General features: G+C 40.3%; 5 protein-coding genes across 10 annotated transcripts; 1 reads left to right on the forward strand and 4 right to left on the reverse strand.

Annotated features, from left to right (window-relative positions):
- Positions 1 to 66,347: 66,347 nt before the first annotated feature.
- On the reverse strand, positions 66,348 to 112,371 carry LOC121955084 (B-cell lymphoma/leukemia 11B-like). The gene is given in 5 exon segments (XM_042502873.1): positions 66,348 to 72,668; positions 72,670 to 72,968; positions 103,876 to 104,253; positions 111,453 to 111,763; positions 111,905 to 112,371. Coding segments are annotated over 4 exon segments (2,484 nt in total). The 5' UTR covers positions 111,517 to 111,763; positions 111,905 to 112,371; the 3' UTR covers positions 66,348 to 70,925.
- Positions 112,372 to 121,808: 9,437 nt separating this feature from the next.
- On the forward strand, positions 121,809 to 129,465 carry ccnk (cyclin K). Of its 2 annotated transcripts, none has more exons than XM_042503489.1 (11): positions 121,809 to 121,935; positions 123,506 to 123,735; positions 123,973 to 124,054; positions 124,146 to 124,277; positions 125,043 to 125,148; positions 125,248 to 125,305; positions 125,443 to 125,612; positions 125,696 to 125,904; positions 126,781 to 126,811; positions 127,836 to 127,907; positions 128,612 to 129,465. In XM_042503489.1, the coding sequence occupies exons 1-11, from the start codon at positions 121,927 to 121,929 to the stop codon at positions 129,160 to 129,162; spliced, it is 1,650 nt and encodes a 549-aa protein (XP_042359423.1). In that variant the 5' UTR covers positions 121,809 to 121,926; the 3' UTR covers positions 129,163 to 129,465. The 2 variants fall into 2 exon arrangements, with proteins under 2 accessions (XP_042359423.1, XP_042359424.1); XM_042503490.1 differs by lacking the exon at positions 121,809 to 121,935 and adding an exon at positions 123,288 to 123,327.
- A 7,804-nt stretch (positions 129,466 to 137,269) lies between these two features.
- ccdc85cb (coiled-coil domain containing 85C, b) lies at positions 137,270 to 195,441 on the reverse strand. Of its 4 annotated transcripts, none has more exons than XM_042503293.1 (7): positions 194,191 to 195,441; positions 154,274 to 154,353; positions 152,190 to 152,231; positions 145,782 to 145,883; positions 139,500 to 139,592; positions 138,597 to 138,695; positions 137,270 to 137,805 (listed from the first exon to the last, which is right to left on the reverse strand). In XM_042503293.1, exons 1-7 carry the CDS (start codon positions 194,912 to 194,914, stop codon positions 137,716 to 137,718), a joined length of 1,230 nt encoding a protein of 409 aa, XP_042359227.1. In that variant the 5' UTR covers positions 194,915 to 195,441; the 3' UTR covers positions 137,270 to 137,715. The 4 variants fall into 4 exon arrangements, with proteins under 4 accessions (XP_042359227.1, XP_042359226.1, XP_042359229.1 ...); XM_042503292.1 differs by having other exon boundaries at positions 145,782 to 145,886; XM_042503295.1 differs by lacking the exon at positions 152,190 to 152,231.
- Positions 195,442 to 196,429: 988 nt separating this feature from the next.
- On the reverse strand, positions 196,430 to 204,881 carry LOC121955367 (cholesterol 24-hydroxylase-like). The gene is made up of 15 exons (XM_042503291.1): positions 204,683 to 204,881; positions 204,514 to 204,591; positions 202,983 to 203,064; positions 202,712 to 202,785; positions 202,513 to 202,599; positions 201,302 to 201,440; positions 201,080 to 201,190; positions 200,843 to 201,005; positions 200,275 to 200,340; positions 199,903 to 199,975; positions 199,733 to 199,817; positions 197,495 to 197,605; positions 197,236 to 197,324; positions 197,039 to 197,105; positions 196,430 to 196,956 (listed from the first exon to the last, which is right to left on the reverse strand). The coding sequence occupies exons 1-15, from the start codon at positions 204,820 to 204,822 to the stop codon at positions 196,807 to 196,809; spliced, it is 1,515 nt and encodes a 504-aa protein (XP_042359225.1). The 5' UTR covers positions 204,823 to 204,881; the 3' UTR covers positions 196,430 to 196,806.
- Positions 204,882 to 207,676: 2,795 nt separating this feature from the next.
- Positions 207,677 to 231,908, reverse strand: gpcpd1 (glycerophosphocholine phosphodiesterase 1). Of its 2 annotated transcripts, none has more exons than XM_042503145.1 (20): positions 231,664 to 231,908; positions 228,692 to 228,781; positions 227,935 to 228,025; positions 227,758 to 227,842; positions 225,790 to 225,865; positions 224,828 to 224,869; positions 223,100 to 223,223; positions 221,557 to 221,803; positions 221,247 to 221,409; positions 220,942 to 221,071; positions 219,800 to 219,854; positions 219,629 to 219,721; positions 219,367 to 219,444; positions 218,935 to 218,974; positions 217,994 to 218,052; positions 217,662 to 217,727; positions 217,328 to 217,464; positions 216,892 to 217,027; positions 215,387 to 215,547; positions 207,677 to 209,802 (listed from the first exon to the last, which is right to left on the reverse strand). In XM_042503145.1, the coding sequence occupies exons 2-20, from the start codon at positions 228,738 to 228,740 to the stop codon at positions 209,604 to 209,606; spliced, it is 2,031 nt and encodes a 676-aa protein (XP_042359079.1). In that variant the 5' UTR covers positions 228,741 to 228,781; positions 231,664 to 231,908; the 3' UTR covers positions 207,677 to 209,603. The 2 variants fall into 2 exon arrangements, with proteins under 2 accessions (XP_042359079.1, XP_042359078.1); XM_042503144.1 differs by lacking the exon at positions 231,664 to 231,908 and adding an exon at positions 229,710 to 230,003.
- Between the last annotated feature and the right edge of the window lie 3,765 nt (positions 231,909 to 235,673).

Here is a 235,673-nt window from a genome sequence, read left to right on the forward strand (position 1 = left end):
GTTTTAGCTGCTCGATAAACTTAAGGGTAACCTGTGCTTCATTATCAGATGCCAAGAGGCATACAAAGCATATGTTTTTGACAACGTGGGAATGAGAAGGGGTTGAAATCATAGACTGTACATAAGAATGAACGACATGACAGCTCCCCCAAAGTGAAGCTGTGTCCGCCTGCAGTACAGGCCATAAAGTCGGCCCCCTTCCATGTCAGTAAACGGGACATGTGCCAAAGTGCATGCCAAGTGCCAAGTGGCCATTAGAGGCACTGCAGTTTTTGGCACTCGCGCTTGAGTTTGACCAACCGACATGGTTCAGTTTATATTTTTAGAAAAATTTCACCTGATCATGACACACACAACCAAAATAAATTCGAGCCCCTGAAATCACTAAATTGTGTTATGTAAACTGTTCTAATTTCGAAATCCCTGTTTGGTAGCAGTTTCAAAAGGACAGTTAAAACAGCTCCGCAGGGACACTTATGCCTGACCTCACAAATGTGGCAGGAATGTGTGGTGAGTGACATTAGTACAGTGCAGAGTAAACACAGTGAGCCCCGGGGTCACTTTTACAGTACCTGCATGCCCTGAAGCTTGAAGCTTTTTTGCGTGTCTGTTTGGATTTCTGTGATTATATCTCATCAGTCAGCTACAGGATCACTATCTGCCAAACCAGTAATTAGAAAAGAATGATAAATATAGTTGAGCAAACAGTGGGAATTAAGGGAGAACTGGGTGTCCAGTACACTACATTGTTTGTTTTGCTACAAGACTATCTGGGTGCTCCTGTTTCCCCCATGGGCCTGTTTCAACCGTCAGATGACAGCTTCCTCAAAGCAGTTTTGACTAAGTTTTCAATTTTGAAATGACAAAAGACAGTGTGCGCTAAATATCTTGTCAATGTCAAACATTGTTTAGTACAATCAGAATCACCTTGACTGCCTGCTTTGTGGACAAACAGGAGGAAAACTAATTGTAGATACGGCGTACGTTTTAACATGAGAATATAAAAGGGGGGCACTGCAACTTGCAGGGAAGCTTTGTGAAGTGTGCAAGCTCTGGAACTGTGATCCTCAAGGGCGAATCAGCGGAAAACAAAAGCACACAACAGTCGTGGCCTACATTCATGTTGGAGTGCTTTCAACGCCAACAGAGCTTATTTTCATACGCCATTAATTGCTTGAATAGATTGCCTGTTGAATTCTTAATGTGCTATAAATTCCATGTTTGTTTTCCCTGAGTTGACAGCACGCAGGCATACTGTGTCAGGCTGTGTCCTGTAATCAGCGCTGGCCTTGGAAGAACTTCAGCTAAAGAAAGCCCTTCCACATCCTCCTCACTTTATGTTCTTGTGGACTATTGTGCACAAGCTTGTCTCTCTTCTTGCATCCGCAACAAAGGAATCTAACCATTCCATCTGCACTGTACATCAATGGCCTTGTGCCACGTACAGTATAAGATTTCTTTGAGCTCATCTTTTCTATTCAAGGTAAGTGTGAAAGCTGGAGAGGGTCACCGTGCAGCGTGCAGCGCCGCCAAACAGATTATCCCGCAGCACAGTGGGGAGTTGGACAGCAGTGAAGGGACATCTCTGGGTTTTGTCTCCTCAAAGTGCAAAATCAGTCATCACTCCAGGGCTTTTACCTGTAGGAGTCAAACCCTGCTTCCAATCCATTTTAATGCATAACCAGCAGGGCTTTCCTTTCCAGCTTAATTCGTACGCAGGGACTTTGCATGTTTTAAGCTCTATGCAAATATTATTGGATTTTCCAAGGATTTGGGCGGATTTCCTGCCATGGATTTTCCTTTACAAATGTCTTTAGAAAATAAAGTGAACCTATTTTATTTAAATTCGGTTTAAGAAGGCAAACAAATATTTAGATGCTAAAAATATTGAAGAGGGATCTTCTGAAGTGGGGACTGAACTTTATTTCAAATATTTTTGCCCACACCAGCATTTACTTTTCCACTAATCTTTTTTTTAAATGAACTTATTTTTCACTCAAATTCAATCAGCTGTATCATCATCATCACATTACCCATGTGGCTCTATGGTGCTTAAATGCAAAGAAAAATGTGGATTATGATCCTGCATATTTGTGTAATGATCCTGAGCATTGTTTTCCAGTGGCCCTGACAGATTACGCATGGACCTGGCCTTTAAAAGGCAGCACTGACAACATCACATCCTTGAGCAAAACCAAAAGCCTGTCCAGCATAATGGGCTGCTGTTGTAGTCATGTCATCTGAGAGGGTGTCGTACTCAGGAGCAAGGGGATAAGATGGGGGTTTGTTTGGACATGACCGTGGCGGCTACACCACCCCCTCCAGCCATGGAAGATGACACTGGAGAGGGAGTGAGAACACAAAAGCACGTACAGTTGGCCTCTGAGAACAGCTCTAAAAGACCGCCTGATTCCTTTAAAAGATTTCTACTGTGTACACAATATTCATAATCACAACTCTCAACAGACTTGGGCAGTATCTATTTTTTCATATGTTATGGAATTTCACAGAGGTCTACAGTATATGCAGGTGTCAGGCATTAACAGCCCCCCAGGGTGGGGGTTTTGCAGACTGTCTCGCCATTTTCGGTCTACTCAATACACAGTACACTCACGAGATGTCAACAAAAGGTAATATTTTTACACTTATTTTGCTTATTAAACAGAGAAAGACCTTAATCCTATGTTAATGTGTTATTTTAAAAAAACAGTAATAATAATCACCCCCCTGTACAATTGTCATGAACTGAAAAATTAGCAGCACTGTCTCACGCGATAGATACCAACCCTTTCCAACACCCCTTGGCATGTGATACCCACGCCAAAGCTGTCTCTAAGCGTCTCTATGACATGCAGCGATTAACCTTTCTGCATTGTAAACCCATCTGTGACAGTACTTGGCACTAAAAGCAACTGACTTAAGTGCAACTTAGTACTACAAAAAACGAAGTCCAAAAAGGTGAGAAGACATGGAGGTGGATGGGTCAAACATAACAGGACTTTTACCCATAATACCATAGTTTGTGTCCCATCTGAAACCAAAAGTCAATGTTGTCTTAATGTAACACTACATAACTTGCATATCTATATTTTTAAACCTATTTTGCTTATTAAACAGAGAAAGACAACCAAACATGTTTCTCTCTTCTTTTTTTTTTTTACAAAGACTTCTGCATCACGGAACCTATTTTTTTTTTCGGAGCCCATGTCAACAGGTTACACACTTCATGCATAAGCAGCGCGAAAAAGCAACCTCGCCGAACTGCGCATTTCGCACGCTTGCGGTGTTCACACAGGCAGCATTGATTGTTGCTGCCGTGCTTCTGCAGGGCTGCTTGCTGCTACGAGTACTGTCTTTTCACTATTATCAGCACATATTCCACTCATTTATGAAGTCATGCAAGCTCCAGCATTGTCAACAACACGGTCCTGCAAATGTTTCACAATGAAATACCTTGTGTCAACAACTGATGGGTTTCTGTTGACAAAAATGTTGACTTTTATTTTTAAACAGAAACAGGAAAGGTTGAGTAAAACAGATACATTTGTAATTCCTCATTTCTGTGACAGATAAAGACATTTAAACTGTACTAAAAGGTGGCACAGAGTCAATGTAGTTATCAAAACACCATTCTCACTTTTTCTGCGGGCACATGGGCACGGAAAAAAATAACAACAGGTTCTGTGACACTTATGCGCTGCTCTCACGCAGGCAGTGTGTCCCAGGTGTAAGAGCAGCCACACTGATGCCGCTCAGCTGAGGCCCATCTATAGAAACAGTCTTGCTGATTTTTTCAGTAAAAAATAGACAGCGAAAATGTTTGTTGACTCTAAACCGCCTTTTACCACAGTTTCAATGTCTTTATCCATGACGTGTTAATACAAATTTATCTGATTTACTTAATCATTCCTGTTTCTGTTCCAAAATAAAAGCCCTCAGACAGCATTTCTGTTGACAGAATCCCTTCAGTTGTTAACACAAAGCATTTTACTGTGAAACATTTGCAGGACCGTTGCTTGCATGACTTCATAAATGAGTGGAGTACGTGCTTTTTAATAGTGTAGTTACAACAGTAGGCAGCTCTGCAGCAGCACTGCAAAAACAAACGTTGCCAATGTGAACACTCACTGCTCATGCATGCAGTGTGGCCTGGGCATCACCTCCAGTGCACGTGATCCACACTGCATTCAAAACATCCTTAATAGAGCCTGTCCAGCATAAAGTTAGCAGAAAGATGAGGGTCTGTATTTTTGACAGTATTTAAAATCACACCATCGGGATATCTATATACCCGGCTATACTGTGATACAGTGATACCACCCATGCCGAACTCTCACCCATTTTGCCACCAACAAACGTCCTGACAAAGGCCTTAATCAGACAGCGTTATGAGTGGAATTTGAGGTTCACATGTTTCTGATTAGCACTCACTCTTTTCCTGCACCGCCATCTTTAACGGTGCCAGAACTTTCAGCAATAATGTTTTCCCAAACAAACTGCAGCAATCCCTGTATTTAAAACATTACGCTTGTGTTCTCTCAGCATACAGGGCACAGTTTTAATGACTATCTCTCACACCCCGCTCGCCTCCTTCTGTCTCTGCCCTTCATTTCTCTCATAGTTTAGTCTGTTGGTGGCTTTTTTCAGGCTGGGAGGGGGGTAGGCCCTGGCCACAAGCTGAAGGCTTGATTACAGTCCTGGCAAGAGAACAGAAAGCTGAGGGGCAGGAGGGATGAAGGGATGGAAGGGGATGGGGAAGGCGGAGGGAGGGAGGGGATGGAGGGACCTCGGGCCCTGACTAAAAGCAGCTGTGGAGCGGGCGGGAGTGAAGGCCCTGTGTGCTCTTAGAGGGCTCAGGAAGACTGACCTCAGCAGGGCTACACGTGGAGGCGCTAAGACGTCCACATTAGCTAACCTGGCAGAAAGCTCGACTATTAAAACTTTTTAGTGCTTCCTGAGTTTCTTATTTGGATTCTTCTTTAACCAGGTTAAATCAGAGCAATTTGGCTTGATTTATGTCAAAAACATGGGAAGAGGGCAATTAGCAACAAAAGCCAAAAAATAAACAAGAAATTATTAAAAAGTAGTTTTTTTAAATTAAAACAAAAATAAACAAGTGTATGCCCTGGAAAAAGCATTTAAAATGATAATAATTCTGTAACATAATTTTAAATGTTTAGTTATAATAATTAGAAATATGGTTTTCCCCTAGCTTTTTTCTTTTCCCCTGGACGTTTTTCGTTATCTTTTTTTAATACATTTTTTTTTAATCTACTAATTTCCTGCAATATGTGGAACATTTCCTACCAAGTTCCTGAGTGCCTTTCATCCCATCTTTAAAAGAAATCCCACCAGTTTGCTCAGGTTTCAAAGGTTTTAAGACTTGTAAGAGTCTCTGAAAGCAGCACAAGAAACGTGATGTTGCTCCAGTTTTCAAAGGGTTAAAGGTTAAATTCCTGTTTACACAACCATGGGCGTATTTTTTGTAGCTTTGGCTATTGTTTCTATGATAATGTGTATTCACAAATAAACCAATGAGACCAGGAAATATAAGGACATTACTAAAATAAAGTCCAACAGGTTCTTTAAGTGGAGGTAAAACTAAGAGTAAGTACATACAGAATCATAACTATTTGCTTTCCACTTAATAACTTTATAAGGTGTAACATTTTTATTAATTGTTAATAGACTGCCCAATTTCCAGCAGAAAATGTTGGCATTGTATGTTTTCTATAGACCCCAAATGTGCAACGTTTGTACATTTCTAAGTGACATAGTATTAAAGGCTGACTCTGTCATCACCACTGAAAAACACTTGCCAAACTGCACTGTTCAAGACCAACAAACAAACAAACAACAACAACAAAAAAGTTGCTTTTAAGCAACCCATGGCTGTGTCTTCAGTCCCACTTTAGCCCCCAAATGTGTGTGGGTTTTTTAGGGACTCATTTCTGTGTTTCAGTTCAATTCATTTTCATTCAATGCAATTCAATTAATTATATTTATGAAGCTCATTATCACAAATCACAATTTGCCTCAAAGGGCTTTACAACATCTCTCTGTCCTTGGACCCTCTCAGTGGATAAGGAAAAACTTGAAAAAAAACCCTTTTACAGGGGAAGAAATCGTAGAAACCCTAGAAAGATCAACAGAGGAAGGATCCCTCTTTCACAACAGACAGGTGGCAATAAATGTTGTAAAAATCATTTAAAGCAAGCAAGTCTGCACGCTTTTAGCCCCCAAGTGTGTTTTATAGAGACCGTGGCTGCATAGCCAGCACATAGCTCTGAAACGTGGATGTTTTTTTGGGGCTATGGCTGTGTTTCCAGCAGCTTTTTAGCCCCCAAATGTGGGTGCTTTCTAGTGACTCATGACTCTTAGCTGTGTTTCCTGCCACAACACCAAAATGTGGGTGCTTTTTTGGACCTGTCGCTGTTTTTCCAGCTCCTTTTAGGTGTTTTTCAGACAGCTAGGATAGCGCCATGAAAGCACTTGATTTTTACCAAGACATAGCTGCGCTTTCCGCCAGATTCTGCCATCAAATCCAGGTATTCTCAGCCAAAGCATGACCTTAAGATTACAACTATAGACTGTAAGAATGTGATGCACTGTGGTTTGCAGAAACGTACAATGCCAATATTTATTCTGCTATGCTGTAATAAATCATTTACTGATGTTTTACAACTGAGCAAAAAATTAAAACAGATTTTGGGTTGTCAGGTTGTGAAAAATCTCCTTGACCAGTGCTCTGCAGTTTTGACAGTAATCCATTCATAAATTCATATTAAGTTGTCAATAAGTGGATTTTCATCTTTTTCCAGCAGGTAAGTGTTCATACAGCCAATCAACACATGTAAAGGATTGACATACACGTTTATGTTTTGAGTAAAAGGCAGTATTGTGATAAGAGAGATCTTACATTCAAAGCCGAGTAAGATGTGGATTCAACAACATATGCAAAACCTCAAGAGCCAATGAATCTGGCTAGTGAGGCGTCAGCGCTTCAAGTGACTTGATGCTCTCTTCTCATGAAGCTTTTATCTATTCAAAACAAAGAAAAAAAGAGAAAAATGGTGATGAGCTGGATGCGATAGTGCTGCCAGAATAATGATATATTCAAAATAATGGCTGTGTGAGAGCTCCCTAATGGCAACATTCGGGAGCCAAGTATTGTAAAGCACCGCAACAAGGCTAAACTTGTGCGGCGGATTTACATGGGGGAGATAGCCGGCGACTCCCACCATTTTCCTGGCATTCCCTACAAATGAAAGATCTGCAACAGTCGACACGACGGTGTCCTAGTATAGTTTTCTCACACTCCCACAAACCTTCTGTCGAATGCAAAGGGAGGAAGAAGCACCAAAGGGGATCTAAATTTGTGAAGCCACTGGATCTGAGCAGGAAGAACAACAAAATTACATGTTCACAAATGAAAAGCCTAACACTATGGCACCTTCATATTTCACTTTACTGCACTGTCATTTTGGCGCAGTGGCATCTTCTCTTGCCCCCCTCTTTGAGTGACGAGGACAGTCAGCTTTATTAAAGGGACATTTCATCTAAACACGAGGGCCCGTTCTCCTCCTGATTTTTGATTGACGGCTCAACTCCAGCAGAAAATCAAAGCAATCTGGGATGCATTTGGATTAAAGTGAGAGGGTCATCCTCGGAGGCGAAGGTTAGGCACACTGTGTGGATTTCCCCATTGAAGGAACACGCATTTGAGCGCGGATCAAACGCCTTTGTTTCGGGGAACAGGGCTTTAATGTGAAGATAACATGTTGTTGTTTGGAAATGTTGAAATGCAATCTTAAGTATCCCTCTTGAATGTGAATCATCTCATTACCAGTCATTCTCACACTGAGATAATGTGAAGCATAATGTGTTTTATATCATCATGGTATGAAACCGGGCCAGCAGTGCACTGTGTAAAATCCCCTTCAGTGGCATTATTTTGGTCGTCAGTAGCATAAATTTGGATGTGAGAAACATCAAAGCCCCCATATAAATGCCTTTCTCTTCATGTTGTCATCCTATCTTTGAATCACTCCCCCTCCCCCCTAGGGCCATGGTTATTTACATTTTCAAATCTGCATTTTTCATATAGATCTGTCTGCCTCTGATTTTAATATCAGTGATGTTTCCCACGACACCTTTTGTTTTATTATGCATTATGAATTTCTTCCCCTCTCACTCCTCCCTCTCTCTCTCTCTCTCTCTCTCTCTCCCTCTCTCTCTCTCGCCTCCATCTTTTTCTAATCCCTATCCCCCACACTAGGCTTATGAGTCCCAGTGTTTTATCATGGGGAGAGAGATTTATCATTTCAATCTCATTTCAATAAATAAAATAATCTCTCTTCTCCTGTACGTGACAGCAGCTAATAGTATTTTGTTATCGTGGAGTGAAACTTTGCAGACTTAGTGCACTTGCTGAAATGCTTTGCATTCTGCAGCGCCGTCGCCAGCATTGTAAACCATGCACAAGCAAAGAAACGCAGCCCACTTCGTTAAAGTCAAGCACGGTGTCAAAGCATTTAAGTTGTTGATTTAATGGGTGTAATAGTGTAATATGCTTCTGTAACAACACGCGTTCAGTGTCGTTCAGAGGTTAAACGCAGCATCATGTTCGATGCTCGGTGATTAAATGAATAATGCACTTATTGGGGTTGTGTCTACTCCAGTGGCAGTATAGGAACCCTCTTGTACCAATTCCATCCTCTTAAAAGCTACTGGGCTGCACTCATGTATGCTTTTATCTTTCAGCCAGGATATGTTCTTAAAGCACGGTCTGTCAGATCCGCCTGCACTGTGGTGTGTAGAAGAACAAGAGCAGCCATCAAGACGACAGTTTTATTTTAATTGCTATCTCCCTTTCCTCCCGGTCCTTCATTTTCCCTTACCCCTGGAGCAAATCAACAGAAAAAATGTAAAAGGACTGACAGGAAAACAATTGCGTTTCAAATTGAACTCCCTGCAGAGTGTGTTCACTTCCTTAACCTGACATCCCTCCCTTCCCCACACATGGCAGAGGAGAAGGCGAGGCGAGCGGCAGCCACACTAAAGCTGGAGAGAGTGAGCGGAGGGGGGGGGGGACCGTCCTTTTGAATATGTGTTTTCTGTTTATCATTAGCTGACTGGGTGCTTCATCATTCGGCGAAAATCCCTATCTGCTGAACATAAGGCCGAGAGACAGCGGGGAATCAATCTTTTGTGCTTGGGCAGATAAACACAGGACGCAATCAGGGGGAGACGGAGCGACGGAGCAGGCCGCGGGACTCACGCCGCCGGTGATGGATGGCGGAAGTGAAAGTGTCAGGATGGCATTATGCAAATGGGGGAGGCATCCGAGCATCGCCCCGGTGATTATGGGAGATGGGAGAGCAGCCTGTGGTCCCCCTGGCACCAAGGCAGCCATTTTGGGGGCTCGTTGTCTCCTAGTGGAGCTGGGGAAGAGGGGGGGAGGAGGGGACGTGCAGAGTGGTGGACGAGGGGGGAGAGAAAAAGAAGGAGGAGATGAAGGAGGAGGAAGAGGGAGGGAAGAACGTGTCATGGTATCATTCCCTCACATGCGCCACCGCCTCACCCCCCACCCCTTACCCAAAAAAAAAAAAGGGGAGGAATAAGTCTATAAGCAGAGTGAGAGGCATCTGTGTCATTTACGGAAACAAATGACCAGCCTTCGCTTTCTGTGGGGTTTGAATGAGGAGGGTGAGCCCATCGAGTGATAGAGATAGAACATTGATGGAGCAATCATGAATAATGAACTTGAACTGGACAGAAATAAAAAAGCCGGTCGGGGTGATTGCGACAGCCGCCATGTTTTTCCCCGACAAGTGGAAACAACTGCACGCGAGCCACTCTCAGAGGCCAACGTGACCCCTGGGTACAATGGTATCCATCCCGCCTGTGTCACTTTCACAACCATCGAGGCTCTCTCACACACACACACACCAATCTCAATGACAAGCGAGCACACACTCCCACTATAATGACCAAGGATGCTACTTGTATTCAAATGAGGGTTGAAGTGAGAGCAAGGCAGATACTTCAGGGAGCAGCCGGGGCCCAGAGGGGAGATCCAGCCGCAGTCCCTGCTGTACCATTACAGTAAGATTGGATGAAGATGGAGACATGGAAAATATGATAGTGTGTGTGAGCTGATGGGGACGGCGCAAGGAGAATGCCGCCCAGATGATCTATGCACACGAGCTGCTGTGTGTGTTTGTGTGTGCTGCAAAATTAGCAGCTGCAGTCGGATGAGCCCATTTTTCTCCTGTTTACACAAGAGGAGAAAAGAAGTGGGCACGTGTTTTTGTGATATCAGAAAACAGGAAGAGTTCACAGGGTTCCCAAACATTTTCATGGACAAAATTTCAAAACTTTACCATGACTTTTCAAGGACCCAAAAATTTTGTTTTTGCCTCGTCCCACTTTCAAATTGTTTTTTCAAACATATTAGATTCAAACTATTTTTAAACAAAATTTCATCATCGTGATTAGTGTGTTCAAGGGCCGGCGGTTATTTGAAAATCCTATCCAGTCTGGTTTTACAGTTTGTGGCTATGATAAGTGGTAACATTTTGGTGATTTTTAAAGAAATGCATTCCAAAACTGTTGTTTAAATACATTTTAAGAGAAAAATAGATCAATAAATTTTGGGGGGGGGGGGGATTTTCTGTCAAATTTTATATATATATATATATATATATATATATATATATATATATATATATTCTTTTTCGGAATAAAGAAAATTGATGACATTTTTACATTTCCAAAAGTTTTAAAGTTTTCTAAAAAAAATGCCAAAATATATACACATATATGGTTTTTTTTTAATCGATGTGTAATAAATACAAAATGCAGGCATTTAAAGGAGTATGCCCCTCCCCTAAGACAAATTAAAAAAAACTTAAGTCCCTCCCCTGTGCTTTTATTTTGCATGCTTATTGGGCATACATGAAGGGAGAGACTAACTGTGGGGGAAAAAAAAGAAACGTACGTGATTAACAAATAAACAAAACATAATTAAAAAGTTAAAGTTACTGTATGTTGTCAGCTATAGAAAATAAATACACAATTACATTGGATTAATGTCATTTAAGTTATTACACAGAACCAATTGTTATGTTTTTTTTCCAAAACTTTCAACGATTTTTACAAATTCTTTGACTTTTCCAGGCCTGTAAAATGTGATTGTGAAATTCCATGACATTTCCAGGTTTTCCATGACAGTGGGAACCCTGGAGTCATCAGTGTTTCTGAATTCTCTATCCAGTCTCAAATCGTTGTCCCGTTTCTCCTTTTGTGTCCATTTTTAGCCCCTGTCCTAGAGAGACAAAGCGGGCTGAAGTGCCCGTCCTCCACCTCTAACTTTACCACTCGCCACAACGCACAGACAATACCAGTCCGTTCCGCCTGATTGGATCCATTTGCATTGGACACCTCCTCTGCATATTGATTGATGGGTTTAATCAGCGAATCAGGGGGAGCGCACAGACATCAATCTCTGTCAAGCCCCTACCTTTTTTCCAAGCCTGTGATTCCCTGCTAGGACTCATCAAGGAAAGCAAGTTTAGACAGAGAGAGGGAGAGAAAGGGGGTAAGGAGCGGGAACAGAAGAGAGGGGAAAAAAAGAAGAAAGGCATGCAGGGAGTGGAAGGACAAAGTATTAGAAATAACTTCAGGTGGATTTCTCCGACTGGCCCCAGTAAAAGTAGATCAGGTGTAGCATAAAGAGAGGCTGGCCGACTGTGAAGCCATGGAGGGAATTTAGAAATGAAATAGCAGCGAGACAGAGCAGATTTATACGGGTTATACATGTACGGTTATGCAGAAAATGTGAGTCAAGCATGAAAATTGGAGTTTTGACAGTGCTTAGTTGAAAATGATCTGCAACATTATATATGATGTTCTACATTTATTGTAAATCTATCCTATAATATGACACTTTTTATCCAGTTATATCATTTGATCATACTAGGGCTGGGAAATATGGCTTAAGAATGACATTGTGATATCTTTAGACAATATCACAAAACACAATATATCTCTTTTATTTTTGCTATCACTTTGAAACTACTATAAACGTCAAAATTATTAAATTAACTACAGTTACAATAAAGTTAAATGACAATTTCAAAAGTAAGCAAATACTATTGTTTGCTCACTTTTGAAAATGTTACTTGCACACTCTAAGAACTGAAGCGAAGAGAGGCGACGTTGATAGTCATGTGACTCATGTCTATTTATCACACCTGTGTTATACTTATGTCATTTCACTGAGAGAACACAATACTGGCTGTGCACAGGGAGTTTTGTTAATTAAATAAAGTATTGTTATGATGAAATGAATCAAAGAAGAACCACTGGAGCTTTTATTTTGAAGCACGTAGCTCTTTTGAGGCTGTAAGTGTTGATGTATTGTGCTGTGAAGTTAGGCTGCCAGTCAACAGTTAGATGTTACCAGAGAGTTAAACTGTCACCACAGTGCCTTTAAACATGAGGATCTAATCACTGTAAGCTGGAAACAAAGTAACAGCTCTCAATTCCATATATTAAAGGGATACTTTTTGATTTCTTTTTATATTCAACCAGTTTTGTATCAAAACAATGTGAGTAGTATTTGTAGATGAACTGTGGTAACCCTCCCTCCATCTTACCAGTGCCGAGACACCCCCTACAGCAAAACTTCGCCAGATGACGTAAAATAACTGTAATACGAGACTGCTTGTTGCCAGCCGGCCACCATTGTGCCAAACAGATGAGTTCACATAGTCAGCCACCAGCAGGAGCATTTATTGGTCTGGTGCGGGGCAGTGCATTCTGGTAGTTGTAGGTTGTCTTTCTCTGTTTTCATCTGGTCACGTGACACCAATTTAAAAAGAATTTGGTCTTTTCTACTATATAAACAGCCTTTTTTAAGTGAGGACAAGATATTGGTGTATCTGTCTTTCTTTCGTAATATTTGCAAGTACCAATGCTGCGCCATGGTCGCAAAATGCAACTAAATGGCGATCCGGCGCCCTGTAGATGTAAAAACACACAGCTCGCCACATACATTATGGCTCAACTGGTCAAGATGGGCTTGTGAGTGTGTGTGACGTAAGAGTGGGAAATATGGTTTTAAAATAAAAATGATCACGTTATAGATTGTGAATTGCAATATTTCCCCCCCAAAAACGTAATACACGATATATATCGTGATATTCTGAAGTCTCCTCCAAACTAATGTTAAGTACTAAAACAAAAAAATTATTAAATGAACTAAAGTTACAATAAAATTAAATAAAGTAGCTACTGCCACATAATGACGTTAAATAAAGCACTGTTATCGTAACGTTTAATAAAATACTGTTATGATGACGTTAAATAATGTACCGTTATAGTAAAGTTATGAAAGTACTGTTATGATTAACTAAATCAAAGTGGAACCCATGGTACTTTTATTTTGAAGGACTCAGCTCTCTCGAGCCAGATGTGTCAATGTTGTTGTTTTGGGCTTGAAGCTTGAGATGCACACTGGCACAGGTTTTTGGAAGAACAGTGTTATGTAACGCAACTTGAACCTGTATCGATATAAACGGTATTGTCTAAATCTATATCTTGCCTAAAAATATATCAAGATATCGCACATAATCACCCAACCTAGTGAGCCGTATCATGTTAGTCTTTTGTGCATGAGTGTGAGTGTGTGTGAGTGTGAGTGTGTGTGAGTGTGTGTGTGTGTCTGTGTGTGTGTGTGTGTCTGTGAGAAGAAAAAAGCCACAGGAGAAAGCAGGAGACCCAAAAAGCAAGTGAGTGAAAAAATAAAAGATGTGCAGGATATAGTTTTATATATACCCTGTGAAACAAGCTGCAACACATCAAGTATATTCCATATATCGCACACGCCTAGATCATACCTTATAATAACTTTTTTCTGTCACCAGCATGAAGAGAAATTAGCACACAAAACGATTTCCTCCTCCTCCTCCTCTCTTCCCTCAAATTAAACTTTTGCTCCTTTTCTCTCCACCTAAACTTTGGTGCAGGGAAGTAATCGGTATGACAAAACAGTAAACTAATTGGCATCAAGTCTTAAGAGCGTTTGTCTTGTGTAATTTCACAGGTCCTACAACAGGTGTAGCTGTCAAATTCACAGGATCAATAAAAAAGGGGCTGGAAAAACAGCCTTTTCACTCCCCTCCCTGCTATTTGTGCACATACACTCATCTCTGCTTGTGTGTGTGTGTGTGTGTGTGTGTGTGTGTGTGTCTCCATGCCTGTTGTACAGTTGTATATATAGAAAGTGTTAATTGAGTTGTGATTGCCATTGTGTGCCTCATCAGGGGAAGTACAAGACCCCCCTCCACCCTTCCCATGTCAATGTGAGAGTGTACCTGTGACACGTCGAGCTGACAGATACTTCGTTTCCTTCTCACTCGATAATTACTGTAATGCAAACTCAATTAAAAGTAAGCAGCTCAAAGAGGGAGGAGATGAGTTTGATTAAAATATGAATAAAAATACAGATCTGAGAATACATATTTTTACAAGATTGTGTGAGATTTGCACAAAAACACGATCTAATTTCTGTGTGACAGCTAACAGCAAAGAGACAATGTTTTTAAGGGAGGTTGTTTCTTCAGTGTCGGAGAGAGGTGTCTTGTTCTCAGTTGCTTTTAAATAACAATTTTAACAAAATCAGCCAGTTAACAATAAATGAATGACAGAATTAACGACTCCTTTGTCACTCACCCTCTATTAGGAGTGCAGCGCTGAGGTTGGTTTAACAACGACCAGATAATTGTCATGAAACAACATCACACACAGCTAGTAAAAAACACCAAATGAACTCTATCTGTCTGTATTTCAACATTTGTTCAGGCTGAGAGTATTTTTTTTATTTCTTACATTAAACTCAATTACTTCCTGTGTGAACCTGGCCTTGACGGAAAGGGCCCCATAATTCAGTTCTGGAAAAAAAACATTGCAACATGCTCGTTTTTTGGAGGAAGAAACTTTTAATACCCACAGCTCTTAATGACGGCACTGCAATTAGAGTGGCTGCATTTTTGCTCTAGCCGCGAGTCAAAGGAAAACAAATAAAGCAGCTCGATTTAGAAACCTTATTAGACTTTGAGTCCCTAAGCAATTAAAGTATTACAGCTGAAGTGCTTCTGTGAACCCACCGATGGAAAGCATTTATAGGTGGTCTCTGCTTTACTGGTGGTCTGTTACTGGGCTTTTTTTTTCTTTCCCTCTTTCTCTTATTTGCGCAATTCAGAGCTGCAATGGTTTTATTGTTTATGTGTAAGCATGTTGTGAGAGGGTATCCGACAGTAAAGCATCTGTCAAGGACAAATTTTACTCAAACATGTTCAGCCTCTTCTTGCTCAAACATACTAGGGATGCAACTGGGAGGAGGGGGGAGAAGTCAAAAAAGCAAAGTATTGTAATATTTTGTGAGGCAATAAAATATTGATTTCTTTATTATACAAATACTAATATTGCAAATACAAATTGAACTTTTGGTGGCCTACTAGAAAAATAGAATAAAATACTGATAAAATCAATTTTGTTTTTAGTCTACTAGATACATGCTGCTGCAAAAAATGTTTGAAGTAAAGTTAAAAAAAAAACTGAAAACTTAATCTTATTAGATAAAAACGTGTTGACAAAGTTTTTCCTTTATTTGCAGTTGAAAAAGGGTAATTAATTGCAATATTGTAAAACTTAACCTGGGGAAATAAGCTTAATTTTATTCAAAAAAGGGAAGAAGGCAAATAAGGCAAGAAAACCGCAAGAAAATTTCCAGAAAATTTCCTGAAAATTTCCCCAAAAATGCAAAGTGGTGTTGTTATGTTTCGGTACGTTTTCAATAAAACAAAAACGTATGAATGCCAGAGAAATTTCCTTGATATTTACCTTTTTAATTGATTGAAACTAACACCATGAAGTATGATCTTTTTGAAAAATTATTTAACTTTACCTTCTTGGGCGTCTAAATGGACTTCAATGATACCTCAACAGTAGAACAAACATGATGCCTATTCATGCTGATGGAGCTGCTCGCCTGCACTGAAACAGTTTTCTAGCTTCCATGCTCACCCCGCAGTATAAATCTCAATGACTGCACAGTAGTGTTCCTCACGTTGGCCCCTTCATAGACCTTACATTGTGATAACATGACCGATTTTTAAATTGTTTTTCTTTGCTATAGGAAGGTTTTACAAATTATAGAACCACCAAAATGCATAATTAAAAGAGTCATAATTGACCTTGATCACAGGTGAAGGTGTCCTGTCTCTTTGATAATGTTGGTCTATAGGGTAGAATAATTTCTGCACTGAAGGGGTTTTTTTGGTTGTAATACTGCGACTGGCCACTCGGAAAAATCTGCTGCAACGGGGAGCTGCTTCTCTAAGGGCCTGAGTGTCTTCTCAGCAGCATATAAAACAAATAAAGATCCTTAAAAACTATATTATAAACAAATTCAAACAAATATTTTGTTAGTGAAATGCCAGAGACATTTCCTTGATTTTAAATGTTTTAAGTTTATTAAAACTAACATAAATTGGGCTTTTATTTTTGGTACAAAGCAAGAATTAAGGACTGGCTGAAATGCATTTGAGATGGAATATAGGAACAGGGCGCCAATACATGAAGCTTTTTCATAAAGCTTGCGTTTTCCATGATAGAGCTAGGTCTCATATCTGGGGCTATATACGTAACATTGCCAATCACAACGTTATTTCAAGTGTGAGGCAACATTGGGAGAAAATGAAGAAAAGTATGTGACGTTAAACAAAACATCACACATCGACAGCTACAAAAAATAAATGTAAGTTGTAAATATTATTTTCCAAATGTAATAGAACAGTTGTAATTCATACGAACAGCCTCGTACCAAACACTTCAATACAAATACATGTTGTTACACCCCAAAAACATGCATAAATTCCTACTAAATATAACCATGCATCATACAGAAACGTCTATTTAAAATGTAACAATTTAAGAGTTCAAATCAAGTCATCTTCATCCATTCTTTAATCTTCTATCTGCAGCCCCACGCAGTGTCTAAATTGGCTTGGCTGTGATGATGCCCTTTGCAATGCAATCTCTCCAATTTGATGCCTTATCAAATTACTAACCCAGAGGAAATGAATGGTATCATCTGTGTCAAGGCATTGATGTAGTTTCACTTAGCCTGAAACACTATGGTCCTAATTGAATGATTAGATTCCTCTAGATTTTCTATCCATCTTCATACTAATTACAATTGAAGTGGAAAACTGAGTGCCTTACGTATCAATTTAACAAATAAAAACCAGGTGAAATTTTCTAAAAAGGATGTTTCTATCGCACAGAATTTAATAATGCGTAATTGTAATTGGCTCTAATTGAAGTAGAAGAGCTCTGCAGACAGGCAGAATTTCATTTTCTTAGATATATTTTATTTTAATTAGCTGTGGTGCATTTTGCAGAGAGCACAGTAATAAAAGGCTAACACCTGATGTGCCACTAGGGGGGGTGGTGATGCCTTTTGGGCCGAGCAAGCACATGGGTTGAAAATACATTCAAATCTCTCATTCACACACACTTATTTTCCCACAAGAGAGAGAGGAGGTAGTTTTAAGACAGAGAATGAGGAGAAAAAGAGACGAAAGTACAATGCAGTCACATGACTAGTTGCATTACAGCTCTATCTTCACTAACTTTTGCATGTACTTTCACCCTCCGCCTGTTAATACTATAATCCCCCAAGCGGTGACCTCCTCCTCTCAGGCCACTTCTGACACCTCCTGCTCGGCCACCTCTGCCCCGGTTCCTCCCCTCTGATCACTCAGCAAGAGTCCCAGCCATAATTGACTAATGACCCCATATCAATATTTGGCTGTGGTCACAGGCTTTCAGTACCGTTGTAATTTAAAGTGGATTAGTGTTCGCCTCAGCACGTTTCTTTTGGCAGCCAGCCAGTGGGACGAGCTTTTGATAACAGGTTCCTTCTTGCGTGAGTGTATGTGTGTTTCCAGTGTAAGTGTGTGTGCTTGCTTTGTGTGAACTACATAAGCTGCCCGTTGCCCTACGGGACTGAGTAACCAAAGCAGTGAAAAAAAAAGGCTGCAGTTTTTCCTGATGAGGAGATGGGAAGACACACTGACTGACTTACTGCCTGCAAAATGCCACAGTCCCACTCCGAGCTTTTTTTGCTGCTCTCCCACTGTGAAGTGTACATAAAGGGAGAGAAAAAACACGATTACTTGATTCTTCACACTGTCTGGCAAGTTGATTTATGTATCTCATCAAGTACTAAAAAAAATTTCTAGAACTAGATCAGTGGTGTTCACCTTTGTTGGCACGTGGCCTCTAATCACAAGTAATGACCTTATTCTGGACATTATATTGGTGAAAACCTTTTATTTTAAAAAGGGTCCTCACATGAAACTAGGCCGTCTCTGCAGTAGAAAGATGCAAATACTTTTGAAATTGGCGCTACATGACGAGAGAAAACAGAGAAAGAGCCCATTTTTGCTCAACATTTTCAGAATCTATACCTACTATAATGCATCATGCCTTACCAGACGCTCCGGCAGGTGGGTTACGTAAGCGCCTCTTGATGCCATGATGTAATTGTTGACTATAAAATGTACTCTTAAACTGTAAAATATTCTGCCTCTATTACATGTCTTGGTCACAGGTATTTGATAACCATATCTGAGGGATAATTGTATTGCGTAATTGTGTGATAACACTGTATAAAATACTAGCTGATATATCAATACCGGTATCGGTCGTGCTCTATCTAAAATGCTTCGCCGATATTGACACGTGGTTTATTTTGCTTATTGTCAGACTCTCTTTTAGACTCTTTTTGATAAGACCATCTTTCTTTCTTGGGCTGCTTTGCAGTGAAGGCAGTTGTTGCCAATGCTGGAATAAACACTTTCTTTGCAGGATTCTCAGCCATTGAATCAGGCTGTCACCAACGTGCACGCACATCTGCATTCATGCAACAGCTAATAACAATGCCCTCTCTCTGAAATGACTAGTGATTGGCCAAAGTCTGCCATCACAGACTAGATTGTATAATGTCAGAAAACAGAGCCAAGAGGAGGTGCAGGAGTCTAGTTTTCTCTCAGTCTGTTTTTATCACAATATGCTCAAAGTTTATAATGGGATTTTTGCCCATTGACACCAAAATTAAACTGCCTACTCCAGCTTTAAATAGAGAGAGAAAGAGCACTTCAACCAAATAGTGAGTTTTCCCTCTCAGATTGTTTTGTTTGAAGGATTTTCAAGGACTTAAGTTGTAAAAGTACTTCTCAGAAAAAGAAAGAGACAACATTTAGATTAAAGGAAGATGACCCCTTGGAAGGGCCCTGGCTGCCTGGTTGAGGAGTGTGAGTGTTAATTCAACAAAAATAAAGCATTAAACTGTTTTCTTATTTGATTAAATATCTAAACGACATAACTGATTTTTGCCTCCTTGTCTTGTACTGTCTGCACTGCTGTGGCCCGTCAGACACAATCAGGTCCAGACATGTCAGGACACACATGTCTGTCTTTCTGCTGCACTTAACAAACCTCACAGCTCTACCATGGCGATACCCAGACAGACAGAGTCTGACCGTGTCTTACCTTGTCCCTGATCCTCTCTCTGTATGCAGAGTGCGGAGGCAAAGTGTTTATCTCGCTCGCTGGTGGAATGTTTGTGTAACTGAACGCTACGCTGATCGAGTTCAAATCACGGCAGGATAATTAAAACATGTTGATCCCTTCAGTCATGGGAAAGGGGCAGATTTATTAATGATACACTTACCACAGCCCGTGGACTGCGTGCGCAGCTGAGGAATGGTAATATTGCATGAAATCGTTGGTTAGATTGTCATTTACCTGCAGGCCCGTGCCAGTGTGAGTGGTCTTTCATGTAAATGAATTTGTCTTGAGAATGAGAGAAATGAGAGACAGAGGGAGGAGTGAGAGATGGAATTAATAGCTTCGGGTCATGGGGATAATGATTTCTTCATGGACCCAGTCAGAGTCAAATGGCCCAGGCATCTCGCTTGGTGTTTTTGAAAGGAGGAATGAATGTAAGGGTGAACATTACATTGAACAGGGGCATTTGCTGAATATGTAAACGCATTTGGTTTTTATGACAGGGTCTACATGCCAACAACGCTTCCAAATGACCCACTTTGTATTCACGCAATGCAAATTTGCCACTGCGTCGTTAGACCTCGTTGATTGAGTGGGGCTCCCATATGTTGAACAAGAGAACATATCATTTGCTCATGATATCAAAATATTATGACATGTAGCTGTGGAAAAATAAAATAAAATCCACAAAACTGACCCAGCTCACCTGTTTAAATTTACTCCAGTCAAACATATCCTAGAATTTCATCCACTTTAAACTGATTCAGGGAAGGCATGGGCATTTTAGGTCATTTCCATATTTGAGCAATTACATTAACCCTTTCAAGCCTGAGCAAATTTTCATGATTTCTTAAAAAAAACATTAGAAGAAGGCAATGAGCAACAAATGAAGAAATTACTCAAAAATTGCAAGAAATAAGTAAAAAGTACAAATACTACTCACAAGGTTCACCGACAAATAAATGTTCTTATATTAAGAACCAAAAACAGCAACATCATTCTGGTCCAGTGTGTGATTATAAACTGCATCCTGCAATCAAAAGAGGCATGACAGGTGTGACGTTTAACTCACGAGAGTCCGCCTCTAGCATGACATATAATATATGAGTCGGCAGCATTTTGTAAACAGTATAAACGGCATCAATGTGTCAATCTATCATTTATCCTCTCTGTTATATGGCAGCTGATCCCATTCCCAGTTTTCCCAGTTTGAGGACATTTACAGCCGCCGTCCTTGAGTTAGCCACTATGCTAACAGCTGCTTTTTAAATATCCTGTGGTGGGTTGCTCACATAAACATGTCAACAAAACTTTACACCTGTGCCGCCATGTTCACATCTTTCCTGCTATACGTTTTACACAGACCTCGTTTCGATGCTATAACTACCTCTGTTCTGTTCCTGACTCATAGGTGAGACCACGCTGCCCACCCTTGTGCAGCTAGAGAGGGGGAGAGAGAGAGAGAGAGGAGCGGGGAAAGGAGGTGCTGAGTGAAGCAATACACTGCACACAGCTGTACAGTAAAAAAAATAAATAATTAAAAATTAAAATTAAGTCACATTCACATGTGGGACGGCTGCAGCAAGTATTTGACACACTGAACGAATACTGGCGTCCAAACTAGGGGTCGACAAATTATTGGCCGGGCTGATATTTGGCATTTTGACATTTAAATGTATTGGCGTTTTATTTTGATGATCACTGATGATATTTATCATTAAAAGTGTACATATTACACTCAACCAGCACCAGGGAAGGCAGTCAACAATACATGCACAGAAAGCGTCAGCATGGGAGGAACTTTTACTTCTGTAAAACCTCAGGGAGCAATTTTTATTCTTTCATTTTTTTAATTAAATTTTCACTGAACTTTAAAAAAAAAGTTGCATGGAATTTGCTTTTAAACAAAGTTTTAGTTGGAGTTTGAAAATATTTGCTGAAATTTAGAATTTGAAATCTAACATTTTCATTATAAATGCCAGATATTGGTGATCTGTCTCATTAACTACAAATAATCAGTATCAATATTGGCCCTGATAACCCAACACCTGTCAACTCGTAGCCTAGAGTGAGAGTGAGAGATGAGGACGGTGGGGCAAGGAGGTCCTGAACGAGCCAATGCACTGCTCACAGCTCTACAGTGAAATAATTTTTACCCACTTTAAATAGTAAGAAAATAAAAATTACGTCATGTTCACGTGTAGGAGGAGCTGCAGCAAGCAACCTGAACGAATACTGACATCCAAAGGAGTGCTAAGTACTCATGCCCATCACTAATTCAGAGTTGATATCAGGCTTAAATCTAAACCTTCAAGTCACCCAGGACAGACATACCCCTCCAGCATTAACTGTGAACCCACATAAAGGTGCAGGTGTGTTTTTCCACCCATACTCATTCATATCTGAATGGGGGTGGTCGCGTCAAAAGCTGCTGGTCAATCTCTTTGCACGCCCATTGTGAAGGGAGCAATCTGACAGAGTAAACCAGCATGGACACATGTGAACATAAAGGGCGTACCTCACACCCCCACTGCCCCATGCTGAAAGGAGACGGTGGGGGGGGGTTGTGAGCAGGAGGGAGAGAGGAGGGAACGAGGAAAAAAGGGCCTAGGCCAGGGCCTAATGGTGGGAACAGTGCGGAGGTGAAGCCGTCTTTTTGTTCGCCATGGATAAAGGAGGCTTTTGAGAGGCAGCGTGTGTTTTTGTTCCACAGAGGGCCATCCAGGCTGCAGGCCATGCTTGTCCTGGGATGTGTTGTTGGGGCGGGGGGGACAGGAGTGTGGACACAGGCAGAAGACAGAGTTACTTGCTCCAGGGAGAGAAATATGCTACTGCGAGGGTGTTGGAAGGAGGACAACGTATCATCTGTCTATGAAGAAAAAAAAAAGAAGGGGGGGAGTGAGAGAGTGAGACAGGGCTATAGAAAGAGACAGATGGAGAAGGGTGGAGGGGCAGAAAGTGAGACAGAGGGAGAAGGAAAGAGGGAGAAGGAGAGGCGTGAAGGTGTTTTATGGGGTACTTAGTGGCTCATGTATCCAAGCTGCTGTCATTTCAGGTCATCCATTGTGCTCCGTGCACCTGATTCTCACTCAAAAATACTCCCCAGTAATACATGATATATATGTGATGGAGAACTTTTTCTGTTAGATTGGAACTGGATCATTTTCATAGATTTTGGGAAAACTGGATTGAGTATTTATTGCCAAGCTGGTCAAATTTCATAGCAAAATAGTGTGCAAATTAAAGAATCCCTTGGTTCATTGCTAAAGAATTATAGAAATGTTCAGTTTTTCCTTTTTTCCTCCAAGAGAATAAAGAATTTTTTTTTTTTTTTTTAATTTTGGAAAAATTATCTCATTTTATGTATTTATGTTAGTGTTAGTGTTTTTTCCCTCTTTCCTTTTCTCTCATCTCATTTGGAAAGATAAATTGAGAATGTGTGGCAGTTATAGATACACAAGTATATATATATATGTAAGCAGTAGATGGGGAGCATCTAGGAATCAGTTCTTACAATTATTTTCCTTTTGTCTATATAAACTTTTATGATTTGTGAGGATTAATATGATTTATTATTAAAATTCTAATTATCAGTTATTATTATTGTTATTTTAATTATTTATGTATGTTTAAAAACAGAAAAAATGTATGTGAGACTATTAAATATTTGATGGATATAATGCCCTTTTTTTCCCAATAAAAAGAGAATTTTAAAAAGTACTCTGACATAGTCTATGATATGTATAATTTCTGAATCATCCACATAACCAGCTTTGATTTTTGGACCCATTAAATTGGTACAAGCGTCCCTGCCTCCCCGTGACAATGACCTATTGTTTGAGATGACGGAGCGACAGCTTCAGGCAATGAACTCTTGGTGCTCCCTGACCTGTCTGACCTTTCCAACAGTTAAACTTACACAGACATGTGATGATTGATCTGCCTTTAGGGCCCTTAAACCGCTTCTTGTCTCCTCTGCTGACAGGGAAAAAATCAGTGATTCCTCTACAGAAACCTGATCTTTGTATAATATCTCAGCGTAAAAGCACCATTCATTCTCACCAGCCGAGTCACTGTATCAGCTTACGGTGTTACACCTCAAACCCTCAAAAGGGTTTCCATGTCATAAATTTAATGGTGTATTCAAGTTGAAAACAAGTATTTATTTCCGTATTTTGCATTTGAGGAAACGGTGTGGATTTTATACTGATGACAAACCAAAAAAAGCTTGGTCACATTTTATACATTTTATCAACTCAAGCTACATTCACCTGCATCCGAGCAGGATTTACATGACAGGAACACAAAAAGCCAACAGCTTAATAACTAGAAATAAATTCACCTGTATTTCATCAACACAGGTTTTACAACACAGACGGCGCAGGTACAGTGTGTAAACACAGCATGTTAACTACGACACACATTCACCTGCATCTCAACAAGATTTACAGCACAAGAACACTCAAAGCCAACAGCATAATAATAATGAGATAATTTAAAGACCATTTTAAAAAAATAAAATAAATTGCAGCGTATGTGAATGACAGCAGCTGACAAGAAGAAAACATGGACCCAAGCTGTTGACTAGCAATGCAATTCAAGCCGAAATGCAGCCGAGGGGATGATGCGCAGAGGGGTCCTGCATCACAGTGGAGCTCCATATTGATTTAAAGGTCGGTGTGTAGGATTTAGGGAGATATATTGACACACATAGAATATAATACAACAAGTATTTTGCCTTAGAATGAGTTTATAGCTTCATACATTGCAGGTCCTTGTCTACAGATATTGTCATGTTTCTACAGCAGCCCAGAATGGACAAACTAAACACTGGTTCTACATAGGGACATGCACATATTTACATTGGACACCATAGTCAGCATCCACTCCGAGATAAGCAGCCTCATAAAGACACTGTTTTTTTAACGTGAAACTGCTTTATTCAGTGTTTTCACTGGTTTAAATCACCTAATCTGTTTGTTTTGGAGAGGAAAGAGAGCTCTGTGGATAATTCAGCATCCAGTAAAACCCTCCTACTGGGCGCTGATTTATCCTGAGCACTGAAGGAATTTTAACCAGGAGAAGTTTCAACTGGTTGCAATCTGCAACCCACATAACACATTTAAATTCCCTTTAAATAATGTGAGGAAAAACTTTATTTTTATGAGAACTTAATTTAAAACGTGTACTCATAAATATGGTAATTAAGTACATAAGGTAAGAATTTATTTTAGATAAAGTGGAAACCTATTTGGAACAAATTAACTTCTATGGGCTATCAACTTAAACTAAGAACTTGTATTCATAATTATGGTAATTAAGTATTACAGTAAATCTTTTTTTTCAGATCATTCAAACGTTATTTTAAATTTAAGTTAATGACAAGTAAAAATTTGATCTAACATATTTTTCCATATTTCAATAGAGGAATTTTAAAGTGCTACATAGTTAATTAACACAGTTGATTTCTTCTTAAATGATGTCATTATATCTAATTTTTTCACATTATTTTAAAGGAATTAAGAGTGTTATAGCTCGATAAGTGATAAATTTAAGCCAACTGAGTTGTGCGGCATTAGCACTGACAGTACTGATGCTAACTGGCCAATTTTAGCTTCACTAACTGTCACCACATGAGCTAGCCTCGCACGAGCAGTCTTACCTGTTGCCATGTTTTCGGGTAGCTGCTCCTCCTCCTGTTGCTCCTGCCTGGTCCATGCTCCGGCTTAACGTTAGCTCCATTAACAATGTCACAGGTGTCCATGTCCTCGGCCTCTTCGTCCCAGTTCCCCGCTGTTATCATCATCTTGTAGCCGCTCATCTGTCCTCTCCTCCCGGCAGGCCGTTACTTTTGTTATCATTTATGCTAACGTTAGCTAAACCTCCCTCGACGTTAGCATCGACGGTTATGATATTTTCGACCAAATTAGTAATCTTAAAACACCTTTTAGCGTAAACAACAAGTACTCTAATTTGTTTCTGAATTATTTTCTTGGTTTACCTTTTGCTTTAACAGCTAATTTTGCCCCGCTAATATGTATTTTCGGTCCACTTCCTCTGCTCTTCCTGTGCGCGTTCCTTCTTTTGCTTCCCGCGTGACCTCTAACGTGACCCGATGGACCGAACCACCTAATCCGCGCGCCACAATTAGCTGTTAAGGCAAAAGGTAAACCACGAAAATAATTCAGTGACAAAATAGTGTACTGTAAGCAAAATAATATCAACAATAATAATAATAATAATAATAATAATAATAATAATAATAATAATGATAACAACAGCAACAAATTATACAAATTATAATAAATAATAATAAATAAATAATACAATAATACCAATAATGATGATTGTTATTATTATTATTATTGTTGTTGTTGTTACCAACTGGAACAGCTCATCTGATTAGTAATAATTATCATCACTAAGATGGGCTTATAATTATTACTAATCAGATGGACTGTTCCAACTGGTAACAACAATAATAATTTAAACTAAAAAAATAATATATTAATATACTAAAAACATTTACAATACAATACAATAACAACTATAATAGTAACTCTATCTATTATTGTTATTATCATTATCCATTATCATCACCATCATTAGAATTATTATTACTTATCAGATGGGCTGTCCCAGTTGATACCAAAATATATTCAAATAAAAATAATAATTTAAATAAAAATGATAACAAAAAACAACAACAATAATGATAATATCAATTATTATTATTAAATTATTTATTTGTTACTTTATTGTTTATATTTAAAGGTACAGTGCACATTTAAAGGAAATGCACCAGAGTTAGCATGCAGCTAATTTGCATCTGTTGTCCCTGTGTGGGCAGGTAAACAATAAAAAGTTAAGTAAACCGTTTTAAAAACACATCGGATTATTCTTATTATTATACTTTATTAAAGGTGGACACTTTGGAAATACAGTTTTCACATGATGGAGACAATTCACCCAACTGGATACATTTTACATTGATACTTTTATTTTCCCTCGTGGGGCAATTTGTTTGCAGTATAATAACAACATCAAAAAGGCATTATAGAAATAGACATGAAAGTCACCCATACACATACAAAGCCAATGAAAGGATAAAAATGTTCACTCTATCATGAATTGTTCTATATGACATTACACTGCAGGAACAGACAGAAAGTCCTTACACGTGTTAAGTGTAACTACTATTCTGTAAAAGTCCATAGGTGACTCGTCTGTGGTCTTTTAGCCTCAGCTGATTGTCAGACATCTATCTCCGCAAACTTCCATTAAGGTGTGAGGGAGAGTTTGTCTGTAGAGCAGATTGTAATTGATGAGATCAGGTGACATTTAAAACTGCCAGAGGAACGACGGATTCCTTCATGAGCTTCACACGGAGAGAAAGAAGTGAGTGGACGACTGTAAAGACTGCTGCTCAGGTATAAGTACATGTTAACACTGTACTGTGCCCAGACAACATACACTAAAATACGTTTCCTACATAATGTTTGCGGGGCTGCATAACTGAATGGATCAATTTACTTTCTGCACTTTGACATGTATTGTTACCTCTAAATTGAATTAAAAAAAAAAAGAGAAAACAGTAAAAACTTGGTAAATAATAAAGTTTCCTTTGATAGAATAAAAGAAAGAAACAGATTATGTAATAACTACAAATAGACTATGGACTGTAGGCTATACATATATATATATATATATATGTGTGTGTGTGTGTGTGTGTGTGTGTGTGTGTATATATATATATATATTTATTTATATATATATATATATATATGTATGTATATACACTGTATAGACAGACAGACAGACCAGACCAGACAAGATAGATAGATAGATAGATAGATAGATGGATAGATGGATAGATATCACCAATTGCACATGGATGCACATTATAATAAAATTGCACATAATAATATTGAAATTGCGCAGGTTTAAGTCCATGCTGTGATGTAAGTGAGCACTGTAAGGTGGTAATGTCTGTTTAATAAAGCACAACCAGTCAGCTCTTGTATTTCTTTTATATTTAATTTGGCCTAAAAATTTCCATTACAGCAGTCAGTGAACATTTGCATTTATTTTTTTTAAATATCACATTAAAAAATATTGTCCTTTGCAATTGAATAAAGCAACCATTTAATCTTTGGAGATCACAACACGAACTTGACCAGAGAATACAGGAAAAAAGGACACGAGTGAGATGATTTTGTTAAAGCACTTGCTTTAAAAACAAATGACCTGCTAAATATGAGTTGCGTCCAGCAGAGTGAGAACTGTCGACGCTAATTGGTCTTCGTCGCGTGTTCCACATTTTACATGGCATTACATCACAGTCTGATATTCTGTTACATGGCCAATTAGCATGTCATAATGCTCAGTCAGCCAAAGAGCTCGGGGTCAGAGGTCACGCTCGCTCCAGTCCGAGAGAGAGAGACAGAGAGAGACAGCAACGGAGGCAGCGCAGCAAAAAAAAAAAAAAGTCACTATTTCAAGGCTCATTTTATTGTTGCAATCAAAAATAACAGGAAGTTCTTCTATGATTATTATTTGCAGGAAAATGTTGCAAATGGCAGATGATATCTCACCACGTGGCTGTGTGAGAAACATCACAGTTTCTAGATAGCATGTAGATTAAATGCCAACTTCCTGAAGCCATCCTTATCTGCCATTAGATTGTATCTTCGTGCAGGTACTGTGTAAATGTTCCTCGAAAAAAAAAAAAAAGGTATCACAATGCACGCAGTCATTTATAATAGGCAAATGAACTTTAATAATAGCCTTTATCTGAGCACTAATTGCCATAATCCATAAATCATCCTTAGAGATTACATCACCTCAGGGCTGTCAGGTATCATAGACGCACGATAAAGCGTTAGAATCAGTTAATCACCTCTGACAAAGTATATAAAATGATTGAATGGCTCCTCTCTAAAAAGGGAGCTTTGTTTGGATAAGCTACGACACGCAGGGAGCGAGGAAAAAGGCCAAGTGTGTGTTTGAGTGTGTAGTCCACCACTGCTCATTTGGCATTCTTTACAACACACACACACACACACACACACAGTAAAACATTAGTATCACACCATCACGCAATAGTCATGATTTCACGCCATCAGCGCTCGTACCTACCAGGACCCTCCATTAGCCTGCGCGTGTGTTTACATTCCAAGGGTCTGTTCACAAATGATTTGGATGCTTTTTTTTTTTTGGTCTCCTTGGCTACTGTTATTTATCACATGCAAAATGGGCTGGGACACGGTGATGTATGCTATCAGCAGTGACAATGATAACCAGGACAATAATTACACAAAGCCCGGCTCATCCATCATCGCCACTTATCACTTAAACAATCAGGCGTTAAAGAGAAAGAGGGGCGGAGAGAGGAGAGGAAGGATCCTGGATCAGGAGTCTCTGTTCCACCTATCAGTCGACACTGATCCAGTCTGCCTGCCCTTATAAACAAGGTGCCATCTGTGTCACCGGAGTCACTGGAGGCAACGTTTATTAGGATAGAGACACATTTACACTAGAAGGGCCAGAATTCCCAGGAGCAGGAATAAATAAGTGTTTACTTCTTCCTGCTCCCTTTTGAACATGTGATATTAAAGTGTAAGTGACTTTAGTATTCATAATTGAGATACATGTGTAAGTTTTGGATAGGCCTTTTTTTAAAATATCTTTTTGTTTTTGATCATTGCACTTGGCTGATTTGCTTTTATTTGTGTGTTTTGTTTTTATATGTTCAAAATAAAGGTTCTTTCATTCATTCATACCAACCAGAAAGGCCGTGAGTGATCATTTTGACCACCAGATCCCTAACTCTGTAATCCCTCGCCATAAATGCCCAGTATAGAGAGAAATGCATTTATTATGTCTGAATGTCTTTTTAAAAAACAAAATAACACCAAAATGTACATTTTAACAAGTTTAATTACACTTTTTTGCTGTTATTTTATTTTGTATGTGCCATCTAGTCATATAATTTTATGGATGATGTGTTCTATACACCTGACTTTTTAAAATTTGTATTTATTTTTGGATGCTCCAAATAAGCACAGTAGGTTTTCTCTCTCTTCCTATACTGCATGTCTTTGTAATTCTTGTGTATTTTTGTTTAATTATGCAAAAAAAGTTGTAAACTTTGCTATATGTTAAAGCTGCAGTGTCAAAATTTGCTGAAAGAGACGATGTTTCCACTTAGAATCCAAAAACTGACAAAATTCTTGATGATTTGAGTCCACGTTTAACAACAGCAACACTGCAAAAAACATCAAAGCAATAAAATGGGGAGAATATTAGTTAAAATAAGAAAAAAAATCATCTGCAGACAGATCAGGAAATTTTCTCTCAACAAGTTTTTTTTTTGTAACAGGTAAAAATATCTTAAACTAGTGTACCCAGACTAAAAACAAGCACATCTGTCCAGATACAAGCTGTAATAGTTATTTTCTCAGCAAAAACCAAGCATATACTGCCTTGATTCAAAACTATATCAAAACATCTGTTTACAAGCCCTCACACAGCTCATGCAGTATAACTCAAATCTCATTTTGTGTATTCCTTTAAAGATTTCTCATCTCTGTTGGCTTTAAATTTTAGGTTTAAAGGGAATTTTTGACCTTGGAAATAACAGCTAAGAAAATATAAATATACTGAAAAGATACAAAACAACAACAACAAAATAAGCGAATTACAATATGTGGGGAAAAATATCTTAAAGGAGAAGTTTGTAAGATTTATTTTTAGGAGATTTTACACTTGTGAAAACAGACTTATTACATTATATTCTATTTCTTCCAATAAATATCCATAAATCCTACACACTGGACCTTTAAAGTCAGAAAAAATGACATTTGATCTTGTGATGACACTGTTGTTTTCAATGACTAGACTTGTGACTTTAACCTCAAATTGTTGATTATTTATTCCAAATAATTTGGATTTCTTTTGATAACAGATGTACAAAATCTGGTATAAAATAAAAACATGTTTAGAAAAATGTATATCATTTAAGCAAAATACTTAAAATACTTGTCATCATTCCAGGACACACATGATTGCACAACGTATACAGATAGAAAAGGCAGATTCAGCCGGTGTTTTGGTTTCAGACGGAGAGCTCGGTGGCCTCGACATGCCTGGGCTGCGCTGACAGTGAACTTGAACCCTGAAACCTCTGGAACAACGGAGTAAAGAGGAGACTGAAGGATGGCTCTTACGACAGAAAGAGGGCGAGTCCTCGGTAGCAAGAGGTCAAAGGTTACCTAAATACGGAGAAAGCCCTCTGGGTCGGGTTGATGCACTCTGGGTAATGAGGTTGACACCTCCTGGGACTCGTAACCTCTGAACCCTGAACCTGCGACGGACTGGCCTGTGAAGGGGAAAAGAGAAATTTCACTGACACATTCCTACGGTGAAGCGGAGATACAAGCTGGATCTGACCTTTAACCCCGTGTTGCGTGCTGTGATTTCATCACTTTAACAGATCTTTAACAGTGTAAAATGCGGCAGCTACATGACCCGTTCGAGAAAATGTGGTTAAAAACTAGAGAAAAGCGAAGAGCAAACATCTGCTGCAAATGAAAAGTACTTTGCTCCAGTGTTTCATTCCCTTGTTTATCGCAGCAAGATTGTGAATAAGTTTCCTTTGAACATGATGGATCATTAAAGTATTGGTGTACCGTGGTTTTGTTCTTTTTTTGCTTAGATGTTTCTTCTTTTTAATACAAATTTCTATCTGTGTCTGCGTCTCTCCTGAGAGCTGCCATTGCTCTACTTACCAGGAAACACTTTCTAGATATGCAAATTTTTTTTTAGTCATGAGAGAGAGCAAAAGTGTGTGCGCTTGCATGTGCAATGAAAGAAAGGGAGAGAGAGGGAGACATGCATAGTTGGATTCCTCGTAGCACGAGCAAAGTAGGAGCATTTAAGTAACTTGCAGCAGCACATGTCGCATGTCTCTGGGTTCATACTGTACATGTGTGTGGGTGTGCCTTTGTGTGTCTATTTATGCACATATACTGTACCTACATGTTCCAGTGAGACAGCGCGTCATTGTGTGTTTGGGACTCCGTGTATTGTCGCTGTTTTAAGTTGAACTCGGAGGCCCAGACACACCAAACTGACATCAAAGTGGCTACAAAGACCCACTGTAGTGTTGCTTACGTCTTGGTCAAAAAGTTGCACTTGAACAGACCACAAAGGCACGTATGTTCTGCACCTGCATGAGAGGAAATAACTCACGCCAGCAGACAGCAGTTGTCTGTATTTGTCATCAAGAAGGGAAACTAGAAGGCCAACAGGACGCTAGTTAGCCATTTAGCACATTAACCCTTTGAAAAGTAGGTGGACATCAGTTTTTCTCGTGCTGCATTCAAACCCCTTTCACAAGAGAAAATTGGCTCGATTTCTTTCAAAGACACGGAAAGAAAGCAATGAGCAACTCAAGAAGAAATGATCAGAAAGTAGCAAGAAATTAGTAAAAATTACAAGAAAATTACCTGAAAATTATACCTGTTTTTGTGTATATTGTATGTTGCAGAACCTGTTTTTTTAAGATGTGAAAAATTCACACAACAACATAACGGAGATTTGAATTGTGTCCTTAAGGGACTTTTGGTACTTAAAAACATATGGTGCCCATCTGAATATACATAGATGTCATTGATCAACTGTTAAATGCAACAGGAGACGATATTCTTCATTCTTTATGAAAATGGTTTCATGCATTCAAATTTAACACTGCAGAAGTTGTTGTCTCACTTGTCAGCAGTGCAGATATGAATTGTTTAGCGATGGATGCTGGCACATCGAGAGAGAGCTGCAGTGTGTGCAGGATGTTGTGGTTATGGAGCTTTTTACTGCCAGAATTCACAAAGTCAAGGCGTATAGAGAATAAAAACAGGAAGAAAGTTGCACCCGTGATTAGGAGACTGTTCACCAGATGAACTTCACTGATCATATTTTAACTGAGGACACAACAATCTTTACTCGGTCTGCTCACTTTTTCCACTTTCTCTGGTGGAGAGAAACTGTTGGTCAAAGATAAAAGAGCAGGCTGAGTTTGATCAATAAGGAAACGGACCGAGTGGCCACCAGCACTTCAGTCTGTGTCACTTAGCGCTGATGAAGTCCACCCGAAGCTTCAAACGGCAGGCGGAGGAAAATCAGGAGGAGACCACACACAACCCTGAGAGGGAGGGTGGTCTCTGATCTGTCAACAGAGAAGATGAACTAGGGGATTTCATACCTGGAGTGATATTATGTCATCTGGGTCAAGAGACACAAAACGGTACTGCGAATATCAAAAACATGCCATTTTTATGATTTATTCCAAGAATTTTTGTGATGGTAACACTGAGTGGCATTTTTTAAGCTTGCCTCATTTTATTTAAGTAATTATTCTACTTTTCCCAGGAACAACTGTCAGTGATTAAACTGTTATCTCCTCCTCTTTAAGTGTTTCCCCACATATAAGGTTTGGTATATAAGTGGGAAACTGGCATCAATAAAACAGAGTTTTTATTTATATTTTTCCCAAAAGTTACACATTACACATTTTTCAAAATCTACTAATTGATTGCAATATGTGGAACGTTTCATTTCAAGTTGTAAATTGTCTTTTGTTCGGTGGTTTTGGAAGAAACACCAATTTGTTCCAATTTTATTGGGTTTAAAAACTTATGAAAGGAGTCTGAAAGCAGCAAAAAAAAAAAGGAAATGTCGCTCATGGGTTTCAAAGGGTTAAAGTTACTCAACTAACTTTTGGTTTCACACGGGACACAAACAGCTGTCTCCTGGGTGAAAGTCCAGAGTCTTTCTGACCCATCCACCTCTACACATGTGGACGATCTTGCTCTTTTTACCACGTTAGTTGCTCAGAGCATCAAAAAATGCCGGCGCCTTGTGCCTCACATTGCCGCTAAAGGTTGCATCGGTGTGTCTGTATTTGACGCCGATGGCCACTATTAAAGCGTCGGTATGTGACATCTGGGAGTGACACCAGGGTGTCATGTTTCTTCTTGCTGGCTCTCATCTGAACACTTGAAGAAAATCATAAATCCCTAAATCGTTCAACAATAAAGAACCTGATTAAAGACTAAAGCGACGATGATAGAATGAGCTCGTGGGTCACGTGACCTCCGTCGGCCAGACTCGGTGACAAAAGAGTCTGAGGCAGCCTCGTCAGAAAGTCAATACGGTGATAAACACTGCCCTTCACTTGAGCCCCGGTTCACCACTTTAGCAGCCAATTGCCTTGACAGTCATTACCTAACAAGTAAATCACCACAAGCAGGATGTGAGTAAATAACAAAGTCAGTGAACAAATAACTCAAAGAAAAGAGGTGAGAGGAAACATGCTGCCGTGTATTCTCACTCAGGCGCCTTCTTGGTGGAAAGTGAGCATATGTTTTATGTTTTGTATTTTTTTTCTCCCCCCCAATGGCTCTGGCAGTGAGTGTCATTCAAGATGTGGCCTTTCCACACTCATAAAGAACACATAAAACACACATTGTGCTCTCGTAAAGCACTTACAGAGGTGAGATTTATGCGCTCGGGTCTGGATTTCCAAATAGAGACCGATGCTGTCACTAAAATGTTTTTGATTTACGCTGCTGGTGTATTGGCATGATTACCGATGAGATTGCTTAAAATCTGATTTGAATGAGCAGTGGAGTGTACCCTAGAGGAGGGTTCCCGGTTCACTGCAGCACATTTCACTGAACACATGCAGTGTTCGTCACCCCGGAGCTCTCTTTTCTACCCCAAGTGTCACTTTGAGAGACAACCCTGCTCCTACCATAGGCCCGGCTAAATGTGTGCGCTATCAAGCATTAAAGGGATAGGTCAGGTTATTTTAAGTGGGGTTGTATGGACTTCTTATCCATAGAAAGTATATTACATACAGTAGATGTCAGTCATCACATTCCCAGTTTGGAGAAGCGGGCTGAGTCCGAAATAGAGGCTAAGCAATCTACTGCTGTGGATGAGGTCAGCAACAAAACATATTTTGGTGACCTAAAAAAAACATCAAACCTAAAAAAATCATTATCAGTTTAAGTATACGCTATATCTAGAATATTTTCACTGCTTTACGTTGCTGTCAAAAAGGAATTTCTGACAGAAAAATGAAGTTGTATGGCCCTCTTCAAAGCCAGACTCCATTGACAAAAACAGTGATTTAACATCGCTGAACACAGGAGCTGCTGGTCTTCCGCCGCCTCCAACAGTTAGTTTGTTTGTGTTATTGTGTGATTTTGGTGAAACCAAACTGATCTAAAATGATAAGTTTGGTTTCACCAAAGTCACACAATAAGTCAAATTAACTAAATGATCAAAGCAGCAGTCAACCTGCAGCTCCTGTGCTCAATGAGCTAAAATCAATGTTTTTTTCAATGGAGTCTGGTGAGCCCGTTCTCGTTTTCATTTGGGGTTTTTTTGCCTTTATTTACAGGACAGTGACAGGGTGAAAGGGGGAGAGCAGCCTGTATTTACTCAGGGCGCCCACTCTACCAGGTGAGCTACGAGGCGACCCCACTTTAACTGATATCGATATTTTTTTTTTTTTTTTTAGGTGGGCCTATTTGAAGTGGCTAAAATGTTTTGCTGCTGACCCTGTTTCAGACTACTGCCTTCTCCAAACTGAAGGTGTGCCGACTGACATCATCTGCATGTTTTACACTGACTATGGATTAGCACTCTAAACAATCCCACTTCAAAAAATCCAAACTATCCCTTTAAACACTCTTCTGCTGGTACAAAACCAACTAATCTACAGCGACAAAGAAAAGTCTACTGCTGAAGCGAGCACAGGTGATCACCTCCACTTTAGAAAAACGTGTATTCCTCCTTAAGCAAGAGGTGTCACTGACTTTGCTAATGTGTCTTTAAGGCGGCTCTGTTGGACGTGGATATCAAAACATTTAAATCGACCTGCTCACTGGAGGCAGAAGTGAGTCTTGTAAAAATGAATTATTGATGCCACGCGAGGCTCCTCTCTGACTGCGAACAATGTAACTTGCACTGGCGAATTCATCTTTAAAAATCTCTCCGCTCGCTTTCATGTTCTGACAAGGGCTGAGTCTCCGAGCCACGAGACATTCCTTGATTACCGCTGATGTCCAAGTCTTTCTCAGAGGCACCCCGGTCCTGTCGGGACAGAGCGCGTTATTGTTGGGATACCTGCATAGTTGCATGATTGGTGTCAAATAAACACGGTGCTGAGCTACAGTGCTAGAGGTCTTTTTACCTGTAATTATGGCATGGCTAGCTTTCCACTGCGGGACGGCTGCCAGCTTGCTTTGGCTTTTATGGGGCTTCTGGTCCTTTCTTGTGGTTGTCATGCTGCAATTAAAACTGTCTCCAATCGCTGGGTGGCAAAAGGCGCTGAGACAGACTCTTGTCTCTCTCACACACAGACACACATGTGTACTTGTGTACACACACACAAACACACTGTGGAGCCTCTGGCTGGAGGCGATGGGAAAGCGTATGATATAGGAAAAACATAGTTAATTACATTTGACAGGTATCTATTAAAGTGCATTCTTAGACCTTAGAGGCCTTCACACATCTAATGGAAATACACACTCAACTGCTGCCCATGAATAATAGGGCTTCCCAGCCAAAAGCTTTTTTTCTTCTTTCTCCCTTATCTCGCAAACATCAAGCGTCTGTCAGCGAATAGACAAATCACCACGAATCAAGTCCACAAAAGTATAAACCAAGGTCTTATAGTGGTATTCAGATGCTTTATAATTAGTTATTCAGGGATTCTTTTCACTTTTAAGTGAACAAGCACTTGAATGCCTCCTCCACAGAAGCACCATCGTGCCTGTTTATTACAGACAATAGTGGTGTGATTGTAATCATTGCACTTTCCCCTCATCCTGCACTTAAGGATTAGGATGTAAATATTGCAGATGTACATCAATCGTGACCTGCAGGTGTAACGTCCAGATGCACGAGTATCAACAAGCTATGATGGTCAGTGAGTTATCCACCTGTTCGGTCTGTGAATCTGCCTTTTTTTCCTCTCCTGATCGGTCTTGCAGTATGCATTTCTGTCTGGTTTGTGGGTTTGCCTCGTCTGACTCCCCATCCTTTGCTGGTCTTTCATCTAATCTGCCTGAAGACTCTGTTCAGATCAGTTGTCTTCAAAACCCAATTCAGGTGCTTGATACAAAATATTGCCCTGGCAACAAGAAAGCAGACACACTCATCATGTAAAATATGGATACTGCAGAATTACGTGCCTCGTCTTTGAAAAGTCACTCTGCTAAGAAATCAGCCCAGACACAAGCAGAAGATTTTGTCATTGTAGGTTTCTGGAGACCACAAAGACGTTAGATTTGCACGTTTCATACGACTCATATCAATGTTTTTAAAGAGATGTAGTTGACAGGACATGCATCAGCTCTGATTTTGTATTTGGAAGGTGGAGAGATGGTGGATAGCGTGACACCTCCGTCAGACGCCTGTAAAGTTGCAGATCACAGTAAGAGACCAACAAACAACAGACTGGTTGTGTTTTTACAGACCAGTGGCTTTTTTGCCCTCAAGTGTGTTTTTCTAGCATTTTCTGCCCCTAAAAGTGGGTGTCATCTGAGGGACCTGTCACCGTGTTTCCTGCTGCTCGTCAGCCCCCAAACATGGTTGTTTTTTTAGGGACCTATCACAGTTGCTGAGAGATAGTGCCACGGAAAGCAGTTGTTTTTTACTGAGACATTGCTCCTTTTTCAGCGTTGACTGGGCCACAAAAACTGGTTACTTTAACCCAAAACATGATCTTTTGCTAACCATTTGTCATGCCCCTCTCCATGTCAAAGCAATTCATAGGGCCCCCTTTAAGGTATCTGTGTGATGCACCGCTGACACACATTGTAACATATGGTTAGTGTTTGGAAACTGCAATGGCAACAATTAGACAACAAAATTGGTGGAGTTTATGTAAAAGATCATGTTTGGGGTTAAAATAAGCTAGTCTTAAGAAATATCACACGAGAGAGTGCTGTTGTTCTTGTCTCCGTGCCACATCTGCGTAACCTAGTTGTGCAGCTTTGCCAGCTACCTACATACTGAGGCAGCTAAGCTAAAAACAACAGCACGACTAACGGCTCCACATGTCCACAGAAAAGCACTCACAGAGGCTTGGTGAAGAATACCGCTGCCACCAATATAACCGAGCGTCCTGGGTTCGCCTAATTGGATAACTAATAAAACGAAAAACGGTGCAACTGCTGCCTTTGAATTTACCTTTACCAAAACTACCACACATGCACGACAAGCCCCCAAAAAAGTGGAAGTTCCCTCTGCAAGGTTTTTTTTTTTGATATATGGCCACTCCAGAGGGACACACAATAGACCTCCAGAGCAGTCTGTTACAGTACAGTCTACAGTAACATTAGGAAACTACCAACCGTTAATGTAGGCCTTAATTACTGGTTTAGAACAGCTGTGAAGCTGAGTGACACATGAAGAGCTCAAAGTCCCAGTGCTGTTACACCGTATATCAGCACTCCTGGATTGCCTCTCGACCAATCAAATTACTTGGATGGAAGTAACTGTTGCATTATTAACAATAACCTTGAGTCAAGTACACATCAAGTGAGAGACACGCAATGATCATAGATAAATTATGCAATCTAACATTAAAACAACATTGACTTTTGGTTTCACAGGGACACGGACTGCAGTTTCCTGGATGAAAGTCTGGTTGCTGTATATGATGTTGAAAAAATCATTTTTAATAAAACATTTGCTAAAGGCATTTAAACAATGTTTTTTTGTCAGAGCCTATTATATTCCAAATTCAAAATACTGACAGAAAAATTTTAATCTATTAATCTTAAATGCACATCAGTTCAAAATATTGTTTTCTGTCTCATTAACTACTAATAATCGGTATCGGCCCCAATATCGATCGACCCCTAATTTAAACAGGGAAAGAAATCTTGAGAAGCGTGGGGTTAAATGTCATGTAGACTTTTTGCCCTTGCAAGAATGCAACACAGACCAAATATGGCTCATGGAGACATTTGGCATGTCTTGTTTGGACAAAATGTGGTATGAAAAAGTAGTGATGTAAAGTAAAATGTCAAACAGTGGTGCCAAACTAGGTGGCTGCCATGTTTATACACCTGGTCCCTTATGCGTCTAAAGAGAAATATTTGATGTAACATGTAACACTATCGGACAAATTTGTGCATGCTTTTGGCTGTAGGCATTTACTGTGAAACCTGGAAACGTGTGTGTGTGTGTGTGTGTGTGTGTGTGTGTATGTGTGTGTGTTGACTGCTTGCTGGCTCATTCTTTTCACTATTTCTGAATAAAGACTTGTTTATGAAGCGTAAAGACTGTAAGATCGGTAGCTGCCTGAGTGATTTGTGTCTGTTAATAGCCTCGATATTCTAGATCCTATCACAAAGATAACATCAGTGCGAGATTTTCCTCTCCGCCCTGATTTGCATCTCCCTTTACTGCTCCCTCTGTTCTGTTTTTTTTTCTGCCTCACAAAACATTTTTTCTCCGTGTCCTCCCACACCCCTGTGTTCCTCCCCGTCCTATCTCCTCTCATTAGAAGGGCTCGAGGATCACACACAAAGCCAGGGAGAGATTATGATGATAGTTTTGTAGCCTGCCCCCCTTTGTCTCTGTCCACATTCCTCTCAAATGAAAGACGGCAACAATTACCTGCACGTCTGATGCCTGGAGTGTCTTGACATACACTTTTGAAGAGCAGGTTTGGTTCCCAGCCTATGGCTATAAAAGCAGGTTTGCTGCAATTACCGTCCACGTCAAAATGGCTGATGAACTGGAAGCGCCCATCTCAAAGTCCTGCTAGTCAAGAGCCAGCGTTTGTTGGCATGGGAAGCTGTTCTTTATGTATGTACGCCAACCTTTTGTGGAACAACTGGAAGTACAAGTGTCTTAACGTGGACAGCTTGTCAGGATTCACTCTATATATTACCACAGGTCAGGGGAAAGGCAGTGCGAGGTATTTAAATAGACCGTGCATCAAAGCCTGGCAATTTGAGAGTGACATGTGAGTCTGGAAAGTGCTAATAGCCTTCCCGAAGCTGATTCCATCCAACCTCCTGCCAATGTCAGAATCCAGCTGAATTTGCTCTCCAAGATGTTCTTCTGAGGTGAAAGCCAGCAGTCAGTTGTAGCTCCACTGGTAGCCGTTTCCGATGCTTTGGTAGCGTAGCATCAAAGTCACGGGGCACACATATATTCTGCAGGATTAGAGTAGCGTAAAAGGACAGCCCCAGCCCATTCACTGTTGGCACGGCCGCCACAGCCTCGGCACAAGTGAGTTTTTAATGCATTCCATTTAACTTTAATTACTCCAATCTCTGCGAGGGCACACAGGAAGAAAAGGCCCGGGCGTTTGTGCCGAGCAGATTACCCCACTGCCCTGCCAAGTCCGCGGCGCGCTGCATCCTAAGATAGAATTCAAATTCAAATGTGGGCTAAAGAAAGTGCAGCTGTCACCCCTCTGGCCTGCGAAGCCCCAACCGGATCAAAGATGAGCTGTCCTCCTCCCCTGCCCGTGTAAAAATGAGCTGTCCTGGCCGTGCCAGTGTCTCGTCCCCCTGGGGCACCTAATCCTCCTCTCCTGACTCCACACTGACAGTCTGAATAAAGGCATTAAACCCCGCAAAATAATTACCAATTAAAACGGATGGAGAAGTCATCAGGTAGTGACTGGGGGGAGAGCAGGCAGAGGCGGCAGAGAGGGATGGAGCCGTGGTGGGTTTCTCTCCTCCCTGCCAAGAACAACCTGTATTTTCTCCTTTATGGGTTATGGTTTTGCAGTTCTGGATGAGTGAGTGACCTTACAGAGTGGTATCAGACCGGGAACAGACTTCGGAAAAGCTTCTAGGATGTTGAAGAAAGTTTGTGTGAGGCATCCCAACTGTACGGAAGCCAGGAATCAGTGCAGAAGTTTTCTAAGCCACTGGAATTAAGAGTGGTTGTTTTATCTGGTGCTGTTCCATCTGGGGCTGCGGCTGCACAGACCTGAGATGTTGTGAAACTGCAGAGATCACCGGGCATCTGCTTGTGTGCAGCACATACATGTTTGCACGAAAGGGCAAAACCATGTGCTTGTGCAAAAATAAACCTCAAAGTCACATATTTTGTGTGTTTACTGGCCACTGTGCTGTAAACGAGCGTGTGTGTGCATGTGTGTTTGTACCTGTGGAGCAGTGTTATGGGGGTGTTTGCAGACTAGCGTGCCATGAGGCCTGGGGCACTAATCCACCAGCGCCACGCTGCCGAATCCAGGTAAAGTGATCCTAAAGCCTCCTTACCCCTCTCCCTCCTCTGTTCTGGCTGCTCCCCTTTGAGCTGTGTCTATTAGCCGTGGTGGAGATCAGACTAGTGAATATCCACTCAAAAGACCAGTCTGGACCAGGACCCACATTTTGACAACTTAATCTCCTCTTTGACGGCAGGCAGAAAAGGAGTGAATTGCCATGTGACAAAAGGCTTCTGACCATATTCTTTTGAAATTCCTCTCTCTGGTGTGGGAGACGACCTGTATTCCCGTCCTTTATACTCCATAGCAAACATGTGGTGCTCCCGTAAGACTCTCAGAGGAGTCGCCTGTTTGTTATCATTTCTACACAATCACTGATTAACAAGTACACTATATTCCACTGTTATTAAGAACATTCTCAATTTGATACTAGTCATGTCAAAAGAGTTCAGATAGACAGAGTAAGGCCTTTTTCTGAATGTAAATTTTTCGAATCGAGATGTGGGATATGCTAACCATTTTAGAGTCACGTGTTACATCACTACGTGTGGTGGCAGAAGAATAGAGGAAAGAAGTGCTGAAAGTGAAAAATGTGCAGAAATAATTGAGATAACGGGAACAATGATAACAGTTGGATGTCTAAATAGACATACAAAAAAGAGGCCCTTCATTGTTATAGAAAACATTGTTAACTAGCGGTTTGAGGCTAAACAAAGATGTTTATGGTTGTTAAAATGCCATGGAAATTAAAAATCATTAAAAATAATCTAGATAATATTGATTTATGATGGTCAGGAGCAGTTAAAAAATTCAAGCTGTGTGTCTTTATGAGATTACCTGTTTAAATAAAGGTGAAAGAATTAAAAGCAGCTTTTCGATATCTGGTGGCGCTGCTCAGTAGGTTACCCGGACTCTTTGTGCTGCAGCTCATATTTTGATCATTTTTGGTGACACAAATATCCTGATTTATTAGCTCCTTTGACGATGACAGCAAAATTTCTTACTATTCCTTCTTTTAAAATGTATATGTGTCCCTTTGTATAATTCTTTTTTTGCGGGTCCATGAAGACGAGTTCTCTTTGTTTTGTAAATATAAACAGAATGCCATGATTTTACAAATGCATTTTGACCTATATTCAATCAAATACAGTACAGAGACAATATATTGAATATCATATTGACTTACACTGACACGCCATCCTGGAACGTTAACAACAGATGTGACGGTCCACTGAAAAAGCGTCAGTATTTGACAAATTTGAGGTGAGAAGGTGTTGGAAACGCACCCACTTTTAAACTCTATGAAAGACTTGGATATCAGCAGGTTTTTGGATATGTGCAAATATGGCAACACTTACCTTTCTAATTAACACGGATAAAGGACTGACAGAGAGGACTGTGTTTGCACGGTAAAACACAAAGAAGCAAAATGGCAAAAGCAGCAACGGTCGTTTCTTTTTTCCATATTTGATATGATGAACATGTTAGAGCAGAGTATTTCGGAGTATGCATAGCTGCATGTAAACAACAATATTAGTGGAACATTAACTTTCATTAGCTATGTAAACAGCTCTTTGGAAATATTGTCTTTTTTGGAATAAGGGCAAAAAAATGAGTATTTTGTGCATGTTGGTGACTTATTTTTGAATACATGAATTTATGTCTTCACTGTGTTCTTTTACATAGAGGCAGACAGGGACACAACTCGAAATTCTGGCTTGACTCGCAACTCATAAAAACCGCACCGTGTAAATCAAACACACGTCCAAATGCATGTTTATGCCCTCGGTTTCACAACGCCTGTTGAGCAAGGTGGCTCATTCCAGCGCTGGAACCTAACTGCTCCTCCGTCTGTAACCGTCTGTGGTATTTCACTGATCACTTCTGTCCTGAGGGATGGTTTGCATTGCTGATATGACTTGTCTTATGGTTTCTGTATCGGTGCCAGAATCACCCTGGGCTAAGTACACTGGGCGTGTACACCTCTGTGGACGTTGCAATGTGTATGATGCATACGTGCGTGAGAATTTTTTTTTTTGAAACCCATAATTAGACCTCGACTTAGACTCCCGGCCAAATACATTTTTGCCGTATGGATACATACTGTACACAGATAACATGTATATTTGCCCTCAGCAGAGAGTTAAAGATGATCCCATGTGGCTGTTTTCATCTTCCTCTCTTTGTAATAAAGCCCGGGATCAATTTAAATCCTCTCTTGTTTCATCTCAGTATCCAAAAATTATCAAGTCATCATCATGTTATCTTGATTTACACAAGTCGGCATAAAGGTGCCACTTTAATTACATTTATTGTAAAGTAGAGCCTGCTAAAACCTTGATCCCATTGAGATGAAAACTTTGCATCCAAACCTTACTGTCAATCCCTTTTCAGATTTGAATAAAATATTGTGGGGCTGCAATCTGAGGGAAAGTCCCAAGTGTTTCTAAGCAGGATTCCTACAGCTTAAGGCAAATTAAACTTTTTTAATGCAATGTTTAATGTAACATAGAACATTACATTTTTGGTCAAGTGAAAAAGCTAGATCTGGTTAAAATTGGTTAAAGCATTTACAGGTGATTTTTATCACTGATTTCATGTGCCTCTCTCTGTATGTGGGATTATTCCACTGCTTTAATTCCCTCCATAACAGTGTAAAAAGAGGAATTCAGTAAATTATTTTTAAAAATAAATAAATGTTACCAATTATTTTGTGATTTTAAAATACAACATCAGAAATGCAATTTATAACATCCTACTTCCAATGTCTTTGTATTTTTAAGACTCCAAAAGACAGATTTAAGACATTTTAATACATATGAAGGCCTTAGATTAATTAGCCTTAGATAGACTTTTAGATTAATTAAGTCAATGGCTTTTAAGACTTTTTAAGGATCTATGGGGACCCTGTCTAAGTGTTATATCATAGGCAACCGGACCTGCTTGAGTTTCTTGGAGATATTTCCCCACTAAGTTCAAAACTGAAGAATGAGAGGAGAAATATCCACAACAAACTCAGGCAAGTCCAGTTGTCTACGATAAAGCACTTAGAATTACCGAGACCTGGATGACCGAGGATCTTCACCAACAATGTCACCAGTGGTTATAATACTTTTCAATGTGAGCTCATCAAATCAAAATTATTATCTCTAAGGGACTGTTTGACGAATTTTATGGGCTTTTCATTCTTCCTTTTTTTCATAATTTTGGCTGTGTTCATGAATATGGCATAACCTTTGGCAAGATTGTGTATTTTTGTTGTTTGGAATTTCCAGCTAAGCTCCTGTAATTAGTCTGAAATACACCGTGTGAACAAAACTGTTACATTCATACTGTTAAGTGCAAAAATGCACCAGTGAAACCCATTCAAACTGACACTTTTGATCCCACAGCCATCAAAGCATTAAAAAAATGCATTGTGTTATTTCTGGCTGTCATTCTGGGCTTTTGCCTTGGACTTGTAATTTCACTATTTTCCACCTGTTGACGTCATTTTTTACCACATGCTATTTCACTAGGTGCCCTGTCATAATCAATGTTGCTGCAAATCATTGACATATCCCAGACTGTGATAATAATAATAACAATAACAATAACAATAACAATAACAATAACAATAACAATAACAATAACAATAATAATAATAATGATAATAATAATAATATGTAGTGTATTGAAAATAGTTCATTTTTTGTGTTTTGATTATTCATCAAAATAATATTAAAGTGGGCCCTAAGGGTTAAATGTGCACAATAATGGACTACACCACCATGACGCCTATTGGTTTCTGGAAATGTGAAATGCACTTACCGAAAAAAACTGAACATCCAATTCCATAGCGGGTCGCTGGTCTCTTCTGTGGACTCTAGGAAAATTATCCAATGAGCTAAAAGAGATCAAAATAAATTTCTGATTAAAATCTTTATCTTTTGACCAAGAAGCATCTACTTCAATCATTTGAGAGAAATCAGAGCAGGTAACTAGATACTCAGAGAAGTCATAGTCTATATTGTCAAAATTCTATTTTCAGGTGATTTTAATCACAATAAAGCTCAATATAGACAAAAAATTCTTGGTCAAACAATTTTTCAGATTTCATCTTTTATAGTTATTCCACCTTAAATTGTAAACGTTACAAATTTAGCAGTAACGCTACTCTGACAGTGTGTTATTCTCCATTAAAAACAGAATTTAAAAAAGAGAATAAATACATCTAAGTTCTGAAAGAAAAAATATACTGTTTTCAGTAGTATTTGATGAAAACTTCCAATGCTTAAATAGCTATCCAACATACAACATTAAAAAACTCCTTTTCAATATGTAAACTAGGTCATCCTGTGTTTGACCACCACTTTTCATTGTCTGTAAATATTATGCTTTTGTCTGTCTGCTTTTGTATAATATTTTCTGTATTTCCGTTTTTTTTTTTTTTACGTTTGAAATCAATCAAAATCAAATCAAATCAAAGTCAAATCATCTCCAGGCTAAGAAATGTATTGGTGAAACTACCATGACTTTTCAAGGTTTTCCCAAGACATCCAAGAATTATAGTCCATATTTGGTGTTTTTATTAAGCAGATTTGCAGTTTTCCATCTTTCATGCAATCAAATTAAACATTTCCAATTAAAAATAACTTCTTTTGTTGCTGTAAAAATAATGTCATAGCAGGAGTTGTTATGTGCTGTAACCTTTTGTCTTACAGTTTGAACAGCGGGCCTGTCTGCAGCTGACAGACAAACTGGTGGAGCAGCTTTGGAGAAATGGGTCAGCTGACGTGTGGACATAACATAGGGTAACGCGCTGTGAGACACCGTGAGAGAAGTATACGCTGTAAGACAACAATGTAATGTGTGCAAGCTACTTTCTTTTACATCAGAGGAAGACTGAAAGGTGACTTTTAATCCATAATTGACCACACATGAAAGTAAAAAAGAAAAAACAGCTGCAAAAGCTGTTGAGACATACAGTAATGTATACAACGTAAAAAATGTGATTACTCTGAGACTGCAGCATTGTCCAAAACCTGGAGCTGAATCTTTTCAAATGGTTATTTGTCTTCGTAATTAACTTCTTTATTGACGTTTAATATGAAGACACGGCAGGCATACAACACTGTTAGCAAAGAAGGAACTGAGTCAGTCATTAGCATGTGATTGTTTCAAGCATCAGCTAAGGCCATTTCTGTCATCCATTAAGTTTTAAAGAAAGGACTCAAAAAATCAAATATACCACTTAAATAAACACAGCGTTTGACGTGCTTGAAAGTGTCTTTGATAGAAAGATGAGAAACTTTGTGACACGCTGAGGTCGAAGGACAATTTGATAATTTAAGGAGGGCAAGGATTTCTGTTTACATGCAAAGAAAGAGTTCTATATAAAAGAAAGAGAAGGCCTTCGGGCCTTGTCAGCCATCTTCATTAGAAACCTCACTTTAGTCTTGATGCATTTCTAGTCATTAGCCAGGGCACAATATGTCACAATCCTCTTCAAAAGAGTATAAACACATTGTTCTGTGAAGGACAAACAACCAGCATGTAAAAAGGCATCATTATTCAGGTGCAATCACTAGCGGGGACTTTAAGGCCTTCCCTCTTCTTTGCTGTTGTTGTAGAAGGCCATATGATGTCAGACTGCCTCTCTGCAAAATTAAGAATTAAAGACGGAGTGATTTGCCAAACAGCAGCATGAGAGCGTCTGTGTGGACTTAAACATACTTTAATAAGAGCTGCTGCTGCTGCTGCTGTGATCTACACTTTAAGGTTCATTACTATAAGAATCACATTTCTAGGCTAATCACAGGTTCATACAGGGTGTGTTAATCTAAAAACACTATCTCTGTTAATATTAGTGATGCATGGATTGTGAAATTCTGGGCTGAAACTACCTGTTTTGTTGTGTTTTTTTATTTTGTTGTAATTTATTCCCCATTTTCTGACATTTTTCTTCTTTAAACCACACAAGTGTATGAAACAACCTTTACAATAAAAATAAATCGCTTTTTTAATCGCCTCTAAAGCCTTTTTTATATTATATATAATTTATCATAATTACATCTCTAATATCTTTTATATTTTGGTGAATTGATAACCAAATTGATATTCAAACCAGTTTATTTATTGAAATTTTCGCCAAAAGCAAAATTTTACAAGATTACATTGAAAACACCATGAGAATGTTATAATTTTACTTCACCCAAAGCTCAATTTTACTGAATAGAGCTTGAAAACAGCATAATGTAACTCAATGAAATCTCTGTTAGCAGTTAGTTTCAGCTAACAGCTAATGTTAACCAGCTCTCCTCTTACCGACTCAATACAACCTCTGTTAGCTGTTTTACGGTAGGTTCACACTGGACAAGGAAAGGCTGCAAAGCTTCGAGGCCAGCTAGCAAATTTCTGCAGCTTCGGCGTCTGGTCTATTTTTTTCCTGGAGCCACAAGCACATCTGGCAGGAAAACACACCATTAATCTGTTATTAACGATATAAAGGCTATTTTAGATATAACATAAATGATCGAATAGTGAAAATAAGCAACACTAATCAAATATAAACCAACCACCATTTTTTGCCTCAAATGTTTTCAGAAACATGTTAAAATCACTGTGTAACTGTAGAACAAGGCTGTTTCTTGCCGACTGGATGCTGTTGTTTCACACGTGTGAATTTGCATTACATCACCCACCAGCGGGAGGTCTGGTGCAGAGCAGTGCATTCTGGTAGTTGTAGGTAGATAAATAAGTGCATCCCTTGTAAATATTAGGGAAATGTGATGCTCTTTGATAACACCATCCTTCTGGGTGTCAGTCAAACTGCTGTAGATCTAAAATTTGTCACATTTGCTCAGGTTTTTTAATTGATGTGCATATTTAATGAGCTGTTTTCTGACAGACAGCAGCTGAATGGAACAACATCACCACGCATGGATGGCTGCCATATTGTCTTGTGTATTATCATTACGCTCCCTTGAAGTCGAGGTTCTAACCATCCGTAGAGGTTAAATACTGATGACCTCCCCCACCACACAGTCGAACTAAAAGCCTCCCGGATGACGAAATGTCCTCGATATTACTCAGTAAGTCCAGCTGCCTTGACTTGACAGATAACCCTCATACAAATGATGTACACAGTTTTCACCTCATGTAGGATAATCAGGAATTTTCATCACCCAAACTCCCTAACAGTGTACAAAAGGTGATATTCAAACACATATGAACCAAAAACAAGCAGACTGGGTCCCAAATAAGTTGGCATTTTGGGAAATATTTCCCTTTTCAAGAGTTGATGACTAACAATAAATCTGAAGCCACAGGCAGCAGCTGTAACTGCTTAGTGTAGCTTAAAGACTGGATAGAGGGACAAACAGCTAGCCTGACTCCAAAGGGTAACAAATACTGCATCCCAGCACCTCTAAAGCTCACTAATTAACACGTCACATTTCATTTGTTTACCCTGCAGGACACTTGGCGTTACCAGGCAACCTGCAGAGACTCCAGGAAGTAACTGCTCCCAGCCAAGAAATAGTCTTGTACAAAACCACAACCTGTTTTTGCACTTTGGTTCGTACGTATAAAAAAACAAACTGTATAAAAACAACAGAAGTAGCTACTATGATGTCACACGACTCCCATTTTGAGGTCTCAAGTTCAACATCTGGGGTTGTTGCCATCTTGGATTTTTGGAGCCAAACGTGAGCTTGGTGGATCTGACTCAAAGGTTGTGGTCACGCCTCATAGACAGCTTGTCAGTCAAAGCAGCCACACCCTTAATTATGCATAACTTTACGCCTTAATGCAGTTATACTCAACATATGGCCCCCACACATAAGGTGTCAAAGTGCATGAAAAATCATGAAAATAGAGCTTGTTTATCAAAAAAAGTGCCAGTGGAGGTTTCTCTGGTCCTACAATCCTGGAAAGATCATAAAATCTTAAAATTGTCGTAAAATCCAAGATGCACGCTTAAATTCTAGAAATGTCCTAAAATCCTAGAAACGACTTGAAATCCTTGAAACTTCCGAAAAGCCAAGAAATATCGTTATATCCGAGAATTGTGCTTAAATCCTAAAAATGTCCTAAAAATCAAGAATCGTTCTAAAATCCTAGAAATGTCTTAAAGTCCTTGAAACATTATAAAATCCAAGAAAGGCCCAAAAAATCCTAAAAATGCTCAAAAATCTGAGAAAGGTCCTAAATTCCTAGAAACATCCTAAATCCTATTAATGTCCTGAAATCCTAAAATGTCCTTATATTCAAGAAATGATCTAAAAAGACAGAAACATCCTGAAATCCTTAAAGCATCCTAAAATCCAAGAAACATCCTAATTTCCCAAAAATGTTCTAAAATCCTACTGAAATTTAAACAGGTGAGTTGTGTATCAGTTTACCGTGCATACAGATGTCAGGAATGTTGACATGAACTATGGGGACCAAAACCATTTTTATGGGTTTTTTTAAGCAGTCTGAACAAACTGCACTTAAGCTGCATTGCCTAACATGAAGCCTGTGGTGCTGAGGCTGCAGGGCGGCTTTGGCCAACTCACCGATGCCCAATCAAGCCTCCAAAAACTGGCTGAGTGTACAAAAATGAGCCCCCCAGCTCTCTTAATATCTATTAAATAATCTGAATTTTAAAACCCGCCCTGGGTCTCTAAGCGAATCCTTTCAAACAACTAAATAACAGCGAGAGAGCCGGGGTGACTGTGCAGACGCAAACTTTAATACCCGCACTCTGTCTGCCAAAACGGGAAAAGCAAGGGTAGAAAAGGACACATTTTTGGCAGCCCTTCATCAAAAGCATAAAGCAGTGGCCACAAGGGGAGAAGTAAACAGATTAGAGAAGCTATTGACATTTCCACGTAGCAAGGAAGGGGTGTCGAATGGCAGCAAGGATGATAAGGTGTTTCGGTCTCCCCTCTCATGTTTTATGTATCTGTGATCACAACTGATCGTGAGAGAAATTAATCAATAACAATGCCGCCGGGATGTGTGGATGACACATGCCACTGCCCACCCCCACCGCCAACGCCACCTTGTGCCGCCACCTCCTCCACCTCCTCCTCCTCCTCCTCCTCGCCACACTCCTCCATTCTCCACCCTCCTTCATTTTCCTCACCCCATCCATTTTGATTCGGGGGCCTGTTGTTCGCCCACGTCTAGGTGAGGGATTTTTACATCCCCGGCGTGCTTGGAGGAACTCCATATGGCCGGGATCAAAGGTGTTGCTGGGTGCATGGTTCTGCTTGGTTGCCAGCCACCGCCGTTAATTAGAAAACAAGATCAGAGGCGGTATTAAAATCCAATTAAGCCCGTATGAACAGATTGCCAAGTGATGTTCACTAATGCATTACTGAGCACCATGCAAATTTTAGTGGCAGCATTTGGCTTTATGTTACGTGTTTGTGTCATTAAGAGTGTGTGTGTGTGTGTGTTTGGGAGTGTGTCTGTGCACGTGTCACTTGCTGGCTATCCGAGGCTCTGTGACATTGCCTGATCTTTTTCCTTGATGCACGGCTCTAATCTCATATAAACAATCAGCCAAAGCTCCGCAGAGCAACAACACCTATCCACACAATAAGATTGGATGATATTGCTTCTTACAATTAAAGCATAATTGAGAACGCTGAATTATTGATCCATCATAATTGAGTTCTCTTCATTTGATTTGTATGAGAATATGATGCACAGAAAATCCTGCAGATTTGGATAAATTGCCTTGAGAGCATTCGGGATTTGATACAAAGATGTATAGCCGCTCCATTCGGTCTCCGCTGGCCACTCAAAGACATAAATTACAAGAGGGACAGGAGCGCTCCATTTAAATCATTTTAAAATTTGAGATGGCTGTCAGCAGATATAATTAAACCATGTTAAGGAATTGGATGAGGCACATTAAAATGCGTACATAAAATCATTCTGCACAATAAGTGCCAATTTAGTCCACGAGTTTCATTCGCCACAGCAGACAGACAGGGCATCTGTACCAAAGACTGACAAGTGGATGCAGCTGGTGGCCTATGGCCCGAAGCCTCCACATTATCACAGACGAGGGCTGTTAATGTTGGGCTGAATGGGGCCCCTTTTGAGATACAAAATAGCATTCTGATTAGAAAGCCAGGAAATACACATCTGAAGTGCCGGAAATTGTCACAATGCAGAACGGCGGCACATTTGGCACAGTCTCAAGCTGGGTATAGAGGAATAAGATGTTAATGAAGGGATGTGCCTCTGTCAAGCACGTTTAGATCTCTCATATAGCCGCGCAGTTTGTCTCTTTCTTCAGGAAGCGTTCTTCAGGTCATGGGCTGGGTCAAAGTTTTCTTCTTTGTGCGATATAAAGTCGTCTGAGGTTTGCACAGATGATTTGAAGCACGCTTTGGTGGTATCACGGTATTACGGTTTACCGGGGTATTTAGAATTCCTGAAGGTCGGGCTGTGCGATATGACAATATTTTGTCTGACGATTAAAACATTTCTATCATTTTATATTGTGCTGTATCGTTTATTTCATTTACATCATCTGATAACTCTTTGCGTCTGTTAGTGTGGCCGAGGGGGCGTCTACACAATGCAACAAAAAAAAAACAGACATGGAGGAGCTGGAAAGCAATACTGCATGCAAGGATTCAGCATAAGACACTGACACAGACCGGCCTACTCACAACGAGAAGGAGCTCGTACCCAAAAGAGGGGCGACTTCTGTCGTTTGGACGTGGTTTGGGTATGAAAAGTCAGAATGACGTGTGGGTAAATATACTCAATGCATTGTGGCTTGTTCCACGTGTGATGCATAAAAGACTTTATCACAAACATCAAGTATAAATTGTCTTGTTTTTTTAGCCACCGGCATGAGACTCGCTTCAGCGTTTTGTTTTCTTCCTTCTCTTCTACGGCTCTCTGCCTCTCAAAGACAAACACACAAAAAGCAGGGCTTTTGCAGAGCTCTGGACAGTGATTATTTTGATTGTAAATAATTGTAATTGTGATTCACATCATGCGGTTGCATAATGTGAATCACAAAAAATGTGAGCGCACATTAGCAGGTGTTCGGCTAGCAGCCCGTCTGCAACATGCTAACAGAATCGGAAAAACACTGACACACTCCAATCCTCACTGCTAGACACTACTAAATCCTCCTAAATCTTACACACTGGATCTTTAAGTTTAAGATGTTCTAAAATGACCAGCCCCATTAACTGTATTACAGTACAGGCAGGTCACACAATTTGACAAGAATCATGTCTAACTGTTCAGATACATGCGTGTTTAGATCTTGTTAATGCCGGCCTCTAACAGCACTTCCACAATCATAAACAAATTTCCAATGTCAGAGTAAAATCATGAGAGTTTTGTTTGAGTTGTGGAGCGCTCTTGTGATGTCAATTATTTGGTGTAAGGTGGTCATGAAACTCAGTTCGAGCTCTAATTTTCTCGTCTTTATATTCAAACAAAATCAAACATGTTTAATATTATAATATATATTTTTAGTCTAGACTCGTGCAAATAATAAAGCTTAATGATGTGAACATTAACAACCAATAGCTGCTCTCTCTGCAGCACCAAACAGGAAGCAGCAAACCAGGTAGAGAGTTATGAAGTAAATAACTGCATATTTAACTCTATGTGTATCTGATCCACCAGTCAGCACTTATTTTAGAGAGAAATTTAAATTTTTTTAAATGGTTCCTCTAATTCCCACAGTCTCCTCCGACTAAAATGGTGTAGCTGACCAACAGAGGCTGGTGGCGAGTTTAATAAAACAAGTTTTATTTTCTACCAGAAGCAGGATGGGAAGTAAGCTTTAAAGGAATCTAGTTTTGGACTGTGACCCTGCAAGATCCCCAGTTTATGCAAAATGTTATAGTGTGACCAAAAACTTACGTCTTTAGATGTGAGAGGGTGTCAGACTTCAGTCCTACTTTTTGGTAAACGTCAGGATTTATAGATACAAAAACACAAACTTTAAAGAATCCAAAGCTGAAAATAAAATGTTGCACTACAGATACAAAACCGCACCAACTATAGAAATCTGCAATAACAATTGCAGAAAATGAATCCTTGAAACACTCACTGCTCAGGTGTCTGCCTGGTGGATCCACCGTCATCAGGAGTCTTGTTCTGATTGGTCAGGGCAGGTCACCTGCAACATATATAAACCTCAGATAGGGTCATGGAGGCACCTGAGCTGCTCATGATTGGCTGCGTGGTTCACCTCAGGGTAAGAAAACAGCCTGTGATGTTTTAACTGATTTCTGTTAAGCAGTTGTACTCATATTTTGTCTGCTTCTGAACAGCGCTTTGCTCCTGGTCATGATGACTGCTGTGAGTCACAGTTACCCCATGAAGACAGGTAAAGTACCGCTAACATTTGAAATAGTTAAAGATGTTTAAGGGTCTCTCACTACTCCTGCTGGTTCTAACTGGATGATGTCTTCTGGTGGATTTGCTCTTGCTGCTTCTGGTTCTGCTTCTAAAACGGGCTCAAAACCAGCTGATCCTAAAACTGCTCCTCAGTCCAGTTCTCAGAGAGGACCACCACCAGCAGCAGCCAGCTCTCACAATTTTGCTGCACCTATAGCTTCAGGATACGCTGGCAACTCGGCCCCCCCGAGTTCTCTTCAGCCTGCCTCTGCTAAAGGTAACCGGTGCTAATGTGATGCAGTGTCCATGTTTAACAACGTAACCTTAAATTATTTGCTTTAAATTAGTGCTGGACGATATGGATTTAAAATAATATCATGATATTTTTAGGCTCTATCATGATACACAATATATTGCTATTTTGAAATCTTCTCTGAACTACTAAAACACAATTACTACATGAAATATAATAACAAAAAAGTAGCTACTGCCATAAAACAAAGTTACATGAACTACTGTCATCATTTTTAATTAAGATTAAGTTATGTTATAATTGAATAAACCAAAGCAGCTGTTTATTTTGAAGGGCCATACCAATATCAAACACATTTCCATTGCTGTAAAAAATCAACAAATGTATGATTCACTTGTTACGTGCTGCTAACTACATAAGTGTGTGTAGAGGAGGCTTCCAGGTAGCATGTAAACACAGGTGTGCAGGTACGGCCCAAACTAAAAAGAGGGCTCCCACACTAGGAGCTACAACAAGGCTAAAAATGTGGCGCTCGTGATGTTTTTCAAACACCTTGTCACATCAGGGCTTCAGGACACTAGGATTTCTTTGGATGAGCAGTATGGAGACATTTTGTGGTTTTCTATTTTTTTTACGTTTGAATCCTGGTCACAATTTATTTAAATTTAGGAGATGAGTGCAACGTCTTTTCCCCGTGATACTCAGGCAGTATTCTGTGGATTATAAAACTTCACCTGACTTTTTGTTGGCACGAGGGTGAGTAGATAATGACTGAATTTTCATTTTGGGGTGAACTACCCCTTTAAGCCCTGTAACGTGAACTCAACCTTGGTTTCATGAATACAAACCTGTAATAAAACCTAATATGCATTTCAAAGCAGCAGGCACATTTGTTTGTCAAACAAAGCTATATTTTCTAATGCTAATTCCATTTAAGGAGAGTCAGCTCCAGAGCTCTGCTACTCTGACACATAATGGCACAATGAATATGAGGTATACTTGAGCTTTTCCTGCTACGACAAATCAATACTTGCTCTTGGAGAACGGTCTATAGTTAAAATATAGCTCTGAACCTTAAAAATTTAAAGAGCATCAAATTACCTCCGGTAGGTTTATTAGAATAATGGTCATATGAAATCAAGTGTACAACTTGATGCTTTCACGGCCCTCTTACCCCCTGTGATGCATTGCTGATCTGTAATGATGTCTGATTACTGAATCAGGATGTGGCAGCGCTGCACTCCAGGTTCTCAGCTCCAGCATTAGAAAGACGTATGCAACATATTTATCTTCTGATGCAATGTATACATTAAATAAAACGCATGCATTTTCAAACACGCGTGGGGGGTCGAGGGGTGGGCGTCTGACTTTTTACTGCGGATAAAGGAGCATTCATAAACAAATCCCTGCGTCCTGGACGGCCGTGATGTATAGTTTAGTTTGAGCTGTGTCTCAAACAAGGGTGAATCAATACCCAATCTGTTACAGTGACATTGCCTGATGTCATTAATGGACAGTGGGCATCCTAATTCATATAACAAATCACCTCAGAAAGACTCTCCATTGATCTTTAATTAGAAGCAGCTGTTAATCACCTTTATGACTCTCCTCAGTGGCACCATAATGGTTTCTGCAGTGAGGCCACAGCAGTCTGTTCCAGCTAAAGAACAGCAGCATCAGCAGGGTGTGTTTACCGTCTGTGTTTATGCACCGCACCCCACGCTGGTAATGGATCCACTCTGAATATTTTGAATATTTCATAATTGTGATTTTTATTCAATTTATTCCTGAGAGAACAAGAGAATTACAAAGTCTTCATCTCCACTGTAACGACGTGAAATCCTCTTTTTTTTCTAATGGTCTTTTCAGGCATAGGGACAAACAATGACCCACAGGAGAGAAATGGCAATTACCTCCAGTAAGGTGCCCACTTCACACACCTGTCACAACACAGATGAACCCATCATAAAAGGCCGGCGGAGAGGGGCAAAACCGGGGGAGTTCTCCCTCGGTGACCCTTCAGCTTTCATAGTCTCCCCTCGTTTTCAGCTCAACTATTAAGACATAAAGGGGTCAGTCCCCAGACGGCTCCATCCTTCCCCCTCCCTCACACACTCATCTGACATTAACCCTCGCTCTGTTCTCTTACTGCTAGCCACTGAGCATTGACTTCACATCCCAATCACAGTCTGATTTTTGTTCTAAAGAAACAGCTGCTTCCAGGTTGCGGATTTTGTCAGTTATTGTTATTTTTGTGCAAACCAGAAAAAGTGTTGGCATTAAACAGTTTTGCAAACCACAGACGCGTTACACTGGCAAGTAACTGATACATCGAAAATTTATTCAGCAACAATGCTGTGGTTAACGGCTGTTTATGTGTAGACACAAAATAACACGTGGTTATTGTTAGGAATCATGTCCTGGCTTAAAATGACTGGTTTTGGGGGCACAATCCCCACTGGAAATGCAGCAATGTCTCAGCAAAAAAACAACCACTTTTTATGGCACTGTCCATTCTGGTAAAATAACACATGATCCCTAAAAAATACACACTTTGGAAGCAAAGAAGCTGTTGAAAAAGAATCCATGGGTCACTAAGAAAAACCCACATTTGGGGATTTACATCGCTGCTGTCAAAACAGCCATGGGTCGCTAACAAAAATGACATTTTAGGGCTAAAAAGCTGCTGGAAAATCAGCTACAGATCTCTAAAAAAAAAAAAAAAAAAAAAAGACCCACATTTGGGCACTAAAAATTCACTGGAAACAGTAACAGGTCCCAAAATACCACCTAAATACCACTAACATTTGGGGACTACAAAGACGCTGGAAAAAAAGCATCAGGTTTCTAAAAAGCACCACATTTTGGGGCTAAAAAGGAGCAGGAAAAACAGCCACGGGTCTCTAAAAAACACCCATGTTTGGGAGTTAAATAGCTGCTGGAAAAACAGCTGAGGGTCTCTACATATAACCCACGTTTGGCGCAAAAAAAAGCCACTAGAATAACGGCCACGGGTAGCTAAATACGACCCACGTTTGGGCACTGAAAGTCCACTGGGGGAAAAAAAGGTTTGGGTCCTTAAAAAACACTCATGTTTGGGGGCTGAAAAGTGTCTGGAAAAACAGCTGTAGGTCCAAAAACACACTCATGTTTGGGGGCTAAAGGCTGCTGGAAAAAGAGCGATGGGTCCCTAAAAACACTAATGTTTGGAGGCTAAAAAGCCACCGAAACCCAGTTTCTCAGAAACTCAGAAATGAGTTTGAGTGAAGTTTTTTTTTTTTAATCACTCTAATAATCCTGACTGGTAACTGTCTCTGTTACAACCATAAACATTTTTACTGAAATCAGTTTGAGACGTATAATACACGGTGCAAATCATTTAATCGTTTGAGTGATTTGAAGCGCTGCTCCAAAACATATTGCATGAAGCGCGGCAAAGCAAAAATAAATGAATATACATATTGCCATATGCTGCGATTTGGCATCTGGCGTCCTCCTGTGCGAGTTGATGTGAAGGTGGAATCTGGTTTGACTTAACCATGTGGCACATACAGGCCTAAACAAACATGTATTTCAGATGTCTGACTGTAAAAAAAAAAAAAGAAAAGCAGATAAAAAGCAGCGGCTGTACGAGGAAATAATTTGCTCATAAAATTCATAGATCTTCATGCTTGAGTGTTATTCCTTCAAGTGTTTTATGGCTCCCTCTTAAGATAATGAAACAGAAATAAAATCCCACGGGGGGAAAGATCTGAGTTTTATTTACAGTCGTTCACATCAGTGTGATTTCCTTTGATGAGATTTGGTCATTTATTGTCAAATTTACTTATTTATCCGTCTAACCTCGCACGCTCAATTTGAAGTGCACAAAGAACAGCGGAGTCCTTTATTCTCAGCAGAGATTCCTCACATTTGAATACCTTTGTGGTATGAAAACCATATCATTAAGTACACCGCAGAAATAGAGGAGGCATCAGATTCCATTACCGTGTACAACTCTTGACTTTTTTTTTCTCAGAATTCGCAGGATGTGTACAGACCAGTGTTAAAATCTACCCCCAGCCGTCGCAAACGGCCCAATTGCCTTGTGATTAACGCACAATAAAAGAATGTGATGGCTTAAAGAAGCAGCAGGAAAAGCTGCCCAGTGAAAGATGGGTATACGGCACACTCTATAATTAAGCCAGTCTGCACTTGATGAAAGTAGATCACACTGGCGGGCCACGGCTTCACAGCCAGTTTGTTTTTACGACATAATTACAGTCCAAATCAAATGAGAAGATTTAATATTGCACCGCGACGAGCATGTGCCCAACGCCAACAATGACACTGACCCCCCTGAGGCGAGGTGTGTGTGTGCGAGTGTGTGTGCGGGGGGCAGGTCGGGCGTCAGGAAGCCGACAGCAGAGGAGCTTCCCCACCGCGGCAGCTATCTACCTGCGTCTGGGCCCATCTGGGAGGTCTGACACCGGGGGAATTATGCTGACAGTGGGACAGAAGAGAGGAGTTTGGAATAAAAACAGGAGGGGAAGAGGAGAGAAAGTTTATCTGGAAGGAATCAATCAGGCAGGCGAGGGAGAGGAAACAGAGAACAAAGAGCTGAGGAGTGAAAATAGATACAAGTGAGGTTACGACAATCGGAGCGAGTGATGAAGAGACTGGAGGACTTAAACGGGCAGACGGCGAAGGTGTGGCTGCGGCGCAAAGATAAATAAACGTTTTGCTTGACTGTGTCTCCATGGCGAGGTGACGGCCGGGTGTTTCGGAGGGCTTGTGCAGTCACGACCCGCCGAGTTGTTTGAGTGAAAAAGACGAGATCAGCTGACGGAAAATCAGCATCACATCAGGTGTCTAAAACAGCAAAGGAAACTATACAGTGTAACTGACAAACAACGGATTTTAGTTTTAGTTAACCCTTTCACACCAGAGCAAAGTGGCTTGATTTCTGCCAAAAACATGGGAGGGCAACAAGCAACTTAACAAGAGATGGCCCACAAAATAGCTAGAAATTAGTAAAAACTTACAAGACAATTACCAGAAAGAGAATAAAATAAATAAATTAATACTACTACTACAACTACTACTACTACTACTAATTATAATAATAATAATAATAATAATAATAATAATAATAATAATAGAGGGGAAAAATCAAGAAAGTTCTTTCAAAAAAAATTAAATATATTTATATTCTAGACATTGCCTCCCTGTTTTTTTAACATATCTAATAATGAGAACCAACGAACAAATCAAACAAGGTAAAATATATATATATTCATAAACACACACACACACACACAAATATACAGTAAATGAATATTTATTTATTTATTTATATTAGCGGTCAACTGGTATGGGGCCGATACCGATCATTATTTAATTAGACCAGTAATTGATATTTGGTTACAATGAAAATAAAATGTTTAGAATTTGAAATATATAACAAATTGCAACAAAAAACTTTTGTTTAATGTTTCCTAAATAAAAATTAAATAAATAAAAATAGCTCACTGAGGCTTTACAAAGTAAAAAAAAACAACACTTTCTTCTTTCTTTGCACTTTTTTAAAAATTAATTTTATTGGCGATTACAGATAATCTGCAAAATGCCAAATACTGGCCATCTGCCCCAATCATCGGCCAGGCCAATAATTTGTTGACCCCTAATTTATATATTATATATATATATACTTTTAATGAATATAGTTTTCTGGTCACTTTCCCCCATTTTTTCAATAATCCTCCAAGCTACTTTTCAATTGCGGGTCATCTCTTGTCAAGTTGCTCATTATGTTTTTTTCTGGGTTTTTCAAATGAAATCAAAACTTTTGTCTTCGGCTTTTGAGGTTTAAATGTTCGTGAAGTGAACTTCTATCAATCCAGGTGTTAAAGGGTCAAAGAGGTATTTCACCGACATGAAGAAGCCAACAAAACTCTTTCGTCATTTGGCGATGTATCTATGCACTGGTTAGATGGAGGAAAGTTTACAGCAGTTCATCTCCACATACTTCCCACATTGTTTTGATACAAAGCCGGTTGAAAATCGGCGAAGTATCCCTTTAAGGGATTTTCTGTATGTAAAGGAGGCAATTATAGCAACCATAAGTTGTCATTTCTGTTTTGAGATGAGTCTCGTTTTGATGCTTGACGACATGGTTGTGCCGTAAACGACCAAAACCTCCCACCGAGTGGCTTCAGTGTTTTTCCTCTCTCTGAAAAAGTCTGCATTTCCTGTCCTTTAGTTACACGCTCGACATGACCGCAAAGCCTTTGTTCCTTCGGGTCAGATTCTCCCCGAAGAGAGGATCTTCCCAAGCCGCAGCTGTTGAGTGACCACGCTCCACCACACTGCTCTGTCTCCTGACCACCCCTCAAAATTGCTCTCCCTCCCTCCCTTTTCCCAAGAGCAGCCAGCTGGGCTGGATTTACTCTGGTCGCTGTGTCGCAGGGCGAAACTTAGTCTGCCTGCTGGGCGGCAGCGCCATTCGGCTGGGTACTGGTCAGGGCCGGTAGATTAGTAACTGGATATCTACAGAGAGGCCAGTGGGGCCTGAGCCCTGTGATCCAGTGGAAAGTCGGGTCTCTGCGGCGGGCTTGTGGTTCTGTGTGGCCCAGGACGTGAACCGCAATCCCTGCTGACACCCTGTTCCCCGAGGACGTGGTTTTACTCCAAACCATGATTTCCCATCTCCTGCTCCGCGACTCTCTGTCTGTGACTCTCGGGCCTCTGCCCAGCGCTCTCTGGTGAAGAGGATCCAGCACCTCCTCACCACTGGTGCTCCAGGCCACTTTTCTCCCACGGAGCCGGGCACGCAGGAGGGGGCCTGCTCCTAAACAAGCTTTAAAGAGAGCTTTGTAACCTCACGTCACATGTGAACTTTGCAGCATGGGCTGGTGGCAGAGAAGTGGCCGGATGGGTCTGGGAGCGCACATTTGTGTGGCCTCTGATTATACGGAGAGTGGCCCTTTAAAAAAAAATACAGTTCAGAACGGGTCGAAAGAGCTGCCAAAATAAGTCTCATAATAAGATGCTTGAGGTCCAGATATGATTTGCAATTTTGCAAGACAAATACACAACTTTGTTCTTTAACTTGTCAGTTTGATTAGAAAAATATGTGTTATGCCAACAAATTGCATCTTCCACGTGTTTTAAATAGATATGAAGAGAGTGAGGGATCATTTGACATTATGAGATTTTTTTTTACCTTTTTTGAATCATTAAAGGGACAGTTCACCCCAGAATCAAAAATGATAATTTTCTCTCTTACCTGTCGTGCTATTTATCAGTGTAGATTGTTTTGGTGTTGGAGATATTGGCTGCAGAGATGTCTGCTTTTTCTCTAATATAGTGGAACTAGATAGCACTCTGCTTGTGGTGCTCAAAGTACCAAAAAATACATTTAAAAAACTCAGCAATGTCCTTTTGCAGAAATCATGACCCAGTTACTCAAGATAATCCACTAGGGCTGCCCCTTGAAAGTTTGTTGTTTTCTTCTTGTCACTGTGCTTTTGTAGAAGTTTTGGTTCCTAGATTTTGCTGCAGAGTGAGCGCTCTTGAGTTTTACGATACTCTTTTGAACAAGCAGCTGCAGACATGCAGGCCGTCACACAGAGGGAGAGAGAGAGGCCGCACCATGAAGTGAAGAAGTGATGAATTTACAACTAACAGAAAGTTAATATGATTCAGTCTCCGGCTTTTGTTTGATATCTAGTGTCATTTGCGATCTGTCATTAGCACCCTTGGCTTGTTTGTAACATTACATGAATGCCGCTGTCACACTGAACGTCCCGCTGAGCCCTGATCATAATTTTACAATGTGCATTTTTCTCCCACCCAATAAAAACATGAAAGCAGCTGTATATGTCTTTAATTTTTGACTTAATTAAAGACAGGGCTCCCACACATTTATACAAATGAATTTTCAAAACTTTTCCATAACATTTTATCCCATTAGCCTGACTTTAAATAGTTTTAAATGAATGGGCCTCAAATGCGGTAGATGTGATTCAACCTTTATAGAAAATCAAAGATCCTGTAGATGCCCCCCTGCCAAAAGTCAAATTTCATGCAGGTTAATTTTATTAAAGACACCATAAATTGATGCAGAAAATTTTCTCAACAAGAGAACTTTTTGCGCGCTGTCATGAGCATGAGCCTCTCCTACACAGGTAGATGCAGCCTCCTTTTGCGTAGTGATACAGTTGGGGTTTGTAGTTCAGCGGAAAGAAAATAGTTCCTACATGAATCTGTTCACAACAAGGTCTGTAGATGATCTTGAATAACCAAGTCATGAAAGAGACATTGCTGTTTTGTTTTTTTTGTCTGTTTTTTTTGTTTTGGTGCATTGAGCACCACAAGCCGAGTGTCAGCTTGTTCCATTATATTGAAGAGAAGGCAAACATCTCCACGTCCGAGATCGCCACACACTTTGCACCTCACACCAAAAAAATCTAGGCTGAATAAAAAGAAAAAACAGTACAGGTAAGAGGAAAAATATGTATTTTGGATTCTTTGTGTGAACTGTCCCTTTAAAAAAAAAACATCTGCAGCCACTAAGCGTTTACTGAAAGTCATGCTATTGCAATTGTTGTGTCAATAGCTCTGCCATTGCTAGGATAAGAGCTGTGGGAACGTGACATCCTCTCAACATGCACATTTCTGCTGACCAGAAGACCAGAATGATCAACATGGCACCCAGATGTCAGCCTTCAGGCACACACACACACACACACACACACAATCCCTCCTGCAAACACCAAATCCTCCAAACATCAGCGATTTGTAGCTGATTGTTTGATTATTTTCAGGATATTTTGATGTAATAATTACATTTTTACATTGATCCGTGCTGAATGTTGTGACACTGAGACACTTTAAGCGACGTTGTTTGTGGCGAGAGCTGGCAACCACAGAGAATTCCTCCTGATTCGACTTTCTCACACAAACCCGCCCTGCACAAGCCTTCTTTCCGTTCTTCATTCCTCTATCTCCACTCTATTGTGTCTCTTCTTCTCCTTTCTCTTGGAGCGCGCACACACACACACACACGCTGCACGCGCACGGTTTCTGTTATGCTATCCAATGGCCTGGAGGCTCAAGCGAGGACAGGCTTGACTGCTGTTGGCCCGATATCAAGAAATACCTGATGGGTCCCCACACTCATGCCAGGACTCATTTATGAAGCATGAGGCTGTCAACAGCTACCTTCAGAAATAAAAGCTGTGAGTCACACTCTCGTCTGCATTGTTTTCAAAGAACAAGAGAGTTGTAGCAGCAGCAGTCGTCTCTGGAGGAACATTTTGCAAGGTGCTCTTTTTTTTCTTTTTAATCAATGCACTGGTGTAGTTGCACAATGTGAAATATTATTTGTCAGATTGTGATCAAGATTCAGCACCAACCGTCTATCTGTGTCTTGTCTTGCCCCGAAAACGTTAACTGCAAGCTGGAGAGATTCCTCACTGACAACATGATAGGTTTTTCTTAAATTTCAACCATAAAAACATCAAGCCATTACACTTAAACATCCACTGCAGTTTGCATTCAATCTTACGACTAAAAAATTACTGGGGGGCAGTTTTAATTATCTCTTTTTATTACACTGAACTAATGTTTTCTGGATTATACTCTATTTATTTGTCAGAAAATGTGACTGTTAATGCTGATTAAAATAACATTTTAATTTATTTCCAGCATTTGTTAGAGATACACTTTTAATTTGTTGAGGAATTACTTGCTTAATGGTTTTAAGATCACGTTATCTCAGAAAACCACTACAGCAATTTAAAGTTGACATGTCGGCCAGTTCTCACCCTCACTGCCTTGTTCGTGTGATTCTGATGCACAAGGCACCGTTTACTGTCTGTATGAGACTGTAGATGGATTATTGAACAGGCCTATCGAGAACAGGCCCAGGGGAGCAAAGTGTCAGGAGCACCACCTAGCCTTCTCCTACAATAAGTCACTCACACATACTGACCAAGAGGAGACTCAAAATCACCACAAATTTCACTACATTAAAAAAAATCACTTCAAAAAGAGAAAAACAACCTCAAAAATACTAAAAATGTCCACAAAGAGACACAAAACAACCATACGTTACAAAAAGAGATTACAAAGAGGCACAAAATGCCCACAATAAACACAAAACTACCCCCAAAAAAGTCAAATGACCTCAAAGAAACACAAAACTAGCAAAAATGGCACACTATATCTACAAAAAGACACAAAACTACAACCAGGAGACAAAAGGAGACTGCAAAGGACACAAAATTAAAATAAAAAGATAGAAAATGTATAAAAAAAGACACAAAATTTTCCAAAATAAAGACATAAAAACTACCAAAAAAAACTGACACAAAATGACTTTAAGGAGACATGAAACGATTGCAAAACGATATGAAACTCCCTAAATGTAAAATCAAATTTATAATAAAATTACTTTTTTTTTTCATGTGTATGAATGCAGCCAAAATTATCCAAAAAAAAAAAATGAAGAACAGAAAGTGCATAAAATGATCTAACCTGACATTTCTTTATAGCATCAACAACAAATAAAGCAGAGGAGAGCCTGCACCAAGTCACGCGCACACGCACAGGTGTTCAGTAACATAACCATTATTGACACAATTACAAGAGTTTGTTGATGTACTCACCTGTCACCTGGTCCCTCTGTCCCACTGCTGCCAACGTTTCCCATCATGTTGAGCTGAATGTCACTTCGGGGATTGTTGTCCAAATCCCGCTGTCCCCCGTCTTAGCCTTCATGGTGTTAGCCTCCGTGGTGTTAGCCTGCACTGTGTTAGCCTCGTGGTGTAGCCTTCATGGTGTTAGCCGTGTGTTAGCACTGTGTTAGCCTCCGTGGTGTTAGCCTACATGGTGTTAGCCTCCGTGGTGTTAGCCTGCACTGTGTTAGCCTCCGTGGTGTTAGCCTTCATGGTGTTAGCCTTCACGGTGTTAGCCTCCGTGGTGTTAGCCTGCACTGTGTTAGCCTCCGTGGTGTTAGCCTTAACGGTGTTAGCCTTCACTGTGTTAGCCTTCGCTGTGTTAGCCTCTGTGGTGTTAGCCTTAACGGTGTTAGCCTTCACTGTTTTAGCCTTCATGGTGTTAGCCTTCACAGTGTTAGCCTTCACTGTGTTAGCCTGGTTAGCCTCCGTGGTGTTAGCCTTCACTGTGTTAGCCTCTGTGGTGTTAGCCTCCGTGATGTTAGCATCCGTGGTGTTAGCCTTCCCTGTGTTAGCCTCCGTGGTGTTAGCCTCCATGGTGTTAGCCTCTGTGGTGTTCGCCTCTGTGGTGTTAGCCTGCACTGTGTTAGCCTCCGTGGTGTTAGCCTCTGTGGTGTTAGCCTTCACAGTGTTAGCCTTCACTGTGTTAGCCTGGTTAGCCTTCGCTGTGTTAGCCTCTGTGGTGTTAGCCTTCACTCCATGTTGTTAGCCTAGCCTGCACCTGTGTAACGTGATATCGCAGGTGCGTTTGAATTAAGTCATTTGCTAAGCCCGCCAGGCGCGGTGTTGAATAAGTGATTATTTAAAGAAAAAAAAATGCATTTTTTTAATCACATGGAGATATAATAATGCTAACCACAACCGCTGTTGCTAGCCACAGCCGGAGTGTCACCTGCCTTTCCGCATCCTTCCCACCCCGTCTCCGCCCCTTGACCTCCTGACCTCCGGCCGAGTTTTTTTTTTTTTTATTGAACTTTATTGAAGATTAATATTCAATAAAAAGTATTATATTCCTTCAAGGGTATTATATTAAGTTCATGTCATTCACATGAACTGACCTGCGCGAGGGCAGCAGTCAAATAAATTAAAGTATGTAGACAGCCTCAAACAATTAGATAAGTAAAGGACAATATATAAAACAATAGGAAAAAAACACAAGTGGTCATTCAGAAATTAGATATTTATACAGATGTAGGGCTTTCTCCATATTGCAATATTTCAGTGATCTTTTAAATAGTTTTATCTCATAAGATAGTCAAATTAATATTATATTTTTCTTTTTTCTTCTTTTTTTTTATTCTCCATTTGAAAACCAAAATTTATATTTTCAAATGTTAGAATCTGAATATTTTGGTCATCATAAATAAGCCAACACTGGAAGGCATCCCCCCAAAAAATCCAAGTTAAACTACAAGAGAAGAAGAGACGTTCTGATGTCTGAATTAGAGAAAGTACAGCTTTTCAAAAGTAAATTAAATCTTGATTTAAGAAGTCATTGCATGGGTAGATAAAGTGGAATTACAGGTAAAAATACTCAAAAAACTATACAAAATTGACTTTATTACACTAACAAGACCAAATGTAATTCGTTACTTCCTATCCTGCATTTAAAGGAAGAAAGGAAGCAAATAATGGTCAAATTCTGGAAAAACCCGTCATCAGCCTGCTTCTACTGTATAAATACCATACGTTTAAGATCTTTTCATTATATCTAAATTCCACAATAAATAATCAGTAATTGTAATAACTGTATTAGTTTGTGTTTGATTTGTGCATGTTTTGTATAGTTTTTAATAAAAAAATTAAAGTTCCACACCCTAAACTCAACATCAGATTAGACGTTATACTAAATTATTAGCAGCAGTGTCACATGGTTTGTGTCGATGGCAAATAAATGCATGATTCACTTGTCGAGGATTCAAAGTTTTCAAGGAATGCTGATTTAATTAACAACAGTGTTGTTAGAAATAGGCTGTAAAGCAACAATAAAGTTTTGTATTCTAGTTGTAACTAAAATTATTGTGTGTCGGGAACTGTTCCAATATAAACTGTGGTGGTGGAAGAAAACGAAGGTGAAATAATCAGAGTGAAAAGATGCTTCAATCATAGAGCAATTGCAACATTTATTGAAGTGTTGGCTTTCTTGTATTGATTTTTCAACACATTACAAAAATACATATATGTTCAAAACAGCAGATGTGTACTGTTCTGAAATCACTTTTTTCCACAATGATGCACTCCCCCCCAAAAAAGAACAAGGAAAACTATTTTGTACAAAGAGTGTGAAAGTGAAAGTCGTGAAAAGTGAAGTATGAAAATGCATTTAAAATTACAGTTGCAAGTGCCGTCACAAGACCTTCAACCAACCATGAGGAAAACAAAACAAAAAAAAACAAAAACATGTTTGTGAATGTCTCGTAAAATTGATTTGGAAAAAGGATTTCCCGCACAAAGCTCTCTGCTCCCCTGCCGAAGGTTGTTCCTTTAGGATCATCTCATTCTGGTAATTATTTTCTTTTTAATCATTTTCGTTTTACATCCACGGAGGATGGCTTCACCAAACCAACAACAGGAAACTCATTTAAAATTAAATATATATTCAAAAAAAAAAAAAAAAAAAACATTGAAAGAGACCAAAAGTCAATAATGGCACCACTCTTGATAGAAAAAAAAATAATCTGGCATGATTCTGCAATATTACATTTCAAAAGTTGTCTTCCCATTACAGTGAACAATTACAGAAACATGAAGATAAAATCCCTCCACCAGGATAATCATACAAAACTGCTATGGCATTCAAAAACATTTGAAAGAACATTGGAGAAAACAATACTTTATCATAATTTTTAAACACTTACACAGAGTATTTCATTAATGGCGTACTTCAACACTGTAAACATTTTGCAAGACTGAATGTCTGTGTGGGATCTGGGTTCAACTGTTCATCGTTTGCATGTGATATATCGAAGCTATCCGAATTTCGGGAGCAGGACCACACCTCAACTCTGTCACTTACTGCATAAAGTATCTACCTTTTGGCTCATTTATACGAACGAAAACTGATGTTTCCCTTTGTAATGGCACAGATGCAATCAATAAATGGCACTCAAGGTCAAAAGTTTCAGACAAACAACCCGCTCTTGCCTAAAACTCGTCAAATACCACCACTCACTGGACATTGATCTCAGTGGACGTTGGTGTCAGACACAGATACGGAGAGACGCCCTTTAATGGCAGTATGATACGCACCGGGCGAGTACGTTTTAGAGGCAATGGCCAACAACCCAACTCAGATATTGCTGCTTTGTTGGTGGACATTGGCGTTGGTGGACATTGGCGTTGGTGGACATTGGCATCGGTGCCATCGGTGTCGGACATGGACACAGAGGCATCCTTCAAGGCAGTATGTTACGCACTTGGCGGCAATATTTGGGGAAGATGCCGCCAACTACAGTGATACAAAGAGCGACAAAGTTTGTATATGGCAGGCGGAAGGGAAGGTGGATGGGTCAAACAAACTCTGGACTTTCACCTGGGAATCTACGGAAATCAACTTTATATTTATAGTATTTTACCTACGCTGTAAGTTTATTACACAATGCATGTATTTAAGTGTACAATGACACGCCGTCCATAAACATCCAAAACAGACACAGGAAGGTACCCAGCGTGTAATATATTAACGTATGTGTCCGCTGACAAAGCGGACATTCGGTATTCGACGAGTTGGGATGAAAACATGTCGCAGCAAACGAAGCGACGGTGGAGGAGGTCGTAATAATGTATCTTTTAACGGAGGCAATGTGCAGACGGTGGTGGTTTGTGACGCCATTAAATACATCACGACATGTGAACAGAGAATTCTTTTTACTATATTTACCGATTCGTTCTGTTCGTCCACGATCCCAGCGGGACTGCTCCATTTTGTCCATATCTGTAAGCTTCTGTAAGCTGTAAGCGGCATATTTTAACATGCATGTCCTTGACAAAGCGGCGGTATTTGACGAGTTGGGATGAAAACATGCTGCAGGTGGTGATGGTGAAGGAGTGAACAAATGCATCTTTCAATTAAATATACTGTGACATGTGGACGGAGAATTCTTTTCACTATATTACCGATTAATTTCTTTCCGCCTTTTTTTAAAATGTCTTCGTCATCTCCTACAGTCATATCTCGCTCGAATTATGACCACACAATCTGTGGTGGTACTGCCCCCTTTTTGTTCAAAAGCTTTAAGAAAACATGCATAAATGTGGATGAAATCCATCTTTGTATGCAGCTAAAGTGGAGCGTAAATGAGCCCTAACCCTCTCCTCATGCTCTGCCCTCGTATTCTTCGCCTCTCCCTCCTGCCTCTCCTCCACATACACTTCTCAGGGTCTTCGTCGTGCCCTGGTGCTACAGCAAATTCCCTGTCAAAGCTTTCCCACAATGCATTTGGCAAATGAGCTACAAGCAGTCGGAGCAAAACTGTAAAACACATCTTGTTGACGGTGTGGTCCTTGCTCATGAATTTCATGGCTGTATGTCTCGTTTTGGCCGAACCGAGGTGAGTTTTTTCCTGGAATTAACGCACTGAGCATCTACATCAGGGTTTAGATTTTTTTGCTCTCATGTGCTAAAATACATAGAAGCCACTTCTGCAGAGTTGCTGTGTCCTTTCTTAAAATCACAAAAAAATGGGATTTGTATCCAAGGTACAGATTCTGTCGAAACAAAATGGCGCAGATAAAACCTGACAATCATCCAAAACAGGAGGTCACACTTGAGGATGATTGTGACGATTGCAAAACTAAAATAAAAGATGTCGTCTCAATCTCCTTTCATGTGGCTTCTCCCTCCCTCTCACGCTCGCTCTGTCTCACTCTGATGGTCCGTTATAACATGTGGCCACTGTAGATGTGCATTTGGGTACAATAAAGAAAAAAAAAACACTTTTCATATGCTTTCAATTTCATTTGAATGACTCTTCTCCCCGGTCAAGGTCTCGCTCTCTCTCTCTCTTTCCATCTGATTCTCACACTTCTTCATTTCTTTCGTTCCAATCTTTCACTTTGACTATCAGCATAGCCGCTGCTCAAGGTCGCCCGGCCGTCCCCCCAGTTGCAGCTGTGCTCAAAATTATCATAACTCACACAGCCTCTCTGTACCAGATTCATTTCAGGATGAACGATGCAGAAAATAAAAAAACGTAATCCCCAAAAGTCGCGAGCACGCACACTGTCTCAAAATCTGTTACTGCGAGTTAAACCCATATCACTTTGTGAGGCGAATGAACAGGCTTCCCTTTTAAAAGCCGCTCTAATGCATGAATCTGAGCTAGTGAACTGTGAAAAGACGCCGTCGGAGAGAGAGGCTTAGAGCACGCCGCGGAGAGAAGAACACACACGCTAACACGTATTGATATGAATTTCATTTGGAGCCATTTTGTGGATCCTGAGGGGGACACGGGTCAGAGAGAGACACGGCGGCGGTGTCGGCAGCAGAGGGAGGCGATTTAGAAAGCGTTACAATTGTTGAAGTAGCTTTAACAAATTGCCTTTGAGTTGGCACACGTGGGGCGGGGGGAGTGGGGGAGATAATCAAGTGATAAAGCAATAATGAATGGTAGTTACACTTAGCATATACTGTGGATGATGCAAGCAGCTGGTCTTCTGATTGTTTTAGGCCATCGTTCACGCGCAGTCGGGGCTACTTTAACATATCAAAAAAAAAAAAGAATATATTTACAAACCATAAACAGGACTGTTCTCCTTCTCACATCGATCACAAGTAGTCTTAACTTAGTCAACATATTAAATATGGTATTTTTAATCCTACATTGGGAATGTTCTGAGCATCAGTTAAGGGTTCCTCCTTGAAGTGCAACCTTTATTTATGTCCCGACTGATGCGAGGACAGCAATACAGTAACTGCATTTTGAAACTGTTCACATGCCAATATTCAAAAGGACAAATTCCCTGAATAAATTCAACTTATCAGGTCTTTAAGATAACAGTGGATTTTTAAAATCCAGCACGATGTTTTATTGTCAGGCTGACATTCAGTGCTTGTATGAGGGAGTGGATTGTAGTCCGCTGCTGCAGTTTATATAGAAAACAAATTTTTTTTTTCTTCGTTTAAAAAGCTGAACGCTTTGCACAATTTTACTCACACATGATAATAAGCTTCCTTAAAGGAGAGAAAAACAAATTGTATTAAGGGTGACTTCTTTCCAGTTATCGCATTTTTAGAAAAAAAAAATGTTTTAGCACATTTTCAAAACTAACTCCATATGAAATCCCACAAAGATGTACCTGCACATGCCAAATATCATTACAAAAATCCAATAAATACAGAAATTATTGCACAGTAGAAAGGCTCCATGGATTCCTAACTGATAAAATCCTCAGACAGTTTGCCAAGAAACACCAAGTTGTGCATTCTAGACAAGTTCTCATTAAAGTTTCCCTTTGTTTATATTCTCAGGTGGCAGTTTCTGTGACAAGAAAAAAAGATGAACATCAATCAGTCTCAAATTTTTTTTTAAGAGAGAGAGAGAGATTATCCAGCCAAGCCCCGTAGCTGAAGAAGTGGTTATAGGGATTCTGTGTGTGTGTGTGTGTGTGTGTGTGTGTGTGTGTGTGTGTGTGAGTGTTGTGTACACTGTCGGCTGTATAACTAATGGTTGGTGGCTTAACCTCTGTCCGCCTGCTCCAGTTTGACCTCGCTGGCCATCAAATGTTCGCCGTGCCACTTCTTCATGTGTTTCTCCAGCGTGCTGTAGACGCTGAAGGGCATGTGGCAGATGTCGCAGCGGTACACCTCCTTCCCAAACTGCCCGTGGGTCTTCATGTGGCGCGTCAGCTTGGAGCTCTGGGCGCAGGCGTAGCTGCACAGGTCGCACTTGTAGGGCCGCTCCCCCGTGTGGCTGCGGCGGTGCACCGTCAGGTTGCTGCAGTTCTTGAACACTTTGCCACAGTACTCGCAGGTGTCGTTCCGTCGATCCTTAGAGCTCGGGGGCCGCCCGGGTCCGGGGCCACGCATGAGGTGAGGGGTGCTGCTGCCGCTGCGGCCTGAGGCGCTTCCTCCTTCCATTAGCTCCCCTGGCGGGGTGGAGAAGCGGAGGCTTCCTGTCTCTGAGGACGAGTGCTCAGAGGAGGTGGCAAACGGCGACTGGCGGGAATCTGTGAATCCCAGGAAGGGTTCTCTGATGAAGTGGCGTGAAGCAGCGTAGCCAGCCAGGAGCTGAGAGTAGACGTTCTCCGGGGAGATGAGGGGTAGAGTCGGGGGAAGCTCCAGCTGCTCCTTCTCTATCTTGATTCTCTTGTTGTTGGAGGGGCTCGGGCTGGTGATGGGGGTGGGCCGGCGCTGGAACAGTCCGGGAAAGGAGTCTGCTTCGGAAACGCTGATCCTGCCGTTCATCACAGGCCGCTGGGCCGTCTGCTCGTCCTGCTCTCGGTCCGGCTCCCTCTCGTTCTCTCGTTCTTCGCCCCTCTCCCCGCCGTCTCCGTTGGGCTGTCTCTCCAGGCTCCTCTTGTTGGGGTTCAGTCTCAGGTGATTGTCCAGGTGGTTGTACGGGTGCATGATGCCGACCCCGCCGCTGTCACTGACTCTGTCCTCGCTCAGGGGTTTCTCCTCCTGTCTGGGGCCGTTCTCCCTGTTCTGGCTGAACTCCTGCGAGTCCTCGCTTAGGTTGGAATCTGGCCGACTCCCGTTCCTCAGCTCTTCCTCCTCTTCCTCCTCCTCCTCTTCTTCCTCCTCCTCTTCCTCCTCCTCCTCCTCATTGTCCATCCCCATCCCTCTTGTATTCCCCTCCCTGCTCTTCTCCTCGCTCTCTGGTCCCTCCTCTCTGTTCCCCTGCTCTGGGGAGCCGCTCATGGACCCGGACTTGTTGTGCATATGTGTCTTCATGTGCCTCTTGAGCTTGCTGGCCTGAGAACACGCGTGATCACATAGATGACACTTGTACGGCCGCTCCCCCGTGTGGCTGCGTCTGTGCACGATCAGGTTGCTCTGGAACTTGAAGATCTTGCCGCAGAACTCACAGGATTTGGACTTCCCCGGGTTCTGATTCTGGGAATCGGGAGGGCTGGAAGAACCGTGTCCCCCCTGAGAGGTGGGTGGCTGCGGGGCGTAGGTGAGGAACGCCGGGGGCTTGGCGCCAGGCTGGAAAAGCGTGGGACTCAGCAAGCGGTGCATGGGCGGCACGCGGTTGGGCGAGAGAGGAGGCGTGGGCCCTCCGTTATTGGTCGTGTTGCCCGCCAGTTCTCTCAGACGTCGGGAGAAGTCCATGGACGGAGGCTCCATGGGGGTCATCCGCATCACCCTCTCAAAGGCACTGGGGTGCTGGGAAAGCAGCCCCATCTCCTCTGGGCCCAGCCGCTCTAGCGGGGGTCTCGGGGGCGGGGGAGGGCTGGCAAAAGGGGGGGTCGGAGGCGATGCGGTCCTCCATGTACCCCGGGGGAGGGGGGTGTTCCCTGAGCAGGGGCGCAGCCATGCGGAGGAGGTGGAACGGGTTGTTGTCTCCGAGGAAAGTGGGGAGAGGGGAGCGGGGCAGAGCGTCGGCGCACGGCGGCGGAGGCAGAGCCATGCGGGGAGTGAGGGAGCAGTTGGCCGGGTGGTTGTCCAGGTAGATGCGGATGCCATGAGTGTGCTGGGCGTGCTGCAGCAGGAACCAGGCGCTGGTGAAGGTCTGCTTGCAGGTGGTGCAGATGTAGCTGGACGGCTCATCTTTTTCTGTGAAGAGAAGGAAAATCAACGTTAATGTTGTAAAATCTCAGAGCTCCATTCCAGGACCACTGTTCTCCGTGTATGTGAACAATCTTTGTCATAATTTATCAGCTGCTGTTCTCCACTTTTATGCAGATGACACAGTTATCTATTGCTCATCCTCCTCAGCGGCTCAAACTCATTCAGTTCAAACTTGACTTCAACTCGTGTTACATGCAGACAAATCTAAATTCATGGTTTTCTCAAATGGAAAAAAATGAACATCTGATCTTCATAAGATTTCAGCTGCTCAAGGGGTTCAAATTTCAAATGGTCACAACATAGAAGTTAGGCATTATTTTTTATCAGAACTTGTCATTTAAAATGCAATACAAAAAACAGTAAAATACATAAGCATGTAGTTTTCTAGAATGATTTCAGTGAGAATTTGAGGATTTTATTTTTCCAGTCCTTTAAAACGGACTTAAATTCCTTCATAGTAATCAGCTCCGACAATTTCAGGTCCTTCTGTGAGTTATTCAGGGCAGCATATTGAAAAGCCTTTTTGCCAAGTTCTCTTCTAACCTTGGGGACCAACATCTGTAAAACATTGTGAGAGCGCAGACCATATTGATTTTGGTTTTCACCCATGTACATACACAGATGAGAAGGAACCGGCCCGAGCAGAGATTAGTGTCAGTGTTAGAGTCTGCAGATGGACAAAGATGACCATTAAGCAGCATCATGCAGTGTACAGTGTTGTACGCGATGCATTTAAACATTTGAAAACTGCTTTGATTTCTTTTGAAAACATGGCTAAAAAGGCAACAAGCAACTTGACAAGAGATGTTCCACAAATTGCAAGGTGACAAGAAATAAACCTGGCAACTTGTTTTATAAAGAGAGAAAAACTATTATGAGAGAATTTACAATAAGTTAATAATAAAATAAAAATATGGAAAATGTCCAGAAAACTACATTTATATTATTATTGTTAACTTTTTGTCTTAATATATATTTTATAGGTAAAGTTTTTACGTAATTCTCTACTAACTCATAACGTCTTATAACATCTTTCGGTGTTTTTGAAAGAAACCAAGCCAGTTTGCTCAGGTTTCAAAGGGTTAACTGGATGTTGTAACAATGTCTATGTTGCTCTCTTGGCCTGGTCGCTCTTGCAAAAGGTGATTTTAAATCTCTGAGACTTTTACCTGGTTTTAAATATAAAATCCAAATAAAATATGCAAAAAAATGTCTTTACAATGTTTTGAGTTTATGTAAAACCTGTGTGAACATGTGTGGAGTTTAGGGAAAATGAACTTTGTGCTTGAGTCTGTGTATGAGGCTCTTTGTCTGTGTATGAAATTTTGAGTGTGTGCATGTCTACAGGCTAATGCAGATGGCAGGTAGTGCCCTAAGGCCACGACACATTATGCTAATTCTAATGTCAGCTAGGCTTTAATATACAGATCCATCTCGTCTACTCTGTCATTTCCATATGGAGACAGGGGAGGCAGGAAAAAAAGCACTCCAATGGGGGAAAAAAGGAAATATGTGATGGGGTGGGGGGCGGGTGGCATTAGAGAGAAAGAGAGACTCACAAAAGGAGAGACAGGAGAGGTGATGGAGAAGATGTGTAAACAGTAAAGACCCCTCCGGTCTTAACGCAGCATCCACATGAAATAAAGCTCTACGTCACTGGTGTAATAACAACTACAGTGAAGTGATGACTGTAAACACACACACACACACACACATACACAGAAAAACTCTGTGCCACTCATTGACAAATTGCCCCTTTAAATGGCACGACTTAATAAGGCTAAATGAATCTATCAGTCACGACGGCACGGCCCTGTCAGCCCGCTTATGAGTCATAAAAAGAGCCTCGGTCGGGATTCATCTAATTCAACACAGGCCAGCGTTCAACACGCTCTTATGTTTGCTTGCATCTGCATCTACTTTATCATCAGCGGCTACCGCAAGAGTTGGTACGGCGGTCCCAAAGCTCGGAGCCCGGAGGGGAGAAACAAAGCCGGAGAACTTTTCCCCAAAAGTCTTATGTGATCCAAGAAAAGAGGTCTTACAGTAAGACGGCTGCCTCAGAGCCAGCCACTGGTGGAATGTAACTAAGTACATGTACTCAAGTACTGTCCTTAAGTACACATTTGAGGTGTTTTACTTGAGTATTTTTTTCTTTTCATGCTGCTTTTACTCCACTAAATTTCAGAGGTAAATGTTTTACTTTTCACTTCACTTCATTTACCTGAATACTTTAGTTATGATACAAATTAAGATTTTTGCCAAAAGTATCAAACAGTTCATACAAGTAAAGCTGCAATGATTCGTTGATTGGCATAAAATGAATTGCCAACTATTCTGATAAACATTTAAGCATTTTTCTTTCTTAAAAAAAGTTTTCTGGTTGTTTTCTATAATGTTGAGTTTTTTCCCTTTATATTCAATAATTCTGGATTTGTGTTATTATTACTTTAAATCAATTTTCAGTTTTTGTTTGTTTTATATTGTTTTGAAATAGTACATTTTTCTGCATTGGGTACTTTTAATACTTTGAGTACTTTTTCCTGAATACACTTAATTTTTAAAAATAAAAATTTCAATGCAGGACTTGTACCTGTAACAGAGTATTTTTACAGTGTAGTATTAGTGCTTTTAATTCAGTAAAGGATCTGAATACTGTTGAGCACACACACACACACAGACGCAGATATAAAGTAATATTCTCTCTCCTCTTTCCTGCTCTGTCTCCAGCCTCCCTCGCAGCGTTACACACTTGTACCGTGCAGAGCAGATGAGCGAAAGCTGATGTTGGATCAGTGTCTCGTACAGGAAGCTGATTTGGCGGTGTGATTGGTTTGGCTTTCCCCAGGGGAGACGGGGTCAGAAAAAGTTAATGAGGGGCTCATTTACTGATTCTGTCTGTTTTTCTCTGCTATTAGTGGCGCTCTGGTGTAGCCGTCACTCTCACTGTTTGTGTGGGGTGAGACATGACCTGACTCCTGCTACTAACGTGTGTGTGTGCAAGCCTGTGTGTGTGCATGTGTGCGGACATGTATGTGGATGTATTTTGGTGCTTGTGTGTGTGTGTGTGTGGGGCGAGTGGCGGGCTGCCTGCCCGTGTTTAGTTTGGCGAGGCTTCACACGGCCGCTTGGCAGCGCAGAGCTGGACAGCTTAACAGCTTGGACGGGGAGAAGAGAGCGGGAGAGGGAAGGGAGGAGGAGGAGGAGGAGGAGGAGGAGGAGAGGGGGTAAGAAAAGAGGTGGAGGGACTTTAAGGGCCAGACGTGCTTGGGCACACACACAGTGACACACACACACACACAGAGGGTATTTACATGCCCCCGGGGAGCGAGCAGGGTCTATAGACGTGGGAGCTGTGTAATCTCATCAACACACGAGGATCAATATGAAATGAAGATGTGAGATTGGAGAAGGATTGATGATCTCTCTCAATTTATCAAATTGTGTTTTTTCTCCTTCTTATCTTTATTTTGGTCGGCACACATGGCCTCATCAATACGAGCCACGCGATCGTACACCCCCGAAACCTTCCACCCCTCCACCACCGCAGCATCACATTTGCATCTTGTCATATCTTACACAGCCGTGCCATATGCTGTTAAAGGAAGCGTGGCAGCTAATAGAGTGGCAGCTGATGGCTGCTGCCTAATGACGGCCAAAGACAAATTTCATCAACTTTCCAAACAAGCAAGAGAGCGGGGGGAGGGGAGGAGAAGAAAAGACAAATAGACAGATAGACAGATAGATAGATAGATAGATAGATAGATAGATAGACAGACAGATAGATAGATGGATGTGCTTTGAGGTTTAAAGTGGTAACAACACGGAAGCTGCAAAGATGATGGATTGCATTTTAATGCTAAAAGCATTTAAACAAGAGATTAGTGGCTGTTTACAGTTTATTTTAATATTTTTATATATTATTTAATTTTTCATGTATTCTATATATTATATTTTTAGATTTAATTTAGGTCACTCTGCTTGGACAGCAGTAACACCACATAACACACATGAATCAATAAAGAAAGTTTCTTACCATTTACCAAACATTGATTTTTACCCGCCATGTTTATGCATTTATTAATTATTATTATTATTTATTAATTGATAGCGACTTGGAACAAAATAACGAAATACGCCTTTTTTTTTTCATTTTTTAAAATAATTACTTTTTGGGGTTTTTATGCCTTTTTTCCATATGACAGCTTAAGCTTGAAAGGGGGCGAGAGAGAGAGGGGGATGACATGCAGCAAAGGGCTAAAGCCAGAATCGAACCTGTGGCCGCTGCGGCGAGGACACAGTCTCCATACACGAGGCACCCGCTCCATCCACTGAGCCACAGGGTGCCCCAAAATATGCCATTTTTTTACCGCCACTTGTTGACACTATTTCCATGTTTTCTGCCATTTCTGCTGCCCTGTAATGTCACGTAAACATCACAACTCGGCAACTCGGGTATCACTGATATTTCCCAATGTCCCACTCGTAATTACGACTTTGTTGCCGTTCATGTGCTCTTTACTCATAAAGACTGTAAACACGAAATTTCTGAGGAGCACCTGAAGGCAGCAGTATATTTGCTTGTTGACTGCCATTGACAAATTTCATGACATTCACTTACAGCCGATGTTTTTTTTTGTGGACAATAGAGAACGTGTTATGGAGGTTGCATTGAGCCTGCAGGAGCGGAGCTAGTTAAAGTAAGCCATTAGCCAGACCTAACAGCTAACTATCAGCTAACAGAGATTGCATTAAGATAGCAGAGAGAGAGGTTGTTAACAACATCAGCTGTTAGCTGGGAAATACAGCTCACAGAGGTTGAAGCTGTTAGCTGTGAGCAGCAGGTGGCCATAACTAACAGCTAACAGAGGTTGCATTGATTTGGCAAGAGGAGAACTAGATGATATTAGCGCTTGGACAAAACTAACAGCTAATGGAGTTTGCACTGAGACGGCAGGAAGACAGCAAATTAACGTTTGCTGTTAGCAGCTGATGAATGGTGGCTGAAACTAACAGCTAACAGAGGTTGCATTGACTTATATTATGATGCGTTCAAGCTTTTTTCTGTAAAAATGAGTATGCAGCAATGGTAAATTATAATGTTATCACGATGAGTTTAAATGTGTTACTGTTTATGATCTTCTCGATCTAGTTTTTGAGGAGAAATCTGACTAAATAAGCTGTGTAAATAAAGCTGATGGAGAAATTTGTTGATGTTTTCCCAGCAATAAAAGTAGATATTGGGAAGGAAATTATGATATATTACAAGTCTTTTTGAAGCTTTTTTGAAAGATGTTTTTCAAGTGAAAGGTTATATTAAAGGTTGCTTCATACATTTGTATGGCTGAATTTGTGCCCATTCAAAGGCAGTGTAATGAAGTGCTAAATTACTTTTTAAAACAGTTCAGTTATTTTCATAATTAAGATTTGCCTGGCACAAGTGGAGGAATAAATAGTAAATAAAATAAAATAAAATAAACAACAACATCAGTATTGGCAATCAGCCAAATTGTTGTTTTAAATACTGGTATAATTTTAACAATCAGTGTATCCAGTTTTAGACATTGAGTATAGATAGATAGATAGATATAGAGATGGATAGATAGATGGATAGAGAGATAGAGTTGCAGACACTCCATTCTTTCCCCTCGCTTACTTCCACACATGCTGCGTGCGTTGGGGTGTTGTCGCCGCTCGGTGCTCCAGCCAATAAAAGCCTTCATTAAAGAATCACGGTGGGCCGTGTCATGCTTCAGTTTGTGGTAATTACAGTCGTCTGCCTGACACGCAAGCAGGGACCCCTCCACCGCTGACCGCCAAGGTCAACTACCAGTTAGAATAGTTACATTCTCCTCTCCACGCAGTCACTGATGCTGGACCTAATCGGCCAATTTACTCTGGCACGCCATATGCACACAGAGACACACACACTCGTACCGACGCACACACAGTGTTCAGTGAATGGGCCCGAGATGAAAGGTTAAATGAAACAGCGGGATTCTGCGATATGGTGCTGCATTATGATCTGAATCTCGCTGGTCATTTTGCTGCTTATGAATGCTACAGCGTGATGATGTTCCCCTCAAAAATACTCTGAGTCTTATATTTCTGCCCAGGGAGACTTTCCGGTGAAACAGACAAACACAATACAGATCTGAGACCAGCTCAGGAGGGCAGCTCTTTGTCCTGTGCAACAAAACAAGGGCGAAGGGCCAGGAGGCCTGGAGGAAGTTATTAAAACATTGGCACATGCGTGGAGCTGAGGTGGGCCAGTAATAATGCTCTCCTTCTCTCCTGGGTCGGTTTTTTTACTAAACCACCGGGCCAATTAACCCAGTCTTCAGGGACTAAGATCTGAGCTTTACATCAGATTTTATTCTTTCCAGATTGCCTTTTATAGCCATTATTTTGCCTTAAAAGTACAAACAAAATGCCAGTGAATGAAGGGGAGCCACGGTATTGACTGTTTGCATATGGCCGATGGAGAAAAGTTGGTGTGAGCTTGGCGGGGCTGGAGCAGACACCAGGCGTTCGGTGCAGACATGTGGATTTGTGTTTAATTTAAGAATTCACATATGCCGTCCCTGCAGCCTGAGTTTGATTTATACATTCGAAGCATGAGCTCCCTCCATTTACATTACACTTACATTTTGGGGGGCATTATCAGATGCTTTAATCCGGAGGGACTTATAATAAGACCGCAGAAGAATAACAAAAATCTACACAGGCTCAGCCTTCGACAAGATGGGCAAACTGGAGCTCCTCAGCTGACAGTGAGCACTGAGTGGATGGTAATGAACGCTCACTGATGCCAAATTAACTCTCACAAAAGCTCAGGGAGGAAAAAAATCGTAATTGAAAATAAGTAGCATTTGAACGCCGGCCCACCAACTTCTCTGCTGCAGTTATTTGACGTGGACAATTCAGGAGGCAGGGGAAACATGTCCAAGGGCCAAAGTTTAGACCGCGATGAATAGCCTGGTGCAGGGTTCTCACAACATTTCAAAACCTTTCCATGACTTTTTTAAGGACCCATATACTTTTCCTTGTCCCACTTGCCCAGCGTTTTTTTTTTTTTTCCAAACATAAGTTAAAACTCAATTCAAATATTATTTCAGCCAGCAGACACATGAGGGGAGAGACGTGACGCAGGGAGAAAGTGAAAAAAACGAGCGTAACGTAAAGAAAACGTCACGTCGACACACATCACAGCTTCATTACATCAACAGCTACACAAAATTCGCTATTAAGCTACAATACATAGAGGGTTGTAAACAGAAGATTACTGCAACAATTCATTACACAATGTTCAATCAATGATTTTTTCAATGTCACTGAATTATTTTTTACTTTGCCCAGCATTCATATTAACAGCTGTCACATATACAGTTTATTTAGTTTTAATCATCCCAACCAGGCCATTTTACACATTTAGCTATGTTTCTGATGAAGACGAGGAATATGCCGGTATTATTCGGATTTTTGGAGCATTATTTGGACATGCAGTTCAGAATATGAAACTCGACTGGGGATTTCACTACAGTTTGCGACACATGGCCTCTTGTCTGTGTACGGTCGGCACTGTGCGTTGTCATGGATACGTGGTACACAAACCAACTCGCCAACAGTTTGCAAAGCTGTGGCATAAAGATGCATGCTAAAGAAAATCCCATATTTCTGGCCAGAAGGAGAAACACACCGACTTTTAAACTAAACAAAAGCCTTGAACATCAACAAGTTTTTGGATATGCGCAAATATCGCAGCAGTGACCTTTTCAGGAAGGTGAAGGAAGGAGAGAGGGTGTCCAACAAGTCTGCCATCAGTAGGAAAGTATGAAAAAACCTATTTTGATGCAAATAAGCAAAATGACAAGCTGTCCTACTTCTTCATATTTTGACATGAAAAATGTCCCATTAGGGCATTTTAATCAGAATATGCACGGCTGCATGTAAACTAGAGCGTTAGTGGAATATTAGACTAGTGGTCAACCGATATTGGTTCTTCAGGGCCAATATAAATGTCAATCATTAGTACTTAATGAGGCCGATAACCGATATTTGTAACTGACACACATTTACAAAAAAATGAGAATATTTCTGTTGAAATTTAGAATTTGGAACATAACAAACTCCAATACAAAACTTTTTAAAATGCCTTTAGCAAAGGTGTAATCAAAACTGAGCCTTTCAACATCATATACAGCAAGTTCCCTGTAACTTAAAAAAAAATAAAATAAACTTTGAAAAATGAATGGATAAAAATAACTCCCTGAGGTTCCTCCCATGCTGACACTGCATGGTGTCAGCTGCTTATATTGCAGATTACCTTCCCTGATGCTGGCTGACTGTAATATGCACACTTTAAAATAAAACGCGGATACAGATAATCAGCAAAATGACAAGTATCGGCCAGGCCAATAATCTGGTGACTCCTCATCGGAATATTGTCTTTTTCAGAATAAAATTTCGGATTATTTTGCGCATATTAACACGCTCCACGTTGAGCTGACGTCATCAGGATGGTGTTACCAGGCTACAATAACGTAACTTCACCGAAGAAACTAAAGAAAGCAGAGGATGTGCCAGAGTTGATGTCGCGCGTGTGTGTGTGTGTGTGTGTGTGTGTGTGTGTGTGTGTGTGTGTGTGTGTGTGTGCGCACTGCAGCATTCCTGGGGTTCAGGTTCGCCGTACCGCTCCAACATTCCATCAAGGGCGACAGAACGCCACAGCTACAGATTTGCATACAGAACAAAGCCGCCCGCAGGCTAGGCCACTGGGACACAAACCTGCCCCTGCAGCCCCTCCCACACGCCCTCACAGCACGCGTGCACACACACACACACACGTGCACGCGCAGGCACAAGCCCTGGGAGTACGCGTGTGTGCACCTGTCAGGGGTTAGCTGACACCTCTGCTGCTGGCAAAGCAGCTCCTCATTAGCATGGCTGTGATCTAGGGGTCCCCAGGGGTCCCAGCCTCCTCACCTCACCTCGCAACCCCCCCCCCACCTCCTCTTTACACCTCTGCTCCTCTCCTCCTCCTCACATCTCCCATCCGTCCCTCCTGCTCCTCCTCCTCCTTCACCCCTCTGCTCTGATGGCTTGTTTGTCATGAACGGGGCTAATCAGGAGGCCATGCAGATCAACCTCGTGTGTGTGTGTGTGTGTGTGTGTGTGTGTGTGTGTGTGTGTGTGTGTGTGTTTCACAGAGCATCAGGAGCTCGGTGGGTAAACTTCGGCCTCGGCGTCTGACTGTCACACACATGCAGTAAAAGAAAGAGAGACAGAAAGAAGGAGAGAGACTGTGGAGGGTGGCAGTAGCAGGCGGGGGGTAAGGCTCTCACACAGTGTGACTGGCTCCATGCTAACTCAAACCAGCTTCGGCCTGCTAACCATATACATCTGTGTGTGTGTGTGTGTGTGTGTGTGTGTGTGTGTGTGTGTGTGTGTGTGTGTGTGTGTGTGTGTGTGTGTCTGCAGCCAATATGACCAGCTGAAATGCCTGAGAGAGGATTTAAAGAAACAGTACTCCGTAACATGTGTGGGACGCCAAAAAAAATGTTTTCTCTCTCACTTCTGTGTCTTCCTTTCCTCTCACGTACACCTGTACAAGGTATCTGGGTACTCCACCCTGACCCTCATGCCTCCTGGGATGCGGGTCAAATGAACAATAAAAGGGATCAGGTATCTCCAACAACATGATCACACACACACACACACACACTGAGCGAGTCCAGCTGTACAACAATGCACGGCGGCTCTCATGTAGCGCTATGAGGCGAGCTGTCCCAGCCAGCGAGGGCACAGGGGACGCGCTGTGAAAAATAACTGGAAAGACCTCTCTGTCAGCGAAGAGCTACGACTTTTGGCTCTCCTTCTAGGACAAAGAGGGAGGGAGAGAGAGGGAGAGATACAAATTAAAAAAAAAGAAAAGCGAGAATGAGGAGAAAAAGGGGGAGCTCCATAAAGTGCATTAGCTAAGCTCTCTGTGGCATTTCTCTAAGCCTGACTCATCGACGTCGGCTCCTAACTGGTCCCAGCGCCTGTGTGTGTTTGCGTGTGTTTTTTGGGGGGTATGTGCACGCACTTGTGGGGTCTGCTTTCTGTCACGTGACGCTGACAAATGGATGACACTCAGTCGTGCTTGTGGTTGTGAGGAGATGTAAGCGAGAGGAGCAAGATGGAGGGAGATGAAGGAAAAAATTAGAGGGCAGGAAAAGAGAAAGATGAAAACAGATAATGCCGGAAGAAGAATTGTTTTTCTTTATCACCTGCATTTACATCTTAGATGGTATGACAATCATTCTAGTCTCTCATGACATACCAGTTGGTTGGCACACAGCTATTTCTGTCCTTTGAAGGTCACAGAAACAAAAACGTTTGCTTTCTTCACCTGCACGCATCTACTGTGTCTGAAAGTCACAAACTTTTTTGGTCAGGGTCTTAGATTTCAGGGGGGTGGTGCAATATTTAAATCATTTATTCCCCTTTGAAACCAGGTTAAACATCAGTTTTCTTTTGCTGTGTTCAGGCACCTATCAGTAGTAGTATCTGTCAAAGTAATTAATGATTTAGCAAAAGGTGACAAGAACTTTTCCTGAAAAAAAGTATTGAAAACAATCCCCCCAAAACGGGGGAAAATGTCCACAGAACTCTAATTATAATTCTCATATTTTAAATGTTTTTTTTCTTTAAAATGCTATCTTGCACTTCATTTCATTGTTTGTTTTTATTCTTATTTTTTTTGTTCTTCAGATAATTTTCTTGTATGTTTTTGCTAATTTCTTGCAATTTTTTTTGGGACATTTCTCCTTAAATTGTTACCTTCTTTCCATAAAAAATTCCACCAAAAAGTGGTGCAGAAAAATCACCACAATGCAGGAAATGAAGTGTTTGATGATTAAAATAAAAAAAAATAAAACAAAAAAAAGTCCCAAATCCCCCTCTTTAATGTGTGCCTCCCTAAAAACAAAACCTACACTCTTGGTCAGGGTAACATTTCAGTTTTATAGGACTGAAAATGTGTTCTGTTGACTAAGTTAATTATAAAACCGTATTAGAGATGTTGGAAATGTGTCTGTCTGAAGTGAATGATGGTACTCACTGAGCAAAGGACTTGATTCAAACATTGTCTCCCTGGTATAGCCCAGGATTTATCGGCTATATATAACCCAATTTTATACCATATTTTAAAAATAATCATTAAATATATTGAAAATACATAAAAATCTGTAAATAATTGATAAAAGTACTGCATACCCACATGTACATTATAAAAGTTAATTTTTTGTCATTTTTATTTGCATCTGGTTATAATTTTCTAACATAAATTCTGCCGGAGAAACACAGCAGAACACAGCAAAAGCGTGTCAACCAACCCCGGTCTCCCCTAATTATACATTCTACTGATATATTGCTTAAAAAAATGTTTTTAGGTTTAAAAAATTGGCAAATCATTTGTTAAATGTACATGTTTTCTTGTTCTTGACTAAATGAGATGTTTAAATTGTTTCTATTGGTTGCTTCCTGTTTTTGTAACATAGCATTTTAAAACTGTGCCAACCCACCTGTGATGGGAAAATATGACTTATCTCCTAATTTTAGAAAATATTTGAGTACATTAAAACATTTGTATTTGTAACTGAGACCTTAACCTTTAATTTTCTGCTTGTAGGAATATTCTGACATAAGTAACGCAAGATAAATACAGAGTTATATAATAGCATAGCAGAGTTAAAAAATGTGCCAACCAAACCCAGTCTTCCATAATTTGACAATCCTACTGATAAACTGCTGAAAAAAATCTAAAATGTTATTTTGTTTGAAAAAATTACAGATTTTCTATTAAAAGTTCATGTTTTCTGGTAATTGTTTGAATTAAATGTTAATTTGCTAAACGACAGAGAGTGAAAAGTGTGCAAACCAACCCCAGTTTCCCCTATTTTGTATCACAACACAGCAGCAGAAAAAACAGACACCATGCATTTAATAAAAAAGGAGCCAATGGAGTCACACAACAGTACGTATAATGGTGCAACAATGCTGAATTAAAGGTTAAATTCACCTTTTATAAACAGAATAAATACAAGGTGAAATATTTGAGAGAAAAGGTCTCCGCGGACACAACAGACGAGCACGAAAACACCAAACTGTTTGTATAGGCGATGGCATGAAAAGACAAAAACTCAAGCTGCTTTGACAATGAAATAGAGACTGACTTTGTGGACTCACACAATGTTTGTTCGAGGTTTTACATCCAAATGAGCTCCAGTCGTACCCCTTGGGAGCTCTCACTTTGTCCAGAAAGTCAATTTCCGACTCACTGGCAGCGAATAGGAAATTGACTTTGACATGTGAGTGACTCGCGAATTCTGTTTTGTGGGTTTATTAAATTTTTCATCGGATCAATCATTTTATACAAACAGTGCGTCAAATGTATTATTCTTTTAATGCTTCGCCTCGAATGGTCAACTAAACCAAACTGAATTAAACAGAAGCACGGAGGTACGGTGCTCGACTCTACCTGTGATAAAGCACGTGTCCCTTTGGAAATTCCTCACCGGCTGCGGCGGCGGCGACATGTCACATGCACGCTCAGTTTACCTTTTTACTCTGTGTGTGTGTTCAAAGAGAGACTATGAAAACAGATGCAACAGAAAAATAGGTGTGCGCTTCTGTTGTGTTATGCATGTACCATATGCATGTGTTTGCATGTACATCTCCCATTCTGTGACAGGGTGCTATATTCTTTCTGCAGTAGTAATGGTCCCCAGCTGGCTTTTGCCCACTGGAGCCAAGCAGCCAGTCCCACTTAACTAGCAGCCCACAGGAAAATACCACCGTGGCCCTGAATGAAGCACACAGGCCCTTCCAACCCAATCAGCCTGCTATAAAACTCGCCCCTCACATGCTTCAGACATGGCGTAGAGTGCGTTCCAGCGAGAGCCTGAACATTCATGATCTAATTCCCCCATTACTCCACTATTTTATTCAGTTTATAATGTAGCTCTGGCTACTTAAGGGCCGTAAGAGGATACGGTGCTTTTTTTCCCCCTCACGCTCGTGCACAAAGCAGGAGAGGGCACAGGAGTGTTGCATCATTTGACACCAATTTGCAAGCTATCTAATTAGTGTTAGCCTCCTTAAACCGATGTAACAAAAAGGGAGAGTGTTAAAAATAAGAACTGATATTAAGCTCTCTTTATTCAACTGCTCTGCTCCATCTCGTAAAAAGAGGTTGTGGAGAGCATTTCGAAAAAAAGCAGGATGTGGGTATGTGATATGCTATGAACTCTACAATGTTTTGGTTCATTTGCTTTCTTGCCTGTATATCTCCTCATGTTTGTCCGTTGAATATGAGGCTGCATCCGGGAGCTGGTTAGCTTAGCCGAGGTGTAAAAACGACATGCTGTGGTTTAACAGCGGGGTTATGTATCGGACTATTCTTGCAGTGGAGCGTTGACTTCCTGCGGCCTCGTTCCGTTGTTTTTTACAATTCTTTTTTTTTTTACTCAGAATGAGCTTCAGAGTTTCTGATAAATGTGTTTCGTTGTCTTTAAACAGTGTCTCCCTGTCGTTGTGCTAAGCTAGCCACTTCCTGCAGTTTTATGTTAACCGTACAGACATGAGAGTGATGTCAATCTTTGCATCATGAGTCTACACCGAAAGATTTTCCAAATCTTAACTGACCTACGTAAATATTTATGTAAAAGTTCTGCTATTAGAGCGAGTGGAGCAATTTACAAATAAAAAGCACCTCACACATCGATTCCATCACAATCAACCAGAGTCCCGACTCTCAAAACTGGAAATCTCACGTGATCAAACTTTACAGTAAACAAACATGGCGGACGACAGGCAGGAAGAACTAGGTGTTACATTTTTTACAGGAAATTGACAAAGGATTTTTTTTTTTGATGGAGTCAAGGAGACGGTTTGCACGTAGACTCGAGCTAAAACCTCTTGGATGTGTTGATTTTGCATTAAAACGCTCTAAGACGTGCAGGACCGAAGACGATGCTTGGGGTCCCCCACACACACAACACGATATCAGATTGTAATTGTTAAACATTTAATATTCTGTGATTTTAAATCTGTATGGCCAGCATATCAGGGGATGTAAAATCTAAAATCTTGCTAAAATTTTCTTAACATACCTCACACCACAGGGAAATCTGACCAGATGATCATTACCAAGCTGGCATCAGACATCAATGTGACGTCAGAAAGATGTTGGACGCCGGATTTGACATCAGATTTTGGTTGGAATTAAAATTATGTTGATAATAATTTGATGTCAAACAACGTTAGAATTTGATGTTGTGTATAACATTATCAGACGTTAGGTTTTGTTCACCACAGCTCACGATTAAAGACTAGATGACGTTGGCACGAAGCGTTTGTATGACATTCAATTTAATAACTTAACTTAAAACCAACAAAATATAGATGTGTAATACAACGACATAATAATACTTTGTACTTTCTAAATAAATGTATACTTTTACTCCATTTCCCCCATGCATCTTAGTTACAGATGGCCAAATTAGGATATGGGAGGGAAGAAAAAATATTGGATATTGCTATTTAAATCCTTTTAGTTGTGCAAAAAGATCTCATTTCTTTTCAAGTGTAATGTAAGCTCTATTGTTAAACTGGTGTACATGTTACAAAGAATAAACTCTGACTGCTTTTTTATTACTAGCTTTAACCTTCTGAAACCTGGATTGGCATCACTTTTCTTGTGTTTTTATCCACATGCCTTTCACAGACATTTACACCCTTGAACCCTGAGCAAACTGGTTTGATATTTTTCAAAGTCATAAGTAAAAGGTAATGAGCAACCTGGCAAGAAATGTCCTTCAAATTGTAAGAATCACTTTATAGTGTTTTTAGCAGCACCTTTTTGCATTTTTTAAATTTTATTTTATTTTTTAACTTACCCATGTATTTTTGTTTGATTCTTCTAATTTTCTGGTAATTTTCTTGTACTTTTTTTTTTTTTTTACAAATTTCATGCTAATTTCTGGGTCATTTCTTTTTCAAGTTTCTTCCCATATTTTTGAAAGAAATCAAGCCAATTTGCCTGGTTTTCAAAGGATTAACTTGCACATTTACTTTCAATAAGTACATTTAATACAGTAAAAGTATTTTCTTACAATACTTAAGTACAATAAATATCAGATATTCTAAGACTTTTGCTCAAGTAATATTCTAATAAGTGACTTTGCCAAAGTTGTTTTCTGGTAAGAAATCTGTACTTTCACTCAAGTGTGGCCTTAAGGTACTTCAGCCACCACTGCAGAATAACAGCGTCATCTGTCGTCAGTATTCCACGTCAAACCGACTCTGAATTTTGGACGGCACAACCGAAATGTAACCATCATCTAATGACTTTGGTAGCCAGCTGGGTAAAATCAGGAGTGTTGTAGTGGGGGGAGAAGCGGGACTCATTACTCAGGGCCCCAAAAGGATGGGGACGCTCAAAAAGCCTGGAATGGCAAGTTTGTGTACATTTTTTTATTTCTAAGTAGTTAGTGTCCTAACTAAATTCAAATTGACTTAATAACGTGATTTAAAGACTAAACTTACAATAAAAACAATAGTGGAGGCTCTCTGAGGCCCCTCTCACCCCTGAAAGGAGCAGAAGGGTTCAGTGTGCCCCCCCAGGATTTGTCTCTAAATGTAGCCAGAAACAAGTGAGTGACTGCTGCTGAAGCACCAATATACCGTCCTGTCTTTCCCAAAGAACAGAAAATCAGGTTACAGAAAGAAAAGAAAGAAAGGAAAGGGTGAGAGAGCAAACTGACTTTGTAAAGAAAAAAATCAAAAGGTGCGTGAGAGAGACAAGAATCAAGAAAGGACAGGCTGGGGGGCCACAGAGACAGCTTCTGCATAGGGCCCAGAGTTTGGTGCTACGCCCCTGGGCAGAATCATCAAAAACAAATCGAGGCTTTTGCTGATAATTTTCGTGAGAGGGGAATCAGACCCAAAATCGGCTTAACAAGAAAGCGAATAAGAGTATTTCCCAAAATCCTGAATCATTTTATCTCTAGGCTCAATTTCCAATGGTATATGTGAGATCCCGAAAAAAGAATACTTTGCACATCTGTTTCCAAACACCTTCATAGGAGAGGGACTTGCAAGAAACAGCTTGCAGAAAAAACTGCACACTGTCTTACCTGCATAAATAATGATTTAAATGCACATTTCAGTCAAGCACACTGCCTAATGAAGGTCTAGTTACTGAAATGTTGTGTTAAAATCATTATTTTTGCAAGCTAGACAATGTGTGGGAGCTCTTCTACAAGCATATGAGAGCTCAAAAATAAAGCTGACAATTAATCAACGGCCAATAAACAACCTATGGTCTAATATGATCAAATGAACGTACAAAATCGATTTTAGCTTTTAAGTACAATAACAGGATTCTCTCTTTTCCTTCTCTGTCTTTCTATCTGTTCATCTGTCATCTATAAGTTTCTGTTGTGATCCTGTGAAGGCCGGCGGCGCATATTATTAACATTGCAACGGTCATGTCTCCAGGTGAATTCTGTTCTCTCTCATGAGTCCTGAAACATACTCAGGTGTGTCAAACCGTCTCTCTGACACACACACACACACACACACACACACACACACACACACACACAAATGCAGACATGAGCATAGATTCATCTCTCATCATACACACCCAACACATATTTATGAAGTGACAATCGTGTGTGTGTGTGTGTTTGTGCGTGATGGGACTGAGTCTGGCCTCAGGCCTCCCCCTGTGGGTTCAGTGTGGCCTCTCTTTCTCTCTCTCTGTCATTTCTTTTTCTCTCTCTCTCGTTCTCTCTCTGTCTTTCTGGCTGTTATCACACTGATACATTTCCTGCTCCTGGCACGGCTCCTGCATAGCTTATGGTTAAAGAAAGCTTTCATCTATCCAGTGCCTTTAGGACACACACACACAAACACACTCACACCCACTCTCTCTCACACACACATGCAAGCGCTAGTACGGGCCGGCGCTGCCCCGCCAGACCACAGGCCCAGACAAGCTCCGCTGGCACCAATCACCCCGATAACATCTTCGGCTTTATTTCATTTTGGCTCGCTCTGTTCTGCCCTGGGAAAGACAGACAAGAAGAGGCTCTTTCTGGAAAATATGAATTACGGCGGTGCGCAGGGAGAGTGTAGCCCCTTAACCTTGAGTAGTTAACTCCCCTGTCTGCAAAGCCATCTATGGACATGACAGTGCAAGCCCTCTTTCATCCACGAAACAGAGACGAGCAGATGTTTCTTCCCTTTTCTCACAGACAGCACTACAAGTTTTACGAGTTAAAGTGAAAGTGAAAAAGTGACACAAGTTAATTAAAAAACAAACCAAAAAAACATGTTTATTTATAGTGAATAAAGCCATGAGGACAAATATAAGTATCCTCACATTTAAACTTTCCTTAAAAAAAACATCTCGCCCTGCAAATAGTTTAGGTTTTATTACCCAGGCTTTGAGATATTTGTCTTGTATTTCTTCCTCCACCCATCTATACATTTCTGTGGTGTTCACAGCATTGAAAAAATATGTTTCAAATATTCAACATAACTGGATTTTTCCGAATAAAATGTCCCTTTCACTCTGGATAATCAGGACCTCCCTTAACAGTCTTTACTGGAAGTGGAACTAGGGGAGACCGGGGTTGGTTGGCACACTTTTCACTCTGCTGAATTTCTTCAGCATATTAAATATACTAACCAGCAGCAAATGAAGGGTTAACAGCTAAAAAAACTGTTCTACACCATTGTTTTGTGAAATTAAATCACTGCAGGCCCCACAATACGATACTTGGGTCACAATACAATATTATTGCTTTTCAAAACATGTTGCTTCATGCCAAGTATTGTGATACAATATGTTGTGTTTTATTGTGATTTGTTATCTATTTTCATCTATTGCGAATTTTCTGTCTGTTAATGATTTTTAATGCGGCAAAATCTTTCAGGTGGACTTAAAAAAGCAGCTGGCTTTATCATTCTAGTAGTCTGCCAAAGGTTTTACTGCATTTGCTGTATTAATAATTTATATAACTAAAGAAATGTTATCATTACAAAATTGCCACACAAAACATTGCAATACTATACTACACTACACTGCACTACACAATACCATACTATACTATACTATATTATACTACACTATACTATACTATACTATACTATACTATATTATACTGTACTGATTTCTGACAGCCCAATCGCAGGCTTGGTTGGCAAAATGTTGTAAAAAAAAAAAGAAACAATTTGAATATTTCATTCAAACAAGAACCATAAAACATTTATTGAAATGTCAGCCTATTTTTAAAAGCAAACTTCATTTTAAGACATTTAAAGCTTGCCCAAGGCACCAAACATGCTAGGTCCAGTGACACTATTAATTCCTTTTTATGCATTTTTTATTGTGGAGGTAGACTTGTTAGAGATGTAACAAAACATCAAAACCAAACCTTTTAAATTTTGGTTTAAATGACTCTTTGACATTACATTACAAACATTTAGGATTTTTTAGGTATTCCTTCACCTGCTGTAAAAAGAAACTAACTACTATTTGACTTTTTTTTTTTACGTCAATTAAATTTAAGAAGACAAGTTGAGGTAATTCTGTAATGATTCAACTTGGTTTTTTTTTCAAATTTAAAGTTAAAACAAATACTTTCTTTTAACAGTGTGCTTAAAAAATGTGTGTGACAGAAAACTATACTGTGTATCAGTGTTGCATCAATATACAAGATGTTGTTTTCACACTAAATATTGCTCCTGGCACACCAGTGATTCATATCTAAGTGACAAACCGACAAAAAGGAACTTCTTTCTACTAAAAAAAAAAAAAATCTCTATGATAACTGCACGCAGTAATGTTGTTTCTAGAAAGAGATGCTAGTATTTCATTTTTTAGAATTGCATTTTTAAGTATTGATGTGGAGGCAAACATCTCAAAACCTCAAAACCAAACCTCAACAGTTTTCGATGAACTGACTCTTAAACATTATATATACATTTTTTTAAGGCTTTCCACCCTTCAATCAACTTTATCTGTTTACATGAGACATTTCCTGACAGATATGATGTATTAATGTTGTATCAATATGTTGTGTGTACACTACATGTTGTTCCTGGCACACCCCTGATTTACATCTAAGTGACAAACCGACATACAGGCGGCTTACGTTCATCATGTGTTTGTCTGTCTAGTGTTCTCCCTCCGAGTAATTGCTGGAGACAAATAAGTAGATGAAATAAGGGCAATCGTAAGTGTACCATGAAAGGCTTTCAATATCTCTTGCGGTGGAGCAGCCTGTAAAAGGAAAAAGACGACCATAAACGCTGTCTCCTCATTTTCTTCTCCCACAATCCCGCCCAATCAGAGTGGGACGCTAATAAGATAAGAGGAAAAGGAACAACAACAGTGTCGCAAGTAGGATTACTCGTGTCTGACTTGCTAACAAGCACCATCTCTTTTCCTTTTCACAAATACTAATGGTAGCCCTTTTCCTCCCAGAGGCAAACACACGCTACTTTTCAATAAAGGAAAAAAAACGTGAGTGAACGCCCCGGTCAGAAAATCTCCGCATTTACTCCTGAAAGGGGCGTATTATATGTTACACTAACTGTTGCACTAATGTCTGGCAGACGGCACAATAGCTGAACACACAGACACATGAGGATTTTATCTGCACAGCCCGCCATGAAGGTTTCTTCAAGGGACTGTACTTTACTTATCAGAGTGAGCTGGAGTGCAGCTTTTTTTTACATCTTGAGCTACTGGAGGAAAATGCATGACCCTTTATCCACCACAAATAATCATTTTTAACAGTTTTTGGAGATTTTTTTTAAGAAAGCACGCCTTTCAAAAAGAAATACAAACATGACCAACTGTCCGTCCCCTAAGCCATGTCAAAAAACAAACCTCTTTCCCAGTTCTTAAAAGGTTATATTTAGTGCCTTCCCCTTTTTACACAACACCCTCCCCTCTAATAAGAAACAAACAGCCCCTTAAGAAAAAATATTCTGCTCTAAATTAATGAGATCATTAGGGACTGTACTTTATTTATCAGAGTAGTAGCTGGGGTGTAATGCATGACCCTCCCTCCACCATAAACAACCATATTACAGTTTTCAGCTGACGCACTGTGTGAATTTGGAGGGAAATCACAGTGCACAGTGATGATTTTTCTGGAAAAAATGTTGCTATTAATTTTTAAAAGTGCATTTTTGGTGCCTCGATTTTTTTTAACTCACCCTTTAACATTATATTACATTACAAGTCTTTTTCTCCATTCATTCAACTTTACCCCCTCTTAAAAGGTAACAAACATGCCCTCATTGAAAAAAAACATCTGCTTTATTTTTTTTATTTAATGAGATTATTATCTCAGACATATGAGAAAGGTTTTTAGGACTGTATTTTATCAGAATAGGGGAGTGGCTGGGGCACAACTTAGCTTTTTGTTTTGTTTTGTTTTGTTTTGTGTTGTTTTGTGTTGTTTTGTTTTGTTTTGACCCTCCCAGAACTACAAACATGTCTTCCTGGAGCCTCCCTGAGTGATTGGGGGAAAATACATGATTCTCCGTCCACCATAAATAAACATATTTTGCGTTTTTTTTGGTGTGGGTTTTAAGATTTCTAAAGAAAATGTGCATTTGAGAAACCCTTACAGGTTCTGATATTATTTAAAACAGATACAAAACACGAACATTTAAAGTTGACTGTCCGTTCTCAAAGCCAAACCGAAAAACATAAAACAAAAAACACCATATGCCCTCCCCAGTGCTTAAAAAAGTATTTGAAGAGCCTCCTCCATTTTGCAACACCCCCTCCACTCTTATAGTTAACAAACAGTCCCTTATGGCAAAAGCCTAAGTGACTGGGGGAAAATGCATGACCCTGTCTTCACCAAATAAACATATTTAACAGCTTCTGGCTATGATAAAGGATGTGATTTTGGAGATTTATTAACGTTAATGTGCCTTTCAAACCCGTTTGCGGATTCTGAGGATATTTAAAATAAATAGAAAACATGACCATTTAAAGCTGAATGTCCCTCCACTAAGCCAAATAAAAAAAAAAAAAAAACTAAAAAAAAAAATTCAAAGTGCCTTCCTCCATTTTGCACCACCCCTTCCCCTGTAATATACAACGAACAGTCCCTAAGGAGTGTTTCCAGAGTGAGAGAAAAGTGTTGCTGAGCAGGTTCCTACTCAGGGTCTTTGCATGCGTGTCAGTGTACATACACATGCATACTTGTGCTGTAATTACAGTAGGGTCTTTATAACATTTGCAACATTACTCAGCACTGATGAAAGCACACCTGTTATCAAAAGTCACAGCCAGAGAGGAGAAGCGAGGGGGGAAACTCAAATAACTACAGTGCAGCAGTCAAATTACCTTGATTATAGCTATTTATGCAAAGAACATAAACACATTCACAGCACTGACACAAGACAACTTATGGACCGTGACAGCGAGACCATGAAGTTCACATCAGCACTTCACTCAAAGCTCGACACAAAAGCGGCGTGTTTGTGTTGAATACCAAAGCGCCATCATCACTCTCCATGCGTAGCCCGGACGGGGTGTGAGGTTTCTAATGCCTCTTAAGTAAGGCTGTTAAGGAGCAAAGAGTCCACACATCTGGAAGACACAGTCAGTCGGCACATGCTGAAAGTTAGCGGTGGCGCTCGCAGTCCAAATTAGTGGCGAGTTTTATTCCCCCGCTGTGGTAGGAAAATATCAAATCTGCTGCCATATGAGTGCCATAAAGCTGGCTGTGGAGCGTTTGATGCCTTCATGTGGGAGCCTTTAAGCTGTGTGTGTGTGTGTGTGTGTGTGTGTGTGTGTGTGTGTGTGAGTGCGTGTGTGAGTTTGTTTGGTGGGAGATGCAGGCCTTAATGTGAGATGGGAGTCATTGTATGCATTCCTGCATGCACATATGTGACTCTTATCTGTGTGTGTATTCCTGCATGCATGTTGAGTTTTTTGTAGAAATGTGCGTTTTTATCCGTGTGTGTGTGTGTGTGTGTGTGTGTGTGTGTGTGTGTGTGTGTGTTTGCAAGTGTGTGTGTCAGGTGGCTGTGGCGGCATGCACACGCAGCTGTGCCACTTTAGCAGCTCTTATAGACCCAGTTGACCCTGCTGGATATAGCAGACAGACAGACACAAGCAGAGTCAGACGGCCCCTGGGGTGGTCCTGTCTGAGGCGCAGTGTTATGGGCCAACAACTCTAGGGGCCCATACACGGGCAGGGACACGTATACTGTAATTGTACACACACACAGTCAACACACACACACACACACACACACACACACGCACACAGATGTGTATGTGAACCCAAATACTCATGTATGCTCAGAAACATACAAGTGGTAAATTTGATTTAATTAATTCATTTTTAGGGCATGAGGTTCTTTGCTGCGTGTTTCTGCAGGTTCGCCCTCACTGCACTGTGCCTCTCTTAGAAAATCTTGCTCTTGCAGTGATTTGAGTGAAGAATTTGCAAAGACAAATAAAGTTATCTGAGTAAAACATTCACTTTTCAGAAGGGCTGCAACTGACTGTTATTTTCACAATTAATCACTGAATTGTTTAGTCTATAAAATGTGAAAAATGCTCATGTGACATCTTCAAATTGCTTCTGTTATCCAACCAACAGCCCAAAACTCAAAAGCTATTGTACATTTACAACAACCTACACTATCATAAATGACAAAGAAAAGCAGCAAATTGCCTCAATAATGAAGCTAGAACCTGCAAATGTTTAACTCTTTTTGCTTTAAAATGACTAAAACGATTAAGAAAAAATAGCTGGCATAGAATTGTCTTTAAATCTTATCAGACTAATCAATTAAATGAATAATTGTTAGTCTATACAACATAAAAAAAAGGGACAACTTCAAATTGTTTGAATTGTTTGATCAAGCAGTCCAAAACCCAAAAACTATCATTCATTTACTACATCATATTTACTATCATAAATGACAAAGAAAAGACGCAAACTGTCACACTTCAGAGTCTGGAACCAGCAAATGTTTATCATTTCTGCTTGAAAAATGACAGAAATGATTAACCGAAAAAAGTTGGCAATTAGTTTTCTTTCAATCAACTAATCTATCAGTCAAATAAAATCAAATAATCATTGCAGCTCTACTCTCCAGATTCAACCAGTGCCTACAAGTGGCTGTGCAGGGGTGACATGCATGCATTTGTGTATACAGAGCGTGCACATGCAGCATCTTGCAAAAGCACATGCAATTATGCACATGAAATAAAATGCATTATATGGGAATAAATGTTCTCAGATTATGTATTTAGCTCATTTTTAAAAAGGCATAAAATTCAGCCTTGCTTGTGCATCGCATTGCAGCAGGGAAAAGTATTAAAACACAAAAGGAGCATTGTCTATTCTGTTTCTAAACTACAGTATAAAGTCTGTATAATGTAGACATTGCAAAACTTTTTTTAAATATCTCTAACATCACTATATTTCCTCTCACACTTTTTCTTTTCCATTATAAGGTGCAGAAACCACTGAGAAGAAGATACTGTATCTTGAATTTCATGTTGTTGAAAAAATGTTGCGTATTCAAACGGAGGAAGGAGTGTACTCCTCTTTTTTTTCTCCCCACAGAGGAATTAGGAAATATTTGCCACTCACAGAAACTGGGAATCGCACACGCGCACACACAAATGAGAAAATGAAAATAGACACACATGCCCAACAACAGACAAGAGATAAATTCCCTGGCAAGCGTTCAAAACACTCATGAGCACACAAACACAAACACACACACACACACACACACACACACACACACACACACACACACACACACACACTCTGCACCAGAAATGCAAAAACACACTTGCAGGCACACACACACACACACACACACACACACACTTACACAACTGCCACCGTGTAACCCCTAATCACAACCCCAGAGCTTGGACATCAAATGAAGCAAGTTTTTTAAAAAAAATCATCAGGAGTAATTAACGCATTTTCATATGCAAATGTGATTAATGCAAAACTACAAAGTCATTATGCAAATCGACTTTTCCTTGAGCCTCTGTACAAATATTCGCAGCTCAAATCAGGGATCAGTCTCGCCATCTTTCTTTTTTTATCTCTTACCCCTCTCCCTCTATCTCTCCCTCTCTCCCTCTCTCTCTTGGAGTAGAGATAATGCGTAAGTAGCATGTGAAGTTATTTCTAACTCACACAGTGTGTGTGTTTTCATGCGATGGGCCGGGGCTATGGCATTACGCCGCCTGCCTACTGATTACTGGCTGCTTGGCACTGGAGCGAGACAGGGAAGCCGGCGTACAGGGGAAGGTATGAATATGCAAAAGCCTGATTGCTTTTCATGATTAAAGCCTATTTAATATGGAAATGAGAGCAAGCCAGGTGATTAAAGGAGCATTGGGTGGTGGGGCAAAAAGAAAAAAAAAAAAAGATGGGGGGGGGGGGGGGGGGGGGGGGGGGGTGGAGAGAGAAGCGGAGAGAGACACCTTCAAATCCGCACCGGTGGCGGTGCGAGGTGTGGAAGCTGGGATGTCACGGATGTTCGGCAACAGCAGCGGTAAAACAAGTGTCGAACACTGCAGATCTGACCTCTTTGGGCGCAAAGGTCATTTTGTAGGTTACACCGCAGGTTTTCATCCTGAAACAACTGTGAGTCATTTCAGATGAAGAAGAAAAAAAACCCTTGATGCCCATTTTTCTTGAGAAAAGTAAACTAATCTTATCAAGTTAGAATCTTCTCATGCACTTTACCACACTTTAATGTCCACGAAAAAATTAGACATGTAGGTTTTAAAGTGGCTTTTTTTGGTTTACTATCAAATTGAGACTATGCAGTAATTATAGCATATATTAGAGGGGATATTCAAATATGCTTAAAATGCCCCCTACATATATTGATAAAAAATACAAAGATTAAAAAGCTGCTTTTCTACGACTGGCAACCTCAGATCACCTTCTGCAATAATCCTTATCATAGATAAAGTTAACAATCGCACGTGTTATCACTATTCTGGTGTTTCTGTTTACTGCAGTGCAGTGTGGTTTGTTCAAGCTCTGTTGCCGTAGCAGACGCAGTTACTCGACTGCTGTTGCTTCAATCATGTCAGACACCTTCCCGTCTTTGTTTCATTCATGTTGATAATATTTTGACATATAACAATGTTAACAATGTGACAATTGGCAGACGTTGGGTTTGCTCTCCATACCTCTCATCGAAATGCTGTTATTCTTCGTAAAGAAATGGCGTAAGAGGTTTGAAGACTTTGAGTTTTGGTTGAAATGCAAATCAGGTTGACAAGATTTTAAATTTCTAACAACCTTAGAATTTCACATTGTGACGTTTTACGGATGTTGGGTTTTGCCATTCATACTTTACGACTAAAATCTACATGAAGGTGATGTTGGTACAAGACGTTTTGAAGACGCTGAATTTTAGTTACTTAGCAAAACAACTTAAAACCAACTAAATATCAACATAATCTGTCGTCAGTGTTCTCTATCAAGATGACACTGACATCTTTGTCTTTGCTCATTTATGCTCAATGTTAGATACAGAGAAGGCTTCGATCCGTACTGTTTCGTACTGCGTTTATTTTATTCGCATTTTTGCACGTTTTCTGAAAACTTACAGATACTGATAAAATAAAGCATCACCACCGGAAATCACCAGGCAAGTGTGTTGTAATTTAAGCGAGATACTATCGTAGGAGACGAGAAAGACGTTAATAAAACTGCCAAACTGAATGAAAAAAATAGTGAAAATAATTTTCCGTCCACATGTCGCAATGTATTTAATGACCTCACAAACAACCGCCACCTACAACGCTGCCTCCGTTTTTAAGGTACATTATAACAACTTCCTCCACTGTCGCCTTGTTTGCTGTTGTCTGAAACTTTTGACTTCGCCCTCTAGTGCCATCTATTGGCTGTATCTATGCCGTCATAAAGGACGCATGGACATATGTGGGAAGTGACGTTTACAGCTTTTAAAACAGATGCATTTATTTTCATATGTAAAGGGAGAATTAACAACTGCGTAGACGTCCTGATGTTGACTTTGTGACCCAACATCACATCCTAAACTCAACCAAATATCACTGTTTTAAGACTAGGGCTGGGAGAAAAAAATCCTCATAGTTACTTTTTTATGATATAAATATTAATATTACAAATGCAAATGAAACTTTTGGTAGCCTACTAAAATAATAAAGGAAAGTCACCTTTTCAGTTCACTATATGCGTTTTCCTGCAAAAAATGACTAATGTGAGACTAACAGACTGAAAGCTTTATCTCATTAGATAAAACAGATTCCTTTGGAGACATAATTTGTAGTTGAAATAAGTTAATAAATCGCAATATATGTAAGCGCAACAATTAACGTATTGCAATTGCAGTAAAAAGTATTGTGACTTAAGTATCGTGATAATGTTGTATTGTTGGGTTTCAGTGGCCAGCTGGGAAATAGGACTTATTCATCAAAACTTTTTTAAAATGCTCTAAAATGGTCCTTTACAACCTGGTTCGACATCAGTTTTCATGTGCTGCCTTCAGACACCTTTCTCAAATAATTTAAGCCTCTGAAATCTGAGCAAAGTGGTTTGATTTCTTTCAGAAAACTTAAGGGAAATGCAATGACCAACTTTCCAAGAAATGTCCCACAAATTGCAAGAAATTAGAAAAGGGGGATGAAGAAAATAACCTGAAAATTTGTTTTAAAAAGGACAATTATTAGAAAATTATTCTAAAAATGTCCAAAAACATATTTATAATCATTATCATTAGATGTTTAAAATTATGTTACAGAAAAAAAACATATTTTTTTAATTTTCTGCACTTTTTTCAGCTCATTTCTTGTTTATTTTTTAACCTTTTTTCCGCTTATTTTCAGATAACTTTCTTGTAGTTTTCTACTAATTTCTTACTAATTTTTGGGCCATGTATTAAGTTGCTCACACCTTTCCCCATGTTTTTGAAATAAATCAAACCAAAACCAATTTGTAAAAAAAAAATCTTGGGGTGAATTCCCCTTAGACCCCTCGTGGGCTGGGTCACAGAAGCTGTACATTGAAAATGTTCTTCCGCTTATGTTAAATAGGTGATAAAGTCCTGCGTCGCCTCCCATTAAAATACACAAAAAACAAACAAACAGAATCTCCTAATAAAGTGATATGCCCACAAAAGTGACAGCAGGGAGATCGGATGTGGCCGGAGAGATAAAGAGAGAGAGATGTTTGAGGATGTCACTGTCGTTCACACTGTCTCATGAAATATTTACCGTGTGATCTCGACACACAGTGTCGAGACAGACAACAGAGGAAGAGAGAGGTTGTCATGATGTGACTTCGCCCTTATATACTGGATGTCTTAAAGTGCTCCGAGGGGGCCCCGGCAGCCGTCCTGGGAGGGGTTCAAAGCGGGGCCAGGGTCGTCTTAGCATGGTAACGCTCCCCTAGCGACAACCTCTCGCTTGCCTGGTGACACGCATCATTCTTCACAGACACCACACACAAATTCATACAAGGCACATATTAACATACCCTGACAAAGCCCACACATATACACGCAGAGTGCATGCATCAGCAAGAGAAACTCAAGGAAAAAAAAATAGGGCACAGAAGGGCCATTTTTCATCTACGCCGTGTGCACGAGAGAGTGTGTGTTTGTGTGTTTGCACCTTTTGGGGTTGAATCTGCTAGCCTTGCAGCATGTTTGCAGTTTAAGCAAGCAGGCTGACAGACAAAGAGGCCAGACAGGATGTTATAAAACACAACCAGGTGAGAAAAAAAAAAACAATCCAGGAGAGGAGAGGGTTAAGGGCTGTGCATACAGCACAAGCATTTCATGCACGCAACAGAACATTATGCATGTTTCTGTACGTAACGCATAGTTTTTTGTCACCTGTGCTGCAAATATTTGACCGCAAAGTTCTCAGCACCACATGCAAGAGAATGTAATGGTATTTCCTTGTTGTGTGTGTGTGTGTGTGTGTGTGTGTGTGTGCTGTGAACACATTGGACTTAATTAGTCCTAATAATGTAATCTAATTCGGTTGAAACTTGAGACTGCCTTGAGTGGCAATCTAATGTGTTGAACAAAGCTCTCCTCCTCTCTTTCATTTGGGGCTTCGAGTGCTTTCATGTCCTGTCCTCTTAGTGATAAGACTGTCTGTCTGTGTCTTTCTGTCTGTCTGAGTAACTAACTGACTGTCGCTCTAACAGGCTGACTCAAACTCAAAACAGTTTCCCTCTGACCACCTCACAGACAAACTGCCACATAAAAATGCACGTTTTTCTTCCTGCTGCAACAGCTTCTGCAGAAGGTGGGTTGCTGCAAAAAGCCAGTTAATATTCACTGAACTACCAACTGAAAAAATGCCAGCATTAGGATCTAAAATTTAGCAAAAAAAAAGGGCTGTCTCAACTTTTTCTAATTAATCACATTATAAATTATCACTTTCTCCTTTTTTTAATTTGGTTTTAAAGAAATGTTTTTTATTATCAAGAAAAAAACGAGCTGTGACATCCAGAACTATGCTGTCACAAATCGTTTCTGATCTCCTTCAGTGCATTTTTCCCAAAAGATGGTGACCACACACAGCTGCTGACCACACACGCACACAAACTGTGCATATGTGCTGATGACATTAGACGTCTGCACCAGCTTTGATTCTGGATTCAACAAAATGTGCAGATCTCAAATGCTCTGTGTCTCAGAAACTTTGCACATGTACTTTAATAATATGTCACAGACAAACTTAATGTTACAGAACCCTACAGTGAAAACCGAAAGTACAAAACTCCATTTAACTAAATTCAAAAGTGACGCCTCACACGCTAGCATGAAACCTCTGTGTTGTGTTTGCATGGGTGCAGGTTTCGTTTTAAGGGGACACATATAAAACAGGGAGGTTGGCAGCATCAAACACTGAATTTTCTGCATTCTGGTCATTTTTCTGTGCACCAGAATGTGCCTTTTCTGCATTAATGTATAGTAAAAATGTCTTTAATTTGTCAAAATAAAAGTCCTCTTCATGTTTTTGTTTTGTTTTTTGGGGGGACAAGTAAGATCAAAGCTTTTTTTTACCATAACTTTCTGACTATTATCTTCAGATAAACATTTTTAGTTGTGTCATTCTGAAAATTAGACGAATTTGACAGATTGTGACAGAAAACGAACACCACAAATAGAGGGCGTAGGTTTCGTTTTAACAATTGGACGGAAAGTTTTGGGGGTCATTCACTAGAACATTTTGAGCGTTAAACATTAATTTCCGGTATTCTGGTGAATGTTTACGCACCAATTTGTGCTTCTTTTGCATTACTGTATAGTACTAATGTCTTTAATGTCTTTAACATGAAGTTCCTCTTCATGTTTATGTACCAGGTGCTGTGGTAGATGAGATGAAACTGAAGCATAACCATAGCTTTTTTGGTTTATTATCTTAAGATACATTTATATCTGTGTCATCCAAAAAATAAACCAGATAACTTTCATGGATTGTTTAAACGAAAAAGAATACCACAAAACGAGGGCGTAGGTTTTGTTTCAACATTGTGGTGGATGCATATGAATTAGAAGGTTTGGAAAATTTGAAAATTTTGAGCATCAAACACTAATTTCCTGCATTCTGGTAAATTTTTATGCACCAATTTGTGCCTTTTATTGTATTATGCAGGTAAAATGTTTTTCATTTTGTCAAAGTAAAAGTCCACTGCTACTTTTATGTTTTTATTGAGTGGGACAATTGTTCTACATATTGAAGGGGGCGTTTCCCCTGCGTTCCCCCAAAGTCTACGCCTGTGTGTGTTTGTGTTGGAACTTTTTAACAATATTAGTTTATAATTAAAACTGTCTAATGTGTGATTTTACATATCTACACCCCTCCAAAACAGACTTTATTATCTTTGTTTATGCATTTTAAAGACTTTTATATCAAATGTACATATGCATTAGAAAAGTCTACCTTCTAGTATAGAAGTTGCTCCATAACACACCAGTTAAAGGCAGACTGGTGACCAGTTTCTGTGTTAACTGTTATAATCTTTTTAAATTCTACAATACAGCCGTCTCCCTCCTCTAACCGAGTCCCTCTTAGTCTACTGGAGTCTGTGTAATCCTGGATAGCCTTCCCAGCTCTCGGGTGTGATGGTGACTGTCTCCTCTGATAACTTTGAACTGGTTTCCCTGCAGCGCTGGCAGTCTGCAGCCCCCCTCCCCATCACACCCCCCTCATAGCCAGATGAACGGCCTTGCTGCTTTATTAATCCCCTTCTCCTCACCACGCACACAGATGAATTTTAATCAGCTTTCTTAACCTCTTTTTTTTTTCATATGCTGCAGGATTTCTTTACAAAGACACGTGATGTGCACTCAAAAAAAAACCCACAAACACACACACACACACACACAAACACACACACACTGGGGGCGGCTCCTCTATCACCTTCTTCCTCGCCTTTCACAATTGGTTTCAGCTGAAGAAGTCCTTCAGGCCTGCCAGTGTGTGTTTGTTTGGCGTGTGTGATTTTGTGTGTGTGTTTGTGATGTTTTACTTAGAACGGAGCAGAATAGACATACAGTGCGGCTCTCACTCACTCTAATGAAATCATCCCAGGCTACATTAATCCCTCCTGAAGGCCACTGTCAAAATAACAAGCAGCTGGGATTCTTTAAAGAGAGCTATCTGTCTTGGACAGGTGAGAGATGTGTGCAGGTGTGTGTATGTGTGTGTGTGTTTAAGACATGTGCATCTATACTGACAAGAGAGCGCTGTTCAAAACTTGTGCTTCTTCAAACTGCATTTATGTTCCAGTTTCCGTACCTCCTCTCTCCTGCTTGGGGCAGATCCCTCTGGCCGGCGTCAGCCTCCTCTGCAGATCCTCCTCTCCGCCGGGTGTCACCTGGATGCCCACCTCCACCGGGATGGACCCTCTGCCCAGCTCCAGCGACCTCACCCTGGGTGACAAGGGAATGCCAGTGATCCCATCAGACTCTCCAGGCTTGGAGAAGGACCCCAGCCTGCTCCCGGGCCCCCGACACAGACGGCGCTTGTGCTCGATGAAAACTAGGATGTCGCCCAGAGGGAAGTTGGTCTGGCACTGGCCGCAGGTCAGCATATCGTGCTCCCCGGGGCCCATCCTCCGAGGGCTGGGGCTGGACTGCTCCGGAGATCCCGCCCCTGAATCATGATTGGCCTCTGCTGTAGAAAAAGAGAAGAGGAAAGATGTTGTTTTTGTTTTTATTAAGTGAGAGACACAGGCAGAAAAAAAACACACACAGTGAGGTTTAGTTGTTCCTGATAACATTACCTGATAAAAGCCATCTCTCCCTACCACACGAAATGATCATTACATTCACAATTGTGTCACTTTCATGTCACAAAACAACGGCGCTATAAAGCTACCTCGCCTAGACAAACACCTGCGCAGCTTATCCAGGAGAGATCTGCGTGGGTGGGACGCAACACATACACTGTATGAATCTGTGTGTGTGTGTGTGTTTGTGTGTGTGTGTGTGTGTGTGTGTGTGTGTGTGGCCAGGAAGCTATTCATCTCACAGTGCAGGCTGGGTTTCCGGTGAGGGCCTTTCGCTACACTAAGCTGTCACAGCTAGACGGCTGCCTTCACCACGTGGGAGCCCTAGCTTGTGCAGAACAAAGTGTAGCGTAGCATCCACCACCTCTGTGTGTGTGTGTGTGTGTGTGTGTGTGTGTGTGTGTGAGAGAGAGAGCATGGTATCACAGAATAAGACAAAAAAAAGAAAAGACAGTAACATATCTAAGTGTGTGTGAATGGAGCAGCACACAGGTGAGTTTGAATATTCTCCACAGACAGAAAATCTATAAAGCCGAACCCGAGGTCCTGTTAAGAGAGTAAATCTCATTCTTCACAGATCTGACACGGTCATTAATAACCATTACACACACACACACACTCCACCACCACCACCTCCCCTATGGCGTAGACTGAGTCCCTCAGCTTAATCCCTCATGGACAACCTCCATTTTTTTAGTCAATGTATGAAAATGTGTCCTCTTCTAAAAAGCCCGGAGGAAACCTGAAGCTCCAGAGACTCTAGGGGTGTCTGGGTGAGCGGGTACCCAGGGAGAGGTGTTGATGCCTGGGAGAGGAGCGTAGCAGCGTCTGCCTGCCGCTCCAGGCCCCCCTCCTCTCTACCCTCGCTTCTCTCTCTTTCTCCAAACATGACACCCTAATAATTGCAAAGATTAGACAAAGAGAGCGCGCGCTGGTTTGTGTGCGCCCGTGTCTCGGTGTGTAGCTATCAGAGCAGAGATCCTAAACTCTCTTATCACCCATCTCAAACTGCCAGGGAGGCGTTGCTCCTCTAAATTCCCAGTCATAACCGTTAAACTCGGGCAGAGCTCCGGCTGCACAGTTTTACCCAATTTTTTTAGTATTTGAAATATTTCCTTTCAACTATGAATCACCCCCACTACCCCACCACACACATACACACACACACACACACACACACACACACCCACACACACACACACACACACGTTCCAGTCCACTCGCTTCGCCCTGGAGTGATGATCCGATGCCAAATATCTTTTCTCTAAATGGAGATGGGTTCCTGGATGCCTGCCAAATAATTTCCATCTCATAATCTTTGGCGGCAAAGAAGGAACACAAACACATATTTACCTACAGTTCACAGCTTGTGACCATGATTCACATGAAGCAATGTTCCAGAGTCCTCACACAAGCCGAGGAGCTGTGCATGCATGCATGTGTGCATGTGTGCGATGCATTTAAGTAGGTGGATCTTTGCTAACAATATGGCGCGCTCTCATTTTAGAGACAGGTGGAGTAGGAGAGAAAAGACAACAACAACTCAGCGAGATGACAGACACCTGGCCAGTTGAACTTCGACGAGAGACAAATAGATCGAGGCCTGTTTGTTAACCTATGGTTGGGTAACACGGCCTGGGGGCAGAAGCCAGTAAATTAGTAGGCGTTGGCACTGTCACTATGCCACTGGAATATCAGTCGGACATCTTCTAAAAAAACACCGCACCCCTTTCTGAAAAACCCGCTCCTCGCTCGTCTATCCTGAGGCTCACCTGTGTGAGAAAAAAAACCAGGTGCAAGAAGGAACTGAACATGGAATGCTTGTAGGAAAAAAAAAAATCAACCGTGGACAAAAACACACGAAAGAATAACACACTAATGTAGCCTATCATGGTGACAGACAGTGTCTAATTCCTCTGTGTAAACTCCTATGTGAGAGGAACATGCTTGATAGGTAAGGGAGCAGAGCAGACGCACTGTCAAACATGCCATCGTGGAGAAGGCGTGATGATGGCAATGAAACCCAGCTGTCTAACATGATACCACACATACTTTATTTCTCGCTCTTGGTCTTTCACACACACGGAGGAGCTGCGTTCACCCAATGACAGTCCTGCTACTCTGCCTTATCAAGTGTGAGTTAAGTCAGGCAGCCTTAGAGCACCCCCTATCAGTTTGATGAGGAGAGAGTCAGTCAGTCACTCCACTGCTGCTGCTGCTGCTGCTGCTGCTCGCTGCCACTGCACAATATGTACCAGATGGGAGACACAGCTGAAGACAATGGGCCTCTTTCAACGATATTTCCAGTTGTGCAAAAGGTCGAAAAATATATTCAAAAGCCCGGCCAAGTAATGAAGAAACAATGGGGAGGAATTGTTTCATTTGCTGTTTTTTTTTAAATTGCAAGTATTAAAATGTTTGCATGCAGTTAGAGTTGTCATAACTAGTATAAGAAACTGTAAATGTGAGAGTGTTTTTCACAGCAGTGGTCAGGTAAAACATGCCGAAAGTGCAGGTATACAAGGTTGCTCTCATGTTACATTAATTGCCCCTATAAAAGCCACTAATGCCTAATTATTGTGTTCGTCCTTTTGTGCTCTAATAAATGAGATGGCTCTTTTTGTTGTTCTCGTTGTTGCCTGAGGTGAAGGTGAAGGGAATTAAAATTTCCGACAAGTTTCTGCTCTGTCCCTAAGTTGAACGAGGAAGTGAGAAAATGTCTCTTTTTTTTTTGTTGGAAACATTTGTTTTTATTTAATGATGTGAATCGGATGAGATTCTCATAAGCGGCGCTAAACAGAAAGCGTGAAACTATTTTTCCGTTGGCGCCGAAAACTTGACCTTATACAACGTCTCAGCTGCACACTGTGTTCTCCTGGTAAAGGCAGAGTAAGGCCAGGGGCACTCATATGACAGTCGGCCACAGTGTATGGGTTCAGACCTGTCTCCCTTTCTTTGTTTCCCCCCTTTGCTGAGAGCACACACACAGACACAAACAAACACACACACACACACACACACACACACACACACGTGTGTAAAACCCCACAGGGAAAGACGAGTAAGATTCACGCTGTCATTGAAAATAAATGACACCAGCAACGTTGCAGATGGTTGCAATCAAAAATTCAAACAACAAGCGGCCTCGCTTAGCCTATCCCTTTTTCTCGGCTGCGATTGCCAAGCAGAGCTGCAACAGTGTGTGTTGTGTAAGGCCAGGCCTGTGTGTGCCTTTCATTATCTTATCACCATTTAATCTGTAGCAGCCTCGTTTCTTATCATAAATCTTAGATTATCAGCCTGAAAGTGAGCAAAATACGGCTCTGCAGCTGACTGCGACTTGTCACTAAATCGCTTTAAATGACATGCAGGCTATGAGGCGTGACATTCGGGGATGTAAATCAAATTTGCCAAACGATTTTAAGAGATATAATAATAATAAAAAACAAGGAGCTTTTATGGCGTTGCAAAACTGATTAAATGTGTTTCGATAATATTGGAAGAAAGGAGTCTGAGAACGACGGCCTCGCAGTAAATCATAAATCGCTCACCAATCATCTCCTGTGAGATTATCATCCGGTTACCACAACGTGTGTGAATATTTACTGTGGTGGTGCAGTGTGTACGGTGGGTTTCTCCCCCAGCGTTTTGACAGCCATATGGTGCGAATAAAGACGAAAACATTAACTGTTTCACAAGTAGCATGCCAATTGTGAAAGTAAACAGTTATTGCGAGGCGTTTCCACAACTGGATCCATATTCTCTGCAATATTAGAAAATGCAAAAATATCTCAGAACAAGGGAGGCCTCTGATACCAAACACCAGGTAATGTGTGAGTAATTCATAAGGATATTCCTGTGATAGGTGTCCTTGTCAGGGATGCGAGTCTGAGCTGAATCATTGATTGAAAGAACCTAAAAAAGCCTAGAGGGGTTGTTTGTCTTTTTTTGCCTGCAAGAGTCTTAATAAAACAAAGGATGCAAACTGAAGGTCAGCATAGATTGCTACATGTGATTTATTAGTGAACATGCATGCATTTGAGTGTGATAAGTGCAGTCTTAAAGTGTGTGTGTGTGTGTGTGTGTGCGTGCGCCTGTTTTCCTTGTGCATTGTGTGCATTTGTTGCGGTTACATTACTCTCCACATCCTGGCAAGTCGATCTCCAGAACACAGTCTTGCACTAAAAGCTTGTCCAGAAATATGCTGATATTCAGGTTCTCTGCACTTGTCTCAAAAGTACAGTATGACCTATAAGCTCATGGCTGCAGGGCTCGAGGCTGTTTAGTTAAACTGAATAACCCCCAATCTGACATGTAAGTGACATATGAAGTATGACGAGTTTGTGATGTTCACTTGCAGAAACTTCAGAGCCACCTTGTGAAAGCTAACCCTGAAACGTTGCACAAAAAAATATTAATAGTTGGTTGTTTTTTTTTCTCTGAAATGTTCTCCGGGAAACAACACTGTACATAATTTGCAAAGCTTCTTATTATATGTTGACTTAATCAAATTACAGTTTGGTTTTCCCCCAGCGCTCCTCAGATCCTCCAACCTGAGGTGTGATCCTGGTCCTCTCCAGACCCACCCAGCTTAAGGAAACAGCCCACAGCGACACGCAGCCTCCAGCCATTGAATGATGGGTACATTAAAAGCCATCCGTCCATCACAGCCACAGATATCATTATTAAGATATGGTAAACACGGCTTAGGCGTTTTATGCAAATACACGTGCATCTGTGCACACACTGGCATACAGACATGCATTGTTCTCATGGAGGGAGAACAATTGAATAGAGCTAATAAGGCAATCTTTTTTCTTTCTTTTTTTTATCCCTTGCTCATCTGTCCAGTTTCGTCGCTGCTTTTGATCTTGATAGCATCGCAAAGTCAAACAAAGCACATACTTGCAGGTCCAGTCCTTCCTTAATCTCTCAGGTCATTGAGGCCACAACTCAACATGCATGAGACAGTGAGTGTGTATCATGTGAAAGAACAGGTAGGACGAGATTCAGGCCCATGATGGCATCAGCATCCTACTGCACTTGCTCTAATAGCCATTTTAGCACAGCGTTGACCTCTGCGTGATCGAGCTGAACATCAAACATTTGTCAGCATTTGCAAAAAAAAAAAAAAACTCAAAAACTCAACTTGAGTTGTTGTTTGACACTTGAAAGTCTGTGCTGACAGGTCAGCGGTGATTAAAAGGAGCTCTGAAAGCAGTCATTAAAAGCTTCAGGCAAGAACACATGCACCCTGGAGACACGTGCACGCAGCTCGGACAGGGAAATTAAGAAATTTAAAGCTAATCTGTATCGGTGTAATTATGCAAGGATCTACATTCAGCACCACAGCTCCAGAATTTGCTGACTGTAGCTGCAGCAGGTGCTGTGAGGTTTTTTCTGTAACTAATATGTAAAAAAAGATGTCAAACAAAGTGACCCAAGTCTGGGAGGAGGGAAGGCAAATATTTAACAGTCCAAATTTGTACCAGCTCCCTAAAGACAAATTAAAATGTGCAAAACGTTGCAATCATTTGTCATAATTCATGCAGGTAAATGCTGAACAGACACACACACTCGCCTGGGGTGAAACTGTAAAAATGCTGTACAGTAAATGTATCTCAGCTCCACCTTAATTAACTGACAGGCAGTGGCTGTGACAGCACAGAGAATAAACTGTCAGATCAATATGCAGGCTGGATCAATATTTGTCATCTGCCTAAAATGTGCTGAGGATGCAACCTGCTCTCTCAATTAGAAAACAAAAACACTGGTTAAAGCAAACATTTAGATCTCAGATTGCTCTTTAAAATTACAGTAATTATTTCAAGTGAAAACTCAATATGAGGAGTCAGTGACAGGGGAGAAAGAGAGGGGGAGAGGGAGAGAGAGTGAGGATGGGGGTAAATGATTAGTCTAAAATGCTAAATGTGTCGGGTGGGACGGAATGCGTCTAACCCTTTTCAACACAAAACAGATTGGCCAAAGATTACATCATGAACTTCTGCAATGAATTACCCAGATTAGGCCTCTATGAAATTGGATTTAGGCAAAGCAGAGCGCTGGGAGATGAAGGTTAGATTGATATAATTGATTTGAAATTGGATTATGCGACTTTTTAATCATATGCCCACAAAGAGAAAAAAAAATCCTGTCTCAGATTTAATCTGCGCAATTTAATCATGACTTGTTTTGGTCGCAGCTCTGAAAAACTTCAAAGTTATGACCCTTCGTTTGGAAATTAAAAAAAGTTCACATTGCAGTTGTGTGTGGGGTTTTCCTTTAAAGTGCGAGTGCAAAGTGAATATATTTCTATGCACAATTTGATTTTGGTTATGTTGTCTAAAAGTTACAGTGCAGAAAGGCCGTTATGTGTCGGGAAAATTAATTTAAAGACGATATGAGCGTGATAAGAGAGAGAGCGAGAGCGGACGGTAAAGATGTTTTTAAAATTAGAAATACATTTAAATTAAGATACAAGTTAGTCCATCGAGTGCAAAGTCACAAAACAAATAAAATGCAAAGTAACATATTTAACAAAGTAGACATAAATATACACATTGCCACATGTTGCAATATGCTGGGGAAAAAATCAAAATTGTGTTGTGATGAAATTACATGCTCCCATGTGCACGTGCATGCACACACACACACACACAGACACACACACACTCACACACACTCAGCCAGACAACGTAGATGCCATAAGATCATGTCTCGTAGTAAAGTCATATAAAGCTGCAAAAACCGCGTTTTGAAATATCACTATTGTGTTGACAAATTTCAAAGGTCTAAAACAACTGCTATTAAGCCAAACAATGACTCAAATTCAGACTAATAACGAAGTTATAAAAAGCGTAGTATTGTATTTCCTTTGTGTGTGCACATGGTTGAATTTATTTCTACAAATCATAGTTATTATCGATAATTAACTTCCTTGTTCGGCGCGTTTTCGAAGACTAAAACAAAACACGAATCTGCATTCTTTCATTTTGCTTTTAAAACCTGAATTAATAATAATGATCAATTATAAATCATTTTAATCGGTAAGTTAATGATGAATGAAGTGTTGCAGGAAGCTCACCTCGTACTGTCTCCCTGTGCGTCAACGATAAGTGCTGCGGGTTCACCTGCTTGCGGCGGGACATTGCCCCGGCATTTACTCTGGCATCGCCCGGTGAACGGCACTTGGAGTCGGCTTGGACCGTGGTGTCGGTCCTCTCTGGCTCGCAGGTGACCAACTTTTCCCCCCTCCTCTCTCCTTTAATCCCTCTAACTGTTCACAGTCTTCAACTTTGACGCGCGCTCGGGGAGGTGGACAGGAGCGCAATAAAGATCGATGGAAGACCAGTTTGTCCACAATGTCCTGCAGCGTCTTCGGAAGAAAAGCAACACCTGGATTGAGGAAGCCAAAGTGTGGTTTTAGGAAGCAGTTAAGCGGCCGATGAGCTGATATGTGCGCAGGTAATGTTTTTTTTTTTGTTTGTTTTTGCAATGACCTTTTGCAGATTAAAAAAAAAATCCTGGATTGCCCACCTCTGCAGCGACCGCGGTGACAGATGAGGCACTCCACTGGTGATGGGTACTTCTTTGCCTCCTTTCCTTTTTCTTAGTTTTAATGATATGATTATATCATCTGGGGTCAAATGGCTGCTGTTTATTCTAGGATTCCCTACAGTCCTTCCATTTCAGCAGTAGTGCGCTAAAATGACCCTTTGGCACTGACTCCTCCTGCGCGTTTTGGCATCGGTGCGCGGAACGGCAACTCTTGGCTCTGGTGGTAGAAGGCTCGTTGATTGAGAGAGAGAGAGAAAGAGAGAGAGAGCGAGAGCGGGAGAGCAGGCGGGCAGACAAGACACCTCCTCCTCCTCCTCGTCCAACAAGCAGAGGTCCAATGTTTCCTAGTTTCCTACAGTGTCGAGGCTACTTCTCGTGTTGACTCACACGATGAAAGCGGCTCTGTTTGGGAGGACCCCGCTTTGTGTGTGTGTGTGTGTGTGTGTGTGTGTGTGTGTGTGTGTGTAGACTAAATGCAGCCTGGGTTTCTTATTGTGTGTGTGCATGTGGGTGTGTGTGGTTGGGGTTGCCTCCGTGGAGTGGGATGGGATTCAAGTTCAAGTGTGCGTCCGTGACGTTTGCGCGTCAGACACCAGAGGCGCGGTGAAGGCGGCGGACAATAACAAGACGCGGACACTAGGGGCAACTAGCGGCGGCTCCCCCGGAGCTCCACACACACACACAGGAACTATCAGTTTCATTTCAAAGGCAGTCAAGTTACCACCCAAAATTCATTTTTTCACAATTGCATCCAAAAAAAAAACAAAACAAAAACACGATGTCCAAGAGTCTTATCCTGTTTCTTTTTCTTTCTGCCTCCAAGGGTCTAGGTTTTGTTTAAACATTTTGAGGGAAGCAAATGATATTAGGTGTTTTGGGGTCAACTGCCAGACGTTTTTGAGTTAGTTTTCTGCATTCTGGTGAATTTTAGTGCACACATTGATGCATTTCCTGCATCAATTTCTTTAATTTTGTCCAAATAAAAGCTACTTTTATGTTTTTTTGGATGTGGAGAGGGCTTGACAGAAAAAGAATACCACAAAACAAGGGCAAATGTTTTCTTTCAACACTGGGGGAGAAACATATGAAATAGGGGGGTTTGGAAGTAGCACAAAGGCGATTTTGAGTGTCAAACACCTAATTTCTTGCATTTTGGGGATTGTTCTATACATCATTCTTTTCCCTTTTCTGCAGAAATGTCTTTAATTTGGTCAAAATTAAAGTCCTCTTCATGTTAGGGGACATAAGGTGATGTAGTAGATGAGACTGAAGCAATACAATTCTTTTTTAAAACCATTTTTTTTTTGTCAGTTATCTTAAGATACACTGCTATGTATGTCATGTTGAAAATCAGATGTATTTGATGGATAGTTTAACAGAAAAAGAATACCACAAAACAAGTGTAAAGGTTTTGTTTAATCATTGGGGAGACACAGGAGGATATGGGAGTCCTTCGCCAGCAAACTTTGGGCGTCAAACATCTAATTTCCTGCATTCTGTGAATTTTTGTGCGCAAATTATGTGCATATATCTTTAATAAAGGCTGTGTAATAAATATTGAGGGAGATTTGTTCCCTTTGTCTCCCCCAAAATGTATGACTATGTTATTGTATGTTTTAATTATTTTACCAATTGTTTTTGGTCCTTTCCACTTTAATTTTGCCAAAACAGTCATGGGGGGAAGGGTACTGGGTTTCATTTAAACATGGGGTGAGGACATTAAGATTTTAAGTGTCAAACATTTCATTTTCTTGCATTCTGTTGAGTTTTTAATGCACTAATTTGTTCATTTTCTGCATCATTTCATGGTGTAAATATCTTAAATTTTGTCAAAATAAAAGCTGTGTTCTAAACATGGAGGGCCCCCCCCCCCCCCCGCCAAAAAAAATGATGCCTTTGTTCTTGTATGTTTTTAACATTTTACTGATTATTTTTAGCCTTTCTCCTCTCATATATTGCCAGCTGAATGTATTTAAATGGCTGGAGTATCAGGCACATCAGATTAAATACTTGTCAATCTGGGTTCAAAGGTCACCTTTCATTTGTATAATTAATATTTTCATGTTATTGTGGCATTCTAGGCTGTGAAAATGACCTAATAAAGCTAATGCATGTGATGGATATAAATACATTTAAAAAAACCTATTTCTTCACATTTACTCAAAAAGAGGATAAAAACAGAAGGCTGCATCTTTGTTGTGGTGCTAATTTAAGCATGTTGTGAGGCAACAGTACCCTCTGTTGGCACAGTCAGGACACATGACAAACCTGTTTAGGGGGCTGATACCTTAACACTGCTCCACTATTCTTATTTTTAGAACGAAGCCTCCTTAATTTGCCATTTATACAATTCAGAATCGGAGAGAGTCCTTGAAGAGCAGATCAGGTTCACTCAGAGGCAATTAATGGCACTAATGGGCAATCATTCTGCACATAATTCACTGTATTCATTTAGATCAGTGTATGCACAGATAAGTGCTTTGTGCGGGCTGCGGCTCAGCTAAGAACACACTCAAGTTTTCTTTTTTTTTCTCCCCCCCTCACCTTACGCATACAATTCATACGCCGCTCTGTGCTATAATTTCGTTGAAATACATTGTTGAATAAAAATATAAAGCCTAACACGGCCATTTAAAGTTGACACCATTTCCTCGCGGATCAGCAGAGAAGTGTGCAGCTATAGCAATGCATTTTATAGTCTGCCATTAATAAAACATGGTGGGCAATTTTAAGAGCATTAGAAGTTTGATTGCTTCAGGGCAGGCCTAGGGGACTTTCAGGACAGTAATTATTTATATAAATGAAATGTCATCTCAGCTCTGGCTCAAGTAGACATAACCTCAGCAGACTCCACATGGAAACACTACAGCACAACAGCTCTCTTTCACAGATAGGCCGAGCATGTTGTCAAGCATATTGCTTTGACTGGAGCGCATAAATTCAGCATGTGATATTACATGGAAATGTCTTCGCATCGGTCCAAGAGAGCAACAGCAGTCGTGGACACATTGGATGCTGAAGGAAAACATTATCCTGAGTTCACACGCTCTCTTGCTATCCCCGCTGGCTGCGAGCAGCTCCTTGATCCTCACCCATGGGTTTCTCAATAATACATCAATGTCTCCATTATAGCTTGTATCTGCTGGCTCCGGGCACAGGCAGTTTAAGCTGGGTTGCACAGGGCCAATATACCACAAATACCCTGCTTGTGGACACAGGAAAGGTTTTAAGTCCAAAGTGTTGCCTCTGAGGAGACATGCATCTAGTGTGGTAAGTGCCGTCGCAAAGTCGGTGGTACCTGAACGCACCTCAGGACATACACAAGAGATGAGCTGAAATGGAAGTTTTGTCCAAGAGACATGCTGACATCTAAGGTCCCAAAACGACCCAAGATTTTAGAAGATAACAAAAATAATTTATGTTAAAGCGTAAAAAAATCAGCCCAGGGACAAAGTTTAACCCTATGAAACCTGGAACACCATCGGTTTTCTTTTGCTGCATTCAGACGCATTTCACATGCACTCGAACCTCTGAAACCAGAGAAAACTGGTTTAGTTTCATTTGAAAACATTGCTAAAAAGGCAATGAGCAATTTGACAAGATATGTCCCACAAGCTGCATGAAATTAGTAAAAAAAAAAGGAAGAGAGAAATTAAGAGAGAAATTAATATTACAAGATAATAAAAGATAGTGAAGAATGTTAAGAAAACTGCAATTATTATTATTATTATCATAGTAACTACTACTATTATTTTATTTTATTTATTTTTAACTTTTTTTTAAAAATTTTGTCTAATTTTCTTGTAGCCTGTAACTTGCAACTTCTTCCTGTGTTTTTGGAAGGAATCATGCTAGTTTTCTCAGATTTTAAAGGGTTAAAGGCATAGTTCAGATTTTTTTGAGGTGGGGTTGAATGGGATACTTTTCCATAGTCAGTGTGTTACCTGCAGCAGATGTCAGTCTGCATCCCCTCAGTTTGGAAAGGCAGGAGTCCAACACAAAAGCTAAGCAGTGTACTGCTGTGGATGGGGGCCACTACACTTATTTCAGCCTCATGAAAATGTCACATCTGAAAATATCTGTGTCATTTTAAGAGTTCCCTATTTTGAACGCATTTTCAAGGCTTTGCCTTTCTGCCTAACAGCCTGTTTTAATGGTAAGCCGTTTACTGCTTCAGTTCCACATCTATTCGAGAAAAACAGTAATTTTAGCTCACCGAACACAGGAGCTGCTGGTCTACCGCTACTTTTATTAATTAGTTAAGTTGTGTTATTATGTGACTTTGATGAATCTGAGCTAATAAGTCACACAATAACACAAACAAACTAACTGATCCAGGCAGCTGGTGTTCAGTGATGAAGGCAACACCTGTCCCTGAATGACTGGCTATCAATCATTACCAATACTGACAGATATCAATACAACAATGACCCCTACAGGACAGGTTAACATACCAGATGCATTTTACCAGGGAAAGCTCCTTTAGCATTATCAACAGCTGCCGCCATCCACCTTTCATACTGCCATGCCCGATGCAGTCTGGGGGCGAATCACCACGAAAGGTTGCTTTTGGCGTTTGTGTCTGATGCCGAAATCACGGACAATGTGGCGGTATTTGACAACTTCAAAATGAGAACGGGCCGTCACAACAGTGGACTTCCTCCATGTCAAACTGCCTCTCCAAACTGGGGGCGTGCCAACTTACATCTACTGTATGTAATGCACTTTCTATGGATAAGTACCCCACGCAACCCCGCTTTAAATAATCTGAACTATCCCTTTAAGCAGGGAAGCTCTTGCACATCAGTGGACACCGGTACATGGCTTTTATTCTGGGTCAAAACCTTCGTCACATCCTTTTATCGTCCATATTTCATGCCTCTCTTATCTGTTTGCTCTCTAAAGAATACCAAAATTGCATTAATATCTTAAAATAAACCATCATATACGAGGAAACAACCCTGCACTGAACATATTGTGGTTTTTAAGAGCAAAAAAGGATCAAGTGTTGAGGTTAAGTAGCAGCCACTCTGATGTGTTTAACCAGAGCAGGACTGACATAAACAATGAGAGGTCCACTCCAGGACAGCTCACGGTAATATGAATATTGCTCTGGGATTTGCTTATAGTCGGTGCTTCATTATGCAATGTTTAATATTAATAAAGAAAGTACAAGTATATATTATTCATAAGCTGATTTACTGTGGTTGGTGCATGTGTGTGTATGTGTGTGTGTGTGTGTGTGTGTGTGTGTGTGTGTGTGTGTGTGTGTGGACTTGAGTGACAGATTGAGATGCTCCCTTGCTACGGGCAATACAACGAGACAAGGCTCTTACTTTTCTACAGGACACATCCTGACAATTTCTCCCACAGTTAAGAGGATTTGTCCGAGCACGGGTGAATATATAATGCATGCAGATTCCAAATTTTAATTTGGACGAAGTAAATGATTCAATGCTGGCTTTCCTCAGAAGTGAAGACTGGAAGGGGGAACGGAGAGGGCACAAGATGTTACATGTAGTCTGCTGTAACATCTGAGGCAAACAAAGGCCGGGTGATTACTGTGAGCTCTTGTTCACATCGACTTTAAAGACTGAAGTGAGTGAGAGAGGACAAATTTAGTTTAATTTCAACCAGTAAAGTTTGTCTTATTTGCCAAAAAAAATGCAAACATTAAAGGTCCAATCAGTAGGCTTTAGAAGGATTGAAATACCTGCCAACGCAATAAACCCACAAGAATAATAAACCACAAACGTAACACAAATCTGCAGCTGTTAATGTAATAATCCCACGAACGTAATACATTTATTCTGTGCATGATGTTTCTGTAAGTGATTTATAACTTACTCAGAGCACTGCTTTGACATGCTTTGACCCATTTTGCACAAATCTGTGATTTTTTCGAATGAGCTGACTCAAACACATTAGCAGGCGTGTAAGTAAATAAACAAACAAACATATTTTCATTTTACATTTGTGGGAAGTTATTACAATTTTGAAAGCTGAAGATTTCCACCTTACCGCAAACACAACAAATCCCTGCAAATGTAATAGGTATTACTTTTCCTGAAAATTACGTGTTATGTTTGTAGTAGACAACTGCTATTACGTTTGTGGGGAATTTGTTACGTTTGTGGGATTATTATTAATACATTCAGAGTTGCAGATTTGAATTAAATTTGTGGTTTATTACATTTGTGGGTGTTGCTGGGATATATTGGCAGAGACCAAATGTGTTTACTTTAGTGTATAATCATCTGCAAGTAAGTACTCTTGTGTTTTTGTTTACTTGGAATAAGCTCTTCATATCTACAGTATGTAGGAAGCAGGTCCACGTCAACTGAGAACATCATGTTGCATCGTCATATTTACAGAGGCCCTAAACCATAGACTGTTTGTTAGCACTGTAACTAACAATTATTCTGATAATCGATTAATCGGTTGACTGTTTTTTCAATTAACTGATGAATCGGACTTTAAAAAAATAAAAATAGAAATAATACTAAAAGATGCATTTTTTTTCTCCCTGTACTTTGATCAAAAACAGATCATCATTGACAACAGTGCAAAAAGTGCATAAACATCCCTGAGCTATCAAACAATATTAAATCATAAATAATAAATAACTACAAAATTTACAAATACAAAAAATATACAAAATATACAAAAATATGAAATAATTCAAAAACTAAATGTTAACAGTTTTAACAACATACCGTTACATTTCCTTACTTTAAAACTGAACATACGTGGTTTTTTGATGAGACTTACTCTGCCGTTAAGCTCTCCTCCTCCTCAGCTTTGCTTTAGATTAAGTTTTTGTACAAAACGTCCTCTCTGTCTCCGCCATGCCTCTTAATGTAAACAGTCCCGCGACACAGCGAGTGACGTAATAATCGCGCGACACAACGAATCGATAATTTTATTAGTTGCCAACACATATGGATTATAATCGATTTTATCAATTCATTATTGCAGCCCTTCTGTATGTTAATATGGGCGACACATTCCCACTTAACCCCGCTATGCTTAAGTGAAGCGAAAATATGCGCAAAACAGCCGCTGCCATCTTGCGCTGGTGACGTCATTTGGAGCCAGATTCTGCACAGTAGTGATCTCCGCGGAGGAGGAGTTCCCTCTAAAACACCCGTCCGACCAATCACAAGCAGCGCCATTGAAGGCGAGCGCATGGACTGGCTCACAAGCTGTCAATCACGGTGGAAAATCCCCTCAGATTACACAATTCATAGCCGTCATCCTCATGCATATATAAGGACAACAGTGACATGACGTAGATAGAAGCATCTCGTTTTTCCTGTTTGAGTCAACTCAAAGTTTAATTCATGGTCACTATTGGCTGCGACATGTCATCTATAACTTGTAAAACAAGGCACTGTTTTGTGTTACTATTTTATGTTAAACTCTTTTTCCACTTCTCTAATATAAAACAAAGAAAAGACCTTTGAAAGACCTCTGTCTTTGAGCGGAGGGGCACCTGGAAGATTCATAGGGAAGCTTGTTTCGAATATAACAAATAAGCATTTTGTGGCGTTTTTTTTTTGTTTGTTTGTTTGTTTTTTTGTTTTTTTGCTGCTGGGTGTAATAATAGTTACATTAATTAATAATATATTTCTATATTGGAGCTGCAAAAAATTGATTAGTTGTAAACTATTATCAAACTATAATTTGATAATCAATGAATCTGTTTAAGCAATGTTTTTTAAAACACTTAATTTATAGACATTTCAGTTCATCAAACAAGACATTAATGCTATAACCTCAGGTACAAATATTTACAGATATGTACAGAGGCGATTTGAGGACATAATTTTGGACCTTTTTCGCCATTTTCTGACATTATCTACACTGAACAACCATTGATTAATTGAGGAAAAAATTGACCAATTAATGGACTATAAAAATAATCCTTAGTTTCATTCTTATCCAAATATTTAGGGGCTAATTTCTGTGAATTTATACCTGACGCCTGAACACGGACCCATCTGAACTTTTTTCAAACTCTTATGTGACCAAATCCAGAATGAAGTGAAGACTTAAGATGTTATCTTAAACTATTTACAGAGTTATTGTTTGTGATTTGCACCTTGAAACCTGGTTCAGACGAATCTTTTTCAATGTACTGATTGTTTAATTGAGTCATCTGGTCAAATGTGTCAATAATCCAATCCTGGCTGCACAAGTCCAAAAGTGATTCACTGTCTCTCTCTAGTGGATAAAGTTATGAATAACATGTTGAGAAGAAAACATGAATTCCTCTCTGGTAGCCTAAATTATTCAACAGAGAAGTGGATTTTTGTGGCATGGATAGTGAAAATATACTGAAATAAAAACAGAATTCTTACATTATCCTATATTATTTAAAGCTAAAGAAATTAATTTCACATTAATTATTAAAATATAACCTTCCAGTGAAATTCTTAGAATGATATTTAACTTTGAGAGTGATGTTTGTTTGTTCTGCAATTCAGATATCAAAACCACAGAACACATTTTTCTCAGCTTGTGGTCATTCACAGCCGTTTTGGAAACGGATAGAAGAATAGTAACAAAAGAAAGTAGTGCACTCAGCTCACATGTGGATGTAATTTGATGTAGTGATTATTCAAAAAAGACCACAAAAACTGTTGACTAATTATCATAATGGCCAAATACTATATTCACAAAGCTAAATTCATGAAAATGCCACCCATCTTTAAAGCTTTCTATGATGAATTTTTACAGAAAATCCCTAAAATGTATGAACTCTCAATATGCAAATGAACTGCTAACTGTAGAAATGTACAAATTAATGGAAAAAATAATATGGTTTACTCTCAGATTAAGACTCATTTATTTATTTAGTTTATTATTTATAAACTTTGTTTTGTATTATTTATGGTGTATTTTTTTAATATATTTTATTTAATTTTTCCTTTTATTTATTTTGCCAGACTTGTTTCCTTTCTTCTTATACTCAGACTCATGCCCAAGACTTTGTTAACACTTTAAAACTGGAGGATCACTCATGCTGTGCTGCTTTCAGTCTTTCACCAGTATTTTAACCTTTGAACCCTGAGTAAATGAGTGTTATTTCTTTCAAAAAACCTGAGAGTAAAGCAAATGAGCAGTTCGGTAGGAAATGTTATACAAATTGCAAGAAATTAATAGATTTAGAAAAATTTATATATATATATTTTAAAAAGCTGGGGATTATTTTTTTTTTTAACAATGATCACAGTTACATATTTCAAATGTTAGAGAACTATTATTTTTTTAAGCACTTAATTAATATTTATTATATTTTTTCACCTTTTTTTTCAAACAAATTTGTAAGTATTTTTCTTGTATGTTTTACTAATTTACTGCTAATTTGGGTGTGATTTCTTTTTTCTTTTCTTTTTATAATTTTGAAAGAAATAAAGACATTTTTTTTCAAGGGGTTAATATGCTTAACTTGCATTACTCTTGCAAATGTAAATTTTATTCAATAATGTTTTATATATATATATATATATATGTATATGTATATATGTATATATATATATATGGGATATATATGTATATATATATATATATGGGCATGAATCTGAGTAAAAAAATGAAAGGAAAAAAGAGAATTTGTCAGCTAAAATAAATAAAGGAAAATAGACTAAATACACTAAATAAATAAATAAAATAAAAACAAGATATTTGACGGAAAATAAAGACATAAATAACATTATTAATACATACGTAATACGTCTTCATTTGAAAGTAATATTATTATTCATTGTCTGTTAAATTGTACATTTCCATTCTGAAAAAAATAATCCAACAGCGCACGCGTATCGCATGTCCTGCGCGATGACGTCAGGAAGCACGCTGCCTCTGACGTGCTCCGTAATGGCGGTGCCCTTGTTACAATGGGGACTGTTGTGGATCACTTGTTAGCCAACTTCTTGTGAAAACTGCGGATTAAACACACAGCTGTCTGTATTTGGGTGATTTACTCGGACGGCTACATGTTAAAGGTGAGATTCCTGTTTTATTACAAACCCACAGACTGCGATCGGGGTGACTTAAAGCCGCTTTTTACGGGGCGCAGCGCTAACAGCTTCAGCGCTGTTATCACCTCGAGTTGCTAACGAACAGTATCACCTGTTTGGCTGAACGTCAGCACAGTTGTCAACTTTACTGTCTTTATTTCAACGTCTAGTTCATTTCAGCTTTAACTGACCTTATCGGCGCACATTGTGCTCTTTAAAAATCGAGTAATATTCACGCATTGGTGGTTATTTGCTTGTATTAGCTCCACGAAGCTAACACAAGGTTCCCATTAGATCGGCTAACATATGCTAACGAATGCTAACGAGCACTAATCAGTTTTATTATGCTAATGCAGAAAATAATTGGTTGTTATTGGAATCACGTTTAATGTTTTAATCATGGCATTATTAAAGTTATTCTGTTTGCCTATTGGTAGACGTTATTTATGAATGAGATGGGAGGTGCCCTGCCAAACATTACGTTTAGCCTGTAGTAGATCAGTCTCCTGTACACTGTTTAATTTTGGGATTATTAAACTGTAATCAGCTAACGTTAGATTAGTGACCTCTAATGCATGAAGATATGAAGAAAATACAAGCAAAATGAGACCCATTCTTTCTCCATAAATTAGCTTCCTGCAGCTTAAGGCAAAGACGATTTGAGACTAATTTTAATGCCACTTGGAATTAAGACTAATTTTCTCATAACTAAACTTGAAGGACAATTTTATTTTGCCCAAATGTTCATTGTTCCATAACGTGACTTATGTCAAATGCTGAGAAAAACAACCCTTTTTAGAGTGGTACATATGGAAGACTATAAACATATTATATTATCATAAATAAATATATTTGGTTAATTAACAGAAGATTTATGTTTCTCAGTCTGCATGTGAGATTCCACTGCTTGGATTCCCTTCATGACAAGTGAAAGAAAAGGAAATGATTAAATTATGTAACAAAAAAATAAATATTACCAAGTATTTTTTGAGATTTTACAATGCAATATCAGAAAATATTAAGAAAATCCCCATGCCCCATGGCTCATTTCCCATTTTAAGACGTTTTTTGAAGATTAATGAAAGTCAATTTAATACAGATTAAGGCCTTATTTTTAGGATCTGCAGGAACCCTGTTTACATAGTTTGGGCTATGAAGAAATGGTTTGTGAGCTACTTTGCCGTTAGTTAAAGTACAGATCTAAAAATCTTGTGTCAGCTTTGTATCTCAAGTTTCAGTCGCCACAGGTTGCCATAAATGTAAACTATCTGTTCAATACCACAAGCAGAGTGCCAAAGGCAGACATCTCTACGGCCGATACCCCCAACACTCTGCAACTCACACCAAAACTATCAAGACTGATAAATAACACTATAGGTAAGAGGAAAAATACGTATATTCGATTTCAGGGTGCCACTTTTTAATGTTGAGAGTATTACATTTGACACCGGTTTGCCAAAGTAAACCAGCATTGCACATATTTGGGTTACTCTGCTGCTCTTGTTTTAGCCTCATGTCTCGGTCTAGTTTATCACCGCAGTCTTGTTTTTGACAGTCCGGTGCAGCGGGTCCATCCACCGTTGCCTCTCCTCAGCCAATGAAGGAATTCAAGGAGAACTCATCCGGCCAAGCAATCCTGGACCACATCAAGCCATGCTGGTACTGGGACAAGAAGGATTTAGCCCACACCCCCTCTCAGTCTGAAGGCTTGGACCCTGGCACAGAGGCTCGCTATCGGAGAGAAGGAGCCCGCTTCATTTTTGACGTGGGGACCAGACTTGGCCTGTATCCTTGATTACTTTATTTGAATACTGCAAAATAAATTAATCTATCTTAAACGATACACCAGTGGCACTGGTTTCAGTTAGTTCCTAATGAAATACAGTTAATAGCAAACAAAAGACTTAGCTGCATCTACATTTGTTAGAGATTTTCCCACTAAAATACTGTGTCCTCCTTTTGTTGTTAAGAGATGCTTGCACATATTAAATGTTTACTGTGATATCCTTGACTGTCATCCAGACACTATGACACTCTTGCAACTGGCATCATATATTTCCATCGCTTCTACATGTTTCACTCCTTCAAGCAGTTCCCCAGATATGTAAGTTTAATTAAAGGTTATTCTGAGTTTATCCTGTTTCTTGGCTTGGACTGAATTTGTGGTATTAATGTTATGATTTGCGCCTTGACAGGTGACGGGTGCTTGCTGTCTTTTCTTGGCTGGAAAAGTGGAGGAAACCCCAAAGAAGTGTAAAGACATCATCAAAACCGCGCGCAGCTTACTGAACGATGTGCAGTTTGCTCAGTTTGGAGACGATCCGAAGGTGAAGTTTTTCATTTTTCCTCTGTCTTTGGACATTTTTCTTGTTTACAGTGCCCTTTGTAAAGGCTTAGTTAGATTTTTTCGTCTGAAAATGTTGCACGTTTAAAAATAAATACATTGTTATGACACAATAAATTGTGTCATATTGCAAATTTTTGCAATGGGAAAAAAAAGGCAAAACATCGGGTTCAGTGTGCAAGTATTTTGTGCGTAACGATAGTTATGGGCCAACAGATTTAAAAATCGAATACAAAAAAAAAATATCCGACTTGGTATGAAAAGGACCTTAATTTAAGTTCAAAGACAAGGTATACCTTATTGTCGCAGTCAAAAAGTTTATTTTGGTCACTGAGTGCAGAGAATACATTAATAGTCTTACCTAAAATCGTTTACAGAGCCATGACATGGCATTATGTTGCTCTAGAATGCAATAAATAAATAAATTCAAAACTATTTACTGTTAATCTTCTATCAAAAAACAATCTTATGCTGTCTGTCCATCTTGGCGTGCTCATTAAGATTTTAATTTAATAATAAAAGAGACTTGTTGTCACAATACTGGAATGATCAGCTTTGAGACATTAATGCACAGTGCAGCCAGCAGCAATAATGCAACTTTAAAGTTACTGGTAAGTATTGCAGATGTGATGTAAACGGTCTGTTTTCATGCTCCAGGTGTAAGAAAAAAAAACAAAAAAACACCTTGCCTTAGCTTGTAGTGTTTTTACCAACAGGGATATTTGAGCTATCTGTGTTTTTTCCACAGGAAGAAGTGATGGTGTTGGAGAGGATTTTGCTCCAGACTATCAAATTTGACCTGCAGGTGGAGCACCCTTACATGTTCCTGCTGCGCTATGTCAAACAACTCAAAGGTGAGCTGGGAGACGAGAATGGCATCAGATTCACTCAGAGTGATGCTTTATGTCTCTGGGAATGTGGAAGTTTACGGATCTTGTTTCTTTTTGTTAAAGGAGAGAAGAATAAAGTGTGCAAGGTGCTACAAATGGCGTGGACCTTTGTCAATGACAGGTGAGCAGCAGAGCAATTATTCTGTAATTCAGTGCATTATAACTCAATTATAGAGAATAGATATAATTAAAAATTAGGTGACGTATTTTAAGTTGAAGAGAGAAAACAGTAACTATAATGTCCTGTGTCTCTCCCAGCCTGTGCACCATGCTGTCCCTGCAGTGGGAACCAGAGATTATTGCGGTAGCCGTCATGTACCTGGCCGGCCGCCTCTGTAAATTTGACATTCAAGAGTGGACTGCCAAGCAGTCATCACGCCGCTGGTGGGAGCAGTTTGTCCAGGACGTCCCTGTCGAGCTACTTGAAGGTACTCATTATAAAGCCATGACACTTCCTGCCTCTGCTACGATATTTGATAAATCTCAACAAAAACGTGTCTTTGTCTTTCAGACATTTGCCACCAGATCCTGGATCTGTACTCGCAGGGAAACAAGCCGATCCCTCAGCAGATACAGGAGAAGGAGAGGTCGTCTGCTCCTCAGGCTCCCATTCCTCCAGCCCCACAGGGACTACCACCTGCCCCCAACCCTCCGCCCCCACCACCAAAGAAGACCTCCCCTCAAGGAGGCAGCCCTGCACGCCAGATCAAACGCCCACATGTGAGTTGAATGCTTGACTTCTATTTTTGGTTTATTTATCCCTAAAAACGGGCGACTGTTTGAATGATCCTGTTTAAATCAAACTAAGAAGAAGACCACAATAGCTTGGACACAGTTTTTGCAGAGAAAGGCTTCAGTCTTCAGAGTCATCTTGTCATTACGTTACATTACCTCATGTGTGTTGCAAAGGTGGTGAAAATGCACATTGATGCTGTTATTTCCCCATAAAGGCCACAAGAGAATAATCTTTGCATTATTATCCTGTTTAAATTAATCTAAAATAAGAAAGATAATAGCTAGGACTTTTTGCAGCAGAAAGCTAAAGCTTCTGTCTTCTGTGTCATCACATTTTAAGCTTGTGATGACGTCATTACACTAAATTATATGCAAAAGCACACCGTAACCGAACAGGATTGAATGATAAATTGATTTAAATGCCTTTGCACTCTGCACACAAAATAATGCATAGAATTTAAATGAGTTCAGAAATATTTAGTTCATGTTTAGTTTGTGCTATTTTTTAAATTTAATAAACATTTTTTTTAAATTCATTACAAAATTTCAATATATTAATCAGTTATTAGGTTTTATTGACTTACAAAATCTTTTTTGCAATGTTTTTTGTAATCTTGGATTATACAAAATTTAGACATGTAAGGCTTTGAAGACAAACCAAGAAATGCTATCACAATAAGCCAAACTACCAAACGAAGGAACTGCTGGACCATTTCTGTTGTAGAGTTTAAAGGTATAATGTCCAACAGATCCTACAACTTATGTTTTTATGTCTTTAACTGAATGTTTAAGTCAACACTCAACAGTATCTGTCTCAAAATGGAAACTGAGTATTGTTGCATTCATTTTCTTTTTTTTCAGACATCTCCAAAAGATGAACCAAAGGCTCCGGGTAAGACTTTTGTTAAACTTCAAATTCTGCTCGTGTGTTTAAAACTGTTCATATCTTGTAAAAATCTGAAATACCTCCAAGAAAAATTTGCTAATTAATGTGACATCAATTTAGATAAAGTCCTGGCAAAATTACAGATTATACTGTTGATTCTAAATGGCTGGGATTAGTATTTTCCTGCAAGGGTTTGGGGATTTTCTAATTATTTGAGCCTACAGCAAAGTTCTCTAATGCATTCGCTTAAAGAGGTATTTCACCGATATAAAGGAGGTCCTCACATAAAACTAGGCCGTCTCTGTAGTAAAAAGATGCAAATAGGTTTTAAATCGGTGCTACACGACCAAAGAAAACCAGAGAAAAGGGGCACTTTTGATTAAGAGGTAAAAAAAACCAACAACTACCAGAATGCTACGTGCCTGATGTAATGTAGAACGAAAGGTGTGAAACGATGGCAGCTGGTTGTATTACGTGTTACAGTTAGATGATAAGATAAAAAATGTTGTTTAAAACATTTGAAGCGAGAAATATGCAACTCTAACATAATCTTGGTTTATATTTCATCAGTGCTGCTTAGTTTTAACATTTGATTGCTGTTTTTTTGATGTTTTGCCCACTTCCTGCTCACAATCTATTACCATTATGGCAAAACGAGGCGTTAAAACATGTTTCTGAAAACATTTTAGGCAAGAAATAGACAGTGCAGTAACAAAACTTTGATTTATAATCGATCAGCACTGCCTAGTTTTAACATTTGATTGGAATTTAGTCCGAGACTAGAGAGGGGTGGTTGTGTCTCTTGATCAGCTGTGTACTCTGAGGACGTGGTGGCAGCGGCTGGGTTGGCGAGCAATATGAAAAAAACACTGTTATGGGTGAGGAGGGACATGTAAACACTGGTTGGATGGAGGAAAATTTTACCACACTGACACTACCCACATTGTTTTGAATCAAAGCTGGTTAAAAGTCAGCAAAGTATCCCTTCAATGTAAAAAGGGTCTTACTGAGTCGTCTGTTTGATTCACAGAACAAGTTGGATCAAAGATTCCTCGACTGGAGAGCCCGATGCCCCCTCTGCCTACATCGCAGCCTCCCCCAGGTAAGACCCTCCTTCAGTCTAATTTGGAAGTTAGGATGATTTAGAGTACAGGTATGCGCTGGCGTCCTCTCAACACCCCCACTGTCTGTGTGCGTGTGCCAAGAAATAGGCCCATAATAAGCAGCCAGGACCCCCCGCCTGGGACTCAAGCTTAGAAAGCAACCCAAAGTCTTTAGTCCTCTCAGTCTGCTTACATAACCAGCAACTCGTCTGGACATTATGTTTCCCAACACACGCAAACTCCCAACCTCTTCCAGACCAATCTGATTAGAGCTAGAGCCTCATAATGAGACCTCCTATGTGGCTGCAGCCTGCCAGTCGTGGTCTCGCTGAGTCTGGGAAAAGAGAGGGTACTTGACAGGGTTCCTACAGCTCAAGGCAAATTAGATTTTAGAGGTTTTAAGACTTTTTTTTACTGCCACTCGAAATGACATTTAAAACAAATTTTACATAATCAAAACTGAAGAAAAAAGACATGAACTGACACCAAAGACTTAAGTTTAGGAACAATTTTGCCAAGATTTTGTTGTGAGTAACATAAACTAACACTTTTTTTATGGCACCATCAATCCAAAGGGCATTTGGTAAACTATCCATTTAAGGATCTGCGCGAAGCCTGCTTGAGATCAGAAGTAGCATTGCAGGAAAAATGATGCCAAATTTTTAACAAGTTGTTTTCGCTGTCATTTCCTCTCGCTTTCTAGACCGCAAAGCGCCAGCTCCAGCGCCTCCCACGGAAGCAGAACCATTAAATGAAACAGCTCCCCCTCCGCCACATGCTCCGCCTCCACATCAGCCTCCTCCCCTACCCCATCGCCCTCCTCCACCTCCACCCTCCAACTACATCATGTCCACCACCAGCTCCTACATGTCCGGAGAAGGCTACCAGAGCCTGCAGTCCATGATGAAGACAGAAGGTCCCTCCTACGCCCCCATGCCGCCCAGCTACGCACCCCCAATCCCACCATATCACCCCCACGTCTATCCGCCGCCTGCAGCACCACCTCCAGGGCCTCCACCTCCTCCTTCCAACTACCCGCCACCCAACTTGGCACCAACGTATCCGCCACCGGGCTACAATAGCTACCCTCCGCCACCGCCTCCACGCATGCCACCAGGTCACGTACCCCCTCCAGTTATAGGTCTTCCGCCTACTGGGTACCCTCCTCCACCCCCAGTGCCCCCAGGACAGTCACAGGTGCCCCTGCCCCCTCCGCCTGGCATGCCTATGAATCACGGCGGGTGGATGAGATGAGAGTGAAACAGTCTGTGAACTGAATCCGTGCAGAGGAACCACAAAAGGAACTCGTCATCTGGTACAAACAGAAGGAGAGCTTGTTCACCTCCAGCATGACTTTTTGTTTTTTTTTGAGAAAGTTATTATGAAGGCTTAACAACAAATGGACTTGAGAGGAAAAGTGAGTTTTGGGCAGTTTTGTTAAGAGAACCTGAACTGGCACTGAAAGAGTCTCAGTCACTTTGAAACCTACATCAACATCACTTTTCTCGTGCTGCATTCAGACACCTTTTACAAGTATTTAACCCTTTAGAACCTGAAATTGGTTGAATTATTTCAAAAACATAGAATGAAGGCAATGAGCAATTTAACAAGAAATAAACCAAAAATGAGCAAGAAATTTAAAGTTACAAGAAAATTACCTTAAATTATCAAAAACGTAAAAGGACAAAAGCAAGAAATTACCTTTAAAGTGCTAAATTAATATAAAAATAACAAATAAAAAATATCTTTCTGTGAACTAATTTTAATATAATAATTCTAAAATAAATTTTCTTGATTTTTTTTCTCTAGTTATTTGATAATTTTCTATTGATTTTCTCTCTCTCTTTAGCAAATTTTATTGTCATTTTCTTGTCACCTTTCTACTAATTTCTTGTAATTAATGGGATATTTTAAGACAGTGGATATCTGTTTTTTTTTCTCATGATTTTGAAAGAAATCCAACCAATTTGGTCACATTTTAAAGGTTTGAATTCTTGTGAAAGGCATGAATGCAACACAAGAAAACTGATGTTAATGCAGCTTTCAAAGGGTTAAACCTTTGAGCCCAGAGCAAATTGGTTTAATTTCTTCTACATGGGTAAAAGGCGAAGAGCAACTTGGCAAGAAATGTCCTGCAAATTGCAAGATTAAGTAGATTTAGAAAATTGTTTTTAAAAAGCTAGGTAAAAAACCCACAAAGCAATATTTAATTCATCATAATTATACACATTTAAAGTTAGGGTTTGCACAGACAGGGGTGAGTCAGATTCAAGGACTTTTTCACGCATTCATTTTTATTCTCAAGGATGAAATTGTTTTCTCCACAACCATCTGTTGCAAAAAAAACTGTGCATGTTTGTACTTGGAGCAAACAGGCCTTCAGGGCCAAAAATTAGCTCATGATATAATAATAATGGCTGACGCTGCTCCGGTGCGGCTGTTTTTCGGGCTAATGAAACATCCTGATGCCGACTATTTACCAACCAATTCGCATTTATTCGGCATTGGCAAAAAATGCAACCAAGGCTGTTCTTTGCTTTCTAGTTTAAAACATTAATCTAATCAAATTCATATTATAATTTGTTATATGTTCTCAATTATATACAAGTACTTTTTCTTATGTTTAAAGGACCAAGATAAACAATTTCTGAGTTTCAAAGTATTTCAGGACTTTTTATTTTTTAAACACTATCAGGTAATTTTCTTTTTTTTTTGTTTTGGTGCTAAATTTAAGTGGTTTTCTTTAACTTTTTTTTTTTTTTTTTTTTTTTTTACTAATTTCTTACTATTTTTGAGGTCATGTCTTCTTAAGTTGCTCATTGCTTTCTTACCATGTTTTTGAAAGATATCAAGTGAATGTGAGGTTTCAAAGTGTTAAACATGTACAGGACGGTACTTCATCTAGTTTCAGGGTCTTCTAACAAACACTGTCCATTCGTTATTGTTTTGTAAATGTACCAGGAAATATCAGCACCATAAATTTTTCTTTTAGTTTTGTCACACATGCTCATTCATAATTTCGGGGGGTGATGAAATGTACTATTTTTTTCTTTGAGTAGGTCAAAGTTTGACTCTTTTATTTCCTTCTGTAGTCTGTCACCCTGATTGTGTTTTTTTTTCTTTAACTTCCTTTCATACTAGTGTCCTCTCCCCTGCAATATATTTTCTAAACATTCCCACTATTCTGAGAAAAACAGCATAATAAAAATCTTAAGATGGTTGTACATGCAGTAGTCAAATTGTTGAAACATGCTTCTGTTATGTTACTGTCTATTCTGTGAAAATTGAGGTATTTCAGCAACCATAGCGCTCACTGTATCGCACTGCCACACTCATTTCCTGTTAGTTTTTAGTGAATCTGCGCTGCAGTCAGTATTACATGAACTAGACACAACAGAAACCCTGTCATCAAACCATGTCTAACACTGGACAGTCTAAGGTATATTTGTACATATCTGTTCTTTTCATTTAGGCATTTGTTTTTCAGAGTTCCATATGTGCCTTAGTCGGGCTTCTCTTTTCTGTATCCTGCACGCAGCTTTGGTTTTGTGTCTGAGAGGCACTTAGAACAATAAAGACCTGCTTTTCATACTTTGAACTGAGTCATGTGTTTTCAATCTCTATAAGGTGAAAAGGTGTATTCAACACCTCTCAACCCCTGCATGAGACTGTGCGGGTCTCATCCAGCTCCCTCAGTAACAGACTGCGGCATCACAATTATTCACACAATCCTGACCAAATCAGTTATTTCTTTCAAAAATATGGCAACAGACACAGACATTTGGAGACACCGGCGGAGAATGAGACCAGACACCAGCGGAGAATTAGAGTGGAGTGGACACCGGCGGAGACGCAGGCGGAGAATGAGAGCAGAGTGGACACCAGTGGAGACACCAGCGGAGAACGAAGGGGACACTGACTGGTGTGTGCCAAATGCATGAACACAGCCAAAATTATGCTTATATATAAAAACAGAAGAATGAAAAGGGTGTAAAACGTGCCAAACAGTCCCTAAGGGTTAAGTTACTGTCCCCACCATGTAAACAGGGGGACACCATTTGACGAGGGAACACATTTCCATACTTAAGCTAACGTTAGCTTCCCGCGTCAAAATTCAAATTTCTAGCTTAAAACGTCTTGTCAATATAAACACGTATGGACACAATTCACTCGGCCAGTTCATTTCACCGAAACTACAAACGCCAAAACTAAAATTAATTGAGATTTTATCTTATTTATTGTATGTGATGTTTTGCCTTTTAATGTTTTAGTCTGGAATAAGCGATTGACTGACTGATTACCGGCGTAGCTAACAAGGAAAACGTCAAAAAGTGGTGACTCCTTACCTTTGAAGCGGTCCTTAAATCCACATAGGAGTCCATTCCTCAATTATTTATGTCTATTTAGTCCATAAAGATCTTCCGAAAGAATAAAACGTCGTTTAATCCAAGTTGTGAGTCCTTTGGTGTAAAGTTGCTAACTGTGAGCTAACTTCATGGCTACAAACATAAACAGCAGCTCCTCGGCTTCCGTCACACTGTAGTTGGGTGCGCTTGTTTTTATTACCTTGCTGGCTACAAAAAAAGTGTCCACGAGCTCTTCTGTGTATTTTTTAAAAATTCCGGGACAGCCCCTGTTGTACCGAGCACCCCTCTTTTCTTCTTCATTCATTTACGACACAAATTAAAACACTAAAGTCTTCAACTGTCACAATTAACCACATCAAGGCACACCTGTGCTGAAGCTCCAATCAGCATGTTGATATGCCACACCTTTCAGGTGGCTGGATCACCTTAGAGAAGAAAAAGTAGTGCTCACTAAGGGTATGTTAGTTATTTATGAGGAGGAAAGGGGTGGTGCAAAACGGAAATGACATGTCAAATAATTTTTAAGCAGTGTGAAGGGACTTGAGTTCTTTTATTTTCACTTAGCGTAGAACCATAAAACTTTAAATTGTTTAATTTTGTATTTATTTCAACCCTCTGAAACTTCAGGATCTTGATTTCTTTCAAAAACATGGGAAGAATTCAATGAGCAACAAAAAAAGAAATGACCCAAGCATTAGCAAGAAATTAGTAAAAATACAAGAAAACCAAATAAAAAATGGTATTAAAAATATATTAATACATAAAATAAAATAATAATCATTATTATTATTATTGTTATAAATTGAGAAAATAAATTTAAAAAGAAAAGAAAGAGAAAAAGAAAACAAAAAATGGAATAGAAAAAGTAAGTAAAAACAAATGCCAAATGTTTTTGATTACTTGGCAAATATTTTAATATTTTTTTCAGTAGAGTTTGGTTTATTATTTGAGGTTTCCACTTAAAGTACCCTTTGTTTCAAATCACTCGTGCACAACTTTATAGAAAAAATCAGCATTTTTAATCCAGTTTTGTGTCAGCAGAGGGCAGTCTAAATCATCCACTGAGGACAACAACACCCTTCATCAAATAAAGACAGCACTTCACAGTATCATTAATCAACTTTGTTTATTTTCTCCCAAATTCTTCTAAAAGTGGCCTATTTCATGTTTTCTTTTCACCTGCCAAATATTCATCTCATCAGTGAAATTCATGAAAATAAGTTACAGCCATTCTAGTTGCTACAGGAGTTTACATTTACGCTGTAGATTCTAGGATTCTGTACTGTGGTTTTAGCATATAGGCAGAAAAAAAGAAACACTATAATAGATGTTTTTTAAAAAAAAGACAGTTGGGTTCCAAATCAAAACACCATGCAGAAAAACAATGTGGCACATTTCAAATCAAATGCCATTTATAAAGTATTCAAAATTGCATCATGGCTTCAAATCAGTTCCTAGAAAAAAGGACACTTTTAAAAAAAAAACATACTTTGATTCGTTTTTTGACCCCATTATTTGAGAGAACAGAGGTGCACGGCGGCGCAGCCTCAAAAATGTTCTAATTTGGAACAAATAACACTAGAGATGGGAGAGCCTGAGCCGTCAGTCACTAAACTTATCTATCAAATAACTTTACACTTTGAGTACATATGATAAATTTAAAACATGACTGTTCAGTTACTGATAGCGCTCCCATCTCTATCTGACACCTGGCAATAAATACTCTGACAAACAGCGTTTGTTCATTCTGACATCAAGAAATACTCGTTTTTAAATGTTAGTTTTCAGGAGACATCTAAGGGAAGACTTATCGCTCATATTCTAAGAAAAAAAAAAGATTCAACTTTAAGAAACATGCGCTGCGTAAACACACCTGCTGAATCCACAGAAAAGGACTGAGCTTAAGAAAAGTAACTTTTTTCAGTTACCAAGATTTAAAGGAACAGAGTGTAAGATATATGGATAATTAGTGGTGTCTAGCAGTGAGGATTACAGATTGCAACTAGCTGAAACATCTCCCGGTTAGAATTCCTTCATTGTTCAGGAGGTTTTTACAGTGAGCCGAATTATCTGCAGAGGTCTCATCATTTTTAAAACAAACAGATCAGGTGATCAAAACAGGTGGAAACACAGAATAAAGCAGTTTAAAGTTAAAAATGAGTGTTTTTTTAAATGCTGTTTAGCATGTTGGAGAGAGACTGTTAGCCCAACTCCTGCTATATGTGCTCACCTTTTTTCTGATAATTTAAGATGTAGACGTTCAGGAGGTTTTTACTGGGAGCCAAATTATCTGCAGAGGTCTCTTCCTCTCAGAAGCAAGTAGACCAGGTTATTTAAACTGATAAAAACAATGGATAAAGCTGTTTCCTTTTAAAATTAAAAGTAGGTTCTTTGATGTTTGTGGAGATGAGCCGTTAGCTCAGCATCTGCTAATGTGTGTGTGATAATCTAAGATTTAGATGTTCCTGAGGATATAATCAGGAGCTGAATTATCCGCAGAGGTCTTTTCCTCTCAAAACAAACTGACTCAGTGATTAAAATCAGTAAAAACTGATTTTTAACATGAAACTGCGTTATTCAGTGTTTTTTCTGTGCTGTTTGGCATGTTGGAGATAGGCCGTTAGCCTAGCACCTGCTAATGTGTGCTCATCTTTGTTCTCTGATAAATTTTAAGATGCAGATGTTAAGGAAGTTTTCACCGTGAGGCCTCTTCCTCTCTAAAACAAACTGAATTTGTAAGAAAATATATTTATTATATTATATTCCAATATATCCCCCTAAATCTTACACACCTGGACCTTGAAAATGACAAAGATTTAGGAGCGACCCAAAAATGCCATCCAAACTGAACTTAGAGTTTAGTATTTGGCCTTGAAATTTTTTAATGGGACGAGGGGTTTTGTATGGATTCAGCAAATGCCTTCAGCAGTCTTCAACCGAGTTGTAACCAGGGTTCAATAGAGAAAAAGAGGATTCACAGGCAGATGCTACAGCTGCAAGAGAGCCATTCAGTCTCCGTGCACACACACATGCACGCCAACACACTCACACACACACACCCACACACACACGCGCAGTCACAGATGGGCAAAGGTAAAGCTGTAGCCCTCCCAACCTGAGAAAATGATTGTCAAGCATGCACACAGCATACAATTTTAGTTAATTTCACAAAGTAAGAAAATGATCTATCCATTAGCCCATGGAGATGATTCAGAATGGCCTTGATACATTTTCAGAGGTTACAGAGAAGGAATAATAACAATTCATCTGGAAAAGAATTTAAAAAAAGATTTTTTTTTTTTTTTTTTTTACCAAAAGCAAACCCTGTTTAAGGTCCGGTTGTGTGTGTGCTTTTTCAAACTAAATAATTGATCACATGGCCACGCTAGAATACAAAATAGATAAAAGTAAAATCAACAATAACAATGAAGTAGTGCTATGGTTTTATACATAATATACACAAGTTAACAGTGATCTCTAGACTTTTATTATCCATAGACTTGTCTTATGAGCAAAAGGCGCTAGGTCACAGTGGGTTTCACATTAGTTAACACTTTAGAACGCTAATGCTAGTTATACTTGTTGACCACTAAGGGGCGATACATGTGACAGGAGCTAAGGGTCTCTACAGGAGGTACTATCAAGACGTATCTGAAGATACCGCCATGATGTCGCCTTCACATCCCAGCAACATGTGGAGAGATTTCTGCCCCAGCGGCCTCATGGGGTCTGTGCTTGAAACCATGTCGTATTCTTAACTTAAAGGGGAACTTTGGTACTTTTCAACCTGGACCCTGTTTTCATGTTTTTGTGTCGAAGTTGCTAGGGGGGCAACATTTTTTTTTAACTGGCTTGGTATTGAGCAAGAAGGCTGCAGCCAGGAACAGGCCGCAGTGTAATCAAATGGGGCAATTATGCACGGCCCATTTACATCCACTTAAAGTGTTTGTTTTTGCCACTGACAGGCTCAGATTGTTATTATAAGTGTCTGGCACCATTATGGAAAGTATCCCTACAGAGATAATCTTTTTGTTAAAAACTAAGATTGTTTTTGTTATTCACCGCCAAACCCACCAGACTCCATTTAAATAAACAGTAGTTTTAGTGCCAGCATATATTCACATCTAACAGTGCAAATTAAAGTTTTTGTTTTTCCAACCAAAACAGAGTTTGTGAATATTGGAACAGTGCAAAGATGAACAAAGACAGCTTTTGTGAGTTTTATTTTGTTTCATTTCACTTTGAATGAAGTGTGTTTTATGACAATAAAATTACTATTTTTTTTAATGGTGAGTCTGGTGAAGTCAGGGCTGTCTGGGTTAAGTTCCTGTTGCTGTGTGCTGTGAATTTACCACCACAATGCAGAAGAGAGAAGATAATGTTATCTCGGAGGGTAAGGGTGCAAAGCCTCCCTTCCTGGGAAGCAAAACATCCCCAAAAGTACACTACACAGAACAATGGCTAGTAAAAAAAACAAAAACGAATGAGTTGGAGCAATTTCAGTCGACTGAGGGGTCTCTGATGATTTGAATCTTCAACTTTAAAGGGTCAGCCCTACTTAACTGTTTATCAATTCATGTAGGAAAAGAATGCTGTGTTTTTTCAGACAACAATGATCTCATTTTAATGGAGAGCGCACCCTAAAATCACACACTGGAGCGCCATGATGCTGCCGCTGTTTTTGAATCCGGGTAAAAATGCAAAGGAGGCGTAAAGAAGTGACTTTGTAGTGGCTCTTTGGGACAAACTCTGTGTAGAAGGGCTCCTGAATGAACTGTTTTATTGTGAAAAAAAAATCCTGTTTCACATTTAACAAAAAGCATTTCACTCTTTAACAAAAATGTCTATCTCTGTTGTCAGACACAATAAATCTGAGCCTGTTAGTAACGAAAATAAACACTTTTAGTGGACATACATTGACAAAGCAAACGTGCCCCAAGTGGTTACATTGCAGCCTGTTTGCTCAATACTGGACCAATTTCAAAAATTGTAGTTCCCATTAATCAATTAGACAAAAAAACATGGGAACATAGGGTTGAAAAACACTGAAGTTTCCCTTTAATGTAGCACAGCGATGCTCGACAGGACTTATTGTGGTGTGTGTTTATAGCTTTTACAGAGAGAGATCATCGTGAAAGCCTCCAAATCAACAAAGAAAAGCGGCGAATCAGTGAAACTAGCTGCCAGTTGTCAACGCTTTTTAAGCTCTGAGAGATAAAAACATGTAAAGTTGTGCATGTGGACAACAGACTAACAGGTCCATGTGGTAGCTAACTCAGCCAGTCTTAAGAGTGTTTGTTGAAGGAATGCTGTAGGCAGTCGGGAGCACGGCATGATGGGTTGTGTAAGCGCAGGTAGTAACGAGGTGTTTCCAGGTGAGTGTAGGTACTGTAAATCCTGATCTCTCTCTCGCTCGCTCGCTCTCTCTCGGGTTGCCATGCTACAGCGGCCCTTTGAACTGGTTCCCAGAGAGGTGCTGTCTGATGGACAGCTTTGATCCTGCTGCATCACCCAGCTTTCTCCACACCACCTGCAAACAGAGGCAGAGAGGGAAGGTGAGACGGGGAAGACGAAGAGCGAGACACACTGAGAGAGTAAGGATAGGCTGAATATATAAAAAACTGACTTTCTTCTTCAAGAGTGAAAACTTCAAATGCTCTCAGTTTGACTTTGAGCTGCACACACACACACACACACACACACACACACACACACACACACACACACACACACAGAGAGAGAGCTGAGCTATCTCTGTATCTGTCCTCTGTCTCTGTGAGATCTTTCTGCCAGGGAGTGAGTGGGGCCCCTGGGGGACCCCAGTGATATTACAGAGGTACTATTGTAATGCTCCCCAGATTCCTGGCCTGTCACATACCTCTGCAGATAGCCCCGCTCTCGTTTTCTCTCTAATCAGCGGACCTTTTATCCCGGGCTGGGCCTTTCAGCACCGACAGAGAGAGAGATGGAGGGAGACGAGGTGGAGGGCAGGAGGAGAGGAAGAATGGAGGGGTGAGGCTGAGGCGCGGGGTGTTCTTTTCCCTGCCGCTCCAGTTTAATTGCTCTGACAGCTCAACTACGAGCCGCTACTCTTCTGGGCTCCTCAGGGACGAGGGAGGTGGAGGGAGGAGCAGAGAGGGAGCGCTGTGGCCGGGACACTGCTGCAAGTGTCATTCCAAACCAAATGAGTCCAAATGAGCTCTCCTCATTAGCAGCTCAAACTGACCTGATTTGCACCCAGTAGAGCTAAAAACCTGACCAACATACAGACTGTGGACTGAAGAGGAAAATGTCAGGGAGCAGGGCGAGTGTCGCACTTACGTTGCACATCTCTCTCACGATGGCCTTCTCCTTCTCACTGAGGTCGTCCTCGTAGTCCTCGGGAACCTGCTTGTCCAAGTTCTCGTGGACCTCCAGCACCTGATGACAAGTTGACTCAATTTAGTAATGTTACAGTTAGGGCTGTAAGCGTTAACCCGTTAATCGCAATGCCATTAAGGTCCATACATAATGACATAAATCACATGAATTGGTGGCAGACATACCTGTTTTTAAGAAGCTGTACTGGGCTGAGTTTTAAAGTAGAGTGATCATATGAAACTAGGAAGGGGGGAATAAATATCACTCGATGGAAAAACAGCATGGCCATTTCACGGGGGTTCAGATATCCACATCATATAACCTCAGATATCTGAATGAAAATGGGTTCTGTGGGTACGAATGAGTCTCTCCTTTACAGACATGCCCTCACCTTTGCTGTAGTTTTATTGCCCTGTTGAGAACATTGAATTGCCCTCACAGAATCAAAACCTCAGAGGTGCTCAAAACTTCTCTCCTCCAATATTGTTACATGTAACTTTAGTTTTTCGCTTTACAAATGCACTTTTGCACTCATCTTTCACTAAAAAGTTTTAAACTCCAGTCTGAGTATTGTTATCATAACACATTGATTTTTTGGAGGACAGAAAGAGCTCATGTAGGGCTTTCCAACAATATCTAAAACGTTTGACTACAGTATCAATTTCGCACTTCACCCAAAAATATTCAAGCATTTTAGGGCTGTTTCCAGACCTCTGAGTCTAAAACACATTTCAGAGGTTTGGAACAGTACAAAATCCAGTTTTGGTGAAAAAAGCTAAGTATATTTGAATTAGTGTGATGCTGCTCAAAAAAGGATATTTTTACTACCACAATTACAGTAAAATCGACATTACTGTGTTTTACCTTCATGGCGTGCACCACGGCCTCAGGCTTCTGGACGCAGGACAGGTAGCCTGTGGCAGGAGAGGACTCGCTGGTCGGGAGACGACCGGTACCCTGAGGGGAGAAGAGGAAGAAAACATCATTTTTTTTTTTGCTTTTGTGTCATTTCCTCCAGAGTAGACGGTGCACAGCAAGAGCAAAGCTGAGAGGGAGAGGCTGACCTGAGACAAAAGGTCTAAAGCCACAACATCTGGTCGACATGTCAGACTCCGATCTCGGGTTTTAACCCACGAGTCAAATGAGCACCACCTCAACCGAGCCAAGACAACAGAGGACTCAGCGACAGGAAATAAGTAAAGCTCTCCCTCCTGATCAGCGGGTGTTTGCTTCTGATTTAACATGAGGGATTTCTTGTACTGTAGCACTGAAAATGCCATCCCTTTCATCCCGACTCAAATCACCTCTCCTCCCCGTGTGTTTTTCCTCCCTTTCTGCATTCAACTCGCAGCCAGGTCTGCTACCTGCGCGACGTGATTTAACCCGGTGTGATGGGAGCAGCCAGCCAGGGAGAGGACCACGGGGGTTGCTTGACTCATCCTACCCCCCGGTTAGTTCCAGACAGTGGCTCTCTGTTAGCGGGACACAGAGATCTCTGGGACACACAATGGCACCATTCACTGTAACCTGGAATCGGGGCCCTGCATTAGACACAGCTCCGTGGCTCTGTTAGCCCGGGTTCAATCCTCCGCTCACTGCTGATGCGTTTGTCAGCTCCCTCCGCACCCGCTGGCCCCATTTAGGTGCCAGAACGAGCCCACACAACCCTAATAGCACAGAGATAAAATAATAATCCCGCTGAAGCCAACAGGGATGTTTTGTGGAGACTGGCCAACAGTCGATTCAGATCACGTCAATCAAATGAAAAATAGATTTTTTTTTTGACTGGTCCTGCAGGTTAAAGCTCGACGACTGTTTGTATTGAACATCCACAGATGATTTAATGACATTTATTTGTTTCCTCAGACGGTAAAAGGTCATTAATGAGAGAAAAAGCAACATAAACAGTGGATTTGCCCTTTTGTTTTTATGTTCAACTTGTTGTCCAACAACAGGTTATGGAAATGAGAGTCGCCTGCCATAAAGTATTTCATTCACGAGCCTAAATATCAGAAAATCAGGCACAAAATGAAAAGGTTAATATGAATTTGGATGCATCTTGTGTTAAAAATAAGGTTGCTGTTTTCGCAGCATGCTCAAAAGTCTGAGTGTCCTTGAAATGCACCAACAAGGTACAAAACACTTCCTACATGCAACTAGGCATCTTTATTTTTTAATATTAATAATAATAAGAGAGCCAAAGTCTGAGAAATGCAAACTGTAAATATTTTTCAATGCACTTGTTTTGACAAAACAAAAGAAGCAAAAGTTCTTAAATGTTAAGTGTCATCAAAACTCAAACACAAGATAAACACAAATACAAGAACTGTATCTAAACAATACACAGTCTTGACTACAAATGTTTTGAGACGTTCAGTTTTTAGGTCTTGATAGTCTTTGATGGTCTGTGCTACACATCGGTGAAATGTCGCAAAGTACATTTGTTCTTAGAAGAATACCGAACCAACAAAATGACCATTTTTATACCAATTACTCCTTTGTGTTATCTTGAATGTGTGAAACCCTGAAAACCAGTGAATGAAAACTCAAAAAAGGACAATTATTCTTCATGAATTTAAGTAAATGGTCCCACTTTCAACAACAGCAAAACAGCATAATAAATCATTTGTTTACAAACGCACACAACTCTTGCAGTACGATCCAAGTCTCATTTATTCTTAATGCCTCCCAAACACATGCACCTTTCCTAAAACATTATGATTTTAGACACCTCAGCATACAGGTAGCGAGCCTGAGCAGCCACATGCATATGAGCTCCGTTTGAGCAAATGCATGCATGTGACCAAGGACACTACTGCATATGACTGGATGAGTCTTGGATTTTATTGCAAGAGTTGAGTGAGAGTTTGCAAATGCACGTTTCAATATAGTTTTGCAGTTGTTAAACATGGACCCCATTACCTCAATTCATCAAGAATGTTTGTCTTTTTAGGATTTTTTGTTCAGTGTGGAGACATGAGAGAAAAAGAAAGTTTTCTTCGCAAATTCAAGGTAACACGTTGTTTGTAACTGATACACAAATTGTAACTTTGCAGGTGAAGTATTGCATTAAGAACAGTTGTAAAGTACTCGTACTCTTCTTGAGTATTTCAGTTATATGCTACCTTGGACCTCTACTTCATTGCATTTTGGGGTATTTTTTACCTTTGACACTTTAAGTCATTTTTTTAAATAAGATTTTGACTGCAGAATACACAGTAGAATATGTTTTTACTACTTTTACAAATACTTTTTCCACCACCGGTGCTACCTCCACATTTCAATGCTTGTAAAAACATTAATATCAGAACTTTCTCAAAGACATAAAGTGAATTTAAAAAAAAAGCTCACTGTAATGGATTACAAACATGCAGAAAATTTCAGGTCTGCAAGTTCACTCTGTGATCATCTTACAGTTAATAGTGGTCGGCTTAAAGGTGGAAATTAATTAGAAAACTTTGTTTGTAGGATAAAATGTATAAAAGCACTGGCAGGTTTCTGTAGGGAACATGGACAGGAGTGATGTGTAGGGTGGTCAGATATTTAATGTTTGACACCCTCACATTATTACATGTGTCTCTGAGGTTAAGTGCATATTTGTGAGAAAGTAAAATATAATAATGCTCTTGTTAAACACAAACATTTCCCACTGAGTTAAGCGTTCCTTCTTGTTTAAGGTCAACAGATGCAGCAGCTTCATGTTTCCATTCAGCTCATCTGAGGTTCACTTTGAAGTCAACTACAAGAAAAAATATGTAAATCACTGTCGCCTCCTTTTGATGCTCTGTACTGTGGGTTAAAGCTATTATTTGAAATGTGTAAACACTTCCTGCCAGCATCAAGGCCAGTTTTTTTCCTTCTTTCTGTTTATTCTGTGCTGGAGCCGCGCAGTAAAGAAACAGATTTGGACAGCGCAGAGACGCAGCCAGCTCGGGGCAATGTTTACTGCTCATATGGACGTACAGTCGGGGAAGGCTCGCCTGCATAAACAGCCCTGATTTAGGCCTCGCAGGATGAAGGGGCGAAACAAACGCTGTCAGAATCAATGGTTCGTAGTTTGAGCATCCAGAATCAGAGACTACTGTTGAGTGTTTGTGGGGATCACGCAGGCTGGCCGCTTCCTTTCTCTATCCATCTTTTCTTCTCCTCTTTCTCGTTTTCTATCTGACAATCTCACGCACACTCGCTGGCCTGAAACTGGGCCTGAACGAGACTAATAGAAAGGCTGAGCTGATGGATCAGGACACAACGGAGAGTCCAGCTCTCTCAAGTGCTGCTGTTATTGTCTTTGGCCTCTAATCTTCTCTTTCACTTTTTCTCTCTGTCTCCCAGCGAGGACTTCCTCTCACACATCGCTGAACTCTGCATTACAGAGCAAGCAATCGATCACCATATAGCTCAACATGAGCGTGTCTCTGTGCAGTTGTCACGACAACAAAGCCATCATGAGAAGAGGACATAAATCACGAGAATAAGTCATTCTGTGCTGCACGAAACTGATTTGTTTGTATTTCTCTGTAATCCTGCTGAAGTCTGTGCTGATGGCCTGGCCTCTGTACGGTGTCCACATGAAATAGTCCTGCCATAGAAAAAACTATTTGTCTTTTTTCACACTGTTTTTTTTTGTATGATTGAACAATCAGAATATAACATGTAATCTTTCCCACTAAAGACAAAACACACTTCAGTCTGCACACTTAAGCTCCCTTTGCTTTTTTTATTGAGAAAGTGACGTTTCGAGCTAAATGCTCTCGTTTAGACTTAACGAACGTTATAATTTTATGTTTATTATATTGTTTGTTAAGTCTGAAGAAGAGCAAGCAGTTTGAAACGTCACTTTTGTGAGTATCTCAATAGAAAAAGCTGCCAGGGGAGCTGAAGTGTGCGGACCTTCCTCTGTTTCATGTTTGCACTTTGTCTGGTTCCAGCACCTTCTTCAGCGTTTTATGGATGTGCACTTTTTTTTTTTTTTTTGCACTGTTAAAGACAAAAGTCAGAGGTTAGCAGGTGTCAGCGGGGTTTGTTTTGGCCAGTAAAACAGAAGCTATGACACAGCAAAGTTTGAACTGGCTGATGCAACCCCCTGAGACTCAATGTAACTATAAGAAGACACAAAAGTCCACTTCCAGTCCCAGTCAGGGTGACATCAGATGTCACATGTCGGCAAGGAGCCAAAATTCACACCTCAGGTCACCGTGGTGACCTCGTTTCACGTGAACCTTCACTGTGAAATTAATGTGTGCAGAAACCATCAAGATAATTTGCAGTTTTAAATCCATTGTCCCGCGGGGAGAGATCTCTCCTGGGGTCAAGGTTTCGTGGACATTATCAAACGGCACGAACATCCACGGAGAAGGCGGGTCTGACCCGCGAGGCTTAAAAGGTACGAGCCTCCTCCGAGCGCGGTCGACCTCACACAGGGCCGGTGATTAAAACACAATATTGATTTTTACACGGGGAAGATTTAGTCCTCTGGTTAGCGGTGCAGCCCGGCTCTGACCTTCCTTAAGCAGTCAGAAAACAATTACCCCAGCCTCTCCTCCCCAGACACTGGCTGGGTCAGGGGTGGCGCTGGATTGGAGAGGATTATTACTTTCATAGTGGGATTCAGTTCAAACAGGCTCCGGGGAGGAGGAAGGGAGCTGAGGGGACAGGATATGGAGGAAGGCTGACTCCTCTTTATTCTCCTGTCTCGCTGTCTTAGTTTCTCTTCTTCCTCTCCTCCGTCTCGCCCCCCTCATGTCCTGCCTCCTCTCGCTCTCTCTTTCTTCCTGCCTAAGTGTGTGTGTTCCACTTCCTGTCATGTGTGAGAGTGAGGTGGCCTGTGGAGGTATAATTGGAGAGTCAGAAGTAAAGTGAATTAGAGCTGACTTGACTTGATTCCTCTGTGGAGGCAGAGACACAATCTCCCCTACAATTAAGAGTGTAATTAAACCCCGTCTCTATATGTGACCACGTTTATATAAGCGGAGTCGCACTGATGATCTTTGACTGCTTAAAGTCTCCTGCACACTGTAAGACTTCTGCAATCTTATAAGTTCAGTGCGAGCTACACTCTGTGACACGGAGAAAATCAGCTTTCAAGTTCAAGTTTCACGTCAATACGCAAGAACAAAATGTCATCCATCTACGCTGCTGCAGCGCTAAGACCAAAATGTAAACAAACCGATCGAGCCCTCGCTATAGTGGCGTTTATGTGTGTCGGAAAAAATCAGAAGAGGAGGAGGAGGAGAGTGTGGATGCTGGAGAAAAGAGGCCACTTTTGCAACAAGAGCTCAGAGTTAATATTAGCATCTACTAACATTTTAGATCAGTGCGTCATTTCTGCTGCGTCTCTTTCGGTCGGTACGTAGACGTAGGTCATAACAGCATCTACATGGTGCTATGGTCATCACAAATTTCTGACACTGTCAGAATCCAAGGCTGTCCTCGATCGCACGACTGTCACAGCCGCCGTCCTTGAAGCTCTCTCACCGTGTGACGTCAGATCACAGTTTTGGAACCACAGCCAAAGATATCGCCGTGTTTCTGTCACGATGGTCATCTTTCGTCTAAACAGAACAAAACTGCACTGCGTGTAAGTGTTTAGGTATGAGTGGATATCCCTGTTTCAAGGTTTGCACAAGGTCCTTGAATTTTGAGGGAAAATAGAATTACCACCTAGAGGTTGTCTGCATCCGTGCACACGGAGTTGTGACGTGGAGTAATGTACCGAAAAGTGTTTTTGCAACAACATCATAATGCTACAGTGAGTTTGACCTTTGACCTTTTGATTTAAATATTATTACTATTACCATTATATCCTATTAGACATTTGTGTGAAATTTTGCTGTAATTAGTGTATGAATTCTTGATTTATGACCAAAAACATTTGTGAGGTCACAGGTAAAAAAACAAACATAAAAAGATAAATAAGAAGTTTATAGTAAACCTCACGCTAATGCCTACGGTGCGAGCCGACATTTCGTTGTGATTAGCTGTTTCGCATCCTCGAATTTCATTTCGTACTGCCTGTATGAACACAGCTCTTTGTATGTGTGTAGCCCTCTTGTGTGGGTCTCTGTGTGAGTGTGTGTGTGAGAGTGTATGTGTCTGTGTGTGAGTGTGTGTCTGTGTGTGAGTGTGTGTGTGTGTGTGTACACTGACCATGTGCATGGCGTCCTGGCGTTGGGGCAGTGAGGACAGCTGGGACTCTGAGTGGTAGAGGGTCATTCCCTTCCTCAGGGCACGGAGGTCACCTGGGTTACACTGCTGAGCACAAAACACACACAAACACACACAAACAAACAGAGATAAGGCTTCAGGACGTCAGGTCGTCAGTATGTTGGTGTTTTGCTTTACTGGATGTCAGATAATTTTTAAGATCTTCCATGTTCAACTTAGTTTTTAAAAAGTTACAATGCATCACACTGAGGTCAAAAGTACCAGCTGTACATTAACTTTATTTGTGTTTGAGTCCTAACAATACTGGATTTTAAAGGCAAATAATGGTGGTGGTATACATATACTAAAAAATTACAAAAAGTTTTGTTTTATGCTTTTATGATTTTGCTCCATTGGTGTGACTCATTGCCCTTTTTTCACGTTTTCAAAAGAAATCAAACCAATTTTCAGGTTTCAGAGGTTCACATGCTTATGAAGGGCGTCTGAACGCAGCACAACAAAATGTCCATCAGGTTTTAAAGGAAACAACGGTGGTGATCACTTGTTGAATATATAAAAAATTCCCGGGATAAATTTTGAGAAGCGCTTCATGCAACACTGGCATCTGACGAAACTGAATCAACACAATTGAATTAAATTAGATCAAATCTGGACTTTGTGCATCAAAGATGATTGTGCGGCAGCCAAAGACCACTGTCTCCTGGAGGCGCTGACCAGCCGCGCTCCTCTCTGTGGGAGGAACACGGAGACGGAGACGCCGCTGCTCCTTATGACATTTCTCATGTCACGCACGAGTGTTCCCTCTGCGTGAGGCGCGGCGTGCAAACACACGTGATGCTCGGGCACGCCGGGGCAATAAACAGACAGAATGAGGTGTGTGTCTGTGAGGGACGTCCTGCTGTGGTGTCTGTTGTCTCTGTGTAACAAACACAGGTGGACAGACACAAAGCTACAATCAGCCTTCCCCTCCCTGTCCCCTTCCTCTCCTTTACCTACGTCTCCTGTCCTCCTCTCCTCTCCCCTTCCTTTCACCTCCTGTCTTTTCCTCTTTCTCGTCCTTTGGTACACCCTTATTTCCTATCACCTTCTCTCCTGTCTCCTCCTCTTTCTCTGCTTCTCTCCTCCCCTCTCTTGTCCTCTTCCTCTCATCTTGTCTCCTCATTTTCTCCTCCTTCTTTTCCTCTCTCTTCTCCCTCTCATTTCTTCTCGTTACTCTCCCCCTCCTCTCCCTTCCTTTCCTCTTGCTCTCATGTCATCTCATGTTCTCCTCCTTTCCTCTCCTCTCCTCTTCCTTTTCCTTTTCCTCTTCCTCCTCCTCCTCTCCTACTCTAACCTTTCCCAATCCCTCCCTCGGCACTTCTTGATCTATCCTTTTGCTTTCCGTATCCGTGCCCTCGATTCTGCACCTTTGCTGACGTCTCTTTGTCATTTCTGCAGGCTTTCTGTCTCTCAGCAGCTCTGCCCTAAATGTCAAATCTGGAAGGAGCGACGTGAAAACACAATCAATGAAAATAACACATCTATCGACTCCGTAGGAAGACTTACTGAGGTCAGAAAGTGTCCTCTGACTGATCTTAGGAACTCTCCAGTTTTGCTGAGTCCAGCTTTTCAGACAAACCAACACGGATTCAGACTTGAGTTGACCTTGACCACTAAGACCAACAGAGCTATTTGTTTACGAGACAGCCGGGGGACAGTTGGCCCTCTGCGGTCGTCTTGGCTGGCCCCTCCGTCCGTCCGTCCATCCATCACAATGTTCTTGGTGCTGACGGGGAGAAGCCGCGGACGCCACGCACGGTTTCCTGTCTGAGTTATGAGGGGCAGAGGTGATGCTGCCTTGACTGAAGGGCAGAGAGGATGGCAGCGTGCTCCTCGAGGACCGTAATTTAGTGGAATACAAAACGAAGTCGGATTAATCCGAGTGGCCTCTACTAGTAGTTTGAGAATCTGTCTACAGATATAAACGGTAAACTGCAAGACGCTTATTTCCATCAGTGAATATCTGTCGGTGAGTCTGTCCGTCTGGAATTATGAGCTCTGATTGTTGCTGACATCGGAGGCCTAAAAGAGCCAAAATAAACTGCGTTCTGAGATTTTGAATAATGGGATCTTAAATCATCACCACTTTTGTCAATGAAAACTGTAAAATCACTTAATTTTTGTTGAAAATAGTTTTTAAACGTCCTTTTATAATCAATGGCTGTTTACATGTGAAGCGCTCAGTGCTGATAATGCCTCTGTTATAATGTACGTTATGCTGCATTTCTTGTATGAAAGGTGCTATGCAAATAACGTCTATTATTCTTACTATTATTATCATTATTATTATCATTATTATTATTATCATCACGCTTACAATTTATTATTAGTGTTATTACAGACCCATTATTACAGCTCCTACTCTGACGCTTTTAAGTCAAAGCTAAAAACCCTCCTTTTATACACTCCCTAACCCCCCCTGCAAACATATTTTAAACTTGATTTTATATATATATATATATATAATATATTATAATTTGAAATAATCTTTTTATCTTTGCATCTCTTGTCTGCACTTTTGCTATTTTATTGCTCTGTAAAGCTCTTATATTTATTTATTATTTATTTTTATTAGTATTTTTATCATACGGATATTTTTGTAGACTGATATTTTACTCTAAGTTTGGGGTCAATAAAATAATTTTTAAAAAAAAAAAAACATAATCTATCGTGCATATTTTTCAAAATTCGACTTACTTTGTATCCCCGAGGACGTGTAAAACTGAGTGTTTGGGGGACGATGACCTCATCGCCTCAGTTCATGATAGCTCATTGTTGCTTTGTGTAATGTGCATGTACCAGAACTAATAACAACAATGCCAGACTAACTTACCGGTTTGTTTACATTTTCTGAGCAGTGCTTGTAACCATGACTACTTAAACTTAAACTCTGTATTGTTACATATCACGGATGAACAGAGGCGTCTGACGCACCAAAAGTTATCTGGTCCACCTCAGAATCTGCAGTTTCAAGTCGCCAGAAACGGCGCCTCTGGGTTTGTTGTATGAGGATGTAATTTGCTACATTTGCCATTTTCTATGCTGTAATAATCTGGGCTGCCCTAATTGCATATCAAAGATCCCCAAAAATGCTGAGTAAATGTCGTCTTTAGTACTCTGAATTGAAAATGAGGCCAACAGAAGAACATTAACTCAGTTATATTAGATTTCTTTGAGGAAAAGCAGAGGTTCGGGGCCCAGAGCCACAGAAACCCCCTCCTGCTCCGCCCCTGGTCCACTATCACAAAATGAGTCCAATTAGCCCGCAGTTAACGGATGGAGTGTCGTCTAAATCCGTCATATAAATCACTCAGTGCTCAGAGTCACACCGGGCACTTGCATGTTAATGATAGAGTGGAGGCGAGTTGGGAGGGAAAGAGAGTGCCTCACCCTTCACTGAACTAACAGAGATAAGTAACGCTTGAAAGACAAGGAGATCCGAGCGGGAGAAAAGAGCAAATTGTGTACTTGCATGTGCCCGAGCATGTCTGAGTGCAAGCGTAGGTGTGCACGTGCGCACACACCTGTTTCTCTCATTGTGGTTACACCTGTGTTGTGCAGGCACTTGTTAATATTCACCGTGGGAGCTTGTTGTTACCTCCCTCTCTTCAGTACAGTGAAATCCTTCAGCCGGGCTGGTTTGGAGGGTCCACATTCCAGCGATAAGAGGCTATTGTTTCCTTCAGGCCCAGTACAAGTTCCACTGGGCCAGTTTCATAACACAGGAAGTTAGGCAACACGACCACTGAGGCAACTAATCCATTGTAACATTTCCACCTGCTCGTATTCAGACACTTCAGTAAGTAGGTTGTTGCGTAAGAGCCAAATTACTCCAATTGTTTCCAATATTTACTAGAGTGCACTTTTGTTTTTATTACCAATCTTACTATTTAATAAAGTTTACTAACCCTTAGAAACCGGAGCAAATGGATTTGATTTCTTTTTAAAAACACCAGGAGAAGGCAATGAGCAACTTAACAAAAATTTAGCAAGTAATAAGTAAAAAGGTATCAAGAAAGTTAACAGAAAATAAGCAAAAAAAAAAAAAAAAAAGAAAAAAAAAGTGAGAGCAAGAGTAAAAAATAAAAATAAATTTATTATTAACTTATTATTAACAATAACAACTACATTATTATTATTATTATATTATTATTATTATTATTATTATTATTATTATTATTATTATTATTATTATAAACTACGTTTTCTGGGCAATTTTTCTTCTTTTTATTTTTAATTCCCAGTTTTTTAAAGACTCATTTCAGGGCATTTTCTTGTCACCAATGCAATTTGTTCAACTTATTTATGAAGTTGCCCATTGCCTTTTCCCTCTTGTTTTTTTTGTTAAAAGATTATTTTTTGGCTCTTGCCTTTATTATTCATAGGATAACTCAAGCGTGAGAGGGGGCGAGAGAGGAGATGAGATGCAGCAAAGGGCCTCAGGTTGGGGTTGAGCCTGAGACCGCTGTGCCAAGGACACAGCTACCTGGCGCCCCCCTTTTACCCCATGTTTTTTTTAAGAAAATCAAACCACTTTGCTCGGGTTCAAAGGGTTAAACAGCTTGTGAAAGTCGTCTGAACGCAGCACAAGAAAAGTGATGTCAGTGCAGGTTTCAAAGGGTTAAAAACATCATAGTGTTCAGCGACTCCAGACACTCCTTCATTCTTCAGTTGCACTCACACCCTGGTTGCCATGCATTATGGAAATCTGGCTCTACCTGTGCCCCCCCACTCTGTATCCTAAATTATTCAGCCCACCAGACGTCCCGACAAGCCAGGACAAGCGCGTGTCATTTCTGCACCGAAGCACAATGTAGCGTTCATTCACCTGAGGTACCTCGTACCAAACACTGACTGCGCTCAGCAACACAGCTCCGAGGACAGGAAACAGCTCTCCTGCAGACGGACCACAGACAAGCAGGGCCACCTGTGCTCATTCGATAGCAGGGCATGCCGGCAGTGCGCAGCAGGGACTGGACGCGGAGGCAGCACCTGTACGAGGTCATGCAACCCAAAAACACTGACGCTGAGTCACACGGTGATTCACTTCTGTGGTAATGTTTGAGCCTCAACTTTGTGCACACTCAGAGCTCGGCAGTGTTTCAGATATCGACGTCATGATATGGGCGAGGGTCAAATCTAAAGAGATTTTACCATCAGGGCCACTTGACTTTGTAATGACCTGCCCGAGGATGTGATGTCGCCTTTATTTGTCTGTTTATTTATTTATTCATCTTTTATCTGGCTTCCTCTAGTTTGCAGCCCTTACTCTATTTATCAGTCCTTTATCCCTCTGATGCCCTGTTCTCCTCATCCTTACATTCTCGATTTAACTGCTTATGCACCTAAAGACTAGTTTTTTATCTTTTTATGTTTGTTTTATCCCCACTGATGGGATGCCATTTTCCTATATGATTTCTTATATTATTTTTTCTTTTATTCTTACATTAGAAAAAAACCCTCATCTCTTTATTACTTAAACTGCCTTTTGAGATCTGCCTGTTTTACCACTTTTATTCCTTTGCGTTTTTCTTGCTGTTCGCATTTTGTTCACGTCTGTAGACATTTCTCTATTTGGCATGTTTGTTGACATTTATTTTATTACTCTCCAAGTTCCTGCCTTGCTTTGTCTGTCGAAGCACTTTGTAAAAATCTGTTTTTAAAGGTGCTATATAAATACAGTTATTATTATTATTATTATTATTATTATTATTATTATTATTAGACTAGATATCATTTTGGAGGTATTAATGTATTGCACCACATCAGCAATATGGAGACACTGTTATAGTAATCTCTGTTAGACATTCATGTATTTAGATGTATGCATTTTTATACCACGATTTTATACTCTGTTTGTATTTATTGTATGTAATTTTTGTCTTTTATTTATATGGACCCTGAGTCTAAATTGAATTTTACCAATATATGGAAATTTAAGAATATAGAGTCATAATTGACCTTGTTTGCGGTTTGTCCTTTCAACAGTTTTATAGACTCGTCTTTCTGGACTAAAGGGGATTTTGTCACCGCCGTGCTGCAAGTGGCCACTGGGAAATATTTGCAAAGCTGCGCACCTGCTCTACATAACCATAACTAAACATTACCACAGAGTTGATTCAACACCTGTGTGAAAGTGTCATGAAACTCAACATTGTAGCATTCAATGTTACTGCAACTGAGAGCATTACATTGTTCAGGTGTTCCTTTTATTGTGTCCATCCCTTTGCATGTAAAGCAATGAGCTGAAAGCTGTGAAAAGTCCCACCACCAAACGAATAACAGAGAGAAAAGGCAGGAGAGGCTCAACCAGCAGAGGAGCCGACAGACAGTGATGTTTCAGAGAGTTACCTTTTTCGTCTGAATCTGTGATAAACTATACCGGCTATAAGCCTAGGGAGACAAAAACATGATAGTGCACATGTTCATTATTTGATTATTGAATATCAGGAACCATTATTGACAGTAGTGGTAGCAGATGTATTCTTCCAGGGCTCCACGCAAAAGATACTGTAAAAAAAAAAAAATGCATCCGAGGTACGTACCGAACTGTGATTTTTGTGTACCGTTACTTACATTCCTAGTAGTTATCATAACAGGCATCGCCACAGTGTTTTATATTTTGCAGTATTGGATGATTTTGTTGCTATAAAAGTTCTGTTACTGCAAAAATAAACTCATCCCAAACTCAAATCTAAAGAAAGAAAAACACATTATCACCTCAAAGTTGAACAAAGACTGTGAGTCGACTTCAGCGGGGTCGAATTATACGTCTTGACTGCTGTGAAACAACGTGTAGCACCTAATAGTAGCACTTAAGGACTAATTATGAGGATCATTTAGGTTTCGTATCAGTGAATCCAGCCTACACTCTCTGCCTACATATGAGTCCGCTGGGAGATAACTGGGAGAAGAGCTGTTTTTTTTTATTTTAAAGTGTAAAGGCTTTGATATGAACTGTGAAATTCGACTGTCTGCAGCCTGACTCGCATTCAAATGAACTGAACATCATGAAACAGAAAGATAACAAATGATACATAAAACAAAAATACAAATAATTAATGAGCCAGGTTCCAAAACTTCGTCTCCCAAAACATGACTTTTAATCAGAGGGATGAGGAAGGGCTCAGATCCTTTAGCTGAGTGAAAGTACCAATACCACACTGCAGTCGAACCCTTACTTAAGTAAAAATATGAAAGTGTAATTAGCAAAATGTACTTAAAGTATAACAAGACGTCAGGACATTTAGCAGGTATTTTTCTGGCGACAAAACCAGGTATTTGTTGGTGAGACGTTGGGACAACTAACAGCTGCTTGTCTGGTGACAAAATCTGGTTATTTTAACAAGACATGAAAACATTTTGCAGATGTTCTTCCGGTGATAAAAACAAGTATTTTTAACAAGACATCAGGACATTTAGCAGGCATTTCAGCGCCAATGAAAACCAGGCAGTTTTACAGGAAGTGGGGACAATAAAATAATGTTTTTCTGGCAACAAAACCAGGTATTTTGACCAAGACATCTCGACATTTAGCAAATGTTCTTCTGGTGTCAAAACCTGGTATTTTTAACAGGACACCGGGACATTTAGCAGATGTTTTTCTGGTGACAAAACCAGGTATTTTTTCAGTGAAATGTCAGATATTTAGCAGCTGTGTTTCTTGTAAAAAAACAAAAAAACAGGTATATTAACCCGAAACAAACAAACAAAAATCTTATTTTGAGAAGTAACTAGTAGCTAAAGCTGTCATGTAGATAAAATGGAGTAAAAAGTACAATACTCGTCCCTGAGATGGAGAAAAAGAAAGGTGCATTAAATGGAAATACTCAAGGACACTAGAAGAACCTCAAATTTGTACTCAAGTACTTGAGTAAAAATACTTAAGTAAATTGCACTACTGCTTTTAATTATATATTTGACCTTTAAATGTCACCACGATCATCTGTGTGTGTTTAACACACACCTCTGCAGAATGACATGTGAACCCCTCCTGAACCAGACGGAGACGTCCTCCCCCTCCTTCTCACACTCCCACCTGCACTCACTCAGCCCTCCTTCCTCCGAATTTGGGAAAAGTCAAAGCAAGGTTAACTGTAAGAGAAATGCTTTACTCTGTCACTGTCACTTAATGCCTCCTTTCTCCTCCTTTTTACCTCCTCTCATCTCTCCTCCGCTCCCACAGTTCGCCTCGGGGGCTAACATCACTGCTCGCTACTGAAGCTTACTGACTCCCCATGAATTAAACATGGATAAACATATTCTCCAACTAACAGGCAGGCTGTTGTGAGGGGGCGGCTTCACACGGGCACCACTCTATCTCATCGCAGCCGCCGATCACAGGTTTTGGGAAGTTGCACAAGAGGCGTAAGCTGAAATGGCCTTGGCTGAAATGCAGTGATTTAATGTACATTTTCTGTGTGTTTGTCGCTCACCTGTGAGAGGAGCTTATTGTTGTCGTCCTCCAGGATCCGCACTTTAGTCTCCAGCTGCCTGATGTAGTTGGAGGAGGAATCTAGAGCACAGACGGAGAAGAAAAGAAGGGAGGAGAAGTGATTAGCATTTCAAAGACCTCCAAAGGAAAAACAGGCAGGCACGACCACTGGAGCAAAAGGACCACATGGAGCTCGAGAGGCTGCTGTGCACTTCGAGAGGCTCAAGAACTCGTTCTCCAAATGAGCCTTTTCACATCACGATGAAAGTCTAAAATTAAAAATATGTGCAAAATCTTGTCTTGTTACTGAAACAGTGATCTTTCAAAGTGAAACTCCCTCGACAAAAACTAGCATTATGCAACTTACAAATATACACAGAGGATGTGCAAACTGCTCGTTATGAATTAGCATACTAAACAGATAGGGATTTGTGTTGACATGAATTTGGCGATTCTGACGATACAGGGTTTAGATTCAATATATTGAAATATATTAGATAGTGTAAGCAGGGCAATATACTTTGATGTGCTGTGATTCTCTGCATCTACTTTCAGGAAAACCTGTCAAAAAATAACATCATATGCATAAAAAAGTTAACTTTTTAAATGCAATCATTATATGCAGGAACTGTTTTTGCATTCATCACAGTTGCACTTACATTGTAGCGCTTCTTATTATGCAATAAAATAAATTACAGTTGCCAGCATCAGTCAAAGAAAAAATAAAATGATTGCAAGAGTCTTTAGGCAAACAAATTAAGAAAATAAAAAAAACAATATCTGCGAACCAGAAACTCAACTGTAGCTATGTTTTAATACAGCCCTTCTTGACCACACGTTTACATGTTTAGTTTAAGTATCAGCCGGTTCAGGACAATGAGAGTCCAGGATCACATTTTTTAGTCTACTCGGTCAAGTCATAAAAAACTGAAAAATGCCAATATCAATTCTCCAGAGTCAGTGTTATATCATCAAACTGTGTGTCACATTAATCCCTAAATTTAAGCCTGTTAGCTTTTAAGAAACGCCGATAACTACAAGTATTATTCTGTAAATCCATCCACCATGTGTAGCACCTTGTAAAAAGCCCTCATGTGCTATAAAAACTAGTCGTAGACTGATGTCAGGGGTCAAGCACCGAGCGTTCCCACCCAGATTAGCACTGCTTGACCTCACTTCTGACCTCACACTGGACTGGGGCCACCTCCCAGTTTGGCCCACATTCTGCCGCGCCACTCACTCATCGCGAAACACACATCAATGCAATATTTAAGATTCAACACTGTCTGTGCACCTGACAAACAATGTAACTGCAGCCTAATTGCTCTGCAGAGATTCCCTCAAGTATTCCTCCCTCACTAACATGAATCAACGCGGCTGAGTTCAAACCGGGGACAGGAGCCGTGTGCAGCGTGGAGGTGCAGTTTCACTCAGTAGGTGGCACAGAGCCTGTTATCTAAAAAGGCATGTTTAATTTACAGTGGGATCAAAGCCGAGGTGCGCACAGGAAGCCGGCAACGAGTCAGCACAGAGCTCACCACTGCGTACACAGCGTTATGTTATTTTGTTTTCTAAGTGGAAGTACAGAGAGGCAGAGAGTGGAGAGGGAGGTGTAACAGAGCCGGTGGGGCGGCTGCTGATGAATATGCTGCGGCGAGTTAAGATGCAGATGAGAAGCCACAAGGGTAGTTGGTTGTTGCATCAGAGAGGTAACTCTGATTTTAGTTTGTTTATAACTCACACTTACAAGTCTTACTGGCTTGTGTTATTCATGTGACCTACAGGAGGTGGTTTTGGTTTGCAACCAGGGGGCACTGTTCTGCAGACATACAGAACTGACCCTTTGAAACCTGAGCAGATTGGTTTGATTTCCTTCAAAAACATGGGAAGAAAGCAAGAAGAAACTTAACAAAACAATCACCAATCAAACTGCATGTCTTTGGACTGTGGGAGGAAGCAGGAGGATCTGGAGAAAACCCACGCTGACACAGGGGGAACATGCAAACTCCACACAGAAGGTGTGAACCTGCAGCCCTCTTGCTGTGAGGCCACAATGCTAACTTCTGCGCTGCTTATAGCCCTTTCTCACCAAAATTAGTGTGTGTACACGAGTTTAAAAAACCCCACTAAATTTGAGTGAGTGGCTTCATTCCCACTGCCACTGAACTCGATGCTGGAGAGCGAGTCAGCCTTTCTGTCAGCTGGCATGTGTGTGTGTGTGTGTGTGTGTGTGTGTGTGTGTCTGTGTATGTGTGTGTTTCTTTTTTTTTGTTTCCGTGTGACGTCAGGGACAGGCAGGAGAACAGGTAAACAGTAGGGAGCAGTAGGCTCTGAGGTCTTTGAAAACGTTTCCGTCCTTTCTTCTTTCAAATAGGTGCAGACTGATTTGGAACAATATTTTAGCACTGCTTAGGAGGAGATGGAGGGTAATTAGTGATGGAGCGTCACTGCGTCTCGCTGGTTAAGAAGCTGAAATTACTGCCTTCACCCGGGTGTTGTGTTCCCATCAATGCCGATTGGAGCCAGAGGTGATAAAAACCCGTGTGTGTCTACTGCAGAGTCTTTTGACCCTGGTGTGAATGCTGATTATATGCATTCCCATTGCATTAAAAAGCCAGATGTTAGCGGGTGATAGCGGGTTTTTTAGTCCAGTGGGAATGAGGCTTTAGATAGTAAATGCTGAACTAGAAGTAATTTTACAAAATCTCTGCCCTGTAAAACTGTAATTGTGAACCACAAATGTTGTGAGTTGCACTGGACCACATCAGCCCTTTAGGAGGCTCATGAAGCCCAAGACTGTTGGACCTGGTTCCCTTGAACCCCAGGTAACCTATTAAACTAAAAGCCTGATTAGTGAGAGAGAGACCTAAGACCTGGCTCGGCTCAGGCCTTAAGTGTTGATGTTTTTGCTATGGACGAAGCTTTATCCGTGAGGATTCATTCACTGTAAGCAAGCAACAAACAAAAAGCTCCCAAGTTCACATATTACTAACATTTGCAAGTCGTACTGGTGCTCCGTGGTTGCAAAATGTGACTAAATAGTCACGATCAGAGCTCTGCAACCACAAACAAGCCTCACCTGCTCACACTACCGCCACAACCACTCATTAAGTGTGACTGTTACTGCCGTTAAACTTGATTTATTTTCTGTAAGCTGGAAACAAACTTACAGCTCTCCAGTTCATATATTAATAATATTTGCAAGTCATAGTGGTGCTCCACAGTCGCAAAATGCGACTAAATAGTCAAGGTCTGAAGCTCTGCAAAAGCCCTGCTGTGTGTGTGTGTGTGTGTGTGTGTGTGTGTGTCTGTGAGAGGCGGAGAAAGAGAAGAAGAAAAGTAGAAGAGAGCAAGAGAACCTAAATGCTGGTGGCTTATAAAAACGTGACAATTTATACTCAATGTCTGAGATATTGTCATATTTATAAATCACACATGGAACAATACCTCGAGTGTATTCAATATAGCGCCCACCCCTAGATGGGTTGAGTCTTGAATTTGAGAACAAACAAAAAAAATGATTCTGCTACTAATTCCAAAATCTAATTACAAGTTCAAAACCAGTCCTTCTCCAGAGACCTGACAGTAAACGGGTGAATGATAGTCGCCCCAGCAGGGCCTGCTGGGCTCTCTCTGTCGACTATTCACGAGGGGCCGATGCAGACGGTGCTGTCAGATGTCCGGTTAGACGACAGTTAGAGGAGGAGGCTGCAGCGACCAGAGCTGGTAATCCTCTCTTCCTGCCTTGTGACCCCTCTAATCTGGACTCATCTGCTGAACTGACCTGCGGCCAGATCTCAAGCCGATTAGGATGAAGGTTCCTCAGCCTTCAGTCGCCACCAGCAAACAACAAAGAGAGAAGCCTCAGATACCAAGAGAGAAAAGGGTCGAGGACTTCAAAATAAATGTTTTATTTTTCTCAGTGTGTATTTGGAGATTGAGATCTCGCCGTCAGTAATCCAATAAACTCAGAGTCTCTCGGGCTTAATGTGATCTCAGAATAAAAAATTAAACCAAAATCAAGATAAGCAATCGAAGATAAATATTGATCTTTAGCTCAGGCAAATTCAATCTGCCTGAAGTGAGGAATCCCACTGTCACGAGTCTTCACACTCCACCCCCCCGTCTGTAAGCATTTGATGTGTTTGAGGGGGTTAAATCTCGGAGCGCATCACTTGGGCATCACACATGACATGATTAAGAGCTCCTGCTTAAATATGTGCAGATCTGCCGTGGGAACATTCACACAACACGCACAAAACGCCTCACACACGCACGCACGCACGCACGCACGCACAGAGCCGCGGGGATCTGCAGGGAGAATCCAGCCGTCACCCTGTCTTTAACACCCGGCTCCAGAGAGTCATCCTGGTGGGAGAGGGGTCAGGCAATTAAACTGTTCCCTGGCTCCCCTGCCACTCCTCCATCCTTTTATCCCCTCCATCCCTCCAGCTCTGCACACACTCCTCCTCCACGAGACAGCAGGAAAAAAGCTACAGATCATACACAGCCGAGCCAAAATAATTACCCTGCAAAGCTCAGACTCTTTTGTATACAACAAGCACCCTGGGAGAGGCCGTTATTACTTATGCATAACCTGAGCGCGATCTCTTAAGAGCTGATAAAGTGAGTACAAGGCGCTGTGAAGTGTCCGTCTAAGCAGAGACAGAGACGTGAAGAGACGGGGGAACCTTGTCCTTACGAGGCATACGTGAGCTATTTTTACCTCTGCACAAGTGTTGTTTACCCAATGAACTGAGCAGATGTATCTTTATGAGTGTGTGTGTGCGTGTGTGTGCACGCACAGGACAAAAGGTGACGCAGATAGTGGCGCGAGTCCGTCCCCCTCTCTGCACGTCACTTTGCATCACGTCAGTGCCGCTGTGACCCACTTCCAGCGGCCACTCCCTCCTCAACTCTGCTCCCCTGTCTCCCCCGCTCTCCGTTTTATTGTCTGCTTTAACTTCTCCGTCCATTGTTTTTCTTTTCCGCTCCTAAAAAGTGCACAGCTGTTTGGTCAGATTAGCTTTTTTTGGGTGGCGGGGGGGTTGTTTCTTTTTATTTATACCTGAAAACAGAAAGCCAAGCTCCTTAAAACTTGGTGCCATCCTCTAAAGGTTGTGACCTCGACTGGTTCTTCTTTGCGTCCCACTGTGCTCCAAACATCCCCATCTGCTCCCACAGCTCATTCTGCCTCTGCTCTTTACCACAGTTACATAGCATCATATTGTTTTTCGGATAGTTGAACAACTACTTGCAATGAAGCAAAAATGCAAATGAAAACATATGTAGATTATAAGAGTTCTCACATGCAGGGGTATTTTTGGGGTTTTGGGGTTTTTCCCAAAAACAAATATCCAGTCCACACATAAAAATCTAAAATCTTCAAATTTAATTGCAAAACCACAATTCAGTCCCTCTTGTTTTTCACAGGCTGTTTTGGGAAATGTTGCGGCCCAAAGTGCCTGATTTAAGCACAAATTGCAGAAATAGCTGCAATGTTGTCTCAGATTCGGAGCATATTAACATGAGCATTCAGTGTTTCCCGCATGCAGACAGCTGATCGCCGAAGATGAGCAGTTTCTGCCGTTTGATGCAGCGCTGGACAACCTTCGATGAGCTTCTCCCCTCCTGCGCTCTCTGCCTTGTTAGCTCGAGCTAACACAGCCGCAGCAACAAACATCCAACTCAACAATCTCACACTGACATGAAACAGCTTCACTATGTCACTAAACCATTAACGACCCTCATGTAACAACATCTTAAATACTCACATTTGCGGTAAAGTTGCAGTGATGGGACAAAATTGTAAGGCTGCTGTCTCCAGTGCTGTTTGCATGAAATGCAATACATCCAAGACTGCCAAATACACAGAATCAACACTGAAGATGTTTGATGGTAGTAAAATTAACAGTCAGCAGTCAGCAGTCAGCATGCCAATGACACGCTCCATCAAAACTTGTGACATTTGTATCATTGTGCTGTTGATCAAACTCAAAATTTATGAGTGGTCTCTTACTGTGACAATCCACACGCCTGTAAGGCTGATAAATTATCTTGGAAGCTATAAGGACGATATTACTAAAATGGAAAGAACTACTGCCGCCCGTCGTTATCGGCCGCAAACCTCGTATCTCCACATTTCACTATGTTCTTTTTTTTTCGTAAGTTAGTTCCATTGGTCCCCGTCTACATCTATCAGTGGGTTTTACCATTTCACAACCAATGAAATGTATTTTAATAAGCTTGTGACTAAACTTCCTATCGTCATTGGATCCTTTTAAAAACACAGCGTTTTGTCTAATTTCTGAAAAATAGCAATTTTGGAAACAGGAGTTTGCACCCAACAGCAGTGACACTGAATGAGAGAGGTCATGTTTTATATCCAACTAAAGAAGATTCGATATACTATAAAGGGGTCAATCAGAAATTCTTTGATGTTTGGCAGCCTTTCTTAACTCACTTTGAAACTCTAAATGCAGATAAAGTTATTTTTAGGGTGTAATATGTGAATGTATGTGTATTTATGTATTCATTCTTAACTTTCTGGATATTGTGTTCAGGTTTTTGTGATGACCGATAAGGAGGGGAAAGGGAAGTCAAAAACTTTCCATCTCTTTCTTACATTTCTAGTCTGCCTTTCCATCTCTACATTAGTTCTCTCTCTCAGTCGCGCCCTCTCTCCATATGTTTCCCAGTATGAAGCGGTGGGTGGGGCTGACTTTACTGGAGGTCACTGCAGGCCGCTCTTTTAGGAGCAAACTGGGAAAACAGGCGTCAAAGCACAGAGCCGGGCCTGCTGGTAAAGAGGTGCTGCAAGAATTAGGATGGCTAGTGTTAAAATTAGACTGCACGTGTACAAATGCACAGATGATACTGACGGGAACGTTATAATTAGAGCAAAAACCAGCCTCCGCGCTGTTGACACCAAGGTCTTCACTACATCAAAGTAGCTTTGGTAAAAGTGTACGGTTATAAAGGAGCAGGCTTCCCTTCTGTTTTCAAGTCAGATCCCACGGCCCATAGAAGCCTGCAGTGCATTGAAATCACTCTGCTTTTATTATTCCTGGCTCGGCTCCGGCTTTCATCTCCTATTCACAGCTGCATCGCAGTGTTTTAGCACAGAGACATGGATATTCTCTCAGCGGTGTGTGTGTGTGTGTGTGTGTGTAGAATGAACGAGTGCTCATGTGCAGCATTCGGAATATCGGGAATTCATGTGGGTTACATGGGTGTTTAAGCTCACTGTGTGTGTGTGTGTGTGTGTGTGTGTGGGAGGGTTTGTGCGAGAAAGGGGATTTTTTAAACCCATCTGTGATTACACTGTATATGCATGCGTGTGTGTATATGTGTGTGTGTGTGTGTGTGTGCTCGAGGCGGGAGGTTGGGTCAATTACCTCAAGATGTTGAAGAAAGAGCAGAAACAGTCTAAACAGTCTCTCTCTCCGTTCTCGGCACCAACACCCAAATCAGAGTACAGCGGACTGCATGAAATCTGACCCCGGCAGCGACAGAAAGTCTGATTTATCACAGAAAAGCATCTTCATTCACCAGCAACTTCGACAACTTCCTGAAAAATCTGATTTTGACTGAGGCTCACATTAAAAACTAAAAAAAAAGGAGGGAAAGGGGAAAACTGAGGCGAGAGGGATGTGAAGAAAGAAAAAGAAACAAAGACGGAAAGAGGCACCGCTGCCTACAGCCAGAACGCTGGTGAGCAGCATCTGAGGCCTGCAACTCAAAGTTTCTTTCATTACTGATTGACCTGTTGATTATTTTTAGGATAACTTAGCATGTAAAACATTTAAAAAGTGAAAAATGCCCATCACTACCAACTACCCAGTGCCAGAGATGATTAATGCTGCTGGTTTCGTCTGACCAACAGTCCAAATCCCAAAGATACTAAATTTACAGCAAAAGTTTAGTAATTGTGATAAATGACTGAAATGATTGGTTATCATATTAACTGTAGATCAATTTTCGGTCAACTGGTGCTTCACTAGAAGTCCAAGCACCTCTGTGTTTCTTTCTGCACAGGCAGGTGTCCTTTTATGGTTTGTCATTACAAAATTAACCGCCACCCACTGGCCTGGCGTGTATATTACAGCGTTTTCAGTTGTATTTGCAGATCCGTGTACACGAGGATCATTTTCATAATGTTATCATATTAAAACAGATTCTTTTTGAAAACAAAATTAAAGACTTTTAAATAACTTGACCAAAACTAGCATCCAGGACCAGCTTCCACGAGGCCATGAACGGGGAAAACATCTCAAGATACTTTGATCAGCTGTGCTCTTTGACTTTGGAAGTGATGCTTGCTACTGTAAGTGTAAAAAGCCATGCATGCTGACATTTGCATCAGCATTACAGCAGCAAAACAAAGCTGTCTAAACCATTCCTCACACATTTTAGGCTTTGGAGAGGTGATGAAGAGACACCACCCTACGAACTCTGTAGATACAAGCGTCTCTCTGACTACAGCTCCATGCACGCTGCATCAGCATGTGCAGAAATCAAAGCAGGCCTGCCGTGCCAGACGCTGCTCGGCTGTAGAGCATGATAGGGAAATTGCTGTTTGGGGCAGGAGTTTAGCTTAACGGTCAGTTAATTAATCCACTAGCTGTCTCAGCTCGTTTTTTTTACCAGAGCAGGCTGCACACACCAACAAAGAAGAGCTGATGATGTGAGTCTGTACATACGTGTAGGCAGGTTTGTGTTCTGTATTACATGTCTGTGTACTGCACCTACGCACTCGCATCTGTACCTGCAGTTCTTCTTGTATGTCTGTATGAACTGTATGTGTGTGTGCATGAATGTGCGAAACCAGCGCGTGTGTGTGTGTGTGTGTGTGTGTGTGTGAGAGTTTGCCTTCTCTGCTTGGCTGCCCAGCGCTCGGTCATAGCCAGGGCAATCCGACCAGAGGAACAGAGACGAACAAGTTAAGTGGGCACCCATGCTGCATTAATGAGGGGGATGGCAGAACCTGGCAACCCGAGCACGTAAACCACAGGCCCCTGGAAGGGCTTCAAAGGCTCCACTGGCTCATCAGCTGGCGGGGAGCTAACCCCATCTGACAAGACATGGCACCCGCTCTGAGGGAGAGAGAGCGCCTCACCTCCCCACGCACACTCTGCTGTGTGTGTGTGTGTGTGTGTGTGCGTGTGTGTGTGTGTGTGTGTGTGTGTGTGTGTGTGTGTGTGTGTGTGTGTGGGTGAGTGTGCTCCACAGAAAGCATGACATGTTTTTTCATGTGAATGTTTCTTAGTGTGTGTATGTGTTTTACTTCTCTGCTTGAAGAGAGAAACCCATGTTGAGTGACTGGTGTGAAAGTTAAAGTGCCAAATGGATTACGCTTCAAAAGGACGACTCCTGCGCATCAACAACTCTTAAACATTGACCAGGTGAAATCAGCTTTTTAATCATTTGCCGCCTGTCACTGGCGAGGCCGAGCAGGGCTTACTAACAGGCAGCGACAGCTCAGCCGGGTTTAACTCAGCACTGAATGCAGTTTCTCACAGAAGTGAAGAAACACAGCATCTGAGGAATCATGTGGAGAAGAGATTTTGCCTTAAGGAGACTTAAATATCTGGTGCACCTTTGTGCTTCATAGCTTGGTGTTTTGTTTGGTCCCTCAGTGGAAACGAGACGGTGAGAGGACCGCGGACTTTGACCAGATGCAGAAACTGAATAAACAAGCTGCATGTTCACTGTTACAGAGAAATACTTTGACAAAGATGCTTTTGTCTCCACTGAAAAAAACACACATTTATTAATTTGTAACAAAAAAGTGAACTTTCCAGAGTTGGATTAATCTAAAAAAGAAGCTACAGATCGATAGACAAATGATATTCAACCAACTAAGGATGATGTGGGTATAGAGGCTACCTGGGGTGCAGTTTTATCAGAACTGATGAGGCAGCAAATGCACCTGAGAGAGTTTTAATCTGCCAATAAATGCCAAAAGAAGAACAAGAAGGCTTACTAGAAAGTAACAACAACACGTGGAAGATGCAACAAGTGCAGCAGCTTCTCCCGAAACCAGCGTATTCTGTGAATTCTTTGCAATTGTAGTGCAACATATTTACACTCTGTTACAAACAGCAGCAGCGTGAGGAGGCGCTGAGCGTCTATTAAGCACTAAGTGCTGCACATTCTGCAACTTTTTTTGGTTGTGGAAAGTTAAAAAATGTTCAACTTTGGGTTACACCCTGCAGCCGCTTGTCACTGTCACTTTTCACACAGACATCCAAACACAGTGCGAGACAAACAGTCAACCACGAAGACCAACCGACCAGCTGATCATTTGTAGAACAATTAAACAATGGGAGCGTGACACTAAACAAGATTTTGTAGCTTTTCCAAAACAGTTTGTCAATAATTTTCACTAATTCTATTACTTTTCCAGGCCTGGAAAATGTGATTGCGAAATTCCATGATTTGACTGTGGGAACCCTGATGCCATCAACCCACCCTGACTCCCACCTCTAATTAATGAGGAGAAACGTTATATAATCTCTGTTTAATACAGTTTTTGGTAGCATGTCAAAGATTGTGTCACAATTGTCTTTTACCACATTGAAAAGACTTAAGTTGATTTTAACTTGCAAAAAAAGTTAATATTTATTTATTTATTTATTCATTTTTTACAGTTGAAATTCAAGTTTTTAAATTAGGTCTGGACCCAGACCTGCTGCTGTGGTTCGCGTCAAGCTTAATGAACTATGCAGCGAGTGTAGGGATGGGCGGTGTTTTTGGGTCTTGATCGTAGCACTAGTCCAGCTTTCCAAACGCACAGCAAGTACTCGGATACAGTTTCACACACAGATATCCTTCTTCAATCATACTGCATTCTGCCAGTTGGAAACATCCTCCATTTATCCAGAATATTTAGGAGTAAACAGATTACGGAACAACTCGTTTCCTCCTCTCTGCCTCCGCACTGACCCTCATTTCCTCTCATGTTTCCAACATAAATCAATCTGACTACGAGGATAAAACACAGGCAAGCTAATGAAGAATCACTGTCGACTTAAATCTAATTACCCACAATAACCACAGCATGTTGTGTATGTAATTACACCCACTGCAGTCAGTCAAAGTTGTTTACAGGTCAGCTGGGGCTCTTTAATGTACCAAAGGTTGTTATTGAGTGGAAACTGAAGACCGGAGTGAATCTCTCATTGATCGGTGTGTCGGCCTCCTCAGTGGGGAGAAAGAGAGAGAACTGGTTTATTTATAAGTGTTTAGTCAGACAGTCACACGGACGTGCATCTCGCTGCTGTCATACATCCTGTCCAGCAAAGTGATGCGCGCCCCCCCGTCTCCTCGGCTCGCCGTCTCCACCCTGTGCAGGGTCAGCGGACGCCTTCACGCGCCCGCAGCGGTGTGCAGCTGGCTGAAGATGTGTCTCTGATTACGTGTTAATATGCGGACGTGGTTTATAAAAAACACTCATTATGTGTCGGGGTTTATGATCATTTTGAGTGACAAAAGTTAAAAATATGAATTACTTGAACAAAACAAACATTAGTGCTACAGTTTGTTTGCGTTTATGATCGGGCCGCTTGTAAAGCTGGTGCCCTCTGCCCTTAATCTCTTGATTAGGCTAGAAGAATGGCAATCTGGCAGCCAGTTGGGTTTAATCCCATGAAATCAAAGCTGTGGGCTTATATTTGGTCCACACCCTTAATTACTGTCCGTGTGTGCGTGTGGTGGCTATTTACTGTGAAACAAAGAGGAGAAGATTAGTGACATTTAGAGATGAATCGACTGCAGGCTATTGTTTGTCTGCTGGAAACAAGTCCTTTATGTTATGTTGCAGATGACCTTTTTTAATCATCTTTCACCTCTGTGTTCAGCATGCCGGTAAAGTCTGAATATGATGTATTAAAAATGTATTTGTTTCTGGGTAAAAACTGTCAATACAGTGCATAAGGTCAGCACTAAAAAAACAAGAAGAAATCAATAAAATGAGGGGAAAATTACTTAAAATAAGAAATGGAAATAAATTTTCACTTGCAAAGATTTTTTAAAACACGTAAAAATACCCAGACTCAAGAACACACAGATACATCAAAACTGGTACCAAACAAAAGAGTACAGTTACATGACATGGTCTGCTCTTAAAATGTGCACTAAAGCACCGATTTATCGGCTGATACTAACACTGATGTTTGCAATCAGCCTATTAGCAAATAAGAAGACATTCACCGATGGAAGATGTTTTTCAGTTCACTTTTATAGTAGAGATTACTTTGTTTCCCTGGCACACAAGAGAGAATAAATAACAACAAAAACAAAATAAATAACAACAACATCAGTACTGACAATCAGCTAAATTGATATTTCATCTCAGTTAGCGACTGTTCATTATTTATGAGAAACAGGGGCGGCATGAGGAGGGCTGACAAAACCTATCAGCAGGTTTGAAAGGCATGATCTTTAAAAAAAAAAAAAAAAAAAAGAAAATCACCAAAATTGCACCTTCTATCATAGCCAGAAACAGTAAAAAGAGAAATTATCATCAGATTTTCACATTTACACGGGGCCTTGAACACATCATTTGCAATAAACACTCGTGTCAGAAAATATAAAGAAATCTGAGCTAAATAATGTGATTTAATCAAAAATCACTTTAATCTACATGTATCATTTAAAGTTTCGGGAAAATAAAATGGTCATTTATGATGGAGGGAGGGTCATGAGTTTTCCCCCAGCCTGTGACGGAGGCCTAAACAAAAAGATTAGAAACTCTGTGGAGGATCAAGAAACAGAAAACAAACAAACACCACAGCTACCCTCAATAAACAGTGAACAGTCCCTTAAATTTTTACGTTTTGCAGTGATTGGAGTCCACGAAAGCCATGTGTTACGCGTGTATTAAGACTTTCTAGAGCGCTGAGTGTCTTCTGTTCAGTAATTTTTCATTCCAAGACGACACAAAAAGCTTTCTGCTACGTCACGCTCAGAGACGCTCGTGGCCCCTGACACTGAGAGTCAGGGGTCACAACTGTTGACTGATTTAAGGACGGGGCTCCACATTCCTCTGGCTCAGTGAACCAGGTGGGATTTTCTGCCTGCGTAGAAGAACACGGAGGCAAATGACTGGAATTACAGCGCTGCAGCGTTGATCCTTTATTTGCTTTAAACACACAAACCTGCACAGGCCTTTTGTTTCAACGACAGTCTCACACAGCTGTTTAGACGGCACGAGCTGTTGTGGTGATTACTCGTCTTTAACAAGCAGGAATTAAGATTATTTACTTGGAAAATTTGAACTAAAACAGCAATTTGACTCGACACGTACACACACATGTTGCCTGTGCGCGTCTGGATGTCATCAACACGATACCCCACAGTGCCCATGAAAGGCTTTGCAGAAGAGGCTTAAGAGATGGCTGGCTTTACCTCGCACAACCCAGAACCCACCGCGGCGTGTAAACAAACACCAGAGGGCATTGTGGGTAGAGAACGTCCTCCCGGAGCCCATGGCCCTCTTTAACCTCATTCCTCTCCCCGTTACCACGGTTTCACCACCGCAAACCCCATGGCAACCCCATTTGCATAAATCTGCATACCTCCCCGCTCCTTTAACAGCCCGTCTGACTGACTGCTGAGCTGGCAAACGTGGTGCTTATGTAAGCAGAGTCGAGCAGTTAGACGGTAAATACAGAGAGCGTTCCTCCGATAAGTATAACCCTGAAACCCCGTTATTATTATCGGACTCTGAGAATCTCATCTGCAAAACGGGGCTTCTTCCAGTCCGCAGAAAATAACCTTTTCTTTCCAGTGACATCATCTGGTGGTTTCATTACTGTTTACATGAATAATAACCGACTCTGATTTCATTCTGATGCAAATCAGAGAGAAAAGGAGCGCAGGCAAGATTCAACTCGTGAACTCTGCTGTTTAATCGCTGTGTTGACAACTTCTATCAAATCTGGTGTTTTGGTCGACTTTATGTCAAAACAAACTTGTGACAACATGCACTCTATCCCAAAAATTACTCTAGTAAGAATAAACCTTTATTAAAATCTAAATATTAAGATTTAGGGGGATAAAGTTGTGTCTAGAAGAGAAGACTGCAGATTGTAACCAGCTGAATTATGCACAGAGGTCTCTTCCTCCCCCAAAAAAAACCCAAACAGACCAGGTGATTAAAACTGGTAAAAACACTGAATAAAGCAGTTTCATGTTACAAATCAGTGTTTCCTCTAATCCCTTTTTACACAGAGACTGTGCTTTAGGGCCGCTATGATGTCCCTTCTCTACGCCGCCTTTGCATGTTTACACAGAACCAAACAACGGCCGATCCTGTGTGTGATTTTAGACAGCAGGCCAGAAGCAAAAGAGGCGTGATCGGCGTGACGTAACACAGCGGCGTCGGCCTCTACTGTGACACATAACATACGTGTCTGCAGCGCTTTCTAAGCAATAATGATGACTACGGCTGGGCGATATGGAAAAAGATTTAAAATCTCCCACGGAGGGTTGCACACATAACATGTCGTCCAAACACAACACCGTATAATCCCAACCTGCCAGCTGCCCCTTTAACACAGACCTCAGTTTAGTGCTGTTCTGTTATCACCTTTGTTGTTGGCTAACAGGTGAGACAACTCTGTCCCCTCTTTCCACAGCTGCATCTTTTATACAAGGGGTCTTCAATGTTTTTCAGACCAAAACCTCTTAGCTGAAAGTTGCATATTAAATTGGGCGAATGAAGGTTGCAGAAGGCCATATCAGCATCAGGCTGCAGTCTTGACCTGGTTTTATACAGAATGGTAAAGTGGCATAATGGATATTCTTCTGCCTTTACAGGCAGAGTAAAAGGGGCTCTTTGCTGTTTTGCCTGTTGCAGACGGGCTTTTCAGCCATTCAAAAAAAAGTTTTTTTCAGTGTTGCTCGTCACGATGGAGCCGCCAACTACAGTGGTCAATACGAAAACATAATCTAGAACCAGTGTTTGGTATGTCCGTTCTGGGCTACTGTAGAAACATGGCGATGCAACATGGCAGACTCACATTAGAGGACCCACTTCCTATGTAGATACATACATTTATTTTCAGGTGATTATACACTAAAGAAAACATACTTATTACACTTTAATCAATTTCTGCCAAAATATCCCCGAGTCCTACACACTGGACCTTTAAATAAGTGCATTTTCTGTGGTGAGATTTCTGAAAGCAAGAGCACAAAGCTCTCCAATGAAACGACTCACTGAAACAAAACCTCATCCGTCCACTGTCATCTGGAGCTTTCCCGACTATTAACAGAGCACTGATGGATAAAAGGGATCTCTGAAAGAGCTATTAGCACAGTAATTGCCACAAAGAGAAAGAGATGTTACGTAAGAGCTGTCCACATAGACAGTTATCTCATCCCAACCGCGGCTAAAATTGGATTGATGCTGGACTGGACTTCTGTAGCCTTTGACTCGCCCCGACAGCAGCGTTTGAGATGTGCTGAGACTAAGCGAAGGCGACAGCGCTTTGACTCCGCAGTCGTCGGCAAAAGAGGCCATTAGAAAGGAAACAGGAGAGCGAGACGAAGGTACAGTAGAGACTGTGCAGACAGGACACAAACAGGCAGGGGACTTCTATTACATCCCATTATGAGAGGTTAGCGCTGGCTCAGACTGCGCAGCTTCATCCTCTACAGGAGAAAACAAGGCACTCATTATCCCAGACACTCAATTTATCCCATGAGACCTTTCAAGAAGTGACCGATGTATCTGGCTTTGAGTCGCAGACATCCTCATCCTCTTCTGCAGAGCACAACCGTCTGACATCCAAACGGGGACACGGTGTAACACACATACACAGAAACCAGCTATTTTTAACACCTTGACATAAACTCTCCCTGTAAGAAGCAGCAGCAGCAAAATAACATTTTAATCTTCCAAGCGTCTGCACACACACACACACACACACACACACTCCCGGTTTCCCCTGCTGATGGCGAGACACCAGCGGCTTCAGACACACAGAGAAAAAAGCGCATGTGCATGTGTGTGTGTTTGTGTGGAAGAAGTCGGAGGTGTGAAACATCACACAGAGGGAGAGTCAAGTGGGCGTAAATGCCAGCGACCTTTTCAGAGGTAAACTGTACGAGCCCTGACGTGCAGACATTAGGTTACGCTGCTGGTTAATGCGCCGGGCCGAGAGACGGCTGCACCCTGAACACGTTTTCTTAACACGTCTTCTGTCTGATCGAAGCTGCCAGACGCCCTCAAGGTGACGGATCTCGTCTAATTGTTTCTAGCTTTAAACAATGTTGGCATTAGATACACATCAAATCACATTTTCTTTTGCCTGTTCTTCTGGAAATTTGGTTAAAATCTGTGTAACATTTGGATGGAAAACTGTAAACTAAATCCCTTTGGGTTTTTTCAACAAGTGTTAAAGGGATAGTTCACTCAAAAATGAAAATTCAGTCATTATCTGGTCACCCTCATCCTGATGGAAAGTCGGGTGAAGTTTTATAGCCCACAAAACAATGCCACAGTTTCACAGGAAAAAGGCCTTACACTCATCCCTCAAACCTTACAAAAATACATAATTTAACCACGAAATGTCTCCATACTGCTCTTCCAAAGTAATCCAAGTATCCTGAAGCTCGACGCACCAAGTTGGTTTAAAAAATATCACTGGCGTCATGTTTTTAGCCTTGTTGTAGCCTGTAACTCCTAGTGTTCACGGTATCTGCACGCCAGCGTTTACATGCTACCGGAAGCCTCCCACACACAGAGATACGCGTGAGCAGCAAGCAACAAGTCCCTTTGTTCGATTTAATACTTCTGTGTGTGCGAAGCCTACATTAAGCAAAACAAACAAATGAAAAAAACTTTTTTTTTAAAGAGAAAAACTCACAAATATCTGAGTCCCAAAATTAAAAACCACCAAACAAAGATTATATCAGAACAGTTGAATATATAATAGGTCCAGCTCTACTAGACAAACACACACACAGTGTACTGTCAAAATGTGTGTGAGAGCTCCAGAAACAGTGCAATCAATACAACAACTCAACCTGACGCAGCTCCGACCGTGTGATCGTGATTAATCACACCAGTAAACATTTAATTGCAGCTAATGAACAGCTTCATCCAGCAGCATTGTTACAAACATGCACGCTTTAATCTGCCCTCAGGGCGATGATGACATTTACAACTGCTGCCCAGTCAGACCAGTTTAAAATTTAGGGCATTACATATGATCGGATGATGGGGTGGATTATCGCATTATACATACATGCAGATACATGCAGTAGCCATGTGCACAGGGAGGGTTTTAAATGTCATCATGCACTGTGCTGCTGTATATCATGAGGGTCCCGATTCCATAGCTGAAGCACTAAACCCCACCTCTGACTTTACAGCCATTAGGTTTATTAGTGGAGCTCGCACAGGGGGCGCGCACATGTACACGCACACACACACACACACACACACACACACACACACACACACACACACACACACACACACACACAGGGGAGAAAATTATGAGGACAAATTGTATTAGGAGACTACTGGTTTATAGCCAGATGGTTAACCTGCCCTGAATCACGCTGATGAAGACTACAGTACAGCAGGACTCCATCTCTCTCTCTCTCTCTCACACACACACACACACACACACACCCACAAATACCTCATAAAGCCTAATGGAAACTCATCAACTGGTAATTTTATTATAGGAGACCTCCCTGACACCCCGTCGTCTGCTCGTCAACCCTCACGCTCTCACTTTATGATGCATGGCGATCATTTACGCAGCGGGGTGGTTACAGAGGCACTTTGCTGTGATACATCCTCCTCCCGGCCTCATCAATCTAACAGCGGCCTTTGAAGATTTTTGGGAGCCTGGGTCCCATGAATTAAACGCAAAATGTGTTCCCAAACTATAAAATAAAAATGTTTGTGACAGGAAAATTACAGCTGCGGCTGGAGCTGATATGTTGCCACTGGAGTCCAAAGCCACTGAAATGTAGGAGATGGTTGAAAAAAATACTCAGGCTACTGAGTAAATACTTTAAAAGACAGGGAACATTTTGTTTGAGGGATCCCCAAAATCTCGTCCTGAATCTTCATGAAAGGCCTAAAAACAATCAGCCCACTAAAGCAGACAAAATCTGACTAGTTTGGTAAGTTTTTGTTAATCATTAATCTGATTATGAACCTGAAAACAACAGTTTGACACATTAAGAGATGCACTTATTTCACTTTCCTGCAGAGTCAGATGTAAAGACTGATATCACCCTCACGTCTGAACAATAAATATGAAACTACATCCTGCAGCTCGTTAGCTTAACTTAGCAGAAAGACTGGAAACAAAGAAAACTGCCAGCTGATACTCGCTGTTAACTACATTTTGTTTAACTCTGCACCTTTATGTTAGTAATTTAGCTATTTTTATTATATTTTGCACCTTACTGTTTGTTCAATTTTGCACTTTGTAGTCAGTTGTTTTTTGTTAAACTTTGCACCTTATTGTTCTAGTTTTATATTCAGTTTATATTGGCTTCTTTTATTTTATCTGTATATATTGCACACTTTCGATCTGCTGTCCTTTAACTCTGCTGTACAGCAATTTCCCTCGGGATAAATAAAGTTTATCTTATCTTATCTCATCTTATCTAATCTTGTCTTATCTTATTTCATTTTTTATGTTGGGTTGCAAACCAGCTGCATCTACACACTGTAACTGTGGTAGATGTATACAGAGCCATAAACATTTAATGATGTGTTATATTTCAAACCTAAATGCATCAACAGCATGAGTGACCAATGCTCAAGGTTATACTAGTTTTTTACAGTTCACTTTTTGCCTTTTAAAAGCCCCGTCCTTTGCTGTGAGGCTGTTCGTCTCCTAAAAGTCAGCCATCATCAGAGACCTGCACGACCACAGTGAAAAGGCACCAGAGATGAGTCAACAGCAGAAGCAGGACTAACTTTAGTCGGGTCAGACGCTGCTTGGCCTCCGCTGTCTGCCGCAGAGCCAGCTGTCCTTTGGGAGCTGCTGTGTCAGCTCACATTAGCTGTGAGTGACACAGATCAGAGCCAGCCAGCGGTGACCAGGTGGTCCCTCCGACTCCGCAGAGCTCACTAACAGACCACAGAGGGGCGTTAACACCAAATCACCAACACAAACTGGTGGAGGAAGCAGTCATGGGTGAAGAGAAGACGACAGGATTGAGAAGGATTTGGAGAAAACTATTCTCATTTATTTATAGTTTGATAAAAGTCATTCAGAATTCATAGGAAGGTTTGAGAGAGGCTAAATGAGAGCTAACTACACAAGCCTTTAGCCATTTTATGCCTTTTTGCAAATGGAGGGTTATCAAACCTCTAATCATCTTACTGTAAAAGCTGTAGATTAGCAAACAGGAACATATGCTGGCTCTTTGTCCTCCACATCAAGCTCTTGCTTAAAAATTCAACTGTTTTAAACTCAAAAAGACATGCACGCCGGTGGCTGTAAACTGCCGCAGGTGTTAAAGTGTTTGTCGGTCTGTGTGTCAGCGACCTGTCCATGTTCGACCGCCTTTCACCCACAGCTCGCTGGGAAAAATTCCAGCTTCCTGCCACCGTGTGCAGGATGAAAGCCGGTGCGGAAAGCGATGGATGGATTATTGATTTTGTTGCATCTGTGTGGTGTCAGCACAGCCAGCAAGAAAGAAAGATGCAAGCCAGGCTTTTAATTACACAACAGCGGCTTAGTGAGACAAAAAATGCTGCAGGCTGATATTTATCTGCTTCACTGGATTAATATTTAGCTTTACATTTATGTTTAACATAAACTGTACTTTTCCAATACCGCTACGTAGCTCTGGAATGTGTAAATAACCAAAAGATGTCCCACTTCTCTCTCCTCGAATCTGACCTTTTTCTCACATTCGTCTCTCCACATGTGGACTCCCATGAGGCCACTCGCAGACACCGACGCCTGACTTGCGTAACTTTTTATTACAACATAATGACGACACACTCGCTTTACCTTTCGTCCAAATTCCTGTCAACGCACACTTTTTATTGACATTCCTCAGAAAGTCCCACCCAGCACCTCAGACGCACTGCGATAATCACCATTTTACACCCAGTATCTCAAACTGCAAACCATAAGTCACGGCAAAACTGTCAATAAGTCAACTTTGGACCACCACTGAGACATCTGATGATAGTAACGCATTAAGCAGCTGGAAACACTCCAGGTGGATCATTGTGAAACACAATGACAGTGATAAGAACCGCTATAAAAGCACATTAGAGATATGCATCGTGTTGCATTGGGAACGTACAGCCTATGAATGTGTACTTGTACTATTATACCCCTTTTCAATCAGAATTAATGACTATATGCAAGCATTTTTACACGCAGGAAAACCTGAAGGCTCCCTTCCCATTGCCAGTAGACCAGAGCTGTGTACACGTCTCTGAAGACAAGTATGTCTTTCTTTTTTTCTAGTGCCACGTTAAAGATCACAGCCTCTGGCAGATGTATTTAAAATGTTTTGGTTGTTAATTGTTTTTTAATATCTATTACTTGTTCATTCTCTCTCAAACCTGGGGCGAAAGTTAGCTTGTCCACCCGCATATCTGTTTTCCATCAGCACAATGTAAGCAGGTGTTTGTAGGGTTTTTTGTCCAGTGGGAAAGGGTTTTTATGATCCAATCATGAACAAACTTAGATAATTTAAAAGTGCCCGCATCCATCAAACTTTATCTCACCTCCAGCTCTCATCAAATCTTTGCTGGCTGTCACAATGGAGACACTTTTTCCTAACAAGCATTTCACTTAGTGGATTTCTATCACTTGTAACTGTGGCATTATGTTGAAGTTGTGATGATATTGTAACCAGCACAGAGGAAAGGTGCTGCCAAAACTGCCAAAAAGGGAAAAAAAAGGCCAACTGTTTTGGACTACAGCAAAACGTGAGCCAGCCTATTTTTTTATGCTTCAAAAACAGGTCTACATTTACATTTGTGTAAATAGTATTTTGCCAGCAGAGTAAAATTGTTTTAGAAGATTTTTAATATTTTTGGTCATTCTCAGTCTCAAACATAACTGAGCGAGGTCGTGTGATCTGCATCCTCAGCACACTAACAAATATTACTGACTTAAGTGACTATCTGTGTAACAGTTTGCCCACAGTATATCAATAAGTGCCATTTTTAAAAATCATTTAATGATTAGAACGTGATTGCTTGAGTTAGTTGAAGGTTTGGTGAACATGCATGATGAGGATGGAAGCACCTACGCCTCATTTAAGCCAGGAAAAAGCAAGCCCTAGGAAACCCAAATTATCTGTGCTGACAACATTAATTCGTTGGAAACTTGTAATTCTCTAGTTTTCAGTATTTGATAGATCAAAGTATTAGGAATCGAGTAAAAAACTATTCATAAATTCTTCCATAAATTATTCGTGTAGCCAAAAGGCTTGTAAGAAAAAATGTACCGGGAGTAAAAAAAAAAAAAAAAAAAAGTCAAAATGTAAAGCACGGCACTCGCAGCGCTGTGAGTGGAGATAAAAAGGATTTCTCTATTGAAATATTTACTTCTCTGAAAATAAAAAGTATGAAAAGTCGGCGGCGAGTCTTCAGTCAGCGCTCAGCGGTGTGCATTTTTCAGCGCTCTGCAGGTGCAGTGATATTTCGGGCCTTTCAGTCTTCCTCTGTTTTCCCAGCCTAACCGCTCGACGGCAGCAGCTGAGGTTTCAGGGATGGCCGACTTCCAGCTGTGGCTCATCTGAGTGACATCTTCCTTTTCGTCTCTTCTTTTAAACACTTTTCCACCCCCCTCTTACTTGCTCCTTCTCTGCTTTTTCACCTTTGTTCCCTCTTTCATGTTCTCTAGTTTCTCCCTCATCTCACCTCCTCACCCTCCGACCGTCATCCGTCTCTCCTAATCCCACTTCTCTTTCTTGCACATTTTTCTTAGCTCTCCTCACTTCTCAGATTCCCCTTCTCCGCAGCCCTCGGCTGCTGACGGCCACTGATGTGGGCTCCTCCAAAACCTCCTCCGTCAGCCTTTCCACCCGCCTGGTGAACCGCGCTGCCATGACTGTGGTGAATACAACATCGACACAATGGAAATCGATTCCAAGCCTCTGCTTTCACTCTGTTTGGCGGCTTTTTATGAAGCGATTCTCTCATCCAGCGGTCAATTATTAACTTCTGCATGGAAACTGCTCACACTGCACCTTTCATCTTGTGCCATGTATAAATACTGCACCACACATATTACTAAGCACAAAGGGCAACAGACTCCCTCTTCGTCCTTTCACATTAAAAAGGACAGTTCACCCACAAATCAAAAATAAACATATTTCTTCTTACCAGCAGAGATATTTATCAGTTTAAACTGTTGTGGTGTGAGTTGCCGACTGTTGGAGATATCGGCTGAAAAGGTGTTTGCATTCTGTCCAATATAATAGAACTAGATGGCACTCAGCTTGTGGAGCTCAAAGCGCCAAAAACAAAAAACTGAAATTCGAAAAACTCATCAGCAAGCACTACTGAGCTAGCTAATGTTACAGCTCAGCCGAGGAGGATGCCGTTAATGTTGTTTACATCTCTCGCTGTCGTGATCGTGAGCCTCTTATCCATGAGTAGATGCACGCTTCCATCTGTGCAGTGATACGGTGGGCGGGTGCAGATTGGTAGAAAGAAAGTAGTTCTTACATGAAACTGCCCACAGAAAGGTCTGATGATTATCTTGAGTAACTGGATCACGATTTTACGAGATCACGAGATATCTGCAGCACGACAATACAATCTAAACTGATAAATAACACCACAGGTAAGAGGAAAAAAATGACTAGGGTTGAACTGTCCCTTTAATGCCAACTGCTTTTGTTTGAAGTACACGTGCTGAGTACAAGAAGGCCCTGCAGGTACACAGTCCACATTTCTGCCCGAGGGAGCAAAGATTTAAAGCCACCGAGGAAATTCCTGGAGGTAGAAGCATTCCTCTGTGACGGGACTCGACTTGTTTCCAAGTTTCTCAAACAAAAAGAGGAAATGTATCAAAAGCAGGGTGAGCGATGTACAGGAGGAAAGGAGCAGAGCTAAAGGAAGCGTGTAGAGAAAGAGTGGCAAAGCACAGCCCATAATACTGAATAAAAGGGCATAGTATCCTAGCAACAAGCACAAGGAGAAGCTCTGCAGTGTCCTCTGTTGCTCCTGGATCTTCAACCTTGCATCTTTCTTTTAGAGGTTCTCCTGAACAGCCCTCGAGGAGACGCTCTCGGCCCCTCCCATCCTTCAACCTTCCACTTCCTGTTCGGACGCCCTGTTGCACCCTAATAAGGGCACTTTCATTAAGTGTGCACGGCGTTTAACACCGTTATGTCTTCTAAAGGGTTTAAGAGAGTGCCTCGGTTCATACGGTGCATATCATACGCAGGGCTACGTGCCATGTATTTAAAAGAGTGGTGGGCAGAGATACAGCGCTGGATCGCGCTCTTCAAATCCTTTTAACGCAGAGAAGCCCTCCCCTCCAAACCCTCTGCCGCGTTTCCGAGGGCCTCGGCAGCGCTACAACATCAATGGTTTAATCGCCTTACATCTTTTGTTGACTGAGAGGAGAGCGAGCAAGACAGAGAGGATATATGGGAGATAACACGCTGCAAAAAAATCTGCTGAAATCCCTCCTGGCTGGCCTTGTTACTCAATTAATATCTCGCAGATTGAGATCAAAAATAGTGGTGGGTCGCTCCGGAGACAGCCACAGGTCAGAGTGGAATCATCAAAGAAATGGGTGAGAAAAGGATTTTTCTGTGTGTGTGTGTGTGTGAGAGTGTGTGAGGCGACGCGTGGGTGGGTTCGTTGAGTTCACTCATCAGTCTAACCTCAGCCAGACACCGTTTGGAAATGTCACAGCTGCAGCCGCATTTCCATCCATTGAAAATATCAGAGGTATATTACATAATGTTTCTGGCCCCGTCGCCAAAAGAAAATGTTGGCATTGAACGTTTCTGCAAACAACAATTACATTACAAACCACATCCACATTTCTAAAGTGATGTATTTTTGATTAAATGTATATGAGCTGACTTTGTAATCGCGGGGTGGAGGAGATGGTGGACGGCGTGTCACCTTGGCGAGACGCCCGCCAAGCTGCAGCCATTGTTCAAGCCCAACGCTGCAACAAAACTGGTTGATTTTTAGCGAGTCATTGCTGTTTCCGGCAGCTATTTAGCCAAAAACATGGGTGTTCTTTTTTTTTTTTTGACCGAGACATTGCTGCGTTCCCTGCTGGGATAGTGATATAAAAAGGGGTTGATCTTTACATAGACATTTCTGCATGATCTTTTCCTAACCATCACCCGGTGTTTTTTAGCCTTAACCTAACAACATGTTGACCACAGCGTTATTGAAATGTCAAGCTTTAGTAAAACGCTAAATAAAAAGGTAAAAATGTAACATATTCGGGATTTGCAGAAACGTACAATGACAATATTTTTTTCTGGCGACTGGGTTTAATGTTAGACAAGATATTCCAATATTTTCGATACGATCCAATATTTTTTTACCAAATACCTCAGTATCAACCATGAGACATTATTGATTGGCTGATTAATACTGATTGACTATTGGTGCTTTTACAAACTATGTACACAACAAATGATCAGAAATGTGGAAATGAGCTACAAAACTTCTGGTAAAATCTAAGTTTTATATGATAGTATATCATATAAATCATACTCCCTATATGATGTGACTATTGTGCCTTACAGAGGAACACTCCAAGTGCCAAACAACCTTTGTTGCTTTGCGTCCTGATCCAAAATGTGCTGATGCTGAACTCTCCTGAAAACAGCAGCAGAGGAGGGAAACAATGTGACATCAGAGCGAGAGAGGCCACAGTGCTGGAGAGGAGAGAAACGGGACGACGATAATAGACCGTCACAAGTGTCGCCTCCTTTCAGCGTGTGAGTGAGAAGAGTTTGAAATATGCTGCGTGATGCCCCTCTGAAGACGAATCAGCGGCTCCATTTGCTTCATCTGACAATGTCCGACTCTTTGTGAAGGCATCCAGACAACAACAGAAACAACAGAAGTACAACATCTCTTCACTCCATCAAAACACGAGCAGCCGATGGACTTCAAGAGGATCAGAGGGAGACCCGGGAACATCTCCTCTGTGGACTTCCCTGATGGTTTCTCCACAAACATTAATACTTTCAACACATACATGCACAAAGATAAAAGGATAAAATGCATTTGTACTCTCCCTCTCATCCGTCAAGGCTGCCAGCAGTCAGACTTTCTATGAGCCAACATTTTGAAATGATTATCAGCTTTCACCTAAGCGCTTTACGATCCTGATGTTGGAATCGAACATTTGGCCGAGTTCAAATAAATAATGACTTCAATCAGCTTTTATAATCTGCGGCCCAGCGCGGTTAAGTGGGGGTGGTCTTAATACGTTTCTGATGGACTTTGAAGCGCCATCAGATTGCCGCTGAGTGTTTGTCCGGAGCTGGGACGCAGGCAAAACAGATGAATCACTTCTGGATAAATATTTAATGAGTGGAGGGTGATGTGAGATATCAATTCTGGCCTCTGACCTTCCCTATGTGACTCACTCACTTTTCATCTGTCAAATTTCAGAGCGTTACATCGTTTGTGAAATACATGCAGAATTATTTATGTGGCCGCTCCAGTGTTTGCTTCATTGTCCCTCTTGATTCAGATCATTTCTGCAGCTTCAACAAAAGCATTATCAGTTCACATTTTTCCAGTTTTTCATTTGGTACTAAAAGCATTTAGGCGATATCTTGTTTGAGGTCACTCAGTTCTGTCTGACTCTGTTTAGCGCCTTTCCTGTCAAGATAGCGGGACAGATTGGAGTAAAGGTAAACAAGACTGTGCAGTCAGGTCAGCAGCTCTGTGGCGAGCGAACCTCGGTAAGCACGCCAACATGCTCACAGTGGCAAAGCAGTATTCAGCAGGTATCGTGTTAATCATCTTCATCTGAGTTTACAGTGTTTTAGAGTGTCTGCATGCTCACATTTGCTAGTTTTTGGCACTAACCAAAAAATACAGGTGAGGCTCATGAGAAAAGTATTTCCACTGCCGTCTTTGCAATAAATGGGAGGTTTTTTCCTAAATTAACGTGTTTTCAATAGGCGCATTTTATATTTGTAGTTTCAATTTGAGGCTTAATGGAAACCCGCATAGTGACTGTATCAATCCATAAATATACAATACTTCTAGTGTGGCTGCTAGCAAAGGACAAGACTAGAAGTTAAAGGCAGAATATTATCTCATTTTTGAGAAAAGTGTACAGACAAATATGAAATCGCATTTTCTTTCATTATCTGTCTATCTGCTTTCTAATTTTGCTGTATGAAGAGATACTTCAATGTAAAGTGAGCCCCCCAACATGTCCGCTAAAAGTCCAGGGAGACAGACAGGAAACTGCTCCTTCCACTGTCTTTGTAGCATTAAGTGGATAACAACAGGCTCGACTGACAGATGGCCACAGCGGCCTTAATGTGGGGCATTATTGGAAAGAGGAGGTGGGCGGTTACACTCCCTAACCCCCTCCACTATAACACAAGACTTCAAAATACCTCTCATATGTTCCAAAATCAGTTCATTCTCCACAGATTTAGCATTCATCACACACAAAAACACACATAATCCGCTTTGATTGATCACTTGTCATGTCGGCGTTTCAGTGCTGCTTCTCTCCAGGCTCTAAGAAACAAGAACAGGTCGAGAGAAATCTCCCATCGCAAACCAGATCTATGTTTTCTCAAGTAACACAGTCCAGTCCTGGTGCTTAAAACTGGCCTGCAAGAGGAAATTACCCTCCAGAATAGCAGAGCGAGGTTACCTGAAACCAGAAAACTTCCTGAGGATGGAGCAACAATGTTGAGACTGTACAATTCATTCCAGATGCTTCAAACTCCTCATTATCTCGCCCATCTGCAGCGCTCGCCGCAAGTTTCACATTTCCTTGCAGGCGCTCCAGTTGTGTCCCAACTATGAAGCTGTTATCGTCTAAACAACCGATCAAGTGCTTCAGTATTTCATCAGCTCAAACATTTGCGCAAATTCTGAATGAGGAGTTATGTCTCTCGACTGGAAAACAAACAAACCGTTCCATGTGGGACGCATCACGCGTGGCCCCGCGCCCACGTTTCAAGCACCACCGAAAACAATCTATAACTGTTAGACTACATATTGGGGTGAGGAGACAGCGCTATTGAAATGCAAGCAAGGTGAAGACATCTGCTGACTCCACTCTCCAATGTCACAGCAACCAAAAGCAAAGAGCTGACAGGCAGAAAATACAGACGAACGCCTCGCTCCTCCCAGGCCTCGAAAAGGAGCTGATGAAGAGGTGTTCTGTTTCGGAGTTGCTGACTTTCGGCAACCTGGGACTGCTCCTCTGTCGAAGGTCACCGGGCGCGTTGCAAAGACAGAATCGAACTGCTGATGGTGAGTTTATGGTGGGTTTTTGTCACTGTGCCACCTGAGCAGAGCAACTCTTCCAACTGTCCTGTGTGTCTCGTTTGCATCTTAATCAGGTGTTTAGATCTGACATGTAACACAGATCAATGAGAGACGCCAGGGGTGCAGCAGCGCTCATTAAAATTAACTTTAGCCAGTTAAGAACAGGCTGACATTGGGAAGGAGGACAAGCGAGGGAGGGTAAAACTGTCCACAGTGTGAAACAAGGACTTCTGCAAATCAACGAAAAGGCGGCAACTTTTTTTGAGGTTTTTATATCATACTGTCCCATTACACCAGTGCTCTTTATATATCTAAATTATGTATCTAAGTATTTATGTCATAGCGTCAAAATGTTATTTTCCTAAGCCCCTTTTTCCCACGTGACCTGACGTAGGTTTCTGGACTGCTGTGGATGCCAAGTTTCCGAAAGTCCCACAACAAGACAAACTAGCTAAACAAATGGGGCAGCGGTACACGAGTAACTCCTACGTGCTGTGAGGCGAAAACACTGTTTAGTTGTTCATTCTAGTAGTTCATTCAGGGTTTTCCAAACATTGATTTATTTGTGGTGGCCCTTCACAAATAAATGAATTGATCATATATTTGTGGAGCGCTCTTGGATTATATATACTGTTTGGTCATTCATTGCACCACACTCTCGGACCGTAAAGCTACTCTGGGCACAGACGGAGCAGCAGAACACAAGGCGCAGTAATAGTGAAACTTAACCGTCCACTGGGTCTAAATGTTTGCTTTCACTCGCCTCTGCAGCAGCTGCTCCTCTTATCCACTGATCTGATCTGATCAGCTCTGACTGGATCTAAAGATCAATTATCCACGCCGCAACTCAAACTCCTCAAACCACTAAACTCATTATTTTAATAACACTGTAGGTCTGTATGCAAATGCCCAACTAGGAAGAGTTTCAAGTCATTTCTTGTCACCTTTCACCTTCTCCAAGTTGCTCATTGCTTTTTTTTTGGCACTTTCTAAAGAAATCATACCAATTTCTTCAGGTTATTAAAGGTTGAAATTATTGTGAAATGTGTCTGAGCTCAGTACAAGAAAACTGATGTCGGTTTGATGAAGGTTTCAAAACTTAATGCAAGATAATAAGAATGTATATGCAGTGATTGGATAAACACGTGGAGAGAGAAAATGTGTTTTAAACAAAGAGATACAATTGTCTGCTTCAAGCGAGGTTTCCATATCTGATAGTAAAGCCGGTTTACTAACAGCTTATTAATGAAAATGTCACTCACACCACACCCTGTTTGTCTCTTATGAGTAAGTTACTTGGACACACACACACACACACACACACACACACACACACACACACACACAGAGCTGACCTAGCTGTGGCTGGCATCATTCTGCACGGGTCAACCAGCATGGAGGCCGACCATGCCCAAATCTATCCCCATCCCCCTACCCCCTTTACTTCCCTCCGCTTCAGTGACTCTGAGGCGAGGCGTGGGCGCCGTCCACTCGCCCCACTGATCATTGCTGTTGCCTTGGCGACCGAGCAGCCCAGCCCCTCCAGCAGCCCCACTGCCCAGCGATCAGAAAAGAAGGACATACATCATTTAGATCTGTGAGGAGAGAGGCTCGCAGAGGCTGAGATAAGTGGCTGAAATTGGCTTCGACGGTATGACACCACATTAATGTCACAAAAAGACGACCACACAAACATAACAAAGCATCATTTTGTAACGAGAGTCCGTGTCTGTGTGTGCAGCCAGGCTCACGCTGACTCTATAACCTCATTCTGTCGGCTGAGTGCTGCGCTGACGGGAGTGAACGGACAGCGGATCAGACAGCAGGTTCACGGGAACTGAGAGAGAAATGGATGCAGATGGAGGGAAAGGCTGGAGAAGTAAAGGTTGGACAAAGTTCAAAACGCGTCTTAGAGACTCGTGCTTTCTTCCGTTTCCCATCTTCCTGTTTCCACGCGGGCTCGCTCCTGCTGTGTCACAGAGCAGAGAGAGACCCACTTCCTCTTTTGTTTATCCAGGAATGTGGGACGTCCTGACAGGCTGGCTTTTCATTGACAGTACACAGCTGAGAGTTCCCCCTGTGGCTCTTTCTCTCAACCTCGCCTGTGCCTATGTGTGTGTGCGTATGTGTGTGTGTGTTTCTACTCCGTTATCTGTGTTATCAGCCAGCCAGGCCTCCCACAGGCAGACAGGGTGCTGGGAAACGTAAGCCAGAGAGTGCAAGAAGAGCCCTCGCTGGGCTCCACTGAAACTCAAACAAAATGCTTGACATAACTGAAATATCAACAAAACCTGATGCAGTTTACAATAGAACATTTAAAGTATCCAGTTTTCTGGCTGTAATTTACACACTACAAATCTTAAAGAATACTTCACCTAAAAAATGACCATTTTTATATCAGTTACTCGTCGTGTGTTACCTTGAATTCATGAAGAAAACTTTCTTGCACGGTGAACAAAGAATCCAAAAAAGGCAAAACATTCTTCACATATTCAAGTTAAGTTTCTGTGTTTAACAACAGCAGAACTTATACAAACTCTCCCACAACTCGTGCAGTATAATCCAAATCTCATTTCTCTCATTTATCCCAAACACATGCATTTTCACTAAAACAATACAAGAGAGACCTGGATACAGTATTGGAGGCAGGAACCCCTTCATTTCTATTAAAAGTTGCCAAAAATGTTCAGCTGCTGCTATAAAATTACCTGGATGGTTGGTGTTGCTTTAGCATTATTGGAGCAAAAGAGTCGGCGTGCTGGAGACTTTGAAATGAATCAGTCCTGCAGGTCTTTCTAAACTTTTTAAAATGTTTTTGGACCAAATGGATCAATTTCTTGGTGTGACGCTCAAAAATATGTAATTCTCTGATTTACTGATGCCTCTTTCCTAATGCAGGTCCATGGGAAAAGTCTTTTTGGGCCCACTGTTTGGCCCCAAAAAGTGAAAATAAAGCCCAGTGCACTTCCAGGGGGTCTGCCTTGAACAGACTTCAAACACAGGACCATGCACAATACTCGTTTGTGCACAAGACTGTTTGTACTGAAGTGTTTTACATTGTTATACTTTAGAGAAAATGCATGTGTTTGGGAGGCACTGAGCATATGACTGAGTAAATGACGCTCTCATTTTACTGCATGAGTTGTGTGAGAGTTTGTTGATAAAGTTTTGCCACGGTTAAATGCCTTTTACTTCAATTCAAGAAGAATTTTGCCTTTTTTTGGATTCTTCGTTCACCGTGGATTAATTGTTTTACAAATGGTCATTTTGCAGGAGAAGTATTGCATCATCAGAACATCATATGTCAGCATTTCCTTTTGGAAGAGTATCAACAATCTCTACTGCATGTTTTAACCTGACCCACTGCAATCACATTCATTTTCTTAATTATAATAATCACCATCATGCAACTTGTTGCCCTTTCGGAGAAAAGCACAGTTGGGTGAGGCAGCAAAAACAAGTCAGTTTCTTGGAGCAGAAAAACATGAATGTGACTCCGGACAAACAGGATATCAGCGACAGAAACATCCTATTCCTACTCAGACGCTGACTTTTTTTAGCGCGGAGCAGACACGCCACACAATGACTTGAAACCACCGCAGAGAGGAAAACACCATTGTGTTGTTGATCCTCCGTTTTCATTTGAAATAAAAAGGAGCTCACACACCAAGGCTCACTTCGACTCACTGTTGACTGATTGATGTTTATTTAAAAAAAACACACAGCCTGACTGATTCTCTGAAGGAATCAGAGTTTGCAATGATTTAAGCAAAATAAACTTTGATTCAATAAGACTTTTTTTTCTCATAAAAAGTGACCGTGTACTCTGAAGAAAGCCATTGATCGGACTATAAAAGCTCATTGATGATTTACCTCAGGGAAAACGACCAAATGCCTCAGTCACACAAGTGTGGAGATCATAACGAAACACACACACACACACACACACACACACACGCACGCACTGGTGGCTAACTGGGAGGGCTGGTTCTACAGTCCCATTGTGAGCTTTTAGGTCACGTCACTCCCCAAGGGTAAAAGAAAAGGAAACTGAAAAGAGAGCGAGACAGAGAAAAAAGCCTCTAAATCAGAGAGGGTACGAGGTCACACTCACTGTGGCACCTCATATATTCACACACACACACACACACACACACACACACACACACACACACACACACACACACACACACATACAGACCTAAGTTTAAAACACAATTTTATAACTTCTCAGTCAGTAAAATTAGGGCTGATTTAAACCTAATTTGGTTTACAGGGTGACTCAGAGTGACTCAACACAGAGAGGCACGACTACAAATGCAGCAGGCCGGTGCACGCAGCCTCCTGCGAAACAACAAATAAATCGAATTTAAATCAATGCATTGTCCTGAAGCTCTAATGAGACTTAATCCACAGTGAATCACTAACCGACCCGACTGGTTTCTGAGAGCCCACGCAGCTGAATGGAGTGACAGACTCAGAGACAACTCACAGGGCTAGCTGCAGATTTACTGACGCTGGGGAGCTAACCACTATCACGCCAGCCAGCCGAGACGAACCAGCACCAGCCAATAACCAAAGCTGCTGGTGCTTTTTTCTGTTTTCCTCTATACCGTGCCGTTTCCTCGCCCCTTGGCGTTTTGTTCTCAGGGTTGTGTGCACCATTATGTTCAATAATTTATACCTTAACAGCTAATTAAAAGTGGATGGTGCAACACAGCTAATAAAGCAATACGTTCATCTATTTTGGATTCGATAGCGCTGTCAAGGCAGCTTAATGCTGCGATATTCAACTAACGGCTCGCGGGCCAAATCTGGCCCCCCACCCATTTTGTAATTCGCTATTAAAATCAAGTGATTCAAACTGGGGATTGTTTTTGTTTAGTATATACATAAGATGTCAGAGTGCATCAAACAGAATCAAAGTAGAGCTTGTTTATCAAAAAATGGGCCAGTGGAGGATCCCCGCACCCACCGATACAGGTCCTAGCTAAGCCCCTACTGTCCAAAAACCCTAGGAACGTCCTATAAACTGAGAAAAGTCATAAAATCCAAGAAATGTCCTAAAATCCTAAAAATGTTCTAAAATCTGAGAAAGGTCGTGGGGAATTAAAAGTCATAGAAACATTCTTAAAACCTAGAAACATCCTAAAGTCCTAAAAACACGAATGAGGCTGCTGCCCCCCAAGCACAGCAAGTTGAATGTCCCTGGTTTAAAGTGTGACGGCATGGAAGAAGAGAGGGAAATACGAGGAAGGTCCGACTCCAACAGTCAACAGAAGTCGAGGCTGAATGATCATCTGGCACACACGTGGAAAAACAAACACACACCGGGATAAAGTCACTGTGGCTGCAGAAATGTGCCCCAGTTGTCCCTGCACAGCCGTAACAAAACCCATTTACTAAATCAGTGTTTTATTTCCTTGCATTAGCCTGTATGTGCCAGTTCGTGTTCATGCAATGACCTCACTCACATAACTTTCACTGAGTGACTGAAGCCACATGGCATCAGTTTATTATACCTCTGGCTCAAATGAGTCAGTTTGCATGGGCTTAGACAATTTTCTACAACACTTAAGGGAATGTAGGTCATTTTCAACCCATTTTCAACAACGTCTTCTAGTATCGAATGATGGGCCACCACAAAATACCATCCATATCCGTACAGGCAGCGCTCAAACGTCGTTCGAAATTAGTCTGCACTGATTTGAAGGGGGAACTGAATAGCTAAGAGATACAAAAAAGAGGAAACCTCTGCAACATTTTCACTGGCCTTCGTGCTGCTCGCTGTTTTTTTGGTCCATCCAAGACAGCGAACATGACACACGAGAAAGAACAAAAAGGAGTCTATTGCCTAAATATATGCAATACTGTGCATGTGCATGTGCTAATTTTGATGGACAAAGGGTGTTTGAGTAAAACACACTTTCAGTACTCCAACACAACAAACTATAACCTGGAGTCTTCTTTCCAACTTTGACTCCCCTTTCCACCTTTTTTCTCCTGCAACAAGTCACCGCTCACGAGACTGGAAAACTTTATTTCTCTGTGGGTGTCCTTTTCATAATTTTGTCAGACTATTATAATAACACTTTAAGCTTGTCAGTGGCAAAAATAAGCACTTTTAATTTATGTAACATGACGGGGCGCACCTGCCCTGAATGGCTACACTGCAGCCTGTTTGCAATGGGTTAAAAAAAGAGTTCCCCTTTAAATAAAACAACACTAGCTGCAACACTGTCCCTTGAAACTGTTGTAAAACTAGCAAAATATGTTGAGCCTGAGTCTGATCATTTCTCCCACTCTTTTTTGTTTACAGTCGCTTCATCTGCAGATTTGGAGACACTGTCCCTGTCTTGAAGCCGTTTAGCAGCGAAAAGGCCAGGAGAGTGTGTGAGCGTCTGTTAAAGGTCAACAAGCATTATTGCAGAGAAGATCTTCATCAGTTCATCTGGACAATGTCAAAGCAGCACTTTAACGTCTCGCTTTGCCGCTCTGTCTTAATCTCACACGGCTAAACTCAGTGTGTTTGCCACTGCAGGGAGCCTAATGCAAGCTCTCCGTGACAGCGTCATATTTCAGCCGCTCTTTAGGAACGGGGCTCCAGACCACCAAAAGTGAAGAAGTCTGGAAATAGAAGTCACTATTAAAGGTTATGAAACACAGCAGTGCTCAACGGGTCCCCTGCTGTTCTTTCTTTTTTTTATTCCTTCTGCACACATTACAACACACACCCAGTCCAAGTAAACATGCACACACACACACTGCCTGCACCCCCAGAGGAGGAGGAGTGTGGGGGGGGGGTTCAGCCGTGTCAACGCACAAGGAATTCAATTAAGCAGACAGCAGGATGCCTCCGAAACCCAACCTCCTTTGAGCTCAATATGCCCCCCAACAGTCCTCCACCACTCCACCCCCCTGAGCTTCCCAGCCAACCCTTTACCGCCATTCAGCCACTCCCCCAACACCACCGAGACCCATTGAGGGCCCTCTCCTGGGCCCCCTTTCATGCACTCCTCTGCCAGTGCCTCAAAAGAGACAGACTTTGAGATTTTACATTTGCCAAATGAATAAAAATTGACTGAAAATGTATGAAACAGAAGCCTCTAGCTCGACCAACTGGTCAGTTTCACTCCCGGGACGCCAAACACATTCATCCTCCTCCTCCTCCTCCTCCTCTTCTTCTTCCTCCCGTCTGTGTGTGTCTGGCAACCGGACAGATGCTGTTCATTTAGCACTTGAGCAGCAATCCTCGAGCTTGTCTCCTAAATGCCCAGGGGGAGCCACTGGCATTTGGACAGCACTAATAAAGCCACTCTGCAGACCTCACACCGCGGCCACATCTGACCTCACAACATGGTCACTGCGCTCGGATTTCAGGCAGCCGATCGAGTAAAATCTGTGCTGGTGAAGAATTTTCTTACCAGACTCAACCTGCGAGCAATTCAATCTCTATTTACTATGCGGATTATTCATTTAGAAAAGACACTTGTGGGTACAGTATAAGTTATGTAACAGCAGATTAGGATCAATGTAGTATTGCTTTGTTGTTTTTATTGATTGACATCTCAGGCAATGTCAACAGCTCTGTTTTTTTCCGCAATTAAAAGCCAGAAAGATCTACGACGTTCAGCCTTGTTTAGGACAAGATAGCATCGATCTCATTACCAGTGACATCATAAACCTTCTCCAACGTGAAGCAGGTCTTTCCCATGCTGGCGTGTCACTGTGTGTGTGTGTGTGTGTGTGTGTGAGTGAGTGTGTGAGTGTGTGCATTATTGTCAGTGATGAGCACACAGAGCCTCAGGGGCACACAATGTCACACACATCAGGCGAAACAGTGGCTTACAGCGAGGTGCTGGGCCGCTGCAGACACAATGATGATGTTACGTAACGGCAGCCAAACATCGCCCAAAAAATGCATGTGTTGGCGAGTGTTTCCGGATTAAAGGGCTCCCTCGGATCTCACTCATGCTTGTTAGCATCCTTTTGGATTTGTTACCTTCAGGGTTTTCACAGTCCACAATGTCCGGGAGTGTCCGACGGACAACGATGCGACCTGTGTGAAGCTGCTTGCTTTGATATTAATGCCTGCTGCTGATATAAATCAGGCTGAAAAAATATCGGCCAGTGATGGAAAATCTATATTATAGTGTATTACTCCGATAATGAAAACGAAGCCCGATAACACAAAGCCAGATCTCTGTCACTGACTGATATAAGGACAGCGTCTCCACATGCCGATACAGTGATGTCGGTACTAGAGCTGTAATCAAACGAGAAGATCTTGGTTGAGTGAAATTTTAATTACTCGTAAACCTATTAATTGCTCAGTGGAGGCAAAAAATCCACGTTATCTCTGGATTAGATAAATGACCACAGTGCACTGAGTGTGCTCTACCTGATAGCATTGTTTGTCCATAAAAGCGCTTTGTTTCCTGTCAAAGGGCCGGACATTAACACTTTAACCACAGCAAATAAACTCAGTGTTCAGACAGGTGGAATGCCTCGACTGAAAAATACGTGCAATCTCAAATGTAATATTTGAAAATAAAGCGATACTGTGAAGCTTTTCCACCTGAGCGGCATGCACGAGTCCATCTCACCACTAACGAGAACTCATGAGAAAAATCTGACATACTGGTGACTACAGTAGTTCATTTGACAGTGTCTTATACAATGTGACGTTACTAATGTTAAATGTCTACTGTGATTATTTGTCAGTTTTATTTTCCTGTTAAAAATGTTTGGTTTTTTTTACATTTTGGGCAAAACACTGCACTTGTCACTGACACCAGGCATCCAATCACAGTACAGAAGGTATGGGACAAATACAAAAAAAAAAACCAGCCGTCACAGAGGACAAATACAAGCGCTGGACAACAATAGCTGGTGTTTCCAGGTGGGAACAGGAACGCTTTGGTGGACAAACAGCCTTATTTCAGTATCACTACCGATTATCTGACCAATGAGAATTTAGTCAGACAAGAGATTATCAGCTAACCAATTGACTAGCTGACCAGAAGTCAACAGCCCTTAAACAGTACACCTTTAAATTTGGCCTGTGAGCCACGAATAAATACTGTAAAACTTCAAATGTAAGCCTAGCCCTAATAAGAGGCCCAGTGCCTTTTACTATTCTGTTGTAGCTACACATTTTGACGAATAAACGCCTGTCTCATTTGGAGGCCTGATCTGTTTGCCATGCAGCTGATTTTTATAGAAGTTCTTCTTCTAGCTGCTTAGATCGTGTATACAAATACAGGTTTACATGTTTAAACTTCTGTCAACTTGGATATGCAAATACACATGGTTAGCTTGGTAAGATTCTCTACAAAAATCAATCATTCGTTTCATTTCACTGAACCATGAGCACCTAAAAAGACAGTAACACCAGCGCAGTAAACAGAACAGACGCAACAAAAGAGCTTCAAATAAACTATTTGGTTGTTTTTCCATCTTTGCAGAGCAAAAGTTTTGTGTGAAAGTTAATAAAAGCTTGTCCGACACAGCCACCTGTCCCAAATATAAGCCTGTTGAATTAAGTGATTTAAGCGAATAATTGCCCGAGCTATCAACTTAAGTTTTATGGTACAAAGAAAAGGGAACAATAAGCTGACTAGAGAGTCAAACATATGGTCACCGGTGTGCTCGTCTTTCACATTTCGAAACTCCCCAGCAGATCAGCAAACTTCTTGCTGCTGTTAAACGGGTGAGATGTAGCGTTTAGGGACCGTCTCCGGAGCGTTAGTACGAGCTATCGCAGCAGCAGCGAGTCACATTCAATAAAAGCCTGTAAACGGTCTCAGACTAACTGAGTCACATCCAAAAACACTCAACTCTGTTGTTAAACTCATTATTAACCTTTTGTTTTTGTTGTTTTAACAATAGTCAGTTAGATTTAGTGGGTCAGAATAGAAATCATCCATCTGTAAATAACTACGTCTCAGTGTTTCTTCCTCTCAGGTGTGCATAAACTGCATGTTATAAAGTTTCAAATACAGAAATCTTAAATAATTGGCCATGAGAAGCAGGTAATTATCAGTTATCGGCTGAAAAAAAAATCCATATCGTGCATCCTTAGACTCAACTGGATGGGAGATTTTTTTTTCCTTTCCCATGAAACAGAATTTACTCTCCTTGCCAAACAGATCATGGCGAGTTATCAGCCCATGTGCTCGCTAAACGAGGCTTAGTGTCCTCCTGTTCCATCAGGGCATTTTCATCCCGGCTCGAAGCTTTCAGCCGTGTATTTAGGTCTTAACACAGGGACATTGATTTCTGGTCCCACGCCATGCATTTCAAATGGGCCCTAAGCAGACAAGAGTGCTCTTCCACAACCAAAAAGGCAACAATGATAATCAGCGAACGACCCCAAAAAAATCAATTTGCCGGAGCTCCCGCCCCCTTTGAAAGCTATTAAGATAAGTCCTCTTCCTTAAGGACCACGAGTGCAGTGACCTAAATCAGCGCAGACTCAAATGACGGGGCAGCGTGGGACTGAAAGGGCCACTTAAGGATGCTGTGTGTGCATATGTGTGTGTGTTATAATCACCCCAATCAAGACTTTACAGTGAGGTTAAGCCAAGACCCCCACCCGCCCCCCCATGTTAATCCTTCACAGCAATTTTGATCAGCATATGTTGTCAGTGCAATCACGTGCAACACTCCCTGACTGTATTATCCCCGAGGACGAAGAAGAGGAATACAGATGTGTCTTTTGAGAGCTCAACCACACAGAAGCACAATAAAACTGAGTCATAATAAAATAAAGTTACAAGGCGTCAACAGGTCAGTAACTCGTGTTTCTTTAGTTCTCTCAGGTGTAACTTTTGGCTACAAAGATAAAAAATAAAATCAAAAGTGCCATTTCACCTATGTTAGGCCTTATTGGTTGGACACTGAAATTTCTGTGATAAAGAAAAACAGTATTTTTCAAAATAATTTCCTATGTTTTTTGTGTAATTGACAAATGGAGACAAAAATGTTAAAAACTGGTCAAGTACTGAGGAGACAGCTGCTGTTGGCAGCAGCTAAAAAGGCTGCAATGCACCCAACGTCTCTCCAACTTCGATATTTGTTTGATTTTTTTAAAAAACAAACTCAAGACCTAGCTTTGTAGTCTGGCTTGTAATTGAACTTCACCTATTTATTATACATTTTAGTCTGTTTTACTAGATGGTCTGTTGTGTTATTTTTACTTACTGTGATGATATATCATTATTATTATTTTTAACATTCATTTATTATTCTACTTTGTGCTGTTATTCTTTTGTTTACCCCTTAGCTACAGTTTAGAGTAATTTACTTATTTATTCAGTATTATTCTTAATATTGTTGTTGTTATTTATTCTTTTAATTATTTCTATCTTTCTGTCTCTAGGTTTCATCCTGCCTGTGGTGTTTCCTCAGTCCCTGGTTTTAACGGGTACTCTTATTTCAGTGCTTTACTTAATCAGTGTGAATGTGGGGAGGAAGAGGAGGGGTTTTATTGAATGAAGCACTTTGTGTTTCAGTTTCGTTGTATGAAAAGCGTTATTGAAATAGAGCCTGTTTGATTGATTTATATTCGGTTGAATTTGGGTTGTGACATTCGGTGACCAAAATTCAATATCAGGATGTCGTGAAAGGCCAACATCAACTGATGTGGAGCACTGACGACAGATGACATTGATATTTTGACGGTTTTACGTGGGCATTGGATAAGCGGATGAAAATGGATGGATGGTTATAAATGTTGCGTTATTACGTAGCCAAAATTCAACTTCTTGCAAATGTCTCATGCCAACGTCATCTTGACATTTCTAAGATTTAGCACATTTCTCCAATTTTAGGATGTTTCCTTGACTTAAGAACATTTCTAGGATTTTAGGACATTAGTTGGCTTAGCTAGGACCTCAGTCGGGAGGTGTGGGGGATCCTCCACTGGTCATTTTTTGATAAACAAGCTCGATTGTTATGCTGGCACCGTCTGTATACTAAAAGGACAAAAACAATTCCCAGTGTGAATCACATTATAGTGAATAAGTAAATGGTTGGGGGGCCACCTGACACCCAATAAGGGGACAGAAGTTGAGTCACTGCCATAGTGCATAAAAAGGCACAAAATTGAGCTTGTTTGTCAAAAAGTTTTGGAAAAACATATAACAGTTCAGCATAATCACCTAAAGAATAACTTACATTACCCACCAACATCTCTTTTACTGCCCCTCCATTCAAAGCAGTCTGGAATCAGGCCTGCTGTGCATGATTGCCCAAACTGGTGAGACTGCAGCTTGTTTTGTGCTTAATACTTGACTAAAATTCTTGCTCCAATAAGTCACATAGTCACAAAAACATGGAAAATAGGGTCCACGTTAGAAAATACTTAAGTTCCCCTTTAAGTCTGCCTTCAGATTATACCCGGTGTGTCTACAGGTGTAGTTTCGGTTTGTACTCACCATTGAGTCCATTGGGGATGCTCCTGTGATGGTGTGGCGCTGACAGGTCATCCATGGACCTCCTCATGGTGGTGCCCAGCTTACTGTTCTCTGAGGCGGGCTTGTGTATGTGGTTGTGGTTGTGATTGTGGTGATCGGGGCTACCTGCACTACCTGTGCTGGACGTGCTACTCCCGTCTCCAACATCCCTGACCGTGCCGGTGCCCCCGTTCAGGTTGGTTAAACTGGACTGACTGTCTATGGAGCTCCTGGACCCGGCTCCGTTCCTCTCCTCGTCCAGCATGAGGATGATCTCCTTCAGCTCAGAGTTCTCCCTCAGCACGGTGTCCTGGTTGGCCTCCAGCTCCTTCAGCTTCATCATGTAGGTGCCCACCTCCTTCCACATGGCGCTGGCGGTGTAGCGGCCGAAGCGCTGCCACTCCCGGGACAGCTTCTTACCCTTCTGCCGGTCGTCGTCCAGGAAGCAGCAGAGCTCCCGGAGCTCGTGGTTGTCGTCCTGCAGCTTCTGGTTGATCTCCTTCAGGCTCCGGATCTCGTGCAGGTGCACCTGCAGCCGCCGGTTGATGTCTTTCATCATGTTGCCATGCTCGATCATCAAGTTCATTTTCTCGCTGTCAACCCTCCGTAATCTCCGGACCAGCTCCTCTTTGCTGCACCGCAGCATCTCCTCTTCCGTCAGCTGGCTCAGGTCATCCTTCGGTCCCTCGGACGGATTTTTAGCCATTTCTGTGTTGTATTATCAGTTCGCGTAAAAACGGAGGCTTCGAATAAACTGTCAAAAGTAATTCAACCAAGCCTCAGCTGCGGAATCGTGTTAAAACACATTGTCCGGAATGTCAAAGTATCGTTATGCGCTCCTCTTCAACAGGCCGATCATGAAAAAGAAAATATTAATGTGATGCTATGGCAACCCGTGCATGAACCGAATACCCTCGCTAATCTTTTAAAGGAAAATCCCTCCTGAATTTAGGAAACGACCGATGATAGTACTCACGTGCCATCAATAACGGAAACGCATGATTTTAAATCGATCACCGGTGATTTTCAATCAGGTCCCGTCAGCACGACACACCGCGTCCCATCGCAGTGTGCACCGTCTCCGCTGGACATCGCTCCATGCAAACGATAGTAAACACAAAACACGGCAAATTTAAATCTTTGCTCAAACTGGAGCAAAAAAAGGTGAAATGCGCGTGAACACGGCAGTCCACTTTTTTTTTACCGGCGGTGCTCTCTTTGGACGCGGTTTCCCGTCAGCAGCGCTCCTCGGTAAGCCTCTTTGCTGAGGCGGTGTGTGTCGGTGGACGGAGGATTGAAGCCTCTCCACTCAGCCTGCTCGGAATTAGCAGAGGACCCCCCTCCTTCTTGTCCAAACACTCGGGTTTGAAATCATTCAAGAGGATTTCGGTCAAGACGGCCAATCAAGACGTGGGACAGGAGCGGGCAGCAGGTAGGTGAGCAGCGCTCAGGCTCAGCCCTCTTAAAGGAGCAGCAGACCTGCTCACGCCACAAAACACAAAAACATTATTCCCAAAAACACCGAGCCCTCACAACGGCTGCTCAGGAAGACATGTTTTCTTACAAAAACAAATACACACATTTAAGAGTTTCCTGTTGTATATGTTTAGCTTTTTAATATTCAGAGACTTTAATTGTTTGACTTTAATCAGTAAAAGCTACTTTTTAAAATGTGTTTACTTCCAAATAAAAAAAAGATAGATGGCATAATTAAGTTGTCTTCAGCCGTTTTGTACTGATGTAATTTTTATATATATATATAACTTTTCAAAATAAAAAAATCCCGAACTCCCGAAAAAGCGATTAACTAATATATATATCCACTGGTGAAAACCAGAGGTGCAGAAGTTAAATACCATATTAACTGAACTACTACTGCTATTCCTATTACTTACTATAGCATTTAAACTTCGTAAACATGTGTGTAATAATATACTTACTGATCAACAGTTTGACATTTACAGGAAAAAAATATTGAGTGCACTTACACCTTTTTTTTGCCTTTAAGAGTTTAGTGTCAAGTCTTTTGGTTGGTTTTTGCTTGGTTCAGAAATCACAACTTTTTAAGAGCATTAATTCTCTGGTAATTATACTGTAACAGGTGCTCTGACATTTCTTTGCAAGCTCACAGCGCCCTCCTGTGGACATTGTCAGTAACAGTAAAAAAAAAAAATTCCTGCACAGCAAACTGAGCATGAAATAAAATCAGATTGTCCGGCACTGAATTAAACATGAGTTTATTGAAGTGCAAAACGAGCAGTTACATGAGGTAAAGGTTTAGTTCCTGCAAGATTTAACTTCTACTGTAATTCACTCATAAAGTGGTTAATTTGTTTTACAATATTCTCATTATTGTTAAGTTATAATAATCATCATCATAACTGGATTTACTGTTTATATCGTTAAATCAAGCACAACTGGTACTTCTTTTGTTACAAAGGCCAAAATATGACATAAAAATTTATAAAACAATGTCTAAGAAGCTTTTGGCTGAGGCAGGAGTACAAAGGTGCGGGCAGTACGATATTTTAATCAACCCAAATTCCCCACATGGACCATCATGGTATCTTTTTATATTTTATGGTTCTGTATGAGCATTTATTTTTTGTGATTCCTGTGTCTGACAGAGCACACCACTCCGCTCCTCGGCCTGAGTGTGGCGGTGTCCTCGATGTCAAAGGTCTGTCCCGGCACGAGGCTGAAGTCAAACCTCTGCAGCAGCTTGGCCATCACCACTTTGGCCTCCATCTGGAATCACCCCACCACCCACCCAGTTAACCACGTGTGTAGTTGTTTAATGTGATGCTAAATTTTACCTGTCACCACCCACCTGAGCAAAGGTCTGTCCCAGGCACGAGCGTGGGCCCATGGCGAAGGGGTAGTAGCAGAAATACGGCCTTGCAAAACAGAAACATACACACTTGACTTTTTGCACACCATTTTCCTTCCTGTGTCTGGAACATGTGTTTTAACATGTTAAGACTGAAAATAAAAAAGGTTATTTTGTAAAAATCAGATGCTACTTACTTGGGAGCATCTGGGTGAAATCTGTCTGGATCAAATTTCAGCGGGTCCTTGAAGAATTTTTCCATTCTCCCACACACATAGGAGGTGAACTGAAGTTCAGAATAATTAACTGAGCACTGACAGATTTTTATATGCTTTGTCAGTATTTTAAAAATAATATGTATTCTTTTTTTAAAGTGACAGGTGCCATTGTCCTTTATGGAATAAATTAGACACTAACTATGAAACCTTTTTGGGTCCTGACACACTCATTACTCACAAAACAGGTCACTCCTCCTGGTATGTGGATACCGTCAATGACGATGTCTTCCAGCACGTCACGAGATGTGCCTGGAGCTGTCGGGTAAATCCTCAGAGTCTCTTTCAGCACCTGTGGGGAGGTCACCGTGTGATGTGCACATATGAGGGCCCACTTTAACACTACACACACTCGTATCGCTCTCCGCACAAAATGCACTTCGCAAAATAGAGCTTCTATAGATATTATACATTAATATGGTTTTCTACTTTCACTGACTTTAGTTTTTTTTAACCAACATCAGTCCTTATAATAAATATCAAATATTCATTGAGTTTCAGAATTTGAACCCTTTAAATGCCAGGTTTTTGTCATGATGCCACTAAGTTTTTAGATGAAAAAAACACCCCAAAAAAGAATTATTTTCAATAAATACATGCAAATAGATTTTTTAAAAAAAAAAATAATCACAGCCTGGAATATTGTCAATGATCTGCAGCAACGTTGAGTGTAACAGGGCACCTAGTGGAAATAGCATGTATTTTCCCCATATGCCAAATATGGTAGAAATGACATCATCAGGTGAAAATGAGTGTAAATCATTCATCTGTGGATAATTGCTAAGCTCTGAGGAAAGCTGAAAGCGATCCCTTTAGTCCTCCCAACATTGGCGTCAACAATAATACCACGTGGAGATGCAAGGTGGGGGTAGAATTAAAAAGCTGAAAATGTAACGCTTTCCAGTGGTAAGACCAACTTTAGGTCAATACCACTTAATGTTAAATCAGTTATTGCCAAACCTGCATACCGAAGAGTGTATCAACGTGAAAACGTCTGGTTCAGGAAGTGGAAGCACTGCAAAGTGCCCCGAAGCCAGAGCTTTGTTGGCATCCCAGCGAGTAAAAAATATTGATACGTTTCTGATAGTTTGGGCCGTGTTTCTACTTTCTTTTCTACTGTATTTTAGAAATAGCCTAGGTTCACTGCTGTTGTGAATCCATCCAACCATCCACTTTCATCCTATCATCCGGGGCCGGGTCGCGAGGGCAGCTTCTTTTCTGGCCAGCCGCTGCCTGTCTGCTGTTCAAGAGACGCCTTCACTGCTGGTTACCACCAGCAGGTTTTTAGGTTGCCGCAGCATTAATGACGCTTTGACATGGCCCACTCGGACACCCTGTCCCCAACCTCCCCTGGGATGCACAAAATATTCTTCAGGAGGTGGCAGTTGAAGACCTCGCAGACAGGGCCCTCAGCCAAACGCTCCCAGTTCACCCTCACGACATGTTTCGGTTAACCAGGTCTGTTCAGCAGCCTCCTTCACCATCTGATCCACCTCACCAACCAGAGGCTGATCAGTTTACAGCTTAGCTGTAAAGTGTCCAAGACATACGGCCGCAGATCTGATGATACAATCAGAAAGTTGTGGAACCAAGTACACTTATAAACCCGGAATACAAAAAAGAGAGAATTCCCGCACACTTTCCAATTACTTGCAAAAACCTTTATTAACCTTTATTTAACCAGGTAAAGCTTACTGAGCAGGGCCGGCTCTTGGCGTAGGCGATATAGGCGGTCGCCTAGGGCGCCATCTGCTGGAGGGGCCCCGCCATGCCGCCAGTCCCCCTTGGCCTCGAGGGAAAATAATAATAAAATAATAATTTTCTATGCCCACTGGCGCCCTCACTTAGTGTTTTCTGTCTAGAAAAAAATATATATATTAACATTACAAATAAATAAACAGTGACATGTTCCTAAATTATGTGTGAGCACGTGATGTGTCATTACTGGGTGCGGAGGTGCGGGTTAGGGTTAGGACGCCTAGGGCACCAAATTGGGTAGAGCCGGCCCTGTTACTGAGATATAAAGTCTCTTTTTCAAAAGCGACCTGGCCAAGAGGCCAAGAGTTATTAGGTAAACAATGTTTCGGTGTGCAGGATTTCTCTCTTTTTTGCATGCTATGGACATTTGCCTCCTACGCACATGTCCACAAGGTTTGTGAAGGCATGCATGAGCCTCCACATTCACACTTATGAACCTCTCTGTGTTTGAATGTGGTCAATCCATGACTAGCACCGAATCTAATGACAGATCAGACAGGCCGCTCCTCTCTGTTACCCCCTGAAGGTTTCTCCGTCTTGCCAACATTACACTTTCCCGGTTTCTGCTGTTTGTAATTGCGTTTTTAAATCACGTACTTAATACACATATTTGTCAGTTGAGTCAAAACAGTGAAAGAGATGAGCAGACACTGATGTTTACCTGTGAGAGGTAGATCAGCTTCCCCAGATCGTCATAACTGATGTCCTGTTTCATCCCAATGACATCATCCACCTCTGTCCTCACCCTGAGAAAAACAAAATACAACTCAAGAAACCATCTTTCATAAGCTACATTATCAAAATGTTCTGCACTGCATTCTTGGGTCTTACTTCTCCAGTATATCAGGATGTCTTGCAAGTTCCATGATGCAAAAAGCCAGTTGATTAGCTGTGGTTTCTTGCCCTAAAATGTCAGGAAATTATCTTCAAATGGTGCCGATGTGCATCAACACACAGTGATTATATTCTTTATAACAAAAAGTGGGCTTTAAAACAACAGTTCAGCTGAAAACACAGTAAATGTAGGACTGTAACTGTCATTTACTTGAATATTATAATAAAATCCAAATATTTTCAGAAGTCACACCCACACTGTTGGATGGTTCACATTCTGGGTTACAGGAAAATTGACTGTATAAAACATTTAGGGTTAAGTGTCCCTTTAACATTTCACTCATCAAAGCAGAACCAACACAGACTCACCTGCGATGAAAAAAGTCATAAAATTGTCCAACATCAACTCTTCATCTTCTTTTGTAACGTTTTCCTCTGCAAGAACAAGGAAGGAAATATTATTACGAGTTATCGACGCAACAACTCCTCATTTCTACTACAAAAACCTAAATAATGTGGCAGCTAGCTGGAGGGAGATCACCAGAGAGCTGATCATTTCAATAACCTAATATCACAATATAAAACCTGTTCTCTGTTTAAAAATGACAAAAAAAGATAGCAAAAGTGCACAGCTGATGGGTAAAATAAAAGACAGCAATGAACATATTGTCTAATTGTCGTATCCCACACAATCACAGCGACACTGAAATGACATAGCTATGTTTGCATTGATAACAGAATTGAAGCAGATACACAAAAGTTACTTTCCCTTCATTTAGTATAGTAATTATTTTACTTTTGAGGGAAGTAACTAACTAATTAATGATTTTCAGTACCTTGCATAAGACTTTAACCACACAGGAATGTTTAACTTCTATCTTATCTAATCACATCAGTTCTGAACTTTAGGGAGCGTTACCTTTGCCTTTGCCTTTACCTTTGCCAGCTGTTTTGATGATCTGAGTGAGAATGTCCTTGGGGGCGTCGTTGCCGTTTTGCATGGCAGTCTTTCTGTTATTAATCCACTGAGCTCCGGTTGTGCGCAGCAGGCGGCAAGCTTCCCTCACTTCCTTAATGAATGCTCGGTTCTTTGGGTTAAACTGGAAATGCAAGATTTAAAGATTTCATATAGTTCAAAATATTGTCGAAATAAAAACTTGCAGTGAAGTCAAACCTCAAAAAAGCTGTTTCTGACATAGTGCACCATCCCTTTCAGACATGTTTCGATGGCTTTAGGGAAAACTGAACTGTCCTCCAGCTGGTCTAAATCCACACCAAACGCCACCTGACAGTTATAAAGAAAACTTGATTAGATCAACTTTTGTCACATGCAAGAAAAAAACCTTTGGATCAGGGATACTGCAGTAGAAGACATAAAACATCTACCGCACGATACCTTAGCAATAACATCGAGGGTAACAAAGTTGACTAGCTCGAGCATTCTGGCCTCTGTTTTGTTATCGGCACAATCCGAAAGTTTAGTCATCAGTTTCTCTGTCCTTTCATTGAAGGTGCCCATCAGACCTCGCAAATACCTGGAAAAAATGGTAGTTTTTAGCATAGACACGACTATAAAGCTTCAAATTTTGCAAATGGACCATGCTGTCCATAAGAAACAGAGCAAAAGAAACCCACAATCTGAACAGAATTAACAAACATTAGAAGCAGTGGATATACAACCCCAGTGCCAAACATTTGGGACGCTGTGTCGAACTTCAATAAAAACAGAATGAAATGATTTGCTGCCATCAAGATGACGTCTTTTTCAGAGACATCTTTTCTTATTCCAGCCAGGCAAAGAGATCCATCCTGTTGTATTACAACAGCATGGCTTCATAGTAAAAGAGTGCAGGTACTAGACTGTCCGGCCTGTGGTGAGTTATGAAGGACAGATTTCAACATCCGAGACCCAAGACTGTTTGGCGATTGAAGTTGTCTATCAAACAAGAGTGAGACAGAATTTCACTTTCCAAACTTCAAAAATCAGTGGAAGATGTGATGTAACACAATGGTAAACATGCTCCTGTCCCAACTTCTTTGTGTTGCAGGCATCTAAATGAAAATGAGTGTATATTTGCAAAAAAAACCCAAAATACAGTTTATCCATTTGAACATCCCTTTGAAACCTGTGCAAACTGGCTGCATTTCTTGTCAAAAACATGGTAATGAGCAACTTAGAGTAAATTACTGCAAAATTAGCAACAAAAACAAAACTAAATACATTGAAAAGTAATAAAACAAACAAAAAAGAACAAGGAAAAGACCGGAATAAAGTGCTTTAATTTTTTTTTTACTTTAAAAACAATATTAAATACATATTTAAGATAAATAAAAGCAACATTTTCCTATAGCTTTATTAAAAATATTTTATATTTATATTTTCATTAATAAATAGTTTCTTGCAATGTGTGGAACATTTCTTGCCAAATTGCCTTCTTCCCATGTTTTTGTTTTGGTTACCAATGTCCTCAGCACACAAAAGTTTAAATACTTGTGACAGGCGTCTGAATGCAGCACAAGTAAAGTAATGTTGAGGTCCAAGTTTTAGAAGTTTGAAGGTTGATCAGATAATCTTTTCTGTTTCTTTGTGATTATTAAAACACTCACAGGCTGCTGAATGCAGGGTCCATGATCCGACGCTGTTTGTACCACTGTTCATGGTCCTGTGCTGTTACCAGGCCATTACCGAGGAACCTTAAAAAGAGACAGGGAGCACAATACAGTGGCATATTATTCCAAAGCCAAACAACTTGGTACCGTATCTGTATTATATAGCATGAACAGTAAAGCTAATCTGATAAAGAACCTTTGACCAAACAGGTTGAAGAGTCTCTTGTAAAGGAATTTGTCTTTGGGATACTTTGGGGACATCAGGATCTCCTAAAACAAAAACATCAAGGTGTTTTTAATGCTCATATTAAGAACACATGCATATACGTTTTTAACGGACTACAGTAAGCACAGTAGGGACATTTCTACCAAAGCATGACTGTCTGTCTGTGCACATACACAACCTATTGTGCAATGCTTATATAAAGATTGATTATGCAAATACTACTGTGGAGTTTGGTGTTTACCTTAGTCGTCTCTGGGCAGGTCACACTGATCAAAACGTAATGCAGAACATTCAGCCTGCAAACAGGCCCATAAATCTCTGCCCTGTAAGAGAAAACTTAATTATAGCTTTGAAATGAGAGTATAGTAATATAGATACACCTAAAGTGAAGGTGCAGTGGTCACAATTAGGGGCCGTTTGTTATTTATGAGAGGGAAGGAAGTGTTGCAAAATGCTGAAAGCATGTCAATTGATTTTTTAAGCACTGTGGAGGGACTTAAATTTTTTTTTTGGTTGGGGCAAATTTAAATGGTTCTATTTTGTAATTATTTTATCACCAAATTTAAAGAAAGTATTCATGTTTTCTGAAAAGAAAGGACAAAATTACAGTTATCATAGCCAGAAACTTTAAAAACAAAAATTACCGGTGGACAGTCCTTGGAAAGAGTATGTATGATAAACACTTCAGAAAAAAAGACAACCAAATCTGAGCTTAAAAATAGTAATATTTCATCAAAGTCACTTAATCTACATGCCTTATTTAAAATTTGGCCAAAAATAAACCGTTTGCACGAACTAACCAGCATGCACAACAGTGGTGAAAACCTTTTTTTTTTAACTTTACCTCCAACTTTTAAGAAAACATGCTTTCGAAACCTATGCTTTAATTTAAAAATAGCAAAAATACCATAAAAACAGAAATTGTATAGAAGCTTGAATGGGTTTCAATGGTGTATTTTTTCCACTTAACAGTATTAATATTACAGTTTTGTTTACACAGTGTATTTTAGATTTATTGCAGGAAAATTCCAAAACTGAACAAAAATACAAAATCTGTGTCACATGTATGAACACAGCCAAAATTATCAAGAAGAGGAAGAATGAAAAGCATGTAAAGTGCACCAAACAGTCTTTATCAAAATCACTTTATTCTATGGCTCATTTAAAATTTGCCCAAAAATAAACAGTTTGGATGAGCTAACCAGCATGCATGACCCTACGGAAGCCCTAAAAGGACATCTTTCTATACATTGATTTTCTGTCCGTTTTCTTGTGATAACGACTTACTTATGCCGTTATCTCGAGATTATGATGCTTGTTTTCTGGTGAGAATTAGTTTTTTTTTCCTGTTATTTCGGGAAAACAAAACTGGTTTTCTCATGATGAAAGATTCATTTATCTCATTATCTCGGAAAAACTAAGCCTGTTTTGATGAGATTACGACATAATTTTCTGGTGATTAAGAAAACAAAACATCAGAGAAAAAGGATAAAATAAAATGCATAGAAAGATGTCCTTTTAGGGCTTCTGTACTCGACAATGGTGAAAAACTAAGGCTTTTTCTTAATTTCAGGATTTCAACTTTTAACTTTTATACAACAAAATCAAACATGGTGAAGGGAAGGGTCATGCATTTTCACACAGGGGGGCTCAAGGACAAATGCTGGTAGCTTCAGAGAGGGTTAAAAAAACAAAACACCCCAGTACTCCCGTCGTCTGGTAAATAAAGAACAGTCCCTAACCTTCTTCAAAATAAACACCACTGAACTTACCATTCCAGAAACCTGTCGTGTATAACTCCGCCGTCTTTCATTGTCTTCAGAAACGTTGGTGAATGTCCTAAGAGAAAACTTCGAGGAGAAAAACAGAAAAAAGTGTCAGCTAGTTTCAGCCAACGTGAGAGTCACACACACCTGCGGCACACACACCTGCGGCACTCACCTGTCTCTCGGTGGACCAGGTATGTGGTCATATTTCATGTGAATGTGTTTGACATACAGGCAATAGCCGAGAAACAAGACGGAAATCAGAAACAGCAGAAAAACAGCGGTCCAGCCCAAAATGACACCGAAAACGGACATTTTTCAGGTCCTGCACGGAGAGACGTTACTGCCGGTTAGTGAGCGTCAGTCCAAAGTGCTCCGGTGCAGTAACCGTGTCAAAGTGTCCGAGGTACCTTTGACACAGAGCTCACCTTCATACATCTTTGTCATACCTTACCAAAAAAACAAAAAAACACTTCTCATCACTTTCATTGCATTACAAACAATATTTATCTACTTAAAATAATTAATTCTTAATTACTTTAATTTAATTTAATTTGATTTAATTTAATTATTCATTAATTAATTGATTAAATTAATTCATTTAACTTTTTGTAACTTTTAACCAATTTCAGAGTAATTTTTGGGGTATGCCTTGTTAAGTTCCTCATTGCTTCATGTTTAAAAAAAATTAAAGCCAATTTGCTTAGGTTTCAAAGGGTTCCTAAGGGTTAACTTTTTTATAGCACATTTCATACAGCACAAGACATTTTAAGTGCTTTACAGAGCAATAAAATATAAAACATATTAAATGATGGAGATATACAATAAGAGTAAAGAAAATAATATAAAGTGTAAAATTGAATATTAAATAAAAGAAAAAAATCACCATTAAAAATAATTAAAAGTGCAGAAAAAGATAAAAAGAACATTTAAAATGATTTAACCCATGAGCAAAATTATCTGATTTTTTAAAAAGCCCATAAGAAGGCTTTTTTTTTAAATTGACAAAGTGGGCATGTCCCAAACATAAGCCCTAAGCTGAAGTATTCTTTTATTTTGCACATTAAATGAATATTACATACACATCTCCGTCTGATGCTGGGCCATCACAATAAGAGTATGCATTATAATAATTTGAGAAAAATTTACTTTACATTTACTTTTGATACTTTAAGTATATTGTGATGCTAGTACTTTTGTACTTTTTTAAAAAAGTAATGGAATTAATAAGGAGATTTCATTTACTTTTTCTTTTTTTCAAATAAGGTGAATATTTCTTCATCAAGTGTACTACATATCAATACGTTTGATTTGTATTCTTACTTGTTGCACTCTAATGTGTGCAAGTCTGTGCCTGGAAAAGTTTTGGCTCCCCCTGCTGGGATGGACTGGTTGTGTTGGTCGGTGTTACTTTTAATCCCAACCCCACCTGTGTACTATTTTTTGCAATATTGCCAATATAAACCCTGAGGAAGGGTGAAATGTCCATGTGTCAAAGGTTACAAAATCAAGTCAGAGTGATGATCTACACTTCAGTTACTTGCATTGAAGATTCAGCATCCAGTCTAAAAAAGGTGTAATTATGAGTGAGAGTGCTGCGTCTCATTTCATTTATTTTCTGTCATCAAAATTAATGCATTAGAATAGAATAGACTCTTAAAGGGCTTTGATTAAAATTAATCAGGGTTTTACTTTTTTTTTTTCTCACAGATCAAAAAATAACGTTATTGTCAAAAAAAAATCCCTAAGAACACAACAGTGTACATTGTGTTTTTGTACAGCAGAGGGCGCTAAAACATTACAATTTACTGGGCATTTTTCCAAGAATTCATCTACCACTACTAGAAATAATTATCATAAAATGTATATTTTAAAAAGTGGTTAGGGGATTGAGTTACACTTTAGGCCAAAACATAAAACATAAGTCCTGCCCAAGTGCTTCAAAAATTTCTTCACATGCATTCACGTTACATATTTTACCACATCACTGTTTTTTTGATTTGTTTTTAAATAAGCTTCAGTTTTCATAGTACACGCTGTGTCTTGTCAAAGCAGCAAAAGCACAGGTGTCACTCATCAGATTAGTGACAGCCAGTTCCCAGGGTGTAATGAAGGTACAATAAGCTCCACCTCAACCTACAACATTAAAATGCACTCACATGTTGATGTTCAGTATGTGTAAGACAACAGTGTTATAAAACAGTCTTACAGAGCTCATTATGAAAATTAAAAAAATCATTTTGCTTTGGTGCTTTTGCAGAAAAAAAAGAATAAAATAAAATAAAAATGTCTGTGCCATGCCTGTGGGTCAGTTTGCACAGTGTGGCCAACGCCCTGTTACTGGCACACCGAATGACCTGATTGGAAAGCTGCTGATATTATGATCTTAATAACACCTGGCATTTCTGCTGTTATCTAAGATAAATGCAATTAAAAAAATGTTTATCCCAGTAAAATCAAACCAATAATGGTCTCTAAATGGGCGTAGAAACCTGTTAATTAAAGACGTTTCCATGTATTAAGATCAGATAGGAACTCATGGTGTTGTGTGGATTTGAAGATTTGCAGCCTGCATGGCTCACTGCACAACCTGTTCTAACATGTATTTACTACGCTTAAAGCACTTGTGCATGTATTTATCCTTTAATAATTTCTATCTTCTTCAGCTCAGCACCTGCCAAAGGGCGTGTGCTTTTGTTCACCCTTCGCATACGACAGCTCAGGCTGCTGCAAATGAAAAGAACAATCGGTGATGAATCAGTTTCAGGGTTTCTGCTGATAACTGCTTGCCAAAACAGTCACCGAAAGATAAGAAAGAGCCAGCGTCATCAGAGGTGCCCACTACTACTGAGTGTGCACGAGTTATCTTATGAATCATTACCTAAAGGCTGACCTGCAGTGCAACCATACTTTAATTGCAGGCTCTGTGAAAAGTGTCTAGACCTGCAGGTTAAAGCAGGTTTTATTGACTCTTACCTAATATTACATCCTCGTGCACGTAAGAAAAACTCACGTGTCAGTGTAAACAAATATACTGTAGCTTCAAATCAGCAGTCAGAGACCGGCTAAAATTACAGTTACACTTTTTTCACATTTTTCACAAAAAGAAACTCCTACAGCTCCTAGTTATAAACTTAACTGAATGTGAAAGAAACAGTCAAAGACAAAATAAACAAATATAGGTTTTGATTTTATTTACATCACCTTTTACACCTTCCTGTCCTGAAGTGGCAGTTAATACCACACACTAAATTCATACAGATATACGAGACCATGCATGCCTCAATCATTCCAGCTTGAAGGTCAGAATTTGTGACCGATATACAGGCAGTGTGCTATATATACAAAGAGTACACTATAAATGGATTTTGCTGTGTTCAAATTGCTGCATTCATTACACTGATACACCATGTTAATATGCAAATGGTGAATTATTTCAAGCGTTATTGGTGCCAAAACATGATCTGCCATGCAATAAAAAGTGTGCATTGTGAATGTAAATAAGATCTCTCAGAAGGAATTTATTTCTGTACAAAACTCTCAACTCAAGTCTACTCCAATAGATGATGAGTGAGGTATTGGCGGTTTTTAAAAACACAAACAGATCGGATTTTTTCCCCCCTTAAGGCTGTGGTATGTGCACGCTGTCACAAATGAAACATTCTTCTGCTTTTCCTCAAATCAGGTAGATAAAAAGAACACAGTAACAGTAAATCTGGTGTGCAGCATGTCGTTTACAATAATAGCTGTGAAACCCAAAAAGTTAAGAAACAGTGTTGAAAGACGAAGTAAGTGTTTTCAACAGTCCCAACAGGACCGTTTTCTTCTTACTGCTGTAGACCATCCACAAAGAGGCGAGTATTTTATAATGGCAACGAGCACCTCCCAAATATTTCTGCGCCACACCCTAAATAGCAATTAGTAGCTGTTACTCATTGCTACTCGAGGCAGTGGAGATAACACAAAAGGTAATGGCAGCATGCACAGAAAAGACCTAACAGCACGATCGTCATCATAAACTTTAAGACAGACAACCTGCAGTTGTTCTGTTTCACTTTTACACCTGTAAAATGTAATATGCATTAAATTTGAGCACTTAGACTATGGAGCAAAGCAACATGTAAGCGAAATAAATATCCACTGTGGAGTTCCCAATTTGACCCTGTTCTGCTACCACTATAATATTTTGGCAAAATATCCAACTATTTCGGTAAAAAGCATAAATAACTAAACTTTTCTGAGGTGTGCAAGACAAAAATCTGTGAGAGAACATGGTTTAACTGGTGTTTCCCTTGTGATCATGTGTGAAGCAGGTAAAGTAATGATGAATCTTCTCACAATCTTAAATACATTTTTAAAATATTTACACAAACCTGATCGTTCATTTTGCAAGAGACTCCCTAAAAACTTTCACCAGGGGGCGGCATCTTATGCCGTGGTCGCACTACAAGCGACACAGCAACATTTTCAGTGGAAGCCGGTGACATGAAGCTGCAAACCGATGCCCGAATTTTGTCACTGCTGACTCGTGTGATGAGCTAAAAATGACACCATCATGTGTTTTTGTTTTTAGCTGTGGGGTTGTGTTTTTTAGCTGAGTCAGGGATGACTTTTTTGACGTTTGTGAAATTGGCAGAAATCAGAATTTAAGTCAATACCAATATTTCATTTTAGAGCCAATATCTGCTGATACCGATGATGTGCCGATAATATCGTGCATTCCTACGCAGAAGTTAGCTTCACCCTGGTTAACTTGTCAAAAAGCCTATGGGATTTTTCCAGTGAATTTTTGGATCATTGTGGAAAAATAAGCTTTTTATGATACATTTTGTTCAAGAAGATAATCTTCACAAATGCACCCCTCTTTTTTGAAACGCAGGTCATCCTATTAAGTATGAATGTGCACTCAGAGCACGGGCTGACGGTCACGGCGTTCAGCGAAGCAGAGACGAGACTGCTGAAAGCACGCACCGCAAAACCACGCCCATCTGGATGAAAGACAGTCCCTGTTTTTCAGCAATGTTTTTGTTTGATCATCCATCCACCAGCTTGGCTCTTTTGGTGTGTGTGTGTGTGTGGTTGGAGTTTACGGATGTTTATGAGGAGCTGAGGCCAGAATCGGACTCTGCGCTGCCAGCACGGGCCTTGGAGGTGGGGCAGGGGGCCGTGGAGCAGGGGATGGAGTAGCAGGAGCAGGTGGAGCTCTTGAGGGTCTCCTCTGTAATAACCTCCTGCAGGGAGTGTTGCTCCTCTATCTGGAAAATGTTTGGCTGCTCTCCTTGGTCGTCACAGATACTAAAAGAAAAGGAGCGGACAGTTAGATCAGTGACAGCACGAGTTTTATTAAATACTATCCGTCACTCACAAAACAAAGTCATACAAAATCATTTTGCGAATAAAAATGAAAAAGCTACAAATTCACACTGATGAATAACATTAGAAATTACAATATATATAAAATAACATTAATAGGAATATTTATCCACTATCATAATATGGCACATGTTAGAAAAAAATCACTTTCAAAATCAATTTAACTGCGCTCCACATCAAACTCTTCACACTCTTCAGAAACTGTAACATTTCATTACACTTTGCTTGAAATCAATCATATAGAAATTATTTTGTGAAACAATAACATGTTAGAAACTGGTGTTATGATTATACTATCACAGTACAATCCACTGGAAGTTACTAGTTGTAGATGTACTAATTGAACTATAATTTTTTATCTGATTTAAGTGAAACAAACATGGTCAAATATTCCATCAGGCAAGATGCAAAAAACACAAGTTCTGCTCTAAACTAACTAGCACAGAGATAATGCTATCATACAGTAGCTCCACACATCTTTTCATGCACCCATGTTAATGAAACAGCACAATCTGCTGCATTCATTTTGGCTCAGAGGATGATTGCACTGGTTGGTGTTTTGGCGGTGAGGAGGAATCCTTTCTTAGTTGTTTAAAGGGGTAAAAGGATTTTGGATTCAATCTATAAATTCTGGGCAGTTTGCTTTTTTCCTGCAAAGCATGTGTCATGTTTTATGAAGCAATGCCCGATTGCATAAAAATGATTAATAGTGGGTTATCAAGTTCACTGAATCAGTTTTATTTGAATGGCTCACTTTTACAGCCTCCAACCGAAGCCGATTATGTTCATGCTACCAAGTCAAATCACATGTATGGCCAGCATCGTGTATCGCCAGGCAAGTATCGAAAACAGAGGCACTGTTCTGTCCACATATGGACAATGTCAGACATTGTTATTGGAAGCTAAAACCCCTTTCCCATGGCAGCATAGTGCATTTAGCACAGCTATGCGGGCTTATGTGTAGGACAAAGGTCATTCATGTGTCATATGACACTGAATAAGTGTTACAGAAATGTAGGTCCCCCAGTGAGTGACTCTTCCCAAACTCTATATTCTCCACAAAGAGCTCCGTCAATAGGTCCTTACAATAGTTTACAGGTGGTTCAGGTTTAAGCCAATAATTTTATTATCGGTGACGAATCAAAATGTCTGTTGCGTGAGGCTTATTGTGAGTACCACCTGTCTGGGCAGGTGAGCTACGACTTATCAACCCCATCTGTTACAGTGAAAAGAGGACAAAGGTCACATAAGGTCAAGCCAAGATATACTATATGTAAGACATTCTTATAATGTTCAACTAAAGTTATGAAGACAGGCCACTGAAGTCTTCCCCAAATGAGAGCAGAGCAGTGAAACCAATTAAAGTCCTGACTGTGTCCAGTGCAATCAGCCCTTTGTAAACAAACACAACTGCAGTAAAAGCAAGTCATCTACAAACTTAACTGGTGCAAATAATAGAAAAATTGTGAAATATTTGCTGTGACGTGATAAAATTACTGAAAGGTGAATAGCTGTAAATCTTATAGATTAAATGGAGGTCTCTCCTGGATCAAGATTTTTTGATAGGGATGTACTGATCAAGATCAGAGTCACTTAATAATGAATATCAGATGATAGATGACTAGAGTCCCAGTGCTATACCTATATTTTCCTAGATAATGCAGCCGCACAGTGCACACTTCAAGTACTTTAAAGTTATTTAAATCTATTCAATCTATGTGCCTGACAATGGAGAAGCTTTGCTATGTATTAGAAAAAAATCCTTGCATCCAGGCTGTTTATTATTGTTTTCTTTTTTTACAAAATGCAAGTGTAAACAACAAACCTCAATCTTTTTGGCCTTGTTGCTGTTAGGGTAAATTTCTCTCGTTTAAAAAGGATTCTCCCGCGTTCATTGTTTTGGTACAGCCACCTGAGTTGCATGTCTGTACATCTTTTGCACTGATTACATTAAAAATTACTCTTATTGGCTTTTTGCCAGCAGAGCTTTTGTTGCACTTGCAGTGGCGTGATGAGAGTTGTTGGGCGGCTCTTTAACGCTGTCTGTCTCTCCTTCGAGCAAGTTGATGAAACACTATGCACCATAGGCGACAGCAAAATGCAAGTAACACTGACACTGATACCCTTTTTCCATCAAATTAGCTCTGGTTCTTGAACCAGCTCAGTTCAGGATTCTTGCACAGAACAACTGTAATCAAGGACGTGTTATCCGCGGAGGGCGCTGCACAGCGCACAGCAAAGGCAAAGAGCAGTAACAAATTTACGGATTACATCAATCACTTTTGTTCTTTTATTTCAGACATGAGAAACATGAGGGTATCAAGTTATCATGGTATACCATGGTATTTAGAAATCCTGATGGTGTGGTTTTAAATATTGTCAAAAATACCCTCATCTTTCCACTAACTTCATACTGGAGAGGGTGTGCTGGGGACGTTTTTGCATGCAGCACGCAGAGCTACGGCACTGTCAACAACACGATCCTGAAAACGTTTCACAATAAATATCCATGTTAACAACTGAAGGTCAACAGAAACATTGCCAGAGGGCTTTTATTTTGAAACAGAAACAGGAAAGGTTGATATGGATATATCTGTATTTTTCTTAAATCTGTGATTGATGCAGACGCTGAAACTGAAGTTAAAGGCCTTTGTTGTCTGATGATTTCTTACTTAACTTCTTCATTGTTACCTCCTTCATTTTTTTTCAAACCCTGTAGAATGCGACACGCCCACTGACGTCACCGTTCATCCCAAAGATGAAGAAAAACCCGCTGAACCAACTTTTCGGGCTCGGGACCAATTTATTTTGGATCTAAATGCTTGAGGGAACACTCTTTTAGATGTTAGTTACGTCAAAGATGACGGCGAGACCGTTAAGAGGTCACGGGACTTTTTGTTGCAGTTTTTTTTTTAAGTTGTATAACGACAGAAAATAACACTGTGTTTAATTGTGCTCTAAATGGTTAAAAATTAGGCTTGGGGACTGGAACAAACCTGGTTCCATAATGATGGGAAAAGGGTATCAGCTGCATTAAACAAGTGGTCATTACTGAGGTAAAAGCCATAAACAAACAGTCTCATACTGCGTTTTGCTGTCGTTTATGGCATGAGGTGTCCTGCAGCAGGATGTGAACAAAGTAGAAGAGAAACGGAGAGTTAAAGACGGTTGCACTAGTTAGTGATAGTCAAAGATTCACGAGTAAAAACGCCTTTGTACAACAAGGGATTGTATAGTCAATCCTGATCAGTTAAAAATGCCTTGATCCACCCCAATACCGATCTTTGACATCGGATCAGGATATCCCAAATTTGAGACCATTCATTCAATTCACTTTCATAACATTTACAAGCAAATCAAATTGCAATTAGCAGTTAAAAATGCAAAGACATATTTTGGGTTCATACAGAAGCCAAAATTTCAGGTAACACTAAACAAGCCATTCACTCTGGGTGCCTCTTTTGCTTCCAAAATTAAGCTGCATATCAGTACTGTACTGTGCCAAGCATGAGTTGTGGAGGCCTTTCAAAGCAAATTCAAAACACAGGCATTGTAAAAAGGGAGTGACCTGGGTGTCAGCTGGGGAAACTAAAGTCATAAATGATAAACATGGCAGTTGACTAATCAAACAGGCTTGGTTAGTGCGATCCAAAAAGATGAAAAAATGCCACTGAAATGTCACGTAATGTAGAATTAAGGCATGGGACATATGAGAAGTCAACCGTCTTGCATCATTGTCGAGGAACATTATTTTGTTCCTGTTGCGTATTAATGAGTTAGAGGGGGAAACTGAAAACCAGCCAAGGGGTGTAAAGTGAGTAAATGAACAAAACACAGCCAGGAACCGTAGAGACATTACGGGAATCTGGAGAACTTGAGTCAAAATATGGCACCAAGCATTCACAAATTCTGTAAGAAAGAGGCACAGTTATAACAACAACCTGGAGACGTTTAATTATGTTACATGTGGAATCTGCAGGGACTGTTGGGTTGTAAAATAGGGTCAAAAGCGTTTGTTCTTCTTTCTGCAGGGGTCTGTAGGAGTCTGGGCCAAAGTGCAAACATACAAATAGATCAAATGTCACTGTTTAGTGAAACACGGAACTGAAACGGCTGAACAAACAGGCCCGCTGACTGCGCAGCTTTGATGAGACCAGAGGAAACTCTCTTTCAACCTGCTCGGGCTTTACGTAACAGCATTGGCACATGTGCATCAGTTTCACACTCACAGACAAAATGTTCAATGAATAATCAAACCATTTTCATCATCAGCTATGACAGCTGCCAAGTGATTAGCGCGTCTGCCAATGCTTGATGATATAACCTTGAACCCCGAAGAACTGTGCAGATAAGAGAGGCCTTGTAATCATTCAGTGACGTAACTGGGAGCAGTGTTGTAAACGCAGTAATCAAATTTATAAAACAGAAAGCCCTGCTTCATTACTGTGTCTTCAGGCTGGTGGGGGCCACAGTTCGGCTGACGGGGACACCGCAGCAGAGGGTGAACTGTACAGTTTACAGTGCAGGGTGTTAGGTAACAAGCACAGACTGCAGCTTGAAACATAATCATGAGAACGTTTACCGAGTGAAATGGCAGGAACGTGTTTTAACCAGGGTTCCTGCTAAGGATGATAAGAAATAGTAGATTAATCGGTCGTTAAGAACTTAATCGAAAAGATGAAATTTAATTGAGTAATCAACAGGCTATTAAAATTCTCAATCAAAAATATTTGCAATATGTTGCTGTGAGCTTTGATTGTGGAAAAAAATGCATTTGGTTTTGTTTGAAATAAGTTTTTTTTTTTTTTTTTCAAATAATGATAAATCAATTTTTAATTTTAACAACTAATCGATTAACGAAAGTGCCTACATTTTACAGCCCTTGTTCCTGCAACTAGAGGCAAGTAATATTTATGGCTTTTAAAGACTTTTTTAAATGCCACTCAGACTCAAGTTTAAGATCAAATTTCTAATAACCACAGTTGAAATTTGACTTATTTTCTTTATTTATTTTAAAATAGAACATGCTATTTTTTTGTCTAATGAAAAAGCTAGGTTATCTACGTCTAATGTTGAAAAAACCCAGCCCTTGGAAGACAATAAACATATTGTATTATCATAAACGAATCTATTTGGTTTACCAACAGAAGTAGGAAATATCTATCCACTTTCCTTGGCAATTTGTACATTTTTCATAGTAGTAGTAGTAGTAATAGTAGTAGTAGTAGCCCAGTTGGTAGAGCGGGTGCCTAATGTACACATTTTTAAGACTTTTGAAAGATTACTTTAAGTCATTTTACTTAATTAAAGCCCCGCGGGAACCCTGGTTTTAACTGATTGTTTTAAAAGGAATTATTTTCCAAGCAAAACATTAGTTTGTACCACACAGTGCTGCTCTCAGTGAATATTAACATGAACAGAAATGGTTGTGTTTGTGGTTTCTGCTACAAAAGTTGAGGATTGAAAAGACCTTTATGGCAGCCACAGACGCTGCATTTTCACCTACCTATCATAGATGAGCCCATCGATTCCTTGCTCTCTGAGCTTCCGTCTGATCTCGTGCTCGTTGTTGTCATCTCCCCAGCTGAACACCACCAGGCCTTTCGACTGGGCAACCCCGATGTAGGACAGGTTCTTCAGCAGCTCCTCAGTGTGGGCACTGATCCCCTAAAGAAAAAAACTGGCTCAATTTAATTCTGTTCATGTCTAAAACAAAACACCTTCCCACCTACTCAATCTCATTTTGGTTAAAAAATGGGTTAACTTTGTATGACCTCATAACACGTAGTGAGTGAGCAAAATCAGCTCAATTTGTGCCTTAAACGAAACACAGGACATTGTCAGATTATGCTGCATAAACTGTCTGCAGTCAATTTTTGCACATGCTAAAACTACTTAGGAGGCATTACAGACAGCTGACAGAGCTCTGCTGGCTGGTTTGTTATGTGGACTGGCGTGACAGTCGTGGACTATTTTTGTACTTTGCTCAAGGACACTGCAGCAATGCTTGTGAAGAAGGGTGCAAAACATTTAAATACAAGCCAAATATCCTTTCAAAGAAGAAATCCTGTTGTTTATGGAAAAATAGTTTTATTACAATTAAACAGTTTTTAGGTATCAGAGTCCAAAGTTGTGCTATTGTAGCACTAAAACTGAACTGATGACATTTTTATAGTATCTGTTTTTCTATATATATAATCTATTCATATAGATTTTCTATTTTTGGAGCTGGACTGTTCATCAGGAGCACTGTTTGAATGTACACTGTGTGGTTATTCATTGCACCACTCTCAGAGCGCAGAGCTTACTCTGGGCACAGACAGAGCAGCAAAACGTCAGGCGCACTGAAAGTGAAACTTAACCGCTCATTCTGCTGGGTCTAAAAGCTTGCACTAACTCGCCTCTGCAGCAGCTGTTCCTCTAATCCATCCGTCTGATGATCAGCTATGAGCAGATCAACAGATCAATTATCCACCGCACGACTCACAAAATACTGCTGAGAAAACCAAAGTTCCACCTGCGCTGCTTTAATAGACCCCCAAAAAACGCAGAATTTCAAGAGGGGACACAGAATGATACAAATGGACTCATTTAAAAGACTTCAACGCAATTATTCGTAAACCACTGACATTTAACATAACAAAACTACCCTAAATAATTTCATGGTAAGTTTTCTCAATTTGTAGTTAAAAAAATGTTCCACTGCTCTTGTCTAATCAGGTGTCATTAATCCCTTTTATTAAATAAACAACATTATGCAGCAGCAGCAGAGCTGATCCAAGAGGAGGGGGGTGAGTACAGCATAATCACCCAGAAGTCACTCAACATGAAATTTTAACCATAACCACTTAACCAACCACATATTATTTAACCAAAGCATATATCATATTTCATTATGGCTCCAAAAACAAAACAAAAACATTTACTTTCAAACCAACTCCTTACTTAATGTTTTTGGAGAAGCTGTACAAACACAGCAGAAATATTATGATAAATGTTTTTTCTGCTCACCAGAATATTCTCACTCTGGGCGAAACTTATGGCGATCTGAGTGGTCTGGCAGCGGATGTCGATCAGTTCAGGATACCTGTCTGAAATTCCCTGAGTGAGGAAGAGGATGGGGTACTTGTTCTGCTTTTGACGCACCCTGCAGAAAAAAACAGAATAATGTCAGCAACAGTTGCAGTTAATGGTATTTAACCAACTGTTTGCATTCAGATAAGCTGAACATGGAACAAAAGTAAAGACATACTGAGTGACATGTTTATAAAACATCTGTGTTTGAGGTTAAAAACTGTAAAAAAAAGGGCCAATTTGCACATTTGGAAAGACTGTATTTTAAATGAAGATCACTTTCTTGAGAAGTTCCCCTTTTAATTCTAATGACAGTTGTTTATCTTTAACCATTACGCCCTCTACTTTATCCTCAGATGCTAACTGTGCTTACATGGTGCAGATGTCTGGGTCAAAGCAGGAGAAGACGATGCGTCTTTTTCCGCCTTTTTGCAGAACACAGGACAGGATGATGTCGAGGTAGGTATTCATGTTGAAGTAGGATGATAAGTTGCCGTCCCATGATCCGTCCTGTCAACAAAAAGGAACAAAAACACATTAAAAAAAAAATCACACTTAATTCTACAATCAAAATATTCTTTTCAATATGCTGTAACAGGTTTAAGCAAAAATAATCTCCCTTAATATATTGGTGATCTCCTCATTATCTCCCACTTATTGAGCCAGTGATTATGTCATCGACCCACTGAGTGAGAAAGTGTACCCACCTTCATCTGGCAGATCCATTTGAGCTCGATGTTGAAGCCAACATGCTCAGGAACAGCTTGGAAGATCTGTGGAAGATGTATGAAGGATTAATTTTACTCTGACTTTGACAAAACACAGTGCAAAATAAAATACAGTGACAAGAAGTAAGTAATAACTAACCAAACCATGCATGGACACTTTAACGGGTAATTTCCAGAGATTTGGCAGACAGCAATATCAAACAGAGAGAGGGAAATTCCTAGTTTTTATCTATATGCTTGTGCAGGTGAGGGCCGTCCTGCTCATAAAGCTCATATTGATAAGATTAAATAATCAGTACAAAGTCATTTACCTGTGAGAGTGAGGGGAATGGCTGATGCTCATCGATTTCCTCTTCATCGTCCAGCAAATCTAAGTAACAAACAGATGACCGTTAATGCACATCATACAAAATGTCTGCTGACTTATTAATGCATTCAGCTTGGATCGCTGTGCTGTGATGTAATACATGCAAAGCAATGTGATAAAAACTGGACTCGTGCCCGTCTGTTGATCTACGGTTTGTATGAGAGTATACTGCATTCAACAGCACGGCTTGGCGGTTATGGTTGCCATCGGGTTGCCACAGCAAAATATGCACTCTAAATTAAATTATTTTAAATATTTGTTGCATTAGTGATAATTTAAATATTGCTGCTACATTCAGATCCAAAACCAGATGATGCTTTGTGTATGTTAACCTGCGTCTGCGCAGACATCTGTTTTAGAAACGACGGCAAAACAAAGGAAGTTGTTAGTGGGGTGAAAAGTTGGACTAACCCTTAAACATCGCAAACGTATGTGCTTATTGATCAACTGACAAAAAAACAGACAAAACAAAACAAAAAGTACATTTGTGAGAATCTAAAGAAACAAAACATAAAGTAGACTTGTGAGAAAGTTAACGAAAAACAATAAGTAAACTTGTAAAAGTCTTGGGAGGCAAAATATCACAGCATCTTAAAGCTGAATGGAGAATTATACTTCAACGTATACACAACATACAATTCGAATGTCCAAGTGAGTACTGGAGCTTGAAACAACACAAGTAAGCAGCTCAATGACATAATGAGGGAGAGCTGATTAAAGTGATTAAAAATCACGTTTTCATTTTCAACGAGCAAAGGCAACCTTTTTTTAAATTTGTACTGAGCCTTGAACTCAAACAAAAGCACACTGCTTTTTAACATGTCATGTCACTTTAAATTTTTCCTGGCAGACAGCAGTTAAAGAAACAAAACAAAAGCTGCATACCTTTGTCATTGTTTTCTTTCATCGCGGTGACATGGGCCAGCTGTGCAACAAAACAAAGCACAAACACATTACATTTCAACACATTGGTTTCAGTTCTAGGTTTTAATGATTAATTGGCTGCAGTGCCAAAAGTGTAAAGTTACCCACATTCTGCCCATTTAGAATTCACGGGAACTACACTAAAACTATAAAGCTTTATCCAATTAGTAGGCACTAATCCCAGAATTGCTCGACTGGTTGGTCATGGACAAATTTACGCAAGTGCAACTACGCAGCTCCGATGTGACTGTGCAACTAAGATTTGTTCAATATGTATTCGTTAATTGAGAATATATACAAACTTCCTCACTTTAGAGCATGCACAAAGCAAATGACATTACAATACAGGAGAAGCCCAGGTGTCTTTTTGCACACTTTTATCCAGGTTTTTACCTTCAGAAGCTGCAGCTGATCATATGTTAGGTCTTTGACTGGCACCTCAATAAGCTCCAGAGAAGTCTTGTCATTTTTCTGTTGAGACAACAGAAAGAATTAAATCACTTTTAAGCAGTGACACACATTTGTGCACCATTTTTCAAAATGTGTTTTAATTGGGTCTTGATTAGTTAATAGAAAAAAACTGAACATTTCAGTTTAACACTTTTCATAAGTCATTTTCATATGTTGATCATTGAGTCGAAGGTCTTTGTTTTACCTTCTTGGTGGATATGCAGCATGTCAGATCATGGTATACAATGGGAACACTGTCCTTGGACAGATGTACATCAAACTCGACATAGGCTGCACCCTAAAATACACAATTTACACACAATTACTGTAAAATATTCACCCTTGTAAAAGGTAAATCTATTCATGCGTATCTTACATGTGTGGCAGCGCTCTTGAATGAGGCTATTGTGTTTTCCCGGACTCTGTGGTGCCTGTAAAACACAAAATATAAACAATTTGTTGACAGATGCAGAACATGCAGATATATTCAACCATGCTGACACACAAGTGCTGTGCTATTTACTACAGGTGAGGAAACTAACATCAATACAGCACTGATGCCATTTTTTCAATCGTAGTTTAGCACTGATACATGATAGTCAAGTATTGTTTTAATGTATAAATTATTAATATTGCAAATACAAATTAAACTTTTAGTAAACTACCAGAAAAACTGTAGTTGCACTTACAGGTTTCACTCATGTCTGTGAAGTCATGTACATCAAACTTTTTTTTTCTCATAGTTAGTGTGTAAATTCTTGAGTTATGGTGAAAAACATGTTTTGTGAGGTCACATTGACCTTTGACCACCGAATTCTAATTTCAATCATCAAGTTTCAATCTGGAGTCCTTGTTGGTGTTTGTGCCAAATTGGAGAAAAACTTCTTTAAGGCCTTCCTGAGATATCATGTTCACGAAAATTAGACAGACAAAAAGTCAGGGTGACCTTGATCTTTGACTTCTAATGTTTAATCAGTTCATCAATGAGTTGTTGAGATGTTTGTGCCAAATTTTTCGTTCTTAAGATATCACCTTCACAAGAATGATGGATGCAAGGTGACAGTGATCTTGATTTTTGACCCCCAAAATCTAATCAGTTCATCCTTGAGTCCAAGTGGATGTTTGTGCCAAATCTGAAGGAATTCTCTGAAGGCGTTCCTGACATATCGCATTCATGAGAATGTGATGTACAGACAGCCCGAAATCATAATGTGTCCAGCCATGGCTATCGCCAGCATGGAGGCATTATAAAAATTAATTGCTTTTTTTCAGTCCACCAGATACATTTTGCTGCAAAAAAAAAAGACCAAAAACTTTATCTTATTAGATAAAACAAAAATTGACAAAGTTCTCCAACCGGGTTCTCCAATAAATGTTATTTCATTATGCAGACTAAATCAAAATGTTGCCTCTGATGATTCCCACCACTACTATTAATTTTTTATGATTATCTGAGTTCCATGCAAGGCGTGCTCTCCTGTCCTGTCCAAGTGTTGAGAAACAGCTGCTGTGACTCACTTGGCTGCATGTGTGCTGCCAGCTCCTCTGTGACCCACATCCAGAGTGCTTCTTTTCTTCCAGTACTTGGTGAAAGAGGAGCTCATGTCACACTGCAGCCCCCGGATGGGTCGGATCACCAGGTAATCCACTAGATAGAATAAAGTAAGAAAATAGGTCAACAGATTTTTCCGTGTAGAGCATAGCGTGTGAGCTATCACCATGAGACGGAAACAAAACAACAGAACAGGTAAAACGGCTTTTTTTTCTCCTGCATGGTCAGATAAGTATCACCAAACGTGGAATTTATCTGTGCCAAGTCTTACCTCTGACTTTCCCAATGGTCTGTCTGGAATTTCGACCCATTATTGGAAGTGTGGCGACTCCGTTGTCCTTACCGCTCTCCAGGAAAGATGAGGAGAGGAGGCAAGCTGTGCCAACAAACCCGGGATGAGCGTCCCCCTGGACTACGTGCTCACCCAGATCCTCCTGTAAACAAATGTGCAAAATTTGCACAATTCAAAGAAAAGTGATAAATCCAAACATGATGTTCATTTTTACATGCATTTTTTAATCAAGAATACAACTTTTATTGTTTATTAAATTTAAAAGAGGCAGTTTTCCCATGAGTATTACCTCAAAGAACTCAAAGGTGAGCTCCAGGTTGTCTGGGTCCATGGTGTGGATACTGTACTCAGTCCACTGAGAGGGCTCCAGTGCGTACCCACATTCAGGCTGCGAGTGGCGAGACTTGTAGCCGTTGGCACTGATCATACTGATCTCCAGAGTGGTGGTCATCTTGTGCCAAGTTGAAGGACTGAGCTCCTCTTCCTCTTCCTCTTCATCTTCCTCCTCCTCAAAGCCCTCTAATGTCAGCTTGATTCTGTATAGGTAGGTAAAAAAAAACAATTAAGTAAATACACAGACTGAAATATTAAAAGTCATATACAGGATTCCTACAGCAAGGCAAGTTAGATTTAAGATGTTTTAATGCCACACTGAATTCAGTTAAAGACCAATTTTCAAAAACCAAAATTGTACAAAAACGATTTGATTTTGCCCAAGTGTTTATTGTAACAAAACGAGGACTTTTTTTGTCCCGTGAAAAAGTTAGATTATCTATGTCAACTCTTCAATAACTCTTTTTAAGGTGGAGCTTTAGTTTACCAACAGAGGTGGGAATTATCTGCCATTTCTGACCAGTTTTCTGGACAATTCTGTGTTTCTCAATCTGCATGTGAGATTCCACAATTTGGATTCCCATCATGACAAGTTTGAGAAAAGTAATATATGAAATTATTTAACACAGATGTTACCAATTATTTTGATTTGATTTTGATTATTATTTTACAATTCAATGTCAGAAAAAAAATCATAAAATCCAGCTTCACATTTCTGAGCATTTTTAAGACTTTTGAAAGATTAATTTCAGTCAATTTAATACTAATTAAGGCCTTATTTTTGGATCAACAAATTCAATGCCTTTTAAGACTTTTTAAGGCTCCGAGGGAACCCTGCACATATATTTCTTGAAAAAGAATCAGATTCAGAAAAATTAACTGTCTGTTGTGGCAGACAATCATCTTAGCCATGGCTCAACATACAGTACCAAACAAATTCGGATAAACATAATAATAAACATACAGAATGCCTTCCTAAAAATAAAAACCTAATACAAATAATTTAGACAAAAAAAAAAAAACATACAATACAGGACTGTGTGCAAAGTGGCATGGTGTTTATGTAGGAGTGTGTTGACATTTGTTTAAGATGTTTATGGCAGTGGTGATGAAGGAATTTTTTTTTAGTGTTTTTCTTGGCCAAGTGGACTTTATAGCAGCAGCCTGATGGTAGTAGCTGCACAGATGTATGCAGAGGGGGAGTGGGTTGTGATGTGATTGCTTTCCTTTCAGCAGCTTGGGTCTTAAATACTGACAATTGAGTTTGGGTTTTGCCAGTTATTTAACTTGCTTGGTTAATGATCCCTGAAAGCTTCAATTTATATTTTGAGATCAAAATATAAATAAAAGCTTTTTCTCTTCGCTTTTCTTATTATGCTTGTGTCTGCTGAGTTTCTGTTGCACTTAGGTAACAGGTAAGGTAATAGATCCGTCTCATTTCACTTTCAAGCAGAACTTTCTCCCAACGGTGTTAAATTCGACCGGAGGGTCATCCTTACCTGAAGCGAGACTTCTTGAATTTCTTCTTCGTGATTGACACCGGAGGCGTCTTTGAAAAGTGCAGACGCAGGCGAATCTCTGTCTGGCACGTGAGCCACCCAGAGTCAACACAATTCAGCCCATCTGTAATGAGGAAGGAGACAGCGTCAGAGAGCACGTGATGACTTGGGATTTGTCTCCTGTGACTGTTTACCAAAGAACTGGAGGCAGTGACAACAGCAGAAAGGAGACAAATTACCTCAAAACCTCAGCTGTACGACACACAGGAAGTGACTGCAATGCGGCCGATAGGGATCAAAATTTCCCACAGGGCTTAAGCAATTTAGTTTTACAGTGTTGCTATCTCGTGGAGATTTTAGACGCTATAAACCTACATTAGGAAATTAGAGGGATAGTTCAGATGTTTGGAAATAGGTTTGTATGAGGTACTTATACATGGTCAGTGTGACACATACAACAGCTTAGCAGCAGTAAATTGCTCAGCTGAAAGCAGGAACAAAACTTATTTTAGCCACCTTAAAAAAAAGGTGCTGTCAACCCTTTCAGATGGGGGAGCTATTGTTGGCCTTAGGTCCTCATGTATGCTCTCATCAAAAGCCACCAGACTCCACTGACAAGTAACTTTAGCCCGCTGAACACAGGAGCTGCTGGTCCACCACAGCTTTGAGTAGTTAGCTTGTTTTATAGTGTTTATAGAGACTTTGGTTAATCCTAACTAACTCTTTTTAACACTGAAGTCACACAATAACACAAACAAACTGATTCTACACCGCCTTTGTTCATGCCCACCTCAGCAATAATAATAATTATGATAACTTTATTTATCTAGCACCTGTAAAAACAGAGTTTATAAAGTGCTTTGACAAGCAAAAGCAGAAATGTTGCAGGACGCATAATGTCAATATAAGATAATACAAATATGCCAAAACCAACAAAAGCAATAAAACCGCAAAAAAGAATTAAATAAATAAAACATACATTAAAAAAGTACAATAAATAAAGATAAAAAAGGACAAACATTTTTTGGGGCAGTTTTTCAGTGGAGTCTGCCTTCAAAGAGAGCAATATAAAAAGAATAATACAACGGCTTCAGTTTCCATTCAGAAATCGCTGTCAGACAGCAAAATAAACTAATGAAAATGTTCTAAATATAGCGTACATTTGAACTGATATTGATGCTTTAAATTGGGGCTTTTTTCAGGTGGCTAAAATACATTTTGCTGCGGCTCCTGTCAACAGCAGTGCATTGTGCATGTAACCGACTGAGAAACAGGTTTGAGCCCAGGGCTGTGGCCTCCATCAAACATATTACTCTTGACACTTACTAAGGACTAACAAACAACACACAAACGCGCGCATACGCACGCACACACGCACACACACACACACACACACACACACACAGACTCATGCTGTCTGCACAGGTCACATGCTACACTGCTGCTAGATTCTGATGCTGCTTTTATTTACGCAAGTGCTGATTTTACTTGGTATTATTCATCTTGTTGCTGCTGGTCAAAAAAAGCCAAACAAAGCTTCATTGTACCCGTGCCTATAATGACAGTAAGATCGTGCTGATTATATTCTAAAATTTTTGTCAGCTGGACTTCAGCCTGTTTCTCTAAATTGGGGGCATTCTGACTGACATCTATAACAGGCAGGGAGAGCAAACATTATAGTGCGTGCAGTGTTTGTACTTAGTGGTGGCAACGTTTTTTTTTACTTACTGTGAATTCCAAAATGTCCGTCATCAATATTCTGGTGTGAGGCTGCAATAAAAGTAAAGCGCGTTAGAAAGAGGACGGAGGAATCTAAACAGCACAAGGGTTGAGGTCAGATCAAACCAGAGCACTTCGTTTGGATAGAGTTCACATTCTTAAATTCTTAAAACAAGATCTCACATTCAAGCCTTCGTTTTCTCCAGTTTGATTTGCCTCAACCTCAAGAGTCGCCACAGCAAAAATATATCAGAATAAGAGAGAAAAAAAAACTTGAACTACGACAATGAGCTTGACATTGAGGCTAATGTAGAAGGATGTTTATCAAAGTAATTAAACAAAACACTTCTTGATTGCATATAAAAAGATGCCATAATATTGTAACAACTGTTTATTCTACGGGGGGAAACAATTTAATAGGATTTGCTAAAAGGAAAAAAAATAGGATGACAAGCTGGGGTCAAAAAGGGCATCAGGGTGCAAACATGGTTGCAACTATTCTTCCCATCAAGCTCATTCTGAATGAGCTTTTTTTTGTGTTGAGCGAGCACAATGGTGATTTAACTGGAGAGGTCTCCTATTTCAGGTTGTGACATCCACTGCACTGCAGCGTTTCCTCTATAGCTATAGATTATTCCAGCAAGCCTTGTCCCTGATCTCTGTCTAAAAATATAGACAATCCCAAATAAGCAAGAGGCCACCAGTAAATTACAGACAGTGTTTGTGGAGGAAAGGCTGCAGTCAGGTGGTAATATGTTAATTTTAACATGTACATGTTGCCCAAAACATATCATGAAAGGTCAGATTGGACTATTTCTAAAATGCTATCGTTCATCAGTGTGATTAGAAAGAACTGATCCTACATTAGTGATGCTGGGCAACTGTTCTAGTGCGAGGGCAGGAGATGCGAAGTCTAAAGGGGGTTTGAGTATGACACAGCAGGCACCCATTTTTTTGTTGTTGTTTTATACCTGTGGGGCTCATCATGCGGGGCTGTTGATGGGTCTCCCACATATTGACTATCACTTGACAGGGACCACCTGCACTCTGCAATTCCAACGTTTGGTACAATGTTAGGGTTTTCAGATCAGATACATTGAACTACTTTTCAGTCTGGTCTCAAAGCTGGCTGGACCAGAGTGTGAGAAAGGAATTAGAGCCGGTATAGTCACCAATCCCCAGCTGGGGCGGTCAGGCACCATGGGTTGAAATCTGAAAAGTGGATTTGTTAGTGAAGGGAAAAAAACAAACATTTCTTCAGTCACACATAAAGCCGCTTTCTTTATCTGTAAGAAAGCCACCATTAATCATAGCAACAACATGTTTGTAGCATCACATTTTGAGCTCTGTAATACATTTATATATTTGTGTGGTAGTATCTTAAATTTCAAGCATGACTCAGGCTGCATGAATAAATCACCACGCTGCCAAGTGTTAACGTCTTTAAGCTTGCTTCAACTGATGACCTCCAATTATAAGTTGGCTTTGAAAGAGTTTGTAAGAAAGCAGCACCAGTTTTTCCAGTTATGGTTAGGATCACTTACCAGATTAATGTATCACCTTCCATCACCGATGTTCAAGCCCTTTGGGCGGTTTTGAAATAGCCAGTGCCAAGCCGCCCGTTGGTTTATTCTAATCTAAGCAAATGAGCCTCTTTTGAGGCCTCACTATACATGAGCCTGTATATACATTAGCTTTACACAAACACACCGGGGTACAATATCCATAGAAAAAAAATTTAGAAAACAACACAGTGCGGACACATGAGGAAGACAAGTCAGGGCACATTTTTAGTCTTACAAAATATGAACCCTGCCCTATACACAGGCAAATAATAACATACCAAAACAATGAGAGAGTACTGAGAGAGAAGTAGACTTTATATTTTTCAGGTATATTTCTGACGCATTTTCTGTCTCTTTCTAGGGATATTGTACCCTTGTTATGTTTGTGTATAGCTAATGTATATACAGGCTCGTGTATGGTGAGGACTCAGAAGAGGCTCATAAACTCAGATTAGAATAAACCAACAGGCAGTTTGCCTGGCACTGGCTATTTCAACATTGCCCAAAGGGCATGAACACTGGTGAATGGAAGGTGATACAGTAATCTGGTGAGTGATCCTAAGCATAACTGGAAAATCTGGTGCTGCTTTTCAGCAAACTCTTTCAAAGCCAGTGGAGCAAACAAACTAAGGGAATGTATTTTTAACCTTCCTGCTGATACGCTGTGACAGGAAAAGTGCAAATTCAAATAATGCTGCAATTGATTGTACTCCGAAAAAAAAAGTAACGATGAAAAATGTCATTCGAGTTAGAAACTCCAAACAGAATGACATTTTCATCAAGTAAGTGACGTAAAATAAATGCTGTAGCTGTTTCTTCTATTTTAGTTGATTTGTGCTTGATGAAAGTTTTTACGAGCCCATGAATCTCGTCTCTGTCCACACAAAACAAATGCACACAACAACTTTATGCTCTTGGCTGTGGTTCTTTACACTTATTATGCTCAGCCCCAGTTTACACAATTTTGACCTGGTGTACTGTTATTCTAATAAAGAAAGAAGACAGCTGACTTGTTTGCACACTGTTTCTCATCGCTTAAGGCGCTACGGAGACTGATGCAGGACATCTGAAAAGCTTGTAAGACACTTGACATACAAAAATTAGTAAGCTGCGGGCACGTGTGTTTTCCCAAGCAGATGCACTGAGATGAATTTAAGGTTGAAAGTCCTAAATATCAAGTCAGAGTTGTTGAGTTCTGACTTGCAATGGATTGCAGCATTATATCTGAAATCTTCACAAACCATGTATAATTGATCTAATTTATCTTTAGTTATCTTTCAATCCTGCTTTTAAATGATTATCTTTGACAACAATGAGCAAATCAATCAGTAATTTTAAAGCTATACCACTATAAAGAAAGGCAACTGTGCTCACCTTTGACTCCAGGAAGAAGCCTTTGAGATAGCGGTACTTCGACACAACTCCTTTAGGCACAGTGACGGTGGTAGTCCACAAATTTCTGTCAAAGAGTCAACACACACGTTAATATTTTAGACAGACAGAGAAGAAAGAAAAACACATGTTTTTAATGAGTTGTTAAGTTTCACCTACCCATCATTACCAACAGGATGTAAGGTGACAGCTTTTTGATGGCTCCAGCATCCCAGGGCATCACAGCTACCAACAACTGCAATCACCTCCCCTAGAAATGTTTAAATCGACCATGTAACATGAGTCGCAACAGCAGGATAATTATCTCTGAAAATACTGCAGTGTCGCAGTTTAGATGTTTTTTTTTAAATTAGCACATTTTGTTATTATAATTGAAACATGAAAGATTTTTAAAAATAAAGCTATGTTGTAAATAGACTGTATGTAAATTTTCATACCACAGTACAGCTTGAAACCAGTATATCGCTGCAAACCTAGATGCAACTTCAGCCAAAAACTGCCAACAACTTTCACAGATTTAATGACATTATTTTCTATATAAACATGTCTTTTGTAAATAGAAAAATGCTGACATGTTCCACGACCATCTAACATGTTAATTCATGTGTCTAACAAAGTTTGTAAAATGTGTAAACTTGGCAATATACACATATGATTTCATTTATCCAAATTTACACTTTTATTCTAGAAACAAACATTTCACAACACAAACAATTATTTCAACATTTGAGGAAAGACAGCACAATCTCTACTCACTTCACACAAAGATAACCACTGGGAAAAAGCAAATAACAACATTGTACTGCAAAACATTTAACAAGCTGGCAGCTTCTAAATGAAGGCTAAAGATCATGTTGTAACACGTGTCAAGCACTTTATCTTTGACTGTGTCTGCAGTTAGGTTTAACAGTCATACCTGAGTTTGTTTCCCCTCTGACAGCCAAAGTCACCTGAGTGGTCTCCATTGTAGACACAGGCACAGAGAAAGACTGGTGGCATAAACAACCTGAAAAATGTAAAAAGATATGATCTTATTTCATATACTAACATCCAATAACACAGTTTAACCCTTTGAAACCTTCAGCAAATTGGCTTGATTCCTTTTCAAAAGTTAAGGAAATTACTGGAAATGAAAAGGTAGTTTTAATATAATAGTTATCCAGGAATCTCACTTGCCTACTTTAAAAAAATAGTTTTAAAGTCATTTTCTTGTCACCCAATTTCTTGCAGTTTGTGGAACATCTCTTAGCAAGTTTCTCACTGCCTTTTTAGCCATTTTCAACAGAAATTAAACCAATTTACTCTGATTTCAAAGCTTTAATCCTTTAAACCTGAGCAAATTGGGAAACATGGGAAGAAGCTAACAAGCAAATTAACAAGAAACGGCCCAAAATTGAACAAGAAACTCGTAAGTAAAAAATAAATAAAATTTTTAAAAAAAACAAAAACATAATCATAATAATTGTAAGAATTACAATAGTTTCCTGGACATTTTTCCACATTTTTAAAAAATATTTAATAATTACCCCCAGCTTAATATCAGGTCATTGCTTTGTCACCTTTTACTTTTTTTTTTATTAATTTTTTTCCTACGTTTCTTGCCAAGTTGCTCATTATGTTTTATCCCACAATTTCGAGAGAAATCTTACTTTTTTCTGGTTTTAGATGTTTAAAAGCGTAAATGCAAGGCGAGGAAATGCACAGGGTGTGAACACAGTCCTGTGTCAACTATAGCTTTTTTTGGACATGGATTAAAGTAATATAACATGAGTATGCCGGCTAACTTGTCTCACTGGACGCCGTCTTAAATGAGGTGAAGTCGGTGACGGTATGTAAAATAACGGTTACCTGGAGGTCTTCTAAGCTAGCGTTCAGCGGATAACAACATCGGCACAAAACACCAAAAAAACTAACATTATAGTCTTGAAAGCTACCTTCTTGATTTTGGCAGTTGACGGTTTGTTTCGACCCTCGAAGATGGAGGTTTCACGGTGAACCAGGGTCGACTATCCCGCTGAGCAGCATCCGTCCACAAGCGAAAGCATATCTGACCCGCCCGGTTCACCGCTAGCAAAGCTAAATCTCAACTGAAAATCATGTTCCGAGGACACAAATATCGCCCGAAACGACGAAATAATGACAACGTTATCAAACTGATACTATCACGAGTATCTAACGCTAGATAAACCGGCCGTGACCAGCTGGTTCAAACAATGGTCGACCATTACGGGCTTAAAACAAACAACATATCAAACATCAAGCTAGCCATATTGGAAAACTAGACTTCCGGTGCATATTTTCAAAGTAAAACATTTATCGCCCAAAATGAAAATCGTGAAAGATTGGATCAAAAATTGTACTTATAGTCTATTATAAACATGTATCATTATTAATTAAATTTTAAAAATCTGTCTTATTCCATTTTGACACTTTAAACGGCTGTACTTATGTACTTGCAACGTACTTATGCACTTGAAACCTGAGCAAATTGTTTTAACTTCTGAAAAAATGTAATAAATAAACAAATCAAAAAAGACATGGGAAGAAGGCAATGAGCATTGGAAGAAGAAATGACCTAAAATTTGCTAAAAATTAGTAGAAAATTTAAGAAATTTACCCCAAATTTTTTTTTTTAAAAATCGTCAGCTTTCTTTTTTTCATCAACATTTTCAAGGCTTTTAAAAAAAAATAATTTTCTCAATCTACTAATTTCTTGAAATTTGTAGAACATTTCTCACCACATATTACCAATGCTTTTGAAATATATCATACAAAATCTTGGGGTTAAAATGGTTAAATACTTGTAAAAGGCATCTGAAAGTAGCAAAAGAAAAGTGATGTTGCTCCAGGTCGAATTCAATATTTTTATAATATTTACATTATACATTACTGTTACCTATGATAATAAAAATTAAAATAATTTTTGCACGTTTTATTTATTTATTTTTGTTTGTTTGTTTGTTTTATCTGCAAAACATTGCAGCAGCGTGATAAAAACCTGGCATTAAAAGGGTTAAAATTCTGAAAATTAATGAAAATTTAATATTTATTATTAGGACTGAAAAATAAAGTCAATAAAAGTAGATAATGACATTAATGTTTAATATTTTTAAAGCTTGATTTTGAAAAATGCATTTTGCGATTGTGTGTAATATTAAAGCGGGGCCCTAAGGGTTAAGTATGTTAAGTGCACCTGAGAGCTTGACCTAATGATTTTCAAAATCCTCAATGTCTAACTGATAAAGTACTTCATTAGGGTATGTGGTCTCAAATACTTTATGCACATTTACTTGTATTACGCAGTTTTATTTTGAACGTATTATTTCCGTGTTTTCTCGTTTCCGCTGAAGCTTGACGGATCTGACTTAAACCGCCTTATTCTGGTTCTGGACCCGCAGCGAGGACTGACTGTATTTACCGGGGAGATATTTACAGTCTGCAGCGTGTCGTTACGGTGCATTAACGTACCCTCGGAATCGCGGCTGTTAGGCGCTAAAAACACATGCTCGACCCCAAAAGAGATGTAAACAAACATGAAAATCACTTTATTTAAACATAGGATTTCACGAATTGAATGAATTGAATTGAAATGCCAAAAACACCAAAATTTGTTTATATAGGCTATACTGCCTAAGTTTGGATTTCTGCAATAACAACATAACTATGGAGCAAATAAATCAAAAAATATGAAGATAACTACAAAATAACACCAAAATAACAAGAGTGCTTTAAAATAAAATATGTTGTGTTTACAGCGCTGCAACAGCTGGCTCGTGTATGCATGCATTAAACTGAAAAACTCTAAATGGACCCACTAAAGCGGAGAAAACTATACTTTAATGAAAATTACTTGACATGGCAACATAGTAACAATAAATGCAAACATACCTTTAGTCGTTAGAAGTCGATAAACGTGCACATGTCTGGTGACAGTGTAAGTTGTTTGCAGAGCAGACGGGAGCGGTCTTTTAAGTAGGAGGGAGGGTTTTCCACGTCAAGAGCACAGTATCCTTGACTCGCATGTTAAAGAATGATTCACTACACGAACAACAACACAGTCCTATTTCAGGAAAAATAAGCTTTTCTATGAATGCGTCCAGTTGCACAGCTGGGGTGTAAATACTTGATAACACACTCTGTTAGAGTAGCTGTTTGACGCTGTTGGATGGTCGCATGGTTGAAAACATGATTTTGTTTTTCACTGGTTGCTGACTGGCACAGGGATCAGCTGACGCCCACTGTATCGTCACTCATGTGTCTATAGGCTTATCTGCCATCACCACTGAACTCACTTTCACTTTTCACATACACATTAGTCTACAGTAAAACCTGCAAAATATCACTAAAAAAAAAAGTCAGATTCATGAAATAAAGGGGAAGAGCATAAGTAATTATGTAACTTCCTAGTAGTCATAGCCAGACCTAAAAAAAAAAAAATCTGCGTCCAAATTTAACTTTTAGCTTTGTTTTTGTGCTGCACACCCGATTGGCTTTGCCTTTTCATTTTTGCTTACTTTAATACTCTCCATCATTTTATCATTCTTAATCTTATTATTTGTCTACTTGTTATTATTACTCTTAATCATAATAATAATAATAATAATAATAATAATAATAATAATAATAATAATAATAATAATAATAATAATAATAATAATAATAATAACAACAACAACAATAGCAACCCCACTGGGTGGCAACCTTGACAACTGTTTATAGGAACTGTTAACTGTTATTATAATTGAATTATTTCTTTAGTTATTTTTTTCAACCAGTTGCTTGTTTCATGCTTTTTTAAGTATGAAATGGGGGAGACGGCGATCGCTTACACAGCAGCGAGCATGCTAAAAATGACAGCATCAGGGCCGGATCGAGACATTTTGGTGATCTAGAAGAAATTGAAATCACATGTGGGACAATGAGACACCGGACATTCAGAGACACCGACGGAGACACCAGCGGAGAATGAGAGCGGAGCGGACATTCAGAGACACCGATGGAGTCGGACACACCGGCAGGGCAGACACCAAAGTTTAACTTTTATTATTTATTAGTCATTAATTTGGTTGTGAGAGCTTCAGTGTGCTGTTTTCCAAGCTTGGAATAAAGAGTTAATCACGTTTCTGTCACCTGCATTTGTGTTCACCTGCTCCATACATTTATTTATTTTCTTTTCATAGCAAAATGATCAATAAAATAACGTAAAGATGAATCGATAATGAAAATCATCGTCAGTTGCAGCCCTGTATTTCCTATAACACCACATTTCTCTTGGCATGTTTATTTTCTGGACAGTGTTTGGTATGAGTGCATGTAATGTGTCAGGATGATGTCACATTTCTTTACTTATTTATTTAACACTAGCCAGTTTACCCAGCCGGCCAAAACCACAGTTACCACAGCAGGTCACTGAGCTGCTCCACTGGTACAGTTGGGGATTAAATGCCTTGCTCAAGGGAACTTTCAGCAGCAGGTAAACATTCACTAATCAAATCAATATCACAGTCTCGACCACTGGCTCCAATCAATACTCCAGAGATTTAGTGAATGTACTGTGCATTAATTTTTGTTGTTGTTGTGTTGGATAACCTCCTATTTTCAGTGGGTTTTTTTTAATTATGTTTTGTTTTACTAACTTTACTTACTGTCTTTTTATTTTCTTTTAGGTATTTTTTTTTTTGTGATTGTTTTCTTTTTTTTTTTTTGGCTATTTCTTCCTAAATTGCCCATTGCTTTTTACCAAATGTTTGTGAATGCTATCAAGCCAATGTGTTCAGGTCTCAACTGGTTAAAAAAAAAACACATGAAAAGGACTCTAATTTGCAAAGACTGGTGGCACTTCAGTGATTCATTTGTAATGCATTTCATTTTGTAAATATAAACCTTTTGTTATTTGTATATTTTATCAACTTTGTATTGCTGCTTTGTCTTGAAATTTAGTTTAATTGTGCAATCTTTGTTTTTATCTTCTTTTTTTAATGAATAATTAAAGTTATTTGATTGGAAAGGTATTTTCTTAAAGCCATTTTTTGTTCTAACAACAAAAAATGTTTTTTTGTTCTCTATGTGTAAATAAAAAACAAATAAAACGAAACTAACAGAAAGTGCTGTGACTGTGATTCTGCTCTTTGTACATGGTTCAGACTGAAAAGTTTAGCCTGTAGCTCCCTCTAGTGTTCAAATGAACATATGACACCATAACGTAGAGCGGCAAAGAGGACAGAAAACATTGCAGTATAATGGAAGTAAATCATATTTACTTCCACACAGTGTAGTTTCTCATATCTGGCACGCAATAGACCTTTTATAGGAATCCAGAATGTGTGAAAACAAAGTCTTTTGAGGTATCACTTTTGTTTTGGAGACACTGCAGAGAATTCATGAATACAATGATGAGAGTTTTCATTTGTTGCATAAAACCTCCTCTTTCTTTCTGGCTTTGTTAATGAGCAGCGAAAGGACCCCGCTGTGATGAGGTCTCAGTGTGAGTGGAGGGAATCATCCATCTGATCTGACCTGTGAAAAAGTTTAAAATCTCCGCCTCGGATGTTTCAAGCATGAAAAGTTTAACTTGCAGCCAGGGTGCGTGTTCAGGCTCTTGTTAATGCTGAAAAAAGTGGTTTGACGATGTTAAGAAAGGAGGAGAGAGAGGGCTGGATGAAAGAGTAACAGAAACAGAGAGAAATCATGATGAGTGAGGAGAGACTGCAGCATTATGAATATTTCAGCCTATTTCTCAGCACCCAGCCCTGCTCTCACTACAGAGCCACAACCTGCTAAGCTCATTCATTTACACGCTTTTTCAGGATATGTTCTGTCATCATCATTCTGTGTTTTAGGTTAATTATGGAGTAAATGTCCTCAGAGGCTACATCAGAAGAACAAAATGACACAATTTGAATGATCGCAATTGTACAAAATTAGAGAAAATATAAATCATCGCATATTTGCTTTTTATCTTTGTATAATTGATTAAAAAACCCACCCATATTTGTCTCATTCAGTTGCAATTCTACAAACAAGATGAACTTTAGCTAAATGTCATAATACTGATCACATGATTGGAGTCATAGACGCAACATCTCTTGTAGTACTCTGTAAATGCATGACTTTACATTTACATTTAAGTCACTCCTCATTTTTACATTTTTTTCTGAAATGTTACAATTATATAACAATTAATAATAATATTTTACAATAAATTATGGTAACAATGATGATGAAGTTATATCTATCTATCTATCTATCTATCTATCTATATATATAGATATTAGATCTTAAAAAATATTGTTATATTTTTTTTCTGTATTTGTGTGGGGGGTTTTTTTTAGCACTAAGTAATGTTTTGCTAATATTATTTTTTTTTTAATTAATTTTTGTATTTATTTATTTATTTGGTCATAATCATTTAAATTTTATTTTGGGAAATTATTTTTATTTTGTATATTGATCATTTTATTTTACATTATTTATTTTTAAAATTTTTCAGTGTCCTATTATCACTGTTGTTTTTACATGAAGGGATGTTTTACATATTTACTTATTTTATTATTATTTATATATATATATTTTCCTTTCATTCATTTTGCAATATTTATTTATTTATATTTATTTTATTTTATATTTTATGATATTGTCTTTTACATTAAGTAATATATTTTATTGTTTATTATTATTTTAATTTAATTTAAATTTATTTTATGTCTTTTTATTTCATTTTATTGTATTTTGTCATTTGTATGTACTTTTTTTTGTCGAGGGGTGGAGGGATTTGGGTGTTTACATATGCCATCTAGGATGGGCCAAGGAAGGAGGGGTAATTTTAATGTCTACAGGGAGAAATATCCTCCTTTGTAGGTGAATTGATAAGTGTTATAACACATGTCCAGTATTACAGA

The sequence above is a fragment of the Plectropomus leopardus genome, chromosome 16 (assembly GCF_008729295.1).
Source record: "Plectropomus leopardus isolate mb chromosome 16, YSFRI_Pleo_2.0, whole genome shotgun sequence".
Taxonomy (NCBI): Eukaryota; Metazoa; Chordata; class Actinopteri; order Perciformes; family Serranidae; genus Plectropomus; species Plectropomus leopardus.

Excerpts from the sequence above, each read along its gene's own strand:
- ccnk (XM_042503489.1), top strand. Across the intron at positions 125,306-125,442 it reads TGGACCTTTGTCAATGACAG|CCTGTGCACCATGCTGTCCC; the intron begins GTGAGCAGCAGA and ends TGTCTCTCCCAG. Across the intron at positions 126,812-127,835 it reads AGATGAACCAAAGGCTCCGG|AACAAGTTGGATCAAAGATT; the intron begins GTAAGACTTTTG and ends TTTGATTCACAG.
- ccdc85cb (XM_042503292.1), bottom strand. The coding sequence starts at position 194,914 with ATGGCTAAAAATCCGTCCGAGGGACCGAAGGATGACCTGAGCCAGCTG. Across the intron at positions 145,887-152,189 it reads CACAGATTCAGACGAAAAAG|CAGTGTAACCCAGGTGACCT; the intron begins GTAACTCTCTGA and ends TTTTGTGCTCAG. Across the intron at positions 138,696-139,499 it reads CCGTGGTGCACGCCATGAAG|GTGCTGGAGGTCCACGAGAA; the intron begins GTAAAACACAGT and ends ACTTGTCATCAG.
- LOC121955367 (XM_042503291.1), bottom strand. The coding sequence starts at position 204,822 with ATGTCCGTTTTCGGTGTCATTTTGGGCTGGACCGCTGTTTTTCTGCTG. Across the intron at positions 204,592-204,682 it reads CCTGGTCCACCGAGAGACAG|TTTTCTCTTAGGACATTCAC; the intron begins GTGAGTGCCGCA and ends TTCTCCTCGAAG. Across the intron at positions 197,325-197,494 it reads CAGGAGGAGTGACCTGTTTT|TTCACCTCCTATGTGTGTGG; the intron begins GTGAGTAATGAG and ends TCTGAACTTCAG.
- gpcpd1 (XM_042503145.1), bottom strand. The coding sequence starts at position 228,740 with ATGGAGACCACTCAGGTGACTTTGGCTGTCAGAGGGGAAACAAACTCA. Across the intron at positions 221,804-223,099 it reads TTCAAGAAGTCTCGCTTCAG|AATCAAGCTGACATTAGAGG; the intron begins GTAAGGATGACC and ends CTACCTATACAG. Across the intron at positions 221,072-221,246 it reads GACCATTGGGAAAGTCAGAG|TGGATTACCTGGTGATCCGA; the intron begins GTAAGACTTGGC and ends TATTCTATCTAG.